The 288,358-nt window shown below is 40.7% G+C and overlaps 2 protein-coding genes and 1 pseudogene across 5 annotated transcripts; all 3 read right to left on the bottom strand.

The window, feature by feature from the left end:
* Positions 1-54,310: 54,310 nt before the first annotated feature.
* CCDC34 (coiled-coil domain containing 34) lies at positions 54,311-156,625 on the bottom strand. Of its 3 annotated transcripts, XR_009866371.1 has the most exons (7): positions 156,243-156,625; positions 149,190-149,328; positions 134,510-134,617; positions 123,140-123,298; positions 122,480-122,621; positions 67,464-67,567; positions 54,311-54,542 (listed from the first exon to the last, which is right to left on the bottom strand). XR_009866371.1 is itself a non-coding variant. In XM_062196383.1 (6 exons), exons 1-6 carry the CDS (start codon positions 156,587-156,589, stop codon positions 107,100-107,102), a joined length of 921 nt encoding a protein of 306 aa, XP_062052367.1. In that variant the 5' UTR covers positions 156,590-156,625; the 3' UTR covers positions 106,941-107,099. The 3 variants fall into 3 exon arrangements, 2 of the variants coding, with proteins under 2 accessions (XP_062052367.1, XP_062052366.1); XM_062196383.1 differs by lacking the exons at positions 54,311-54,542; positions 67,464-67,567 and adding an exon at positions 106,941-107,125; XM_062196382.1 differs by lacking the exons at positions 54,311-54,542; positions 67,464-67,567 and adding an exon at positions 119,668-120,189.
* LOC133764844 (large ribosomal subunit protein uL10-like) lies at positions 73,044-80,547 on the bottom strand (annotated as a pseudogene).
* Positions 156,626-159,691: 3,066 nt separating the features above from the next.
* Positions 159,692-284,002, bottom strand: LGR4 (leucine rich repeat containing G protein-coupled receptor 4). 2 transcript variants are annotated; one of them, XM_062196379.1, is made up of 18 exons: positions 283,329-284,002; positions 218,318-218,389; positions 188,798-188,869; positions 187,474-187,545; positions 180,038-180,253; positions 177,888-177,959; positions 175,803-175,871; positions 174,542-174,613; positions 174,304-174,375; positions 173,915-173,983; positions 171,656-171,727; positions 170,511-170,576; positions 169,832-169,903; positions 167,782-167,853; positions 167,354-167,479; positions 166,017-166,132; positions 165,705-165,788; positions 159,692-162,740 (listed from the first exon to the last, which is right to left on the bottom strand). In XM_062196379.1, exons 1-18 carry the CDS (start codon positions 283,511-283,513, stop codon positions 161,464-161,466), a joined length of 2,856 nt encoding a protein of 951 aa, XP_062052363.1. In that variant the 5' UTR covers positions 283,514-284,002; the 3' UTR covers positions 159,692-161,463. The 2 variants fall into 2 exon arrangements, with proteins under 2 accessions (XP_062052363.1, XP_062052365.1); XM_062196381.1 differs by lacking the exon at positions 188,798-188,869.
* Between the last annotated feature and the right edge of the window lie 4,356 nt (positions 284,003-288,358).

Below are 288,358 nucleotides of genomic sequence, written 5' to 3'. Positions count from 1 at the left end.
GGGTCATAGTCAAAGTGGAAGTTCTCTACTCCCTTCAGAGAAAGGTACCTCCTTCATTGATGGCCCCGTTCTTTCCACTGGGATCTCACTCACAGAGATCTTTCATTTAGGTCTTCTTTTTTTTTTTTTTTTTTTTCCCATGGTGTCTTGGCTTTCCATATCTAAAATACTCTCATGGGCTCTTGAGCCAGATCCGCATGCCTTAAGGGCTGATTCTGAGGCCAGAGTGTTATTTAGGACATCTGCCATTCTATGAGTCTGCTGTGTCTCCCACTTCCCATGTTGGATTGTTCTCTCCCTTTTTGGTTCTATCAGTTAGTATTAGCAGACATTAGTTTTGTTTGTGTGATCCCTTTGACTCTTAGACCTATCAGTGTGATCAATTGTGAACTGAAATTGATCACTTGGACTAGTGAGATGGCATTGGTACATGCCACCTTGATGGGATTGTATTGGAATCCCCTGGCACATTTCTAACTCCACCATTTGGGGCAAGTCCGATTGAGCATGCCCCAAATTGTACATCTCCTCCCTCTCTTATTCCCACTCTTATATTTAACAGGGATCACTTTTCAGTTAAAATTTAAACACCTAAGAATAATTGTGTGTTAATTACAGAGTTCAACCAATAGTACTAGAACAAAAAAATACTAAAATGGATAAAGATTTACATTGTACATCAACAGTCAGGAGAAGAGCTAACAGTCTAGATTCTTAGACAGGAGCCACTCAGAATTTTCCAGGAAATGGACCTTGAAATGCCCCAAACTAAGTGTGAAGAGCAAAGGAGTCTGGATGTTCCTCAAAGGGAGGAGAAGCCAGAAGCGTGATGCAGTCAACCCGCTCTGTGAATGTGCTGCAAGCCCCTCCCAGCCTCAGCAGCCTCATCTATAAAAGGAAAAGATAAAATTAAATTGGCTGCAGACAAAATTCCTTCCAACCCTGGCATGCCAGGATTCTGTGGACTATCTACCACTTATCAGGCCTTTCCTCGGTGCCAGAGCCTGGGCTGAGGAATTTATTTTCTCACAGCCAACATTGATGAAGCACTGGCTATTTGCCAGCCTCTGCTGCAAGGACTCTCTTCTCTGAATCACATTGGGAATCCTCAGAATAGCACTGAGAGAGAGAGTTATCACTGTGCCCTCCCCTCGAGGAATCTAAGGCTCAGGACGGGGATCCAAATCTACCCAGAGTCACCGAGCCAGTAAGCAGTGTTGCCAGGGTTTGTGCCCAGATTTATCTGACTTCGTATTCCATGCTTTTAATCTTTGCTCCACGTACAGTGCCTTCTTGACATCAAGAGAGAGCAGATGCCAGGAACAAGCAGCGTAGGCTTTCTCTCGCCCTACTGACTGTCCATCTGTGGTTGCTACGTTTCCATTCTAATCATCAATCACAGGGTGACTTAAACGGGTCAGGGAGACAGAGTCCCTCTGCTGCCTCTGCCCACACTCCTTCCTGCGGCTTCATGGCAACCCCAGGGCAAAGACGTATGTTTGAAAGTAAATTGATCCAGTTTGGGGAGGGATTCTTTTTGTTTATTTATTCATAGCCCTCCAGGCTAACCTGGTAGCCTGGCAGCTCCGAGCCTTTCCTGTGAGTGGAAGAGCCAACTCCAAGTGCTCAGGGGGAACAGGTTGAGAAACTTGAGAACCACACAGACATCAGGGAAAATTCCATGGGCAGTTGCCTGTGGCGAAAACACAACAAGGCTCTCAGTTCTCCCTCCCGGCCGTCCTCACACCAAATAAAGTAAACCAAGAAACTCCAGGAAGCAGCTCAGCGCAAAGGAGCTGGCTTTTCCAGGAAGGGTTAGGGGAGGGACCAGGAGATCTAGGGGCTGTTATCTCTGGGCGTGGTCACAGAAGTCACTGAGCAGCACACCAGGACAGATCTCACTAACCCTGGCTGCACACAGGATTGGAGGAGGAGATCTCCCCAGTCAGAGAGAAGGACTCTGTCAGAGAAAACCACTGAGGCACAGTTCTTGGAGGAAAGACCCAGAAGCAGGAACAGTGTGAATTGCAAGAAACTTCCAATAAAAATACCTTTCTGTGAGGTCACTCTGTACAACCAAGCTCACCACGTTGCATTGTGCTTCACTCCCTGAAGTTCTACTCTCCATTCAGGAACTTCTTTACTCTATCAACTGAGATTTTCTTTTTTTTTTTTTTTTAAAAAAAAAGTAATTTCTGGAACAAAACCACAAATACACTCACTTTGGGTGCTGGCATTTCAGGAATTCCATGTCTTGCTTACAGGATGACTTGACTTCTTGGCTGTTCAACTGTACAGTCATGGATCTGCTTGTTACTTGGTACATGCTTGTTGGCCTTCAGCCATGTAAATCACACTGGGTTAGTTTTATTCCTGAGTCCAGTGGGAATTCGCAATCATAAGCATCTGATTTCAAAACCCAATTTAACCATTTTGTTCCTTCAAGATCCTAAACAAATGACCTATGCTTCTTAGATGTTCGTTTTCCCATCTATGAAATGGGATAGAGTACTAGTACTACTTACCTATGAAAGCATGAAGCTCAGGGTCCAGCATTGTGCTGTGGTGGGTAGGGCCAACACCTGCAATGCTGGCATCCCACATTGGCACCAGTTTGTGTCCCAGCTGCTCTATATCCCAGCTGCTCAACGAAGGGCCTGGGAAAGGCAATAGAGGATGGCCCAAGTATTTAGGTCCTTGCCACTCACATGGGAGATCAGGATGAAGCTCTTAGCTTTGCCCTGGTTCAGTCTTGGCCGTTGTGGCCATCTGGGGAGTAAACAAGTAGATGGAAGATCACTCTTGCTCTCTTTCTCTTTCTCTCTCTCCCCTTTTTATCTGTAACTCTGTCAAATAAATAAAGTATTTTTTAAAAAAAAATTACAAAGCTCAAAAGAGAGTCTGTAGTAACCATCTGATACATAGTAGGGACTCTATCAATTTAATTCTTTCCCCTTCACTTTTCATGCCAGGCAAAGGAAATACTACACTAACGAAAAACAAAAACAAAACAAAGCAAACTTGCAGCCCAAACCTCACTCTCCTTAAGATTTCCTGTTATTCCACCTTTGCTTCCTAATCTCACCACCTACATCACAAACCCTGAAACTCTGGGCCCCTATGCTAAGAAAGTCTCGTGCCCAGGCCGGCGCCGTAGCTCAATAGGCTAATCCTCTGCCTTGCGGCGCCGGCACACCGGGTTCTAGTCCCGGTCGGGGTGCCGGATTCTGTCCCGGTTGCCCCTCTTCCAGGCCAGCTCTCTGCTACGGCCCGGGAGTGCAGTGGAGGATGGCCCAGGTCCTTGGGCCCTGCACCCGCAAGGGAGACCAGGAGAAGCACCTGGCTCCTGGCTTCGGATCAGCGCGATGCGCTGGCCGCAGTGCGGCGGCCATTGGAGGATGAACCAATGGCAAAAGGAAGACCTTTCTCTCTGTCTCTCTCTCTCTCTCTCACTGTCCACTCTGCCTGTCAAAAAAAAAAAAAAAAAAAAAAGAAGAAAGAAAGAAAGAAAGAAATGTCTAGCGGGGAAGCTCCCTAAGTACGTCCAAATGTAGTGGGGTGGGGTGGCATCCACATAGATCTGGCTGGGGGAACCCACACTGTCAAGTATCTGCAAATGCATTGAGCCCAGAGGCCTGTGCTTCATCCCATGGATGTCTCAGTGACTCCCAGCTCTGTAGCCCACAGCAACTTTTACCGACATCTGTCTTATATGGCTGTCTCATAACCTTTCCAAAAGGACAAGTCAAAAAGCTCATGGAAAATGGAATGTAAGTTCATTTTGGTACAAAACTTCTTGAAATCCATGCATAGTTTCACAATATACATTTCTAATGAACTTTTTTTTTAAGACTTATTTTATTTACTTGAAAGGCAGTTACAGAGAAAGGTAGAGACAGAGAGATAGGTCTTCCATCCATTGGTTCACTCCCCCAAAATGACCACAATGACCAGAGCTGGGTGCCCCAGGCCAGAACCAAGCCAGGAGCCAGGAGCTTCCTCCAGGTCTCCCATGTGGATGCAGGGGCCCAAGGACTTGGGCCATCTTCTACTGCTTTCCCAGGCCATAGCAGAGAGCTGGATGGGAAGAGGAACAGCGGGGACTTGAACTGGTGCCCATATGAGATGCCAACATTGCAGGCTGGGCCTTTAACCTGTTGCACCACGGGGCCCCCAACGAACTCTTGACAACCTCTACTGTTTCTGTGCAACTCCATCCCCAACCCACTCCCAGACATTAACACCTTGAAGAATGACATCTTTTAGCAAAAATGAATTAAGAATTCTGATTCTGAGGTGAAGCAACTCCAGCTGAAATCTTGGCTCTGCCATTTGTTGTGTGCCCATGGCAGCACTATCTCACGACACCAAGCAGAAGGTGTCATCCACAGGATAAAGATGTTACATTCCCCAGAAGGCTGCCACAAGGCTCCAGTGAAATCCTTCATCTAAAACATTTAGCACAGTACTTGGACTTAGTAAATACACAGTATACAAGAACATAACTGTGTTTTATGATCTGGCCATTAAAGGTTTATAGACACTTTGCAATTCTAAAAGAATGCCACATTTTGCAAACCTTCCCCTACCAAATAAAAAAAAGAAGGCAAAAATTTAGAAAGACAAATTTTTAAATTAAAAAAAAAATTAAGGCCAGACTATATGTCTTCACTGTTGATTTCTTTAAAAAAAATTATTTATTTATTTATTTGAGAGGTAGAGTTACAGAGAGAGAGGGAGAGAGATAGAAGGATTTTCCATCTGCTGCTTCACTCCCCAAATGGCCACAATGGCCAGAGCTGGGATGATCTGAAGCTAGGAGCCAGGAACTTCTTCCAGGTCCTTCTTGGGCCATCTTCCACTGTTTTCCCAGGCCAGAGCAGAGAGCTGGATGAGAAGACGAGCAGCTGGGACACAAACCGGCACCTACATGGAATGCCGGCACAGCAGGCAAAAGCTTACCCTACATAGCTGGCCCCATTTTTTTTTTTTTTTAATTTAAAAAAAAAATTTACATGACAGGGAAACAGAGAGAGAAAGCTCTCATCAAGTGGTTCACTCTCCAAATACCTGCAAGGACCAGGGTTGGACCTGGACCAAAGCCAGGAGCTGGGAACACAATCCAGGTCACTCACATGGGTGGCAGAAACCCAATCACTAGAGCCATCAATTCTGCCTCCCAGGGTCTGCATTGGCAGGAAGGTAGAGTCAAAGCTGGAGCTGAGAACTGAACCAAGACACTTCATCATGTAGGAGACTTCTTCATGTGGGAGACGAATGTCTGAACCACTAGGCTAACCACTGATTCCCAAAAAAGGTAAAGCACATTGGTTGGGCTCTGTTTGAAGTACTCGACATAAATTCTCATTGAATCCTCACCATTCTCTTTGTCATTAATACTTCCCTTATCAGGAAGGCAATTAAAGGAATAGTTGAGAATAGATCACCTGAATCTGAGTCCCAACACGGCCACTTAGCTGTGTAACTGATGACCAGTGGCTTAACCTCTCTGGGAAAATCCCTTTGTCCAGTAAAATGAAAATAACAGTATCTTCCAGTTAGTCCTGAGTGTTAAATAAATTAATATATTAAAAAACAGTGAGGGGCCGGGGCTGTGGCACAGTGGGTTAAAACCCTGTCCTGAAGTGCTCGCATCCCATATGGGCGCTGGTTCTAGTCCCAGCTGCTCTTCTTCCAATCCAGCTCTCTGCTATGGCCTGCGAAAGCAGTGGAAGATGGCCCAAGTCACTGGGCCCCTGCATCCATATGGGAGACCCAGAGGAGGCTCCTGGCTCCTGGCTTCGGGTCGGCGCAGCTCCTGCCGTTGCAGCCATCTGGGGAGTGAACAGCAGATGGAAGACCTCTCTGTCCATACCTCTCTCTGTAACTCAAATAAATAAAAATAAATCTAAACAATAAAAAAACTGTGAGAAGGGTATCGTGCATATAATAAACACTTAACACATAATGGCTACCGTGACTTTACATAGAAATTGAAACAGGTTCAACAAAGTTAGTTCATCCAAGTTCACAAGATGGTAAGCAGCAGGAACAGAAGTTAAAGCTAAGTCAGTCTGACTCCACAGACAAGGGAATGGGACTTTAAGTACTTTTTATCACATATCTGGTAAGAAAATATTCGGAGTTTTCTAGACAGAATGGACAGGGCCAAAGAAAGTGGCGGCCGGACATTTGCAAGAGTGATGGTATTTTCTGACTGGAGTCCGAGAGCCAGAGAAAGGGAATTGGGTTGGGGACAAAGGTGGTCAACTACATGACGGCATCAGAAGCTCATTCTGCAAATAACAGTCTCCCAGGTCCTCTTGCTGCCTGGGAGTACTGGCACTCACACTCGTTTGCAAACCCTCTTTTGGGAGCATGCCAAACATGATGCTTAAATTCTGGCGGAGGGGTGGGGGTGGGATTGTGGTGGCCATGTGTTTCCGCCGAGCTGTGTACAGACCCTCCCTGGGGTCCAGCCCTCAGGGAGGCATTGTTCCAAAGCACTAAAGCAAATATGCTTGTGTCTTTCTGCCAGCCCCAAGACCTTCAGTTCACAGAACATGAAATGCTGGAGCCTGGGAGTGACACAAACGTGAGAAGAGGCAGAAAGCAGGCTGGGCAGCCGCGGTGGGTCGGGTATTGATTCGCAGGCTTCATGTGAACATCATCGGTGTGGGATTAGACATGATGGATTTTTTTCTTTAGTGTTTGCTTGAGCGTTGAGCACACATTGCCTTGGCGATGAGAAAAGAAGTGGTTGAAACAAAATGGTTAAAAAAACCCTGCATGTGGTCACCTCTGGGTTGCGGATTATGAGTGATTTGTGTTGCTGCTTTTTTCCTTTGTGTGTTTTCTGTTTTACTATATTTTCTGCTTTGAACACATAATGCATTAGGGTTTAAAAGAAACGCGAACAAACATTATTAAAACCCAAACAAGAATGATTTCACGTGAGTGTGGGCTCTTGGGCCTGTGGCCTCCCGGGCTCCTGTCACAACATGTTGAAGGCTGATTAGGTAACGTCTTCCCTCCGTGAACAGAAATACCTGCCAGGAGCAGTGGCTGCAATCCCAGAAGTGTCGGGCACAGGTAACTCATTCCACCAGCACCACTGAATTGAAAGATGGGTGCACTTTTTTTTTTTTTTTTAATTGTGGCTGTTCCACTGACTAGCTGGATTACTTTTCAACAAATGAGAAAAAAAAAAAAAAAAAAAAAAGTTTCCACCCTATTCAAAGTCATGTTGTGTCAATTAGCTCCATTCTTCAAACCAGGAAGGAAACGTTCAAGTTCCCTAGAGAAACCTTGAGGGCTGTTGATTCAAATGAGAACATATATGAGCTCCTCAGGAGTATAATTTCTGCCAGGAAAGAATAGACAGGGCCAAAGTCAATGCTTTCATTTTGTGTTTCTGCTCTGGAAAAAAGAGAAAAGAGAAAGAGATGGGGGTGGTGGGGGAGAAGAGGGAAACAAAGTGGGGCTGGGGAGGAGTGAGTTGTGAATATCAAGGAGAAGAACATTGACCATTGGAACACCATAATATCTAGGACCAAAGGTGCCTAACCAATGGCTCTTTCCACCTCCCAACCGCCTCCTTTTCCAGATGATAAAGCTAGGGCCAGAAGAAGTTAACCAGTTTGCCCTTTTCAGTTACAGGAAGAGAGAAACAAGGTTACAAGCTAAAATTCCCAATACCTGTCCTGGCCCACTTCCAATTCCTTGCATTGCCTTCAGGTGCAGGGAGGTGTGTGAGTTTCACACAGCCGGTGACAAAGGCCTTGACATTTAAAGGATTAAACCTTTGGAAGAAATCTTGGGAGTATCCCTTCAAAGATAGTTCTCTCAAAAGAGGTGGATCAAAGAAGGTTGGGGGCAGGAGGGGTCTGTATCCGTTAGGGTACTTTTAACTGCCAGTGACAGAGAATATCACTCAAAGTGCTTTAAGTAAAAGAGGGGATTTTGTTGAAAGTGCAGCAGTGTGGCCACCTTAAGGAGATGCTTGTGCCCAGCGGCTAAAGTAAATCACCCACCATCCGGTTTCTCCCTGTCTCCTTGTTCTGCCCTAGGCTGTGCCACCTTCCTTCCCCCAGTGCCCAACTTCCTTGTAGCTTCAACTCAGAAATTTTAAAGCCTAATCACTTCCCCTCCCTAGACTTCAATTGCTTGTTCTGTAAAATGAAGGGATTGGTTGATAAGTGAGCTCTAAAGTTGCTCAAAAGGTGCCCAGAGACCATTTCCATTAGAATGGTCACCTAGACCATCTGTTAAAATGTGCATTCGTACACCCCAGCCCAAGCCCACTAAATCATAATCTCCTGGGAGCACAGGAATCTGTGGTGTAAACAAGCTGCCCCAGAAGATCCTTGTGCTTACTGAAGTTTGATAAACATTTGTTCCCAAGGCAAGAAAGCCTGGAATGAGGGTACCTTCTGACTGGTAAGCCAAATGCTGCCTGAGAGTTGGAAATGTTTTTTTACATTTTTAAAGGGTTGCCTAAAAAGCAAAACAACAACAAAAAAATCTCACACAAAGAGTATGAAACAGAGACCTTACAGGCCCACAAACCTAAAATATTTACTATCTGGCTCATTACAGAGAAAGTTTGCCAACCCCTTGCCTATAATAATGAGATCACTGAATGGTGGAAAGAAAGGCAAGGGACGGATTTAAACAATTTATAGGGCTGAGGAGGCCAAGAATTCCTGGGAGCAAGCTTTCAATGTTCCATCTGCTCCATGGAGAATTAAGCAAATAAAAAAAAATAAAATATGCTCAAGTCCTGGAATTTAATTTAGAGAACATCTTGTCCAGGGAGCCTCCTGGGGTCTCTGGCCGGCCCAGTCAATGTCTGACATTGCCATAAAGGCTAGGAGGGGCACCGTGAAGGTTCAGAAAGGGTAGGGTCAGCACACCTCCTTTTTGCCCTCAAAGATACCAGTCAGCTCCATCCACACGGAAGGGAAAATTGGGGGATCAGCCTGTTGTGGCTACTTTTATGCCTTCCCTCCAGCCACACTGAGAATGGAGTGCCCAGAGAGCCCTCTGGGTCTGAGAAGTAATTTCCCAGGAATGTGACCAAGAGAAGATCACAGTCTTTCTCAGAGAGTGGGCAAGAAAAACGTTATGGTAGGAGCAAGGGTGAACAAGACTGTAGCTTTTTTATGGGGGGGGGGGGGGTCAGATGAACCTAAGGTCAATTTCTGCCCTGTAACTTACTTACTCTGTGATTTTAGGCTTGCACTGTCTCCAAGATGGTAACCATTAGCTCTCTGTAGCTATTTCCATTTAAATTCATTAAAATTAAATTAAACCTAAAACTCAGTTCCTCCAAGGCACCAATCATCACTGGTCATCTCATTAACCAGTAGCTATCATTTCAGACCATGCAGAAAGTTCTACTGGACAATGCTGCTTTTGACAAACTGTTCAAACCCATCCTCTGCCTTTCTTTCTGCCACCAATGGCCTCATTATTCTAGACCCCATTGCCTTGAGAATAAATGACTATTAAACTTCAGCCTACACCTCAATTTTCTCATTTGAAGAATGGGCATAATAATGTATCTGTCAGAGTTGTTGTGATGATGACCAGAGCTGGTGGAGGTAAAATGATTAGCACAATACCCCACACGTAGAAAGTGCTAAATAAATAGCTCTCAGTGTACACAAGAATCTCATGCTCACTTGTTGCTAATATTCTCTCATCTTCCTCTAGGACAATAGTGCTCAAACTCTAGCATGTGTGAGAATCACTTGGAGGGCTTGTTAAGCCCCAGGTTATCGGGATCTACCTCCAGAGTTTCTATTAGGAGGTCTAGGGATAGAGCAAATAACTTACATTTCTAATGGCTTCTCGAGTATTTTTGACAAGGTAATTGTAGGAACCACACTTTGAGAATAGTTTCTCAAGGTAGTTTGTAATAAGGCATGCTCTCTCTTTTTTGGGGGGAGGGGTGGTATTTCTTTGTGAACCTGTCCTTTCCTGAACATACTATGTTAACTTAACTCCATGCCTTGAAACAAGGTATTGGTCCCTCTACTCTCAAGAGCTCCCTCTGTCTGCCAATTTTCTAACCATAATTCAGACCCTGATAAGTCTGTCAACAGCTTCCTTCCAACTCTACTCACCATGTTTGTTATCCACTTCTTTGAAGAAAAAAAAATGTATTTATTTGTTCGAAATGCCAAGTTACAGAGAGAGACAGAGATCTTCCATCTGTTAGTTCACTGATCAAATGGCCACAATGGCCAGGGTTGGGCCAGGCCAAAGCCAGGAGCCTGTAATGCCATTCAGGTCTCCCAAGAGGATGACAGGGGCCCAAGCACTTGAGTCATCCTCCTCTGCCTTTTCAGGTGCATTAGCAAGGAGCTGGAATAGAAGTAGAGCAGCCAGGACTCAAACCAGTGCTCATATGGGATACTGGCATTGGAACAAGGGGCTTAAACCAGTGTGCTACAACACCAGCCCCCATTGTCCACTTCTTTGTGCTGGCTCTTACACTTCGCTTGTTGTTTATTTGCTGTAGTTATTCATTTGCCTGTCTGTGCTCCCAAAACTATAGGAGGTGTTCCACTGGAGGTACATGAGGAAACTTTTGAGGTATATCAATAAAGAGAACAAAGAGAAACAAATAACAGTGAGCCAGATGATAAGGTAGTTACTCTTTTCCGTTCTCTTCAAACTCTACTCATTACATTAGGGAGAAAGTCTCAGTCTGGGACTGATGAGTCTTTACCTCCTTGCTCGTCACACTCTAGCTCAGAGCCTGAGTCAGGAAATTCCATCATCATCATCGTCATCATTACACAATGCCAGCTTAAATTCACGTAGAGCTTCCTATGTGCCCGGTAGGGCTGTAAATGCTTTACATATATCTGCATACATTAATAAGCTTAGCTCTCACAAGTCTATCATTGAATCATGAAGGTTATGTGCCTTCCTCAAGTTCACAGAGCTGGAAAGTGGGACAGCCAGGATTCCAGCATAGACAGAGTATCTAGAGTATGCGCTCTTAACCACAATGACTGTAAGCCTACCTTTAATATACTGCTTTGTTTTCACCCTTGTATTACATTTTTGGCAAATGTCTTAGTCTATTCAGGCAGCTAAAACAAAACACCATAAACTAGGTCGTTCATAGACCAAAGAAACATATTCCTCATGGTTCTGCAGGCTGAGAAATGCAAGATCAAGGCACTGGAAAATTCGGTGTCTGGTGAGGGCCCAGTTCATCATTTCCTTGCATGATGGAAGAGACAAGCTAATTCCTTGGGCTCTGTTTTATGAGGATACTATCCCACTCATGAGGGAGGGGCCCTCATGACCTAATTACCTCCCAAAGTTCCTACTTCTTAATACCATCATCTTGAGGCTTAGAATTTAAACACATTGGCCGGCGCAGCGGCTCACTAGGCTAATCCTCCACCTTGCGGCGCCGGCACACCGGGTTCTAGTCCCGGTCGGGGCACCGATCCTGTCCCGGTTGCCCCTCTTCCAGGCCAGCTCTCTGCTATGGCCAGGGAGTGCAGTGGAGGATGGCCCAAGTCCTTGGGCACTGCACCCCATGGGAGACCAGGAGAAGCACCTGGCTCCTGCCATCGGATCAGCGCGGTGCACCGGCCGCAGCGCGCCTACCGCGGCGGCCATTGGAGGGTGAACCAATGGCAAAAAGGAAGACCTTTCTCTCTGTCTCTCTCTCTCTGTCCACTCTGCCTGTCAAAAAAAAAAAAAAAGAATTTAAACACATGAATTTTGGAAGGAATAAGTCACTCAAAGCATAGCAGCAATTCTGCATAGTTGGTGAGAAAAAGTCTTTTGTCTTCTAATTGAATGTATCATTTTTTAAAAAGTGAGGCAAGTTAAGCAGAAATATTAAGTGCATCATAATAGTACAGCTGGTTCTTGGATCCAATAGGTATGAAGATGGTATGCATCTCACTGATGCTTGGGATAACTACCCTCTCTAAGTAGATAGTAAGCTTCTCAAGGGTAGGTTGCTGTCTATGTGTCAGACTGAAGCCAAGGAACAGATGGCACACTCAAAGCTTAATTGGAAAGAGCATAAGGAAGGCAGGATCTACAGAGATGTGGGCAGGCAGGACAGGTAAGGGCAGAGGGTAGTGATTTGCCAGAGATTAGCCACAGAGCAAGGCTGTTACGACCTTAAAAAGACGTAAGTGGAGAAAATAGTATTATCAGATTAAAAGAAGAATTGTAGCCAGCTATAACAGTGGAAGAGAGGTCACCTAACAGAAGTATTAGCCAGCGCAGAACAGCTATGACGGCAGAAGGCCAACCTGCCTCTCCTCTGACTCTTCAATCTCCTTCCCGCCAGCACGTGCCATAGATGGAATCCAGCTGGAAACCAGAGGACAAAAGAAGCTACAGATGGCATCCAAAAAAGTCAGCCTCAGAGCAGCTCAGAGAGAAGCAGGAATGAGTCTGGAGCAGCCAACAGGGACTAAAGCACAATAGCTGATTCAGCATGGTACCCAGAGGGTAAGAGCTCAAGGCACATTTGTTGCTTTGACTTCAAGTGAACCAAAAGGAGAAATTGGTGGCATGTAAAGGGTGCTGTGTCGTAAAGGCAACTGGACTCTGGACCTCTAGGGTTTCACTTCCAGCTTATCTGGGCAAGTGAATCATCAGATTTCACTGCTCTCTTGGGGCTTGAGTCACACATGTGCAGAAGGAGCTGGGCTGCTGGTGCATGTGAAGTGTTTCAAGCTGTAATTATATCCTCCACCTCCTCAGAGTGTCTAGACTAGATTGCGAGAGCTGAAAAAAAAAAAAAGGACGGCTGCTTGCTGCGGCCCTCGAACAAGTGGGAATTCCTTGGTGGGGCCTTGTCCTGGTGTCCACAGGGCACAGCTCTAAGGCTGAAGCAGCCTCCACCTAAGGAATGCAAGGGACAGGGGAAGATTGTAAAATTCTCCATGGGAAAGAGAGGCCAGACAAGCCCTGGCAGTAGAAATACTAAAGAATCCTCCCTACGCTCTCCAGGAAAAACTTAAAATGACTGATTATTAGTGATATTCATAACAATACTTCATCTTTACAGCACATTTATTATGTGCTGAACATTGTGGTATGTTTTTATATACTTTTTGCATTAAATCTCTGCAAATGCTCTGAGCTGAGTAACAGTAACCCCACCTTTAAAAGGTGAAAAACAACGCTTAGGAAGGCACAGAGAACTATAGTTTTCATTAGAATTGATTGAACATTTATAATGTGCCTGGCACAGTCTGCATGGCTTAAAGTACAGTAGCAATTCTCAAAGTACAATCTGTGTACCCCTCTGGGTCTCCATGATCTCTATAGAAGATCCAAAATGGCAATCAATATTAGTAAGAACACGAGACTTTTCCATTGTGTTCACATGTGCACCATTAGTGCAGAAGAAAACATGGGAAAAGTTGCTAGCCCCATGGCATGAAGCAACGCACCAAACTATACTGGTGCTTGTTCTTCAGTAACATCCACTTGCATTAGAAAAAAAAGTGACAGTTCACTTAAGTGTGTCTTTGATGATGCAGAATAATCATTCAGTTTATTAATCTCAACTTTTGGGGCCGACGCTGTGGCATAGTTGGTTAAGCCTTTGCCTGCAGCTCTGGCATCCCATATGGGTACAGGTTCATGTCCCAGCTGTTCCTCTGCTGAGCCAGCTCTCTGGTATGGCCTGGGAAAGAACCAGAGGATGGTCCAAGTATTTGGGCTCTTGCACCCATGTGGGAGACCCCAAAGAAGTTCCTGGCTCCTAGCTTTGGATCCACCCAACTCCAGCTGTTGCGGCCATTTGAACAGTGAACCAGCAGGCAGAAGACCTCTCTCTCTGTCTCTCCCTCTCTCTTTCTGTAACTCTGTCTTTCATATAAGTAAATAAATATTTTTTAAAAAAATTACAACTTTTGAGCACACATTCATTTTATGATTCTGCATAAGGAACCGGGAAGAACTCATATTGCATTTCTACACATGCCCAGATACCAAGGTTGTCTCAATGAAAGGCATCTGTGCCACTGTTCAAGTTGCAATTTGAACTAAACTTGATTTTTCATTGATCACCATTTGGACTTGAAAAAGCAAATGAGAAACTATGGAAATTGAGGTGGGTATTTGGCATACATGTTCTCAGAAATTAAACTAAGTAAAACTGTGACTTCAAGGAAAACAACTGACAGTGTTTGTTGCCAATGGTATCATTTATTTTCAACTGAAAATTAGAATTTTGGGAAACTGGGACTGGTGTTGTATCATAGTGGGTAAAGCCACTGCCTACAGTGCTGGCATCCCATATAGGCAAAAGTTCAAACCCTAGCTGCTCCATTTCCAATCCTGCTCTTTGCTGATGTGCCTGGGAAAACAACAAAAGATAGCCCAAGTTGTTGGGCACCTGCACCCACATGGGAGACCCAGAAGACACTCCTGGCTCCTGGCTTCCACCTGGCTCAGTCCTGGCTATTGCAGCCATTTGGGGAGTGAACCAGGGGATGGAAGATCTCTCTCTTTCTCTTTCTCTCTTTCTCTTTCTCTCTCTCTCTTTCTCCCTCTCTCTCTTTGTCTCTCTGTAATTCTGCTTTTCAAATAAGTAAGTCTTTTAAAAACAAAAATAATTTTGGAAAACTTACTTACTTCCCAATACTTTAAGATTGAGCATATCTGTGGTGGCATTAATAAATGTGATCTTTGAGAGTGTACAAAGAAACGTGACCACATGTGGAAGATCTGCATAATTCAATGAACCAAGATTTTGCAAATGTCCAATGATCATGTTACAAAATCACACACAAATGTGACTCAAAGCACAAAATAGCCCATCAATTTTAACATAATACAGTATGAAAATTTATTTGGTAATATCAGATTCCAATTACAACTAACTTTTAAAACTTTGAAGCCAAGTTTTGATGTAATATCGAGAAGGGCCATTAAAATACACATCCTTTTTCCAACTATATATCTGTGTGAAACTAGTTTTTTTCCTGTACTACAATCAAAGCAATATATGGCAACCATTGAATTTCAGGGATTATGAAACTCTTCAATTAAGATATACATTACAGAAATTTACAAAAAGTCACTATTCTTACTACATTTTTGTTTGGAAATTTTCATTATCACAAATTTGTAAATAATGAAACATGTAATTGGCTCATTATTATTTTAATAAGTGACTTAATCTCCTAGTTGTAACTTCTAGTACAAAAAATTTCAGTAGATATAATCTATGTTTAAAAGAAAAATTTCTTAAAGATCTTTGGAGTACTCAATTATTTTCAAGTGTAAAAGTGTCCTGAAGTCAAAATTTAGAACTAATTTGGTACCAGCACCTCACTACAATGAAACCTGAGAGCTATGAGTATTTCAGGGGCCTAAAAAATATATGAGCCTCCGGTAGAAGAACACTTTCTGGCTCCAAAACTATATAAGAAAACAATAAAAATTAAAATTAATAAATGTCTAATTAAATGTCTACAAAAATGCACCCACATGCCAACTTCATTAGCTATTCAATTTAGTATTCATAAAGATTGCATTACATCTAATGGGATTTATGGGCTCAATTTTCTCACTTCACAAATGCCTTTAAGTATACACAGAGATTGTTGCAAACCCATAGCCAATCACAAATTAAAGTTACATAGAGTCAAATAATTTCTAAAGTACAAACATAAAAACCCTTACAAAAAATTTTTAAGAGAAAAATTATATTTAATGTGAGATGTGAGAGCAGTTAGTATGTTTCATATGCTGTATGGTGTGGCCTCTAAAAGTCAGAATGTGCAGGGCTCATGAAAGTTCCACTTTAAACACAGCCTCCCATTTCCTTTCGATTACACCCCTCCAAGGAACATTTTGGTGAAAGGAGATATCTTCACTAGGCTAAGGAGATGTCTTCACCAGGGAAACACTTCCTCCTGACCTTTGGCAGGCCTGGAGAAGAGAAGCCCATAATGAAAATACAATAAACCAGTCAGAAAAGCAAGAAAATCCCAAGGGAAAGAGACCAGCTGCTGCTCTCTGGGTCCCAGCAATGGCCCAGCTGGCCAGGCCTGGGTCCCCTGAACAGGATGGGGTAGCACAGTGCTCACATTGGACAATCATTACACAGGAGCAAGGCAGGGGCTGAGAGCTTAGAAGTGCCCTGAACATCTTCCTAGGGAAAGAAAATTTGAAAGAAAAGACTGGTGGTGTTTTCTAAAGGCCGTAGGGAGACCCTTCTCACCTCTGCCATGGGCAGCCCTGACAATAGCTTCTGATTGAAGTATGAGCCTTGGGGCCGGTGCAGTGTCATAGCAGGTAAAGCCACCGTCTGCAGCTCCGGCATCTCACATGGGCACTGGTTCGAGTCCTGGCTACTCTACTTCCAATCCAGCTCTCTGCTGTGGCCTGGGAAAGCAGTAGAGGATGGCCAAAGCACTGGGCCCCTGCACCCACATGGGAGACCTGGAGTAAGCTCCTGGCTCCTAGCTCTGGATTGGTGCAGCTCCAGCTCCAGCTGTTGGGGCCATCTGGGGAGTGAACCAGCAGATGGAAGACCTCTCCCTCTCTGCCTCTGCCTCTCTGTAACTCTGCCTTTTCAATAAATAAACCTTAAAAAAAAAGAAATATGAGCCTTTATTTCTTAGTACCAGTATTTTCCATGTAAACCAGGATAAACCAGAATAAAACAGTCATATATTCTGTTGTGACTTTTTATTCTTATAACAAAGATGTAACATGCTAATTGATTTAGTAATAGTTGTTGAGTATCAAGTTGCTGTTTTAAAAGAAAACAGCTAACGGAAGGTATACTTCTTTCTACCACAAATTTATGTTTTTTCTTTATCCTCCCAGTTCATATACATCCTAGAGACCTGCCATCTTCTCCAAGCCTACATTATCATATGAAAGGAAAAATGCTGGAATCAATCTGTCTTCTTCACTTTCTGTCCAAACTGCTTTAAGTTAAGGGTACTACCCCTTCCATTAACCTCCCACTCCAGAAAGCAAGCATGGGTCTCCTGGCAGCTGCTCCTCTTAAACCTCACAGGGCCGACACCTCCTTGCATTGTTATTTCAGTTAATCCAGTTGTGAATAAGGCATCAGATGCACTTTCTCTGAACATTTAACCTCTGATCACTGAAAAGCAAGATGATGTCTCTGGCAAGAATCCTCTCCCATCTGCTTCCAGTTCAGGGCTGGCCTTTGACGGTCCTCTGTCTCACACCATGACTCTAAGTGGGTGTGGAAACTGCTTGCATTTCTGGCAAGAGGAGTAGGTCCAAGGAGAGTTATTTATTTTTCCTAGCAAGAACAAGGAGGGATTTTGTGTCTCAGCATCATGCAGACTTACCACTGATTTCTCTAGGACAAGTGCATCTCATTTGACATAAGGGAAATGCTACTACCAGATACGAAGGCTTTTTAAATTATGATTTTGTTGTAAAGGAAGAAAGGTAGTTTGGAAGAAAGAAATAACTGGTGTCCCCAGATCTTCTTTGAGAATATCATAAAAACGTTGATCCCACCCTTTCCACTTCCTCATCCTGCTCCCTTTGGTTGAACCTATTACTTCCTGGCTAGAAACAGCAGCTTCCTCCCTGGTCCCTCTGCCTCCTTTGTTGCCCTTGGCATCTTCTTTCTACTTGTTGCCAGACCCATCTTTATTGAAACACGGATCTGAATATGACCACTCCCCTTGCTCAAATATCTGCAATAGGCCCACATGGCATATAGAAGAAATTAAAAATTCCTTAGCAAGCATATCAGGCTCTCAAACCCCACCCCTAACCTCACACTTTCTATGCCATCTGACCAAGAAATGCTCTCTGATCTCAGGCAAAGGGGCAAATTCAGGTGTCAAAAGAAGGACAAGCAGATAACAGGTGAGAGAATTGGGAGAGATAAAACAATGAGAAATTGTGGAGTTTGTGAACCAAATTCATTCTCTCTCTCCCTCTCCCTCTCCCTCTCCCTCTCCCTCTCCCTCTCCCTCTCCCTCTCCCTCTCGCTCCCTCCTTCCTTCCCTCCCTCAGAAGTTGAACAAAACCAGGCATAAGCAGGTTATAATTTGGTCCATGGTGACATTTGAGGACTGTCACACGAGGTTTTCCGTCATGCTATTTTAAGTGCCTGGAAACGCCTCCTGGCTCTCTGACTCTCCTACCTCTTTACCCAGCTCATTATTTACCCCACAGAGATCAGCTCCACTAGCATCTTCTCCCAAATTATTTTCCTGGTAGCAATGTGAGTCAGGAGTCCTCCTCTGGCTCTCAGAGCTATCTCTGGCAGGACACCACTCTGTGACAGCAGGAACCACTCTGCTGCTTGCCTGACCCTCCATACACTAAGACTTACTTCCTCGTTCCAAGTGAATGTTTTGCTCATCACTGAGTCAGTCCATAGGATAAATGCTCACAGTGGATATATGGTTTGTTGACCAGGGACCTTCTCTTCTATGTTCTGCAAACAGCAGCTGTTGCTCTTCTTTACAGAACTCTTCTTTCTCTGTTCTTTGTGGTTCCAGCAAAGTTCCTGAGTCAAAGTAATCCACCTACCACCTAGGGAGGGTATATGACCAAGATAGACCAGTCAAATTCTTCTACCCAGGAATGAGCAGGCTTCCTGGAGAATGAACGTCACCTGGAGCTCTGTCATTCGGGGGCAGCCCTCTGAAGGAGTCACAAAGGGCCTTGGTTCCTGAGTTCTATTCTACTCAAGGTTTTTGTACCAGTGAGTTTTACTGCATAATGAATAATCTCCAAACTTACAGCATAAGATAATATTGATCTCTTGCTCAAAATTCTAGTGACAAGGACTTTGGCCTTGGCTCAGTTTGGTGCTTATCCTGGTCTTGGAGGAATCCAAACATACTTCTATGGCTGCTGGTAAAGGGAGGTTTGGCTGGTCTAGGGTGACCTTGCCTGGGATTCATATTCCACATGGTGTCTCATCTTCTTGCATTTTGACCTCAGCTTACTCACACACAGCTGATCAAAGTTCCAGGAGAGAGTAGGAACACACAAGGAACACACAAGGAACACACAAGGAACACACAAGGAACACACAAGGCCTAGGCTTGAGACTTGGCACATCAACGTTTTCACTGCATCCCATTGACCAAAATGAATTGTGGAATCAGACTAGACTCTGCTCCTTGATGGGAAGAGCTACAAAGCCACGTTGCAAATGGCATGGGTACAGACATGATGGGAAAGTATGGTCATCTCTGCAAACTATCACAGATTTTCCATTCAGCTCCCTGTTAATTTTCCAACAGAACCCCTTTTTATTAAAGTTAGTAAAAATAAGCATCTGATGTGTGCAATTCAAAACCATAGCTTATACTTTCTTGGGAATAACTGAATGAATATGTAACTGAATAGATGAATGAGACTATGTTACAACACATCAACCTTCATCACAGGGAGAACATTGAATGGGGTAGGGTAGAAGGTGATAGATTTATCGTAGGGATGAGGTAGACAACAAATATGCTACATGCTGATTGTGAGCACCTCAGAAGTTAGGATACCACTTTCCCCTCCTTGACTCACCCTATAGTCACAGGTTCCAGCAGTTTGAAATCACTTTAAAAGCCAGACATGGAACAATAAGCCATTCACTTAGAATTGCTCTCTTGTCACTACTTAAATTGAACCTGAGACCCTGACCGGGTGTTTATATTAAGTGACTATCCTCAGGTGTGTATTAATGTGGCCACATATTATACTCTGGATTGGCTTAAATAGACGACATAATTTTTTAAGAAAAGGATATTTTGAGCAAGGGAAAAGGCTTAAGTCTGAAGGGATCCTGAAATGTGGGTTGGTGTTTCCCAATAGAAGTCCTTCACAACCCCCACTTCCACTCCTTTCTAATAAAAGTGTCCATTCCCTCAGGAGTCAATTCTCAGCAGGATGTTGGCAGGGGCTGGGGGTAGTAAGTTATATAATTAAATAACACTGAAGTGCGAATGATTGCTGTCATGCCTCAATTTAGAGGACAATTTTGAAAAGATTTCTTAACTCAGAAAAACCTTTTGTAAACAGATTCCCAGGAAATATGGAGGAGACATTTTTAGGCAGCTATGAGCAATTTTGTGTTGTTGTTCTTGTTGTTTGTGTGCGAGTATGGGGGAGGGGGCACAAATAATGAAAAAATAGTATCTTGGTATAGATGGGACATTGCATTTTCCTGATAATTAGAATCATATGAAAGGCATAGTTACCTTAACCCCAAGAATGTTCCCAATGCTCATCAATGTGGCAATTTATAATAAATACTGATGACAACGGAAAACTCTTCAATGTTTTTGCATTCTTAAATTCCACATTTGGGTTTTATGCAGCACCATAAAATGAAGCAGCATTCCTTCTGTTCCATGAGCACTTCTTACCATCTGTAAATGGCAAAGCCATCATTCGGAGAGCTGAGACTCACATCTTTGCGGGTGAGACAAGAAGGAGCCATATCTGCTCTCACCATGTCTCAGGCTCGGACAGGAGCCAGGGCAACAAGATAGGATCTCTGGGGCTGAGCAAGATGGTGTGATGTTCCCTATGTGGGAGGCCTCCTGGGGAGGCAGAGTGGTGACCTCACTGGGAAAACGAAAATGGTTCAAAAGAGAACACTTATCTTGGAAATGATCTGCCTGAATTTGAGACTCGTAAAGCGATTATATTTCCAACACTGTTTCAAAGACAAAAGTTATTTTCCACTAATCTTGCATGGGGGAGAAATCCTACAGTGCTGCTTCTTGACTGAGAAATATGACTCAAGCAAAAAGGATTTCACCTGCAGCTCTGCCGAAGGACCCTACAAGGGAATCATGCCCTGAAAGGACCACTTACAAAGTTTTCCTTCTAAAAGCAGAGCAGAGATGTGTTCCTGGGAAGTACAGCTCAAGGGAGGACTCAGCCACACAAGGAAACTCAACTCTTGGCCTCTGATATGTTCTTTTCCCCCTAGGATTTCTTCCACAATACTTCCTATACCACCTATGGAGACCCAGTGCATTCCTATCTCTACAGCCTGAACGCAGTTAAAGAAACAAAGATTGGACATTTCAGAAGGAATTTTACCTATGATGCAGAAATATGATAATCAAGGAAACATCAAAACAGGGTAGAAGCAAGAGCAGACAAAGAGCAGGCTTCTGGTTCCTCCATAGTTGGCTTTTTGTTCTGCCCTATTTTTGCCTCAAGATCACCCTTTGTAATTCTCAGTCCTCCAGTTCTTAGATATGTGTGTTCCATGGGACTGGAAATGTTATCCTATCACCATTAATACAGACTTGTCATCTCTTCAAGTGATATTTATAGAAAACTAACCTAACCAGACATATGGTGAGAACATCAGAGAGCTATCGCTTCCCTGGCTCTTAGCAGGTTAGGACTCATGGCCTTGGTTTAATGAGCAAAGGATTCTGGCTAGAAGCATCTAACACAGAGAATGATTTGACAAAATACCTGAGAATTTTAGGCTTTATCTGAAATTCTCTTAGTCCCACAACTTCCTCAGCTTCTGATGGTTACAAACTTATCTCTCAAAAATTTAACTGATAACTTTTTTTATTATTGCCCAATGAGAAAAAAAATCAGGTCAAAAGTTTCTGAACCGTCAAAGGATATGACAAATTTTTAGTAGTTCTCTAGCTCCCCTTTGGCTTTCAGAGCTAGAAAGCCCAGGAAAACTTCCAACCCTGCATGGTAGTTGCACAAGAATTTCAGGAATAAGTTTTTGAATCCTAACTTTACCCCCCTTTACTTCCTTCTATCCTTACTTTTGTCTCTTAATTTTATCTCTTTACCCCGATTTTTTTCCTTTTCCTACTTATGTACTTATATTAGACAAAAACATCTTTTTTTTTTTTTTTTTTTTTTTACCAACTCAGGATCAGAAAAGTATCTGAAACTTGAAAATTACTGGCTACTCTCCCAGTGCAATACTAGTTTTGACAATCTATTGTCTGGGCTATTTTATAACTCTGTTGGGGCTGAGGTTAGCTTAAACATTTTATCCAGTAGACATGGAAATAATTTCTTTCTCCTGGAACAGATACTCTCATAATTTTTGGCTTATTAGACTGCTGGACAATAACCACTTTTGTATTTAATGTAGCACTCTTTTCCAATATTGTACATCTACCTTCTCAAATACTCTTTGGGCTGGTTTTAATATCTTACAGAGTTCTTCATTAATTAAAGAGTTAAAATCAATGATTGACACATCTTATACTTGTATATATGTGACTTTTAAAAATTCAGCTAAAAAATACATCTTAATATCAAGTTTTAAAAAGTGAACAGCACTGGCCTGGCGCTGTGGCCTAGTGGGTAAAGCTGCTGCCTGCAGTGTTGTCATCCCCTGTGGGTGCTGGTTCAAGCTCCCGCTGCTCCACTTCCAATCCAGCTCTTTGCTAACGCACTTGGGAAAGCAGCAGAAGATGACACAAGTACTTGGGCCCCTGCACTCATGTGGGAGACAAAGAAGAAGCTCCTGGCTCCTGGATTAGGATCAGCTCAGAACTGGCCATTGCAGCCATTTGGGGAGTACACCAGAAGATAGATCTCTCTCTCTCTCTCCCTCTCTTTCTGTATCTCTGCCTTTCAAATAAAATAAATAAATCATTTTTAAAAAGATTTATAAAAAATGAACAACATTACATATTTTTCAAAATTCCACAAATCTTCAGAACAACGAATAAACCTAAAAGTTTAAAAAATAGATCATTTAGAGGCAGGAACTTGGTGCTTGGGCTACTGCCACCCACATGGGATACATGGATTAAGTTCTAGGCTCCTGGATTCAGCCTGACCAAGCACTGACTGTTGTGGACATTTAGAGAGTGAGTAGGTAGACAAAATACCTCTTTCTGTCTGACTCTCTTCTCCCTCAACTCTCTCTCTCTCTCTCTCTCTGTTTATGAAAATAAATTTAAAAATAAATAATCTAGGAAGCCAAAGGGATCCCAGAGGAAATGCAGACTGTGACGAAAGAATTAAACTGTACTGCAAAAGCACAAAACAAACCACACTGAAGGATGTAATGTGGAAATGAGCTTACCTAAGTAGCACAAAAAGACTGGGAAAAAGGAACTGTATAGTGCTGAATTTTAAACAATTGTTTCCCATGAGGATATGGGTTAACAATTCTGCAACCATTATACACCTATGCTGGCATTAACAATAGTAGGACCCAGGTTTCTGACTTTTGCAGAAAGAGTTTACAAGTAAACAAGGAGGCTGGAAAATGAGCAAGGAGAGAAAGATGGATTAGGAGTAAAGATATTGTTACCAACTCATGTATCTAACATAGATACACATAGTTCCATATATGGGAACTCTTTGTACTGTCTCACTTTTCTACAAGTCTCCAATTATTTGTGAATTAAAAGCTAAAAATAAATTGGGGGCACAGACATCTGGCATAGCAATTAAGTTGCCCCTAGAGACCCTGCACCTCATACCAGAGTGCTTGGTTGAGCCCTGGCTATTCTACTTCAGATCCAGCTCCCTGATAACACACTCCCTGAGAGGCAGCAGGGGATGTCTCAAGCAGCTTAAGACCTACCATCTGCATGGGAGACCTGGATTAAGTTCTGGACTTCCGGCCCTGGCTTGGTCCAGAGCTGGCTGTTGCGGGCATTTAGGGAATGAATAAGTGGATGAAAGATCTCTCTAATAAATGTTTAAAAGTAATTTTGGCAACTACATGACTCTAGCTATATAATGTTTCAACTATATCACATTCTGGAAAAGGAAAACTATGGTGATAGTAAAACAATCAGGGATCCAAAGGGGGTGAGATCAGTCAGGTAGGCATAGAGGATTTTCAGGGCATGAAAATATTCTATATGATAATATAATGAAGGACACATGTCATACATTTGTCCGAACCCATAGTGCATTCAACATCAAGAATTGAATTATGGATTTCAGGTGTGGTAATGATATGTCAATGTAGGTCTATCAGTTGTAATGATTGCACTACTTTGGTACATAATGTTGACAATGGAGGAGAGTATGCATGTGTGGATATAGGATTATATGAGCAATCTCTATACCTTCCCCTCAATTTTGCTATGAATCTAAAACTGCTATAAAAAACAAAATCTATTAGAAAAATAATATTGCCTTGAAAATAAATAAGCCATTAGAAATAGCATGTATGTGCAGACTGGAAGCAAAGTATATCACTGGCATTACTCAATTTAAATACACAGTTTCTATCATTGAAAATAATACATTTTAAAGAAGGAAATGACCCTAGGAGCTTAAAGTATACTGTCCGAGTCATGATGATTGCCTCACTACGAGGAGGAAGTAAAACCATCTGAAAAGATTCCCCATATTAGCTCTGTCCAGGTACAGTTCAAGCAAAAACTCAGGGATTGCTATTTTTCTTGGGACTCTTAGTGACAAAATATACCTCTCTTAATCTCAACAAGAGTGGTCTTTTCCAGGCATTGAGTGTTAAAGGCAGGGATACAACAGTTATCGAGAGTTCTATATGTAATCCAATAGTCTTTCCGGTCCACTTGACAGGGAAGATTTGATGGGAGCCCCAGGGGCTATTCCTTCATTTGGTGACAACAGGTTTTATTTCACTGACCCTTTAGAGGGACACATACAGAATAGTTGCAACAGCAATGACTCTGAAAGTACTGGGAAGAGTTTCTGATCCTTGCTTGGCTGAGCTACTCCCACAGGCTATGTCCAAGAAGCCAGAAACAGATTTCCTGGAATTATTGATGATGATGCCAGAGGTCAGCTAGGGTGATCAGTCCCATCAGTCATTCATTTTGCCTCCTTTACTGGAATAATGATACCATCTCCTGCTTCAAAATGATTGTGCACCTACTCAACATCTGTGCCAACTACAGTGCCAGGTAATAGGGAGTAAGGTGCAGACTCAGAAAAATAATGATGATGCTGATTAATGTGTGATAGTGCTCATTTCCAACAGGTTGGGGACTGAGCTACAAGCACTGATTCATTTATTTCTCACAGTTACTCAATAAGATTGATTCTATTATCTGCATTTCATAGGTCTACTTATCTCTCCAGAAACCCAAAAACCTCAGTAGTTTATCTAAGGCCAGATAGCAGTTGCTGGTGAGGTGATGAACCTGATCTTTGAAATCCAGCAGACCTGAAATCAAAGCTTAGTTGTTTCATTTTAACTATGTGACCTTGAACAACTAATTTCACCTCTTTGTCAAGTGGTCAGTAAGAATAAAATTAGCATGTCTCTCCTGAGTGCCTTGGTACATTAGTAATGTCTGCCACAAGTTTAGAGATGAGAGAGGCCCTGCATGAGCCCAGAATTTGCCAAAATATGCTAAGTGACTTTTACGTATGAGCTCATTTTATCCTCACAACACAATGTGAGATAAGGACTTATTATTTTCTCCATTTTACTGGTGAGGAAACAGATGTTAAAAAAAAGTTCAAATAACTTCTGGAAGATAACCCAGCAAGAAAGTGACCCAGCCACAGTCTGAGTCCAGGTCCCTCTGGGATAGTATCCTGAGATTTATCCACTGTGCTGTACCCACTCAACAGAAACTCCAGAACAAGCTCAACTGCTTCTAGCTAACACACTTTTTATTTTAGCTGAGGCTGAATCAAAAAGACTTTCTGTGAGGGGGTGAATTTCAGGTTGGCAGAGTCTTGGATGGATAAGGTAGGGCCTTTCATCACACATACTGGGATTCTTGGTTGGATGCACCTTAGTAGGCAGAAAGCTTTTCCTAGGAGTCTATAACACATCTAGGAAAAGAGAAAGCATAGAGGGAGATGGGAGAGAAGGAAAAATAAGCTGAAGGCCAGGAAAGAGATTCTTTTGGATTTGGAAACAAATCTACAATTTACCCAAGGAAACTTGCCCTTTGCCCAGCCCCTACCAAGAAGGTGATGTCTTCAGAACTATTGAGTAAATGAAAACAAGAACAAGGATGCTACATCAATTCCAAGCCCTGAATCAATGTTGATTATTGATAGTAGCTTCTGAGAAAGTTTTATTAAGAAGGATTGTGAGGGGCCAGCACTGTGGTGCAGTTAATTCTCCACCTGTGGCGCCAGCATCCCATATGGGTGCCGGCTCTAGTCCCGGCTGCTCCACTTCTGATTTAGTTCTCTGCTATGGCCTGGGAAAGCAGTAGAAGATGGCCCAAGTCCTTGGGCCCCTGCACCCACGTGGGAGACCCAGAAGAAGCTCCTGGCTCCAGAACAACTCAGCTCCTGCCGTTGCAGCCATTTGGAGAGTGAACCAGCGGATGGAAGACCTTTCTCTCTGTCTCTCCCTCTTACTGTAACTCTACCTCTCAAATAAATAAATAAAATATTTAAAAATAAAAAAGGATTATGAGATGCTCCTGAGGCTCAGATGGAGAGAAACAAAATGTTGTGGTGCATTAGTAATGTCCGCACAAGTTTTGGAGGGGTGTGAGCCACACACATACCCAGATTTTGTTATTCATATTTATGAGAGATCACAGCCTGGACATATTCTGCACAAAGAATTCACTGGATTCAGGTCCAGCCAGAAACTAAAATGTCCAATAGCACCCCATTCGCGCCTACCTCCTTAACAAGGGCAAAATAGTATGCACAGCAACAAAGGACCTAATTTGAATTTCTTTGGTTTTAATTATTTTGAAAAAAAGAGGCAGGCCAGTAATTCAAGACCCTTTAGGAAGAACTAAAAACTTAAGAGATTCAGGCCAGCTGAAGAGGGCGGAGTGGGAGTTCCAGCCAATTAGCCTTCCTTTGTGACTTTGCTGCCCTTCATCCCACCCTCCGGAAACCTTAATAACACCCATGTGTCAACAGGACCCTAGGACGGGAGAAAAGGCAATGAGCCAAACCTCAAGAGTGAGGAGAAAAGCAAAATCTGGAATTTCAGCCCCAAACTAGACCGCTGACGGGCTTAACTGCTGTCATTATTTTTATAGAGCCCTTGCTGGGTTTTCCTGACCTCCAGGAACTAGGTCTCAGAGCTCCCCGGCTTGGTCTTCCCTCTGCAGTCTTGTTACTGCCTTGCCAAATAGGCTGGTCCCACCAACCCACTGTCTCAAGCCTCCAGTCTTCCATCTCCGATCTCTCCAAGTGGGTCAAACTTTCTATGGCTAGACTATTAAAGGGAAAGCAATCCTACTGTTTCCTTTAATGAGCAGCTTTTACAGGGTGCAAAATGCCCTTTAAGGAGACCAGACTTCCAAAGAAGTCTCCTGGATTGCAGAAACCCCAGTCTAACCCAGAGCAGCAGGAGGCAAACACAGATCCAACCCCATCAAATTGGTCTCCAGGGAATTGGCTTGACGCAGGCTTTCAGGAAAGGTGTAAGATACTGGAGTTAGTATTAACACTGCTAGAGAAAGGAGGCAGGGGCTCCTCTACCATCTGCCCTTTAAGAAAGGTGGCGTCTGTTAAATAGAAAGCCACCCAGACAAGACGCAGAGTTCCAAACCAAAGAAAATCGAATAGCTCTACTTAATAGAGTAAGAAAACTTTGAAGAACTATCCAAGAGAGAAGGTGAAAGTCACCAGGAGATGAGATGTCCTGAGGCTAAGGTGGTGCCCCCAGTGTGAAGGCTGAGGGCTCTAGAAACAAGGGTCCCTGAAGTTCAATGTGAAGTTCTTTGCTATTGGGCAGTGTTAGCTGCTCCTCTAGCTCCTAATCACATCTGAAAATTTCTATAAAATTTAGTAAATACATACATGGCTTTGTGTGAGTAGGGCTTTTGTGTAAACCCAAATGAGGCCTGAGTCTCACTTCTGGGTCAATTCCGAAAAAGGATAGTTGTGTTGTTGGCAAGCTCAAGCTGCAGGGTTTATGAACCAGGGTGACACTGAGTTCAACCTCTAAGAATTGATTAACTCCTCCACTGCTTTCTCTACTTTGTTCTAAGTGGCAAGTGAATTGGACTGACAAGTTTCCCTCTTGCTTTTTCAAATTCTTTTCTCTATGGTTAAGACATATTAGCACATAACAAAAAAGAGCCAGTAGGATTTATTAGATGTAAGTCTGAATTCCCCTTTAATGGCTATATCATCTGAATCATCTGTTTCCTATTCTATTAAAGCAGAAGAAATAGTATCTTCCTTTTTATGCTCATTCCTTGTAAAGGATGAACGAGGTGATCTATGTGGAATGTTTGACATGGTAACTGACACATGTTAACACTGCACGGTGGTCGCTCTTGTTAATGTGTTTGTGGAGGAGATGATGACGATGGCCACACTGACAATGAGCATTTTTGATGGCAGAGCTTCTGCAGGTAGAAGAAAGAGGGGAAAGGATAGGTTAAATGGACTCCTAAGACAAAGGAAATACATCTTGCAAATCTGTTCTGTGGATCTCCGTTAGTCCACAATGTGAGCTTCTCACGGAGGACAAAGATAGTTTCTTATCATGATTAACCTGTGTGCCAATGTGGGCACCACTACACACTGGCCAAGTTTGGTGGGGATATTAAAAGAAGGAAGTTAGTGAATCGGGTGTGTATTTATACAGAGGGAGACATGAATGACCTCTGTCCCAGACCTTATCAAATCAAATCTTTTATACTTGGCTTTTCTCCCATACCAAATAATCTTTCCTCTAACTGGTTCCAACTGAATTATTTTTCTTACTGGGAGATTTTCTATATCCATTTATTTATTCCTCTTCCTATTTCAAATGTTGTTAATTTCTAATTTCCTAGACTCATTGTGCCTTTTTGGACAGAAACATCATTCCTGATCCCTCTGGACATTCTCCTTTTTTATTTGTTTATTTATTTGACAGGTAGAGTTATAAACAGTGAGAGAGAGACAGAGAGAAAGGTCTTCCTTCCGTTGGTTCACTCCCCAAATGGCCGCTACAGCCGGAGCTCCGCTCATCCGAAGCCAGGAGCCAGGTGCTTCCTCCTGGTCTCCCAAGTGGGTGCAGGGGCCCAAACACTTGGGCCATCCTCCACTGCCTTCCCAGGCCACAGCAGAGAGCTGGACTGGAAGAGGAGCAACCGGAACTAGAACCCAGCACCCATATGGGATGCCAGTGCCACAGGTGGAGGATTAACCAAGTGAGCCACAGCACCAGCCCCGGGCGTTCTCCTTTCTGGCACAACTGCTTTGCACTTCCTCATTCTGGTCTAGCTGGCTTGGAAGAGACTAGTGAATGGAACTTGGCACACACAGATTCCCAGGTGATTTTTGTCTAATGTCCATCATTTTGTTTTCAGTCTGAAAAATGATGGTGCCCTCAAGCTGTAAAAGCCAGAACGAATTTGTCTCCTTCAGAAGAGACCTTTCAGATCCTTTTTCACTGGCTCTGACAGATCCAGCTTCATTCCACTCATCGTCTCCTGTCTCCCGCCACACAACAGGTTTTTAAATAAAGGTTTAACACGCAGCTGAGAACTTCCAGCTTCACTTTTTCCATCTTACCCTCAGTACTAAAGCCCTGCTTTAGAAAATGAGGTGAGAATTTTTTAATTAATCACAGGATTTCAGATATTTCCAATGAGCAATAAGGAAGATGAAAACCATTGTTTTGTAGAATCCAGGATTGAAGATACAACAACATACTAAAATGGAAAGTCCTGGAAGTCTGGAGGAAAAAAATCAATCAACTTTAAAAAAAATTAAAAGTATAAGTGACAAGCTCTCTTTGAGGGGGAAAAAGTCCTATTTCATGGCATGATTGGCGTGACATTGATAAATGTTCTTTTTACTGTCCAAAGGCACTCCTAGAGGATTACTTGTTTTAAAAACAAACGTACTCAAGATTCCATCATCGTTAGTGTATTTCAGCACATTTTTTGCTGGCTATTAAACTTGCCATTTTTTTCTCCCTCTTAACTAGGTGGGAAGTCTCATTTATGCAATGATGTGAAAAATAGCTCCCAAATCAGACCTGGTCTTTGAGTCACTACTCTGGTATTGGGGCCTCACTATGTCTTACTTGCCCCCATGCAAAATAAGAAAATGCCTACATTAGAGAGTTGCTTTACCGATTACATGGGAAATAATGTTTATAATAGTAACTAAAACTTATCATATGTAAAGTACTTTTTATAAAGGTACTTCAAAAAGGTTTGTAAAAATGGAATTAAAATAAACTTTATTATTTAATCCAAGTTATTCTAATTCCATTTTCCACAAGCTTTTTAAAGTACCCTTGTTGATATTTATTTATGTAATCCTCTAGCCTTCCAGTACCACAGGGTATATACTACCAACACCTTCATTTTGTAGATGAGAAAATAAAGCACAAAACAGTTAAGTAACTTCCTGTTAGGTTACTCACCATAACAGTCAGGGAGTGTAATGGACTGAAAGCTTATGTTCTCTCAAAATTCATATATTGAAATCCTAACCCCCAAGTGATAGTATTGGGAGGTGGGGACTTTGTGAGATGATTAAGTCATGAGGGAGGAGTCCACATGAATGGGAGTAGGGTCATATAAAAAAATCATAGAGAGTCCCTTGGCACCTTCTCTCATGTGAGGACACAGTGAGAAGGTGTTGCTAAGAGGAAGTGGGCTCTCAGAAGACATGGGATCTGCTGGTGTCTACTTTGCTGCCTCCAAATTTCTGCTGTTCATGAGCCACTCAGTTTAAGAGATGTTTCTTATAATAGCCCAGAACGCTTAAGATAGGAAGGTAGGCATGTTCAAAGGGGAAACTGAGAATGTTTAATAAAGGCATGGTCAAAATTAAAAGAAACAAGGATGGTGACAGACCAGAGAACACCCATCAGAGTCATCACCATCTCAGAGTATGAAGGAACAAGAGAAGACACTGAGATAGCTAGAATCAGGTAAGAGCTCTATCCATGGGTGAGATGGTCTACCCAGCCACTGCCAAAACTTCTGGCTTGGCAGGAAGAGAAAAAAGAATTAGTATCTTGACCTTTCTTTTCTCCTACCCTTTAATCTTCTGCTGATGCTTCTTATTGATCAAATTCAAGTGAAAGTCAGAAGTCAAGGAAGTGAGGCTAGCATTGTGGCATGGCAGGTAAAGCCACTGTCTGTGATGCTTGCAACCCATATGAGCACTGGATCGAGTCCCAGCTGCTCTACTTCCAGTTCAGCTCCCTGCTGACGGTGTGGGAAAGCAGTAGAAGATGGCTCAAGTGCTTGGGCCTCTGCACCAATGTGGGAGACCCAGATGAGGCTTTTGGCTCCTGCCTTTGGACCAGCCCAGCTCCAGCTATTGTGGCCATTTTGGGAGTGAACCAGCAGATGGATGATTTCTCTTTCTCTCCCTGTCTCTTTCTTTCTCTCTCTGTAACTCTGCCTTTCAAATAAATAAAAATCTTGAAGAAAAAAAAAGAAGAAGAAGAAGTTGAGGCAGTCCAGGTGACAGTGAGACATTGAACACAGAGGTGAACATCCCAGAGCTCAGAGTATGGCTGAAAATAGACCAGGAAGGGCAAATGGAGAAAACCTAAAATATGGTAGATGGGATTCAAAGCCATACTCTTAACTACTCTACTGCCTCCTGGGGCTAAATGGCTTTTCCCCTTCTCTGCAAAGCCCCCATGGCCTCCACCATATTAAAAGCCAACACCCCTTTCACTGAAAGGCATGACTTGCACCAGAAGGCTTACTCCACAAAGAGCGTGATGGATTCACTTGAACAAGTCCCCATTAGACAAATGTTATTTCCAAGCCACTTCTGGTTCTAGCCATAAGGTGTCAGCTCTCCCTCTCACCCTCCACACAGAACAGTGCTGGAGCCTCTGTCATGTCTTTGGCCCCATGTTTTGCCCAAAAATGTCCTTATTATTTTCAAACTTGGGCATAGCCTAACACTGCCAGCTCCAGAGGTTTCTTTCTACATCTCAGTGGACTGGAGAAAGTAACTTTTCTGTGAAGAGAACCTCTCTAAAAAGAATTCTTGCATCATCTACCAAGAAAATATTTTTCTTATCAACCCCTATGTATATTTCAGACTTGGCATAGTGCTTGCCAAAAGAGGACTTATTAGGAGGAAATTACTATTATTCCTGTTATTGTCACTTTGTGTAAGTGGAGTCAAACATGAAGCCTACAGTGAATAGAGAGAAAAACTAAAATGGAAAAGTCCAAAGTTCTAAGCAACACAGACCATGCTTCCGTGAGAACATCCTGAAATCTGAAGAGGCACAGCTACCTCGGATGCCATATGTATTTCTGTTCAGCCCCTTCACCATGGTTGTTGGCAACATTCTTTGGACTTTTCTCCAGAATCACTCTCCTAAGTACCTTCATCCACAAGATGTTTCTTTCTTTCTTTTTTTTTTTTTTTTGAGAAGTTACAGATGTTCTTCTTTTCCTGAGAAACACCACAATGCATATTATTTTTCAACATGTTGAGTTCCATGCCATGAAAATTATATTCCTGGCCTTGGGTTAGCATGATATAAGAAACCTGAATACCCGTGACCAATGGAGGGATAATCCTTTGTTTTTAAATTTTTAAACAGACATTTTTTACATCACTCGTAAGTCTCCTACCCTTTCAGACGTTTGTCTAACTCAAAATGCATTTTCCATTCAAATATACAGCAAGTTCAAGCTTGTTTCCATTACTTTACCTCTGTTTCCCTCTACAATCTATCAAATATACTATACACCGAAGACATCAAGATTTGTTTGTGGGTTATTAAATTTTTTAATTAACTGACTTATTTTTATTGTACATGATATACATTTATGAGGGGGATTCTAAAAATTCATGGAAAATATGCATTGTCTTTTAACTCCATTTTTTTTTCATGAAAATTTTGAAGCTTCCTTTATAAACAATTAAATGATTGCCATCAACAAGAAAATTAATTTGCTCTTGTGATTATTTTATCTTCATTCATAAATTTCTTCTTTTTTGATTTGAAAGACAAGGCAACAAAGATAGATAGAGAAAGATGGAGAAACAGAGACAGAGAGAGATCTTCCATTTGGTGGTTCACTCCCCAAATGTCCACAACACCCAGGGCTGGGCCAGACCAAAACCAAGAACCTAGAACTCAGCCTGGGCCTTCTACATTCGTGGCAGGGACTCAAGTACTTTAGATGTCACCTGCTGCTTCCTGGAATGTACATTAGCAAGAAACTAGATTGAAAGTCGAGTAGCTTTAATCCAAACAAGGCACTCTGATATGGGGGGTAGGCATCCTAAGCTACAGCTTAACCTGCTATGTCACAACACCTGCCACTATTTCCTTGCTTCAAATGGTAAATTTTGATGCCCACATAACAGATAATTGTGTGAGTGGATATACAATGGGACTATGGAATGAAGACAATATCATAGTCAAATGGTGTTGCAAAATTAATTACATGTTCTCCCTTTAGAAACACAAATATTTCTATTTACTGCAAATTTTTACTGAGCAATTTCAATGTAAACCATGGACCTGTCCACTCTTCACCACCTCACCACTGCCATCCAAATCTAAGTCCCCTCATGTCACAATGCACTAGTTTCTGTGTTGTGACACGTCCTCACTGTGGCTCAGTTGCTCCACTAAACTCCTGGTGTATGCCTGCTGCTTAAAACGTGAGATGCTGTGGAAATCACTCAGTCATTCTGTCTCATATGCAAATCTGGCAGTGCTAGGGATTTAACACCTCAGTGGATGACCCTGGACCAATGAGGCACAAGAGCTAAATGATTCAGGGTTGCATTCCTACCTGACTTATAAAAGGGCTTCCAGTGGAGTGGAGAACTTATGAGCATCTTCCACACTACTGGATTGACTACACCTCCTTACTAGTCTAACATTTCCTAGTCCTCCATTTCTGTTCCTTCGATCACTTCCTAAAACAAATTGCCTATCACAAGCCCTTATCTTAGGTTCAGCTTTGTAAAGGACACAGACCACAACAGCCTCCTAATTTTCCTCAGCTATACCTTTTTTCTTCTATGTCCTACAGAAGTTAGAGTAGATCTTATAAAATATAAATTATATTATGTCATCCCTCTGTTTAAAAAATCCTAAAGGCATCCATCACACCCAGAATAAACCCAAAGTCCCTTTGATGACTCTCAAGGCTCAGCATGTTCTGACCATTTCTCCAACTCTGGCACTATTTAAATTTTTTTCATATCACTTATCATCACATGACACGATATTTTGTATTTGTTATTCTCTTTATGGATCATTTCCTCTTTTGGGATGCAAGCTCCATGAGCACAGACTTGTCCACTTTATTTATAACCCAGATGCCTAATTCATTGCCTGCCACTAGGTAGGCATCAAAAAATATTTGTTAAATAAATAATAGGCCACATGATTTTCATTATATACATGGTTATAATTCTAGAACTGAAGTTCTACCAGAAGAAAGGAAAAAAAAAAACTTGCTGTCAATGTCTTTGTTTCAATGACTTTGTGATATGTTTATCCAACAATAGGTGAGAAGTGTGATAAAATGGCTGAAAAGCTTTGTGCCAATGATAGTCTTAGGGAGGATAGAAAAACAGAGGCCATTCCTCTTGATCAAAAGCTAGATGTAATCAAGGCTGGCTTTGCGCCAGGATATTTATCTCACTTTCTAACTGTAGACTTAAAGCTATAAAAACATGGGTATTATTGACATGTCTGCAAGCAAAATTATTATCTTGAGTCTAAATGGTCAGGCCTACATTCCCTGCTTTCCCTTTGAAATAATTGTTTTTAAAGTGATTTATATAAAGAGGCTTCTTAGGAATGCAACAATAACACTGTAGCACAGATTATATCCCTGCCCTAACAAATGGGAGAGGAGCTAAATCTAATTTGGAAGAAAATTTTACTTAACACACAAAGGGGAGTCTTAGAAAGGGTAAGTAACAGCAAAGCCCTCCAAAATCACAACTCTAATTTTAAAAAGAGACAGAGGTTTGATGAAATTGTCCCCTATTGAGGACATAATTGCTAAAATTAAGCATGGCTGATAGATCCAGAAGACAATCGGGCATACCTTTGGCAGCAACCAAGGTGATCAGCCTTCATGCGTGGCCCCAGATCTATCAATGATTACCCATTTGCACATGAATAATTCACTTAACCATCACATGGCATGATAGTATTAAATTTTCTTGAGAGCAAGGACTGTCTCATTCAATGAATGTACCCAGTAATCACCACAGTGCCTAGCACAAAGAAAGTACAACTGATAGGTGCTGAATGAGGGGGATTACAGAACTAGATGAGGCACAGTTTGTACTCTTACAGGCTAGTGCCAATTTTAGCAAGAATTACTATGATTTCTCTATTCTTTTTGAAGATCTCTAATTGTATTTTTAAAAGATTTTTTATTTTTTTAAGATTTATTTTATTTATTGGAAAGGTAGAGTTAGAGAGAGAGAGGGAGGGAGAGACAGAGAGATCTTCCATCCACTGGTTCACTCTCTAGATGGCCGCAACAGCAGGGGCTAAGCCAGTCCAAAGCCAGGAAACAGGAGCTTCATCTGGGCCTCTCACATGGGTGGCAGGGGCCCAAAAACTTGGGCCATCTGAGCCATCTTCTGTTGCTTTTCCCAGGTGCATTGGCAGGGAATTGGATTGAAAGTGGAGCACAGGGTACTTGAACTGGTGCCCATATGGGATGCTGGCATTACAAGCATCACAACATCACAACCTCAACCCCAAGATTTATTTTATTTATTTGAAAGAGTGTCAGGGAGAGGGAGAGTGAGAGGGAGGAAGAGATCTGCTGCTTCATTCTCCAAATGTCCACAAAGCCTGGGCTGGGCCAGGTGGAAACTAGGAGACTGGAACTTCATCTGGGTCTCTCACATGGGTGGCAGGGGGCCCAAGCACCTAGACCATATTGCACTACTTACTGCCTTCCCAAGTGCATTAACATGGAGCTGGATCAGAAGCTGAGCAGCCAGGACTTGAACCCACACTCAAAAGGCATGTTGGTGTCACAAGCAGGGGCTTAACCCATTGTACCACAATACCAGCCCCCAACAGTATTTTTAGTCAGCATTTTATTTGCATTTTCTGATATAAATTAGTTTTTAATTTCCTTGACCAACATGACTTTCAATAGGATATTTTTGTTATTATTTCAAATTAGAAAACAATCATGTCTAGTCTATAGCGATCATGTGGGAGCCCTACATACAAACTGTTATGTATAAATTTGATGTTACGCCATTTGCTTTGGAACCTCTTTTGAAACTGAAGATATTTTGATGACTTCCATGGGAAAAGCATTGGACATTGGATCAAGAGAACCTAGACAACTGACTTTAGTTTAATTACTCTGTGTCTCAGTATTTATGTTTCTAAAGTAAAGGCATTTGAGTAAATGAATGACCTCTTCATCCATATTCAATGGTGAGTTCAACTGAGGCAGGAATGTCCAAGTTGCCTCTTATTCATCAAGGTCTTTCCATGTAATCTCTCCTCAGTATTTTTTCTTTTTTTCTTTCTTTTTTTTTAAAATTTATTTGAAAGTCATTTGGGGCCAGCGCCATGGCATATGGGTAAAGCTTCCTCTTGCAGCACCAGCATCCCATATGGGATTCAAGTCCACTTCCAGTCCAGCTCCCTGCTAACACACCTGGGAAAGTAGTGGCAGATGTCCCAAGTGCTTGGGCGCCTGTACCCACATGGGAGACCCAGAAGAAGCTCCCGGCTCCTGGTTTCAGACCAGCCCATCTCCGGATGTTGCAGCCATTTGGGGAGTAAACCAGTGGATGGAAGATCTCTCTCTGTCTCTCCTTCTCTCCCTTTAACTCTGCCTTTCAAATAAATAAAGCTTTAAAAATAAACAAAAGGAAAGTCAGAGTTACAGAGAGAAGGAGAAACAGAAAGAGCAATCTTCCATTTGCTGGTTCACTCCCTAGATGGCCACAGTGGTTGGGACTGGGCCAGGCTGAAGCCAGGAGCCGGGAGCTTTATCTGGGTCTCCATGTAGGTGCAGGAACCCAAGAGCTTGGGCCATCTTCTGCTGCTTTTCCATTAACAGGCAATGGAGCATCTGGGACTTGAACCGGTGTCCATATGGGATGCCATTGGGCATTGCAGGAGGCAACATTACCAGCTACACCACAATGCTGGCCCCTCCCCATCCTATTTTAAGCTTCTTTCCAGCAGGGGGCCTGGATTCCAAGATAAAGCTTTGCACGAGGACACACTCCATGTGCAAGTGTTTATCAAGGTTCTGCTTACATCGCATTTTATTGATATGTTATTCATTAAAGCAAAGTCATTTGACCATGTTGACAATCAAGGTAAAGGGAATGAAGACTCCACAAAGGCAGGCATACCAGAGCGTATGGTCTATTGAAAGGCAAGAGTGCAAAAATAGACCGGATTTTGCAGATTAAGATGTTTCTGAAGAGCTTGCCCATCTTCTCCCACCAAGTCTGCATCCTGGTTCTCCCGACACTGTGAACCCACAGGAGGCTGTTACTTCTGACCAGGCCAATCAAGACCTTGAAATCATTCAGCATGTTCTCCTCAGAAATAACACTCAAGACTAAATGACAATTCCATGTTACACAAGCTATTGGGCAATATTCATATATGAAACATTTTTTGCCACCACTAATCATATACACTACAATAAGCTGGTGAACAATGAGGGAGGCTTCATGGTCTGCAGGTCTAGAGAAAGAATCAAAGAAATATATTTTAATTCTACTTCTTGAAGAGTACAGCAACAAACATTTATTGAGGCCTTCAGTGTACCCAGATCTGTACAGGCCAACTAAACTGGCAATAGAGACTAAACAAAATAAAAACTTCAACATATCTCAATATAACTGAAGAGGCCAGCACTGTGGCATAGTAGGCTAAGCCTCCACCTACAGTGCCAGAATCCCCTATGGGCACTGGTTTGTATCCCGGCTGCTCTACTTACAATCCAGCTCTCTGCTGTGGCCTGGGAAAGCAGTGGAAGATGCACCCATGTGAGAGACCCAAAAGAAGCTCCTAGCTCCTGGCTTTGGACCAGTGCATCTCTGGCAGTTGTGGCCATTTGAGGAATGAGCCAGCAGTTGGAAGATATCTCTCTCTTTCTCTCTCTCTCTCTCTCACTTTCTCTCTCTCTCTCTCTCTCTGTGTGTGTCTCCTTCTCTCCATCTGTAACTTTATCAAATAAATAAATAAAATCTTTTTAAAAAGCAACTGAAGAAGTCTTCATTTACTGGAATTATGTACAATTCTGTAAGGCAGGTAATGGCCTACCCATTTTACAGATGAAAAAAACTATAAAGTTCAAAGAGGTGAAACAGCAGTCCAGGGTCATTCACGAAGTCAGTCAAAGGCAGAGTTTACATTGGCGTACTGATTTCAAACCACCAAATACTCACTAAATGCTTTCCACATACCAGATTCTGAATTTTTATTTTGTATTGTCACCTTTCACAATGTTGAACAGTAGCTAGTAGCTTTCCATGCATATACCAAGAGGAGTTCCAAAGAACATGGATAAATAGATGCTGGAAGGAAAAACCACCATGAACTAGTTTCTGCACCTTGCAAAAGTTGAGTCTCTGAGCCCCAGCATCGGAAAGCAGCTCCCTTCACTCTGTGAAAGGTTGTGCTGGACTAACAGTACTCCATGGAAGCTGCACGCACTGACCTTCTGAACGGGGCTAGTGCAGCGCTGATGTCCCTCCTGATGACATAACAAGGCCCTGCCAGGATGTTGAGTTTCTTTAACTTCCCAGATATCACCTGTCAACATTACTCTTACGGACTTGGACACTTCAAGCATTATTGATGACTGAAGGTCAAGTCTTAGAGAAAAAGACTGAGAAAGATGATGAAACTTTGTATCCTCTATGTTTACTTCAACAGCCAAATTTTAGAAACAAAAAACTTTGTCCAGAAGGCTAAATCAGCAAATACATAAAACATTATAAAAAATTTTATGCTATTCTCTTGACTGTATTGTGGACACAGAAAGAAGACTCCATTATCTTGGATATATTATTTAAAATATTTAGATTAATTTTAAGCATACATTTAAAGAAAAATGCATCAGATCTAAGGCCTTCAAACATTTTGAGTAAATGATATTTTTCCTGTGGAAGGCACAGATTTGACCTTCGGGAACGTATCCGAATGAAAGGCTGCCCTTCATTATATATATTTACATGAAAAATACTAAGGAAAAACAGAAGGCTGGGAAGAATCAAGTAGGAAAGACAGTAAAGTATCATAGAATTCAAAGGAGATACACTAGCTGGGTGGCCTGTCCCTAATAAACATCATGGAGAGCTGGGAGCTGCCTAGGGGTGGGATGTGACAACTGCAATGAATAATTGAATAGACCTAGAGAATGAATTTTAAGTCGTGTCTTCTCCACATGGGATTGTGAAAAGAAGGGATGAGTTTCTAGGAAGATGGAGTAAATGACTCTTCATTGACTTCCTTTGGAGAAAGGGAACAGCACTTTCTTTATGGTCTTCCTAGGAGAATACTCCTGCAGCCCCATGAGAGTGAATAAAACGCCTACCAAGGAGTCACTCCTTTCAATTAAGGAGTTTATAGACCGTTGTTAGTTTAGAATGGGAAAGAGCAACAGGAAAGGGAGAGACTGAGGTATGACCACCCAGAAAGTGGTGAGGCCAAATGGAAACCTGATATATTATTTTTAAATAGGGGGAGCTATTCTGGGTGATTAAGCAACGAGTGACATTTTCCTTCTCTATGTTTTTCTGAACTCTGTAGATCATAATGATGATCAATATTACTTTTAGAGTATGAGTGAACAGGAACCAGCATAGGTAATCTGGATAGAGGCCAGAAGAGTTAAAAAGGAGGTTTGAGATTAAGGTGAGCACTTTAGTAGGGACACAGTAAAGTCTATGGAGAAATTTTTTTGAAAAAAAATTTTTTCCTAAGAATATGCTTCATGTAAAAATAGTACCATTCAAAAGAAAGAAACCCAAAACTTTTACAAAATGGGATGTAAATGTACCAGTAAGCCCTGTGAGTACTTAAGGTAGAAGGGGTTAATTTTCCCAGACCTCAAAAGATTTTATCCCATCCATTACTCACAGAAGATCTGATCCCTATTTCTATGAGAAAACGAGGTTCTTTGATAGAAAGTACTAATTTTTACAAGAGGAATATAAATGTCTGCTTTTCATTATAAATGTGAAAACCACAGATTTCAAAATAGAGAAGAAAATTTGCTCATAATTTGGCATTGTGCTTTTTCCATTTATCATGGATCACATAGCAAAATCATTATTCCATGTTGTTACAGAGTCTTTATAACCACCATCTAAATGACCACCTACTATTATGTGTCATAATTTGTAGGTTTCTTTTGGAAAAAGAATGAATGAAGCAGGTAAGACATCCAATTGGAAATATCTAGACACCCCAGAAAATTTCATCTGTTGGTTGAAGTATTCAACTCTTTCCTTTCTATTTAATGCATGAGTCTCTCATTTTTTCCATGGGCTTGTTAACTAGTCAGTGCCTGAAAAGAGGACTTGCTGATGGGCCCTTAACATATTTACTTGTAAATTCTATGGTGGTTTAGCTACAAGATCTATCAAAATTGAAAATAATGTAGGAGATAGAAGGTATAACCACTATGGTAAATGACACATTCTGAAACTGAAAAAACTGGATAGAATGAAAGAACAATAGGATGGATCAAACAAGACAGCACTCCATACAACAAGAGTTGAAAGAACTGAGGGTATTTTAACACGAGAAAAGAAGACTTAGAAAGGACAAGATAAAAAAAAAAAAAAAAAAAAGAATGGACAAGATAGTGGTCTTCACATACCTAAGCAGTTTTCATTATGAAAAGAGGATTCCAAAGAGAACTGTAACAAAAGGTAAACATGACTGTATGGTTTATATTAGGAAATTGCTTCATAACTAATGGAGCTGTTGAAGAAAAAGTAATCCACTGTCATGTGTTCATTCAGTCCATAAATATTTATTAAATTTGCCTACTATGTGCCAAGCTCTATATGCTAAGTGCTAAGGATACAGCTGTGAACCAAGCCATCATGATCCCCTCCATCAGAGGTCTACATTTTAGTCAAAGTCACAAGTCCAAACAAAGTAATCAAATAAACCAATTTTTTAAATCACAAGCTGTGGGTTACAAAGTAGACCAGAATGGTCCTGAAACAGGGATTAGTAAGAGGGACCACTGTAAACAGATGGTCAGGAAAAAACTTTCTGTGTAGGTAACACTTCAGTGGAGACCTAAAGAACAAGAAAGAGCCAGGTGTATAAACAGCATCAGAGTCGTCCAAGCAACAGCTCTGAGGCAATAAAAAAAAAGTTTATTGAAAGAAAGTGAATGATGTTGGAGTTTAGTGGGTAAGGAGGAGAATGGTGAGAGAGAAGATTGAAGAAATAGGCAGAAAGTAGGGACTATGGGTAAACTAGGGAGCTTGCATTTGAATCCAAAAGCCATGAGAGAGTACTGAAGAAGCTTAAGCAAGAGAGTAACTTAACTGATTTGTTTTTTAAAAATCGCTCTGGCTGTGGTATGGATAATTGGTTAGAGAGAAACTGAATTAATTGATCCATGTGAGAGAAGATGCCAGTTTGGACTGTGTGGTGAAAGTGGAGGTGGAGAGGGCAGAGCCTGGATAGAATCCCAGGACAGTGAATGGTCCAGGGTCCCAGAAGGGTTCAGCCAGAGTTGGGATGACCTCTCTTCAACAGGTCATAGAAGAGATCTGATCTCATAAATTGCTTTCTGGTACTGTGGCTCTACAGGAGACAGGGAAGAGAATCAAGAAGAGACATGGGAACAAAACTCCTTGTGGGTCTGAGGCATTGTCCCCATTGATTTACGTGTACAAGCCCTGTTTTTTTTGTTTTGTTTTGTTTTGTAATGTCAGCAATGGAAGATACTAGGTTGGAACAAATTCCTCCAAAGAGTTAATTACTGGCCTGACCCCAGGAGAATTGGAACAAAACGGGAGCATGTGGAAGGCATCAAACTTACAACACGAACATGAGCAGCACTAATGGGAGCAGTCCACTGCCAGGCACCGTCCCCATAATACTACAAATTAGCCAGAGCCTCTGGAATCCCAGCTCTGCAGCTGCTGCACAGATGTATGCTGAGCACTGGGATGGGAGCCGCAAAGAAAATCCCAATCAAACCCAGCCTCTTGGCGTTTAAGAACATGACCAATGCTCCCCTCTCCACAGTGTAACCAGAAAGATCTTTTCATAATGCAAATGAGATCGCTTCCTCATTCTCATCCCTAATTTTGAATCCTGCAGTGGTTTGGCATTGCTTTTAAGATGAAGGCCATCCCTAGGGTGGTCTCTGTGGGCTAAGCATGTGTCCTGGTTTGCCCAGGAGAGTTGGAATTCATGTCTGTTTTGGTATTTATGGATATCCCCTCATCTTACTCTCACAAATGTTTCAGTCCAGATGATAAATTATGTGGTTCCCCCTACAAGGTCCCACATGGTCTTTGCATTGCAGATCTCACCATCCCTGTCTCTTATCATGCTCTGAGCAACAATCCCAGGAGATACCTTTCCCTTCTTCCAATTCCATCATCCTCTGCTTCAAAGGCTTTACATAAAGCTGTCTCTCTAGCTGGAAAGCTCTTACACTCTCCTCCCCTCACCAAGCTGCTGCTACTCCTCCTTTAGGTCTGCCCTAGCCAGAGCTGTCCCTTGTACTGTTTCTTACCTCTAGGGATGCTCTTCTCCTACATGGCACTTAGTCCTAATAAGTTTTCTTTTTGTTGTGGTTGTTTCTCTTACAAGTATTTGGGTGATTCTTTGATTAATGCTCAAATCTCTCTCCCATTTGAATGAAGACAGTAAGCATCTCTCCTTTGATGTAGAGAGTTGAGTACCAAGCAGATAGGGACTGACCAGCTAACTAAATTAATTGATGACAAAGTTATTTATTGGCTACTCTTGACAAAAAGCAAACATGTTAGCAAAAACCATGTTAATATATTCAGAAAATGTTAAGAGGTGACCCAAATGAGACTTTTTGTTTTGTTTTTTTTGTTTGTTTGTTTTTGACAGGCAGAGTTAGACAGTGAGACAGAGAGAGACAGAGACAGAGAGAAACGTCTTCCTTCCATTGGTTCACCCCCTAAATGGCCGCTACACCAATCCAAAGTCAGGAACCAGGTGCCTCCTCCTGGTGTCCCACGCAGGTGCAGGGCCCAAGGACTTGGGCCATCCTCCACTCCCTTCCCGGGCCACAGCAGAGAGCTTGACTGGAAGTGGAGCAACCAGGACAGAATCCCGAGCCCCAACCGGAACTAGAACCTGGGGTGCCAGCACCGCAGTTGGAGGATTAGCCAAGTGAGCCGCGGTGCTGGTTTCCAAATGAGACTTTATAACATATACGAGGGGATTTCAAAATGTTCATGGAAAGTGTAATTAAAAAGTTTATTTTTGGTACATAAAAATTAAATTCATGCATAATTTTTTCATAATATGCATTTCCCATGGACTTTTTGAAGTACCTCTGTGTGTGTGTGTGTGTGTGTGTATGTATGTTTTTGAAATACACACTGACTAGGAGAGAACAATCTGGGTGAGTCACCTTTGGCACACCCTTAACCCTGAAGAACCAAAGAGCTCTCTGGCCACACCCATCACAGCCTCTAAGGATCCATCAAAAGCAGACAGTCCACTTAATCTAGAGTCATAGTATTACGAGAAAAAGCACCACAGCAAAGAAACCAAAGAATATCTCCACAATGTCAAACAAACGCAGAAACCAATGTAACAAGAACAAGGAAGACACTATGATGCCCTAAATGAAAAAGACACCCAAATTAAAGATTATGAAGATGATGAGATAGAAGAAATACAAGAAGCGGATCTCAAAAAATTGATAAGAACATTAAGAAGTTCTCAAAAACAGCCAGCGCCGTGGCTCAATAGGCTAATCCTCCGCCATGCAGCGCTGACACACCGGGTTCTAGTCCTGGTCGGAGCGCCGGATTCTGTCCTGGTTGCCCCTCTTCCAGGCCAGCTCTCTGCTATGGCCTGGGAGTGCAGTGGAGGATGGCCCAAGTGCTTGGGCCCTGCACCCCATGGTAGGCCAGGAGAAGCACCTGGCTCCTGCCTTCGGATCAGCGTGGTGCGCCGGCCGCGGCGGCCATTGGAGGGTGAACCAACGGCAAAGAAAGACCTTTCTCTCCATCTCTCTCTCTCACTGTCCACTCTGCCTGTCAAAAAAAAAAAAGAAGAAGAAGAAGAAGTTCTCAAAAACAAATTCTTGAACTACAGAAATCCTTAATGGACAAGATAGAAAATCTCTCTCACGAAAATGAAATACACACTGACTTTCCTACTGGTTACCTCTTAAAGTTGGACACTTGTCCCAAAGATATAACAATAATTCAGTGATTTCTAAAACTCCTCATTGTAACTTTCCCCAAATTTCTCAGAATATTCTATTGGATTTCCTCAATAATGGCACGATTACAACCTTCAGAGGGAAGTTTTGACTTCTGGAAAAGCCCAACAAGATTCGGTGCCAAGTCTGATGAACAAGTCTGGAAACCAAATTAGACAGGGGAGTTCAGGTGAAAAATGAGGTGAAACTACAGAGACCAAATTTCTCACTTGTCTCCTCAACTAGCTCTGAAGGCCATTCCAGACACTCTCTGAACCCTGGTAGCTAACATGGAAGGCAAGCCTTCAATACAACTATTCTGAAAGACAAGCCTTCTTTGGTCACATGAAAACATGTGTGGAAAATCAACTTCCAGAAACAAATTCTTCAGAATGACAACCCCACCTGCTAACTGCATGGTGCTTTAGAGCTTATGAAGTGCTTTCCCAACACTGATTTGAGATGTCTTCTTTAGCAAGAGCTCATTCCAAAAGACTTTGCTATTTTCATTTTGGAGAGCAAGGCTAATGTGGTTAAGGAGATAGAAAAGTGGAATCTGAGCTCACAGAGGGTCATGAGTCATGAAGGCTTTAAAGAAATTTAACACCTTCAAGGACTAAGAATGAGGGGAAAAATAAACACCAACTCCCCAAGACAGAAGCACAAAGGACCCCATTCAAAGCACACATCCCCTGGAGCCCACCTGTTTGTGCTCCCTCACCTACATCTGCCAGGACCTGCCCCAGGATTGACAAACAAAACTGAGCTCTACAATTGCATTAGCACCACCAGAATTTTTCATTTCATAGCCTCTAGATGGGTCAGAAGAAAGAATATTTTCTGAGGCTCATCTTAAGTATGCAAGGGCTAGGTATAAGGACAAGCTGCAGAGACCAGAACTTTGCCATCATGGGATCTGCTTCCTGGCCCTTGAAAGACATTGGTAAGAACAGAGAATGCATATACTGGGAGAGCCTGGTAAATTCGTGCCTTGAAGTCTCTCTGTCTCCCATTCTTAACCATCTGGCATCAAATTCAGTTTCAATTTCAGAATGTCAGCCTAATAAATTGGTCTAAAATGTTTTGCCTCCTTGCCAGCATTTGTAAATTAGTGCAGGACATTTCAGCTATTTAGAGTACCATTTCTTCTCTCCTAAATATGAAGCCAGAGACACCAAGACCAAAGAAGTCTCTAAGATTCCCAGAAATCCACTCTTCATCATGCCATAGGTGGCAAGAGAAGTTCAGGGGCATCAAAGACACAGTTTGATCCTGGAACTATAACCAAAAAGACAACCAAGTCAGGAGAAATTGGAGGTTTGAGCAAAAGGACAGGAGTGTGATCTTAAAATTGGCACCAAACTGAGAATTACTCAAAGATGCCAGGTGACAAAAATGTCACCAAATATCCAGTATCAGGGACCACTGGTGAGGAGAAATCCTTTTCCTGGCCCTGGGCCTTGGCAACAAATAGAATTAGTATAATTTATTTCTCTAGCTTGTTAGATTCATTTTTACTCGCTCCCTAAGAGAGACCTGGTTGGAATCTACTATACCCTGTATGATCACAAGTTATTGCCAAAACTGAAACACTTTTGAAAGCAAAATTGGCTCTATTAATGATTTTTCTGGGAAACAGGTGTTAAGCTAGGACTGTCCCACGAAATCTGGGCTTGGCACTCTTCTTTTTAACAGATGCATTCTCAGGGATGACCTCCAACTTATTCTGTGTTTCCCAGGGAAGGAAAACAAGTAGAATGATGCCTCTTTCTGAGCCAACTGAAACCAGCATGTCCTGAGGCTGGCGTCTGACAATGTATAACAGGTCCTGAAACCACAAACCACATCACCAACCATTCCTCGACAAACAAGAAACAACCTGATATTTATTAGGACAGCCAGACATTTGCCTCCATGACTAAACATCTTAGGGAGAGCCACCACCTCCCCATTTAGGCACACATACTCCCACATCTCCACACCTGCCCCACCCCAATCCCATTTATTTTCAATGACATGGAGTGCCTGTTATAACCATATTGATGAGAAGCACATGTGGATAATTGGCTTTGAGGGTTTAATGACATTTTTTCAAAGTATTGTTTGATTTAAGAAGATGGTCAATGTTGTATCAGTACCTCTCACACTTGAATGCTCATAAGAATAATATGACATGGCATCAAGGGCAGATTCTGTTTCAGCAAATCTGGGGCAAGGCCTGAGATTCTGCATTCTTGCAAGCTCCTGGGTCATGCTGAGCTGCTGGACAAGAGACCATACTTGGAATAAAACAAGTCTGCAACATCTAGTTTCCAGACTTAATAATATTTAGATATCTACATGCTGAACCACACAAGGGAAACCATGCCCACAAAATCTGTTCCCAAAAGGCAACATGATGGGAGGAAAAGATTAGAAGGAGAAAGAATATAGGAGAAAGGGGAGGGAAAAGAAAGAAGGAAAAAAATGAATGGGGAAAAAGGGTAAATAATATGTAAAAATAAAAATACACTTGCATTAGGCTACAGAAGAAGAAAGGAAGGTTCAATGGGTTCCTTTGACACAGTGGAAGAAGCAATCCCATCCCATGTCATAGAACAAGGGAGGAGTTGTTTCCAATTCTAAAAGTCCATTGCAAAAAAAACCCGCAAGCTTCTTCATTTTCATAGTAGCTGGCCAATTGCTTTGATTCACACAGAGTCCTCTAGTACAGTGAATTTCAAACTTTTTGACCGTGCTTCATCTGAGAAATACATTTTATATTGTGTTCCACTAAACATCCACACACACCATATAAGCATCTTACAGATAATACTCTTAATGTATGCAATATTTCCAATTCAATTCAATCATACTCTAACCTACTGATTTTTCAGTTCATCAAATTGCAGTCTCAGTAAACGGAGGCACTAAAGTCACCAGGCTGGTTGTGAGAAGGGTAGAGATTGGAACCCTCAATCCATCCTTGCTCTCCACCCACTTCATAGTCATTGTGCTTGCATGGGTTCACTTGAAAACACAAACTCCAGCAATAGACTGAAGGGGAAGTCATCAGGCTGATATTTGGACTATGTTTTAGGATAATACTTTAAAAAAAAAAAAACCAAGTTTGTTGTCTTCTTATTTATGTCCCACCACCCCTAGCCCTCACCATCCAAGCAACCTTGCTATCCATGTTTATTGTCTTTGAGAAGGGATAATATAGTGCATAAAAGTAGAAATCACCTTTAGGTCTCTTCCTGATTTTGACTTTTAAAAACTTAAACCATTAAGGAATGATTTAGAGTTTCGCCAAAAATTATAGCTGTATTTGAACAGAGATCTATTCAAATACACAAATTGTGAAAAAGATGCTCGTGGTGAGGGTGAAGTGGGTGGATGAGAGACAGGAAGGAATTAATGACAGGAAGGGTTCAGTGGGTGCCAGAGGGAAGATTCTTATGCTTTCTTCTCTCTACAGCATTTCAAGGAGGGATCCAGATCCTAGACACTGTGAGAAAGAGAAGATGACAATATGGTACAGGATGTATCCAGGCAGGTGATCCCTTCCAGGCCTGCCCTGTGAACAAAGAATTATGCAAGAGATGGGAAATAACACTGTTCCAAAGGAGCAAGACACTTAGAACTAGAGAATGTTTTAGCAATAGTTAAGGTGCATGGAAGACCTATCAAAGCCCTTGGCACTTTATAAGCTTACCTAGAATTTAGGTAGAACATCAAGGAAAGTGGTAGATCCCCACAATGGCTGAGACTTGGTTTCCACCCTTCATACCACACACTAATGACCCAGGAAAAGTTGAATTAGTGAGTACCATCTAAGAGAGTGTCATTTATCCTCTTTTTGAGAGACTTTTAATCTATAATACTACTTAACAAAGCGTCCAAAAATTTAGTACACAAAACATTTATTATTAACTCCCTTGGTTCCTTTGGTTAACTGGGATTCCTGGGGTGGTTCTCATTTGGGGTCTCTTGTACAGTCACATGTTAGCTGGACATTCAGTGATTGTCAGCTGAAAGCTCAGCTGGAGTTGTCCACAAAATTGCCTACACATAGCTTTTCCGTGTGGCTTGGACTTCTCACAGCATGGCAGTTGGATCCCAAGAGGAGGCATTCCAGTCAACAGTACAGTAACGCTATATTTGTTGTGCCTTGGTAAAGAGATAAAGAATATTAATGAGATTCAGCTACTACTTTTTTTTTTTTTAGCAGGCAGAGTTAGAGAGAGACAGAGAGAAAGGTCTTCCTTCCGTTGGTTCACCCTCCAAATGGCCGCCACAGCCGGCACGCGGCACCAATCTGAAGCCAGGATCCAGGTGCTTTCTCCTGGTCTCCCAATCAGGTGCAGGGCCCAAGCACTTGGGCCATCCTCCACTGCCTTCCCGGGCCACAGCAGAGAGCTGAATTGGAAGAGGAGCAACTGGGACAGAATCTGGCGCCCCCACCGGACTAGAACCCGGGGTGCTGGCGCCTCAGGCGGAAGATTAGCCTAGTGAGCCACGGCACCCGCCCAGCTACTACTTTTTGATCACAGCATTTCCTAGGTTGTATTGTGTGACTCCATTGGGAGGTATGCAATACCAGGTTGTTTGTTTTTTGATGATGTTAAGAATTATTGATGATCAGATGGTTAGATAAAATGCCTCATCAGGAGCTCAAATTTGCATTTTTCTAACATCATTCTGGTTTTGGTAAAAACAGAATAAGTGTAACAGCTTTATAGTAAAAGTGCAATCTCGTGAGCATGACAATCAAAATCAAGTTGTAATGATATATTTATTGGGTGCCTCATCCTGGTTTGGTAACTTTAATAGCCTGTTAAAGTAAATAAGTTTAAAGGAAAGGGGGAAAAGAGCTAAATTGTTTGGTTATTTCCTTTCACTGATATTGTTCAATTATTTCAGAAAAATTTTCATTTTAAAAATACAATTGAGAAGCGAGCATTTGGCAAAGCAGTTAACATGCTGCTTGAGATGCCCACATCCCACATCAGTGTCTCTGAGTTGGAGTCCCAGCTCTGATCCTGAATCCAGCTTCCTGCCAACACATACTTTGGGAGAGAGCAGGGAGTTGGGTCCCTGCCACCCATGTGGGAGACTCAGGTGGAATTCTGGGCTTCTAGTTTCAGTCTGGCCCAGCCTCAGCCATTGCTGGCATTTGGGGAGTGAACCAGCAGATGGGAGATTTCTATCTGTCTCATTCAATATTTTTTTAAGTTGAAATAGAATATCAGCTCCAAAAGATTATAAAAGAAATCATTTATTTCACAACCAGAATAGACAACTAGAATATGAAAATAAAGATTTGGTTTGCTCAGACACTTGCTTTTTCTTTCCTTTTTCCTTTTTTTTTTTTCCTTCTCTTTTCTTTCTCTACTCCCTCCCCACCCACCTCTCTATTTTTTTCTTAAGGTAAGGAAACACCAAGAACTTTCTAAAAGATAAAGGAAGCAAATCAAAATGTAGGACAATTACAAACACTGTCATAAAAGCTGTTTTATTCAGAAGTTTCCTGAGCAGAGGAGTGTGTATTCCACCACAGTGGCAATGGTCAGACTTCTTACAGCAAGGTCAGATGGCATTTCAGCAAAACAAACACCTTACCTGCATCTACCTACAAAGGAGACACAGCATAAGCTGGGAATCTGATAGATCTCTGTGGAGTTCCCAGCTTCTCCACTTAGTGGGTCATCAATGCGGCAGCCTCAAGCAGAGAGTGCTTCTCAAGCTGTAACAGGCTTATCAAGCAGTTGTGGGGTTTGTTTGTTTGTTTGTTTGTTTTGGCTTGCAGAGTCCGATTCAGTAGTCCTGGAGTGTGACCCTGGATTCTGCACTCTGACAAGCTCTGAGATGGTATCTATTCTGCTGGACTGTGGACCACACGTGCAGAGTCCAGGCTCTAGAATCCACAGTAGCCACTCTTTCTGCCCTTAATGGAAGTCAATCCGTTGTCAGATTTTCCTATGTGGAATAGTGTTTTCTCCCTGCTGGACCACGAGCATATCAAGTGACATCGTCATGCCTTAATGATCCCTATTAGTTGAAAATGTCTCCCAAGTAACTTTATAATAAGTGGTATCACTTACTCCTGGGCCACAGGGTATTTATGGAAACTCATTCCAAGTAATGCTACATGTGAAAAAGGAGGCCCAGTACTTCCCTACATGAAGAGCAGACAGCAAGAGGGTTTGGAAGCCCACCAAGAAGCAATACTCTTGTCTCTGTCCAAGAGAAGCCAAGATTTTACCACAGGGCTGAAGTCTGGGTGGCCTTTGGGTTTTCAGTCTGCATCAGAGGCAAAATAATAATAATAATATGATAATTAGCCTCCACCACATGCTTTTAAGGGAGGCATTATTAGACCCATGTTAAAGATGTACAAGCTATGGACATGGGGAAATTATTTTGCTCATCCAAGGCCACCCATCGTGTCAGGGATGAAAATTAGGTTAAGAATTAAAAAATATGGGGAATCAGTCCCTAGTGTAACCTATGAGACATTTTCTACAAGTGAAAAAGTCTATCTTAAAAGTGAAGGGTAGGGGCCCATGCTGTGGTGTAATAGGCTAAGCCTCCACTTGTGGCGCTGGCATCCTATATGGGTACCAGTTCATGTCCCAGCTGCTCCTCTTCCAATCCAGCTCTCTGCTATGGCCTGGGAAAGCAATGGAATATGGCCCAAGTGCTTGAGCCCCTGCACCCACGTGGGAGACCTGGAAGAAGCTCCTGCCTCCTGGTTTCAGATGGGCCCAGCTCCAGCCATTGTGGCCACTTGAGGAGCGAACCAGTGGATGGAAGACCTTTCTCTCTGTCTATCCCTCTCTCTGTCTGTAACTCCTGCCTCTCAAATAGATGAACAAAAAATCTTAAAAAAAAAAAAAAAGTGAAGGGTAAAAAGCACAAAGGAGCTTTAGGGGAAATCTTTTTTTTTTTTTTTTTTACTTTTAAAGATTATTGTTGATTTGTTTTTTTAACTTTTATTTAATAAATATAAATTTCCAAAGTACAACTTTTGAATTATAGTGGCTTTTTCCCCCCATAACCTCCCTCCCATCCACTAGGTGAAATCTTTTGTTACTTGTTATAATGTTATGATTTTGAACTTACTCATTTACCAGAACCACTTTTTACAATCAACATCTCTTGAATGTCTTTTATTATTATGCCTAGACACTATGCCTCAGTTGCCTCATCTGCCAAAAACTGTGCTAACAACAGGACTTTGTGAAGACAAAATGAGATGCTACGTGTGAGGAACCAAAGCAAAGCCTGGCATGTGGTAAGCAATAGGTGAGTATCAGTTATTATTCTCTATATAAATAGTACAATACGTGTTCTCACTGGTGATGCAAGCTTGCCCTTGGCAAGGACCACAGCCTTCATTCCTTTCTCTCTCCATGATGCCAGTGGTACAGAACTCAACAGTAGGCTTAAAAGTGATTTCCTGTTTGAATCCCAAAGGCCAACCTCTATGTGATCAATTCCTTTCTCAAGTTTCATACTGTATAGACATAGCTCTCTAATTTACCCAGAATATTTTCCATTATGTATATGAAAAGATCAGTTTACAGAACATTTCCTAAATTACTTTGATTTCCTCACATTTTATAATCTTCAAAGTGATTACAAAAGCATCATCACATCTCATCTCATTTAAACCTTACAGCAATTCTATGAAAAAGACAGAATCATAATTTGCCAATTTTGTGGATAAGTAAACAGAAACCTTCTGAAGTAAGTTCTCTTGTGGTCACACTGATTAATATTATTAATAGTTACTACTACAGGGGGCCGGCACTATGATGTGGTAGGTTAAACCTCTGCCTGTGGTTCCAACATCCCATATGGGTGCCAGTTCAAGTCCTTGCTGCTCCATTTCCACCACAGCTCTCTGCTATTGCCTAGGAAAGCAATAAAATATGGTCCAGTTCTTTGGGCCCCTGCATCCACACAGGAGACCCAGAAGAAGTGGCTCCTGGTTTCAGATCAGCCCATCTCTAGCTGATGCGGCCATTTGGTGAACCAGCAGGTGGAACACCTCTTTCTCTCTGCCTCTCCCTCTCTCTCTGTAACTCTGCTTCTAAAATAAATAAATAAATCTTTAAAAAAAAAGAAATCAGGCCCATAATGTGACTGTTAGTAGTAGTTACATTTTTAAAAACAATGTTAAGTTGAATGTGTGATATTATTGATATTCTACCATTTTTAAACAACCAAAAAGAAATGATTAATATAATTCAACCCAAATGCTAACAGCATTGTGCCATTCAATCCTCATATTAACCCAACAAAGTAAGATAAATCTCTATTTTATCAAAAGTTATTATGAAGGCTTAGAGGTAAACATATCTGCTCCAAGTCTGAGAAGTGAGAATTAAAATGCAAGCTTATCATATATGACTCCAAAATCCATACTAAGAATAACTCTACCACAGAGCCTCTCTAGTGTAAGGGTAGGAAGTGGCAGAGCTTACATGGCTACCTGGCTCTCTATTGATGTGAAAGTTTTAGTGTTAGAATCATGGCATGTTTATGTTCACTCTCTATAACAACCACATAAGGGAAGAAAGAATCATCCCCACATCAAAGATGAGGAAACTCAAAAAGATCTAGTGACTTAGTCAAAATAACACAGCTAATAAGTGTTGGAAATGGAACTCAACTATGGCTGCACAACTTCAGTGTTTTCATGTTCCTTAGAATCTTCCCCGTTCTCCAAAGTCCATGTGACCTTACAGGCTAATTAAACCACAGCCTCTGAAGGAGGAACTCCACAGCTGATTCCAATGTACACACAAGTTGAGGAACCACTGTACTTCTCTCCCACCCCATGACAGCCTATCATCTCTTCCACCAGATCACCCCAATAGACATCTGGCCCTGAGGTTTCCACTGTCAGTCTAAACCCTCAGGAGTGATTGTAAAAATGTTGTATAGAGAGCGAATGCCCATGTCCCAGATGCATATTTCATAGAGAGCCTCCAGCAGGAACCAAAACAAGCCACAGCAATGGGACAATCACAGTATTGCCCAACTGAGGACAATGGGGTGTAACTGAGGCTGAGATGACAAACATTTTATCAAAGGGGGCCTGAAGCTCTCCCAGAATTTCTCTTTGACCTTAGTAGGTCTCCTGCACTGTGACAGCTGAGCCGAGCAGGAGTCAGGCGGGGTGGGCAAGGAGGTACAATCTTGCTGAGTGGGGACAGCCCTCTGCCTTGGCCATTACTCACATTCACCACATCAGGGTCAGGACCATGCTACTGAATGTAAACTGGGAGGTGTGCATTCCCTCCAACTGCATCCAGTCACCACCAGTTCAGAATACTTCATCTTTATGAGCGACGCTTATTTTTTAAAAAAGTGTGTCTTTGATTCCTGCTAGCCAAACCCATGAAAAAATAACGGAAACCAAATGCCAGGGAAACAGAGCCAAAGCAAACACATATGAGCCCTGAAATAACAGGAGATACTGTGGTCACATCTGACCTTCTGAACCGTGCTATGGGCTGAAGCAAAACAGCTCTTGCTGCTGCTTAAGGGGAGGATGGTAGTAGCTTATTCATAAGGCGAAAGAGTGGGCTTAGGACAACTGCCTTTTAAAACCATAGGGACTCAGCCAAGGGGCCAGAAATAATACCATTTTGAGGAAAGATTTTTTTAAAAAAATGGTCCCTCCTCACCTCTGTGGTTCACATAATCCCAGGATCATCTGATTTTTATCTGTCAAATGATGAATACCTAAGACCTCCAGAGTATCTACAAATATTTCTCTTCTGACTACACCAATATTTTGGCATGGTCTAATACAGAAGCAGGAATGCAAGTTCTCTTATTTATTTCAGCAGCTAGCAAGAGATAAATGTGGAAGGGCCCACATGAAAAAGTGAAATGATGACCCCGAGTCAAAGGGGAGTGCAGAGAAGGCTCCAGATTTTCACAGTCCCCAGCACTATGGCAGCGTCAGACCTGCTGGGGAGCTGCCAACAGTTGGATCCCTAGGAGATGCCAGGAGCTGCATTCTGCAAGTCACCAGGAGGAATTTGCTCCATGTTAGGATTACCAAGAGAAGACCACAATCTGCAGAGTTCATGCAAATGAAGGCTGGTTCCCATGGAAGAGACGCTTGCATTAAAATAATTGCCAAGATTGCCCAAGAATGAAATAGTCATTTTCGTGTTATGTTTTTCAGATAATAATAGTGTCTTCTTTAGTTATATCATTTGAAGTAAATCTAGAAGGTCATTTTTCTCTCTAAAAGAGAAAAAAAATTACATTGTAAAAATGGTTTTATCATAACTGTCTTGGGAAAAATATTCTGTATGTGAAATAAATAATAGCAAATACCCAATCATGTTTACTATGTGTTCAAGAACAGTAAAGCTTAACTACTTTTCATATTTTAATATATTTAGTTCTCACAGTGATTGCCATTATTATTCAGTTTCAGAGTAGCTTAGCTCCAATGGCCAGCATGTAAAACTCTTTTTTGTCTTTTTTTAAAAAATATTTTATTTATTTATTTGAGAGGTAGAGTTACAGACAGACAGAGGGAGAGACACAGAGACAGGTCTTCCATCTACTGGTTCACTCCCCAAATGGCCATAACAGCCAGAGCTGGGCCGAGCTGAAGCCAGGAGCCAGGAGCCAGGAGCTTCCTCTGGGTCTCCCATGTGGGTGCAGAGGCCCCATAACTTGGGCCATCCTCTACTGCTTTCCTAGGCTCTATCAGAGCTGGATGGGAAGAGGAGCAGCTGGGACACAAACTGGCAGCCATACGGGATGCCGATGCCACAGGCAGAGCCCTAACCTACTAAGCCACAGCGTGGGACCCCACCTAAAACCCTTGAGAGCTATCCTAGAGCTATTAGAGCCACTGTGCCAACCTGTACAGAGACACAGAGTAATTTTGGCATTCACATCTGATTCAGTTAGCCTTTGGTTAATAACCAGTGGCTGTGGGAGTACGGAAGGAGCCAAGTGAGTTGCTCTAGGTGTACTTCATTCCTCGGATATCCACTGTCAGGTCGGGGAACCTGTTCTCTGTGGGACCAGGCCTGAACCTGTGCCCTGGCTTTGCTTCTTTTTCCCTGAACATTCCCCTTACCTTGCATCTCTAGAGAGCATTTCCTTAATAGATCAAGCACACACTCATCTTTATCTTAAAATCTGACACTGAAGAAGCCAACAGATGGAAGTTGTATTATTCTTTTGATTCTTCACATTGGTTTTCGTTTTCTATTGCCACTTCATTTGTGTATCTCATCATATTTCCTTCTTCCACTATTTGGGGATATTTTATTTTCTTGACTTAGATGGTTAGCTCCTTAATTTTCAGTCTGTTTTCTTAATACAATCATTTAAGGCTGGAGTTTTAGCCTAAGTACTGATTTAGCTGCATCCTACATGTTGTTATGTTACATTTTCATTATTTTCCAAATGCAGATGTTTCTCATTTTCATGATTATTTCTTTTTTATGAAAATTCTTTTTTTAATTTTTATTTTTTGACAGGCAGAGTTAGACAGTGAGAGAAAGAGACAGAGAGAAAGGTCTTCCTTTTCCGTTGGTTCACCCCCCAAGTGGCTGCTACGGCTGGTGTGCTGCAGCCGGCAGGCTGTGCCAATCCGAAGCCAGGAGCCAGGAGCCAGGAGCCAGGTGCCTCTCCTGGACTCCCATGCAGGTGCAGGGCCCAAGCACTTGGGCCATCCTCCACTGCACTCCCAGGCCACAGCAGAGAGCTGGACTGGAAGAGGAGCAACTGGGACAGAATCCAGTGCTCCAACCTGGACTAGAACCCAGGGTGCCGGCGTCACAGGTGGCGGATTAGCCAAGTGAGCCGGGGCGCTACATGTTGCTGGTCACCAACATGTCCAATTCTCTTTCTGGTCAAGTTCCCATACTCTAAAAGTCAGCTGTGGCAATGGATGTTCTTTGGTCAGTGTGTGAGTAGGAGTGCCATGTATCATTCTAAAGCAGAAAACTTGAGGTGCATCTCCCTCCACCACTGCAAATGGTAATGTGCCAGGTGGTGGAATCTGATCAGCTTTGGTCCCAGCATGAGCAACAGAGCCCCAAGTGACTTACATTGGCAATGTACCATGAATGAGAAATACACCTTAAATTCTTAAGAAACAGCATGGAGACATTTTAGGCTTGTACATTATTCCAGTATTACTTATATCATCTTGACTGTTGCATTGGCCAAATGAACTTCAGAAGTCTCTTTCCTTCTCTCTTTATAATTTTCAAGTATATATATTTTTTAAATTTTTGACAGGCAGAGTGGCCAGTGAGAGAGAGAGAGAGACAGAAAGAAAGGTCTTCCTTTTACCGTTGGTTCACCCTCCAACGGCCACTGCAGCCGGCGTGCTGTGGCTGGCGCACCACGCTGATCTGAAGCCAGGAGCCAGGTGCCTCCCCTGGTCTCCCATGCGGGTGCAGGACCCAAGGACTTGGGCCATCCTCCACTGCACTCCCAGGCCATAGCAGAGAGCTGGCCTGGAAGAGGGGCAACCGGGACAGAATCTGGAGCCCCAACCAGGAGTAGAACCCGGTGTGCTGGTGCTGCAGGCGGAGGATTAGCCTATTGAGCCGCGGCGTCGGCCTCAAATGTATATTTTTAATATTTTTGCTTTTCATGCTCATATATTATTAGAATATAGTCAGAAAATGTATTCTGATGAGATTTCATTTGTTATTTGCTGAGATTTTCTTTGTGACCTAGTAAGTGGTCACTTGTTGGGTGCCATATGTGGTAGACAAGATTAAGCTAGTTAATTGGGTTGTTCAAACTTTCAATACCCTTATTAATTTTTTTCTTTTTTAGTGTGTTACTCAGAGATTCTTTTAAAATCCAGTAAGTATAACTTCTAAAAATTTTTCTTAGTAACTCAATTGGTTTCTGCTTTAAATATATTTATGACTATATTATTAAGAACATGCAAGTGATAAATTGCTTATTTTAGACTAACTGGAGGACTCCCTTCATCTCCACTAATGAATTTTGTCTTAAAATCTATTGGCTAAAGTGGTAGCTCTTGGAAAGTCCTCCAAAGTTATCACTGCCTGTGATACCACTGGCCTGAGGTCACTTTTTATGCTAATTTATCAGCTAGAGAGATGTGACAGGTACTTCCAGGACCCTGAAGATGGTTTTCATTAAAGTTCCAAACCCATGTGAGGGAGGCCTTTCTCCTCATTATCATCCTGAACTGATTGAAAAAATTTTTAGTCCCGTTTTAGTGATGGCATAATTTTTGGGGTCTCAGTTCTAACTTTTCACTCAGGCCTTATCTTCCATCCCCACGTGCAGCTACAGCACCAGCTCACACCCAGGCTTGCACAACTTTGTTTTCCATAGCACTCTTCTCTTTCCTCCTCCTTTTCTCCTTCTTTCTCTTCCTCTCATCCTCCCTCCCTGCCTCCTCTTTCTTCTCCTCCTCATCCTGCTACTCCTCTTTCTCCTCCTTTTCCCACAGGGATTTTACTTATTTTACTAATGCTTTTTAAAAGAAGTTTTATAGCATGAGGGCTTTAAGTTGTCATATTTTATAATGCTTGCCACTAAAGCTTTCGCCTTTGTGAGTAGAGAGATCGTGGAAGCAGGATTTGTGATAGGCTGCAGAAAACACTGCTGCATGCTGGTTCTTTGGAAGATTTTCGTTTTCGCTCACCAATTCTGAGAGGATGATAATCAGCAAAACATTCTAATTTTTAAAATATTCTCTTAATCTTATTTTTTCCCAGTTTCTCTATTTTATTTTGGAGGCAAAACTTAGGAATAAGAGATTCAGGGAGCTTAGAAGCGTAATCCTGAACGAACACTGCTGATGATAGTAACAGCATTGATGATAAGAATTGACATTTATTAACATTTAAATAAGCCAGGCTCTGAGCTAAGTGCTTTGCACCTGTTCCTTCACTGGAAGCTGAAAACCCTACAAAGCACTGGACCTGAACAATGCTGTGCAATTTTCTCTGTTCATACACTTGGGAAGTAGTAGCAAATCTGCACTGTGGTATCCTATGCTACACCCTGCACGGGCCTGTTATGTGCCTGGAATAATCCAGCTTGAATGTTTACATTTCTATTCTTTACTTACTACCCCTTATGCCCAACTCCACAATAGTAACTTAGTTATTTCATCTCTTCTCTTGCTACATGGCAGAGGGATATTATGCAAATACAGGTTTCTAGAAGATAACTCCTGACTATGCGACAAGACCCAACTCGGATGACACCTACTCCAAGAGGCTTCCATGGTTGCCTACCAGTTGATTAGGCATGCTTCCTGGGGGTTCCTGAAAGCTTACAAAATTACAATTATTTAATTCTGCCTTTCCTGCTTGTCTCTGAGCTGGCTGTGGATAGAAAGTCTCTTGTTCCCTTTGTATCTCAAGCACATTGCAGAGATCCTGGTACATGGGAGACACTTCATAAAATCTCACGAATGGAAATTGTCTTTCAATGTCAGTTTTCAATATGGAGAATAGGCTAAATACATATCCAAGAAAGGAAAGGTTTCCTTTATGAGTCTTAAAATATACTAATTTATTCTGCTTGTGTTCTGGAAATATGCGGCAATCTGTTGGGAGATTCATATTTTCCTAATGACTGCGTAAGTCTTTCAAAATTGTCGAGGCGCACTACAGCACAAGGATGAACGTACCTTGGACAAGTATGAATGATCTTACTCAGCTCAGCATTTCCTGGACCTGGGGAGGTCTGCTGGCTCCTGCTCCGTCTAGTTAGAAGGAACGCTCTGTTTTGCCCTGTGCCCAAGTGTTGCTTTCCCTGTAGTGACAGCATGATGACCAGATGTTGCTCCCTCCGTGGGTGGCCACCCTGTAGATTTTTGCAAACTGATGCATTTATCCTGAAAGCTGCATTTGGGTGTCTCTTATTCCCCTTTGTCCCAAAAGTAGGCTTTCACAGGGGTACCCCTTTTTAAAAAAGTGACAATCTAGGCACAGGTAATCAATCCACCTGCTTAGGGCTCCTACTACAAGGAAACTTCATTTCTCATTCATTGCAGATGACCATCTTGCTCTCTTAGAAATAACACAGGATTTTCTCAGTCACCAAGCTCCTATTAAACCACACCATGCTTCATGTGCCAAAAAAGGTGCTGAAACTGTTCCCCTGTTGAAAAAAAAAAACCCACATAGACTCGGGAACACAGTTGTTTTTAATAGGCCCCAGATGGGATTTGTTAGTATCCCTCTTCCCATTCCATAATAAATCCTTATAATTAAATAAAAAATATTTGCTATTCTTGTGCATGCAGAAGGCAGAGAAGCTGTAAGGGACAAAGAGCAAGGTGGCGGTTTTTTCATACTTAGATGAAACAGGAAGGTTATGTTCAAAGCGGATACAGCAGGGCTTATCTGAGGAATCTCACTGATTTTAGACTTCTATTCTATTGGTTGGTTAGAGAACAGAACGCCACAGAGGCTTTGGTCAGACATGGTTTTGAACCCTGTCTCTGCAACATAGAAGCTGTGTGATGCCAAGCAAATTACCTAACCTCTCCAAACTCCAGTTTGTTCATATGGAACAAGAATGACGCTTCCTAAATCATAGTTATTATGAAAATTAAATGAGGACTCCGTTAAGCCCTAGGAACAGTTCCCAGAACATAGTAGACAGCTGTAATTAATAACCACATGTAATAAGAACTATTGTCACTATTGTTTATAGAGAACAGCACAAGCACTACAAATGAGTGGGATGTGAAATATGAAGTTATCCTAAGGGTTTCACAAACCAGAAGTTTCCATCCATGATCTTTTGATTTTTATCTGTCCTAACTCTAAAGTCATTACCTAAGAGCCATCTAGAAACCTGTGTTTGACAGAAATAAGGAATTATGAGGTTGAGGTAGGCAAATAAAGCAATCTTACTCATTATGAAAAATTTGTAAGGGGGACCAAAATCTATTAACAGCCAAAGTGATATTGCATAAAGTCAACTGCTGAGAGAATCAGAGGAAACAGGTAAGTTTTCATGAGGGAAAAGCAGGGAAGATATAATGCATGACCCAAGGCATAGAATGATACTGCAAGGGGGATGCCTTGAGGATCAGATCACCCAAGCAGCACAAATAGGAAGGGTGGAAAAGTCCTGTAAAGAGAATAAGAGAGGCGGACTAAAATCCAACTTTGCCGGACTTAAACATTTGCACCAGCTAAGAACTAAAGAAATGATAGTCTAGAAATTGGAGTCATTTCTAAGATTCCCATTGAATGAGCTGGTTGTGTGAAAATTCATGAGTAACCATGAATCCTCATCCTGCATTTCATTAATGGCTTAAGCCAGGCTGGACATAAGAAAAAAACACAGGAAATTGTAAGCCCAGGTAATCAAGCAGGGTGACGTCTTTATGAGCAGCAACTGTCATACCTCACCCTGGCTCATGAAATTTCTGGCAGAGCAACTCTGAATCTGGCCTAGGTCTATTCTCCAAGTCAGGAGTTGAAGGCTTTGCAGCATGAGAAATTGCCAGATCCTAAGAATCCCAGATCCTGGGGCTGAAAAAGCTGTCTTACCAAGCCATATGCATTGAGTGTCTACAGTCTATTCAAGACAAAGGAATTGCCCCCGGTGAATAAAAACTGCCTAGTTGTCTCACAAGGAGACAACTCTTGGTTTAACATAAGAGAAGGCTTACCAATGGTCAGAGCTATTCAAAGTATGGAATATAAAATAGTGTTTTGGGCAGAGGCGGGCTTGAAGAAATACAAACTTTAAGACAAAATGGGACTCAGTGATTCTAGAGTTCACTTCCAATCATCCAGTCCACCAACCAGAAGGTATTGCTCTCCCACAACAACCAACTTACAGTTGGAAATGGGAATGGAGACTCAGTACAACAATTCCAAAAAGCTGCTTTCCTGAAAATATTCATGAAAAATGTGAAATGTCTCCACAGCTGAGAAGATGTATCCCTTTGCATAAGCAGTAATTGAACTGGGTTCCCAATAGTGAGCAGAAAGAGAGGAATTGGCTCAAAGATTTACAGGTAGTCCATCCATGTTCCTTCTTAAATATAGTAGACAGCATGACACTTGACAACAACAACAACAACAACAAAAAACCTCCTATAAACAGCTGCTTTGCAATCTTATGAGAAAAACCAGATCTGAATGAATTCTGCTTTCTGCGTGTATGAATTCTACAGGTCTATTCTCAAAATTTTGGTTTGCAATAAATTAGGCTTCAAGGTCATGGCTGTCCAATTGTTAATTCAGAGGGTAGAAATATGTAGCCTCATGGTTTTCCATGGGATTTGAAATAATTACTTATCCATTCTTCATTGCTGATAGTGTTAGAAATTGGATTAGAAAAGGTACTCTTCATCCTCTAATATCATGCAAGCTTTCAACAGGAAACAGAGATAAAAATTATTTGGGGCTTGCTGCTCAGTGTGGTCCAAAGACCAGTCACACTGGCATCATCTGGGAGAGCCTTTCCAATGCAGAATTTCAGTTCCTCCACCTTCAACCTCATACCCAGAACTACTGAATAAAAATCTTCATTTTTAACAAGATTCCCAGTGATTGCTGTGTACATTAAAATTTGCATTATCCTAAACTAGATAATAGTGATTCTGTTGCCAACCTTCTGAGTTTTCCCACCTGAAAGCTTTAAGAAGAAACAGCAGCCCCTGAGAACAGAGAGTAGAAAATTACTCAGCTTGTAATCATTCATGGAACCATGGATCTAGCTGTTTGCATTGTTCTAGAAAATTTCCCAATGCTGACACCATGAATTTAAGCCACTCTTAAAATGGGCTGGCAGATTCCAGCTTGGTGTGACCCAAATCAGCTGATTTGTCTTGGTTACTTATTAGACTTCAGGGGAGAGGAGTGGAACCTCTTAAACAACTGGCCCAACAAGGAAGGGCAGCTGTTTCTCATCAACAGCAATGAACACACCTAGCAGGGCTTCATCCTTCATAACCTGCCATCTCCTGCCTCTCTGGCAGCAGAGAAAGCCTTCCTGGCAGAATGACTGCAGACACCAGGAGCTGCACCGAGAGCTTAGGCTTGACTATGGTAGTGTAAGGGAGCCTTTTCTGCTTCAATGGGTGAAGAAAATACAAAACAAAAATAAATTATGTCTTAGAATACTCTTACCTCCTCAGCACCAGAAAGTCGTTGGTTGCAGGAAACACCATGGACTTAATGACAGCTTTTCCAGAGAGGTAGTCAGCATTTCTTTAAATAATACACTGATCTGGGGAGGGCCTGGCGCAGCAGGTTAAACCTCTGCTTGGGAAGCCCGCATCACATATCAGGGTGCCAGATGGAGTCCTGACGCCTCAGCCTCTGATCCAGCTCCCTGCCAATGCTCCTGGGATGGCTCAAGTACTTCAGCTCCTGCCACCCACATGGAAGATTCAGAATTTTTAGGTCCTGGCATCAGCCTGGCCCAGTAGCAGCTTTTGTGGTCATTTGGGGAGTGAACCAGAAGATACAAGATTTCTCTCTCCCTCCCTCTGCCACCCCCAAATAAGTAAATAAATAAATCTTTTTTAAAAATATACAGACTTAGCCGGCGCCGCGGCTCACTAGGCTAATCCTCCGCCTTGCGGCGCCGGCACACCGGGTTCTAGTCCCGGTCAGGGCACCGATCCTGTCCCGGTTGCCCCTCTTCCAGGCCAGCTCTCTGCTGTGGCCAGGGAGTGCAGTGGAGGATGGCCCAAGTGCTTGGGCCCTGCACCCCATGGGAGACCAGGAGAAGCACCTGGCTCCTGCCATCGGATCAGCGCGGTGCGCCGGCCGCAGCGCGCCAACCACGGCGGCCATTGGAGGGTGAACCAATGGCAAAAGAAAGACCTTTCTCTCTGTCTCTCTCTCACTGTCCACCCTGCCTGTCCAAAAAAAAAATTAAAAAAAAAATAATAAAATAAAAAAATAAAAATATACAGACTTGTCTATGTTTTTAAAGAATTAAGTTGGGCGAGAGCAGGATTTATGAGGGTATATCGTTCAATTTAAAAAAAAAAAAAAAAGGCAAATCAGTGCCTGACAATTTCACTGGTCACTTTTGCTAATGGGTGCTATGGTTTGTCCCCACCAAAGCTCATGCTGAGGTTTAATTCATCAATGCAACAGTGTTGGGAGATGAGCACTAGTGGGAAGTATTTCAGGAGGCAGATTCCTCACGAATAGCATAATGCTGTCTCTAGGGAGAAGCGACTTCTTGCTCTTGGGACTGGATGTGTGTTACTGCAAGAGCAGGTTGAACAGTGAGTTGAGCTTCCTGAGCTTTCTCTTGCCTCTTCTCTCATCATGTGATCTCTCTTTCACATGCACCCACTTGTCTTTCCACTCTCTGCCATGAAGCCCTCAGCAGAGGCCAATCAGATTCTAGCACCACACTCTTGGATATCTGTGAGCCAAAAGAAATCTCTTTCTTTATAAATTATTCAGTCCTGGGTGTTCTGTTGTAGCAACAGAAAATGTACGAAGAAATGGGTATTAGCAATTACGTCTTTACTTTGCTTCCTGAAAATATATATGAAAAAATGATATTCAGTATTCTGAAGATGATTGTTTTCTTCAGAATTGAAACACAGCCTGAAGGACTATAAGGAAAGGAAATATCAAGACTCTATTTTCCCTAAATAAATTTGGGTAGAAAATCAGATAAACCTAAGATCCTTGTGTTCCTGCAAACTTTGCTTTTCACAATCTCAAGTCTGAGTCTGGTCATCTAAATGTTCCACACACTCCATGAAGAAAGTCCATCAGATCACAGGAATATGTGGATGCAGTAGGTGGGTTGGATTATTGATCAGAATCACAGAGAGAAATAAAGGCCCTCAGAGGGAACAGATATTGTTCTTAAGCACAATATTCTGATCCCCAAAACACACAGCAAAGATATCACTGTAGCATATCTTCTCCTTCAGAACATCCTAGAGTCCTTTACTGTAACAAGCAAACTGTTTTAAGTGAGAATTCTCTAACTCTGGTCCTAGCATGAGAAAAGCACCAGTTAAGAACTTCATAGGGCACTATTAGGAAACCCAAAGCCAGAGACAATGAACTTCCTCATCTTGCCTGGGTACAAAAATCATCAAACAACAATGTCATGAGCCATAGAATTTCTAAAGAATTATTTTAGCTTGCTTATTTATTTTTAGAAACACACACATACAAACACACACACACAGACAAAGAGCTCCCATCTGCTAGCCCACTCATTCCCCAAATGCCCGACTGGGGGCTGTATTGGAAATTGGGAACTCAGTCCATGCATCCTATGTGTGTGGCAGAAACTCAATTACTTGGGCCATCACCTGCTGCCTCACAGGGTCTACATTAGCAGAAAGCTGGAATCAGGAGCCAGAACTGGGTATCAAACCCAGGCACACCCCAATATGAAATGCACGTAGCTTAACTGGTATCTTAACCACTAGGCTAAATACCCTCTCACAGTGAATTGTTTTTGATAATAGAAAAGTATTTTTCTTATATGGCCTTTTGGAAAATTGTGTTTTCTATTTTTTTCCCTCTTTGCATTTTTTATTATTTTATTTCTTTTAAATATTTATTTGAAAGTCAGAGTTTCAGAGAGAGAGGGAGAGAGAGAGAGAGAAAGAGAGAGAGATCTTCCATCCTCTGGTTCACATCCAAGTGGCTGCAACAGCTGAGACTGAGCCAGGCTGAAGCCGGGAACTTCATCTAGGTCTCCCACACGGATGGTAGGGGCCCAAGCACTTGAGCCATCTTCCCTTTTTCTTTCCAGGCCACTAGTAGGGAGCTAGATTGGAAGTGGAGCAGCTGGGACTCAAGTCAGCTTCCATATGGGACGCCAGTGTCACAGGCAGTGGCTTTACCTGCTATGCCACAACACCAGCCCCTCCCCTTTACTTTCTAACTAATTCTACACAAATCTTAGGACTTTCCTCAAACTAAAATCATGGTAGTGGAAGACAGAATTCTGAGTTAATCAGTGGAAAAATCTGTGTCACAAAGATCTGTGGTCCTACTGGTTTTTATAGACTTTTATCTGAATAAAAACCATATAAATTCATTATTTATATAATGCAAAAATTTTTTTAAAGAAGTAATTTCAACAATAGACATCCTTGGCTTATCTTTCCCCTGAATCCTAAAGCTCCCTCTAGTGACCAAGAACATACACCAGCTACAAGTTTTTGATAGTAAATGCCTCTTGCTTTTGGATAACACCTTGAGGTTTCTAGAGCATGGTCACAAACCCGTGATGTTTTGGTACTTCCTCCATTTGAAAGATAAGCAAACTGAAGCTGAACAAGGACCGAGACTTGTACAAAGCCACATGGAGTAATTAATAAGGAAAGTAGAGCTAGAGGCCAGGTCTTCTGGCTCCTAGGCTTGTGTGCTCTGCTGTACCACCTTTTCTTCCATGATGATTGTATAAAGTCATCCATGAATATTCTCATAGATACTGTACCCTTTTCAGCTTCATGGAAACACTTCCAAATGATATATAGAAGTAATTCTTGGTTTTCAAGATGTTCCATTAGGAATCGGATGAGAATTATGGACCCATATTTATAAATAATTTCACATAAAATTAGAAAATTTAAGGATTACTCAGTATCTACTGAGTGTGCAGGACTCCAAGCACCCAAACAATTAACATGTATCAGATCTAATCTTGATAAATCAAGAGCCCAAGGGAGGTAAACGTTTAAGTTCTTTACCTTTTACATTGGTAATGATGTTTTCCACGTCTGTCCAGTGTCTTGCTAACCCATTGTTCAGAGTAGTTAAAAGGATCGAACAAATTAGTATATATTTGCTAACATTTAAGAAAACTCCAGGGGATATTGTCATCAAGGCATTCTAGCATTCCCACAGGCATGCCTAGGATTAGTGGCAAATTGAGATGTTTCTAGGAAAGTAGCAATTTGGAAGCATTCTTTCAGATGTAACAGCCTACCACAGTCTCACTGGCTGGCTCTATGAGAAGCCTAAAGATACATCAGTGAATATAGGAAGCACTTTGTTTCAGTGAACAAGAACAAGCCCTGCCTCTAAATTCTTAGCTTCTTTCATTCTGGCATTTTCCATGGCTTTGGAAAAGTCTGAATGAACAGCTGTGATTTACTAAGTCACATGATTCTCTTGCACATGAGTTCTGAGAGGATAGAGACCAAGTCCATTACTGTTCAGCTGTATTCCTGATAGCAAATATATTTGGCTCCTGTCAGCAGGGCATATTCAACACATATTTAATGAATGCATATGTGAACGGTCCACATTGAGTCAGCACCTCTGGGAAACTGCTTATCCTCTCTGTACTCCCTGTCCCAAGTAACGCATGGCTTCTGGTGACCTGGGACATTCCCTAGAGCCATTCACACATGCGACCTCAGGTTCTGGATGCTTGGCTGCCCCTATGAAGAATTCTCTTCTCTGTCCTGCTACCCACTGCTGCAGTCTAGATTATGTGACAAACCCCTAGGCAATGATATCAGCTTCCTGCTTTAACCTCCCAGGGGAGATAGCACATTGAGGGATATTTTAAATTTTGAGTAAAAAAGGCAAGACTAATGACTAGAAGAATATTTCAGCTTCAAGGCAGCCTGTTAATGGTGCATCTGAGTTAGCATGGCCTTTTTGATCATTTTACACACCTTCCAGTCTTCATTCATTTCTATGGCTCTGCACTTTTCTTTTTAAAAAGTATATATGTATGTATGTATGTATGTATGTATGTATGTATTTTAAGAAAGAGTGACAGAGAGAGAAGGACAGAGAGAAGAGACATCAATCTTCTACTCATTGGCTCGCTCCCCAAATGCTCCCAGAAACTCCACCTGGTTTCCCACATGGATAGCAGGAACCCATCGGCTGCCTCCCAGGCACATTAGCAAGAATACTGGATGGGAAACGGCAGATCCAAGACTCCATCCCAGGTATTCTGATGTGGGTTGGAGACTCGTATTCTGATATGGGTTCGTATATGTGGTGGCTTAATCTACTATACCACAATGCCCACCCCATGGCCTTGAGCTTTTATCATACAACTTCCCTTGGCTTCTTACATCCCTGCCCACCTAGTGAGATGTCACCTTAAAACAGCCTTCTCCAGTTCCCTGAGTTGGCCATCCCCGCCTGTTTCCATAGCACGGTTGCATTAGTCAGATTTTCATTACTTGAATTAACATACCCGAGAGAAGCTAGTTAGGAAGGAAGGAAGTTCATATAGAGTCATCGTTTTGGATGCCCACGATTGGCATCCAATGTCTTAGTCTGGCATCTGATGTTGGATGGCTGAAACCAAACAGAAAAAGGACCATAGGTAAGCCAGGAGGCAGACAGGCACAGGGAGCACACACAATGATGTGATCATATGGGCTCTACTCCAACAACCTAATCCAATCCAATCACTTTCCAACTAATCACTTTCTGGGACCTCAGCTTTAGACACTATTATTCGATTAACTTCCATTCTTGATCCACTAACATAAGAATGGGGATTTAGAATTTCACACATGGGGAAATATCCTAATTATTTTCCAACCATAACAGCAGTTCATACCTTTCTGACTGTACTTTAATTGCACATGATTATGCATTTTTTGCCCCATCCTCTTCCTATTGCAGTAAGTCCAATAAAAGGGGTGGGGGTTTCTGAGTTCAAAAGAGAACCACTATACCTCTAATTCTCCCGTTTATTTTGCTTATCTTAATTCTGGCAAAAGCAACTTTTATCTTGATTCTGACAAATCTGATTTTTCCAGCAGATACTGGAAACATCCCCCATGAAAGCATAGTGGCTTCTTGATAAAGAATGGAGGTCTGAGCTACTACACCTGTGATATCAGGCATAGCTGGGCTCTCAGCATCACTCACCAGTTTTTTCACCCACAGTGCTACACTTTTTCCAATAGTCTTTTCAGATATCTATTAAAATCACAGTTTCCCCAACTCTATGTGGTTATCACCTTCAGAATTTTTGCCATATCAAAGTAGCACCTGAGGGGCCGGCATTGTGGCATAGCAGGTAAAGCCCCCATCTGCCATGGCACTATTCCATAAGGGCACTGGTTCCTGTCCTGGCTGTCCACTTGAGCTCCAGCTCTCTACTAATGGCTTGGAAAAAGCAGCAGAACAGGCCAAAGTTTCTCAGCCATTGCTATCCATGTGGGAGACCTGGATGAAGTTCCTGGCTGCCAGCTTCAACCTGGCCCAACCCTGGCCATTATGGCCATCTGGGGAGTAAACCAGCAGATGGAAGACCCCCCCCACCTGTGTGTATGTGTGTGTGTGTGTATGTGTCTCCTCCTCTCTTTCTATAACTCGGGCTTTCAAATAAATAAATAAACCTTATATAAAGAAGTAGCTTCTGCGCTAATGTTTATTAAACAGTCTTTTTTTAAAGTATTTCAATTTTTGAGCATTACTTTTGCTTTGTAAGTAGTATCCATGAAATATTAGATTTGATACACTATGTTTCCCAGCACACATTAATCAGAAAATTATCAAACATTTAAAAAATCCATTGCAGGCCGGCACTGTGGCTCAACAGGCTAATCCTCCGCCTTGCGGCGCCGGCACACCGGGTTCTAGTCCCGGTCGGGGCACCGATCCTGTCCCGGTTGCCCCTCTTCCAGGCCAGCTCTCTGCTGTGGCCAGGGAGTACAGTGGAGGATGGCCCAAGTGCTTGGGCCCTGCACCCCATGGGAGACCAGGAGAAGCACCTGGCTCCTGCCATCGGATCAGCGCGGTGCGCCGGCCGCAGCGCGCCTACCGTGGCGGCCATTGGAGGGTGAACCAACGGCAAAAGGAAGACCTTTCTCTCTGTCTCTCTCTCACTGTCCACTCTGCCTGTCAAAAAAAAAAAAAATCCATTGCATTGAAATAAACTCATAACTGGGGCTGGCACTAGAGTGCAGTGGGTTAAGTTACCAGTGATGACACCAACATCTCATGTTGGGGTGCCACTTCAAGTTCCAGGTGCTCCAATTCTGATCCAGCTTCTTGCTAATGAGCATGGAAAAACAGCAGGAGATGATCCAAGTGCTTTGGTTCCTGCCACTCACATGGGAGATGAAAATGGAGTTCCTTGGCTCAGGGCATTGGCCTGGCCCAGACTTGGCTGTTTGGGGCCAGTGGGGGAGTGAACAAGAGGGATGGAAGACCCTGATTCATTCCATTCTCTCTCTCTCTCTCTCTCTCTCTCTCTCTCTCTCTCTCTCTCCCCACTCCTGTCATTCTTCCTTTCAAAATAAAAAACTCTTTAAAACAAACTCATGGGGCTGGTGCTGTGGCATAGAGGGTAAAGCCATCACCTGCAATGTTGGCATCCCGGACAGTCATCAGTTCCAGTCCTGGCTGCTCCACTTCTGACCCAGCTCCCTGCTAATGTGCATGAGAAAGCAGCAGAAGATGGACCAAGTGCTTGGGCCCCTGCACCCACATGGGAGACCCAGAAGAAGCTCCTGGCTTCGGATCAGCCCAGCTCCAGCACTTGCAGCCATTTGGGGAGTGAACCAGCAAAGGGAAGCTTTCTCTCTCTCTCTCCCTCCCTCTCTCTCTCTCTCTCTTTCTCTCTCTCTCTCTCTCCCTCTGTGTGTATGTCCTTCCCTCTCTCTCTAACTCTGCCTTTCAAATAAATAAATTTTTAAAAAATCTCATAACTATTAAAATTTAAAAAAAAGAATTTTGCTTATGTAGCCACAGCAATCATCTCCAAATGTTGTTGGCATGCTGGCTCCACTTTGTGAAGTACTCATTTTGTTTTTTTGTTTGTTTGTTTTTTTCTTTTTGAAAAGCAGAGAGACAGAGGACAGAGATATTTCATCACTGGTTACTTCCCAAATGTCCCCAAACACCTGGGGCTGGGCCAGGATGAAGCCAGGGGTCTGGGATGTGAATGGCATATACCCAAGTACTTGAGCCATCATTGGCTACATCCTAGAGTGTGTGTTAGCAAGAAGTTGCAATTGGTGCAGAGCTGGGACTCCAACCCCGGCACTTAGAATGAGATGCAGCATCCCAAGCAGAATCTCTTTTTTTTCCTTTTCTTTAAAGATGTATTTATTGAAAAGGTAGTCTTGGGTGGGGGGTAGAGAGAGAGAGAGAAAGAGACAGACAGAAATCTCTTCCATCTGCTGGTTCAAGTCCCAAATGGCTGCAATACCTGGGGTTGGGACAGGCTAAAGCCAGGATCCTGAGACTCCATCCAGGTCTCCCATATGGGTGGCAGGGACCCAAACTACTTGGCCCATCTTCTGCTGCTTTCCCAGGCACAATAGCAGGGAGCTGGATTGGAAGAGAAGCAGCAGAGACTCAAACCGGTGCTCATATGGGATGCCAGTGTATTAGGCAATGGCTTAACCCCCTGTGACATAACACCAGCCCCCAAAGCAGCATCTTGGCCACTGCACCAATGCACCCCTGTGGGACACTACTCTTCTAAGCTTTTGATACACACCTCATACATACCTCCTACCTAAACATGCCCTTTCATTCGCAGCAGACCATTTCCCCTTTTTGAACAGAGGAGCTATGAAACTTGCATTCCCTCCACTTGTTTCTACCACCTGCTCCCTGCATACAAACACCTGAGAACATATCTTTGTCGGTTCCAATCCTTGCATTTGCGTTTTCTACCTTCAGAGAAGGAGTCATCCTTTCTGGTCAAGAAATGTGCATGGTTTGTGAGAGAAAAGACAAAAAAGAAGAAATGTTCATTCACTTGCATTCCGAAATCCATTCCAATGAATTGACTCAAAAATCTTATTTCAAGGACTGGTGTGTGGCGCAATGAGTTAAGCCATAGCCTGCCAGGCCAGCATTCCTGGGAGAGCAGTAGAAGATGGCCCAAATCTTTGGGTCCCTACACCTGCATAGGAGATACGGAAGAAGTTCCTGGCCCCTGGCTTTGGCCTGGTTCAGCTAAGGATTTTTGCAGTCATTTAGGGAGTGAATCAGTAGAAGGAAGATCTCTCAGAAATGAAATGGGGACAATTTTCTCAGCACATGATCCAATGTTCTTTTTTTTTTTTTAAAGATTTATTTATTTATTTGAAAGTCAGAGTTACACAGAGAGAGGAGAGGCAGAGAGAGAGTGAGAGAGAGGTCCTCCATCCGATGGTTCACTCCCCAGATGGCTACAACGGCCGGAGCTGTGCTGATCCATAGCCAGGAGCCAGGAGCTTCCTCCTGGTCTCCCATGTGGGCACAGGGGCCCAAGGACTTGGACCATCCTCCACTGCTTTCCAAGGCCCTAGCAGAGAGCTGGACAGGAAGTGGAGCAGCCAGGTCTCAAACCAGCACCCACATGGGATGCTGGTGCCTCAGGCTAGGGCATTAACCCACTGTGTCACAGCGCTGGCCTCCCAATGTTCTTTAATGCTGTGTCCACACGCCAAGCTTTGAGAAATACTAAGAAAGGAGACCTATTTTCTCTGTCTCTGTCTCTCTCTGTAACATTGCCTTACAAATAATTTTTTTTAAAAGATTTTACTTATTTCTTTGAAAGGTAGCATTACAGAGGCAGAGAGAGAGGTCTTCCATCCGTTGGTTCACTCCCCAGATGGCTGCAACAGCTGGAGCTGGGCTGATCCAAGCCAGAAGCCAGGAGATTTTTCTGGGTCTCCTACATGGGTGTAGGGGCCCAAGCACCTGGGCCATCTTCTAACTGCTTTTCCAGGTGCATTAGCAGGGACCTGGATCAAAAGTGGAGCAGCTGGGACTGGAACTAGCATCCATATGGTAGACCAGCACTGCAGGCAGTGGCTTTACATGCTAAGTCATGAGAATGGCCCCTCAAATAAATTTTTTACAAAGGAAAAGAAAATCCACAGCTTTAAAAAAATTCTTATTCCATTAGCTAACTTCTCTCTCACTTGTAAAATATATAAAATATCTGTTGAAATTAAATAATAAAAACATTAGCACATGTATGCCCATCACTCAAGCTTATAGAGCACTACTAAGACCTTTAATCAAGCTTTGCATTCCTCTGCATTGTGTCTCTCACTCAAGGGTTAAACGTTGACAATGCTTTAGATTTTTTTTTCTGAATACTGCTGTTTATTTCTAATATATCCTATCTGATACTTTTAAACATTTCTATTTACTTATTGTTGTTTTTATTTGACAGTCACAGAGGCAGAAAGAAACACAGAGGGATCTTCTATCGATTCATTCACACCCCAAATGCCTGCAACAGCTAGGGCTGGACCAAGCTAAATCCTGGAGCTAGGAGCCCAGTTCAGATCTCCACATGGTTGGCAGGGACGCAGATATTTGAGCCATCACCACTGCCTCCCAGGGTTCTAGGATCAGAAGTGGAGTAGTTAGGGCTCAACTACGCACTATCCCAAGGGATGCAGTCATCCCAAGTGGCATCTTAGCCACTGTGCCAAACACCCACCTCTTTTTAGATCTAATGCTTGTATAACTTCCATTTCATGACTAATCTACCATTTATTTATCATGTTACTGTTGCTGGATATTGGAGCTGTTTTTGCTTTTTCGTTATTAAAACTAACACTATTGTCGACATTCCTATAATTGTGTACCTGTGCACATAAGAATTTTTCTATGAAGGTGACTTCCAAAAGTTTTTGAATACAACTCATGATGAAAACAGCATTTTACAATACAACCCCAAAAATTAGCAGGACAATGAAAAATCTTTATTCATTTATTTATTGATTGATTTTGAAAAAAGTAGGGCTTCATTTCCTTGTTTCACAAATAAAGCTGATTGAGTTCATTTATTTTTGGTGGTTAGTCAAAGAGACCAAATCTCGTATCCTCTCCGACTGCTCCAACTCTTCCTCCACCTCAACCTTGGAGCAGTAGTGGTGGAAGCAGCCAAGGGACAGGATCCACAAGTGCACATGGACCAACCAAGAAGGCCTCAACCTTTACAACAAATAGAAAGGTGTACTCATCTCCATAGACAAAGCCAGGACTCACTTGTACCCATTGCTGATTGAATGGAACACTGGTGCAACAGTCAGGTGACCAGTCTGCAGAAAAACACTGGCAGTGTTGCAGACACCTTCCTGTAGTTGAGAATGCAGTATCCTCTGCAATGCCAAGCACTCTGGGGTTCTGGATACTGCTGCTAACACCTGCTGGATGTGTAGCCCAAAAGAGGAGTTGCTGCTACACATTCAGCAGTACGGCTTTGCTGGCTCCCATTTTGTCTCTGTTTTTCCTTGGGATTTCAATGGTGCCCCTGAAAATGCTAGTGATGATGCCTAAAACCTGGAAGAAGGAGATCTTCTGGAATCTCAAACTAGTATCCTGGATCAGCACAGTGACTTCACAGGGCATAATAATACCAGCTTGAGTGGAAGATGGTGTTATTAGCCAGCATCATGTTTCTGATCTCAGTGAGGCCCTCCTTGGTGGACACAAAGCCGGCAATCCCCCGGATATGAAGCCTGGGATATAGGAGCGGGTTGCTTTCCTGATGCCCTTGTATGACCTTATGCATCATGGTGTTCTTGCCCATCAGCACCACAGCCTTCCTTTGGAAGGACATGAGGTCTGCTGAATCTGCCTGGAGCCCACAGTGAAGCACTGTGTATAACCATCTGAAAGTTGGATGATCTTAAGGAAATAGTTGGACTTCCAGGTCACCCTTCTTCTGTGGGCATCATGGCAGTATGTCAGAGATTGCCATGCAGGTTCCCAAGCAGGGTTTAAAGATGATGTCATTCTCACGAGGATGCATGCTGGCAAGGGCAAAACCTTACTATTAGCAACCACAAACATTAACAAAACAAAGCATAAGCTTACTATTAGCAATACCTTCTAACATATGCCATTTCTTTTCTCTTCTGTTTAGTTCTATTATGTCCTGTTCTAATTCATCTTTTCAAAAATGTGCTTCACCCACCACTATCACCTGATCCCAATGAAAACAATTAAAAACCTAGGTGTAACATTTCTGGATTGCAAAGCACGTGCATGTTTGAACTTGCTTAGATAATAATAAACTGCCCAGTGCTGCAGCTCACTTGGCTAATCCTCCGCCTGAGGTGCTGGCACACTGGGTTCTAGTCCCGGTTGGGGTGCCGGATTCTGTCCCGGTTGCTCCTCTTCCAATCCAGCTCTCTGCTGTGGCCCGGGAAGGCAGTGGAGGATGGTCCAAGTGCTTGGGCCCTGCACCCGTATGGGAGACCAGGAGGAAGCACTTGGCTCCTGGCTTTGGATCGGCACAATGCACTGGCCATTTGGGGGGTGAACCAATGGAAGAAAGACCTTTCTCTCTGCCTCTCTCTCTCTCACTGTCTAACCCTGCCTGTCAAAAAAAAAAAAAAAAAAGATAATAAACTGTGCTCCAGTAATATACTCTCAATTAATACTCCCAGCAACAGCAAACACAACTTACATTATTCCATAGCCTTACTAACTTAGTAATGTGAATTTTTCACTTTTTTCCAAATCTGTTGGTATGACATGATGTTTGCATTTCCATGGTTAATAATGAGATGGGGTATATCTTCTTATGTTATGGACCATTTGTGTTTCCTTTACCATGAAATATCTATTTTTATATTTTGGCCATTTTTTCTCCTAGAATAGCTATATCTTAAATATATATAAGAGGCGGCCGGCACCGCGGCTCACTAGGCTAATCCTCTGCCTGAGGCACCGGCACCCTGGGTTCTAGTCCCGGTTGGGGTGCCAGATTCTGTCCCGGTTGCTCCTCTTCCAGTCCAGCTCTCTGTGTGGCCCAGGAAGGCAGTGGAGGATGGTCCAAGTGCTTGGGCCCTGCACCTGCATGGGAGACCAGGAGGAAGCACCTGGCTCCTGGCTTTGGATTGGCAGCGCCGGCCATAGTGGCCTTTTGGGGGGTGAACCAGTGGACGGAAGACCTTTCTCTCTCTCACTGTCTAACTCTGCCTGTCAAAATATATATATATATATATATATATATATATATATGAGGCATATAGTGGACTAATCCTCTATAAGAAATTATTTGAGAATATGATTTTCTAATTCACAACTTGAGTTTTTACTTTATTGTGCTTCTTGATGAACTGCAGTTATATAATACGAATTTATCAATGCTTTCCTCTGTAATTTGCATTTTGTTCATTTAATTTCATAAGAATTCCTCCTGTATCAAAAGGCTATATTCTATGGGGTAGCTTTGTAGTGCAGTGGGTTAAGCTGTTGCAAGTCTGGCATCCCATAAAGGTGCCAGTTCGAGTTCTGGCTGCTCCACTTCCAATCCAGCTCCCTGCTAATGTGCCTGGGAAAGCAGTGGAAGGTGTCTGAAGTCCTTGAACCCCTATTACCCACATGGGAGACCTGGATGAAGCTCCTGGCTCCTTGCTTTTGCATGATCCAGCCCCAGGCATTGTGCCATTCAGGGAGTGAACTAGCAGATGGAAGATCTCTCTCTGTCTCTCTCTCTTTCTCTCCCTGTCTCTCAGTCTCCTTCTCTCTCTGTAACCCTTTCAAATAAATAAAGTGAATTTTTTTAAAGGCTATATTCCAGTACATTGCCTCCTAAATTTCTGTGCTTATGCTTTCATATTTAAATCTTTAATCCATCAAAAAAGGATTTTTATGTATAGTGCAAGGTTGGGATCCAATTTTGCTAATATAGATGGATCATCCCAGCACCATTTGTTGAACAGTTGATCTTTTCTTCAGTGAACTGCAATGACTTCATCATGAATCAGGCTTGCATGCATGAATGGTTTTCACTCTACTCTTTCTTCTGATCCATGGATGTGTCTATCTCTGGGGTCAATGCAGTGCCTTAATCATTATAGCTTTATAATAAGCCTTAAGTCTTGGTCAAGCAAGCCTCTCCTCCATTTGTTCTTCCTCACAAGTTTCTGGTCTGTTCATTTTTTAAAAAAATTTTTTTTTTACTTTTTTCTCTTTCATATAAATTTTAGAATAATTTTTCCAATTTTATTTTTTTTAATTATTTATTTATTTATTTATTTTTTGACAGGCAGAGTGGACAGTGAGAGAGAGACAGAGAGAAAGGTCTCCCTTTTGCCGTTGGTTCACCCTCCAATGGCCGCCGCGGTAGCGCGCTGCGGCCGGCACACCACGCTGTTCCGATGGCAGGAGCCAGGTGCTTCTCCTGGTCTCCCATGGGGTGCAGAGCCCAAACACTTGGGCCATCCTCCACTGCACTCCCGGGCCACAGCAGAGAGCTGGCCTGGAAGAGGGGCAACCGGGACAGGATCGGTGCCCCGACCGGGACTAGAACCCGGTGTGCCGGCGCCGCAAGGCGGAGGATTAGCCTGTTGAGCCACAGCGCCGGCAATTTTTCCAATTTTCAAACGAAACCCACTTGGATTTTGGTTTCAATAACATTGAATACATCTAGAGATAGTGAGAATCCTACAATACTGTTTTTCTATTCAAGATTATAACTGCCCCCTCATGTAGGTTGTCTAATGATGTTCAATAGTGTTAAATCATTTTTCCATAAAAGTGTTCATACTCCTTAAAACTATACATTGTATGCCACCATAGAAAGGAACTTACTGATGCTAATGAATAGAAATCACCTGCAATTTCTATATTGATACTTTATCCAGCCACTTGTCCTAACTTTCTCTTTAGGTGAAATGATTTATCTGTAGACTCTTTAGAATGATTTAGCATCAATACTGATCTTCTGTTTTTATTTTCTAGTCTTTATCATTACATTTCTTTTCCTTACATTACTATATTGCTTGAATATTCCAGTGCTTTCTAGTGTTAACTGACCTCTCTCTTTTCTTGATGGAATACTTTCAACATTTCATCATAACATATATTTGTTGTAGGTTTTTATAGTTGTCCCTTAAAAATTAATGAAGTTCCTTCCTAAAGTAGGAGATTTTATTATGTTAGCTATTATTTTAATGATTCTTATTTGTCGATCTTTTCTTTTTAATTAACAGAACTTTTTTTTTTTTTTTTTTTTGACAGGCAGAGTGGACAGAGAGAGAGAGAGAGAGAAAAAGGTTTTCCTTTGCCGTTGGTTCACCCTCCAATGGCCGCCGCGGCCAGCGCACTGCGGCTGGCGCACCGCGCTGATCTGAAGGCAGGAGCCAGGTGCTTCTCCTGGTCTCCCATGGGGTGCAGGGCCCAAGCACTTGGGCCATCCTCCACTGTACTCCCTGGCCACAGCAGAGAGCTGGCCTGGAAGAGGGGCAACCGGGACAAAATCCGGCGCCCCGACCAGGACTAGAACCCTGTGTGCCGGCGCCGCAAGATGGAGAATTAGCCTGTTGAGCCATGGCGCCGGCTGAATTAACAGAACTTTTAAGACACAATCAATATACAATAAGTTACATGTTTAAGATGTACAATTGGGTAGATTCTGACAAGTGTATATACCTTTGAATCTTCACCACAATCAGCCTATTTACCATCGACCTCCTCAAAATATCTCCTGGCCCCTGTGAATCCTCCCTTAATAACCACTCTGCTCATTCCCATATCCCTGTGCCCAAGCATCTACTTGTCAGAACAGATTAGCTTGCATCTTCTAGAAATTTACATAAATGCAATCATACAGTATATATTCCCTGTAGTCTGCCTCCTTTAACTCAAGATAAATATTTTCAGGTTTCTTCACATTGTGTGTCTATAATACACTTGTTTTTACTGCTGGATAACGTTCCATTGAGTGATATAAAACAATTTGTTTACCCAGTCACCTGTTGATGGACGTTTGGATTGTTTCCAGGTATTGGCTGTTACATAAAGATCCTTGACTCTTCTTCTGGAGTGCAGTTACATCACTTGGAACCAGTTTGATCTGTCTTGATTTTAAGCTTTGCTCTGTGGGACCAGAGAAGCATTTATTCTCAGAGTAAATTTGCCTCATTAGTGAAGCAAAACTCGTCTGCATACTCTACCTGATACCTATGACTATGAGATATTTTTTTTACTCTAAGTGGTGGAAGCAAGAAAAATTACTAGCACCAAGTGAGCCTTGAAGATTGGATCCTGTCATTACTTTAAGTGATTCTTTCCTTAGCCTCTGGTAGTTGTCTCACATGCATGCACTGAGCAGACTTAGCTAAAAACATGTGGGGTACTCTTTGCAGATCTTAAGAGTCCCCTTTCTGGGGCTGACATTGTGACTTAACGGGTAAAGCCTCAGCCTGCGATGCTAGCATCCCATATGGGTACCAGTTGGAGTCCTGGGTGCTCTACCTCAATCCAGCTCCTTGCTAATGGCCTGGAGAAAGCAGCAGAGAATGGCCCAAGTATATGGGCCCCTCCACTCACATGGGAGACCTGGATGGAGCTCTTGGCTCCTATCTTCAGCCTGGCCCAGCCCTGGCTGTTGTAGCCATCTGGGGGTGAAACAGTGGATGAAAAATCTCTCTCTCTCTCTCTGTGTCTCTCTCCCTCTCTCTGTAACTCTGCCTTCCAAATAAATAAATAAATAAATAAATAAATCTTTTTTTGTTTAATAAGTCTGAGTTTATTTATACTTGAAAGAATAAAATTATATTTCTTTAATTTTAAATTTTTATTAATAGAAAGAGAACAGATTTCATGTATTTCATAGGTACAGTTCTAAGAAGATAACCATACTTTTCTCACTCTTCCCCTCCTCCTTCAACACCCCCACCTTCCTTCCTTTTATTTTTCTTTAATTTTTGCAAAGACATAATTTTAATCTACTCTATAATCACAGGCTTAATTTGCCACTAATCATTACCTTTTAAAAAATGCAAAGAGTCCTCTTTTTGTTCAGCCTTCCCCTCGCCAGTGCTCTGCCCTGAGACATCTATTCTCCTTGGTCTGCTCAGACTTCTAGCTCCATCTCTTCAACTAGAGCCTACCCGGGCTCTCAGCTTAGGTTCCTCCTCCCTGCTTGCAGGCTAGAAATTCTCTCTGGGCAGTAAACTGGAGCCATGTTAGGGCTCACTGGCCTGTTTCCTATCATTCAGTGATCACGATCTGATATTGCCTGATGCCCAGAATCTGAAGACCTTCTCTCTCATGTATTTTTATTTTCTGTTTCTTGAAGTTGTTTCAGGCAGGAGGATATACCTGGTCCCTGTTTCTTCTCCCTCGTGGCTGAAAGTAAAACTTCTGAGAGTGTCCATGTATTTTGTGATTTTTAACTATGAGCTGCAATTTTCCCTTGGAACTAATTTGCTGAATAATCAGAAATGATTTCTGTCACTTTCTTTTTTTTTTTTTTTTTTAATTACTTATTTATTTATTTATTTATTTTTTAACTTTTATTTAATGAATATAAATTTCCAGTGTACAGCTTATGGATTACAATGGCTTCCCCCCCCCCAATAACTTCCCTCCCACCCGCAACCCTCCCCCCTCCCGCTCCCTCTCCCCTTCCATTTGCATCAAGATTCATTTTCAATTCTCTTTATATACAGAAGATCAATTTAGTATAAAGATTTCAACAGTTTGCACCCACATAGAAACACAAAGTGAAACATACTGTTTGAGTACTAGTTATAGCATTAAATCACAATGTACAGCACATTAAGGACAGAGATCCCACATGAGGAGCAACTGCACAGTGGCTCCTGTTGTTGACCCAACAAATTGACACTCTAGTTTATGGCGCCAGTAACCATCCTAGGCTGTCGTCATGAGTTGCCAAGGCTATGGAAGCCTTCCAAGTTCACCGACTCTGATCATATTTAGACAAGGTCATAAAAGACAGAGTGAGGATAGTAACCAATGATCCTAAGAGTGGCATTTACCAGGTTTGAACAATTATACAGCATTAAGTGGGGAAGAGGACCATCAGTACACACAGGTTGGGAGTAGAGCCATTGGTGGTAGAGTAGAGGTTATGATTACAAAGGAATGAGGCCCAAATGCGCTAGACAGGGTCTAGAACAAAGGACAGAGTCATTATTAGAGGAGCTAAGAAAGGTGCTGTCTAAGCTACAATTAAGTTTTCTGATTGAGAGGCAAATAGAACCTGATAGAAGGGGCTTGATAATAATCTGGTGGGCTTTAGGCCTTGTAAATTCAGAGGCCCAGACCTATCTATCTCTTCACATGGGGTATATCCTAAGGGAGGTGTGAACCTCCTAGGGGAAGGCACTCTGTTGACTTTCATTACTTGGCTGGCCTGGGAGGAGAGCTGGCCAGGTAAAGGCAGGTGGCATCTCTAACAAGAAATTGACAGTTCTGCCTGCAATGTTGCTGACCCTACTTGGCCATACCCTCAGCTGCAGTGGTCACTTTGGAAGTTGGGCTGAGTGAAGGGCTTTTCAGCTTGGAGCCAATAAGATCTGTGGCTCTGACCTGGGCATCCTTCGACTCCAGGGCAGGTCCATTTCCAGTGATCCAACTCTTGGCAGAGCTGCCAGGGCTCTTCACAAGCTGACTTCTGCTGAAGCCCAGGGTTACCACATTGAAAGCCACTGCAGTGGACTGGCCTGTTGGGTCTCCTTGAGGGCAGATCACTGTACAGATCAGCCAGTAATAGGCCTGCCACCCATTGCTTCTGATGCCGAGCTTTCTTTTCCTCCTGGTTTGTGTTAAAGCAGACCAGAGGATGCAAGTCAAGGGAGTGCCCGTTTCCCAGCTCTAATCTTCGGTGGCCTGAACTACAAGTCTATAGTCACAGGCATGTTCTGTAGTAGTTTTTCTAAGGTAGACAATGCCCATGAGGAAAATTATATTCTCACTTTAAAACTTTCTTTCCCTTTGGTCTGAAAGGGAGGTTTTTTCTACTTACTGTATACTTTGCTGATGGTGAAGTGAATCAAGCTATGAGATTATTATTTGAGTTCTTATTTTGGCTATGCTATTGCAGAAAAATGTTAGCCATCTCTTTTATAAGGTCTAGAGATTAAATTGTGCATCCTACAGATTCCTTCATAATAGAATTAGTTTCCTACCTTGAAGAGAATAGAGAAATGAAAGAACAAATTGGGCTTAGAATAGAGAAATGAGGGAGCAAGTCCTAGATCGCTTGCTGACAATAGCAATATCACATGAATACTTAGCAAACCGTTTCAACCATTAGATAACAACTTAAGAAAACATTTACCAGAAGGTCCAATGCCTTCTATAAATTTTAAGAATCATGTATTTGAAAACACCTCTTAAATATCTAACATGGTGTAGTTTGTTTAGCCAGTAAACTTAAGCACAACCATCTAAAATGTTTTTAGTTTCTTTCTACCAACAAGTCTAAAACATATGATACACAGATTCAGGTCACACAAATTAAAATGTATCTTTGATTGATTTTAGCAGCTTAAATTTATGGACAATCTTATATATAAGCCATTTAAAATAAAACTCTTAATAAAATTTCCCCATGTGGACATACAATATGTACACACATATAATATAGCATAATAGACCAATACATCAATTTTAATAATAGCTTTTAAAATCTTTAACTCTTTTTGTAGATTGCCAATTGATTTGAATTGCTTTTTCTTTTTAGTAACCTCAGTTAACCATACTTTCTCTCAGTTGGTACTGTTAATACATTATTGGCTTCATCTGTTTACAGAGCCATCCCAAAGTACTGAATACAATAAAAGTGGCTGGAAAAAGTCCATAGGAACCTATAGGAGGACAGCTAAACACAGAACCAACAACGCTTTAGTTTTATGAGCAGCAGATATTCAAATTTTTGAAAAAAGCACATATTTAAATAACCCATAGCTCTTAATAAAAATTCAGCTGTTTTTGAACAATTAGAATTTAACAGACATCGAGAGAACATAATAGATTACTTTAACACATTGCTTTAACAGAGCATCAGAGTTTAATTCTATGTCAAAGAGAAATTGAGCTTCCTGTGATCTTTTGCTGTGAGGTTTCCTTCCTTTACCTTCTTTCATATTGGTGACCATGTTTCTGTGTTTCTGTGTGTAAGACATCTTTAAGCATCTTTTGCAGGGCAGGATGAGTGGCAACAAATTCTTTCAGTTTCTGTTTGCTATGAAAAGTCTTAATTTCACCTTCATTCACAAATGAGAGCTTTGCAGGATATAGTATTCTGGGCTGGCAGTTTTTCTCTCTTAGTACCTGGGCTATGTCTCGCCATTCCCTTCTAGCTTGTAGGGTTTCTGATGAGAAGTCTGCTGTGAGTCTAATTGGAGATCCTCTAAGAGTGATCCGACGTTTCTCTCTTGCACCTTTTAGGATCTTTTCTTTATGTTTCACTGTGGTGAGTTTGATTACAACATGTCGTGGTGAGGATCTCTTTTGGTCATGTTTATTAGGGGTTCTATAAGCTTCCTGTACTAAGATGCCTCTGTCCTTCTCCAAACCTGGGAAATTTTCTGCTAGTATCTCACTGAAAATGCCTTCTAATCCTTTCTCCCTCTCCATGCCTTCAGGAACTCCTAGAACCCGAATGTTGGGTTTTTTAATAGTATCCTGTAAATTCCTGACAATATTTTTTAGATTTCTAATTTCTTCTTCTTTTCTTTGGTTTGCCTGTTTCCTTTCCTGTTCTCTGTCTTCTAAGTCTGATATTCTCTCTTCTGCTTCGCCCATTCTGTTTTTAAGGCTCTCTAATGTGTTTGTCATTTGATCTATTGAACTCTTCATTTCATTATGATTTCTAGTCACTATCAGAGTTCCTTGTTCCACTAGTTGTTTCATTTCATTTTGATTCCTCCTTAATATTTCACTTTCACGAGAGAGATTTTCTATCTTGTCCATGAAGGATTTCTGTAGTTCAAGAATTTGTTTTTGAGAACTTCTTAATGTTCTTATCAATTTTTTGAGATCCGCTTCTTGCATTTCTTCGATCTCATCATCTTCATAATCTTGAATTGGGGTGTCTTTTTCATTTGGGGGCGTCATAGTTTCTTCCTTGTTCTTGTTAGCTTGGTTTTTGCGTTTGTTGTTTGGCATGTTGGAGATATCTGGTTTCTTCACTGTGGTGTTTTTTCTTGTTACACTATGGCTCTATATTAAGTGGACTGTCTGCTTTCAGTGGAGCCTTAGAGGCTTGAGATGAGTGTGGCCTGAGAGCTGTGTTTGGTTCCTCAGGGTTGAGGGTGTGTCAAGGATGACACTCCCAGGTTAGGTGTGGTAAATCTCTCTTTCTTTTTTTGATTTAAAAGGGAAGTAATTCCGCACAGCTGAACGTAATTGGAGGTAGTTAGCAGGCAAATGATATACCTACAGGAGCCAGAGATCGGAAGCTCTTTCCCAAGGACCACACAGGGAATCTCTGCTGCCCTCAGTGTGGGCTCCAATTCTCCTGCAGTCTCCCACTGGGTTGCCAAGTTAGATGCTAATCTCCTGTTATTTCACCCCTCCCCACAGAGTCAGGTTTTTCTGCTAGGCTCAGGGCTGGTGCAGACCTGAGGTCGCCCTGCTTATGACGTATGTCCAAAATGGCGCCTGCTCTGTCTTGCTCGCCTGTGAGAGGTGAGCGGAGAGAGAGAAACTTGTGTCCGTATCAGTCACTTTTTTTATTTTTTTTTTCTCTCTCTTCTAGTTAGCCTGGTGAACTTTTCCCCACGGAGTTTCAAGCCTCGTTCCCTCTAGCCTCCTCTTTCCGCTTGCCTGCTGGTATCTCGGGCTATGGAGGTTCGGCTCACCTCGCGTTCCAGCGCTGGTGCGTTGAGTCTGCCGCTGGTGTCCCGAACTTGGGCTCCCACGCTCTCCACGCAGGTCCACTGTGAATCACTAGTTCCGGAAGAGTTTCCTCTGCTGTTTCATCCCCTACTCTTCCTTGACACTGCAGTATCTCCACTTATATTAAACTTTCTCTCCCCCCGGACTAAGTGTGCTTCCTGCCTATTCCGCCATCTTGCCCGATTTCTGTCACTTTCAGAAACACTAATTACTGAAGGATTGCTTTAAAATTAAATTATTCACTTGAGTTGTGCAAACAAGTTGGTTGTTACAAATTCTCAGGAAGGATTTTCCTGCTAACCACCCACATTCAGCACCTCTGTTGAGGGAGGAAGGCTTTATTTTTGGGCCTTCTTGCACAAGGTTTATTTCTGGTTCACCTTTGCACTGAGTCTTTAGCCTTCGGGATCCCAGCTTGGCACACATTTCTCTTATTGAGAAGGCTATGTAGATTGTGTCCAAGTGTTACATCTTGTCTCCCACACTGCATGCAGCCACCAGAAAAGCCGCTCAGCATTTCCAGCACACAGAGACCTTGGTGCTGGCTTGTGGCCCAAGGTTCTCTCTTTCACTACAAAGTATCTGTAGATTCCTTAATTTCATGGTAGGTATTCAGCAATTTCCTTTGAAATTTTCACCTCTGAATTTCAGCAATTTTAATTTCAAGACGGCTATTCTGTCATGCTGAAGGGATCAAGAGTCTCACTTGTCTCTGCAGACTTCCTTTCCACAGGCTCCTTCTCATCAGCAGTAACACATTCAAGTATATATCCTCCTTAAAAACACTTGCTTAATCCCACATCATCCCTTTTAGTTATACCCTTCTCTCATGCTATTGCCCCTGCCAAGGTTTTCAAAAGAGTTGCCTACAACCCTTGTCTCTATTTTCTAATCTTTAATATGTGCTTTAACTAATTCTAGTCTGTCTCTGCCCCCGAATCTCCAGTAAAATTGGTCTTTGGAATACCAAAATTTATGACTTCCACCTACTAGATCCAGTGGGCATTTCTTACTTCTTGCCTGACTTGACTAATCAGCAATATCTGGTACTTGGGTCACTGTATCCATTGTGAAATTCTCTCTTCAGTTGCTTTCACATCATTATTTCTAAGTCCACATTTGCCTCATCAATCATTCTTTTGGATCTTCTTCCTCTGTTCATTTCTTCCAATACTCTGAAGAAGTTTTCTCTGATTCTCTCTTTGTAGTATAATTCTGCACCACAACTCATGAACTATATACTAGCAATTGCCAATGCCAAGCACATTTTCCTCCCTCCTTGGGAAAACTCCTCAGTTTTCTTTTTGATACAATGACACCCAGGATGCTTCACTTCTGAGACTGCCTTTCATTTAAATGAGGCTGTTAGAGAAGGACTGGTTATCTGGTGCAGTAGTTACCTCATATCAAAGTACCTGGTTTAAGTATGATTTCTGCTTCCAATTTCACTTTCCTGCTAATACTCACCTTTGGAAGAAGCAAATAATGGTTCAGGTAGTTGGGCGTCTGCCACTCCCTGTATGAGACCCAAACTGAGTTCCTGACTCCTGGCTGCAGCCTAGCCCTTTCCTGGCTGTTGCAGGCATTTGGGGAGTGAATCAGCAGCTGGAAGATCTGTCTCTCCACCTTTTAAATAAAATGGGGGCAAAAAATTCCATGTAGGCAAGATGTGGCTAATGATATAGGAAAGATGCTCAAAAAGAAAATGCATATTATGAAAAACTATGAATATAGTTTAAAATTTTTGCACCAGAATTACATCTTTTTAGTTTCATTTTTCCACAAACTTTTTAAGTTCTCTCATGAAACTGTTGTAAGGTATTTCCAGGAAGACTACTTAAAGGGAACTGATTCAGCTGAGAGGAGCCCTTCTCTGTGCTTCTGTCTTCCTGCCATCTTTTGTCTTCCAGCATGGATATAATGATGGCCAGAGTTTCAGTATCCACCTTGGAATCATAGGTGACTTTGGGGTTGGAAACTGTGTACCAGAATGACAAGTAATAAAGACAGGAACATAGATTCCCCCATGGAGCCACATCAACCTGAACCATCAACTTTTTGGCAGCTTTTATGAAAATGAAGTAAATGCCTGTGTTTAAGATTCTGTTATGCTGGGGCTGGCATTGTGGTATAGTGAGTAAAAATGCTGCCCACAATGCCAGCATTGCATATAGGTGCCATTTTGAGTCTCAGCTGGTCCACTTCTGATCCAGCTCTCTGCTAATGGCCTGGAAAAAAGCATATGTCTTTCTAATAAATAAATAAATAAATAAATATTTAAAAAGATCCTATAATTCTGCAAAAGAGTGGGAGTTTTAGCTGTAGAAAGTCTACCCTTACTCCTCTATCACCCAACTCTGAAACATAAGTCAAGATCTAGATCTTCTCTCTTCATTTGTTCTCACCACCCAGATCAATAAATCCTGGTCTTTTGATACCTAAATATCTCTCAAATATTCCATTTCCAAATACCTCGTTCCATATTGCCCATGTCTAAGTTTGAGGCTTCACATTGTTTGCTTATAATTACACAGTAGCCACTGAAGTGAGTTTTCTAAAATGTAAATATAAATCTGTCTTGTCTCTTTAAAACTCTACATATGGTTATGTAACGATGCAGGATATAAAATCAACACACAAAAATCAATAGTCTTTGTATACAACAGACAATGCCATAGCTAAGAAAGAACTTATAAGATCAGTCCCATCACAATCGTTACAAAAAATTAAATATCTTAAGATAAATTTAACCAATGAAGTGAAAGATATCTACAATGAAAATTATAAAACATTAAAGAAATTTTAAAAATGGAAAATGCTTCTGTGTTCATGGATTGGAAGAAGTAATATCATCAAAATGTCCATATTATCAAACAATTTACAAATTCAATACAATCCCAATCAAAATACCAATGACATTCTTCTCAGATCTAGAAAAAATAATGCTAAAATTAATATGGAAATACAAGAGACTAGGAATAGCTAAAGCAATCTTAAACAACAAAAACAAAGCCAGATGCATTACAACACACCAGATTTCAAGACATACTACAGGGCAGTGTAATCAAAACAGCCTGGTACTGGCACAAAAATAGACACGTAGACCAATGGAACAGAATAGAAGTCCCAGAAATCAACCCACACATCTAAAACCAACTAATGCTGGACAAAGGAGCTAAAATCAATCCCTAGAGCAAGAACAGTCTCTTCAACAAATGATTCTGGGAAAATTGTATTTCTATATGCAGAGCTATGAAACAAGACATCCACCTTACAGCTTATACCAAAAATCAACTCAAAATGAACCAACGATCTAGCTTTATTATTCAGTGCCATCAAATTACTAGAGAACATTGGGGAAACTCTGTAAGACATTGGCATAGTCAAAGACTGCTTGAAAAGACCCCAGAAACACAGGCAATCAAAGCCAAAATAGATAAATAGGATTACATCAAGCTAAAATGCTTCTGCAGTGCAAAGGAAACACACAACAAAGTAAAGAGGCAACTGGCAGAATGGGAGAAAATATCTGCAAACAATGGAATTAATAAAGGATTAATATCCAGAATCAACAAAGAGCTCAAGATACTCAACAACAAAACTCACAATCCAGTTAAGAAATGGCAAAAGACTTGAACAGGCAGTTTTCAAAATATGAAATTCAAAGTCCAACAGACCCATGAAAAAATGCTCAGGAATACTAACCATCAGGGAAATGCAAATCAAAATCACAGTGAGGTCTCACATCACCCCAGTTAGAATGGCTGTCATCCAAAGATCAAAAAACAATAAATGCTGGTGAGGATGTGGGGGAAAAGATTCCTTAATCCACTGTTAGTGGAAATGCAAACTAATGTAGCCGTTGTGGAATACAGTATTGAGATTCCTCAGAAGGTTGGAAATAGACTTACCATATGACCCAGCCACCCCACTCCTGGGAATTTACCCCAAAGAAAATGAAATCAGCATACAAAACAGCTATTTGTACCTCCAAGTTTATTGAAGATCAATTCACAACAGCTAAAATATGGAATCAACCCAGATGTCCGTCAACTAATGACTGGATAAAGAAAATGTGGCATGTATATATATGGAATATTACTCAGCTATAAAATAGAATGAAATCCTGTCTTTTGCAACAAAATGGGTGCAACTGGAAACCATTATGTTTAGTGAAATAAGCCAGTCCTAAAAAGATAAACATCGGTGCCGGCTCCATGGTGCACTGGGTTAATCCTCCACCTGCAGCGCCGGCATCCCATATGGGCACTGGTTCTAGTCCTGGTTGTTCCTCTTCTAGTCCAACTCTCTGCTGTGGCCTGGGAGGGCAGTGGAGGATGGCCCAAGTGCTTGGGCCCCTGCACCCACGTGGGAGACCAGGAGGAGGCTCCTGGCCCCTGGCTTCGGATTGGTGCAGCCCCGGCCGTTACGGCCACTTGGGGAGTGAGCCAGCGGAGGGAGGACCTTTCTCTTTGTCTTTCTCTCTCTCTCTCTCTCTCTCTCTCTCTCTCAATGTCTGTAACTCTGCCTGTCAAATAAAGAAATAAATAAAATCTTTTTTAAAAAAGATAAACATGTTTTCCCTGATCTGTGGTAAGTGAATATGAGCTAAACCTGAGACACCTTGAAGATTCTGCTAGGAAATTTGTTTTACAAATGTGAAAAATAGGGGATTTTCTTCCTAAAAGATTAGTTCACCACACAGTTTCCCTAAGAGGCAGATATTCTTTGCACAGAACTGTGTGGTTGTTGCAACTGGGGTGATAAAACCATGCCACCTTCCTTTTTCACCTGTACGAGGAGCCAAATGAATTTACTTCAAGAACTCAAACCAGATTTCCAAGAAGTTAAGCTTGGATGTATGCTTGCATTTTATATGACTATATGTATAAGCAAAGTGATGTTTGAGCAGGATACGGGAGCAATGTGTGTGGGAATTTAAACAACCAACACACTGTCTAATTTTCTTTGGTATGAGAGATTAAAGGAATGATCAGAGCTTCACATATATTGAGTGTTAGTGCAGTAATTGCTTTTCAAACTGGTTCTGGTTTCTTCATTAATGCCAAAGATTCTTTTTAGAATGTGATAAATCTCTTTGGCTTGAACATACCAGTTCCAAACATTCCTTGGCATTTCTGTGTTTAATGATGAACTTTTAAAAGTCTATAAGTCTATTTTTGTGCAGGAGTGTGTGTATGTATGTTTATATGTATGTGTGTGTATGTGTGAGTGTGTGTGTGTGTGTGTGTTGCGGCTATAGATAGGGTAAGGGGATACAGGAGAGGAAAAGAGAAAATAGAGATTAGATGACTATTTTAAAACTAAAATCACCTGGCAAACATTCAGTCAAAACAGAGAGATAGTAATGGGCCAGCGCTGTGGCGCAGCGGGTTAACGCTCTGGCCTGAAGCGCCGGCATCCCATATGGGCGCCAGTTTGAGACCTGGCTGCTCAACTTCCCATCCAGCTCTCTGCTATGGCCTGGGAAAGCAGTAGAAGATGGCTCAAGTCCTTGGGCCCCTGCACCTGTGTGGAAAACCTGAAAGAAGCTCCTGGCTCCTGGCTTCAGATCAGCACAGCTCCAGCCGTTGCAGCCAATTGGGAAGTGAACCATCAGATGGAAGACCTCTCTTTCTCTCTCTGCCTCTCTTCTCTCTGTGTAACTCTGACTTTCAAATAAATAAGTAAATCTTTAAAAAAAGAACCTACCCTCCTATCGCCAAAGATAACTGTCTCGACTTTAAAAAAAAAAGATAGTAAAACATGAAAAAGAAAAACAGTCCCAAAACATCAAATTTCAGGATTCTTACTAACTGAATTCATTCAGGTAAAAACAAAACCTGATTATACATATGAAAACATGTGTATACATATCTAGACATGTGTGTCTATTATTCATCATACTTTACTGAGGTATGACCACTTGACTGGACCCAAAGATGAAAAAGTAGCAGCACTTGTTTTAATATATCATTGCAACAGAGTTGAAATCAAATTTACTAATAATTACTTTATGCCTTTCCGGTTTCAATTGATAACAATTCTTTTATACCTTTGTCTTTCTCCAGTATCTATTAGTGAAGGTATCATGGTAAAATGAAAAATTACTGTTTTTCAAATAAATTGCAAGCACTTCCTTTTCTCTCTCGATACTAGTAGTATAGTACTGTTATCAAATGATTATTATATGTCAGGTGTTATGCTAAGTCATAACTAGCAAGTTAGCTTCTTTATGCTAATGTTTTCTTGTTGGTAAAAATGGAGATAACAAAAATACCAACATATTAACATTGTTGTAAAAATTAAGTGCCTAGAAAAAGCCTTATACATAAAAAGTTAATCAAAAATGGATCTTAATGGAGAATAGGACTGGGAATGGGATAGGGAGGAGGTGGAGGGCTGGGAGAGTAGGTGGGAGGGTGGGTATGGTGGGAAGAATCACTACATTCCTAAAGCCGTACTTATGAAATGCATGAGGTCTGTATTCCTTAAATAAAAAATTTCTTTGGGGGGAAAATAAATTTAAAAAAAAGAAAAAAAATGTCTAATACATAAACCATGTAATATAAGTCCTGTACTATTGTTATTTAATGTTATTTGATCCTTGAAACCACTCTTTGGAGCAGGTATAATAATCCTATTTTATTGATAAGCAAATGGTGGTGTAGAGGCTAGGAAATGTGCTTACTTTACTCTGTAAATAAAGGTCAGAGCTTCAATTTGAACCCATTTCTGCACACCTTTGAAGCACATGCTCCCTGTTATGCTGCACTGCCTCTTCAATCCGATGGCTTTCATGCTTACTTTATACATATGGTCTTAATCTCTGTGCCTCAGTTTCCTCATCTGAAAAACAGAGATAACAAGGATGCCTACCTCCCAGGGTTGTTAGAATAAGCATTTAGTAAGTGTTAGTATTATCCTGATGACTGTCCGAATGATGACATTCCTTTCTAATATTTAGGGCTACCTTTAGACTTTCTATGTAAGCTTTTAAAAAAAAAATGGAAGATTGGCTATATAGTGAGGTGATGACCAATTTTAACCTCATCTTTCATCCAGTGAAATGATCATTATACTAAAGGTCCTTTTAATCCGCTTAACATTTTATTTCTAAGTTTGCTTTGAACCTCTCTTGGAAGAACCTTAACATCTTTATGTAAGAATAACAGACTCAAACCACCTGAAATAACAAAATGGGGGATTTTTTAAAGGGGATCTGTTTGTTCTGGAAAACCATGAAAGAAGTCAGCCAATTCAGCAGATTACCAGCTTCAAAGCAGTTCAACTTGACCAACTTGGAAGCCAAAACAGTCCTCATGGTCAGAATACAAATGTGCATTTAATGAGTGGCCTGACAAGTGCATTATAAAAGTTGCATATATGAGAAAAGAATGAAGAGGGGCCGGAAAACAGAGTGACTGCTTCGTTTTCAGTGGGAGTCTAGTTTATGTTGCTAACTTGTTATTTCAACAATCAGTTAATACTTTATGATGTTCAATCTGACTCAAGTTGTTACTCCTGTTGGACCCATTTTTTTCTCTTTTTGAATATGACTTCATCTTCCTTTTCCTAAATAGCTAGGAATTTCAAATGACAGAGCACTAAATAGAGCAGTCTTCAAAAATAATCAAAACTGGCAAAATTCCAAACTCCTTTAAGGACTGAAGCATCAAACCTTTCATCAAAGGGTTGCTTATCATACATGGCATCATCAGATTATGCGTATTAGTGGAGGGGACCAGTGACCTAGATCATCCAAAAGTCATTTATTTTATTTTGGAATGTATTTTGATATGCATATTTGATCTTGGGTACATATGAAGTTCTTGGAATAGGAAATTGAAACAAATAATGGGGTCACATGGTCTGACTCAAAGAACCAGGAAAAGCCATCCAGTTTCTTTACCTTGTTCTCAGCTATATCTGCTTTTAGTGCTATTGGAAGTTGAGACTTCATTGGCCAGACTAGACATTTTCCTTTTCCAGCTTTCAGTCTTTGTCAATTATATATTCCATTAAGTGAAAGGGAAAATTCTGTTTCGGAGTGGAGAAGCTATCTTCTCCAATGTCTGCTGATAGTGCCACACGATGTATGAATTGAAAATAAATAGACAGTGGACGATCTTAGGAAGCTAACTGCCCTCTATAACCTCAGTTTCCTTTCCTTTCTATATAAGCTGTTTCTGGTGAGAGTGAAATGAGATGGTGAGAAAAGCACTCAACCTAGGTCTTTGGTACATATTTTTGTTTTTAAAGATTTATTTATTTGAAAGCCAGAGTTACACAGAGAGAAAGAGAGGCAGCAAGAGAGAGGTCTTCCATCCGCTGGTTCACTTCCCAATTAGCCGCAATGGCTGGAGCTGCGCTGATCCGAAGCCAGGAGCCAGGAGCTTCTTCCGGGTTTCCCATATGGGCGCAGGGGCCCAAGGACCTGGACCATCATCCACTGCTTTCCCAGGCCATAGCAGAAAGCTGGATGGAAAGTGGAACAGCCGGGTCTTGAATCGGTGCCCATATGGGATGCCAGCATTGTAGGTGACAGCTTTACCCGCTATGCACAGCGCTGGTCCCTTGGTACATATTTAGTTTGTACAAATGAATGCTCCATTTTCTTAGCTCTAGGTTGAAATAAGCTCTGCCTCTGTCCAATCACGTGGTGAATTATCAAACTACATGGAAGAATTAAATATAATCCCATAGGGGTGGGTGTTTTGTTTAGTGGTTAAGATGCCTCTCGGAATCCTTAATTCCATTATCAGAGTGCCTGGTTTCAAGTCCCAGTCCTGCTCCTGATTCCAATTTCTTGTTAATCCTCACCTTGGGTAGCAGCAGGTATTGGCTCAGGTAGATGGGTCCCTGCCATCCCCATGGGAGACCCAGATAGAGTTCCCAGCTCTTGGTTTCAGTCTGACTCAGCCCTAGCTGTTGTTGACAACCAATAGGTGGGAGATGTCTACTTCTTTCTTTTTCTCTGTCTTTGAAGTGAAATTATCAAAAATTAAAACAAAACAGACAATCCCACAATGAAAGTACACTTCAAACATCTTTGCAGAATAAAGGAAAAGCACCAATGTTCCACAACTCAATGAGGACTTACCTAATATATATATATATATATATATATATATATATATATATTCAAGAAATGTAAAGTGTCAAAAGGTGAGAGGAAACCTTTGAGCATGTGGATAAACATATAACAAGAATATTGCTGGCTTCTCTAATTGCTGGCTTCTCTAACAAAGATGTCTCACTCAATTGCTTGCAACTTATTCCCTTATATTATCCACAGGATAACAAACTTGTATCACTACAATTAACTTGCAACCAGCAAACAATGTACATGTCACATTTGTTTAGTGAAGATTTCTTATTAATGTTCTGTTTATTTAATGCCTAGGACATAAAATTCTACAATACTTGATTGCAATGCCTTGAAATTGTTCACCCCAATCCAGGACTTCCTTAAAATAGCAATAAACAATGCAGTATTTTAAAAAATACCAATAAACACTAACTGTATCTTGGGGGGTGTCATGCCATAATTATTTTTCAACTACATCTTCAGCTCCCAGAAGGAGTATTTTATTATCTGATTATGCCCTTAGGAATGACTTACATGTTAATCATATGCGTGGTGTTTTCCAGTGATTTTTGTTGTGTTGTTTCACCTCAGTAATTCTCAAGTGAGTTGAGATTTGCCAAAGCCCTAAGATTTCTATTCTATACCATTAAAACTATACAACATCAACAACAACTGTATGTGGACTCATGCCAAAAAAAATTAACCTCTTCAAATATTATATTAAAATTATTATTCATTAAATATACAATTTTGTTGTCTATTTTACCCTCACACCAACTTACGTTGAAATTCAAATCTACTTGAATCATGCTAAATGAAGGTATTGACTTCTCAAACAAGCCAGTGATTCTCCAAATTTAGAGTAGGGAAGACTCCAGGAGAGTTTCTAAATTATTTATTTATTTGAGAGACAGTGAGAGAAACCAATAGATCTGCTGCTTCAGCACTCCCAGCAGAACATCCACAATAGTCAGGGGGCTAAGTATCTCCATTTTGAACCAACACCTTAGGCAATTTTGATGCAGGTGGTTTGTAACACATGATTTTGGAATCACCATTACAAATTTTTTTGAAAGATCTATTTATTTATGTGTTTATTTATTTGAAAGGTGAAGTGACAGAGAGAGAGAGAAAAAAAAATCTTCCATCTGCTGGTTCACTTCCCTGATGCTGCAACAGCTGGGACTGTGCCAGGTCAAAGCCAAGAGTCAGGAACTCCCTCTAGGCCTCTCATGTAGATGACAGGAACTCAAGTAGTTGAGCCATCAGCTGATGCCTCCCAGGCATATTAACAGGAAGCTGGAATGGAACCTGAGTACCCCAGACTCAAAGGAGTACTCCAAGACTGTGTGTGTGTGTAGGCTAAGCCCCTACTGCAGCTCAACACCCATCCTTACTAGTACATTTTTGAAATGTGCACTTTTAAAAATTAAGTGTACATTCTTCTTTAATTACTTTTCTTTAATTTCTCCCCAAATGCCCACAACACCAGCAGTGGGACAGGCCAAAACCAGGAGCCAGGAACTCCATCCTGGTCTCCATGCGGGTGGCAGGGACCCAACCACCTCAGCCATCACACCCACTGCCTCTCAGGGTGCACATAAGCAGGAAGATGGAATGCAGAGTGGACCCAGGACTGTAACTCAGGTACTCTAACATCTGATGCAGGTGTCTCAATTGGAGGTTTAGCTGATGCATCAAATGCCCATCCTGTTCCAATACATTTGACTACAGCTGAAAAGGAATTTAGATGCCATAACTATAAAACTTGTTTATTCAGGGTGCTATCTTTAATCCTAATTATAAGCATTATACTAAAAATTCAACTGAGCAATTTTGAACTTCTTAAAACAAAGAAATTAGGTAATCTGTAAAGGGAAATCCTTTTGGTTTAGAGTCATTAAATCAAATACTTATTGCATACCTATTATATTTGTTCCGCACTAAACATTTTGAAAATAAGTACAAAACTAGATTCTGTTCAGAAGAACTTTATAATCTAGGTAGGAAGGCAAGATATAACCATAGAGAAGTTGAGTCATATTACTAGGAGTGAATGATTACATGGAAAATGAGGAGAAATCAGAGGGGGCAGTGAAGAATGAAAAAGAGGCCTTTGCAGGAGTGCAGGGGAGGGAGAGGGAGGTAAGGCCGACCTTGAGGCCAGGTTAAAAAAAGCCGGGGGCGTGATTATACATTTGAGTGATTATACTCTTGCGCTGCCAGTAACACATGACAGCTCGGCAATGCATATTTTGCTTCAGAGTTCAGAGATACCAACTATAATTAAACCCAGATGCATATTTAAAGTTACTTCTCAGTATAAAAGAGGCAAAGCTCTAGCCACTATTTTAGATCTCAAACAGTCCGATTTTTTAATGTCAGAGAGAGAGCGAGAGAGAAAAACAACTTCATCCAAAATGAATATTTATCAGAGAATAACCACAAATGAGGGAGAAAAAAAAAAACAAATCTAGTACAGAGGTACATATGAAAGAAAAGTAAAGAAGGTTTTTATTAATTAGTTCAAGCTTTGTACTGAAAGTAACAGGAATTGAGGTAAATGCATATACCTACCCCCATTACATAGGCCAGAAAAATGTAAAAACAGAAGCTAATGGGGACTGGATGACTAAGGAAGAGCATAAAGCAAGCTAGGGGGAAGGCAACAGTGTTAAGAACTGTGACTGAAACAATCCTAATATCCCTGGAAAATATTAAATTAGATATTTGTTCAAACAAAACCTTGTGCACAAATGTTCTGAGCAGCACCATTCACAATAGTCAGAGGTATAAACAACCAAATGTCATCAACCCATGAAAAGACAAGTGAAATGTGGCACATCCATGAATTGAAATGTTACTCAGCTGTGAAGAAAGAAGGAAGGACTGGTACATGCTACAACAAACATGAACCCTGAAGACATTCTGCTAGAAGAAAGAACAAATGATTATTCTAAGTCTATGAAACGTGCAGAACACCTGATCCATGGAGACAGGAAGCAGACTGGTGGTTGTCAGGGGCTGGAAGGAGGGCAGGATGGGGAGTAATTGTTTCATTGTTGTGGAGTTTTATTTGGGGGTGATGAAAAGTCTAGAACTAGGTAAAGCTGGGGGTTACACAATTTTGTGAATGTACTCAATGGCACTAAAATGTTCACTATGAAACAGTTAATTTTATGTTATGTGAATTTCATTTCAACTGTATAAAAACAGCTATATACAACAACAAACCACAGCAAATTAGAAAAACTATACCTTGTTAATAGAGGCATCCACTATCCAGGTGTCACCAAGTGCTGCCAGTTCACTATCTATGAAATCACCACTAACTTGGGTCCAGGGTTGGGGTTCAGTAGGTTAAGCTGACACTTGCAACACTGGCATTCCACACTGAGTGCCTGTTCGAGTCCCAGTTGCCCTGCCAATGTGCTTGAGAAAGCAGTGGAAGACGGCCTAAGCACTTGGGCCCCTGCCAGCCTTTTGGGAGAGACCAGGATGGAATTCCAAGTTTCTGAGTTTGGTCTGGCCCAGCCTCAGCTGTTGCAGCCATATGAGGAGTGAACCAGCAGACAGGAGGGATCTCTCTACCTCCTTTCCTCCCTCCTTCCCATTCTCCTTTGTTTTTCCCTCTGTCAAAGAAATAATTTTTTAAAATAAAAAATAAAACTCACCAGTAACAAAAAATTTAAAACTGTGTCGACAAATAAAAACATATTCTAGGGCTAAATTCATCTTATAGGTTACTAATTTTAAAAATTCTGGCATAGTCAGTTCAATTTATATCAGAATAATTTTAATATTTTGGAAGTTCACTATATTGTTTCACAGTTTCAAATTCTTAGAGATGAATTAAAGCACCAATTTATTTTGCTTGACTACACATACACACATATTTACAGATATATTTTTTTTTTAAAAAAAATATATGTATCTATTTGAGAGACAGAGAGAAACAGAGAGAAAAAGACATACAGAGAGCGCCCACCCACTGATTCATTCCCCAAACGCCTGCAATGACCAGGACTAGGCTGGGCCAAAACTGAGACCGAGGAACTAAAGCCAGGAACCCAACTACCTGAACCATCACAACTCTCTCCTAGGGTCTAAAAGTTGGACTCAGAGCCAGTGCCGCGGCTCACTAGGCTAATCCTCCGCCTTGCGGCACCGGCACACCGGGTTCTAGTCCCGGTCGGGGCACCGATCCTGTCCCGGTTGCCCCTCTTCCAGGCCAGCTCTCTGCTGTGGCCCGGGAGTGCAGTGGAGGATGGCCCAAGTGCTTGGGCCCTGCACCCCATGGGAGACCAGGAGAAGCACCTGGCTCCTGCCATCAGATCAGCGCGGTGCGCCGGCCGCAGTGCGCCTACCGCGGCAGCCATTGGAGGGTGAACCAACAGCAAAAGGAAGACCTTTCTCTCTGTCTCTCTCTCACTGTCCACTCTGCCTGTCAAAAAAATTAAAAAAAAAAAAAAAGTTGGACTCAGGAGCCAGAGCAGGTTATGAACCCAGGCACTCTGACGTGAGACACAGATGTCCTATCTGTCAGTTTCACCACTAGGCTAAAAGCCTACCCTATCTACATATTTTTAAAATAGAAGATACCATGACATAGAAAACACAGGGTTTTTTTTCCCTCAATAGTAACATGAAATTATAGTTCCCTTTCATGTACTTAATCTGAAATGATGTACTTTTCTCTGTGGTAACATTCTATTGGAAACAGTCCAAACACTAGTTCACTGCTCAGCAAAAGTATTACGCTGAATGAAATGCAGCCGTCCATGTACATCCATAACCTTACTCACTTTAGCCTTGATCTATTCAGTTCAACTTTAGCTCTGTTTAAAACTTAAAAGTAAAGGAAAGCTCTTTAAACAAACTCCAGGTATTTATGACTATGCTTAAACACTCTTTCCTACCAAAGGAAAGTTAACATGTCAAAGTAGAAGACTAACAAAATATTCAATATTTACAAGAATAAACAAAACCTCCAAATTTGTATGAATTTAGCATGTAACATATTTTTAAGCTTTTTATATTAAAATAATTTTAGATTTACTGGAGTTGAAAACATGATTGAGAGTTCCCATGTATCTTTTATCCATCTTCCCCTTACCTACAACCACGATGCATTAACATATAATTGTTTATAAACATTTATATAACCATGATACATTTATCAAAACTAAGAAATTAACATTGACATAACACTATTACTTCAACTTCAGGCTCTATTCAGATCTACCCAGGTTTTCCACTAATGGCCTTTTTCTACTACAGGATCCAATCCAGGATACCACATGGCGATGAGTTGTCTCCTTAGTCTCCTCCAGTCTGTGATAGTTTGTTAGTCTTTCCTTGTAGATCCTTACACTCTCTGGACAAAACACTGTTTTCCATAGATACTTATGACCACTCCTTTCTTTCCCACATCCTTTAAAGAGCCTATATTTGTAATAGAGTTAAGATTTATTTGTCACAGCCTGCGTTTCATCCTGGATTCCACTGAAATCCTGGTTGATATTTCTATGCATTTTATGTATGATTTTTTATATGCATACAATAAAAATCACTAGTGTGGTGTGCAAGTCTATGGGTTTTGAAAAATGCAATTAAGTAATCCAACACCACAGCACCATACAGAGCAGCTCATCATCTTAAAAATCTTGTGAAATGAGGTAGCATTAATGAAAGAAAGATTTATTAACTTATTTGAAAGGCAGAGTGACAGAGGGGAGAGGAAAGACAGAGAGTAAGAGAGGTCTTCCATCCACTAGTTTACTTCCAAATGCCTGCAACTACTGGGGTTAGGCCAGGCCAAAACCTAGAGCCCAGAACTCCATCCACTACATGGATGGCAGGGACCCAAGTATTTGTGTCACCTTCTGTTGCCTTCCCATGTGCATTAGCAGGAAGTTGGATCAGCAGCAAAGTAATCAGTACCCAAACCAGCACTCTAAAATGGGATACAGGCTTCCCAAGTGGTGGTTTAACCTGCTGTTCCACAACACCCACCCAGAGGCAGCATTATTATCCAGATTCATAGGCCTTTAAAAATCAAATATGCAACTGACCACAATAGTTATTACTAGACTGAAGCTCTTTCATATATACTACTTTTTTCTCAAAGTTCATATTCCACTTTAAGAAATCTTGAAAATTCTAAATTCTCTCTTGAAATGATAGCAAGTCTCAATTACTAATAACATTTGGATCAACCAAACATTTTGAATCTCAAGTCATTTGCCATAGTCCATTTCTACTCTCCATACAAGACATTTCTATGCCAATGCAAAGTAAATGAAATCAGAAAATATGTCCAAAAATAACCTCATAATATAAATCATAATCAATACAGTACTACTTGTTTTTTCCCAGTGCTTTGAATTTCCCACTACTCTTTTTTTGGCCTGGGCATGACAAAAGTTGACTGTAACTCTGTCTTTTTCTCATAAAAATTTAAAAAGCCATTTTTCTATTTCTACAAGCCAGAATGTTTTCATTGCTCTCTGAAATTTGGGGAAAAAGGAGGATGTCTCATTTACAGTAAGTGGAAGTCAAAAGCAAGACAGGTGGAAATGAGGTAAGTTATAGTGCTTGTTAAAATTCTCAAGGCCTTTTCAGAAGGCAAGGCTTGGAGAAGCACAAGGACTAGCAGGCCTCAGGTTAGGGACTTGATTAGTCAATAGACAGGAATTCAAGAAATGTTCAGTTGGCAGGCTGTGTGTCTTGGAAGCACCAAATACCTCTATTCAGCCTATTGCTCCTTAGAAGGGTAAAGCAAAATACAGGATTTCTTCTAAGGCCTCCACAGGTTTAGACCTGCTCCGATTTGAGCAAGAGGAAATAGTTCTTAATCCTCAAGTATGTCACCTGTCCTTACCACTCAAGCAGGCTTTGGTATCTGACAGTGGAACCATGTGTGTGCATGTGGGGTCCATGTAGAGGCTTGAATGAGGGTGGCTTGGTAGTGGTGGTAGAATGAGCCAGCAGAAATTGTATGCAAAATTGAATACGTGTGTATGTGTGTGTGTGTGTGTGTGCCTATGTGCATTTTTCTGAAGATAGCATCATTAGATTTCATCAGATTATCAAAAGGTTCTGAGTTCTAAAAAGGCCAAGAACCACTTGGGTTCAGGTTATAGCTAAAGGGGTTAGAGTCTCCTTAAATTTATCCAGTTTGACTCCTTGGAAATTCGGATTTCTCCTCAGTGGATGCTGCTCCCCAGAACTGGAGTCACAGCTGAGAGGAACTTTTCAGGACCACTCGCTGTCTGAGTGCCCCCAGGAGAACTGGCCTAACTCCCTACCTCTTACAGCATTCTTTGCTGTAATTTTCATGACACTATACTGGTTGTGCTTCTGCAAATCTTCTGTCCTCTTAACTGGCATCTCTTAATCTCTTTATGTGTCCTGAAGGCAGGTGCTACCTAATGATCAGCTTTTTGTCCTTTGTGTTTTTCTTCCTATATCTTTCCCTTAAGGCTTCTACCTATCTTCTCTATTAGATTCTTAAGCATGCACTATAATTTCATATTTCTTTCTTTCTTTTTTTGACAGGCAGAGTTAGACAGTGAGAGAGAGAGACAGAGAGAAAGGTCTTCCTTTTGTTGATTTACCCCCGAAATGGCCGCCACGGCCGGCGTGCTGTAGCCGGCGCGCTGCGCCGATCTGAAGCCAGGAGCCAGGTGCTTCCTCCTGGTCTCCCATGCAGGTGCAGGGTCCAAGCACTTGGGCCATCCTCCACTGCCTTCCTGGGCCACAGCAGAGAGCTGGACTGGAAGAGGAGCAACCGGGTCTAGAACCCGGGGTGCAGGCGCCGCAGGCAGAGGATTAGCCTAGTGAGCCACGGCGCAGGCCTATAATTTCATATTTCTAGAACATGCTGAAATACTTCCCTTTACACAGATAGCCCCTCTTACAATTCACTACATATATATATGTGTGTGTGTGTGTGTACTTTTAAATGGGACTTTGTACAATCTCCAATATAAAGTCCCATTTAAAAGTATCTTCCAGGGCCTGATACTGATATTTTATTGTAGCTGCTGTTAATCATAAAGACACTTTCAATTACTTGGGTTCAAAACCTCATATCAAGTAAAATAAAACTATTATAATAAAAATTTTAAATCTAGAGAACAGCAAACAGAACCATTAAATAGCTAATTATCGTATCACATATCAAGAATAATGAGAAAAATACACAGAGACTTTGATAATGAAAGAAGGGTCCCAATCCAGCTAGAATAGTGAATCAGAGAAGGCTTTATACAGGAAACCCCTTAGTTGAGCCTTATGGGTTACTTCCAAAACTTCAAGTTAGTTCAAGTGAAAGCAATGGAGAAGGTAAAAGGGGAGGCATTGTGAGAGAGGAGAAACAAGCAAAGGCATAAAAGATGAGAACTGGACGCTTTCAGAAGTCTGGAGTACATGAAGCAAAAATATCAAGATACAGATAGATGAAACATTAGGGAGACAGACTCCATAAAAACTGGTGCTGACTTTCATCTTAGGGTTTGAATCCCATAGTAGGAAACCACAAATCAGAATAGGGGAAAGGGGCCAGGGAAAAAAAGGGTGTGTGTGTGTTGGTGGTGGAGAGAAAGTATGTTTCTAGCCTCACAGACCAACCGAATCCTACTCCAATACCCTGACACTGTTCCTCTGGGGGGATGCTCCCAAACATTGAAAATCATCATGTACACAAACCTCTGAAGGATGTGTGTATGCTAGTGAATATTGTGGAGACAGGAGAGAGAAAAAGTGTTAAGAAGGAGCATTGTGTGTGGGGGAGCCTCAGAGGAGTCGGAAGCAGAGCAGTGACATCGTCAGTTTTGCATTTCTGGGAGGTCAGTAGGTTGTTGTGCAGAGGATAAAAAGGACGGAAATAAGATTAGAAGTCTAGTGATCACATAGGTAGCTGGTGCCATATCCAAGTGAGAATGAGTACAAGCGCTCAGTGATAGTAAGGATAGAGAGAGAAATCATATTTGAAAAATACCATGGGACCAGCACTGTGGCACAGCAGGTTAACACCCTGGCCTACAGTGCCGGCATCCCATATGGGCACTGGTTCGAGTCTCGGCTGCTCCTCTTCCAATCTAGCTCTCTGCTATGGCCTGGGAAAGCAGTAAGAGATGGCCCAAGTCCTTGGGCCCCTGCACCCACGGGGGAGACCCGGAAGAAGCTCCTGGCTCCTGGCTTCGGATCGACACATCTCCAGCCATTGCAACCATCTGGGGAGTGAACCAGCGGATGGAAGATCTCTCTCTCTCTCTCTCTCTCTCTCTCTCTCTCTGCTCTCCTCTCTCTGTGTAACACTGCCTTTCAAATAAATAAAATCTTTTTTTTAAAAAAAAAAGAAAGAAAAATACCTAATACATTGATGACCAAATTTATACACTGGAGACATTTTGGAAGGCTTCAAAAGAGTCTTGTGGTTTGACTGATATGGGATGTCCTGCTGGCGTATGGAATTTCACCCAGTTGGTTGTGATGTGTGGAATACCAGAGGAATCAGCAACTTAGTGTATAAGGTCAGTCAATAGAAATCTGTCAGTGGCTAAAGGTGAGAATGTGGGAGAGGCATCATGGATGGACAGAAGCAGGTTTCTATCAGAGAACACCTGGGAAAGCTGAGCCATCAACCAGCCCTTGGACAGCGGCAGACACTCAACTGAATGAATCTGCTGAATGTAGTTAAGATCAATGAATAAGAAGACAAGATGAGCAGATGTTGGGATGGAAGGCAATTTCAGTCTCATATATGAGTTTGAGATTCCAGTTTCCTTCCTATCTCTTGGATCAGTTTCTTTCCAAATTCCCCTCTGCTACCTATGTTCAGATCTTGATCCTGATATGTAGGATGACTTTCTGGGGTTCCCCTGAAGTAACCTCTAACCAGCTCCATGTTGCACCCACTACAGCTTTCTTTGGGTCACTTCCCTACTCAAAACTACTTAACCATGTTTAAGTAACTATATACTCTTTAGCATTCAAAAATCTCAAAATTCTGGTTCCAGTGTACTTTTGTACTCATAAAATTTCTCACATCCCTCGTGACATTGGTTGTTTTTGTCTATTCATAGCTTCTCAAATATATATTGCATTTCCTCTGTCCTCTTTACCTCCAGCTTGCAAGCCTACCATCTTCTTGTCTGCCAAGCCAAAATCTACCAACTTTCAAAATCCAGTGCTGGTCTCTAGAGGGCTTCCCTGACCCACTTTTTAAGAAAGCAATTTCTTACCCTTTGGAAACCACATAATACAGTACATTAGAGCCTTCTAACATCTAGCATCTCCAAAGATGCTCTGAAATACATGCAACTCAGGAATCTGAAGAGAAAAAGAGAAAGAATGAATTTTTAGCCCACTTCCATGGGTGCAAATTAAAAACAAAAAAAGGAGACCTGTCGGTAGTATATGGTGGTGGTGGAGGGTGGGAGGGTGGCAGGAGCAGTCTGCCTTGGTTAGGGGGAATATTTATCAGACATCACTTAGAGTTGCCAGCACATGGTGATAATAAAAAGCAGAACATGTTTTAGTTGGTTTTATTGTTTATAAATTCTCTACAGATAAATTACACCCTTATTGCCTGCTCCCAGGGTGGGCCACTCACATTCTACCCTCACCCCGTATGCCTCTAAAGCCTGGGAAAACAAGACTGAAGTCCAGTCTGTACCATAGATAGCCTTGGGCTGCAAATAAAAAGTGCTTTTTAAGACATACAGCAATGCAGTGTTACATGCTCCTTTTCAATAACTTTGTGACATTAACGCTTGAGGAAAGTATCAACTATATAAGACTGTGGAAGTGTAGGTAAGTGTAACAGCTATAGAAATGGGCTTCCCAATCTGCTGTCAGAAACTTAACTATCTGCAGGTCCCAGATGCCATGCTCTGAATCTACCATCGTGTTCTAGGCGAGATCCTCCTCCCTGTGCTTCTAGTCAATGACTGATAATAACAAAGATTCCTAGGCAAGCCCATAAATGCAAGAAGTGGGCCTTCTGATGGGTAATTCTAGATAAAGAATTTATTGTCACTGGGGCCACTGCCTGTAACACTGGCATCCCATATGGGCACAAGTTTGTGTCCTGGATGCTCTACTTCTGATCCTGCTAGTGGCCTGGGAGAGGCTGCAGAGGGCAGCCCAGGTGTCTGGGCCTCTGCCATCCATGTGGGAGACCTGGATGAAGCTTCATGCTTTTGGTCTGGCCTGGTGCTGGCCATTGTAACCATCTGGGTGGTGGACTACTGGATGGAAGATCTCTCCCTCTGTCTCTAACTTTCAAATAAATAAATCTTTTAAAATAATTCATCATCAGCCTTGTTGAATTTTTCTTAGAATTGTACTGCCATCTAAGACTCTTCCTACCCAACTTATCCTCCTTTCCTCTCTATTCCACCACTCTCATGGTCTGATGGCTTTCCTGGCCTCCTTCTGGCTCCCTCCCTGTTTTCCCTCACAAGTTTGCACCCAAGTCATCTCTGACAAGACTAATCCTGTGTCAGTTTCTCAGAGGAAAGAATCTTATATAATAAGGCTTTTTAAAAAATTAATTCTTCTATTTTATTCTTAGGAAATGTGAGAAACAACTCTCCATAATTTCAGCCCAAGACAACTTACATGAGTTTTATGAACAAAACATCAAATCTAATTAAGGAAAACAACCTAGCCAGAGAAAATCACATATGCCTGGATTCCCCTCATGGAATTCATATGGAGAATTTATGCAAAAATCCAAACAATTGATTACATTGAAGACTCTCCATGGGGCTGGTATTGTGGTACAGCAGGTTAAGCTGCCAACTGCTATGCTAGCATCCCATATGAGCACTGGCTGGAGTCCTGGCTGCTCCAATTCCAATCCCACTCCCTGCTAATGGCCTGGAAGTAGAAGATGGCTCAAGTGCTTGGGCTCCTGCACCCATATTTGAGACCAGGATGATACTCCTGGCTCCTGGCTTCAACCTGGCTTAGCCTTGGCTATTGCAACCATTTGGCGTGTGAAATGGTGGATGGAAGACCTCTCTTTCTGTCTCATTCTAACTGCCTTTCAAATAAATACTGATTTTTTTAAAGGCTCTCAGTCCTTAAAAGACAGGCATCCTAGGGCTGGCCCTGTGGCACAGTGGGTTAAGCCACTGCCTGCAGTGCTAACATCCCATATGGGCACTGTTTCAAGTCTTCCCTGCTCCACTTCTGATCCAGTTCCCTGCATACACCTGGGAAAGCAGTGAAAGATAGCTCAAGTGCTTGGACTCCTGCACCCATGTTGGAGACCCAGAAGAAGCTCCCAGCTCCCGGCTCCAGATCAGTCCAGTCCCAGCCTTTGTGGCCATTTGGGGAGATCTCTTTGTCTCTCCTTCTCTCTCCATAACTCTGCCTTTCAAATAAATAAAAACAGAAGTGCAAATTTTCTTCCCTTTACAACTCATACTGCAGCCTCCTAGTCTGTCTGCCTTAGAATAGTTTTGATTTTTAAATGCATTCTTCAGCCTTTATCATAGAGTGTCAAACCTTCCCTTTTGATTTGTATTCTCCCTTCATAGTGTTATTTAGTGTATCTGTTTCAAAGACTTTTTCCATCTAGTTAATACAACATTCTAATTTTTCTCCACGGCCCCCTCTTCTCTCCCTTCTTTTCAAGCCACCTTCTCACTGTGTCTATCTGTGCTCATTTCTTTTTCGAAAATTTATTTATTTGAAAGCCACTATCTGCAGTGCCAGGCTGGGCCAATGGCAAAGCCAGGAGCCTCGAACTCCATCCCAGCCAGGTCTGGACCAAACTAAAGCCAGGAGCTTCATCTTTGTCTCTCTATGTGAGTGCAGGGGCCCAAGCACTTGGGCCCTCTTCCACTGCTTTACCAGGTGCATTAGCAGGGAGCCAGATTGGAAGTAGAGCAGCCAAGACTACTACTGGCACTCATATGGGATGCTGGTGCTTCAGGCGGCAGTGTCTTAACCCACTAAGCCATAGTGCCAGCCCCCAAACTAAGTATTATTAAGCCAATTATTTATTTATTTGAGAAGTAGAGTTACAGACAGAGAGAGGGAGAGACAGAAAGAAAGGTCTTCCACTGGCCAGTTTACTCCTCAAATGGCTGCCACAGCCGAAGCTGGGCTAATCCGAAGTCAGGAGTCAGGTGCTTCTTTCAGGTCTCCCACGCAGGTACAGGGACCCAAGCAATTAGGCCATCTTCAACTGCTTTCCTGGGCCATAAGAAGAGAGCTGGATTGAAAGAGGAGCAACCGGGACACAAACTGGAGCCCATTTGGGATGCCGGCGCTGCAGGTGGAGGCTTAGCCTACTATGCCATAGTGCCAGCCCCTAATAAGCTCATTTTCAGAGCCCATTTTTCAGGCTTAGAAAGGATAAGAGTCTTGTGTAAGTTCCTACAGAACATGTATTAAAACTCAAGTGAGGCCGGCGCCACGGCTCAATAGGCTAATCCTCCACCTGTGGCGCTGGCACACCGGGTTCTGGTCCCAGTCAGGGCGCCGGATTCTGTCCCGGTTGCCCCTCTTCCAGGCCAGCTCTCTGCTGTGGCCAGGGAGTGTAGTGGAGGATGGCCCAAGTGCTTGGGCCCTGCACCCCATGGGAGACCAGGATAAGCACCTGGCTCCTGGCTTCGGATCAGTGCGGTGCGCCAGCCTCAAAGTGCCAGCAGTGGCGGCCATTGGAGGGTGAACCAACGGCAAAGGAAGACCTTTCTCTCTGTCTCTCTCTCTCACTGTCCACTCTGCCTGTTAAAAAAAAAAAAAAAAAAACCTCAAGTGAGTCTTTTTTTTTTTTTTTTTTTTTAAAGATCTGTTTATTTATACATTTGAAAGTCAGGGTTACACAAAGAGAGAATGAGAGGCAGAGAAAGAGAGAGGTCTTCCATCCTCTGGTTCACTTCCCAATTGGCTGCAACAGCTGGAGCTGCACCGATCCAAAGCCTGGAGCCAGGAGCTTCTTCCAGGTCTCCCAAATAGGTGCAGGGGCACAAGGACTTGTTTTCCCAGGCCATAGCAGAGAGCTGGATGGGAAGTGGAGCAGCCGGAACTTGAATCAGCACCCATATGGGATGCCAGCATTGCAGGCGGCGGCTTCAGGTGAGTCTTTAGTGCTGTCTTGAGCTGGGCATTCCAGAACATTTCCTGAAGTTAGTTGTTGACTAGATCATGCTCACCTTTTAGAAAGGAAATGATGTCAAAGAAGGAGGTACCTTTCTTTCTCTGAAGGGAGGAGAGAACTTCCACTTTGACTATGACCCTATCGGAATAAGATTGAAGTCGGCGAACTCAAAAGGCTTCCATAGCCTCGGCAACTCATGACTAGAGCCTAGGGAGATTACTGATGCCATAAACAAGAGTGTCAAATTGTTAAATCAACAACAGGAGTCACTGTGTACTTACTTCTCATGTGGGATCTGTCCTTAATGTGTTGTCCAATGTGAAGTGATGCTATAACTAGTACTGAAACAGTATTTTTACACCTTGTGTTTCTGTGTGGGTGCAAACTGATGAAATCTTTACTTAGTATATACTGAATAGATCTTCTGTATATAAGATAATTGAAAATGAAAAAAAAACTTGGTGTTAAATTGGAAATTGCATAAAAATTAATCAATTCTTAAAAAAACATCATGTAGGATCTCTGTCCTTAATGTGCTGTACATTGTGATTTAATGCTATAATTAGTAGTCTAACAGTACTTTTCACTTTGTGTTGCTCTGTGAGGGCAAACTGTTGAAATCTTTACTTAATATATACTGAACTGATCTTCTGTATATAAAGAGAATTGAAAATGAATCTTGATGTGAATGGAAGGGGAGAGGGAGAGCGAAAAGGGAGGGTTGTGGGTGGGAGGGAAGTTATGGGGGGGGAAGCCATTGCAATCCATAAGCTGTACTTTGGAAATTTATATTTATTAAATAAAAGTTTAAAAAATTTTTTTAAAAAAATTAAAAAAAAAAAAGGAAATGATGTCCCCACTGCCCTTACAAGAGATAAATGGTGAACAATATCTTTATATTAAAAATACAAAAATGAACCACACAAAATAATGGAGTAGAAAGGGGCCTTCGAGATCATCTAGTCTAACCTCCAGAAGATGAAGAAAATTGGGAAGCATTGCTGTTTCACTGACAGACTTTTTTACCTTGGAGATGAGTGATGCCGGACTTCTGCATCTCAGCCCACACCAAGGGAGAAAAGCCCTTGGCAGAGGAAACGGGAGTTGTAGACAGGTGGGCGGTTAGATGGTTGTTAGGGTAAATTTATTCAAACTAAGAAAACATTCCACTCCCACTCCACCCAGGGCTGCCACATGGAGACAAACAAGGACAGCTCCCATCTCTTTCTGACCCTCAGGTGATTCCCAGGGCATGAGACCGGGGGAAGGGCAAGCTTCCTCCTTTTCTCAAGTTCTCCCGTCAGTTCCATCAGCTAAGGGCCCATGGAAAGGGAAGGGAGGGGGCTTTCCGTGGTTTCTAGGAAAGGAAAGGGCAGTGTGTTCCTTTCTTTTTCTCTTGCACATAAGGCACAGCTTTCTCCCAGATGACAGATAATTAAGTATTTTCTCTATTTTATGAGGAAATTCAAGATACCACTGCCTTTTCTGAAAAGTTTTCTCTCTCAGGCAGACTGCCATTATCAATAGCAGTAGGTAAATTTTGTGTTTTTTTTTCTCAAGCCAACATATGAATTTAGGATACCAATGGGCACAACAAACACATGAATATTATTTGCTATTTTTTTTTTATAATGCAAGTATAATTTGTTAGTGTAATGTAAATTTCTCTACACATTGTTGTTCACCTGGGCCATAGATAAAATAAGCAAATCCATGAATGTCCAAGCTTTGAATTGCTAATGACATCACTAGCAATGTATTTTTAAAATAAATAGCCTCATCTCATCTGTATTACTTCAGACTCTGGGGCCATGGATGGTCTATTTTTGTCACCGAACCTCAAGGTATATTTTCCCATGGAATACTTCAGATGTTCTTTACAAACAACCAAGATTTTAGAAATTTCCTTTTTAACTTTGTAGTAATGTGTCAGTATATACAAGCCTTCTAAGTCCTTTGATGTTTAAAAGCTATAGTATCCCCTTGTCCTTGGTATTCTAAAGAAAGAAAGGTTACACATGGAATCACCCATGTTTTCAGCCCATTCCTTACTCTCTAGCTTCCATAATGATTAAATAATGTTTTGTTTATTTGAGTGCCTCAAGCCAGAGTCTCAGCTTAATCACTTCCTCCTGGAAGCACTTCCTAACCCCTACAAAGGTTAGCTACCTCCTCATATGCCCTCATGGCTTGCGTTTTAAGGGAAAGATTTTGTCATCTCTGCTAGAATGTAAACTCTAACAGGCTCAGGGATTAGGTAGATCTTATCTATCACAATCCCCAAAATCTAATATAATGTTAGGAATTCAATAAACAGTGGCAAATATTTGGCCTAGCACTTAACACACGGGTTGGGATGCCCACATTTCATACTAGAGCGTCCACGCGGGATTCCCAGCTCTGCTGATTCCAGCTTCCTGCATATATGCACCCTGAAAGGCAGCAGGTGATGGCTCAAGTTGTAGGGACCCTGGCACCTATGTAGGGAACCTGGACTGAGTTCTCAGTTCTTGACTTTAGCCTACCTCAGCCTCAGCCACGGCCAATTCCAGAATTTGGGGAGTGAGCCAGCAGACAGGAGCTCTGACTCTCGTCTCTCAAAATAATTTTAAAAACAGAATTTAAATTAAAAAAAATTTTTTTTAATTTATTTACTTGACAGGTAGAGTTGTAGATAGTGAGAGAGAGACAGAGAGAAAGGTCTTCCTTCCGTTGGTTCACTCCCAAAATGGCCACTACGGCCGGCGCTGCACCGATCCGAAGCCAGGAGCCAGGTGCTTCTTCCTGGTCTCCCATGTGGGTGCAGGGGCCTAAGGCAAGCACTTGGGCCATCCTCCACTGCAGAGAGCTGGACTGGAAGAGGAGCAACCCATGTGGGATGCCGGCACCATAGGCAGAGGATTAACCAAGTGACCCATGGCGCTGGCCCCTAAAAACAGAATTTAGTTAACTACTAGAAGGCCTCATTCATTCCCCCAGAATCTTAGCAGCATCTAATAGTATAGAAAACTTTTAATTCTCTCTTCCTGAAAGTTTCACTTCTCACTGTGGGAGCACTCTCCTCCTGTCCTACCACTGTTTTCATTGCTCTCCCTCTGCCTTACCTTTATTCTCTTTTTCCCTATGTTCCATCCTAGTCCATTTCTCCTTGGCAGCACATGGTAGGCACTTAATAAACATGTGCTGAATGAATGAATGAGAGAATGTTATGCTTCAGACTCTCCTTCCAAATGCTGTTCATCTCCATGGTTTCAATAATTACACTAAATCAATGGGGTCTAAACATCTATCCCTAAACGTAACGACTTGCTGGTAGTAAACTCCTGCAAGCACCTTATATCAATAGATTTACAAATAAACTTAAGATGTTAAATAAACAGCAGAGAAATTACGCACAAATATCTCCTTTTCTATCCCAATTCCTGCTAAGATGACGGCAAAGGATTTCCTTTAAGAAAAAAGGTACAAATCCACAGGAGCAAAGAGAACAGAAGAGAATACAATGGTTAACCAAAGACTCTAACAGATTTGGGGAAGGTAGAAAGTAGATGGAGGTGAAGTATGAGTGAGGAGTTGGAATGAATGTACAATCTTTCTCAACTTTAAGGATGTTATGATAGTTGCAATATCTTTTTCTTCTTTTAAAATTGACTTTCTTTCCCTGGTGCTTTTTTCCCCTTCCTGTTCTCCTCTACCACCTAAAAGTTTCCATACTGAAATAGATACTAAGCAAACAAAGAAGAACTGACTCAGCCTACAGAGCTCTGGAAGGGCTCTGCGTATGGAGTTTGCAGGTCCCAAGAAGAGTAGAGTTTATGCACCCACCAGACTGGAACACAGGTAACATGAATTTATGTAATAAACTATAATATACAGAACCAGCCTCCCTGACCCTACCTGGGAATACTGGCACTGGGCTTTTATCCCCCAGTTAGAAGCTTCTCTCTTCTCTGAGAAACTGAATGGTTTAAAGGTGAAAGACTTTCAGGTACTTGGAAGTTTCCTACAACAGTGAAAAAAAAATCTACTACCAACAAGCCCTACCTATGCCCACATAACTTCTATTCAGCTTTTTAATGCCCCATTCTTAAATACAAGCAGACAGGGATTCAGATTATGAATATAAAGTCAGACGCAGCTTAACAAGCATTTGAAAGAAACTTGGTTTAACAAGCATTTGAGGGAAACTTGTAAACAGAAAAAGAGAAAATGAAAGAAAAAGGAACCCAGGGGAAATGGCCAACTAAGAAGACAAAAACTGTAATTCATGTCCTTAGAGACAAGAAAATATACTCAGCCATAAAATAAGATAGTGAGAAAAAGGAGTAAATGGAAAAGAGTGCTTGTAATTTAAAATAAAGCACATATAAAAATTATTCAAGGATCAGATGATCACATTAATGAATTCTTGCCAAAAAAAATATAGGATAAAAACTCTGAAAAAAAGGAGGGGGGGTACTGATGAACTAGTAATTGCTTAACAGGATAGAAGACTACTAATTCCATAACAGGAATCTGGAAAAAAGAGAACATAGAATATTGTGGAGAGAATTATCAAAGAGATACTATAACAAAATATCCCCCTGTGGGCAGGACTGTAACACAACAAGAAGTGATGCAAAACACCTTCAACAAAATACTAGTCAACTGAATCCAACGACACATCAGAAAAATCATTCACCCAAAGTGGGATTTAACCCAGGTATGCAGGGACAATTTAACATTTGCAAATCAATCAATGTGATACATCACATTAAAAAATTGAAGAAAAAAACCATATGATTATCTTAATAGATGCACAGAAAGCATTTGATAAAATACAACACCAATTGATGATGAAAACTTTAAACAAATTGGGTACAGGAGGAACAAACTTCCTCAACACAAGACAATTTATGAGAAACCCACAGCCAGCATCCTATTGAGTGGGAAAAAATTGAAAACATTCCCACTGAGATCCAGAACCAGACAAAGATGCCCACTCTCACCCATGCTATTCATATAGTCCTCAAAGTTTTAGCCAGAGCCATTAGGCAAGAAAAAGAAATCAAAGGGATACAAATTGGGGAGGAGGAAGTCAAACTATCCCTATTTGCAGATGACATGAATTCTATACACAGGAGATCCAAAAGACTCCACTGAGAGACTATTGGAGCCCATAGAAGAGTTTGGTAAAGAGGCAGGATATAAGATCAACACACAAAAATCAAAAGCCTTTGTATACACAAAGTCATGGCAGAGAAAGAACTTCTAAGATCAATCCCATTCATAATAGCTATAAAAAAAATCAAATACTTTGTAATAAATTTAACCAAGGATGTCAACGATAAATATGATGAGAATTACAAAACATTAAAGAAAGAAATAGAAGAAGACACAAAAAATGGAAAAATCTTCCATGTTTGTGGATTGGAAAAATAAATATCATCAAAATGTCCATATTAGCAAAAGCAATTTATAAATTCAATAAAATCCCTATCAAAATACCAAGGAAATTTTTCTCAGATACAGAAAAAATGATGCTGAAATTCATATGGAAACACAGGAGACCCTGAATAGCTAAAGAAATCTTATATACAGGGGCCAGCGCTGTGGCACAGCACATTAAAGCCCTGGTCTGAAGTGCTGGCACCCTATGTGGGCGCCAGTTCTAGTCCTGGCTGCTCTTCTTCCAATCTAGCTCTCTGCTATGGCCTTGGATAGTAGAAGATGGCTCAAGTCCTTGGGCCCCTGCACCAACGTGGGAGACCTGGAGGAAGCTCCTGGCTCCTGGCTTCGGATCAGTGCAGCTCTGGCCGTTGCGGCCATCTGGGGAGTAAACTAGTGGATGGAAAACCTCTCTGTCTCTACCTCTCTCTGTAACTCTGTGTTTCAAGTAAATGAAATAAATCTTTAAAAAAAAAAAAAAAAAGAAATCTTATAAAACAAAAACAAAGCTGGAGGCATCACAATACCAGATTTCAAGACATACTATAGGGCAGTTAAAATCAAAACAGCCTGGTACTGGTACAGAAGCAGATGGATAGAGCAATGGAACAGAAAAGAAATGCCATATATCAACCCATGCATCTACAACCAACTTATCATTGACAAAAGAGCTAAAATCAATCCCTGGAGAAAGACAGTCTCTTCAACAAATAGTGCTGGGGAAACTGGGTATTTACATGCAGAAGTATGAAGCAAGTTCCAACCTTACACCTTACACAAAAATCCATTAAAAATGGATTAAAGACTTAAATCTACAACTGATACCATCAAATTATTAGAGAACATTGGAGAAACCCTGCAAGACATTGGCATAGGCAAACATTTCTTGGAAAAGACTCCAGAGGCACAGGTAATCAAAGCCAAAACAAATGGAATTCCATCAAATTGATAAGCTTCTGCATTGCAAAAGAAACACTCAGCAAATTGAAGAGGCAAACCACAGAATGGGAGAAATTATTTGCCAACTATGAAACTATAAAAAATTAATAACCAGAATACATAAAGAAACTCAACAACAACAAAACAAACAATCCAGTTAAGAAATGGGCAAAGGACTTAAATGGGCATTTTTTTCAAAAGAGGAAATCCAAATGGCCAACAGACACATGAAAAAATGCTCAGGATCACTAGCCATCAGGGAAATGCAAATCAAAACCACAATGAGGTTTTACCTAACCCCTGTTTAGAATGGCTTTCATACAGAAATCAATAAACAATAAATGCTGGTGAGGATGTGGGGGAAAAGGTACCCCAATCCACTACTGGTGGGAATGTAAAGTGATAACAGCCACTATCAAAGACAGTATGGAGATACTCGGAAATCTGAATAAAAACCTACCATATGACCCAGCCAGCCCACTCCTGGGAATTTACCTAGCTCAATTCAGAATAGCTAAGATATGGAATTAACCTAAATGCCCTTCAACTGAAGACTGGATAAATAAATTATGGGATATGTACACAGCAGTAAAAAAAAAAAAAATGAAATGTCACTTGCAACAAAATAGGTGAAACTAGAAAATATCATACTTAGTGAAATAAGCCAGCCCAAAGGACAACTACCATTTGTTCTCTCTGATCTGTGATAACTAACAGAGCACCTAAAAAGTAATCTACAGAAGTTAAATTGACACTTTGAAATGCACAGTTTTTTTCATACTAGTTGTTGAACTCCTATTTATTTATTTTTGACAGGCAGAGTGGACAATGAGAGAGACAGAGAGAAAGGTCTTCCTTTTCCGTTGGTTCACCCCGCAATGGCCGCTGCGGCCGGCGCGCTGTGGCCGGTGCACCGAGCTGATCTGAAGCCAGGAGCCAGGTGCTTCCTCCTGGTCTCCCATGCAGGTGCAGGGCCTAAGCACTTGGGCCATCCTCCTTACTTAGTATAGAGTTAATCATATGTGTTATAAAGCTAATTGAAGATAGATCTTAGTAAAAAAAATAAAATAAAATAAGAAGAAGAATGGGAATAGGAATGGGAGGAAGAAGAGAGGTAGGAGTGTGGGTGGGAAGGCAGGTACTGTGGAAAGAATTACTATGTTCCTAAAGTTATATTTATGAAATGCAAGAAGTTTGTATTCCTTAAAAGGTTTCTGGGGGAAAAAAAGAAAAAAAAAAACTTTTGTACTGTTTTAAACTATAGGCAGAGCCGATTCAAGTCCCGGCTGCTCTACTTCAGATCCAGCTCTCTGCCATGGCCTGGGAGAGCAGTGGAAGATGGCCCAAGCCCTTGGGCCCCTAGCGTGGGAGACCCTGAAAAAGCTTCTGGCTCGTGGCTTCAGATTGGTGTAGCTCCAGCTGTTGCAGCCATCTGGGGAGTGAACCAGTGGATGGAAGACCTCTCTCTCTCTCTCTCTCTGCTTCTGCATCTCTGTAACTCTGTTTTTCAAATAAATAAATAAATCTTTTAAAAAAAAGACTATATGCATATATTACTTTGTTAAACAATTGAAAATAAGTAAACTTTCCATTTCTTACTCCCAAATCCATATTTCACTTCTGTAGTCCCTTTGTCCACTAATATTATCATCCCAGTTAGCTCCAAAACAACCCTGTCAGTTCTAATTCTGGTGACTCTTTCACACATCTCTCCTCCTTTCCAACCCTCCTGCTCTCATCTAATCCCTATTCATCGAAAGGTTCTACAATCTCATTACTGCTACAGCCATACTTTGCATACTTGCAATGGACTCCCACTTTGCAGCCCTCCACCTCCAGGGTATGTCTTGAGACTTGGCATTTGCAGGTAGGGGTTTTCCCTTCCTACCCTGTTACCTAACTGCCACTTCCAAATCACAATTCCTTCCCATAAACCTTACTCTGGGAGTAAACCCAGGTTGCTAAACTTTTCTCCAGAAACGGGAGAAAAAAAAAAAAAAAACAGAACTCCTACTTGGTCTGATTTTATAGCCAAAAATGTCAAACAGCAAACATTGTCCAGCAGTCCCACTAATTTCTCTGGCTATTTTGTCTTCCCTGCTCTAACATGCTTATTTCTTTATTAACCTTTCCTTTTTCCACAAACTTGTAACAAACTGTCGTGTCCCTCTGCTGATGACTCTGCCCTCCCTTCACACTTTAGGGAGAAACAAGAGGCTATTTGACAAGAACTACCTAATTGTCTTCCTATGACCACTGCTATCCAGTGGCTCTACCTGAACCTCTCTGTATACATGGTTCTGTTAAAATGGAAGTTTCGTTGCTTCTATATAATCCACCATTTTTACTACCCAAGAATTATATTCCTAACAATCATCTCTGATCTCTCTCCTAAATCATCAATTTCCCTCTTTCAACTAAATAACTAACAGCACAGAGACTTATTTAATATCATCCATCATAAGCAAACAAAAAGATGGCCTTGGCTTTATGTCATCTTCCAGTTTCCTTCCCATTTATATTTTCTTCATGATAAACTTCCAGAGTGGCAGGCACTTGGTGCACCAGTTAAGATGCCACCTGGGATGGCCCTCCTATATTGAAGTGCCTGGGTTCAAGTCCCAGGTTTGCTCCTGATTCTAACTTCATATCAATATGCACTCTGGGTGACAGCAGGTGATGGCTCAAAAACTTGGGTCTCTATTGTGGGCCTTTGGGGAGTGAACCAGCACATGGAAGACTTCTGTGTCTCCCCCATTAGCCTTTCAAATAAAAAATACTAACAATAATAAAATATTTCCAGAGATCTTTAGTTACAATCTTTCTTTCTCACTTTCCATTCTCTGTTCAACCTATTTAACTGTAGTTTCACACCAGTTTTCTTATCCTATAGAGGATAGGAAACACAATATGGACTTTAAGGCCCAGCATTGTGGTGTACGCTGGCATACCACATGGGCGCCAGTTAAGTCCCACCTGTTCCACTTTGGATCCAGCTCCCTGCTAATGTGCCTGGGAAAGTAGCAGGAGGTGGCCCCAATGTTTTGGCCCCTGCACCATGTGGGAGATCCAGAAGAAGCTCCGGACTCCTGGCTTCAGCCTGGTCCAACCCCAGCTGTTGTGGCCATGTGGGCAGTGAACCAGTAGATGGAAGTTCTCTCTCTCTCTCTCTCTCTCTCTCTCTGCCTCTCTGTTTCTTCCTCTTAACTCTGACTTTCAATTAATATATGTATATGGTCCTATATATACGGACTGTAACCTCTTGGGTTCTAATTTCTGCTTCGTAATTTACAGGCTATAAAAGCAACATAAGTTCCGTTTTCTACTGTGCTTCAGTTTCTTCAACTTCATGTAATCTGCTGCTTCCTAAGTGCACTAGCAGGAAGCTGGACTGGAGGCACAGAGTATGCAAGACTCAAATCAGGGACTCTGATGTAGAATGTGGGTGTCCCAAGAAAGGGCTTCACATACTGAGTCACAATGCCTGCCCCAGCCCTCTCTTTTTACTATCTAAACTCTTAGTGGGTAACCTGATTAAGTCCTATGCTTTTAAATATTACCTATATGCTAATACTGCTCAAATTATATCTCTAACTCTGTGTCTCCTGAGCATCAGACATGTATGTTTAATCAATGTCTCCACCAGGATATTCAATCAGTACCACAAACCTAACAAATCCAGGATAGAATTCTTAAAACACCTCTCTCTCAGACCCTTCTCAGCCAATACATTTCCTCCTATCAATTTTCCTATTTCTATTCTAGTTATCAACATTCACCTACCTATCAGGTAAAAGAAAACTAGATATCATATCTTGTTTTCCCTTCTTTCAATCTGACATCCAAAAATTAGCAGTCCTATTTGGTCCACTTCAAAAATATAACCCATGAGGCCGGCGCTGTGGCATAGTGGGTAAAGCCACTGCCTGCCTTGCTGGTATCCCATATGGGCACTGGTTTGAGTCCCCGCTGTTCCGCTTCTGATCCAGCTCTCTGCTATGGCCTGGGAAAGCAGTAGAGGATGGCCCAAGTCCTTGGGCCCCTGCACCCATGTGGGAGACCTGGAGGAAGCTCCTGGCTCCTGGCGTCGGATGGGTGCAGCTCCGCTGCTGCAGCCAACTGGGGATTGAACCAGCAGATAGAAGACCTCTCTCTCTCTCTGCAAATCCTTCTCTCTCTGTGTAACTCAGACTTTCAAATAAATAAATAAATCTTTTAAAAAAAATATAACCCAAATCGATCTGTACTTCCTACCATGTGACTACTGACACCTTAATCCAAGCTATCATGGCTTCTTTGTTGTCTACTGAAAAATCTCCCCAGTAAGTCTCCCTACTTCTGTTCTTTGCTCCCAACAGACAATTCCCTCACAGCAGCCAGAGTAATCTCAAAGTATAAACCATATTGTATAAATTCCCTGCCTTCCATTACAATTAGAGTAAGATCCGAAATACTGATTTTGGAATATATATGAATGATTAATGATTGAATAACTGAAAAAGTTTTGTGATTATAGTTATAGCTAAAATGAAATCTCCTCTGTGAAACTGGAAGTTTATTAGACAAATATATTCAAATGCCTGAGAATTCAGGCAAATATACACCATATATTTTCTTTACAGATGAGATAACTGATATTCTATCAAATTCTGTATTCTCTCTGTACAAGTCAATTAGCTCTGGACATTTCATATATCTCTGAGTTTCTCCCTGGTCAGGCCTTTAAATATCATGAAACCCAACAGATTACTAACATACTATTTTCTGCTTGGAAGTAATTTTCCCAGATTGCTAATGACTTAAATATCTTTTAAAGATTCTACTATCATTTCCTTGCATTGATCAACACAGCAGATCATCAAACTTAACAGTTGATTAACCTAGAAGAAATGCAATATATTCTAAATAGGAATCACTTCTAAATGAACTTTCTGATGCACAGATTGTCACAACAAATTTTCATTATTTGTTTATCCCCTAAAAATAAAAGACTTTTAAAATTTAATAATAAGTACTGAGTGCTATTTTAGTAATCATTTGAACTATCCTTAAATCTATTAATAAGGCCGGCGCCGTGGCTTAACAGGCTAATCCTCTGCCTTGTGGCGCTGGCACACCGGGTTCTAGTCCCGGTTGGGGCGCCGGATTCAATCCCGGTTGCCCCTCTTCCAGGCCAGCTCTCTGCTATGGCCCAGGAAGGCAGTGGAGGATGGCTCAAGTGCTTGGGCCCTGCACCTGCATGGGAGACCAGGAGAAGTACCTGGCTCCTGGCTTCAGATTAGCACGGTGCGCCGGCCACAGCGGCCATTGGAGGGTGAACCAATGGCAAAAAGGAAGACCTTTCTCTCTATCTCTCTCCCTCACTATCCACTCTGCCTGTCAAAAAAAAAAATAAAATAAAATAAAAAATAAAACAAATCTATTAATAAGATCACTCATTTTAATGTCAGTAAAATATCATTTAACATTCAACATTTTCAATATTAAAAAATAAAGCACTGATAATCTGAATTTCAAAACTGACAGTCTAATTAAAATTAACGTGTAAGTGTTTTTACAAAGTGCAGCAAAATGTTATTGTCTCAAGATTACACATCAATATAAGATCGAGAGTACAAAACAATGCTTTTAAATTTTCCTTTGCTCATCTCAATCCTTATTTTTTCCTTACAAAACATGCTTTCAGTTATTTGTAGAATGCCTACAGAGCAAAAATTAATTAATTAACTAATTAAAAAAAAAAACACCAAAAACTATCAACAAAGATTGTTTCTGATTACTCTAGGATTCTAAATCTTTAGATTGTTCTAAGAGTTACCTCAAGCATACAGTTTAGAAATGCTCATTTTAAAAATTTACTCATTAATTTTTTTATTTATTTCTTTTTTAGTTATTTAAAAGTCAGAGAGTTGAGACAGAGCTTTTCCATTCACTGGTTCACTCCCTAAATGTTACAACAGCCAGGACTGGCCCACTGAAGCCAGGAGACTGGAACACGTTTCAGGTGTTCTATGTGGGAGGCAAGGACCTAAGTTCTTGAGCCATCACCTGGCTGCTTTCCAGAGTGTGCATCAGCAGGAAAGCTGAAATCAGAAGCAGAGTGTCACCTGAAACCCGTCACTGTGATATGGGATGCAGACTTCTCAAGCAATATCTTAACTACTGTGCCAAAGGTCCACCTTCAGATTAATCTTATTAATATTAGCTCATAAACATAAACTAATAACAGAGTATAAAAAACATTGGTTTTATTGGTATTACAGTATAGTTTTAATATAAGCTAAATACAAACACAATCATTAACTATTCAGTCGCTCATCCTGCATAATATGCCAAGGCTACCCTTGAAAGTTTCATAAAAAACAAAATGTAAAAAATATCTTCCTCAATTAAGTCTAAGAACTCTATATATACAAATGCAAAAATTAGTATTTGCCAATAATCACACCAAACTTTCAGTTACTGACTGAACAGTAAAAAATAATTGATTTTAACAACAAATAGTTCCAGGTAAAAAGCATGCTATTACCCATGTATACTATCTTTGTATTCTGCATAGAGTTCCAAGGCAAAGATTGCTTCTGGCTTTGTGAATTATCACAGATGATGCCCTCTCTGGCTGACTTATCACAGGTCTTTTATTCTTCTTTCCAGATAGATCTTTAGCTTCTTTGGGCGGGGGCATATGAATTGGTTTCCATGGAATTGGATTACAAAAGGCTGGTTCTGGATAGGAATTTCCACTGTAAAAGCCTAAAATTATTGAAAAATCAAAACAAAATAAAAAATCTTCTTTAGACCAAAAAACAACCAACTTAAAAATTTCTAGAAAACAGTCAAAATATACTGATAAACCAATTTGACAAATTTAATATTTGAACTTGTGAATAGTAAATGTTAAAAGATAAATGAGTCTAAGAATCCAAATGACAATAATGTTAAAACCTAGATAAGCAATATCTCCTAGAAAAGTTTTACTAAGAAACAAATTTTACAACCATTAAATTGAACAAAAGTTTCATCTTATTAACTCAGTATTGGAAATGACTGTTTACTAGTTTCCCTTGTAGACACTGAAGTTTACAGGAAAAAAAAATTATTTTGCAGGGAGGGCCTTTAACGTGGCAGTTAAGATGTGGTCTGGGAAGCTCACATCCCATACCTGAGTGGCTGGTTCGAGTCCTAACTCCTCCAATTCTGATCTAGCTTCCTGCTTCTGCACATCCTAGAAGGCAGCAGATGACAGCTCAAGTAGTTGGGCTCATGCCACCCACACGAAGACCTAATTTGAGTTGTTGGCTCCTGGTTCCCAGCTTCAACCTGGCTCATCCCCAGCCACTACAGGCATCTGGGGAGGAATCAGCAATGCTCTCTCTACCTCTGTTTCTCAAACAAAAAAAATAAAATTTTCAATTATTTTGCATATGCGGCTGGTGCCAAGGCGCCAGAAAATGTAACAGAGGCTGGCGCCGTGGAGCAGTAGGTTAATCCTCCGCCTGTGGCGCTGGCATCCCATATGGGCGCCGGTTCATGTCCTGGCTGCTCCTCTTCCAATCCAGCTCTCTGATGTAGCCTGGGAGAGCAGTGGAAGATGGCCCAAGTCCATGGGCCCCTGCACCCGCCTGGGAGACCAGGAAGAAGCATCTGGCTCCTGGCTTCAGATTGGCAAAACTCTGGCTGTTGTGGCCATTTGGGGAGTGAACCAAAGGACAGAAGACATTTCCTTCTGTCTCTCTCTCTCACTGCCTGTAACTCTACCTCTCAAATAAATAAATAAATAAAATCTTAAAAAAATTATTTTGCATATGTGGCTAAAGTGAATCAAGATTCTTGTTCAGAATTACTGGAATTCTGGATTGTTGTTACTCAAAATCATTTCACAATAGCATTGTAATTCTGATTAGTAATTATGGAGCACTGTACTGATGCATACAAATTGTTTAACCTTGTGAAAGAGGGACATTTTGCAAATCATCGCCAAATCCTTCAGTCACTATATACACACAGATTTCAGTTCATTATTTTTAAAAATGTATTGAAGCTAAGAAATAAACATTTAAAATGAATATGGCATTTACAAATCTGTACCTTTTTAGAATTAATTAAAAATGGAAAAATATTAATAAAATAATTCATTTTTCTAGCAATTAATTTCTAGTTAATATATCCAAATCTTTAACTTTATTATCTAAACATTAGTTTAAAACCACTGCATTTTACTCTTTTTTTAAACAAGAAACAACAAAAAAGGAACAGGCCATTCTCAGTAGCTATAATGGATGACCTCTGTGACATATGAGAGAGGCCTAATCCTGACAGCAGGAATGTGTCTTTCAGATACTGAAACCCACTCTGGCTGCATAGATATGTCAACACACACTTCACCAAGATGGTCAAAACAAAGTCTGGTATATGTTCTATTGTGTGAACAAAACAGAATGGGAGTATTTTTAATAATAAATCACTTAAACAAGTGAAGGCAGCTGTCAGCAAGGTATGAGCTTCCAACATGAAGCACAAAGGAAAACATGCACTACCATTTACAATCAGACCAAGCCTAAAGGCCAGTGGTTTTGTGTTTGGATCACATGCTCTCTAATATTTCACCCTATTAAAAAAAAAAAGTGCCAAAAGCACTTTAGAAATGGTGAGATGGAGAGGAGGTAAAATGACCCCTTAAATATATCCTGATTAAGGCTTTATAATCACCAAAAATGTAAGGGAACTATACTTGTGTTAGAAATCATTAAAGCATATGTTTGCAGTTTTGCAACTATTGCCTTTAAGTGTGTGTGTGTATATATATATATATATATGCATGTATATGTTTGTGTGTGTCTATACATATCTGATTTAGAGAATGACAATACATTTGTAGTATATCCATAGCAACATAGTAGGTGATAATACAATCCTTCAAAAATAGTAATTTGAAAGAAAAACAATTTTTATACATTTCTATTTCTGTCAAAAAGAAACAAAATGTACAACATTTGCTTCTGGCAAACCATACTTATGTAAACCACATAACATAAAAACTAACCTGTAAGTTTTCCATTGGCATAACCATAGCTCTTTGCAGCTGGACGAGGTTTATTTTTTGCATTTTCCAACCACTCTTTAAACTTTTTTTCTGCTGTTTCCTTTTTCTCCTGTAATTCAGCTTGTCGTTGTTTTTCTTTTTCCTTAAAATGACAAGACCAAAGAATTTCCAAGGATATTCCATGACTAGATTTTCCCATTTAAATGCTACTGAATTTCAGCCCAGGTGCTTCCCACCAGAATGGATCACTCACCATGATGTTAAATAATTTGAGAACAAAATTATGTATGACAAGGGATGTGATATTAAGGTGACAGCAAATCCAAGAAAAAAAGCTATTTGCTATTTTAAAAGAATAGTAATGTATATAACACAATAACATGATTTTTCACAAAAATATTTAAAATCAATAACGGCAATGAAAAGTTTTGAGTTTGACTGAAAAATATCTACAGGCTTATTAATATTTCTCAACTTAAAGAAAACCACAAGTGAATATTTCAATCTGAAGGTTAAACAAAGCATAACAGAATAAATATGGATAGCTGCATTTATTTTATGCTAAAATAGTCCCAAATATGGTTATATAATACTTTTTCAAAATTGGTACATATGAATACCAAAGTCATGTATTCTAACCAGTCACTTTAATAAAAATACCTTCTCTTTCTTCTTCTTCTCACATTCTTCAGCTTTTTTTTTCTTTAACCATTCTTGATATTTTTCTTTTGCTTTTTCTTGCAAATGTTCTTTCTCCAGTTCCTTTGCTGCCTTTTCTTCCATTTCTTTATTAATTTTTTGTTCCCTTTCTTTTCTTTTCTTAAATAAAAATAGAAGAGTTTTAATTGAAATATGTAATTATATACATCTAAGGAAGGACTATTATATATATAGTAATTTTCTAAACTTCAATTATTTCTTAAAATAGGTGGTATCATGTTGATTAAAATGGGTTGTTACAATGTGGTTTATGAAAATACATGAGTATAACATACCTGAAATCACCTGTTCAATGTCAGTTTACCTGCTGGGCTGTAAGTTTCATGAGGTCAGTGACAAAGATAATGCTTATCAACATATACTTAGAGCCTGGAGCAGCACTAAGTAAACAGGCAATCAATGAAGATTTGATGAATAAATTAGCAAATAAAAATTGCCATGCTAAATTATCCTGAATCTTATTTTTTTAATGCATATTTTCCCACCACAAAAATAGAAGTCATAAATGTATGCATTTCCTGGATAGTTTACCACTACAAATACCTGGGTTAAATCTCACCATCATGAGCTATTGTTGTGACACAGCGGGTAAAACCGCTGCCTGAGACGCCAGCATCCCAGAGGGGCACTGGTATGAGTCCTGCCTGTTCCACTTCTGAACCAGCTGCCTGCTAATGTGCCTAGGAAAAGCAGTGGAAGATGGCCCAAGTGCGTGGGCCCCTGCATCCACCTGGGAGACCCGGAAGAAGCTCCTGGCTTCAGCCTCTCCCAGTCTTGGTCATTGCAACCATTTGGGGAGTGAACCAGAAGATGGAAGATCTCTCTCTCTCTCTCTGTCTCTCTGTCTTCCTGCTTCTTCCTCTCTCTGTAATCCTGCTTCCAAATAAATAAATAAATAAATATTTAAAAAAAGCTACACAGGACAAATAAATAGTGCCCATTAAATACGTATGTCATGGGCACATACAGGCAAATCTCTGGCTATATAATTCTTTTTTATTTTTTAAAAAGCTTTTATTTATTTATTTGAAAGGCAGAATTACAGAGAGAAAAAAAGTGACAGAGAGAGACAGAAAAATCACCCATCCACTGGTTCACTCCCCAAATGACTGCAACAGCTGGAGCCAGGCTGATCTGAAGCCAGGTGCTTCATCTGGGTCTCCCACATGGGTGCAAGGACATAAGGGCTTAAGCCATCTTCCACTGCTTTCCCAGGTGCACTAACAGGAAGTTGGGTCATAAGTGGAGCAGCCAAGAACTGGCACCACAACCCCTATGCCACCGTACCAGCCCCTTTGGCTATATAATTATTAAAGAAACCAGAGGTCAGCAAACTAAGGCCCAAAGGTCAAATCTTATCTACCAGCCAAACATATTTGGAAATAAAGTTTTACAGGAATGTGGCTACTCCCATTTGTTTACATATTTATTGTCCATGGCTACTTTTGCACTGTAATAACAAAGTTGAATTTTTGTAACAGACTATATGGCCCCAAAAGCCTAAAATATTTACTATCTATACTGGTCCTTTACAGAAAAAAAAATTATTGATGTATGTTACAGAGTACACTGAATGCTTTTTCCTTTTTATTCAAAAGAAAATCTACTATACATCTAAATTCAAAATAACCAACACCATAGCTATTTCTTTTTTTATCAAAGGCTCAGTAAATAATATGCAAGACATAAAAGCATCCTTCATACAATATATGTTCAGTGCTATGTAGGAAAAGTTGGACTTCAAAATCAAAGCCTGGCCGGCGCCGCGGCTCACTAGGCTAATCCTCCGCCTTGCGGCGCCGGCACACCGGGTTCTAGTCCCAGTCAGGGCACCGGATTCTGTCCAGGTTGCCCCTCTTCCAGGCCAGCTCTCTGCTGTGGCCAGGGAAGTGCAGTGGAGGATGGCCCAAGTGCTTGGGCCCTGCACCCCATGGGAGACCAGGAGAAGCCCCTGGCTCCTGCCATCGGATCAGCGCGGTGCGCCGGCCGCAGCGCACCAGCCGCGGCGGCCATTGGAGGGTGAACCAATGGCAAAAGGAAGACCTTTCTCTCTGTCTCTCTCTCTCACTATCCATTCTGCCTGTCAAAAAAAAAAAAAAAAAGACAAAATCAAAGCCTGAGTCAATCCGCAAGTTGCTGCATTCCCTTCTTGCTGGGCAGCCGGTATCTGCGAAACAGAATCTTTCCTGAGAACTCAATAGCCACTGCAACAATGCTGGACTTTAACAACTTTCCACTGTCAGGAAACTGACAAAGATATTGTAGCACATCTGGCTTGACCTGTGTGCCTCATGACTCTCTGCAACCTCATCAACAAGGAACTGACAAAAAAGTTTTGACAATGTTTTTATTGAGTGCTAAATACTGAGTACTAATTATGGTTCTTAACCATTCTACATACTTCATGTGTATCAACTGAATTAATCAATTAGTCCCTACAATCTCAGAAAAAATACTACTACCCCATCTTACAAAGGAGGAAACTAAGGCACAAGGAGGGTAATTTGCCTACACATAGTGAATGGCAGAGCACTACAGATCATACAGACACTAAATTTAGAGAATGTTAAAAACAATTTTTAGAAAAAATTTCAACAATTTAAATGAAATGTCAAAACTGCTTAAAATAGGGGTGGGTATGGCACAGCGGCTTGTTGCCACTTGAGACTCCCACATCCCAAATTTGAGTGCCTGATTCAAGTCTCAGCTACTCTATTTCCAATCCAGTTCCCTGATAACGTAATTCTTGGAGGCAACAGGCGATGATGATCAAGGACTTGGGTCCCTCCCATCCATGGGGGACACCTGAATGGAGTTCTGAGCACCAGGCTTAGGCCTGGCCCAGCCTTAGCTGTTGTGGGCATTTGGGACATGAACCAGCAGATGGAAGATTGGCTGTCTGTCTCTCTCTCTCTCTCTCTAACCTCCTTTCAAATTAAAAAAAAACAAATTAACTCCTTAAAATTTACCATTCCCTAGAACTAACATAAGAAGAACTAGTCTGCATAACTGTCTACTTATAAAAACAGTTCAAAATCTAAAACCTTTCCACAAAAAACTCCAGTCCTCCAGTCTCTAGTAGATTTGCTGTTAGATTCTATTACACACATAAGAAATAAATAACTACATACATTAATTTATAAAACAAAGGAACATATTCAAGCTTATTTAAAGAACCCAGCATTATACCCATAGCAAAACCAGACATGGAAATTACAAGATAACACCAGAAACAAAGTTAACTGCTCTCATGACAAAAAAAAAAAAAAAAAAATCTAGTACTTACAAATATACTTAACAAAAGATTATAATACTAACAAACATTAAAAACTAAAAAATGCTGATGAAAATTTTAAAAATAAATGGAAAGAAAAATCATATTTATAGATTTAAAACTGATATTACTATGACAGCAATTTTCTCCACAATATATTTAACACAATACCAATAGTGTCAGGCACTTTTCAAGCAGGAATTACTAGGGAAACTGAAAAGATGATTCTAAATTGTATATGGAAAGATGCAGAGCAACTGAAACAAGTGTGAAAAAGAAGAAAAAGGTTGAGTGATTTACACTACGTGATTTGCTAGACGCAAAGGGAAATTTCCCCTCTGTCTCTGAAGGTTTGCTGGGATAAACTGGCAAAGGTTGAACAGGAGAAAAGGGATACAAATTTATTAACATACACAAGGCAGAAAAAAAATCAAAGCAAGGGGAACATCACAAAAATCCACTAAGTCAGCATTATTCAAAAGCTTATTTATTTAACCCTTTTTTACAGGAGTAGAAATGTAGCCAATTTTGAGGGCTTTGGGGGAGAAGGGCCATGAGGCAGACTATGGAAGATAGGGAATGATATGCACAGCAAGCAAGGGTTGTCTTAGTATGCAGATAAAGTCTCCTAGGTAACAACCTATTATGGTCAGGTGTCAGACCCCCCCATTTCTTCCTCCCCTTGGAAAGAAGCTGGCATGGTGTGAGATGCACAGGTCTGCATCCACTGTTACTTTACTTTTGGACAGCTTTTCAGAATCATTCCTGTATCCACAGAGTCTACAGTTTCTCTAAATAACTGGAACATGCCAAAGAAATATATCTGGGAGACCAGCAATGTGGTATAGTGGGTAAAGCCACCACCTGTAGTGCCGGCATCCCGTATGGGCACCAGTTCAAGTCCCAGTCCCGGCAGCTACACTTCCAATTCAGCTCTCTGCTGTGGCCTGGGAAAACAGCAGGAGATGGTCCAAGTCCTTGGGCCCCTGCACCCACGTGGGAGACCTGGAAGAAGTTCCTGGCTCCTGGCTTCGGATCAGCCCAGCTCTGGCCATTGCAGCCACTTAGGGGGTAAACCAGCATATGGAAGACCTTTCTTTGTGTCTCTCCTTCTCTCTCTCTGTAACTCTACCTCTAAAATAAATAAATAACATCTTTAAAAAAAAAAAAAAAAGAAAAAGAAAACTCTGGGGCTGATGCCATGGTGCAGTAGGTTAATCTTCCGCCTACGGTGCCGGCATCCCATGTGGGTGCCAGTTCATGTCCTGGCTGCTCCTCTTCTGGTCCAGCTCTCTGCTGTGGCCTGGGGAAGCGGTGGGGGATGGCCCAGGTGCTTGGGTCCCTGTACCCGCATGGGAGATCAGGAAGAGGCACCTGACTCCTGGCTTCGGATCGTCACAGCTCCGGACGCTGCGGCCATTTGGGGAGTAAAACAACAGAAGGAAGACCTTTCTCTCTCTCTCTCTCTCTCTCTCTCTCTCTCTCTCTCACTGTCTGTAATTCTACCTGTCAGATAAATAAATAAAATCTTAAAAAAAAAAAAAGAAAACTCAAATGGGAGGGAATGTTTATAGTATATACATCTGACAAAGGATTCTTACAATTTAACAATGTTAAGTCATATAGTCTCCAAAAAACGGGAAAAGATTTAAGTACATACAAAACTGAACAAAAACAGCCAACAACAAAAGGATATAGAATTAGTCAATAAGTATTATGGGCTGAATTGTGATGTCTCCCTAGCCCCTCAAATCCTATGTTGAAACCCTCATTCCCAATGTGACTATATTTTGGAGATAGGACATTTAAAGAGGTAATTAAGTTCAAATCAGGTTATAAGTGTAGACTCCTATCAAAAGAGAAAGAGACATAAGGGATGTGTGTGTAGAAAGAAAAGGCATTTGACGAGACAGAAAGACAGCCATCTGAAAGCCAAGGAGAAAGGCCCCCGGAGAAAAGAAACCCGTAGACATGTTCATCTTGATTTCCAGGCTCCATAACTGTGAGAGAATAAATTCCTGCTGTTTATTCAACCCAGTCTGTGGTACTGTGTTATGACAGCTCTAGAAGACTAATACAACAAGCTTAGGCAGATATGCTAAACATCATTAAATCTCAGGGAAATGAAAATTGAAACAACAGCAATACTACAGTCTCAGTAGAAGGACTTAAAATGAAAAAGGCTGACAAAATCAAATTTGGCAAAGATGTGAAGCAATTGGAATTTTTATACAATACTAATAGGAATACATTGTGTAGCCCAGCAATTCAACTCCTAGGCATTTACCTAACAGAAATGAAAATGTCCACAGAAATGAAAACAAAATGTCATAGAATTTTATTCATAATAGGCTAAAGCTAAAAACAACATAATTGTCTACCAGCTAGTGAATGGTCAACTTACTGTATTCCATAGAATACTACTCAGCAATAAAAAGGAACCAGAAATATATGAACTTTCAGGATAGACTTAAAAACAAAAGAAGCCAAACACAAAAAAGTATATTCTTTATCATTTTTATATGAGATCCTAGAAAATGTAAATCTAATCCACAATCTAATCCACACTAACAAAGAGCAGATTAATGGTTTCCTTGGAGCTGGGAATGGCTGAGGACACAAGAGTGGGAGATAAATGCAAAAGGGGATAAGGGGACTTTCTGGGGGGACAGAAATGTTATCTATATTTACTACGGTGCTACTTAGTTACACAGGTACATAAGCTGGTCAAAACACATCAAACTTGAGCAGGGGCATGTGGTTCAATGGTTAAGACACCCACATCCCATATCAGACTTTAAATCCCATCTTCACTCTCTATTCCAGTTTCCTGATACTGTTCACTCTGAGAGCCAATAGGTGATGGCTCAAGTTCTTGGGTCCCAGCTACCCACATGGGGAACTCAGAACATGAGTTATTGGCCCCTGGCATTGGCTTGGCCCAACCCCATATGTTTTGGGAATTTGGGGGAGTGAACTAGTGGATGGAAGGTCTCTTTCATTCTGTCTCTCTGTCTTACAAACAAAAAATAAATAAATAAAATTTTTAAAAACTCAGCAAATTTAAAATATGTGTATTTGTACAAATTACAGTTCAGTAAAATTGATTTTTTTTTAGAAAAATCAGACTTTCTATAGAATTTAAACTAGAGAAAACAATGTTTTCAGCCAGCCAAAGAACACAGCAGTATCTTTAATATGGAGAGAGTAGCCAGCCACTGAGTATCTTCACATTTTCTAGCACCAGACACAACGCAATAATAAATCTTCCTCTTTCAAGATGGTGTCCTTTGTTTCTCAAAGATGGAGAACTGTTGTTTCTTACAACTAAAGGAAACTTGGGAAACAACTGGCTACTCAAAACTTCTTTGTTTTGGTTCCTCCAGTAGTACCTGGCACATAGTAAAAGCTGAGTAAATATTTGCTGAAAGCATGAAAGATACACTGATAGAGTTATCAACAACATACCTTGTAGAAGTGAATTAATTTTTTACATTAAAAAAATTAGTAGTGCCTTGAGAATTTAAAAATTTTATTTTTAAATAACTTTTTTTAAAAAACTGAAAGTAGGATTCTTTAAAAAATATGTGGTAACACCATAAAAAACAAGTCTAGAAAATAAATGAGTATGGCACCACAAATATAAGAGAACCAGTTGAGATAAGCCATTTATTATGAAAAAGATTTAACAATTTATAGTCATATTATAAGAAACTGGCTTTGCTAATGGATGCATAAATTCTTTTTGTCTGATTTTTTGTTATAAAACAGTGAACACGACTTAGAAAAAAACAGCAGTCACAGATACAGCTAAAACGTGAATGAAGCTGGAAGCAGCAGAGGACCACACACCATGCAATGTAAACAGAAGAGAAAAAAGCTAGATGCCAGACAGGAAGAGAAGAACCAGGAGAACAGTCTTTACAAACAGAGGTAAATGTAACTAAGGCTGAAATAAGAAACATGATAGGTTTTAAAGAAAAAAGAAAGTTAGAGTAATCAATTATTCCTTAACATGTAAGAGTTGTGCTGAGAAGGTAAATTTCATTTCTCAGTGTTCATTTTTGAACTATTCTCAACCTTATGGAATTTTGCCTTCAATAATTAGTGATTTACGTGAGGGCAAGCCAGTTTCCTCCAAAAGAAAGAATTTTTTTCCCCTCAAATAATTGGATTAGGTCTACTGCTGCTAATTAAAACAATGAATGTATCATCTATCTCTCAGCAGTATCTTAAATTCTTAGACAAACAACAACTATGATTGGCATGGTAACATTAGCTTAATGGAGTTAGAAGATAAGAGAGGCTTTCAGAAGAGCAAGCATACTATTCTGCAGATGTAAAACCATTTTGTTTTAAGGTTATAAACTTAGAATAAGGTACCATCTAAAGTTTGGTAATAGTCACAGACTTGTTTTATTTCAGTATTTATTTACAAAGTAGTTTCTTATTACACTATGGAATGAAGCAAACAAAAAATCACAATCATTGATTTCTGACATAACCAGCACATACTCTTATGGTTACAGCACATTTCCTTCTTATGATACCTAGATGAAAAAGCTATGTCATCTTTAATTTACTGAACCTATTTACTTGATAATCCTATTGACTACTACTGGACTTTAGACTAAACAATAGTTAAGGACAAAAAATAAAATTGAAATTTTTAAGCTCTGCCTGTAATTTAAACATCTGTCCAAATTCATAAAATTAAATAATAAAAGCAGTGCCATTCTAAATATGTAAAAATTACAGGAAACAAATTCATAACAGAGTAAGTATTGCTTAAATTTCTATGTGTAACCCAAAAATAAGAATGCATTAAAATTGAAAGAAAAATCATCCACACATTCATTCGATTAACATGTGCTTACTATACCTTATAATGGTAAAAGCAGTATAAAAAATAGCTTCTATTCCAGCCAAGTAATGAAAGTCAACAGAGTGCCTTCCCCTAGGAGGTTCACACCTCCCTTAGGATATACCCCATGTGAAGAGATAGATAGGTCTGGGCCTCTGAATTTACAAGGCCTAAAGCCCACCAGATTATTATCAAGCCCCTACTGTCAGGTTCTATTTGCCTCTCAATCAGAAAAATTACTTGTAGCTTAGACAGCACCTTTCTTAGCTCCTCTAATAATGACTCTGTCCTTTGTTCTAGACCCTGTCTAGTGCACTTGGGCCTCATTCCTTTGTAATCATAACCTCTACTCTACCACCAATGGCTCTACTCCCAACCTGTGTGTACTGATGGTCCTCTTCCCCACTTAATGCTGTATAATTGTTCAAACCTGGTAAATGCCACTCTTAGGATCATTGGTTACTATCCTCACTCTGTCTTTTATGACCTTGTCTAAATATGATCAGAGTCGGCAAACTTGGAAGGCTTCCATAGCCTTGGCAACTCATGACGACAGCCTAGGATGGTTACTGGCGCCATAAACTAGAGTGTCAATTTGATGGGTCAACAACAGGAGCCACTGTGCACTTGCTCCCCATGTGGGATCTCTGTCCTTAATGTGCTGTCCATTGTGATTTAATGCTATAACTAGTACTCAAACAGTATGTTTCACTTTGTGTTTCTATGTGGGTGCAAACTGTTGAAATCTTTATACTAAATTGATCTTCTGTATATAAAGAGAATTGAAAATGAATCTTGATGCAAATGGAAGGGGAGAGGGAGCGGGAGAGGGGAGGGTTGCGGGTGGGAGGGAAGTTATGGGGGGGGGGGAAGCCATTGTAATCCATAAGCTGTACACTGGAAATTTATATTCATTAAATAAAAGTTTAAAAAAAAATAGCTTCTATTAAGATAAATATTAATAACAAAAATGTATATACATAAAACAGAAGGCAGCTTATGCTAAGGTGCATAAGAGTAGTATAAACTGAACAAGGATTCATAGGAAAGACTAGCATGTGATCAACAAACTCTTCACAAAGAATGAGGCCATGTGTTAACATGAAAATATGGAAGTGAGAAATAGTAATAAGAACAAAAGTACTATGGAAATTCCTCAAGAACACATTTTCAGGGGACTAGCAAGCAGAACCCAAAAGCTCAAGATTTCTATGAAATCTAGAAAAATAATATATCATTTATGTTCTCTATTAACAGATCTGTGCTTGTTTTAGTATATAAATAAAATACTTTTCCTCTCAAGATTTTCCAGTAGAAATAATATTATATGAGAACAGACCATGATTATCCAGTACATGTTCCCAAAAGAACCGCAGTAGGAAGCAACAGCATGATATCAAAGGAATGACAGGAGGGGGCACAGCTGAAATGAAAGCGTAGCTCAGAGTAAAGAGTACACGATCGTTAGCCAGTTAGAACAGGGATGCAGAGGGGCCAGCTGTGGCACAGAAAGTTAAGTCTCCTCCTGAAATGTCCCAGCTGTTCTACTTCCAATATAGCTCCCTACTAACGTGCCTGGGAAAGCAGAGGAAGATGACCCAAGTACTTGGGCCCTGCCCCCTCCCACCCAAGTGGGAGACCAGAAGAAGCTCCTGGCTCCTGGCTCCTGGCTTCTGCCTGGCCCTGCCCCAGCTGTTCAGGCCATTTGGGGAGTGAACCAATGGATGGAAGATCTCTCTATCTCTACCTCTCTGTATCTCAGCCTTTCAAATAAATAAGTATATCTTTTTAAAAAAATTTTATTCAGAGGACAGTGGAGAATCACAAAAATACTTTTTGCTCTGGAGAATGGCATGCAGACTTCATCAGCAGGATTAGTCTGGCAGAGATGTAGTGAATGAGTTGATTCATTCAAAAAATATTTGGCCCTATCTGTATATGTGTCAGGTACTGATTTAGCTGCAGGAAAAATGAAAAAAGTATAAATCCCTGAACTTAATGAACTTATATTCTAGTATGTGAAAGTAGGCAAGAAATAAGTTAAAAAAAATATAATGAGGGGACCAGTGTTTCAGTATAGAGGGTAAAGCCAATGACTGTAGAGTAGCCATCCTATATGGACACCAGTTCGAGTCCAAGCTGTTCCACTTCCATTCCAGCTCCCTGTTAATGGTCTGGAAAAAGCAGCAGCAGATAGCCCAAGTCCTTGGGCTCCTACCATCCATGAGGGAGACCTAGAAGCTCCTGGCTCCTAGCTTTGGCCTGGCACAGCCCTGGTCACTGTGGCCATTGGATAGTGAACCAACAAATGGAAGATCTCTATTTCTCTGTCTCTCCTTCTCTCTCTTTATAACTGCCTTTAAAATAAATAAATAAATCTTTAAAAGACAAAAAACAAAGAAGAAATGATGAGATCATTCAGGAAGAGGGTGGTAGTAACTGTTAAAGAAAAAAAAAAAAGAGAGATGAGGGGCCAGGGTTGTGGCACAGCGGGTAAAGCTTCACCTGCATTGCCACATCCTGTATCAGAGTGTCTGTTCAAGTCCTGGCTACTTTACTTCTGATCCAGCTCCCTGTTAAACTACCTGGGAAGGCAGCAGAAGATGGGTCCCTGACCCCATATGGAAGACCAGGACAGAGCGCCTATCTCCTGGTTTTGGCCTAGCCCAGATCTGGATGTTGAAGTCATTTGCAGAGTGGACCAGCAGACTGAAGATCTCTCTTTTTCTGCCTCTCCCTCTCTTTCTGTAACTCTACCTTTCAAACAAATAAATGAAAAAGAAAGAAAAGGAAATGATAACCAGGAACAACATAGGAATTCTGATTCTGTGAGGTAAATCAGAAGGCAAAAGAAATAACAACAGAAACAAGGGAGATAGGAAAATGGTTCCATGAAGGGAGAATGGACAAAAATGGAATCATTTTGGATATGCAGGCTAAAAGTTGGCCATTGACCTAATAGACAGATACTAGGTGATGACACAGGAAGGAAAAATGACAGAATTAGAGGGCAAAAGGCATAGACAGAGATTTGATAAATGTCCATGATGGTTGGGGGAAGTGGGGAATGCCAGAGAAGAAAGAATCTAAGAGAAAAAGAAGAAAAACCTAGGTAATGAGGGATAGGCCTGCCAAAGAGATATCAGCATATGTTTGTGTGTGCATTTTTTACCTGTTCATTCTTTTTTTGAACCCATTCCTTGTGCTTTTCTTCAGCTATTATCTTTCTTTTTTCACGTTCTTCCATTTCTTTTCTTTTTTCTAGTTGTTGATTTAATTCCTGTAGATTTTATTTAAACAAAAGATAGCATTTAATAGAAGTACCCAAATCACATAGTTTTAAAAAGGCTAAGGTTAATAGAATTAAACAAGAATATAGTTCCCTTTACAGAACACACACTAACGGTGACAATAACTATTTAAGTAACTAGTCTATGATGAAAGCAAGCACTAGTAAAAATCATTTTTTAGAAATATAAATAATTGTTTGGCAGCAATACACTAGTTTCTTAGACTAAACTTCAACTAAATTACCCTCATTGAAATCAACTTTCCCACACATAAATTTTGGCATCATTGCAAGCTATTGGCAGTAGCTCAAGAGAATTGCAACTTTTTTTTTTTTTACGGTCATAAAAAGCTTCTAGATTCTTAATGAAGATAAAGGATAGGAATTAAATAATCCCTAAATTAAAATTCTAATTCAGAGTTAAACCAAAGGAGAAACATAAGGAAGCTATTCAATTTTCCTTAGGGAAAAAAGAATCCAGAGCTTTCTTCACTGATTTTATAGCTTGTGGAATATAAAATAAAACCACATTCATATCCCAGGTTATTTAACTGCCTTGCTTTCACTCGAATATACACGTTTGGGCATTCTTTAGGAGAAAGAATGTGAAAGGTATGGCCCAATAAAACTACGAGTTGAATGCCACCACTCTGTCACTCATCAGGGAAATTACTGCATTAGTTGAGGATGCTGTTCAAACTAGACTTCTCTAGGAACTCTACAACCATAATTGCTGGTTATTTCTCTTCTCTCTTTAGATACTAATAATTAGATACTTTTACATATCTTCTATTGGTCTGCTATTCTTCACCTTTTCCCTCTTTTTCCCAAAGACCTACCTACCTGGGTATGGATAGGAGAAGGAAGGAAAGTTTCCTAACTCTCATACTGATTCCCATGTTTTAAATAAAGCTAAAACATGACATCATGATTTACCTTTTGCATTTTAGAATGGCTGCTCACAAGATACTTGTCTTCCATAATCTCTCCTCAAAATTCTGTTGCATAGAAAATAGCTACCCCCCTGGCTGGCACCGAGACTCACTAGGCTAATCCTCCGCCTGCGGCGCCAGCACCCCAGGTTCTAGTCCCGGTCGGGGCGCCGGATTCTGTCCCGGTTGCTCCTTTTCCAGTCCAGCTCTCTGCTGTGGCCTGGGAAGGCAGTGGAGGATGGCCCAAGTCCTTGGGCCCTGCACCCGCATGGGAGACCAGGAGGAAACACCTGGCTCCTGGCTTCGGATTGGTGCAGTGTGCCGGCTGCAACACGCCAGTTGTAGCGGCCACTTGGGGGGTGAACCAATGGCAAAAAGGAAGACCTTTCTCTCTGTCTCTCTCTCTCTCTTACTGTCTAATTCTGCCTGTTTAAAAAAAAAAAAAAAATAGCCACCCTCACGCCCTCAGAAAGTGTTCCAACTTTTCAACTCTATTTTCCCAAAAACAAATATCCATCTTGGTTTTAATGATTCTTTATCCTTTACAGTTATTATTCCTTTATTATTCAATAATACATCTTTATGAAGTGCCTACTATTGAGCTAGCAAGAACTAAGATATCTATGTATGTATGTATGTATGCATGTATTTATCTATGTATCTATTGAGATAAAATACATCTATCTATCTACTGAGATAAAATACTAGAAGCCTTGATCTAACCTGTTCTTCAAGACATCAAGTAATTAAGTGCTACATTTTAAGTTATTGTATATAAGAGGGAAGGTATGACGAAGAGAAATAGTGTAGTCAGAAATGAGCATGGGGCCACCAGCATTGTGGTTTAGTGAGTTAAGCTGCTGCCCAAAATGCCAGATCCCATATGGGTGCTGGTTCAAGTCCAGGCTGTTCCACTTCTGATCCAGCTCCCTGCTAATGCACCTGGGAAGCAGTGGAGGATGGCCCAAGTACATCGGCCCCAGCACCAATGTGGGAGACCCAGATGAAGCTGTTGCAGCCATTTGGGAGTGAACAAGTAGACAGAAGATCTCTCTGTCTCTCCCTTTGTCTCTACCTCTCTTTCTCTGTAACTCAAATAAACAAAATTAATCTTTAAAAAAAATAAAGATAAAGAAATGAGCACAATGAGAACATTGAGAAGATGATTTGAAAGGAAGGGAGTGATTGAGGGGAGGGCATGCAGAAAAAATTAGAGTGTGGTATTAACTAGATGGAAAATGAATGAAACAGATACAGCAAATAACATTATGAAGTGAAAATACAAAGCAAAAGAGAAGATTTGACACTCTTTGTGACAAAGGCTGAAGGATGCATTTAAAGGATCAGAACTATTCTGAGGCAGATAGACTAGGAGGCTGCAATATGAGTTGCAAGGGGAAGAAAATCTGGACTTGTGTCAAGAAGCATGGAAAGGGAAAAAATATCTGATACTTTATGTATTATATAGATATCTTATGATCTATATCTTTATATACAATACGGATAGAGATATATAGACTTGACAGATTATATAGCCAATTTCCAAGTCTTAATTTTTATTTAAGAAAACTTTAAATGTATGAATAAAGACACAGTTAATTACATTTACATACCTTTTAAAGATTCTTCATATAACTAAACTTACAAAATAAGAACTTGTACTCCTACTTTATAGTTGCCAAATTTTAGTTAATGTTGACAGAGGGATTAAAGAAAGAAGGGTCAAAAAGTACCTAGAAAATGTAACCACTGACCCAAATAGTGCTCCAACTTCAGCAACTATATTCAAATAATTTGCCAACTCAGAATATATATCACATTCTGAAACATAACCTTCTCTTCCAAGGCCAGTGTTTTTTAGAATTTACCAGTCTGATGACTCCATCTCAGTCATGGCTGTTGTGGACATTTGGGAAGTAAGCCAACAGAAGGAAGAGTTCTCTGCCACTCCCTCCTTTTCTCTCTGCTTAAAATTAGAATTAGCCAAATACCATATATAATTTAGGGCAGTTGGCTAGGAAATGTTTTAAAGTAATAAAAATATAAACAAAATGACCTATAAAACCAATATGCTAGTTTTTCATAATACTAATGTTAATTGCTTAATATATTTATTATCTTAACAACAGTAACAAATGTGTAAGATGGTGGAAATTTTGTAGTTTTAATGGTTTAAAATAATTTTTTAAAGATTTATTTACGTATGTACTTATCTGAAAGATGGGGCAACAGAAAGAGAAGGAGAGACAGGGAAAGAGAGAGATCTTCCATTTGCTGTTTCATTTCCCCCAATGGCTACAATGGCAAGGGCTGAATGGCTGAAGCCAAGAACTTAGAACTCCAGTGGGGTAGTCCATGTGGATGGCAGAGGCCCAAGTACTTAGATCATCTTCTACTGCTTTCCTAGGCACATTTGCAGGAAGCTGGATCAGAAACTGAGCAGCTGGGACTCTAACCAGTGCTTTGATAAGGAATGTAAGCATTGCAGGCTACAGCTTAACTGCACCATAATGCCGACCCTTAAAATAATTTTTTTTATTCAATCCCACAGAGCTATCTGAACAAATTGAAAGATCAGTTGCTGAAATCAAATTTAAGAATGGGGGTGACACTGTTGGTGGGAATGCAAACTGGTTAAGCCACTATGGAAGTCAGTCTGGAGATTCCTCAGAAACCTGAATATAACCCTACCATACAACCCAGCCATACCACTCCTTGGAATTTACCCAAAGGAAATTAAATTGGCAAACGAAAACACTGTCTGCACGTTAATGTTTATTATAGCAGCTCAAACCACAATAGCTAAGACCTGGAACCAATCCAAATGCCCATCAACAGTAGACTGGATAAAGAAATTATGGGACACGTACTCTACAGAATACTATACAGCAGTCAAAAACAATGAAATCCGGTCATTTGCAACAAGATGGAGGAATCTGTAAAACATTATGCTGAGTGAATTAAGCCAGTCCCAAAGGGACAAATATCATATGTTCTCCCTGATTGGCAACAACTAACTGAGCACCAAAGGGGAAACCTGCTGAAGTGAAAATGGACACTATGAGAAACAGTGACTTGATCAGCTCTTGTGCTGACTGTTGATGTACAATGTAATACTTTATCCATTTTAGTATTTTTTCTTTCTTTTGTTCTAGTACTATTGGTTGAACTCTGTAATTAACACACAATTATTCTTAGGTGTTTAAATTTTAACTTAAAAGTGATCCCTTTTAAATATAAGAGTGGAAATAAGAGAGGGAGGAGATGTACAATTTGGGACATGCTCAATCGGACTTGCCCCAAATGGTGGAGTTAGAAACGTGCCAGGGGATTCCAATACAATCCCATCAAGGTGGCATGTACCAATGCCATCTCACTAGTCCAAGTGATTATCTTCAGTTCACAATTGATCACACTGATAGGTCTAAGAGTCAAAGGGATCACACAAACAAGACTAGTGTCTGTTAATACTAACTGATAGAATCAAAAAGGGAGAGAACGATCCATCATGGGAAGTGGGAGACACAGCAGACTCATAGAATGGCAGATGTCCTAAATAGCACTCTGGCCTCAGAATCTGTCCTTAAGGCATTCAGATATGGCTGAAGAGCCCATGAGAGTATTTTAGGCATGGAAAGCCAAGACACTCTGGGAAAAAAAAAAAAAGAAGAAGAAGAAGAAGAAGACCTAAACGAGAGATCTCTGCAAGTGAGATCCCAGTGGAAAGAACGGGCCATCAAAGAAGGAGGTACCTTTCTCTGAAGGGAGGAGAGAACTTCCACTTTGACTATGACCCTGTCGGAATCAGATTGAAGTCGGCAAACTCAAAAGGCTTCCATAGCCTTGGCAACTCATGACTAGAGCCTAGGGAGATTACTGACACCATAAACAAGAGTGTCAAATTGTTAAATCAACAACAGGAGTCACTGTGTACTTACTTCTCATGTGGGATCTGTCCTTAATGTGTTGTCCAATGTGAAGTAATGCTATAACTAGTACTGAAACAGTATTTTACACTTTGTGTTTCTGTGTGGGTGCAAACTGATGCAATCTTTACTTAATATATACTAAATCGATCTTCTGTATATAAAGATAATTGAAAATGAATCTTATGTAAATGGAATGGGAGAGGGAGCAGGAGATGCGAGGGGTGGGAGTGGGAGGGAAATTATTGGGGGGGGAAGCCATTGTAATCCATAAACTGTACTTTGGAAATTTATATTTACTTACTAAATAAAAAAAAAGAATGGGGGTGATATTTTTAATGATCCAATCACCCTACAGGTTTTTTTTATTATTTAAATTTTTTAAATTTATTTTCATTTATTTGAAAGGCAGAGAGATAGGGACAGACAGAAACAAATCAACCATCCACTGGTTCACTCCCCTAAGTGTCTACAACAGGCAGAGCTGGGCCAGGCCAAAGCCAGGAACATGGAACTCAATCCAGGTCTCCCACTTGAGAGGCAGAGACCCAAGAACCTGAGCCACTTCTTGCTCCTTCCCAAAGTATACATTAGCAGGAAGCTGGATCACAAGCCAAGACACTCTGATAAAAGTTGTGGGCATTCCAAGTTGTGGCTAACCACTGTGCCAAAAATCTACCCTATCATTTAATTTAAAGGATGAAAATAACAAAGCTGAACTAAGTTCAAAAACAAATACAAACTCTGATGCATTAAATTCCCAAGTAAGATATTGTGGAAAAAACATTTGAATTGAATGTCAAAAGAATTAGATTCCATTCCCATATCTGCTACTAACTGAAACCTTGGCAAAGCTGTTTTTCTGGCCTTCAGGCTTTTTAGCTTTAATAGGTATATGAGACTAACAATTCCTTATGGTTAAAAATTTATGCTTTTAATGATATGGGTTGTAAACAAATTAGGGGATATGGTAAACAAAGACAGAAAAATAGGACTTAGAAAACAAAGGAGAAAAGTCATGAAAACAATGTGAATAGAATAGCTCAAAATGAGCTAACAAGGAGTTGAATAGTTGGCCTATAATACCTCTGGTATGACAGAAATATAAGACTCGTGTTAAAATACTTTATTTATTTCAGAGTTAAGTAATGAAGTAGTCATAAGAAATGCCAAACTAATACTGATCCATGAAAAGGTTTTAATCTGTCAACCAAATTACCAGTAACTATATTTTGCTACATGCTTCATCATGGTTGTGAGGACTCCATGTTCATTATTTTAACATATTCTCAACACAAATATTCATCACAGTTATTATTATCTCCTTTGACACACAAAAATAACTTTTACAGAGTGCATCTTATGTACTAGGCTTGAGGTTCATTTAGGCATTATGATGCAAATATGATTCTGCCTCTTTCACTAATTAAGCAATTGAGGCACAAATGTTAACAATTTGCCTAAATTCTCATTTTTTAAAAAATTTTTAAAAGATTTATTTATTTATTTTAAAGAGTTACAGAGAGAGAGAGAGAGGAAGAAACAGATCTTTCATCCACTGTTTTCACTCACCAGATGACAGCAACAGCTGGGTCAGGCTAAAGCCAGGAGCTAAGAGCTTCACTGAGTCTCTACGTGGGTGGCAAGGGCACAAGTACTTGGGCTATCCTCTACTGCTTTTCTTAGGCCATTAGCAGGATTGGAGGTATAGCAGCCTGGACACAAACCAGTGCCCATGAGGATTTCAGTGTTGTATGCAGTGGCTGTACTCACTATGCTGGCCCCTAAATATTAATGCAGAAATGATCACTCAAGAACTTGTGCTTCTGGGGCCTGCACTGTGTTGTAATGGGTTAAGTTGTTGCCTGCAATTCTATTATCCCATATGGGTGGCCAGTTTGGGTACAGGCTGTCCCATTTCCAATACAGCTCCCTTTTAATGCACTTGGGAAAGCAACAGAAGATGGACCAAACGCTTGGGCCTTTGTTACCCACATGGGAGACCTGGATGGAGTTCCAAACTCCTGGCTTCGGCCTGGCCCAGCCCAAACCGAGTTGGCCATTTGGGGAATGAATCAGTAGGTGGAAGATATCTCTCTCTCTCACCTTTAAATAAATAAATCTTTGAATTTGTGCTTTTAACCATTTCACTACTGCTTCTCTATCATCTGGCTTAAAGATGAAGAAACCAATACCAAGAAAATTTAAGTAATTTTCACAATGTCACACATTCAGAAAGGTAAAACTTCAGTTTTGTTGTATGTAACTCCAAAGCCCAGGCTCTGCCACTAGTTTTCTGTAATTTAACTAACAACATTCTTTGTATACTGACTGAAAATGACTAGAAGTGACCCTCTTTTTCTTCATGTAGTTAAGTGACTAGAGATAAAGCAAATATATAAATGAACTCTGCTTTACTACTAACTCACTAGACCATCAGTGTTTTCTAAGTGGTGAGCCTAAAGTCAATTTATTTTTTTTAAAGATGTTTGTTTATTTGAAAGGAAGAGTTACACAGAGAGAGAGAGGGAGATAAGGATATACAGAGAGAGGTCTTCCATCTGCTTATTCAAATAGCCACAATGGCCAGGGCTGGTCCAGGCTGAAGCCAGGAACTCAGAACTCCATCTAGGTCTACCTTGTGGATGGCAGATGCCCAAGTATTTGGGCGATCTTCTGCTGCCTTCCCAGGCACATTAGCAGGGAGCTGGATCAGAAACAGAGCAGTCAGGACTCTAACGAGCACTCTGATACAGGATGCTGGCATTGCAGGGAGTGACTTAACCTACTGTGCCACAGCACGGGCTCTGAAAGTCAATTTAATGAGTATGATCAGCCTTCAAAAAAGAGCAACAGAATACAATACTGGGTTTTGCACAAAGTTAACAGTTTTTTTCAGACACATTTCTATACAGGTAAGCTTTAATGTGTAACATAAAGAAAAAATAAAGATTCCTCACTGTTAACAAATGTTTTTAAAGCCATTTCAGTGAAAAATGGAACTAATAAATGTTAAAATTTAAAGTGGAGGTAAGAGAAGGAAGAGTCCAAGGTCTCAAAAATACACATGAAAAATGAATGAAAAAGCCTTAAGAAGGCTATAAATTAAGCAATAATATAAATAATAACAATAAATAAAGCAAAATAATCCATCTTTATACTTTGGTTCACTGAACCCTTACAAAAATCCTGTGCCACAGGTATTTATTTTATTCCTTTTATACAGATTAGGGAAATTGAAGCAAAAAAATTGAAATAACTTGTCTAAGATCACCCAGCAAGTAAAAAGGCTAGAACTAGGGCTTTTACTAAACCTTCCTGGCACCAAACCATAAAGTCTCTCTCAAGACCTGTACCCTGCTAAGAGAAAAGAAATGCTATTCAGTACAATTATCCAGGAATTCTAGAATATGAAGTATCATGCAATAGGGAAACAGTACAATATAACTGTTTTCACAATCATCTGAATCATACCAAGCCTTCCGAACATGTGACTGCCTAACTGGTTGGAAAGTCAATGTAAAATAACAACTAGTTTCAAAACTAATATGGAAAACATATTCTACAGAAGATGGTGAGGGGCAAACTTTAGCTCCCCATACTTTTTTGGCAACAAGTTACTAACAGACTAGAAAAAACTGAAATACTCAACCATTATTAACTGGTTAACTAAAATATATATTTAATACACCTTAAGTATAATTTAGGATTATTAGGCAGCTATTTTTAACTGACATTATAAAATATTTAATGATATAGAGCGGCAAGATGGCAGAATAGGCAGGGAGCACACTATTAGTCCGGGGGAGAGACAGTTTAATATAAGTGGAGATACTGCAGGGTCAAGGAAGAGTAGGGGATGAAACAGCAGAGGAAACTCTTCCGGAACTAGTGATTCACAGTGGACCTGCGTGGAGAGCGTGGGAGCCCAAGTTCGGGACACCAGCGGCAGACTCAACACACCAGCGCTGGAACGCGAGGTGAGCCGAACCTCAACAGCCCGAGACACCAGCCGGCAAGCAGAAAGAGGAGGCTAGAGGGAACGAGGCTTGAAACTCCGTGGGGAAAAGTTCACCAGGCTAACTAGAAGAGAGAGAAGAAAAAAATAAAAAAAGTGACCGATATGGACACAAGTTTCTCTCTCTCCGCTCACCTCTCAAAGGCGAGCAAGACAGAGCAGGCACCATTTTGGACATACGTCATAAGCAGGGCGACCTCAGGTCTGCACCGGCCCTGAGCCTAGCAGAAAAACCTGACTCTGGGGGGAGGGGTGAAATAACAGGAGATTAGCATCTAACTTGGCAACCCAGTGGGAGACTGCAGGAGAATTGGAGCCCACACTGAGGGCAGCACAGATTCCCTGTGTGGTCCTTGGGAAAGAGCTTCCGATCTCTGGCTCCTGTGGGTATATCATTCGCCTGCTAACTACCTCCAATTACGTTCAGCTGTGCGGAATTACTTCCCTTTTGAATCAAAAAAAGAGAGAGATTTACCACACCTAACCTGGGAGTGTCATCTTTGACACACCCTCAACCCTGAGGAACCAAACACAGCTCAGTCCACACTCATCTCAAGCCTCTAAGGCTCCACTGAAAGCAGACAGTCCACTTAATATAGAGCCATAGTGTAACAAGAAAAAACACCACAGTGAAGAAACCAAATATCTCCAACATGCCAAACAACAAATGCAAAAACCAAGCTAACAAGAACAAGGAAGACACTATGATGCCCCCAAATGAAAAAGACACCCCAATTCAAGATTATGAGGATGATGAGATAGAAGAAATGCAAGAAGCGGATCTCAAAAAATTGATAAGAACATTAAGAAGTTCTCAAAAACAAATTCTTGAACTACAGAAATCCTTAATGAACAAGATAGAAAATCTCTCTCATGAAAATGAAATATTAAGGAGGAATCAAAATGAAATGAAACAACTAGTGGAACAAGAAACTGTGATAGTGACGAGAAATCATAATGAAATGAAGAATTCAATAGATCAAACGACAAACACATTAGAGAGCCTTAAAAACAGAATGGGCGAAGCAGAAGAGAGAATATCAGACTTAGAAGACAGAGAACAGGAAAAGAAACAGGCAAACCAAAGAAAAGAAGAAGAAATTAGAAATCTAAAAAATATTGTCGGGAATCTACAGGATACTATTAAAAAACCCAACATTCGGGTTCTAGGAGTTCCTGAAGGCATGGAGAGGGAGAAAGGATTAGAAGGCATTTTCAGTGAGATACTAGCAGAAAATTTCCCAGGTTTGGAGAAGGACAGAGGCATCTTAGTACAGGAAGCTTATAGAACCCCTAATAAACATGACCAAAAGAGATCCTCACCATGACATGTTGTAATCAAACTCACCACAGTGAAACATAAAGAAAAGATCCTAAAATGTGCAAGAGAGAAACGTCAGATTACTCTTAGAGGATCTCCAATTAGACTCACAGCAGACTTCTCATCAGAAACCCTACAAGCTAGAAGGGAATGGCGAGACATAGCCCAGGTACTAAGAGAGAAAAACTGCCAGCCCAGAATACTATATCCTGCAAAGCTCTCATTTGTGAATGAAGGTGAAATTAAGACTTTTCATAGCAAACAGAAACTGAAAGAATTTGTTGCCACTCATCCTGCCCTGCAAAAGATGCTTAAAGATGTGTTACACACAGAAACACAGAAACATGGTCACCAATATGAAAGAAGGTAAAGGAAGGAAACCTCACAGCAAAAGATCACAGGAAGCTCAATTTCTCTTTGACATAGAATTAAACTCTGATACTCTGTTAAAGCAATGTGTTAAAGTAATCTATTATGTTCTCTTGATGTCTGTTAAATTCCAATTGTTCAAAAACAGCTGAATTTTTATTAAGAGCTATGGGTTATTTAAAAATGTGCTTATTTTCAAAGATTTGAATAATCACCTTGTAACAATGATCAAATTTGGTCTATGTTATGTCATGATTTTAAGGAATCTTATTTCAACTAGATATTTTGGATTTTGAGCCTTCTTGGCATTCTTGACAGGCATTCAAAAAATCAAAGTTTCAAACAATCTGGTCTCTAAAATTTCCAGTAAATCCTGGACTTTGGTTTTTCCAGTTTGGGCCCAACTGAAAAAATCGAAGGACCTATGTCTCTCATCTTATAGAGACTCCAACTAATCAGTCTATTTGGATTATATTAGAAGGACTGTCAAGATGTGATGTGGTACCAGACTTTAAGTTTCTATAATGGAAAATGCTATTAATACAAATGTTTGAGAATTAAAAAGTCTAATGATCTTGTGTTACTAGACATGATAGTTATCTTAATGAGAAAGCCCCAGAGGCCTAAAGGGTTAAATACTTGTAAAATCCTACAGGTGCTTTCAAAAATACTGTGAAGCAAGCAAGTGCCTCTTGTTGGTTGATGAGTTTATAATTTTAAACATGGCAACTTAAAGTCTTTCGTCATCCATAGTTATATATGATGTGCTGCTCATAAAACTAAAGCGTTGTTGGTTCTGTGTTTAGCTGTCCTCCTATAGGTTCCTATGGACTTTTTCCAGCCACTTCTATTGTATTCAGTACTTTGGGATGGCTCTGTAAACAGATGAAGCCAATACTGTATTAACAGTACCAACTAAGAGAAAGTATGGTTAACTGAGGTTACTCAAAACAAAAAGCAATTCAAATTGATTGGCAATCTACAAAAAGAGTTAAAGATTTTAAAAGCTATTATTAAAATTGCTATATTGGTCTATTATGCTATGTTATATGTGTGTACATATTGTATGTCCACATGGGGAAATTTTATTAAGAGTTTTATTTTAAATGGCTTATAGATAAGATTGTCCATAAATTTAAGCTGCTAAAATCAATCAAAGATACATTTTAATTTGTGGGACCTGAATCTGTGTATCATATGTTTTAAACGTGTTGGTAGAAAGAAACTAAAAACGTTTTAGATGGTTGTGCTTAAGTTTACTGGTTAAACAAACTACACCATGTTAGATATTTAAGAGGTGTTTTCAAATACATGATTCTTAAAATTTATAGAAGGCATTGGACCTTCTGGTAAATGTTTTCTTAAGTTGTTACCTAATGGTTGAAACGGTTTGCTAAGTATTCATGTAATATTGCTATTGTCAGCAAGCGATCTAGGACTTGCTCCCTCATTTCTCTATTCTAAGCCCAACTTGTTCTTTCATTTCTCTATTCTCTTCAAGGTAGGAAACTAATTCTATTATGAAGGAATCTGTAGGACGCACAATTTAATCTTTAGACCTTATAAAAGAGATGGCTAACATTTTTCTGCAATAGCATAGCCAAAATAAGAACTTAAATAATAATCTCATAGCTAGATTCACTTCGCCATCAGCGAAGTATACAGTAAGTAGAAAAAACCTCCCTTTCAGACCAAGGGAAAGAAAGTTTTAAAGTGAGAATATAATTTTCCTCATGGGCATTGTCTACCTTAGAAAAACTACTACAGAACATGCCTGTGACTATAGACTTGTAGTTCAGGCCACCGAAGATTAGAGATGGGACTTGGGCACTCCCTTGACTTGCATCCTCTGGTCTGCTTTAACACAAACCAGAAGGAAAAGAAAGCTAGGCATCAGAAGCAATGGGTGGCAGGCCTATTAATGGCTGATCTATACAGTGATCTGCCCTCAAGGAGACCCAACAGGCCAATCCACTGCAGTGGCTTTCAATGTGGTAAGCCTGGGCTTCAGCAGAAGTCAGCTTGTGAAGAGCCCTGGCAGCTCTGCCAAGAGTTGGATCACTGGAAATGGACCTGCCCTGGAGTCGAAGGATGCCCAGGTCAGAGCCACAGATCTTATTGGCTCTAAGCTGAAAAGCCCTTCACTCAGCCCAGCTTCCAAAGTGACCACTGCAGCTGAGGGGATGGTCAAGTAGGGTCAGCAACATTGCAGGCAGAACTGTAAATTTCTTGTTAGAGATGCCCCCTGCCTTTACCTGGCCAGCTCTCCTCCCAGGCCAGCCAAGTAATGAAAGTCAACAGAGTGCCTTCCCCTAGGAGGTTCACACCTCCCTTAGGATATACCCCATGTGAAGAGATAGATAGGTCTGGGCCTCTGAATTTACAAGGCCTAAAGCCCACCAGATTATTATCAAGCCCCTTCTATCAGGTTCTATTTGCCTCTCAATCAGAAAAATTACTTGTAGCTTAGACAGCACCTTTCTTAGCTCCTCTAATAATGACTCTGTCCTTTGTTCTAGGCCCTGTCTAGTGCACTTGGGCCTCATTCCCTTGTAATCATAACCTCTACTCTACCACCAATGGCTCTACTCCCAACCTGTGTGTATTGATGGTCCTCTTCCCCACTTAATGCTGTATAATTGTTCAAACCTGGTAAATGCCACTCTTAGGATCCTTGGTTACTATCCTCACTCTGTCTTTTATGACCTTGTCTAAATATGATCAGAGTCAGCAAACTTGGAAGGCTTCCATAGCCTTGGCAACTCATGAAGACAGCCTAGGATGGTTACTGGCGCCATAAACTAGAGTGTCAATTTGTTGGGTCAACAACAGGAGCCACTGTGCACTTGCTCCTCATGTGGGATCTCTGTCCTTAATGTGCTGTACATTGTGATTTAATGCTATAACTAGTACTCAAACAGTATGTTTCACTTTGTGTTTCTATGTGGGTGCAAACTGTTGAAATCTTTATACTAAATTGATCTTCTGTATATAAAGAGAATTGAAAATGAATCTTGATGCAAATGGAAGGGGAGAGGGAGCGGGAGAGGGGAGGGTTGCGGGTGGGAGGGAAGTTATGGGAGGGGGAAGCCATTGTAATCCATAAGCTGTACACTGGAAATTTATATTCATTAAATAAAAGTTAAAAAAAAATTTAATGATATAAAAACATATTAGTAGAAAAAGTAGGTTACAAAAAAGTTTGATCCTATTTCATTAACAATTAAAAGTATCTCTCATCATTGAAATCTATTTGGTTTCTGTTACTGAGTTTTGATAGTGAGTTTAGGGGATGTCAAATGATTCCAATGTACTTGGTTGGGAGGTATTCAATAGGAAATAGTAAATAGCAAATACCAAAGAGTTCAAAGAATGAGGTATCTGAGTGAAAATGTATCTACATTTTTGAATTTGGCTAGGGAGAATCGAAGAAAGAGAATCACACACAGAGAAAACTCCATAAGCAAAGCAGGAAGGTACATGGAAAATGAAAACACCCCTCAGGTAATCAGCACATTCTCACCGCCCAGCACACACTCACTCTGGGACACAAACTATGAGTAACATGAGAGTAAATTCTGCCTCTATTTCCATTTTTGCTTCAGTAAAGTTAAAATTTTTACTGAGTATATTTAGTTGAATATACCTTAATTTAACATACATATGGTAAAGTCCCATTGTAGTTCTGTATCTATAAATTTGTACATTTTAAAAAATTCACAGATATTCTGAAAGACTACACATCATAATATTAATAATGGTTATCTTCAGGTGGTAAGATTAGAGAAGATTTTAATTTTCTTAGTTACGCTTAGCTGAATTTCCAAAATGCTCTTCTAATTAACACATATCACCTCTATAATAAGAATCAAAAACTGCTAAATTGTCATAAATGCCAATCTCTTTTCAGAAATGATAACAGTAACATTTTAATTGGCAATGCCACTCTACTTTGTGAGTCTATGGATTAAATAGAAAGAACACCAACTAATTTTACCTCTAGAGCTTTCTGTTGTAGCCGGTCACGTTCTTCTTTTTCTTTGCCAACAAACCACACCTCCCATGGTGTCAGGCTACTTTCTTGTAAGCACACCTGTTTCTGTTCTTTTTGGTTATCTTCTGATTCAACCTCATTGCTACAAGAGAGAGAATACTTCAGGACTTGTACACAAAACACTTTCCTAATTAAAGTCACTTTGTACAATGAAAGCAAAATTGAATATATTTGCAATCCTGTGATTTTTACAAACATATATGCATTAATTATATCTATGGGATCTTTAAAGTAAACTCATACTAACTTTTAAAACATCATTAACAGGATCTATTTGAATAGCTAAGGATAAGACTTATCAATCCAGAACAAATTGTGTGAAACTGAAGCAAAACCAACTCCAATTAACGGTGAAGCTTGAGTGAAAGAATGGTAAAATCATTGATTCTTTATGAAAAGTTTATGGGAACAATGCTCCCCAAATCAATAGTTAACGTACAGATAACTTGTTTTAAGAAGGGATATGAAGAGGTTGAAGATAAAGCCTTCAGCAGCAGACCATGTATATCAGTTGGAAGAAAATTAATCTTCTTGGTTCTCTAGCTGAAGATGACTAATAATTAACAGCAGAAACAGCAGCCAAACACCATAGACATCTTAACGGTTTTAGCTTACATAATTCTGAATGAAGCAAACTTTCCACTCTGCTCAATGGGTGCCAAAACTGTTGCAACCAAATCAGCTGCACACAAGAGTATTCTTTTTTTTTTAATTTAAAAAAAATTTTTTTTTTTTATTTTTGACAGGCAGAGTGGACAGTGAGAGAGAGAGACAGAGAGAAAGGTCTTCCTTTGCCATTGGTTCACCCCCCAGTGGCCGCCGCGGCTGGCATGGTACGGCCGGCACACCGCGCTGATCCAAAGCCAGGAGCCAGGTGCTTCTCCTGGTCTCCCATGGGGTGCAGGGCCCAAGGACTTGGGCCATCCTCCACTGCACTCCCGGGCCACAGCAGGGAGCTGGCCTGGAAGAGGGGCAACTGGGACAGAATCTGGCACTCCAACCAGGACTAGAACCCGGTGTGCCGGCGCCGCCGGCGGAGGATTAGCCTATTGAGCCGCGGCGCCGGCCTAAGAGTAGAGTTTTCAATGGAAATTTGAAATGAAAGGGACCAAGATCCTGAAGCATTTTTTCCAATTATTTTAATAGGAAAGGAAACAGGACTTTACCAGTATAATCCTGAAAACAAAGCACAATCAAGGCAATAGCTACCAAGAGGCAGGCACAGTCCAGTCAAAGCAGAAGCAGACAGGTCAAAAGCAAAAGCTTTTTTGGGATGCTCAAGGCATTTTGCTGGAGGGTGAAAGAACGATAAACATCTTACTCTGACTGTTCTGAGAAAGCCGGCTAAAGCTTTATCAGAAAAATGCCAGGGAAAGCTTTACCAGAGTTCATCTCCAGCAAAACAAAATTCCTGCAATTTTGCAAGAGTTTCAGTGGGATATCAACAGGCGTCTATTTCACAGCCCTCATTTGGTTCCTCTTACTTCTTTTTATTTCCTAATCTTAAAAATAATATTACAAGGAAACCTGTTTTTCTTCACTTAATAATGTAAAAGACTACAATGACATGGTTAAATTCGCAGGACACTCAGTACTTTAGAGATGGACTAAACAGCCAGTATCATTGCTTACAAAAGTGTCCGGAACTCTACAGAATGTATGTGGAGAAATAAAGTTCATAATTTTTAGTTTTCATCTTTTATTTCCATTTTTTTTATAAACTGTAAAACTCTCCATATGAAAAAATAATGAAAACAGATCTGGTATTTGAATTATTTTATCCATCAAACTGCCTTTGGATTCCTTCACTTCTAAAATCACATTATTTAAAAACTTACTGGGATAACTCAAACTCAATCCATTTACATTAATGTCAAAGACCTTTCATTCCTAAAAATCTTATCTGGATAGCTAATTAAAATATATAAACCAATTCATATCTTGGAGCAGATTTTTCCTTTTCCTTCCTTAAACTGTACAGGAAAAAACAATAGTATAAACACAGAGGGAATGATAAAGCAAATGTGTTAACAATTAGGAATTCTCCTTTCAACTTGTAAGTTTGAAATTATTTTGAAAGAAAAACTACCAAAAATTATGACTCTTCCCTTCTTTAGTATTTTGATTAACTCCTTTATCTAACTCTTTAACAAAGTATATAAAAGTCCCTAGTACGGTTCCCTTCCACCACAGCCTCCATTTCCACCATGCACCTTCCATCAGTATGTCTCTTCTGAGTACAAAGAACAGTAACTATGGGGCCAGCAGTGTGGTGCAGCAGGTTGACGCACTGGCCTAGAGCCCCAGCATCCCATATGGGCACCAGTTCAAGACCCGGCTGCTCCACTTCCGATCCAACTCTGCTATGGCCTGGGAAAGCAATGGAAGATGGCCCAAGTCCTTGGGCCCCTGCACACGCATAGGAGACCTGGAGGAAGTTCCTGGCTCCTGGTTTCGGATCGGCGCAGCTCCTACCATTGCAGCCTATAAGGGAGTGAAACACCAATGGAAGACCTCTCTTTCTTTCTGCCTCTCCTCTGTGTAACTCTTTCAAATAAATAAATAAATCTTAAAAAAAAAAAAAAAACAAAAACCAGTAACTACTTATTTAAGCTAAAACAAAGGGAGGGAATAAACTAAGCACATATGTAAATAAAGAACAACACAGGGCCTGAGTAAGTTACAGAAGTCTAAAAATCTTAGCGAAGCTTAACAATCAGCGCACATGGAAAGAAAAGGTGGTTAAAGACCCAAAGCAACTCTAGACACAAGTTTATTCCAGGCTCTGCTCTTTGTTTAACATTCCTGCTTCTGGCAACCAATTGCCTTGCCTACTACCTTTCTACCTCATCGACACGGCTTACTCATTATTTCTTGCTACTATTATTTCCTCACTTATTTATGCCATTATGGAATCTGTATTCTAATGGGAAGGAGGTACTATTGATGAACTATTTCTTGTACATATTTTCCATGGCAGTGCTGCACAAAGACCTCCTGTGCTTCCATTTTCAACTATCAACTCCATGCTGATGATATAATTGCAAGCCAGAACTTTGAGTCCAAACGGCAATTTCCAATGACCTGATAGCTTTACACAGATGGCAAACTCAATCAGTTGAAAGCAAATCTAATCATCTTCCATCATTCGCCCATCACCTTCCCCACTAAGAAAAAACTGACTCCTCTTTTATAATCCTACCTCTGTGAAGGATAGCCCCTTTCATCTAGGGAAGGTAGAAGAGTACCACTTAAATGTATCACTATTATCCAAGCCAGAGGTAAAAACGCTGATGCTCAAGACACTTGCATTGCATATCAGAGTGCCTGGATTCAAGTTCTGGTGTTACTGTCAATTTTAGCTTCCTAATTCACATCCTGGAAGGCAGTAGGTAATGGCTCTTGAAGTTACCCAAAGCAGAAATACAGATGTTCAACTTTACCTGCTTCCCTTCCACATCTGTTTTCTTGTACCTCTTATTCCACATGATCACCTTTTGTCAGTTCCACCTCTTGCATTTTTTCAAGCCATTCTTCTCTTTACCAACTTTATAACCACTCTCTGGAAATAACTATTTTCCACACCTGCTGCAGGATTCATCCATTAAATGAATCCTGTCATGTCACTCCCCCCATCTCAAAATTCTTCAATGGCTCCTTTGTCTAGAGGATGAAATTTAAACTCCTTAGCCTCACATCTATGAACTGACCCCTGCCTATCTTCCTGCCTCTTAATAGACTCTGTATTTGTCATGCTGAACTCCTGAAGGTTGATGAATGTGTCAACATTTATGATGTGCAACTTTTGCCTAAAACTATGAAAACTCCTTTCCTCTGCCTTCACAGAGGGGCAGGGTAACAGCTTAGATTTTGGAATAAAATAGTCTATGGGTACTTCCTACCTGCTGCTTCTTGGTTGCATACACTATTTTTTTTTTTTTTTTAAATTCAAGAAACAGAGAGACAAAGACAGGCAGAGTTAGTTCCCATCTGTTGGTTCACTCCCCAAATGCCCATAGCCAAGACTGGGCTGGGCCAAAGCCAGGAGTCAGAACTCAATCCACTTCCCATGGGGTAGAGGGGAAAACCTGAGCCATCATCTGCTATTTCCCAAGGTCTGCACCAGCAGGAAGCTGGAATTAGGAGCCAGAGTTAAGAACAGAACCCAGGCACTCTAAGAGTAAACACAGGTATCTAAATCACTAGGCCAAATGCCTGCCCCTACTTTTTAAAACTTTGTGCCTCCTTTTTCTCATTAAATGTTAAAATGGAATTCAGTAGTGGTTACCTCCAGGTAGTGCACATGAAAATATCCATGCCAAATCACTAAGTATAGCTCCGTATATTTGATAAACACTTTGTACACCATTTATTATTATCATCATCATTACTATGCTAACTTCTACTCTCCCTTCAAGAATCAACTCTGGCATTGTCTTATGTTGCCTGTGAAATTTCTGCAAAAAGTCTGGATGAATTGTCTTGAGTTTCCTCTCACTTGTCCATCTCTGCCACAGGCCAAGAGTTCCTTAAAGAAAGAAAACATGTCTTAACTCATTTTTTATTTTAAGAGCCTAGCTTAGGCCTAGAACATAGTAAGCTCCTGAGAAATACTTGCTGAAAGAAGAAATCAGTATTTCTGAAAAGGTGATACTTTAAATATTAAATTTATCACCTTACCATTTTTAATAAATATGTTCAAATGTACGTTATACACACTACAACTCTACCCATAATCAAGCAAGGCTTGATAAGCAGCCATTTATGATATTTATTAAGGCTTGGCTTTCCTAATGAATAGTGATAGAAAACCAAGATAAAGCTGAATAAACAGCAGGCCCAAGGGATACTATAAAAGATTCCAGGAAAATACTTCTCATATTCTTATCTGAAGTCCAATACTGAGCTTCATTTAAGTCCTGGCCAATACAGTTAAAGGTCAATCAACCCTCTAAACAAGGTTGTTTATACTGAAAATATCTTGAGCTCATAGCCATCATGTGCAGTTGATGCCTAAGTCTCTATCTCAAAGAAGCCTTACCCTATTGGTTTTGCCACAGTCAGATCACTTGTGGCAGGTGCAGGATGGAGAGGTAACATAAAATTCCACACAGCTCTAGGTTTGCTCTCTGCTCCACAGACAGGATGCTCAGTGCCCAGAACAGTGGTTGGGCTATGACTCAGGCTGCCTGCTCCCTTCATCCCATCACCACCAGTTTGGTCCAGGGCCCTAACTAAAGGTTGGAAGTAGGGAGGCAGAATGATGAAATTTTCTAAACACTTATTTCCCTGAAAGGAAGTGCTAGGTTTTCTGAAACATTTGAAAAATAATCACTGCATCTATCTGTTCTCTAGAAGTGGGAAAGACATTCATTCAGCATTTACTGGATACCTAATAAGCATCTGACACCACACACAAAGCCTAACAACTCCTGTACTCTCTTTCCAGACCCGTGTCCTAACTATTCTTTTGATTTATAAGTCTAAAATGGGATAGGAAGGTAGCCTTAGCCCTGGACTGCTATCAGTTCATTCCCTCTTTGGACAAATAACACCTCTGTCTGGTTTGTCTCCTGGGAGACTCCATTTTGTCAGGGCTTTGGCTCTTGGAAGCTAATGCAAAGTCTGAGTACCTGAGCTATAGTTGAGGGCCACTTATTCCTCATGCTAGTAAATTATACCCACATGGCTTAGTTTTGTTGACTATGCTCAGAAGGTATTTTCCAAAGCCTTAAAATTTACTTTAAAAACCTCTGAGACAAACTCAGTCTTGAAGAATCTCTATGAAGACCCATGAAAAATACACCCCTGAAAATCTAAATCTACCATTAAATTGTAATATCAGTTTGATCAGAGAAGGCACAGTTCTTGTTGCCATAATCAACCTGGAAAAATGGCTTGCTTTGGTTACTCTTTCTGATCTCCATTCCCACCAAGGAGCTTACTTTTACTTCTCATCCTTAAAACAATCACTCTTGTAATTAGGTCACTTCATATGGTTATTTCATTCATTCACTCTAGATATAAATGCCTTATACTGAAGGGGTCTATCTTGTTACATGAAACAAATGGGTTCTCTGATCTGCATTTTTTTTTTCTCTTCCTGTACAGTGCCTTACAAAGCATGACAATCAGAAACTCATACTTTTTGAAGATGACAAGAGTCTACCCCAGAATGCACCTGCATTACTAGGCCTCAGATATTCTTGTAGGGAAAGGCCCTTTACTCCTATTTCTAAATGCCCACTACTAGGCATGGAGTGTAGGGAAGAGAACCTGATCAGCAGACCCCAGTCCCAGGATCAGGTATGCAGTAACTAGCTGTCATGCCCTCGAGTCAGACTTTTTATGTGGATTCTGAGGCAGTTTTGTCATCTGTAAAATGGGTGGATGTGGATCTTGAGTTCATTAACTGGTTTATGGTTGCGGGTATCTAAACCAATATGTGACCCTCCCCTCCTCCAAAGTTTGTTGACTAAATTATGGCACAAACGCACTAGGATAGTTTTGCTTCCAACATTCAATACAATGGTAATTATTCCATTGTAAATTTGTGCTCAGATCAGACCTACCCTTGTCTCAGCATGCTGTAGTACACACTGCTAATCTTTTGTGCTTAAAAAGTGACCTGCTTACTACAACCTGCTACTAAACGTTTGAGGGTTAAGGTTTTGCACAAGACTCCCAGAGTTCACAAGCTGGCTTTTGAAGAGCTATAAAACTGAAATGGCAGCCAAGTTTTCTGTGTTTGAGAGGCTACACGTTTTTCTGGATAGTGAAAGTGTAGTAATTATCAGTATTCTTAGGGAAAAGAATTAGGAAACATAGAAATCTGTTGTGGTCATTATTTCCCTACAGCTCTGCAAGGCGCCCCTCAGGATGCAGGTGCCCATGCAGCCTTGGAGGCGGACAGGAGGAGAGTGCCCGGCAGGAGGTACCGAGAAGGGTCTAAGGAACCTGAGCAGGGCTCTATCGGCCGGGCGGCCTCGGCTTTACCTGGCGCACCCCTGTAACTCCAGTCCTCTCAGGCTCGACACCTTGGCCTCTGAGTCAGGGGCATCTTCGTCCACGTCTTCCTCGTCCTCCCCGTCACCGTCGTCCTCGTCAAATGGGAAGCTCTGGTGGCCAAGAGGCGACAACAGCGACAAGGTGGAGTTGCTACAGCTCTGTGGCGGCGACAGCGAGCACTCAGACATCGCCACCGCCGCCAGGCCCTCCTCCCGCGCGCCCGTCGGGACGCCTGGGAAAGAGCCAGAGGAAGGCCGAGAGCCGGGCCTGGAGTCGGCGGAGGGCTGGCTGGAGACTGGGGTAGAAGCAGACCGCCTCGGCCCCGCCGCCCACATCAGGCCCGCCAAGTTCAAACCGGTGGAGCCGCGGCGGGGACGTGCTCTCCCAACAGGCTCCGCGCGCGATGGACCCGGCCAATCCGGGACGACACAGACCGCACGTTGCCACGGCGACGCGTGGAGGCCGCGAGGGCTTTGTCCGGGCCTGCAGAGCGTGGCTTCCTTCGCCAGGGCCTCTCGGCCGCTGACGGCTCCTCACCGGCAGGGAGGAGCCTGCTCGGCGGAGCTTGTTTAACGCCGCGCCTCGGCTCCTCCACCGGCGAGGTCGTGGCTCTCTACTGACAACTTGGAGCGTCTATCCCCGCTTGTGTGGCGGATCATTTAATACATAAACTATGTTACCTGTGGCTGAATGGGATAGATATTTTCAAAGGGACAGAGGCAAAAGCCAGAACTACCCCTGAGATAATGACGACGTCAGGATTATAAGCATCAGTCATGAGATTTCTTTCAGCACAGGGCCATAATTTATTAAGAGAGGGGGCTGAATTTTATCCAAGTCTGACAAATCTGTCCAAGAACACTTTGGGGACAATCTCGCAGTATTTTGGTAGCACCTCGTTTTGTTCTTAGCATGTGAACTTTTTGGCCTCTTGAAGCTTGTATGCCAGGTCTAGTGCCAAGCACCGGGGAAAGATAATGCCTTTACCTTAAATTCCTTATCGTTTTGTGTTGAAGATCATGCCATTAAAATGTGGCCTGATATGCATTTTTTGAGGAAAGAAAGCATTTTGTGTGATCTCAGGGGCCCTCTCAGGGACTGGGAATGGGGATAAAGGTAGCAAAGGAGAGGGGACGAGCAGATGCCTTATTCACGCAGACAAAACGTGTACACTTAAGACGGCTTTTGTCCAGTTCATAATGTAGATTGCTGACAGAAATATAAAAGCTGACCACTGCTAAAACACACAAAATGTATAACTGACCAAAGAGAATTAAAAAACTTTGATTTAATTAGATCTGCAAAATTTGATGCAAAATTAAATGTGGTAGAAAGTAATTGCAACCAAAGACAAATTTAGAAGGTAGAGCTATAATGACATACTTTAAATTGTTTAAATATGTTAAAATTTTCAGCAAAACAAACTAAAAATGGGAGAAAATTAGAGCAATCCAACTAATAAAATTGATTAAAGAATAAAACTGACTTAAGGGAATGTTCATTCTCTACTGTAATCTACTTTGGCATATCTGGTTAAAATCATTTATCAGAACATCTCTAGAATCAATAGCAACAACATTTAAAGGAGTGAGCTGCTTTGTGAATAGGTAAACTTGAGAACTATTTTCCAATAGACATAATCCAAAATAACTGTAAAAAACACTAGTAGGCAAGGAACCTGGATTTGAATCAGTGGTTTTCCTTGTACTCTATAGGTTTCTTTGAACAAGCTTTTTGACTTTTCCAATCCTAACATACTCCTTTGTACAATAGGGAAATTATCTACCTCACAGAGTTGTATTGTTTTATTAGCAACGCACGGTGCTAAATTATGTCACTTGAACTCCAAAACTTTTTCACTTTAATGTCTTGGTATCAATATCTAAGGTGTTAGACTTCCTGCCACTAAACAAATTATGTCCTTTGCTTGATGCGTCAAGGTCATCATTATGAACAACAATTACATTATGCTGTAGTAACATTGGTGTCCCAAAGGCTATGAGGCAGACTTTTATGGTGCTGGTGCTGGTATTTAAACATACTCCAGCCTTGTGGTCTCCTTTCTTACGGTGCCTTTTCATTAGAGGGGCTGAGAAGCCATAATCAAGATGTGAAGAATTTTATATATATATATATATATATATGTGTGTGTGTGTGTGTGTGTGTGTGTGTGTATGAAAATTAACTCAAAAGAGAAATTTAGGTTATTGCCTTTTCTGACCACTCATTTATTTTTACTTTTATGGCATATCTGAGATTATTTTTTGCAGGTCCTGTGGCCTTAGTAAAGAATAACTTTTGCTTAAAACTACCTATATGACATTGTTTCAAAAATAATTTATTACCAGTTAGCCCTGTGGCAAGATAATTTATCCTTTGGGACCAGTGCTGTGGCATAGCCAGTAAAGCCACCACTTGCAGTACCAGTTTCCCATAGGGGCAACAGTTCAAGTTCTAACAGCTCTTCTACTCATCTAGCTCTCTGCTAACGCGTCTGGAAAAGCAGTGGCGTAGGGCCCAACCTTGCAACCACATGGGAGACCCGGGAGAAGCTCCTGGCTCTTGACTTCAGATGGGTCCAGTCTAGCAGTTGCAGTTATTTCCATCAGTGGATGGAAGATCTCGCTGTCTCTCTTTCTCCACCCTCCTCTCTGTTAAATCTGCCTTTCAAATAAGTAAATGACTCCCTAGATATAGTGAAGCATTTATAGATGCAATGATATACTGTCTTTGATTTGCTTCAGAATAATCCAAGCTACAAAGGACTGGAAGAGGTTAATAAACATGGTGAAGATGAAACAAGATTTATACTTGCTAAGGATAATTGTCAAAGCAAAAAAGAAGGGTATAGGATGGGGGATGGAGAGGAGGGATAATTACACTATTTAATCTCTTATGGAAATTTCAAACACATATTAAGTTTAAAATAAACACAAGAAATAATGTGCAAAATTCAGAAAAATTGATTTCTGGGCTGGGTCTTATTTGTTGTGATTCAAAAATTCACCTAAATTTCATTAAATCCTTTGTTATCTGATCTACAAAATGAAAATTTGATGATTGTAAATAACTGAGGTATTTTTCAGTGTCTAAGCAACAGACCATATATAATGGATGGTTCATCTTAATTTCATAATCTGTTTTCTACGAGTATGGTTTAGACTTAAGATTGTGAGCCAGCAGATGAAAGATCTCTGTCTTTCCCTCTCTCTGTCATCATTCTGCCTTTCAAATAAATAAATCTTGAAAAATATTTAATTAGCCTACTCTAACGCTACATAATTTCATTGATATAACTAGTTATAAGCTAAGGCAAAATAGATTGCTTTCCAGAAACTTTAACAATCCAAACTGTTGAATATTATCTTTATATGTATAGCACAACTCACCAAATATTTTGTGTAACTGCTATTTTATTTCTTAGGTGAAAGAAAGTCACGGTAACTTGAATTTTGGAAAAAAAAAGCTTTTAATTAGGATTTTCTTAACAAGTTATGATTTAATATTTATCAGATGTGTAAATATACAAACATGATAGCAATTTTTAAAACTTGTAAATAGTTGGCCTTACAAAATTACAACACACTGTAAATAAATCCCTCCCACATTTTATACAAACTACATGATTTTGATATACAAAGATTCTGTTTTTATTACACTGACAATGTACAACCAAGACTATTTACACTGCAAAAAAGTATATAAACCACAATTTAACATTCTGCTACTGGCAGCCACTATAGTTTAGGAGGTAGCTTTAATTAAACAAAATGAACAGAAGCCACATTTCCCAACTTGTGTTCTAAAAATAATTTACATAAGATAAAAATTCATTATATGCACAGTTTATACAGTTTAATTATTAAACTGTAATCTAGCTTAATTTTTTTAGTATATCCAGGACAACTAATATGGCAGTGGGTTTGCTATTGATTTAGCACATTGTTCAAAAAGCATATTGAACAATTTTAAGACTCCACATGGTAAAATGTCAAAAGCCCACAGATGAGAATCAAGTAAAAGTTTTAATTTTTAAAGACATAGGACTAAACTTTATTCCTTCTTACCCACCTCCCCCAAATGACACATTTGTCTTGGGTAACAAGAGTTCAGCATCTGAGCTATTGAATATATTCTTCTGTAAGTCACACTATGGGGGAAAATGTACAGAAGCTTCCATATATAGCACAGGTTCAGGAGGACCCAGCTCACTAAGAAACAATTATAAGTGCTTTGTGTCAGAACTACTCCTGCTTTCTTCCAATTAATAACAATTATTTATCAAGACTTACTTTCTAAGTAATCCAAACTACAAATAGATGACATTCCAACAAAATTGGAAAATATCAGCAAACCAATGACATTAGGAAGTATTTATTGATGGGAACATTACATGGAGCCACCAAATCCCTCAGGTACTATTAAAGCCCCAAAATTAGTTAATCATTTAGCCAAATCCACTAATCTCACATAGCAATTATTCCTTTACTTTTTCCAAATAATATGATTGCAAAATATTCAGGAAAAAAAAATACTGTGATCATACCAAAACAAAAGTTCAGCTACTTTTCAAAGAACTCTAACAGCTGTTAATATTGTTTTAAAAACATCTTAAGATTTTAGATTTATAAGTCATTTAAACAAAATTTATGATTTTATGTCAAGGATGGAAACAGAAAATGCAGTAAAATAATGCCATTGTGCATTCTCACAGTTCTTGCTTGGGAGACAGTCCCTTTTTTGGCCCAGCAGTTAATTATCCTGAGATTAATGGTGAAACATTAGGTAAAATTAGAAAAACTTTTTTCTTCAGTTATATAAAATTACATTTTAAGACACTTTTAAAAAATGTTAACAGCTGTTCTTTATATTGTGCTTAAATCAGAAATAGATACCAGTTTGCTCTTTTGGATCAGAAAAACCTAATGTTCTCTTGCCATACCATACCTAAAATCATTTTCAAGCTATAAATTTGTTTTCAATAACCACACATTGCTTGGACATTGCATTACTTCCACCAATTTATAATTTAGGCACCTGTTCTTTGAAAACGTCTGCTTTGAGAAATAAACTGCCACCTTCCTCTTCTTCTATGTGACACCAGGCAGTGATCACAGAAGTGCCTCCCAGATGAAAGATCAGAATAGGGTCCACTCTATAAACACTGTGATTTTGGTTGTTGGGGGAAATGGCTACAAACACGGTAGGTTCAGTCTTTAACTCTTGGTAGATTGTAAGCATAGCGCACCAAAGGGAATCCTCGACTCTGGTAGAAGCAGGCGCGTCCACATGCCTGCACCTGGTCAGAACTGTCTGAGACAAAGGAATCTTCTTCATCTGCATAATCAGAGTGTGCTGACTGCGTACCACAGTCAGACCAGTAGCCCTCTGGTCTTTGGCAAGAAGCCACTGCCAATGCAGGACAGCTGTGTGATTTTATTAAGTGTTTGCACGATACTGGCTTTGTCAGGAGAAAAGATTCACAGCAGTCACACACAGTCAGGTTGCCCTGCAAGTGGGAATACATGCCACAGTCATAATAGAAGTCCTGTTCCACACATCCACCTTGGCTACTGATGGAAACGGAAACTGATCCATTTTTCTTGGTAAGACGTCGCTTCAGTAACTTCCAGTCTTCTTTAAACTTCGGGTTGAAGAAAACATACAGAACTGGATTCAGGCAGGCAGGCAATGGGAAAAATATCAGAGTAACAGACTTCATGATTTCAGGGCTGATAGAGATGGCAGTGATCAGTGGTGCAAATGAGAAAAATGCAACAGGGCAGAAAAAGATGCAATTGGTGAAGATTAGCCAGGCAACATGCTTAATCATGCTCGATTGTGAGTTTTCTGAGAGGTCCTCTTTTTCCAAGTTGCAGTAGAGTTTAGTGTAGATAATGGCCATTAATAAAAATGCCAATGAGTTTAACAGCACTAAAGTGACAGTAAATCCTAATGACGGCGTTTCTCCTGTGGGAAATGGCAGGCACAGGGGTGATGCTGAATACTCTCCTCGATGGAAGAGGGGGAAACAGCCTGCCACTGCAGCACCCAGGAAAGCAAAGAGGGCAGCCACCCGGAACTGTGTGAGATGATTACTCTTCCCATTTTTCATTATTTCTTTTGCAGATAAGCTTCTTTCAACAGCTGCTAACACCAATAAAAATATGGCACTTTCTGAGGAGAAAACGGCAAGAAACCCAGCTACTTTGCAGCCACTGCCGGTCTCCCACCATATGCCAAACTCAGCAAATCGGCCCCAGGACACAGCATCAAGAAATGTTAAGATGCCACTATAGATTCCCATGAATAAGTTAGACACAGAAATCAAGCCTATGAACAATTTGGAGGAAGGCAGTGATGTACAGGATGCAAATGTTGTTAAGGTGACAAGCAGGTTGAAAGACAATGCAACCAAAAAAATGAACCACACAGTAAGACGAATCATCCAGCTTCCCAGTAAATATTCACAGGGCTTAAAAGCACCTGAAATGAAAGAGAGACAGAGAAGTAAAAGACAATTTACAAAACACCATATGTCATATGATACGGCTTGATAAAAAAATTCATGAGAGCTAAATCTAGATTAAATCTGTTCCTACCTGAACCAAATGGAAAAGATTACTACTTGACATGTTAATCATGGACTAGCCTTTCAAAAAAATGAACAGGCTTTAGTTTATTGAGATTTTTAGTAAGGCCACATAGATATTTAAAAGAAAAATGTCACTTTTTCCTGTGCATAAATTAATATGCATTGTACAATATCTATCTAGCACATAAAAGGTACTTGATCTACTGAGGATCTGGAATAAGATGGTTTATAACTTGCTACTCTTTCCTTCAGAAAGCTATTTAAAGCTCTAAAAGCTTCAATTTCTTACTTGTGGATAATAATTTTACATATATGGTACTTTAACAAGCTATGGGGTACATAGTTGAAATTTAATAAATATTAGCTCCTTATCCTCTTCCATCCTAATCCCAGTATATTTTATAGTTATATACGTATATACAAGCACATATTTTGAAACATTTTTACCCATCTAACGGCTTCCAAAGGCAACCTGATGAGGCAGGTTAAGATAGGTATAATTATCCCCAGTTTTCATCCAGAGAACTGATATTTCAAAGCATCTGATAAACTACAGTTCTATTACTTATTCATACAAACTATGTACAATATAACCCTATCTAACCCAAAGTAGGATTGCAAGAGCTCATATAGTAGCTGAATTATACATTCTAGTAACTGACTTTGACATGCTACTCACATAAAAAATGATAAGAATATTATTCAAAAATTAGGAAAGAAAAGATTGGACTATGAAATGCAAGGTGTCATGGTCAGTCTGCTCCATAATGGATTGTGATTTCCTAAAAGACATGTATTGTCTTTCTTAACTATCTTGATATTTTATATATGCAATAAAGCATTTTAATTATTGAGACAGTTATAAACCTTAAAAGCTCTTCACCCTTTATCTAAATGCTAAAACACAAGAGACTTTATTTAATTTTTAAAACTTTTCTTTCACTCCCCTAGCAGAAAAAACTAAGAAACAGCTCTTTATCATCTTTATCTCTGTATCTGAGACCATCCTTCACTAAAGGAGGTTAGCCCAATGCTTTGACTGAGCTGGAAGAGTAAGATCCCACATGAACCACTTCAAAGGTGGGTGGGCTGACTTTCCCAAAAAGGCTAAGGAAGCAGTTCCCAACCATTGGGTTTTGGAAGCCCACAGCAGCCTCCTCCAGTTTTAACAAAAAGATCCCAGTGCTCCTCCATACCCTGCTTCCTGCTGCTGCACTAAGGACATCCCATCAGTGTCCGAGGAGGCCGAGACAGGCACGCTGCTCATCTGCACGGCAGCACAGGGACATAGATTGAGATCAGCTTCCCTCCTGGACAACCCCAAAGTTTCAGTTCACTCTGGAAAGAATGGAACTGCTGCATATTCAAGTCTTGCTTCCGCTTTAATAAAGCTAATCCCTTCTCACTGGATCATCAGTTTTGTATGTGCATTCACAAACATATGAAACCCAAGGAGGCAAGTGAGCATGCTGCACCCTAACTTCCAAATTAATATAGAAACTACCACAGACTAAAATAAATTACATAAACTTCAGTGCTTCTTGCCAACCCCATTTACTCATCTGGTAACATTAAGCTTATTCTCCATATAGGACAGGATGTTAAGATGCAACAAATATATACACAGTCTCTCAGGAAACTCACAATTCAGTAGTAATCATTAATGAACAAAAGATACTTAGGCTTCTGAGTTATAAAATGTACGTCCATCATTTGAGAACATTATACTAAGGAAATGTATTCTGAGGCTAACAATCAATCTACTGTGTAGCATACAATCTAACTAAATATTTAATCCTATTTTCATGATAAAATTATTAATCCATCTTATCTGGTGGACTAGGCAAGATATGACATTAATCACAGCCAAATATATCATATCAATTTAGTAACTTCCCCCAGAATACTAAATTCAATGAAGTATATCAGAAAAAAAAGGAAAGGCAAGGTTGGAGTGTCTGGGATCGAGCCCCACCTCTGCTTTTGATTCCTGTTAATGTACCTGAGAAGCAGATGATATTACAAGTACTTGAGACCCTGCCACACAAATGGGAGACCAGGATGGGGTTCTGGGCTCTTGGATTCAGCCTGGCCTAGCACTGCCTGTGGCAGGCATTTGGGGAATGAACCAGCACATGGAAGATCTCTCTGTGTGTCTCTCCCTCTACCTCAGTCACTTAAATAAATTTAAAAAGCAAAAAAAGCAGTAAAAATCCTTACAGAGCAGTAATTTACAGAACTTATCCTAGAGTTAAAGAAGCATTAAGAAAGTGCTTCATGAGGTCAGCATAGTGGGTAGGGCCGCCACCTGCAGTGCTGGCATCCCAAATGGATTCTGGTTCGAGTCCCGGCTGCTACACTTCCAATCTAGCTCTCTGCTATTGCCTGGGAAAGCAATAGAAGATGGCCCAAGTCCTTGGGCCCCTGCACCCATGTGGGAGACCTGGTAGAAGCTCCTGGCTTTGGATCAGCGTAGCTCCAGCCGTTGCAGCCATGTGGGGAGTGAACCAGGGGATGGAAGATCTCTCTGTCTCTCTGCCTCTCCTTCTCTAACTTTCAAATAAATAAAATAAAATCTTAAAAAAAAAAAAGAAAGAAAGCATTTCACAAAATCTAGTGTGTGTTACCCTCAGCTGGGTAAACACGCAGGATCTGACTCAGTGGGTGTGGACCTGACTCTTTGCAAGAGCTGAATAAACTACAGGCACACAGAGCACACTGTCAGACAGCAGGCCCTGCAGGATCACCTTGTCCCATCCCTATTGCAGAAACCACGGCCATGCCCCGCAGTTTTAGTTATATTTGCCTAATGCTTGTTGAAAGCAAGAAACTGTGACAAACTAGGTTCAGCATACCTGTTGAGGGTGTACAATGGATAATTATTTGACTATGTTCTTCATTTTCAGCACTGCTTGTGACATTTGCTGCATCAGCAGTACCTGCAGATATAACAGAAAGCATGTTACACTAAAACCTTACTCAACTCAAAAGAACTTTATTTGCCCACAATTTTCTCATGGCTTGGTCACAGATTAAAGTTGCCAGCACAACAGAAATGCCATTTTTCTCACAGATTTCATATTGATCCTTCACAAACTGATTACACTGACAGATACTTTGATTAATGCCTTAAGGAGTGCTCTACTTTTCAAAGTTCATGCACTTGCCTTTCTCCTTTGTCACAGGATGGTCTTGGAGGCTGTTATCTTCTGTGTTTATATTTGCATAAGAGTCACAACCCCAAAATGCACAGCACTGATAAGCATATGGTACCGATAAAGACCTGGGAAAAAATGTACAATGAATAGCGACTTCATAGATATGATTTTGCTTTGTAAAAAGTATTTTAATCTTTGAGAACTCTAGTGTCGGAGTCAGAAAGACGGAACTTTCACATACTTTGGCTTGGTCGTTCATACTCGATGGGCCTCAGTTTTCTCATTAGTGAAAACAGCTTTGGTAAAGTTCACAAAGATTATCATAAAGACACACCATGAGTTTCTCTCTTTCTATACATCTTTTTAAGTTGGTAGTACATAATTAAAATCGTATTTAAATCATATTTAGGGGCCAGCGCTCTGGTGTAGTAGGTTTAGCCTCCATGTGTGGCACTGGCTTCCCGTATGGACACCGGTTTGTGTCTTGGCTGCTCCTCTTCCGATCCAGCTCTCTGCTATGACCTGCGAAAGCAGCAGCCGATGGCCCAGGTGCTTGGGCCCCTCACCCACATGGGAGACCAGGAAGAAGCTCCTGGCTCCTGGCTTTGGATCGGCACAGCTTTGGCCGTTTTAGCCATTTAGGGAGTGAACCAGCAGATGGAAGACCTCTCTCTCTGTCTCTCCCTTTCTATCTCTGTGACTCTGCCTCTCAAATAAATATATAAATATTTTTTAAAAATCATATTTAAAATGTCATAATAATATTGCAATCTAAAATAAGATCTTATGACTCCTTTGATAAATATACCAACAATGCCCAATAAATATGCCAACAATGCAACTTGCAGTTTCACTTGAAATTAATACCCCAGGTCATGTGTAACTGTACACCATTAAGTGAATTTCCTTTGTTCACATAAATTGAATGAAAATTCCTTTCTCACAAAAATATTTTCTAGCTATACCTCTGCAATAGTTCATGAAGTTGCCTCAATAAATCTTCTATGAAGCATTATAGCATTATATTGATTTTCTGTAGGTCCTCCCTTATCTGATTTCTGCCATCTTGCTGCTAGTGACAAGTCCACTATATTCAGAAAAAAAAAAATTCTGATAAATATATTACCTCTCTGAGAACATCAGAAGCTGTAGTCCATGTTCTCAAACACTATGGAATAATGCTTATGTTCTATTTTTTTTTTTTTTACCAAATCCATAAACACCAAGGTAGAAAAATACCAAAGTTACTGTCTACCAGAGAATTTGGGGACCACAGAAAAAACCAGAACATGCTATAGTTTTTGAGCCTACAGTGACTTCAATAAAATGAAAAAGCAAAAACACACCTGAGATTAACAAAGTCTTTTGCTGCTAAAGCTTCTTTCAGCTTGAAGTTGCCCACCAGTTTCAGTTGATTTAGTCCATTCAGACCTTCCGTGGGAAATGAGGTCAATTCATTGAAACTCATATCTCTAAAATGTGAATGAGATTTTAAGTTAAAGCCTAACATACAAGTCACACAAAAATATCTGTATATCTACTAGCAACATAAATATTAGATCCCTACAATAAGCTTAGGGTGCTCAAACAACAGATCCAGTACTCATCTTGAGAAGCTATTACTATACTTATGCAGTTTAATATTCCTAGTATAAGGGAACAACTAAATGCATTCTTATTTGACCGTGTTTTTTTTTTTTTTTTTTAAAAAAACAAGTTTATGAACCAATATTTAGTGCTTTAATGAAGCCATTGTATCAGATGGTCTACTTACAGATTAGTTATTGGCCCAAGCTTGGCAAAAGCTCTGCTATGAATTTCATGGATCAGGTTTCTACTCAGATCACTGCAATTACAGAAAGTAACTTGTTAATCTTTTCAAATACACACTCAAAATGCCTGTTACTTAGGCTGTTTTAGAAAATAAGGTAGTAACACAATATCTCTGATAAGATAACAAAGATCTTCATTCTTGTCCAACAACATTTTTCATGTTTATGTTGAAGGCCTCTCCTTTTCAACAACCTAGTTCTCAAAATGTGTTCCCTGTAGCAGTCATTTTAGCTGGCATCTGTTTCAAAACAGTTGTGAATTTTCTCCACTTTATCGTTCTGGTTCCAGTTCAAAAATATAAGTGATACGATACAACCTTTGTTACTATTAACTAGGTGAAGGAAAGACTAGCTCCTGACAAAGCTGAAAATAAAAACAGGCTGCTTAGTATTTGCCTTCCCAAAGGTTAGTGATAAGGCCCTCAGGGAAGACAAACAATCAATACACAAACAAGAGCATTCCAAGAGGGCTTCAGATATCATTCTTTTCCAAAGCAGGAAATAAAAATTCATATCTGTAGTAGAGCCAACTCTATATTCAGGAACACACCCTGAAGAATTCTGTTACTATTAGAGACTTAATAAAAAGAGATTAATCTCCAATTTCAACTGTGCCTTAATGGAAATTTTTAAGACTGGATAAATTCATCCCATAACACATTTCTTGGAGAATAAGAAAACTATACAAATTTGGTTGCAAATTATGAGAAGACCAGTTTTTCACTGTTGTCACTTTTTAGTGCTCTAAACATGATGGCAGCTAGGAGCCAGCCCATTGCCAGGACTTCCCAGAACCTCTCTGCAGTAAGGAAGATCCAGCAACACAACTACCAATTAATATTTCCGGTAAAATGCATGTATTATTTCTTAATAGGAATCTACTGGAAAATGAACTCAGTATAGATATTTTCATCTCACTATTTTTCAAATGTGTTCTATATGTAACAAGCTATTCTCTAATGCAGTGTATGGACTGTATTTTCTGTACTAAAATTTTTTGAAATCAGTTAGTGACAAGGTTTGTCTTGGTCACCTCTGTACAGCTGGCCCTCTGAATCATGGATTCAACCACCCTCAGATGGAAAATATTGGGGGTAGAGGTGTGAATTACAGCTGCACTGAACATGCACAGATTCTTTTTCTTGTCATTATTCCCTAAACACAATAATGCCTAACTTCCATAGCATTTACACTGTTTTTATTAGACTACATAGGATTTAAAGTTTAAGGTAAATGGGAGCATCTCAGAGGCCATATGCAAATATTACATAATTTTAAATGAGGGACTTGAGCACTCACAAATTTTTGGTATGTCAGGTGGCAGTGTATGGTCCTAGAACCAATCCCCCATGAACATCAAGGGACAACTATATTCCCAAATGTTTAATAGAGCACGTGGTGAAAATTTGTAGTCAAATATAAAGAAGTGTTTAAATGAGTGCTTCTGCTGCATATGAGCTCTATTTGTCATGATAGATGCCTCAGCTCAGGGTCAGCAAACTTACTCTGTAGAGGATCAGATAGTAAATATTTTCGCTTTTCTGCATCATAGGGTCTCTGCTGCCAACAACTAAATTCTTCCATAACAAGAACCTTTAAACAACACGTCAGCAAAAGATCTGTCTGTATTTCAAAACTTAATTTTCAAAAATAGGAGGCAGACTGAATTTGGCCTCCAGGTTGTAGTTTACCTAGCCTTATCTGAATGAATCAGAAAATCTCATTATTTTGATTTGAAAACAAACGATGTGTATCTCTCAGATTAAACATATTATATTCTTTTCATTCAGCAATATATATTATCATCAATCAGCTAAGGTAAAAATTATCAAATGTAGATTATTTATAACATACCAACTGGTACAGTTTGAACAATATTTATGTAAAATAAATCAAATCTTTAAGTATAGCTCTTGACACAGGAATTGTAATGACACACTAGTTTATTGCTTTATCAAAAAAACTGTCTTTAATAATTACAGACAAACTTACAGAATCCTTAGGGATCCAAGGCCTTGGAAAGTACCTTCTTTTATTTGGTAGATCTGATTACGTTGTAAAGAACTTAAAAAAAAAAAAAAAGGAATGAAGAAAAAAAGAGAAAATGATGTATTTTGAATAAAAGCCTTTCTTGGTAAAGGTTTTTCTAAGTTTAAATATTCAATCATAGGTAGTATCAAATGATCTTGTTGAAAGTAAAGAGAACTTCCATTGGCTCATCTATAAAATTAAAGAACTTAGTATGCCATCCAAATTACCCTGGTAGCTAACTGGTACACTATCCAAATTCCTCATCAACCCCACTTTGGTATGAGAGAAAGAAGATAACACCATGAGAAAGGATCCAACACAACATAACTTCAACAAGTAGCACAGGAAGTTAAAGGAAAGAAATTAAAAATGGGAGCAGTGATATTTTCTCTCTTCTCACAATCAACTTCCATGGGTACCAGTATCCATGTCTAGTTTCTCTCAACAGTAAGAAAATTTGTTGTATAAGTGCCTAATAAATGTTGGTTACAGGAACCATTTGATACAATTTGACACTGTATTGATAGGAACACTTAATTATATTTCCAATTTAATATTAAAACAATTTATTCAAAATAGAAAATACTCAATGAACTATCAATATGCCACAACAAGTAGAATAAATCAGAGACCAACTTACATTTCTTCCAGAGCATGGCAACCATTGAAACTTGGAAGGTCTCTTATATTGTTGTAAGACAAGTCCCTCAAAACAAAAGGAATTAACTAAAGTTATTATCAGAATACTATGTTAAAAGAGCTGTACTCAGAAGCATTGAAAAGCATGTTAAGATCTGTTATAAGGAGATATGGCTAAACAAGAAAAGCAACTACTTCTTATCTAAGCTTTTATATGCTTCTAGAAAACCTCAATAGTATGATAGCCTTAAGCTTTGTAAAGTTTAAGTATATAATGTTGAGTACAGACAACATAAAATATGATAAACTGCATCAACATACATAACATAAATATAAAAATATAATACAAAAATATATATAATGTTTTAAGTGGCAAAGCTTTTTTTTTAAAAAATTGAGTTTTCCAACATTGTTTATGCTATAATTAATTTTTATAATGTCTTAACTTAAAAAACAATAAGAGGGGTCAGTGCTGTGGCATAGTAGGCTAAGCCTCTGCCTTTGGCACTAACATCTCATATATTTGCCAGTTCAAGTACCAGCTGCTCCTCTTCTGATCCAGCTCCCTGTTTATAGTCTGGGAAAGCAGCAGAACATGGTCCAAGTTCTTGGGCCCCTGCACCTGCACTGGAGACCTGGAAGAAGCTCCTGGCTCCCTGCTCCTGGCTTCAGATCAGCTCAACCCTGGTTGTTGTAGCCATCTGGGAAGTGAACCAGCAGATGGAAGATCTTTCTCTGTCTCTCCCTCTCTCTGTCTCTCCATCTCTCTGTGACTCTACCTTTCAAATAAATAAATAAAATCTTTTTTTAAAGCTATAATAATAAAATAATAATAATCAAAATATAGAATAAGGACAATGAGTCAGGATAAGAAAAAATCAAGAAAGAGCTAGCTTGGTTTTATTTTGTTCAAAATAAAGTAACAAGATCTACATACACAGCCCTAATACATACATAGTGCTAAAACCAAATTCAAATGCGCACTACCTAACCTGTGAACACTAAAATGTTGGCTCATTTACATAAAAGGAACAAAAAAGAAACAATCATGCTTCAAAATTATATTATGAAAAAAGTTTATTAAAAATAAAACACAGCATGGGTGAAATAAAAGAAAGGTATGAAGAGAGGAAGAATTCAACTTACAAAGTCCTAAGCATCTTTTGTTCTTGGCACAAATTACTAGGTATTCTGCTTATCTTTGTACCTGTCAAGGTCCTGTGAAAAAACATAGTTCATTTAAGAAATAACTCAAATCAAAATAGTAAACCAAATGTTATTCTCATCTAGAAAAATAAATGTTTTAGGCTGGCATTGTAGTGCAGTGGGTTAAGCTGCCAGTTGTGACAACAGCATCCAATACTGTAGCGTTGGCTGCTTTGCTTCTGATACAGCTCCCTATTAATGAACCTGGGAGGGCAGCAGGTGATGGCCCAAGGACTTGGGCCCTTGCCACCCATGTGGTAGACCTGGATGGAGCTCCAGGATCCTGACTTTGGCTTGGATCAAACCTGGCCATTGCAGCCATTTGCAGTGAATGAACCAGTGAATAAAGATGCATCTTGGGCCGGCGCCACGGCTCAACAGGCTAATCCTCCGCCATGCGGCGCCGGCATACCAGGTTCTAGTCCCGGTTGGGGCGCCGGATTCTGTCCAGGTTGCCCCTCTTCCAGGCCAGCTCTCTGCTGTGGCCCGGGAGTGCAGTGAAGGATGGCCCAAGTGCTTGGGCCCTGCACCCCATGGGAGACCAGGAGAAGCACCTGGCTCCTGCCTTTGGATCAGCGCGGTGCGCCGGCTGCAGTGTGCCGGCCGCAGTGCACCGGCCGCGGCAGCCATTGGAGGGTGAACCAATGGCAAAAAGGAAGACCTTTCTCTCTGTCTCTCTCTCTCACTGTCCATTCTGCCTGTCAAAAAAAAAAAAAGATGCATCTTTATCTCTCTCTCTCTCCATCTGTCACTCTGCCTTTCAAATACATTTTAAAATCTTTAAAAAATAAGTAAATGCTCACATATTTGCTTATGGACTACATTGTATACAGCTCACTGACTAAAGTTAGGCTTGTGGTCAGAGGAATCAACCATAAATACTGATATTATCTTCACAATAAATGCAAACAAAAAAAAAAAAGCTTTGTAACACAAGATGTTAACATTTTCCAGATGATGGGCTGGATCTGCCATATAGACTAAGAAAAAAACATGGATCCAAATCAAGCCTGACCACAATCACCTGTCACTTCACACACTTAAAACATCTGAAACCAGCTTGGTATTCTACCTCCAGACCTTATTTTTCTTCTCTTTGAATCAACCTATTTAGCCTTCTGAAATATTTTCTTAGTCTCTTCTTTCTATGCTCCCATCTGTAGTCAATCACCACTTCTTTAATTTCTTCCTCTATAGTACTTGTAGCATCTGATCCTTTCCATTTTTACTCCTGCTATGCCTATCAGTTGAGAAGTGATGAAGATAGGGTTGGAGGCATCTCAGACAGACCATGCTATTTGTTCTGGAGCAGCTCCAGTGGCAGACTGAAGACCTGGAGCTCTCACGGTAAACTCTGTGCATTTGGTGAAGCAGACTATTCCCATGGCCTGCCTCCTCATGGGTCTTTCTTCTTCTTACCCTCCTCTCACTGCCTGCTCACACATTTTCAACCTCTGCAAACTGCCTTAAGAGTCAAGTTTAAATTTCTTATCTCAGTGTTTCTCAACTGCTTTTTTTTTTTTTTTTTTACCTTGGCACATGTGAAAAGTACAGTATTTATATGGCACACTGTGATAAGGCTCCTATGGCTAGAAGCCCTTGTCATGTCAACCTCATCTGGCTGTCTGGAGGACTGAGGGCAGGATATCAGATGCCCCTGTAAGCCATTTGCAGACTACTGACTGGTAAACTCTGCCATAACCAAATATCCAATGTTCACGTCTTTTCATTTTAGAATCTGTTCCCAAACAAGTGTCTAAATATCTCTGTATCATTCCTCCATCCAATTATTAACATATTTGATCATCTGGACACCCTCCATGAATGTATTTTCAATGTTTCAGTTTTATTAAATCATGCCTTTGTAAATAAAAACTTTTGCTTTGAGAAACGTGCTAGTATTCAATTTTCAAATACACCGTCTCCTTCATGGAGGCTTCTGCTTCTGAATTCCTAAAGCAACACTTCTAATCCGTCTCTTGGCTACTATCTTTTATTTTTGGTGACCTTTTCAGATCTTCTCTCTACTTACTAGCCTGTACTCTGTTTGAGCTGATGGGCCCAAACCCAGTGCATCCTCCTCCAGGGATGATATTCACAAAGGAGACTGGAGGAATCAACATAACTCCTCATCAATGGAACACAAGCACTGACACCCGCCAGCAGACCACCCTAACCCCTTCAAAAGGCCTCACTTACAGGCTCTCCAGATGAACAGTTCCAGTCAGATTGGGGAACGACTGTACCATGCTTGCACCACGAATGACTCTTTAAGTAATTGAGAAGGAAAAAGTTATTTCAGATTTGAAAAAAGTTGACAGATAATATTTTCATCTTTTCTTTGAAACAGTTTTAAATTACAGTTATACTATAACTAAAATTAGTTTCTTCTGAATGTATTTGAAAGTGAGATAATTTGGCTAAATGTTAACATACATGAGAATCATTACAAATTTTTAGAATCTGTCCTTTGGACTTCTGGCTGGGGGTGTGAAGAGACAAAAGATTATTATGTTTCCTTAAGTCCCTGTTTTCCATTAAAATAACTGTATAAATATTCAGTTTTTACAAGTTTGCATAATACTTACAAGGAATGCAGATCCGATAAATTGTGAAATGCTGTGTTCCCCACAAAAGACAGAGGATTATCATACAAATGTCTGCAAAAGTACCCAAAAAAGGCAAAGTTTTCAGATGTTCACATGAACTCTAAGAGTAAATCTACTTTCCCAATGTCCATATATCTAAAAGCCCGAATCTTCACACTTTATCCAAAGCATAGCTTTACATGATTATATATTAAAAGAAACTTTCAAAAATACTTACATAGTTCTTAAGAGTGGATTACCACCAAATGCTCCATCAGGGATAACAGAAATAGAATTACTATGAAATCCACTAGAGAGATAGGAGGAAAAAATTTTTTTAAATGCATATTCCCTTCTGAAATAAGTTAAAAACCAAATATTTACTGCTGCCCAGTACTATACAAAATATAACTGATAATGACTACATGAAAATTTTCAAAAATGTAAGGAACCTGGATGTCTAATTCCATCTAATCTCTTTCAAGACCATACCTAATTCTTTTTAAACCTACTGCTCAGCTTAATATCTATCAGGTCTCATATATACATTTATCTGTTGCTTTATCATCAAAGAACTTTTGACCACAAGAATCATAAGGCAGTCTAGCCTAATAATCTCTCTCACTGCAGCCTGAATTTCATCTTTAGGCAATATATCTTAGAATACTAGCTGGCCACTCACAAGACACAATCCCTACTATGCCATATATATTCCTATCTCTGTTCATGACAAACCCAGCATCCAAAATGCTTGCTCAGCCCTTTCACAAGTTAAATATTTTCCGTCTTTCAAGTCTTGCCAAATTCCTCCCTTTTAGTGATTTCCAGTGCCTCCAAGTCTCAATGAGATATTTTCTGGAGTGATTTATTCATACCATTTGTTCAGCACTTATCTCACCTACCGTCTACTTCCATAGTCTGCCTTCTTGGTGAAACTCAAGACACAAGCTCCCTAAAGGCAGACGCTGCACACATTATGCCTTTTTTGTTTCACCAGCATCTAACTCTCTATAGGAATCTCTGCTCAAAATTGTCTATATTTGGATAGGCATTGTAGTACAGTGGGTTAAGCCACTGCTTGCAGTATCAGCATCCTGTATTTGAGCATTGGTTTGAGTCTCATCTGCCTGCTGAAGCATGGTGGACGGCAGTGGATGATGGCCCAAGCATTTGGGTCCCTGCCACCGATGTGGGAGATCGTATGGAACTGCAGGCTCCTGGCTGCCAAGCTCTGGCCATTACAGCCATTTGAGGAGTGAACTAGAGGATGGAAGCTTTCTCTTTTTCTGTCACTTTCTTTCAAATGAATAAATAAATCTTTAAAAACAACTGTCTATATCACCTCCCAACCCAGTCTGTGTGATCATACTTGTGCTTGTATGTACATATTATGGATATATATATATAATTGAACAAAGATGTTCTAAAATCTCTTGATGAAACAGTAAGTGGTAAGTTGCAGGAATATTAATGCATAATGGGAACAAAGCAATACTCACAGTTCTTTTAGGCTAGGAAGGGCTTTAATAGCTTGAGGAAATTCTCCCAAGTTATTATAATTCAAGTCCCTAGAAAAAATAGGAATATTGAAGTGTGTTCACAATTCATAAAGAATTTTATACAAATATATTTTAAAAGATCACACCCTCTGGATGCTAATATTTCTTTACCAACCATATTGTCTTCAAATGCCTAAAAGAGTTTAATTGAATTTATGGCTTTTCTTAGAATACTGAATAAAAATAAATCAGTCTTCTGTGATGTTTTTGGCTAAGTAAATTTAAAAATTAAATGAATTCTCAGAAAAACTAGTACTGACGCATTAAATCAGCTAATCATCTGAATAGCATTTCTCAGCAAATTCACCATGCACTAGAATTTATTCAATATCCACATATAAATAATTTCCATTTGGCGTTCAGAGTGGGTTTTTGAAATTCTGGTATGAGAACAGCTGATCTTGGCCCCACCATCAACATAACAACTTGTGATAACAATGACCAGGAGAAGGATCAAGTTGGATTTATGTAAGTATTCTCTTCATTCAGACTGCTAATGACTGAAAATGTTGTATTAATTACAAGACAAATAAGCCACAGGGATCTGTACCAAAAAGTCTTGGTCCTGAGATTGTGTAAATTATCATTTCTCTTAACATAAAGAGCAGGCTGACATAATTAACATAGTTGATTTCAGAATAAAAGTAAAATTAAAAGGCTAGCTTCTTTGAGAATGATTTTATTTCCCTTTTCTACACACAATATAAAAAATAAACAGCAACCAAAAATTAATTGGAAAGAAGAGGCTTAATTTTAATATAATTAGAATAGTATACATGGGGGCTGGCACCATGGTTCACTTGATTAATCCTCTGCCTGCGGTGCCGGCATCCCTTATGGGTGCCGGGTTCTAGTCCCAGTTGCTCCTCTTCCAGTCCAGCTCTCTGCTGTGGCCCAGGAGGGCAGTGGAGGATGGCCCAAGTGGTTGGGCCCCTGCACTTGCAAGGAAGACCAGGAAGAAGCACCTGGCTCTTGGCTTTGGATCGGCACAGCGCCGGCCGTGGTGGCCATTTGGGGAGTGAACCAACAGAAGGAAGACCTTTCTCTCTGTCTCTCTCTCTCACTGTCTATAACTCTACCTGTCCAAAAAAAAAAAAAAAAAAAAAAAAGTATACATGGCCTATGCTCAGGAGACTTATTCAATCTGTTACACTAGAAGATACACACTTAGCAAAGAAAACCTAAGTTTGGAACTATTTCTTCAAGATCTTCAACTTTAAATATCCATTGATGCTTGCAACTGAAAGTGGATTGTTTAATTGTTTAGACAGGAAAGTGGATTACTAGAATCCTAAAGGATTTCAAATCTTTCCATTAAGTGACAGCTAGATAATTCTATTAAGCAAAATACTACAAAAGCCTTAAGCATTCCAACCAGAGTTTGCTCACTCATCTAGTCCTAACATTTGCTGAATCATTTACTACATCACAATAATATTATATATCTTTGAATAAAGGCAATGAAAACAACTAATATAAACAAAAGCAACAAAAATTAAGATCCTACTCTTAATTACACACAGCTGCAAAATGTGGTTTCCTTATACTCCTATAGTGCTACACATAGCTGAACCAGCCAGAAAGTCCTGAACACTTCAGCTAGTGGAAACAAAAACAAAAGTATCATAAACAAAATATAAAACCTTAATTTTTTTATTCATTAGCATGGGAAACCAGATACGGTCTTCAAACCAGTATAAACAATTAGCAAGGCAACAGAGATCACAGAAAAAACAAAAAAACTCTCCAGAATTCATTTTAGATGTTTTGAAGTTCCAAAACTTTCACACATTTAGCAAAATCAGCATTTTTTGGAAAATGTATAAAATCCACACTTATACTGTGCTTTTAACCTAAACTGAGATTTATAAGTGAGTTATTTGATGGCAAGAATTTAGTTATGTATTAAAACAAATTAATAATGAGATTTACTAAGACCAATATTATTTTCCCTTTCCTACAGTGAAGTACAAAATTGCATTGTAAATATCACAAGGTGATTACTCAAAATATAAATATACTTACAAGGTCTCCAGGTTATCCAGTCCATCAAAACAGTGTGGACTCAGGCTTTTAATTTTATTGTTATGAAGATGCCTATGAGAAAAATCATCAAAATTACTTTCACATCTTCCAAGGGCAACTATTATAATTGTTTCATGCATCTAAATTGGGGTAGCCAAGCTTTTCAACCTTTGATTGTGGAAAACACATAGCCCTGGGGAGTGAGGTTTTGATGTATGTATGTATGTATGTATGTATGTATGTTCTGAAGACAGAACACCAACAGAAAGGGAAGAAAAATCTAAAAGAAGAAAGGTTTACACACTGAGTATTAATTTTTTTTAGAGATGTATTTATTCCTTCAAAAGGCAGAGTTTCAGAAAGGGAAAGTGACAGAGAGAGAGAGAAAGAGAGAGAGAGAGAGAGAGAATATCTTCTATCCATTGGTTCATCCCTCAAATGGCCACAATAGCCAGGACTGGAACAGGCCAAAGCTAGAAGAGCCTGAAACTCCATTGAGTCTCCTAATTGAGGGCCCAAAGACTTGCTTTCCCAGGTGCATTAGCAGGCAGCTGGATGGAAAGTGGAGCAGCCGGGATTCAAACCAGCTCCTATATAGGATGACAGCACTGCAGGCAGCAGCTTAATCTGCTACACTCCATTCAGCCCCTCCAAGATTATTTAATAGGTACTCAACCAAAAGAAAAGGTTGACTGGCTTTGAACCATCTGAAGCAGAACTTCAATAAGCTCTCCTATAAGGACATGGGAGTAATGACATGAAGAAGTACATCAGTTTACATTAGTGAGACTGGTTGTTACTTCATAATGTCCAAGCTTTGAAAGATCAGAAACACAGAGGACATACTCTTTGAATAGAAAAATTGGAAAATAAAATATCCCTAGATTACTTATTCCTGGAAGTTATTTCTCTTTTATTTCTTTTTCTTTTAATTAATTTTTAAGGAATACAAATTTCAAAAGCACAACCATACCTGCCCTCCCACCCACACTCCCATCCCTTCTCCTCCTCCCTCTCCCCTTGCCAATCCCATTCTCCATTGAGATTCATTTTCAATTAACCTTGTACACAGAAGACCAACTCTATACGAAGTAAAGATTTCAACAATTTGCACACACACAAAAACTGTGAACTAGTTTTACAGTTAACTCTCATCATACAACTCTTTGAGGACAGAGGTCCTGCATGGGGAGTTAGTGCACAGTGACTCCTGTTGTTAATTTAACAATTAACACTCTTATGTCTGACATCAGTGATCAGCTCTTGACATGAGCTGCCTAGGCTATGGAATCCTTTTGAGTCCACAAACTCTGTCAGTATTTGGACAAGGCCATAAGCAAAGTGGAAGGTCTCTCCTCCCTTTAGAGAAAAGTACATCCTTCTTTGATGGTCCCTTCTTTCTGTTGGGGTCTCACTCACAGAGATTCTTCATGTAGAACATTTTTTGCTATTGTGTTTTGGTTTTCCACATCTGAAATGCTCTCATGGGCTTTTCAGCCAGATCAGGAAGTCTTAAGGGCTAATCCTAGAACTTATTTCTATTACTATCTCTTAACAATTTTGCCTCTCAAATTGAACACCTTGCTAAGACACAAGTAAAGTTGTATGGATGTTTGCTAAAGGACCCAATTTCTTGTAATGATTAGAAATGCCCATTTATTTTAAGGAAATTAACAGTTACTAATTCTTTAAAGATTTTATTTATTTGAGAGGCAGAATTAGAGCGAGAAAGAGAGATCTTCCATCCGCTGATTCACTCCCCAAATAGCCACAATGGCCAGAGCTCAACTGATCTAAAGCCAGGAGCCAGGAGCTTCTTCCAGGCTCCCGCACAGGTGGAGGGGCCCAAGCACTTGGGCCATCTTACACTGCTTTCCCAGGCCATAGCAGAGAGCTAGATCAGAAGAGGAGCAGCTGGGACATGAACTGGCACCAATATGGGATGCCGATGCCGCAGGCAGAGGCTTAGCCTATTAAGCTGCAGTGTCAGCCCCAATTATTAATTTTTAGAAACTTTCCTCATTTGCAATAATCTCATCCAAAGGTAGCACCCCCATATGCATGAGCAGTGAATTACTTTCATAAAATAGTTGGTCACAGGAAAGCATCTTTTCCTCTAAATCAACTCTCAGAAAGGGTTGGATACTTACAGAACGACCAGGCTTGAAAGGTTGGTAAACGCAAAGTCAGGGATGCTTGAGATTTTGTTGAGAGCCAAGGTCAGGGCCTGCAGAGTCGGTAGGTGGCTGAGTGGATGCACAGGCACCTCCGTCAAGCTGTTGTCATCCAGCCACAGATGGCGGAGCTGAACAAGGCCTTCAAAACTGTCCTCGGGGACTGAGGTAATATGGTTGGCATCCAAACGCCTGGCAGCAGCAGAAACAAGCACATTCAGTAACAGATTCTGGGGGAATGAATCAGTCCACGTCATAAAACTCTCAGGGCTTTCAAAAAATAAAAAAGCATTTATAAAAATTATCTTTATTTCTTTGATTTAGTAGAAGTTCTCACAAAATCTAAGAACTTTTACAAGACCAGTATATGAAGGTCTGGGCTTTCCTATAACAAAGGGATATATCCCTATCTAAATCCTTCCACTATGTTTGGTGAAGAAATGATTTTACAGTAGAAAGAAATATTAATAGGAAAAAAAGTAAACTCTACAGAGCTCAAGTTCGACTTTTTTGCTTTGATGGAAACCTATCAAAAATACAGAAAAGCAAGAAGAAATCAAGCTGAGCAATTACTCTACATTATTCACAATGTTACATTGTATATAATATTTGATAATAAACAATTGCTACTCTGGTATTTAAAGAGAAAATTTAGAAAATATTTACAAATTTCCTACAGCAACAAGCCATTTCAATAGATGCTCAATGACCCATATTACCACTGCAAAGCAACCTTCTCTTAGCACTAAATACTTTTGAAAAGTTCATATGCCAAGATTACAGTGAATAAGGTCAAGTTGTCCGTAGGAAAAATTAAATAGCTCCTCAAATCAATGTCATTATGAGTTTCAAGCCTCAATATTTTTTGAAAAATTTTGGAATTAAGGGAATCTTATTAATAACATTACTCATACTTAAAATTTAGGTTCTCATCTGAAAATCTGGAAACAAAGTCCCAAGTGTTATTGTTGGCATAGCCAGGTATAATTATTGGAATAATCATTTTCAACACAAAGACCACCTGGAATTAATATGCTGAGGAATGGTATGTGCCAGGCAAATCACAATTTTCCTCATAAATCCCTTGTTGATATATGCTCATCACTTACATTGGAGCTTCATAGCCTCTGTGAAAATTAGGAAATGTCAAAAAAAAAAAAAAAAAAAACCCTGATAAGAACTCAAAATGACAGCATGTTTTTAAAGAAATAGAGTTTGGCAACTCTGAGTTTTGGAGAGGTTCTTGTGCCTGCTGACTGCTTATGCTACTCTAACTTCAGCTCCTGTCACAATTATCACTTTCTGCTCCAGGCAAGCCCCAGGCTCCGGTCCCCTTCTAACTGCCCTGAGCCCCAGAGGCATTCTCCTCCCCAGAGGTAGATTAGCAGAGGTTAAAGACCATCAGTGAAAACTGATGGGGGCTTTCTTTGTGACAGAGGCAAGACAACTGAAAGAACACTTAAGAAAGGGAAAGCTGCCCTAAGACTCTGCTTTAAAAACAAGTATTTTTAGACTTGTTTATTAATTGGACTTTCTAGAACTTACCCCTGGAAAGAGACAGGCATCCTCTATAACAGACAGGCAAAAGTACTGGCTACAATGCTGTTTAGGAAATTTGCTTTAATGAGGGGATAGAATGCAGACAGACATACACATGACATAGAATGGAACTCCCCTTCTTAAGAAGACAGAAATGCTAAACACATGAGTGCACTTCCAAAAAGTTCATGGAAGATGGAATTTAAAAATATAACTTTATTGAGGTACAACAAAATTGGAAACCATGAATAACTTGTAACACAGAATTCTTTGAAATTTGTAAAGACCCCTCACATGATCATACAAATTAACCATGTAATGCAACAAACTCATACTTGAACTAATTTAATTATCTGCAATTCAGTCAATCTTTTAAAACTGAATATCTTGCAAGGCACAAAGGATTAAATGGTGAACTCCACAGCCATGAGACCTGACCTCATGAGCCTGACATTCTAATGAAGGAAAGGCATGCAGTATAATAAACAAATTACCAAGTGACTACAGAATGTTTAAAAAGTGCTATGCAGTAAACAAACATGATACTGAAATTAAACATTGATGGGAACTGATGGGGAAGGTAACAACTTAAAATGTACCTGGCCAGAAAAATTACACTAAGAAGGAGATATTTAAACTGCGAACTAAAGAATGATCAAGAGGCAGTACATACAGTAGCTAGGCAAGGAGTGTTTTAAGCAAAGCAAAGAGCAAGGGCAAGAGACCCAGTATCGCAAACCAGCTTGGTGAGATCCAGCATGACCCAGAAGGTCAGAGTGATTAGAACACTTGAGGAAGTGAGTGGAGGGTCCAGGGAGACACAGCTGAGGCTGTAAACAGGATCCAAATTGTGCAGGTCCCAGGAAGCCACAGAAAGGAGTTTAGATTGAGTTTTAACTACAAACTGAATTAGTTCTCCCATTTCTCAGTGTTACAGTAGCATAAAAGTTTAAATTGCTTATTTTTACCATACCAAAGAACTTCAAAAAGTTCATGGAAAATGAAATTAAAAGATAAGCTTATTTTGGTACAATAAAACTTTTAAACTCCATGCATAGATTTTTCCTAATTCATATTTATGAACAATTTGCAGACCGCCCCCACTGATGTTACTATGTCTTCCTATTCAACAAAAAAAGTGATGCACCCCCAAATACACATATCCGGTCCCACTGAAATTAACACCTATGAAATTTTACCATGAAAAAATGATAAAAAGCAATAAAAAAGTTGCCAATACTGTTTGAAAATAAATCCACTAGTATATTCGCCATTTATGCTCCTGAGAATTCTCTGCTATATACCATCAAAGAAGTCTTAACTTATAATGAGATAGCTGTCAGTTTTGAGCTAAGGTAGTAATGAAACTATCTTTTCTAAAAATAATAATAAAGCAATAAAAGCACAGACACAAATTCCACTAAACTAAACATTTCCCAAAATTGTAAAGGCATATGTAAGAGGTTAAAAAGGAATATGTATGGAAAAATGGAACACTTAAGTAATTAAATGACAAAGATTTTTGGTGACTCAAATGGTTAATCCTTTCACCTCAATTCGAATGTGGGTGCTGATGACACACCCATAAAGGTTTGCACTCTCCTGAAGATCAGTGCTTCACAAAGAAATTATCTTAGAACTGTAGCATTATGCCAGAGACCTACACTAAGATCAAGAAAATATTGTAAATGACTCAACAGTTATCATAGCATCAGATAGTTCACAAAGTGAAGGCATTATGTGTGCTTCTTCAAGGTATTCTATTTAAACTCATAGAGCAAGAAATAAATATTACTTTTAGTCCAATTTTCTTGTTAAAAGCTTAATATATTAACTGAATTCTATTCTTATCATTTTCTTGAAAATGTGCTTATATTTCCCATTCTTTTTTTTTTTTAAAGATTCATTTATTTATTTGCAAGTCAGAGTTACACAGAGAGAGGAGAGGCAGAGAGAGAAAGAGAGAGGTCTTCCATCTGATGGTTCACTCCCTAGTTGGCCACAATGGCCGGAGCTGCACCGATCAGAAGCCAGGAGCCAGGAGCCAGGAGCTTCTTCCAGGTCTCCCATGTAGGTGCAGGGGCCCAAGGACTTGGGCCATCTTCTACTGCTTTCCCAGGCCAAAGCAGAGAGCTCGATCGGAAGTGGAGTAGCCGGGTTTCAAACCAGTGCCCATATGGGATGCCGGCACGTTAACCCACTGCGCCACAGCGCCGGCCCCTATATTTCCCATTCTTAAAAGCCTATTTTACATCTGACTGAGATTCTTGTGCTTTTCAATTATTTGTCTTAAAAAAATTAGTTAAAAAAACCACATACTATATGTAGTTACTTACTGTTGAAAGTCTATGTTATCAATAAACAGACCTGGCCCCAAATGGAGGAGTTAGAAACATGCCAGGGGATTCCAATACAATCCCATCAAGGTGGCATGTACCAATGCCATCTCACTAGTCCAAGTGATCATCTTCAGTTCACAATTGATCACACTGATAGGTCTAAGAGTCAAAGGGATCACACAAACAAGACTAGTGTCTGCTAATACTAACTAATAGAATGAAAAAGGGAGAGAATGGTCCAACATGGGAAGCGGGAGACACAGCAGACTCATAGAATGGCAGATGTCCTAAATAGCACTCTGGCCCCAGAATTAGCCCTTAAGGCATTCGGATATGGCTGAAGAGCCCATGAGAGTATTGTAGGCATGGAAAGCCAAGACACTCTGGGAAAAAAAAAAAAGAAAACCTAAATGAAAGATCTCTGCGAGTGAGATCCCAGTGGAAAGAACAGGGCCATCAAAGGAGAAGGTACCTTTCTCTGAAGGGAGGAGAGAACTTCCACTTTGACTATGACCCTGTCAGAATAAGATCGAAGTCGGCAAACTCAAAAGGCTTCCAGAGCCTTGGCAACTCATGACTAGAGCCTAGGGAGATTACTGACGCCATAAACAAGAGTGTCAAATTGTTAAGTCAACAACAGGAGTCACTGTGTACTTACTTCTCATGTGGGATCTGTCCTTAATGTGTTGTCCAATGTGAAGTAATGCTATAACTAGTACTGAAACAGTATTTTTACAACTTGTGTTTCTGTGTGGGTGCAAACTGATGCAATCTTTACTTAATATATACTAAATCAATCTTCTGTATATTAAGATAATTGAAAATGAATCTTGCCGGCGCCGTGGCTCAACAGGCTAATCCTCCGCCTGCGGCGCCAGCACACCGGGTTCTAGTCCCAGTCGGGGCGCCAGATTCTGTCCCGGTTACCCCTCTTCCAGGCCAGCTCTCTGCTGTGGCCAGGGAGTGCAGTGGAGGATGGCCCAAGTGCTTGGGCCCTGCACCCCATGGGAGACCAGGAGAAGCACCTGGCTCCTGGCTCCTGGCTTCGGATCAGCGCGGTGCACCGGCTGCAGCGCGCCGGCCGCAGCACGCCGGCCGCAGCGGCCACTGGAGGGTGAACCAACGGCAAAGGAAGACCTTTCTCTCTGTCTCTCTCTCTCTCACTGTCCACTCTGCCTGTCAAAATTAAAAAAATAAATAAATAAAATTTTTAAAAAATGAATCTTGATGTGAATGGAATGGGAGAGGGAGCGGGTGATGGGGGGGTGGGAGTGGGAGGGAAATTATGTGGGGGGGAAAGGCCATTGAAATCCATAAACTGTGCTTTGGAAATTTATATTTACTAAATAAAAAAAATTTTAAAACAAAATAAAAAAATACAAAATAAATAAACAGACCTGGATAATCAAAGGTCTCTTTTTCTCCCCACTTCCAATTTACCAATAATATAAATATAATAGTCATAAACTCTTTAAAATTCTTGAGGAAGATCTAGCAAAGTTAATCTTTGAGGTATTTTAATATCCAATATAAATGAGATCTAGTATAAAGGAAAAGTTCTAGTGTAACTAATTCTGACATGTCATTTTAATACATTGCTCAAGTAATATTTCAAGCCATTTTCATGGCTTTATGGGAAGCTGTTATGCTATCTTTTTAATTAATACCAACAATTCACTTTCAGATTTTACGGACATCATCAAGTTCACACTTGCTACAAACCACTTCTAGGCAATTTCAACCCCTAATGAACTTTGCTCCTTTTAAACACTGTTCAAAACCACAAGGAAATCTGTCATGTAATTCAGGTCTGAAGATCAGATTTTCAAACCGACTCAAGTGCTGATAAGAATGTTTTACACCAGGACAGAAATTCAATTATATCTAACTAGACACTGCACCCACTATGCTAACAAATCCATGAACATTTCCTTCTTAAATAAAACAGGCCTGATGCAGAGCAGCGCCTTGCATTTCTGATACATATGCAAACAAACCAGTGTATTTTTTAAAAATAGTCTGTTTTGACTCCACTCCCAATCCTCATTGCAATTCTGGAGATCGTTTAAACCAAGCAATGAATGAGAAGCACAGTAGGTTTTTCTAAAATATTAGTATTTTACAGTGAGGACCCCATAATTTCTGTGAAAAACACCACTTTAAATAAATCATCTACATTATCAGTAAATGTCACATGTACTTTGGTGTACTTACAGACCACAAATTAGAATCTATTTATATGTTTTCCTGGTACTTTTTCTGTTCTAAAGTTGAAAATGAGAATATAGTCTTCTCTTTTTTTTACCTTTTCAACTAGACAAAATGAGTATTCTAATCATTAATTCTTGGGAAATAACTCAATATGATGGTCTTGAAGCAAAATTAATTCTGAAGAAGCAAAACAAACAAAAACTATGTAAAATGTCTGACAAATTTGGGTCCAAGGAGGCTGGATGTCTCTCTCCCCAACCATCTGTCCCAGGCGAGAAAGGTACAGAAGTAGCAAAATAACATTTCTGTTGTTCTTCCAACTGAATCATTTTAAGAGTCTACTTGGAGTCTCCTCAATTAGCTGTGGTGAATAATAAATCCTTATATTACATAACTTACCATTTGTGTAGAAGCAATGTAATACTGGGCACCCCTTAGTTATGACATTAAGTTCATTATGAAATAGTTTAGATTTTACAACATATTTTTTATTAAAACATTTGTATTTTCATGTTCATTTCCCATTACTTACAAGACTGTCTCAAAAGAAATTTACATTAGTTAGAATTCTGAAACAGGTCTGCTTGGTTTTTGAATCCCTACTCTGCTCCTACTAGCTGTGTGGTGTTGGGAAAGTTATTTAAAACTCTCCAAACAGTAGTTTGCTCCTTACCTACCATGTACTTTAATGCATGGAAAGCACTTGGAATTTACATTAAAAAAACCAAGTTCTTTGCAATAACAGTGGCAAAAAAAAAGTGTTATATGAAAAAGATTTTGACATTAGTGATTATAAATAGTAAAAATTAAGAGTTGACACTGTGAATTCTCCACATAAAACCACATTTTTCTCAAAATGAAAACTCTGGGAGGGAAGTAGCTCAGGCACTTAAGTTACCCCCAACATATACTCAATGTCCACAGATGAGGAACTAAAATCAGTTTATTCTCATTATTAATTCATGAAACATAAACCATTTTGTGACTGTTTTCTTGAAACCAAGGGCACAAAACACTGAATCAGCACCCACAGAACTCTGGTCTCCAAGAGGTGTGATCATTAGCCATGTGCCGGCTTAGAGATGACCCTCAGCACTGGTTACTTGGTAGCTTACCCTCAGCCTCTGAGACACAGAGGAGTAAACGGTACTACCTCCTCCCTCACCAAAGGATATTTTCCTAACAGCCATTTGCCACACCAATCTTTACCCCACATGAAAAGTTAAATCTCTCCTTTCCTGAGAATTCCAGTTCTTTACGCATTTAGTAGCCAGAGTGGTCTCCTAATGAATCGAGAATGCACACAAGGGAAGAGTTACTTACAGAGACTGCAAAGTGCTCAGTCCTTGAATGGCTTCACTGGGTACTGTTTTCAACTGATTGTTCTGGAGGGTTCTGGAAGGAAATTCTTGGTTAGTGAATAGCAAGCAATTGCTACCATTTTTCATTAGAATTCAGAACTGTTTCTTTCCAAATAATATTTCCAATGACACAGAGAGAGAGACAGAGAGACAGAGAGAGAAAGTAGAGGTAGAAAGTTTCCAAGACAAAAGAAGTGCCTAAAAAGCAAGAAACATCTGATGTAAAGTCAGAAATGAAACCTATGCTGCTCTCCCAAGCCATCTCCTCACACAGACCTGCTGGGCAACCCACATTGCTACATTCTCAGGAATTACAGCACTCCAGTTAATGTTCATCACCTGAGGTACTGTTAGTAAATGTTAATTGGAAGTATAACAAGTTCACTGGGAGGTACAACAAGCAAACTCACTGGTATCCCTAATACCTTTTCAAATGGTAATAAAGCAGTGCGTAGCAAAATGGACAAAGCCTAGGTAAGCCAATTTGCCAAGAGGATAGCAGACTTTGGGCTTTTAGGCAGCAACAGGAATGGCCCCAATGCAACTGAGGCCATGGCAGAAATAGAGCTTTAATCATTTGATTACTAGGGCCTGGAGAATGGAAGCGTAAATCCAAACCAAAAATGAAATTCAATTCATTTTTACCTAAAGCTATTACTGTCACATTAATGAAATGACTGCCTGAAATAACCACAGAATGGTAAAGGCTCACTGTGGGCCTGCAACCAGAGAGGTCTTGTGACTTTGGCCAGCAAGGCAGTGGCAGAAGAGGGAGCAGTTCGCTCACCTGTTTCCCAATCTGCCACCCAGCAGGCTCCTGACATTTCTAGAAATACATTTCCTGATCTCTCAGTATCTATGTAAACGAGAGGTACCTGAATTCCTTTCGTGCTAAATGATTTTAACATTTGAAGCTCTTATAAGCTTTTTCCCCTTTAGGGTCAGAAAGTTCAAAGTTCTCATAGCCATAAAATAAGTAGTAATGAAATCTTACCAGTAGAACTTAAATATGGTTTTAATTCAGTGCATTTAGCCACACAAAACTCTAACATTCAACTTTAATACCCTGGAGGTCAGAATACTTATTATTGAGAGTTTTAACTTTTGTTATCTAGAACCAAGTTTGTCGAAATCAGCCTCTAGTCTCCCACACTACCCACTGGCCACTCCTTAAATCTTTTAATCCTGAACTAAAAAACACTGTGCTTAACCTAGTTCCAAGCATGTTGACTATGCAGAAAGAAAATACAGAGCCAGCTGTGAAACTCTAAAATTGCATTACTTACAGAACTTTGAGTTCTTTCAACCCAGACAAGGCCTTTGGGTGGATAAAAGAAAGGTCGTTGCCAGCCAATTGTCTAGAAAAAAAAAAAAAAAAGGTAGCAACGGTAAAAATAAAAATTAAAAATAAAAATAAAGTAATTCAGACTGAAAATTCAGAACTCACAAAAATGGGACCTGTGACTAAAGCTCTGTGTTCAACATTTCTCTAGTCTATCTGACATTAAACATGGACTTAAAGTTTCCCTAAAACAGTTCCAAGATTCTGCCAATGAGATAAGCGTCTCTAGAAATTTTTTGTAACTTCCAATACAATAACTTAGGCAGGCACATTCTTATTCTGGTGAGGTCAAGCAAGCCAAAACACATTAAACCAAATTAAGTTTGCTATTCATGGTCACTCTCTGCAGCTCGCACTGTTTTCCAAGGGCCTCATAAATACAGACTGCTAGTCAGCAGGCAGGGGTGTTTATACAGATCAGAGCAAACCAGTCTGTCAAGAAGAATGCCTTCAGGAGGCAAGTCAGCCTGTTATCTCTGCACAACCAAGGACAGCACATCCCTTGCAAAAGAGAGGCAAAAAGTGAGACTCATTGTAAGCACAGCTTCCCAAACAAAAGTCTGTATATATTTTTAAAGTAAATATTTTCCTAAAGAAATTCTGAAATGACAAATTTAAGTAGCAGGAGAATGTAGTAAGAAAAGGAGAATTCTTTGGGTCCTTCCGTAACATATTTGAATATATAATTCATTCTGAGCCCCACTTCTCCTTCCATTTCCCTGAACATACAGAAATGAGAGAAAAACTTGAATAGAAGGTAGTAGGGAGAAAAAGCAGGAAATGGGAACCATGACTTATATACTTGTTATCAGGTAAACTGAAGGAAGGTCTTCAGGATGAACACGTTGTATCGGACTTTTACCTAGAGGTTTAGATGCTATTCCTGCTTCCCCTGTTGGAGTGCCTGAGTTGGGTACCCCACTCTGTCTCCTAACTCTAACTTCCTGTTAACTAATGTAGTCCCTGGGAGGCAGCAGTGATGGCTCAAAGCGATGTTCCTGCAATCCACAAGAGACACCAGTTACCAGCTCCTCCTGGCTTTCGCTTCAGGCAGGGACCACTGTTGGCATTTAGGGAATGAACCAAAGATGAGAGTATGCTTCTTTTACCTCTCTTTCCTCTACCCTATTTCCGTCTTTTTTCCCAGTCTCTCTGCCTCTCAAAGTATTTTTAAAAGGCATACAAGAGTATTAAAAAAAAAAAAAACCTCACGGGAAAATAGAATTAAAAGATATGTTTCTGGAGGCAGGGTTGTGGCACAGTGGGTTAAGTTGCCATTTGTGACACCAACATCCCACATTAGAGAGGTAGTTTCAAGTCCTGGCTGCTATACCTTTGATCCAGCTTCCTGGTAATGCACCTGGGAAAGCAGCAGATGATGGGCCAAGTACTTGGGCCCATGCCACCCCCTTGACAGACTGAGATGGAGTTTCCAGCTTCTGGCTTCAATCTCTCTGTTGCAGCCCTTTGCAGTGTAAACCAGTAGTTTGAAGATCTCTCTCCTCTAGCTCTGTCACTCTGTTTTTCAAGCAAATAAATCTTTTTTAAAAAATTTAAAGATAGGGGCTGGCATTGTGGTACAGCAGGTTAAGCCACTGCCTGAGACACCAGCAATCCATATGAGCATCAATTTGAGTCTGAACTGCTCCACTTCTGATCCAACTAACTGCTAATGCACCCAGAAAAGCAGCAGAAAATGTCCAAAGTGCTTGAGCACCTGCCACCCACATGGGAAACCCAGATGGAGTTACTGGCTCCTGGCTTTGGCCTGGCCCAACCCAGGCCATAGTGGTAATTTCAGAGATGAACCAGTGTATGGAAGGTGTCTGTCTGTCTGTCTGTCTCTCTTTCTTTCTAACTCTCTGCCTTTCAAATAAATAAATAATTATTTAAAAAAAAGTTAAAGGTGGGGCTAGCACTGTGGCTTAGTGGGTAAAGCTGTCACCTGCAATACCAGCATCCCATATGGGCACCGGTTGGAGTCGCTGCTCTGCTTCCAATCCAGTTCTCTACTACGGCCTGGGAAAGCAGTGGATGATGAAAAAGTCCTTAGGACTCTGCACCCACGTGGGAGACCCAGGAGAAGCTCATGGCTACTGGCTTCCGATCAGCCCAGCTCTGGCCGTTGCGGCCATTTGGGGAGTGAACCAGCGGATGGAAGACCTCTTTCTCTCTGCCTCTGCTTTTCTGTAACTCTGCCTTTCCAATAAATAAATAAATCTTTTTTTTTAAAAAAGTAAAAGGTTAAGTTTTAGTGCATAAGAAAATGAACTCCATGAATACTTTTTTCATATATGCATTTTCCATTTACTTTTTTTTCTTTTTAGAGAGAGAAAAAGTTAGAGAAAGCTCCAACCTCTGGTTCATTCCTCAAATGCCTGCAAAGGCCCACGGCAGATGCCTATACTAGAAGCCCAGACCTGAATCCACATGTGTGAAAGGAACCCAACTACTTGAAGGATAGCTGCTGCTTGCTAGGGTTGGCTACAGCAAGAAATTGGAGCCAGGAGCCCAAGCTGGGCATCAAACCCAGGCACTACAATGTGAGACACAGGCATCTTAACTGATTAGCTAAACACCCATTGAATCCATGACCTTTTTAAAATTTTATTTAAGATATACAAACTTCATGCATTTCATATATACAAATTTAGGAACACAGTGATTCTTCCCACCTTTCTTCCTCCTCTTTCTCCTACTCTCACTCTTAATTTTTTTACAAAGATCTATTTTCAGTTTCCTTTATATTCACAGATTAACCTTTCAGTATGCAAAGAGTTCAACAAATAATATGAGAAAAACAAAACAAAACAAAAAAAAAACCACTGTTCCTCAACAGTAAAGACGAGGGCTGTAAGCAATCATCGAATCTCAAAATGTCAAATTCACTCCTATACATTACATTTCAGATACTCTATTGGTTACCACACATCAGGGAAAACGTGGTATTTGTCTTTTGGGGACTGGTTAATTTCACTAAGTAAAATGGTTTCCAGTTGCATCCATTTTGTTTCAAAAGATAAGATTTCATTTTTTTAACTGCTGAGTAGTATTCTATAGTGTGTATATGCTACAATTTCTTTTTTAAAAAAAATATTTATTTATTTATTTATTTGAAAGTCAGAGTTAGAGAGAGGCAGAGGCAGAGACAGAGAGAGGTCTTCCATCCACTGGTTCACTTCCCAGATGGCCGCAATGGCTGGAGCTTCGAGGATCCAAAGCCAGGAGCCAGGAGAGCTCCTTTCTGGTCTCCTACACAGGTGCAGAGGCCCAAGGACTTGGGCTATGTTCTACTGCTTTCCCAGGCCATAGCAGAGAGCTGGATTGGAAGTGGAGCAGACAGGACTTGAACCAGAGCCCATATGGGATGCCGGGCACTGCAAGTGGCAGCTTTACCCACTATGCCATGGTGTAAGCCTTCCACAATTTCTTTATCCAGTAATCAGTTGATGGACATCTGAGTTGATTCTATGTCTTAGCTATTGTGAATTGAGCTGAAATGAAGAGGGAGTACAGATAATTCTTTCATATGCTGGTTTCATTTCCCTTGGGTAAATTCCCAGGAGGGGGACTGCTGGGTCATATGGTAGATCTATTTTCAGATTTCTGAGGTATCTCCATACTGCCTTCCACAGTGGATGCGCCAGTTTATATTCCCACCAACAGTGGATTAGGATACCTCTTTCCCCACATCCTTGCCAGCATTTATTGTTTGTTGATTTCTGTATGAGAGCCATTCTAACTGGGGTGAGGTGAAACCTTATTGTGGTTTTGATTTGCATGTTCCTGATGGCTCTAGTGATCCTGAGCATTTTTTCATGTGTCTGTTGGCCATCTGAATTTCCTCTTTTGAAAAATGCCTATTCAAGTCCTTTGTCCACTTCTTAACTGAATTTTGTTGTGTTGTTGAGTTTCTTGAGCTCCTTATGCAAGTCCATGAACTTTCTGAAGACATCTCTATGTATGGAATTCAAAATTCTGTACCAATAGGAACTTACCTTTTAATTCAATTTTCTGTGAACTCTTTGAAGTGTCCTTGTACTTAAAAATGATGGTTATGTGTCACGTGATCAAATACAGCACTGTATTTGTACTGGCTGTCAGAATCATCTGCCAGGCAGCTAGATTCCATCACCTTAATTTTAATTGCTGTCCTCCCTCATGTCTTAGGACCACATAGTCACCAAATCCTCCTTTAAAATTTGTAATTTTAATTTAAACTTTCTTAAAATTTATAAAACTTAATACTTATAATTCAAACTCTAAAATGTAAATCTCCCCTGCCTTTTCTATTTCTTCTGTAGGCATCTGCATGGCTGAGCCACATTCATCAATTCTTTAATTCACTAAAAGGTTTATTCATTCAAAAAAAAAAAAAAAAAAAAGAAAGAAAGAAAGAAAACAAAAACAAGTGCCGGGCATACAATATCCTCTCCATAGGCTTCAGGTCCCTTGAGGCTCCTTTACTACATCTAAGATCTGAAGTCATTGGGATCTGAAACTCTACTTTGGGGTACATTATTTTTTCCGGAGAAGTTTTTCCCAGTGAAAATACAAATAGCCTGATGAAGGTGAATACCTGATCCTTATCTGGCTTTAGCAGAGACATATAGGGGATCAAAGCAATTAAGAAATCAAAAGGGAAAATATGTTGAATTATTTCCTCGATAACAATAAAGGATTCTCAAGCAACACTACAACTTAAACACATGGTTCATGTCCCTGAAGAAAAGTCTCCCTAAATCTCCTCTTACCATGTTCTTTGTGTCTCACAAGGCATTCTAGCACCTAAGCTCAATATGACATGCCATTCAAGGATCTCCTAAGTTAGGCTTCACAGTAACTTACTTCATAGCCTTAGCCTTGCTGGTGTAAATTAAAATGGAAATGAGGCATGCAGAATCTCAGAGCAGATAAAAGTCAATGAGATTTCATAGCTGTCTTTGTAGGATGTACAAACACATGCAAATCTTAATGAGCTATTTCTTGGAAATGCCTATATTTAAGAAAAACAGAACTTAAGCTCCACCAATCCTAACACTTACAAGGCTATTGTACAACCATCACCAATCAAATACATTCTTTTCTTTACTTCTGTGTTCTCCTTTTAAAGCCTCCTTCTTTCATCGCCTTGCTGAGCTCTCCAACCTTATTTCAGGTTTGGAGCTGCCCAATTCACGAATCACTGTTTGCTCAAATAAACCCTAAAAAAAATTTTGTGCCTTGATTTACATTTTTAAAAACCTCATGGCCATTTACTTCTCCAAGTTCATTTAAGTGTACTTACCACACATAAAACAAAGGATTGAAGAAGACAATTTTAAGGTCTCTTTAGTGCACCCATCTAAAAGTATTTCTCTTTGGGACAGGTGTTTGGCATAGCAGTTAAGCCAATGTTTGAGATGCCCACATCCCATATCAAAGTGTCTGAGTTAGAGTTCTGGTTCCCCTCCTCACTCCAACTTTCTGCTAACAAGCTCTCTGGGAGAAGACAGGGCAGAGCTCGTTCTTGGATCCCTGCCAACCATGTGGGAAACCCACATTGAGTTCCTAACTCCTGGCTTTGGCCTGGCCCAGCTTAGGCTGTTGCAGATATCTGGGAAATAAACCAGAGAATAGGATATTAATCTCTGCATTTTAAATAGATAGAAATTAAATAAATAGAATGTAGCCTTTTAAAAAAAACTTTCCCTTTGGCAAGTTCTCTAGCCAAGTCCACCCCTCTATCTTTTAAAGGCTTCTCCTCAATTTTTCCCCTTAAATATTCAACTGCAATGCTACTTCCCTTGAAAACTTCTCCTGGTTGTTTCTTGCACATTTATTCGTCTTATAGGCCAAGGACAGGGCATGCAACACACTCCTTTATTACCACCCACCAACATCCAACTCATTAGCCAGGATCTGCTTTCTCAGAAGTATCTCCTGGAAAACATTCACCATTTCAATGCCAGAACATTCTGTAGGCTGCCTTCGTGCAGGCTTGGTGCAATTGGTGCAAGCACTATCAAGGGGCTTTCTACACCCCTGGCTCACTCAGTAAGTTCAACTGATAATGCTATCAGCTGTAATGTTCAGTGTTTAAAAAGTCACATTTTAAAAGATAAAAAAAGAAGGATCAAACTGTACCATAAAGGCTGGAAGAGGCAGTAGCCATCTTTACCCACACCTCCCACTCCCATCCCAGCCTCTAATAGCTGTGTGACTCTGCTCCTCCTAGTTGTCTGAAAGAGCAGTGTTAAAAACCCAGAGGCTGCCAAAAAATAAATACTATAAACAGACTGAGGCTGTTACAAGATTGCTACACTTTTGTTTCTAATATTAGTTTTTAATGTCCTTGTGTCTATGGGCTTTTCCTTGAGTTCAGCCTGTTGTTCTAGGCCCCCAGCAAAGAATATTTTTTTAAGTTAATAAAGGAAGTGGCAAAAGGCAGAACACCTGATTATCTTAACTTGTCAACAGAAAAGAGTGCTTAACCACATTAGCCAAAATATTTGCTTCCTTTCCCCAAATCTCTGGCCCTTTATAAACCATGGGAAAACTCATGCAACCTAACTTCAAAAAGTATTCTTTCTCCTCTACTTATCGTTAATATAAATGACAAAATGAATTCTCTGCATGAGGCTTATCCTGAAATACAAGCCAACTATCTGGAGAAATAAACACCACCAGTATGCGGTAGATGGTGATAATCTGCTCAAGAAGACACACTACTCTGATTACTTTGTTTCTTACTAGAGTAAACATATCCCATGGAGCCTTCAGGAATGTATCTACCTAAATTGAGCAGGCTGCTGTGTTAATGAATAATAAGCACAGCAGCTTGGAAAAGATCTGCAGACTGAGCAGTTGCATGGTCCAGAGCCTCTTCACAATTTTCCTTACTTTATGAGCCAGTATTTCTTATGTTAGACCATGGGGATACTTCACGTCTCAAAGCTCAGATGCAGAAAAGAGCAAAGTGAATAAATAGCAGGGTCAGGGGCAAAGTCCTGTAAACTCTGGAAGAAAAGGCCTTGGTAATGAGCCCAGGGCAGTTGCAGGCACTGTGAAAGTGATAGAAGGTACGCAGATATTCCTTAATTTAATCATCTCAGGATAGCAGCACTGCTTCTCAGAATCCCTGAGAGGTTAGGTGACTTGGCTTAAACCACACAGCTGGGAAGTGCAGCAGCCAATATTCCAGTCCTTGCTGGGCTGGAAAATACTTATCCACTTCTTCCGGCGCTGAGATGACTCTGGTGAGTCACCAGCAGAGTAGGAAATAATTCCAAGGGAGGAGAGGCAGGTTAAGATCCTTGTTTGAGTATCAATAGTTCTCACCCAGCAGACTAAAGCTAACAAGGACAGCCCATGCATTAGGAACTCAGAACTGCAATCCTGGAGAAATTACCAACAGACCATCAGTGCCATCCTGCCTGTAGCCACAGACAAGCAGCGGAAAGCAGTGAAAATGGGATCCCTGAGTGTGAGGTCAAATATGTCCACAACTCTCTGGGACGCTACTAGGACACACAGCACAGCCCTCTAGAGCTGTGCTTTTAAAGCAACTCCCAGAAAAAAAAAAGGGCGCTGAATGTGAGGCAAAATCCTCACCCATGGCTCCCAACAGCAAAGACCAGCTGCATCTCATTCCCTGCCTGGGTCTGCGCTTCCATATCATAGCCAAAAGGTCTCTTAGCATTACACTAGCCTGAGAACCTATAGCTTGACCACAGAAAGCCATGTTATTTCCTAAATAATTACATTTATATTTTTTGTTTTCATCCATATACAATGGTTTTTCTTCCAATGGCTGTAAACTCTATCAAAAAAATCATTTGTTTGAGAACAGAAGGGTGAAAGTGGGTATGATTTTCTTCTCATCACAGCATCCCGGCTTCCCCCTCTGCAGCCTGTGTCTTCTCTCTGCAGTGACCACAGGGTGTGCTCTGCAGGGTCTCATCCATCCACTCTTCCTGTTGTCACCTAAGTTTAGGCCTGGCTTTTTTCTCTGAATTCTTGCCATGAACTTCCACAAAACTCTGGCTTCAAACCAATTAATTATAATACCATGAGATCTAAATCTTAAAACGCACAACTTGGAGCAATTTCCCAAAGGCTCCCCACCACCACCCCTCCCCCAACTGCCGACTGAGCTGGATCTTCAGGAGGACCCCATTTCCTTTCCCACTTTCAGCCAGGGTTCCTTGTCGCCTACTTCATTTTACCCTGTCACTACACCCAAACACCATGTTTTTCCACCTCTGACTCTGCTCACATTATTTTTCTTCACTGAAAATACCCCTTATGCAGCCTCTGTCAACTGAAACATCATTCAAAGGGTCCAAGTTGAAGACTACCACAAATGTGAAGCCATCATGATACTCCCTCTTTGATTCCATGGGTATTTTAAACTGGTATTCCCCTGCATGAGACCTAATACAAAGCAGACACTTGGTATTTGCTATAATGCCTCAGTTAGGTCCCAATGTATTAAGAATCTGAATTTAACAGGGTAATACTGTGATTTAAACAATGCAAAGACTTTCTGCTTATCTTTCCTTTTCTGCATATTTACTCTCCTTTCACTTCTACTCCTTCATTCCCCTTCACTCTCCGAACAGGAAAGAATTACTTGGCTAGATTTTTAAAGTATCCAGTGCCAGGGCAAAAATTTTCTTTCTCAACGTATGCTGGAAGTATATTTTCTTAAGGAAGGGTGGAGAGGGACTTAAAACATGGGAACGCCAATCCGTTGGTCAACAGTAGTATCTCAGTGCACTCCGTGTTATACACATGGTCTCACAGAATTAAAACAAGTCTAGCAGGACTTCAAATACAGACGCAGTCTAACTCAAGGCAACTCCTATATGTTCTGCTTGCTGCAACAGTTCCAGAAGCAAAGAGCAAGACAGAAAAGGAAAAGACAAAGAAAGGGTGGAGGAGAGGAAACCAGCAACCCACCAGACAGACTTCCGCTCACCCACTGGATTTGGAACCATTCCAGGAAACAGGATCCTACTAGCTCAGTGTACAATGTCTTTATGAATCTGTTTTGTGTGCATTTATTATTCACAAGTGCCAGAAATTCAGAACAGGAGCTCCTATGGGGAAGCAAGTGTTTTGAATTACATCCTCTACTTTAATGTTTCTTTATTTTTTTCATTACCTGAGGGCAGAAAGAGAGTGAGAGCCAGAGTGAAATAGAGAGAGAGAGAGAGAGAGAGAGAGAAATTGTCTATCTGTTGGTTCATTCTCCAGATGCCAGCAACATCCATGACTAGGAGAAGCCAGATACATCTACTCCTAATGCATATACTACATGACATTTTCTATCTATGTCCCTTGGCAGGAAGGGAAAGCAAGAACAGCACTCATTCGACATAGGACACTGGGCAGTCAGTGGTGTATATGAATGAGTAGGCCACATTTCAGAAGGGAATCTGAGCCAGAAGGTTAATGCCTTTATTTATTTTTAAAAATTTATTTATTTAAAAATCAGAATTACAGAGAGAGAGAGGAGAGAGAGAGAGAGAAATATCTTCCATCTGCTGGTTCACTCCCCAGTTGGCCTCAACAGCCAGGGCTGAGTCAGGCTGAAACCAAGAGCCAGAGCTTCACCTGGGTCTCTTTGCCCAAGTACATTGGCCATCTTCTGCTACTTTTCCTAGGCACATTAGCAGGGAGCTGGAATGGTTAATACCTTTATGAAACATGCTAAATTAGACTGAGATTTCTTCACTTGGGGGACAATTTAAAGAAACAAGAGAGGCAAGTGTGAAACAAAGAATAAACCATTTGATGTTATTTCTCTGAAAAATGTGTGGTTTTAGGTTTCTTCTATCACAGAAATTTCATTGCGGTCTAGGATTCTAGCCAAGAATTATTGGAATAATGAATACAATATCCACACTGACTAGACATATGTACTAAGCTTTGGGGAGGGCAGATGAGGGGATTGTAGTTTTCAGCAGCTGTTGTGAGGAGCCATGGGGTGGACAAAGCAGAGGGAGACCACAGCAACTGCATCCATCAGGCAAGAAATATACTTTGCACAAAAATAACAAATGGCAATTTCTCTGTCGCATTATGGGGAAGTTGAGGAGGAGGTGACAACACCAGAAGGGCATAGCCACAGCCTCACATTCACTCTCATGCTGCCTTCACTTTGCAGAGCCGGTCACCAGACAGTTGGATAGTGTGCTACAGTTAAGTGCTGACTGAAAAACACCTTGAGTTTAGCCTTTCCCTTCTGACCAACATTAATCCACCCCTCAGAAATATCTTCTCTCTCCTTTCATTGTTTCTTTATACACCTTCTGTGTATGCCATGTATAGGTAAGTATCACAGATCAGACCCAAACACGTCCAGGCTGCCTCTCCAATGATGTCGTTAAATTTTCTCCAAGTGGGTGGATCACCATAGTGCCATGCTGTGTGCAAAGTACAATAGGCACAACCATCAGCCTAGAACACTATTTTCAGAGAAGGCATTCCTCGTTTAGACATAAACTGGGCAAGTAGAGCCACAGAAAAGCATTTAATAGGAGGTAAGTGACATTCTTTTATTAAGTATACTTTCAAATCAGCAGGATCCAAAATTTTGGCAACTGTTTTAAACAGCAAAAAATATTACAATACTACTTCTGCTGTGAGTCCTGAATCACATATTCATTTATATGTTAGGGCCTGATCAAGGGCTCAGAATTGTGATGACTCTTGTGAAAAATCAAGACACCGAAAGAGGTGTACTGGTTACCTTTTAGGTATCTTTGATATCAATATATATAATAAAAGCATACTAACATTTGTGCAGTATTTCTCATTTTCATTATCCTACTATAATGGTCCATTAAACAATCATCTGTCATGGGCCATACAAACTTATCTCCAAGCACTCACTCCTGGATTTATTTTCTTTTTTTAACAAATAAGAAATGTGAACCTGTTTCCTATGTGCCTTGCCCAAGGTCCTATTGTATGTCTAAATCATATAAATCCTAGAAATAAAACAATGCAAATAAAGTAATGTACAAGTTTGAAAAAGTTCACAGAAAAAATAATTTAAAAATAAGTTATATGTTGGTGCAAAAAATTTTTGAAATCCATGTACCCTCAAAAATTCTAGAAATAGAACAATATTATTTTGTGTTACTTTCTGCTACTGGCTTTAAGAGGAACAAGGATGTGGTTATTTTCTTAGTGAATGAAGAAGGCCATCAACCAAGTGGTATCCTTGATAGTTCCCCTTGGACATTCCGCCTATGAAGGTTAAACCTCATCCAATATAGATTATAAGAGTAATCCCAAATCAACTTATCATGTCTGACTTACCCTATTTCTTCAAAGAACACTGAAAATTTTTCCATCTTCATATAACTTCTATAAAAGGATTTGTAAATAGCGAATATGTTTTGAGAATATACAGGTATTAGAGCCGGCATTGTGGCACCATGGGTTTAATTTGTTGGTGACACCAGCAACCCATATTGGAGTGCTGGCTGAATTCACAGATACTTCATTTCCAACTCAGCTTCCTGCAAATATTCCTGGGAAGCGGCAGAAGATGACCCAAGTGTCTGGGCCCCTACCGTCCCACAGCAGACTCAGATGGAATCCTTGGCTTCTGCCTTTGGTCTGTTTCAGACCTTGCTATTGCAGTCATTTGGGGAGGGAACTGCTGGATGGAAGATCTCACTGTTTTTCTGTCTCACCCTCCTTCGCTAAGGCTCTGCCTTTCAAATAAAGAATTTATTTTAAAAAAGAAACAACTTATTACATGTATTAAGAAACCCTTTTTACAGAAATTCTACAGAACTCTAAAATCCTTAGAATTTCTTCAGAGAGATGGGGGAAATTAAGTCATATATATCACTATATATCTCTCTATAAATGCACAAAAACTAAAGCAATAACACTTAACAAAAAGTAAACATGCACCTACTAAATCTCCATCTCCAAGGCTTTTAGAACTCTTCTATATACTAAAAAGTTTTACTCAATTCAAAGATATTTCAGTTCCACCTGCATCAAATTGGTCTTTTTATCTCTTGTTTCCTGTTACAGTAACCCAAATATGACTTTATTTTAGAAATAAATCAATAAACCTTCCAGCAATGCTGACATTTCCTGAGCAAAGTTTTCCTGACAACATAGTCATTTTACCTTCTAGCAATAAACACATGTAATATCCACCCATGTGAGGAAATAATGTTATAGTTTTAAAAAAATTATAACTAACATCAACCAACAAATATTTACTGAGCTTCTATAACAGACCAAACAACATAGGTAGGGCAAAGGAAGTACTGAGATTTTCCCAGGATGTATCTCACTTCATTTTAAATAAGCACAATTCATTAAGCATAAACTTCAATGGAATTTACTTTTAAATAGGCTGATAAGGTTTCTAATATCAAGAAATTGAAAATGAGAAGAAACCCTTTGTCTAACCCCTCCTTCAATTTCAGGTTAAACAATGTCATTACTAGGGCCTGGCACTGTGATGTAGCAGGTAAAGTTACCACCTGTGAGGCCAGCATCCCATGTGGGTGTCAGTATGAGACCCAGCTGCTTCACTTCTGATCCAGCTCCCTGCTAATGGCCTGGGAAAAGCAGTGGAAGATGGCCCAAGTGCTTGAGCACCTGCTATCCACATAGGAGACCTGGAAGAAGCTCCTGTTTCCTGGCTTCGGCCTGGCCCATCCCTGGCTGATAGAGCCACCTGTCTCTCTCTCTGTAACTCTTTCAAAGAAATAAATACATACGTAAATATATAAATATGTTTTTAAAAATGTCATTACTGCCATCAAACATCATATAGGAGAAGCGTAATAGATCCTTCCTTAGAGAAAAGCCAATGAAGATGAGGAGACAAGCATACAATGACACACCTGAAGCACAAAATAACAAGGCACACAGTCCAGTGATAGCGATCAGGAAAGGCTTCATTTGGCAGGAGAGACTCAAAATAGACCACACACTGGGCGAGATCTGCATAATAGAGAGAGGAAATCTGGCTGGCACTGCTGGTTGCCTACCAAGCACCCATTCCACACCTTCCTGGCAGAACCTGGTTTTGTTCAAATATCCCCTCCTTTCCATGACTCAGCTCCATGAATAAATACCACTTGGCCTTGAAAAATCACAATATTCATTCCAGTAACTGGTTAGAGGCAGACCCAACCAGTTACTCCATCTTTGGTCAATATAGTGGAAGGACAAAGATAGCTTTCTTTCTAAATAAGGCAATATTAGTAGGTATGACTGTCATCTCTTTCTGGATGAAACCCTGTGTGAATTATGTAATAAGCTATGAGAAGTGACAATAGCCATGGTATAGCCCATACAAGAGAAAGCCACCTGGGAAGCAGGAGAGAACTGGTTTCTAGATGTGGCCGATCAGTCCTGGAACAGTTTGTATTACCTTGCTTTACAAGGCATTTGGAAACTGTTTAAGCCATTTGGAATGGTTTTCTTACTTGTACCTTACCTAACCACCTAACCACTAACAATTCTTCCTTTCCTACTAAGTAACCGAACCCTGACTGTAGTCCAGACAACATGCCCAACTCAAGGGTCTTATTTCCCAGCATCCTCTGTTACGTATGTCCATGTGACTAAATTCTAGCCAATGATAGGCAAGCAGAATTACTGGTATATTCAAGATGTCTTCTTCTTCTTTTTTTTTTTTTTTGACAGACAGAGTGGATAGTGAGAGAGAGAGAGACAGAGAGAAAGGGCTTCCTTTTTGCCGTTGGTTCACCCTCCAATGGCCGCTGCGGCCGGCGCATCTCGCTGATCCGAAGCCAGGAGCCAGGTGCTTCTCCTGGTCTCCCATGGGGTGCAGGGCCCAAGCACTTGGGCCATCCTCCACTGCCTTGCTGGGCCATAGCAGAGAGCTGGCCTGGAAGAGGGGCAACCAGGATAGCATCTGGCGCCCCGACCGGGACTAGAACCCGGTGTGCCGGTGCCGCAAGGCGGAGGATTAGCCTGTTAAGCCACGGCACCGGCCAAGATGTCTTCTTAAAGGAAGCTGACTACTGGGACATTTCCCTTTTTTCATCCATCCTTCTGAAAGCTGAGGGAGAAGTCTTGAAGGATACAGCAGACAGCTACTTTGTCACCTTAAGAAGTTATACACAAAGAACTACAAAGAACACCAGGCTCTATATTTGTTAACTTCTTTTTATTTGTAAGTTTCATTTCATAGATTCAAAAAACAGAGTGACAGAGAGGAAAAGACAGAGACAGAGATCTATGATTTGCTGGTTTACTCCAAAATGGCTGCAAAGGCTGCAGCTGGGACAGGCTGAAGCCACAAGCCTGGAACTCCAGCCATGTCTCTCAAGTGAATAATAGGGACCCAAATACTTGGGCCACCATCTACCACTTTCCCAAGCATTAGCAGGAAATGAGAGCCTAAGTAGAGCAGTCAGGGCTTGAACATGTGTTCCAATATGGGACGCTGGCATCACAAGTGGCCGCTTAACCCAACAGTGGTTTAGCCCATCAGGCCACAATGCCAGCCTCTGCTAACTGTTGGTTTTTAAAGATTTATTTATTTGAAAGGTAGAGCAACAGGGGTGGAGAAGAGAGAGAGAGACAGAGACAGAGAAAGATCCCAAAATAAGTTTAACAGTCAGGTCTGGAACAGGCCAAAGCCATGAGCCAGAAATTCCATCTGGGTCTCCCGCATGGGTGGCAAGGGCCCAGGCATTAGGCCCGAATCCACTGTCTTCCCTACTGCATTAGCAGGAAGCTGTATTGTAACTGGAACAGTCAGAAATTAAACCAGGAGCCAGGAGCTTCTTCCTGGTCTCCCACGTGGGTGCAGGGGCCCAAGGGCTTGGGCCATCTTCTGCTTTCCCCAGGCCATAGCAGAGAGTTGGATTGGAACCAGAACCGGTGCCCATATGGGATGCCAGAAACACAGGTAGCAGCTTTACCTGCTACGCCATGGTGCCGGCACCTAAAAAGACCTTCTAGTCCATTCTCTCTTTCCACACCTTCAGGAACTCCTAAGACCCATGTATGCTGGGTCATTTGATAGCATCCCATAGATCTCCAACACTGTTTTTTAGTTTTCTAATTTCTTCTTCTTCTTCTTTTTTTTTTTTTTGGTCTGACTGTAAAATTTCCAGAGATGCTTTCTAACTTGGGTATTCTTTCTTTTTTTTTAAAGATTGACTTATTTATTTGAAAGGCAGATTTACAAGAGAGAAAGAGAGCGAGAGATGAATTCGATCCACAGGTTCACTCCCCAGATGGCTGCAACGGCTGCAGCTGTGCCCATCTGAAGCCAGGAGCCAGGAGCTTCTTCCAGGTTTCCTACATGTGTGCAGGGACCAAAGGACATGGGCCATCTTCTACTGCTTTCCCAGGCCATAGCATAGATTGGAAGTGGTTTCCGGGACTCAAACCAGTGCTCATAAGGGATGCCAGCACTGCAGGCAGTGGATTTCTTTACACATTACACCACAGTGCCAGCCCCTCTGATATTCTTTCTTCTGCCTCACCAATTCTGTTGTTAAGATTTTCCACGAAATGTTTTATTTGTCCTGTTGAATTCTTCATTTCCAACATTTTGCCTTGATTTCTATTTAAAATCTCAATTTCATGAGAAAACTTTTCTTTCATGTCATGTACAGATTTCTTTAGCTCATGGATTTGCTTCTGATTACTTCTAAGTACTCCTATGATTGATACTACATTGAGTAAGTGTAAGAAAGAAATGACTTAGCCTAATTCTGCACTGGAAAATTTAATTGTGCTAGTAAAAATAAAATACACTTTCATATACTTGTAGTTCATTACTATATTTAGTCATAGAACAAATAAACAGCCTTGATGAAAGTAAATAAATGAACCAGCAAACTGTAGTTTCATTTGCCCCCTACACTTTCTGAATCCCATGCCAAACACTAACAATGAACTACTTGATTCTCCTGCCTGATTTTCCTTGCTCCCTTATTAAATCCTGGGTCATCAAACCCAAATTCTGAATACATCACATCTTTCATCACCTCTATTCCTGGACTCCTAGGCACTACAGGACAAAGTTAGACTCAGTTGGTTCCACTATAACTTTATATTATCGAGGATTTAAGTGGGCCCTTAGTATTTTCCAGCAATCCTTTGTTCATTCTGGATTATTCCAACTACACAAACAGTTCCCACAGCATGCCTAGTTACTACAGTCTAGTGGGTTGGGATATGGAAGCTCTCTAGCATGTCTCCCTCCCTGCTTTCTTTTCCTTCTTTTGAGAGTTCTATTGCAGATGAGTCCATGATTCCAGGTAGCCCATCCCATGGTTCAAAGACAGCACTGTGGAGCAAGTCTGGCCAATCACAGTTCTCCTAAAAGTTTTCCTCAGAAAACTCTTTATTCATAAGGTGTCTCAAGATGCTTAGATACATTCAAGGCCACTGAGGGTTATATTTTCCACCATAGAGAGATAGACTATTTGTAACAGGAAACAATAAAGCAAAAACACAAAAGTAGAGACAGCCAAAGCTCAGAAATGGAAAGCATGAGAAAACTCTCATTAGTTTTAAGCCCCAAGATCCAGCATTAGCTCAATCCAACTCCACCTCTGGACTTTCTAGTTCTACGTGTACCAATAAATCCTCTATTATGCCTCAGCTAGGTTTCTGCCTCTTAAAACTGGTAGACTCCCATCAAATATAGAAAACGTTCCAGGCTTTTTTTTTTTTTTTTTTTTTTTTACTATCCACAAATCAGGAACTTGCAGTTCCTTAATGCCTGTTTCTCAATCAGCTTCTTTACCCCAAGGTCACTCTCTGCACCCTACTGTATGATACTAAATACACTTAAAGTCAAGGCCTTTTCTCAGTGTCTGGTCATGGGCATTCCCCTCCAGCATGTCAGTGTGGATCTCTCACTTCTTTGGTCAGAATCTCCCCTCCCACAGCTCTTGGGACAGAACTCTGCCCTGGATCTCCTTCTCGTCTGGCACTTGATCTTCTTTCCACACCCTGACTCCACTGGTTCCCAAGGATACGTCTTTCTCTCTTTTCCCTTCCTTCCACCTTCTCTCCCTTGGTCAGCTTTCTCAATCTAATGTTTCTGATAATCACCTCAAAAGAAAAGACTCCCAAGACTATACTCATGGCATGTTATTCTATAATCTATGTCCATGCATCTCTTTTATGACCTCCATACCTATACTTCAGATGCTCGTCCCCATATCCTTTATGAACTCAACCAAAACTGCCTTTAATATCTTCTCTTAGGAAACAGTTTCTTTTGTCTCTAATTTTGCCAATACATCAATCAACTTCTGGTAATTTTAAAATTAAATGTCAATGTGTTCCCTGCCATCCCAGTTAAGATAATCTCAATTTGTTTTCTATAACATCTTTCACATAGGTCCCTTCCTCACCCTCACTATTCTAATGCAGATTCTCAAATAATTCTCATCTACGTTATTGCCATCAGCTTCTCATTTGTTTCCCTGACCTCTCTCAATTCCAAACTCTCTGCTATGAGATAACAATTATTGAAGGTCATATCTGATCAAATTACTCCCTAGCTCAAAAAACTTCACTAGTCACTCAACATCTTAAACTCTACTAGTCTGCCAAGAAAGTCTTCAGTCTGGCCCCAAATTTGTTTCAAGGTTTCTTTCCCATAATGTTCTTTCAAGAATTCAACATTTCAACCAAACCAAACATTTTTAATACCTTTCTCAGTCTGTCTCCCTATCTATGCATATGCTCCTTTGCACATCTCCTCATGAATAACTCCCACCATCCCTCAAGGCTCTCCTGAAATGCCAACTCTTTGATGAGGTCTCTTTAATCTTTCTTGCTAGAAGTAATTTCCCTTCTCCTTTGAACTCTCATACCTCGAGTATACAGTTCCTCTCCCTTGAAGGCAAAAAAATCTCATTTAATTCAGCATTTAGTGCTTTACCTAACGAATGTTTGTAGAATCAGTAGATTGTCTAGTCTTTTCTCATCCTCTCCATATTTACAGGGGCATAATCAGACCTGGGATTGACAACAGCCTCCATTCTTAATGAGCTTTGTGACTTTGGGCTAACTTAATCTCTTACAAAAAAAAACTTAGTCTTATCAGCAACATGGGGATAAATACAGCTCACAGAGTTTTATGAGTTAAAACAAAACAATGTTCTTGGAAGGCTTATACAGTTCAAATAGGTCCCAATTATGCAAGCTCCCTTCCCATTTCTCTTTTACCCTTACTCTCTAATCTGTGAGCTCTCAAAATGGCTCATTAAATGAAATGGTATGAATCAGAAAAGTAACACTCATCTATGAGCTCACCATGTCTATCCAAATAGTAAGATCAATGATCTTTGCTACCAAATCATCCTCCCAGAGGACTACAACATGAAAGAAGAGAGTGCATCCAAAAAAATATTTTTAGCTATCAAACATTATCAGAAAAAGTGAGGAACTATTTCACTTTTTCTGGAAAATTACTGGTTGATAGAACATATCTAGAAGGTGTCATTAAAGGAGTAGACATAGAGTAAATGAAGATTTAGTTTGGAAGCACAGAAGGCTCCTTATAAGTATTAGAAGAAAACAATAGATACTTTCTCTACCTGTAAATGACCCAATAAGGCTACAAGGGTATTTAAATATGTTTGTGGAAATATGGAACTAACATACAAATTTATTTTGGTGCAAAAATGTATATGAAGGGTCTTTTCTAAGTTTATGGAAAGTATATCTTATGAAAAAACTATGCAATGATACATATATATCTCAGAGACATAAAAGTTGATGGGAGGGGCTGGCACTGTGGTGTAGCAGGTAAAGCCACCATCTGCAGTGCCAGCATCCCATATGGGCACCAGTTTGAGTCCCAGCTGCTCCAAAGCTGATCCAGTTCCCTGCTATGGCCTGAGAAAGAAGAAGATGGTGCAAGTCCTTGGGCCCCTGCACCTGTAAGGGAGACCCAGAAGAAGCTCCAGGCTCCTGGCTTCGGATCAGTGCAGCTCTAGCCGTTGCAGCCAATTGGGGAGTGAACCAGTGGATGGAAGACTTCTCTCTGTCTCTGCCTCTCCTTCTCTCTCTGTGTAACTCTGACTTTCAAATAAATAAATAAAACTTTTTTAAAAAAAAAGTTGATGGGATATAGTGAAAAAGGCACTAAACTGTAGTTCTCACTCTGGCTCAGACATACTTACTGTGTTACTTTGAGCAAGCCACTTCTCTCCTATTGGGTCTCAATGATCTCAACTGTAAAATGGACTGACCAGGCAAGAAAACTTCATTCTAGAAAGTACTTGTTATTAATAAATGCTTCCAGTGACCTTACTGCAGGACATACTGGGCAGTTGACTGCCTTTGATGGCTAGTTGTAGACCTACTTTGAGCTGCAGGTGAGTGGAGCTTTCCTCCATTCCTGTGCCTTGCAGTGTGCAAAATTACAGGCTTAGAAATGAAGAGGAATGAACTGAGTCACAATGATATTGATTCCACTCTTGGCTCTGCCATTTACCATGCGACCATATCAAGGATTTTCACCTCTAAAGCTTCCACACTGGGGCTAGTGCTGTGGTGTAGCAGGTATAGCCTCCACCTGCAATGCCAGCATCCCATATGGGTGCTGGTTCAAGTCCTGCTGCTCCTCTTCTGATTCAGCTCTCTGCTATGCCTGGGAAAGTAGTAGAAGATGGTCCAAGTCCTTGGGCCCCTGCACACATGTGGGAGGCCTGGAAGAAGCTCCAGGATCCTGGCTTTGGATTGGCTCAGCTCTAGCCAGTGAGGCCATTTGGGGAGTGAACCAGTGAATGAAAGACCTCTCTCTCTCTCTCTCTCTCTCTCTCTCTCTCTGCCTCTCTGTAACTCAGCCTTTCAAATAAATAAATCTTAAAAAAAAAAAAAGCCTCCATATCTTAATTTGTAAACCTGCGATAACAAATCCTGTGTACCTCATTGAGTGGAATATATTAAAGTTTCAACACATAGCAAACTCTCAATAAATGTTAACTGCCACTATTATTTCTACTGTACTCTAAAATAATTTCTTTGCCAAGTTTGACTAATTTTAATTATATACATTATTTCAAATAGAGATTATAAGAAAATCATTCTAGAAATTTTAAAATGAACTATTGAGACACAGGAACCAAATGCAGTTCACAATTCTGAATTAAATCCTGGACCACACATTTTTTTCTCCTATAAAGATTATCAGTGGGCTGTTGAAATTTAAGTAAAAATTATAGATGAGATCATTATAAATACATATTTACATATGAAATATTTATTTATTTATATCAAAGCTGAACCTCTATGTTCAGTTTTGGTTATGAGAGTATCCTGTGTTTCTGGAATCAACATTACTGTATTTAGAGATATGGGAGCTTTATGCATACAGCTTATTCTCAAATGGTTCAGAAGAAATATATTTTATATACGTGGTAAAAAAGAGTACTAATATTTGGGAAATCTGACTGAAGGGTATATGAAAAATCCTTTTTGACTGGAACATTTTAAAAGTCTAGGGGTGGGCATTTGTTGGAGTGGTTAAGATACCACTTCTTTTTTTTTTTTTTTAATTTTTGACAGGCAGAGTGGACAGTGAGAGAGAGACAGAGAGAAAGGTCTTCCTTTTGCCATTGGTTCACCCTCCAATGGCCCCCGTGGTAGGCGTGCTGTGGCCGGCGCACCACGCTGATCCGATGGCAGGAGCCAGGTGCTTCTCCTGGTCTCCCATGGGGTGCTGGGCCCAAGCACTTGGGCCATCCTCCACTGCACTCCCTGGCCACAGCAGAGAGCTGGCCTGGAAGAGGGGCAACCGGGACAGGATTGGTGCCCCGACCAGGACTAGAACCTGGTGTGCTGGCGCCGCAAGGCGGAGGATTAGCCTAGTGAGCCGCGGCGCCAGTAAAGATACCACTTCTGATACTTGCATTCCATATTGGAGTGCCTGGCTCAAGTGCTGGCTTCACGTTGTATTCCAGCATCCAGCTTCCCATGCATCTGGGAGGTAGCAGGTGACAACTCGAGTATTTGAATCTCTGACACCCACATGAGAGACCATGATTAAGTTCTGGGTTCCTGGTAGGTTGTTGCTAGCATTTAGGGAATGAACCAGCAGATGGATGATCTCTCTCTCTCTGTCTGTCTCTTTCTCTCAAATTAAATTAAAAGTTTGAAAGTCTGAAATTATGTTAATACAGAGTGTTATATATATTACATATGCAGAATGTTTTATATGTGTTTTATACTACTGTATGTTATTTATAAATGAATCGGACTTCTTAAATCTTAAAAAAAATATTTTATTTATTTTGAAGTGAGGAAGAAAGAAAGAGGGAGACAGAGTTAAGTGAGGGAGAGAGAGAGATCTCCCATTTGCTGGTTTCACTGCCTGAAAGTCGACAAAAGTCAAAACCGGGCAAAGTCATGAGCTGGGAACTCCATCTGGTTCTCCCACATGGGTGACAAGGACACAACCACCTGAGTCATCACCTGCTGCCATCCAGGGTGTGCATTAGCAGGAAGCTGGACTGGAAGCAGAGCCAGGACTAAAACCCCAGGCACTCAGATACGGGCTATCGCTGTGTCAAGCAGTGTCTTAACCACTGCATGGAATGCCCACTCCTAAGGATTTACTTTTATTTATATATATACTCGATAGATGGATTTAAAATTGACATGTTATATAGACAATCTTCCTGCAATATCGGTGAGAGATTGGTTCTACCTCCCACGGATTCCAAAATTCATGAGTGATGAAGTACCTTAAATAAAATGGTGCAGTCTTCTCTATAACCTACTCACATCCACCAGTATACTTTAAATCATATCTATATTACTTGCAATCTCTAAAACAGTGTAAACTTATGTAAATAGAATACTCTGTTGCTGGGGCTGGCACTGTGGTTCAGTGAGTTAAGCCATGGCCTGCAATGCAGGCATTTCATAGGGGCACTGATTCGAGTCCCAGCTGCTCCACTTCCAATCTAGTTCCCTGCTAATGCACTTGGGAAAGCAACAGAATGGTCCAAAACCCCCTGTCCACCTACATAGAGGACCTGGAAGAAGCTCCCGGCTCCTGACTTTGACCTGGCCCAGCCCAAGCAATTGTGACCATTTGGGGAGGAACCGGTGGATGGAAGATCTCTCCTGTCTTTCCTTCTCTCTTTCTCTGTAACTCTGCCTTTCAAATAAATACATCTTTTTTTTTTTTTAAGGAATACTGTATTGCTTAAGGAATAATGACAATAAAAAGTCTGTTTTCCCACATATTTTCCATCCCCAGTTGGCTGAACCCATGGATATAGAGGACTAACTGTAAGTGTACATAGACAATTTAACTATTTAAAACTATTTCAGTTTGATCCATCCTTGTTTGTATTTTTTTATCATCATTTTATTTATTAGAAAGGCAGAAAGAAAGGGAAGAGGGAGAGGGAGAGGGAGAGGGAGAAGGAGAGAAAGAGAAATACTTCCCAAATGCCTGCAACCCAGCCCAGGGTGGGCCATGCCAAAGCCAGAGACCAGAAACTCAATCCTGGTCTCTCAGATGGGTATCAGGGGCCCATGTACTTAAGCCATCACCTACTGCCTTTCAAGGTACACACCTTAGCATGAAACTGGATTAGAAGCAGAGCTGGGACTCAAACCCAGGGACTCCAACACGGGTGCAGGCATCCCAAGTGGTGTCTTAACTGCAGTGCCACATGCCCACCCCTGTGTTTAAATCTACTGCTAGTCCCTTTGTATAAAGTGGCGCTCCACTTAGAATTCTCATACAGATGAAACAAAATGACAAGTAGCATGGAATTAGTACTCAGACACCTATTAGCCCTTGAGCACTGTGAAATCTTCCAAAGTAAAATTGTGTTTTGCAATGAACAGAATTATCCCAGTCATAGAATATGCATTAAACAATAATAGTCCAAGTGCCAGAGCTGGTGACGGTTTCTACTGCTGTTGCCACATCAAAGTAAAATCCACAGGAATTTTCACGACAGTCTACAGAAAATAGTTGGATATTCCTCCTGCTATTTCTAACTAAATCACTTTCACAACTCTAAATTTCAGTCATTCCCCAAATGGCTACTAATGCCTTGACAAATCTCAAGAGAACCAAAAACATTTGTGGTAGTATCACACATGTTTTCTACAAATTATGACTTTTCTTTTATATTGCTAACAGATACTCACATTGGACTACTCCAATTCATATCCCCAAACAAAATCTCTCCTCCTCCAAAGACTTCAAGGAAAAGACAGCAATGTTTAATATGATGAGTCAGATTTACCTTACCAGACCAAGCTCTCTATGGTCACGAAGCACTTTTGCATGAACTATCTCAGTGCCTTTGTACAGTGGCCCTGTGAGATGTCCCATTTTTATGTATTTTTACTTTATTTGAAAGCCAGAGAGAAAGAGAGCATTATCTTCCATCTACTTGTTCACTTCCCAAATGCCCACCATAGCTGGGACCAGGCCAGGCCAAAGCCAGGAGCCTAGAACTCAGTCCAGGTTTCCCATGGGGTGTCAGGGACCCAAGTACTTGAACCATCATCTGCTGCATTCTAGGACGCACACAGGCAGATGCTGGATTGGAAGGAGAATAGTCAGGATTCAAATCAGTGCTCTTACATGAGATGCAGGTGTCCCAAAGAGCTACTTCACTCCTTCACTTCACCAAATGTCTGCCCCAATTGTCTCATGTTAAAGACTAGGAAAGGGTAGTATAAAAAATCAAGCGACTTTCTCAACATTTCAGATAAGATCGGGCGCATTCAGCTTGGTACGGCATAGACTCAAGATTTCAGAGCCATGCATATAGTGAATGTAGAGCCAGAATCTATGTTTCTGTATTTCTGGGGGTGGGGGTGTCAGGTTAACAGGTAACTTCTGAAAGCAGGTCAAAAGTCAAAATAAAGCAATTGACCACAATAGTATTTAAAGTCCATTTCACTTAAAACCTTGGATGGAACATTTCCTTGAGTATAAATACATATCATTTACAATGCTTCAGGAAAAAAAGCAGGGCGCTAGAGACCTGATGCCAAGTCCCAGCAAAACAACATACAAGGCATGTGAACTTGAACAGCACTCTTAACCTCTAGCTCAGCTTTCCCTTGGTAAAACTGACTTTCCTCAGTTATGAGAATGGACTTCTGTACATCGTAAAGCTCTATCCACATCCCCTTTACCATCCTGTATTTATTATAAAATTTAATTCTTTAGGCCCTAAACAAAGGGCTCTCTGTGTTCCCAGTCTCAATAAATGGCACCCAGTCATTCACTGGGGCAAAGTGCCTCATCTCCCTACTGTTCACGCTCATATCAAATTCAACTCCTTCAGGATGGAATCAAAACTCCTTAGCTTAAAAAGGCGCCCCATGATCTAGCCTCATCTCCTGACATTTCACTCAATTGACCTTTCCACTTGGTCACAAAAAGCCATTGCTTATATTGGAACACATCATGCCTTTGGACGTACTTTGAAGTTCTTCATGGAACACCCTTATTATAATCATGCTTCAAGACTCATTGGAAGGAGCCAGTGCTGTGGTATAGTAGATAAAGCTGCTGCCTGTGAGGCTGGCATCCCATGTGGGTGAAAAGTTCAAGTCCCAGATGCCCCACTTCCAATCTAGCTCCCTAATCATGGCCTGGGAAAAGCAACAGTACTTGGGCCCCTGCCACCCATGTGGGAGACCAGAGGAAGCTCCCAGTTCCTAGCTTTGGCGTGGTTCAGCCCAGGCTGTTGTGGTCATATAGGACGTGAACCAGCAGATGGAAGATCTCTCTCCCATCTGTCTCTCCCTCTTTCTCTGTAACTCTGATTTTCAAATAAATAAAGTTTTAAAAGAAATAAAGAAGAGCTTGATTAAAAAAAAAAAAGACTCAGTGGAAGCTATTCTGGGAAGACTTTCCAAAATCTCTCACAGCCTTGAATTCATACACTGCATTAGGCTTCTGCCGTACACATTTCTGTACGGTGATGTAACGTGTTACTTTCATCTCTCCCTCTAGATCCACACTGCCCAATAGAACTTTCTGCAGTAATGGAAACAATCTAATATCTGCACTAATAAGTACCCACAGTTACTGAGTACTTGTAATGTGGCTAGTTCAACTAAGGAACTGAATTTTTCAATTTTATTTAACTTTAATTATTATACATCTGAATTTAAATAGCCACCTGTGACTAGTGGATGTGGTACTGGGAAACACAGCTCTAGGGAGACTGTCAACTCTGAAGAAAAGACCATGCTGTGTCTGTATCCCTAGCATCCATCACAGGACCCAACATAGACTAGAACTCAATTGCTTATTGAAAGAATAAGTGAATGTGTACATTTCTATAAACACTTCTTACATATTGTTGGGAAATGATTGCACCTAATACTCTAAGCATTCTAGCTCACCATATCAAATTTGGCCAAATCACTCACATCTTGTAAAGCACACCTCATTAACTGACATGGAAAAAACTCTCAGCAAATCAGTTATTTCTACCTAGGGTATTCAACTTCACAGTCATTCCTAAATGATTTCCAGATGACTTTTGGACAAACGGTTACACTGTTTATGAAATATTACAATAGTCGTAGCAGCATCATTTTGGAATGTCAAAATCAACTATACTTTTATAAAGAAAAAACATATAAAGAAAAAAATACCATGCTTAGATTAATATGGGAAAAAAAATTTCCTTGAATGTCTAAAGTATTGCCAGATTTTAAAGACTACTTTGAAATGTTCTTTAAACATAACACTCTACTCTCCTAACCAAATTCATTTTTGAAATCCCATACAGTAGTTAGAGAAACTGTACCAGCTTGATTTGATAGGCTTTGTTAGTACAACAGCAGAATATGGAGAACATGACCTAGCTATAAAGAACTAGCAGTCAAATTCAAGTTGGTTCTAATTAAAAGTCTTGGTTGACAGAATTCATGAGGTTGATATATGCTTAGTTATTTGAGATTTTAAGAAATCTAACATGTGTGCTTCATAAGGCACAGATTAATCAGGTTTGACTCCACATGCAGGTACTCACTATAAAAATCCTAAAGGTAGAACTGGCGAACTGGCATTAGCAGAGGTGGTCTGCATACAATAGCTCCATCCAGAATGAGGCAGTCATTTCCATTTCTTGCCTGGGTCTTCTCCATTTCCTGCCTGATGCATCACACAGCCCACAATGGTTTTTTTTTGTTTTTTTTTTTTTTTACAGGTAGAGTTATAGACAGTGAGAGAGACAGGGAGAAAGATCTTCCTTCCATTGGTCACTCCCCAAATGGCTACCTACCACGGCTGGCCCTGTGCCCATCCATAGCCAGGAGCCAGGTGCTTCTTCCTGGTCTCCCATGCGAATGCAGGGGCTCAAGCACTTGGGCCATCCTCCACTGCCTTCCCAGGGCACAGCAGAGAGCTGGACTGGAAGAGGAGCAACCAGGACTAGAACCCGGCGCCCATATGGGATGATGGTGCTGCAAGCGGAGGATTAGTCAAGTGAGCCACGGCGCTGGCCCTAGCCCACAATGGTTATACAACAGCTGAACAACTACTGGTTAATGTCCTTTCATTACACAATTACTTCTGTAAAGAGAGACAAATCCTAAGATCTAAAACCATATAGAAAATGAAAATGAAGATGAATAAGCACCTTAAAGGTTGGTTAAGGGGTGGAGGTGGAGGTTTCATATACATGGTTTACTTTTTTTTAATTCCATTCAGATTTTTAAGTAAAAATTAAAAACTTCATTATAAAACCATTGATGTCCATTATTAAAAATGCAGGAGATAAATATAAAACATATACTTAGGGGGCTGGCATTGCTGTGCAATAGGTAAAGCCACTGCCTGAGATACTGACATCCCACATGAGCACTGGTACAGGTCCCGGCTGCTGTTAATGAGCTTAAGAAAGCAGCGGAGGATGGCTCAAGTGTTTGGGTCCTTGCTACCTATGTGGGAGACCCACTGGATACTGCTGGATCCTAGCTTCCATCTGGCCCAGCCCCAGGCATTGTGGCCATCTGGGGGAGTGAACCAGTGGATGAAAGAGTCTCTCTCCTCTTTCTGTCTCTTCCTCTCTCTTTGAACTCTTTAAAATATAAATAAATCTTAAAAAAAATATACACTTAGGGGCCAGTTCTGTGGCATGGCTGGTAAAGCCATCACCTACAGTGCTGGCATCCCATGTGGGCACTGGTTCGAGACCCGGCTACTCCACTTCTGATCCAGCTCTCTACTTTGGCCTGGAAAAGCAGTAGAAGATGGCCCAAGTCCTTGGGCCCCTGCACCTGCATGGGAGACCTGGAAGAAGTTCCTGGCTCCTGGCTTTGGATGGGCCTAGCACCAGCTATTGAGGCCGTTTGGGGAGTGAGCCACAGGATGGAAGATCTCTCTCTCTGCATCTGCCTCTCTGTAACTTTGCCTTTCAAATAAAATAAATAAAAATCTTTTAAAATAAGATTTATTTAATTAAATAAAAAACAGACACTTAGGCTTTTTATCCAAAGATAATATTTGGTGGAGTGAATGCGTGGCACAGCAGTTAGGACACTACCTGGGACACCAGCATACCATATTGGAGTGGGTTGGTTCAAGAGAGACTTGCTCCCTATTCCAGTTTCCTGTTGGCATACATAGTAGAGAAGAGCAGATGATGGCTCAGATGCTTGGGCCCCTGGCACCACTATGGGAGATCCAGACTGAATTCTGGGTTGTTGTGGACATAGGGGGAGTGAACCAGCAGCTGTCTACCTCTCAAATAAAAAAAAAAATTAAAGATAACATGTGGTAAATATTCTACTGCTTTTTGTTTTTGTGCACTTTAAAAATAGTAAAATAAATGTGAGCTGGCATTTATATAACACTTGCTCAGTTTCATGCACTGTCCTAAGCATTTAAAATATATTAACTCATATTGTCTTCTCTAGAATATTAAGAGGGAGGGACTATTATTATCTGTACCTTATGGACAAAGAAACTGAGCAGAGAGAGGCTAAGTAATTTGATTCAGTTCACAAACCTGCAAGTGGCAGATAATCACCATGCCATTTTTGCTATGAGAGCATTACGTTCAACTAAGTAGTAGTGTAGGTAGAAAAATTTCTCCTCGACTTCATTAAACACTTAACTGCTATTTCACTATTCTGTCAGAAGCAGCCGCACAATCTGAATATCTTATTTGACTCCTGTTCCCCATTGTAGGTGAAGGTCCCAACTAAGATAGGAGACATTCATTGACTTGGATTGATATTCAACAGCTGGAGTGTGAGACACATCTGTAAAACGAATTTAGACTCTCAGGGCTAAATCTCTTTGATGTTCTTAATATCAAACTATCACTTTCCAACCTCCATACATTATATGATCTATTAGCTTAGCCTATGAAACGTATATCAATTTGATTCAAGTCTGATTTTCTTTTTTTTTAACCTGTATTCTTTTTATTTTTACTTTTTATTTATTTGACAGGTAGAGTTGCAGACAGTGAGAGAGAGAGACAGAAAGAGAGGTCTTCCCTCCATTGGTTCACTCCCCCAAATGGCCAATCTGAAGCCGATCTGAAGCCAGGAGCTAGGTGCTTCCTTCTGGTCTCCCATGTGGGTGCAGGGCCCAAGCACTTGGGCCATCCTCCACTGCACTCCCGGGCCACAGAAGAGAGCTGGACTGGAAGAGGAGCAACCAGGATTAGAACTCGGTGCCCACATAGGATGCCAGCGCCACAGGCAAAGGATTAACCAAGTGAGCCACGGTGCCAGCCCCTTAACCTTAATTCTTAAAATATAATCATAACTCCCAATTTCTTTAAAATCTAAAAGTTTGCTATTTTGATTATAGACTCAAAAACATGTGCACAGTATTACAAAATGCAGGTTAAAACAGGTGAAAATAATTTTTTCTACAATGTAATCGGCAACATGAGATGCAACTGATTTAAAGGTACTCTTAGAGAGCTGGATGATGTCCCATGTCTGCACCCCACCCCCAAATGCTATCTGCAAATATCCAAGAGAATCCAAATTTCATTTTCTGTTCTCTCACTGTCAATATAGACTGCTGCATCCTCCAGCAACTTGTGTCGTTTTTTACGCTTCTGTTACCCACACAGCAACTCCTTCAGCAACAATAGTAATTATCCAGCAGCCCTGATATCTCAGGATAAAACTGTAATTAAATTGTATCACTGCCGCATGCATAGTTATAATAATTGCAGCAAAAAAAAAAAAAAAAAGAGAGAGAGAGAGAGAGAGAAGTCCTATGGACGTGGTATTTTTTAGTTCTGACTTTCAAAATTAACTGCAGTAATTATACTGCTTAAAAATCAAGTTTGTTTTCCCCAAGAAAACATGATTTTCTTTGCACCAAGCCCACTGACACTAAACTATCTAAATGTTCCTAAAGAGAAACATTAGTCTATTTCTGTATTTAAAGATTCTACAGAGAATGGGAGGTGGCATGAACACAAAACACATTTCTCCAAATAATACTTACAGCTCTTCTAGAAAGGGAAAGTTCTTAAATGCATCTTCAGGTAATTGAGTAATGTTGTTCATACTGATATCCCTGAAAAACAAAATTTAGAATGATGTTAACTAAGTAATATAAGATTGAAAGCATTTAATCCTGCAGAAAATGAATCAGTGGCTGAAATTTTATAAAGAAGCAAGAAAACATGGCACCAAAGACATACTTGGGAATATCCATAATTTGGCTTCAGGATGCAATGCTCAGAAAACACAGAGAATTTTTTTATTATAAATTATAACCAAAATTCTGAAATGTACCTAGATATTTGATTTCTCCTTTTAAATATCTTTGGGGGCAAAAAAAAAAAAAAAAAAAAAAAGGTCTCAGTGTGGCTTCCTAGTGTTCTGTTATTCAAAGTGCAGCACCCAGTTAAAATAAACAAACCCCAAGGCTTGACAAAATAGATTTGCTGGCAAGGGTGGTTTCTGATGTTACTGTTGAGGACAATAAAAACATATCCTAGCTCTACTGCAGCCATATTTTCTTCAAAACCATAAAAGTCCTCCAGGTAAGAGTTTTAAGTAGATTTCATTTTTAGCCTATGAACAGATGCAGACTAAAGACAAGTGCATACATGATAGGTATGCGGTCCATTTCCAGTTCTCCCGTGGAGCATCAGCAGAAAGAGAGAACTCACTTGATGATATAACTCAACAATTAACTAGTTCAAACAGCTAAAAAAAAATACTTCATTAACCATTCTCCTCTTCCTTGGCAGCTGCCTTTTGAAATTGGCGTTCTCTTCCACACTCCATTTGGTATCAACACTGTGAAAGACAGGTTGGGACAGCCTCCTAAGGGAAAGTCCTAGCACGCACTGGTCAGCTGAGATGCCTCCCTCAGTTTCCTCTGCCTCTCATCTGTTGCTGGTGCTCCATTGTGTGGCTGAGACCTTGAGTCTTTCCTCTCTAGAAACTGCCATGAAGGTTCATTGTGTGACATTCCCACTATTACTTTACATGCACTGGCATAAAGAGGTAGAAATCAAGCACACCAAACTCATCTAACAACACTATTATTTTTGTGACACCTTCAGTACCAAGGCAGGTAATCCCTTCTCCCCATCTTCTCTCATTACAATTCAGGAATGGAATCTGCATTCTCTCTAAGAAACCTTTCCCAAGGGAGGTGTGGAAACTGGATTTGGGAATAACAGCAGAAGAGGTAGCCTTTAATATACAACCAATGCTCATAACATAAGACAACACATAAAATCTCACTTTTACAAATGGGGAAACCAAGGCTTACAGAGGTAAAATAACCTCCCAAGGCCATTCAACAAGTGATGCAATCTGAAACGTGCACTGCACAGTTCATGATCTGCACTGTGAATGAGCCTTCTGAATTATCATTTCAAACTTCTCTCCAGCAGTCATCAAGATAGAAAGCAAACCCTTGAGTCCCACCCAAGGTTAAACTGTGGAAAGAATAAAGCCTAATCACCAATGAATTTCAGAAAAAGCACTTTCACTTGACAATTGAAAAAGAAGCAGAATTATATATAGTGTTAGACATTGAGGAGCCAAGTTCATATGAATATCTAAGAACAAGAAACTTCCCCTTAGATGGCTCTCATGACCATAGAGACTCGAAGCATTCCAAAATTTTATAACATTGAAAAGGACTCAAACCCTACTGAGGATAACTTACAAGAAAAACAAAATTGATATACTTCCCTAGGAACTGGTATTTTTATTTATTTATTTGAAAGGTAGAATTACAGAGAGACAGAGGCAGAGCAGAGGCAGAAAAAGAGGTCTTCCATCCACTGCTTCATTCCCCAGATGGCCTCAATGGCCAGAGCTTCACCAATCCAAAGACAGGAACCAGGAGATTCTTCCTGGTCTCCCACATGGGCCCAAGGACTTGGGTGATGTTCTACTGCTTTCTCAGGCTGTAGCAGAGAACTATATCAGAAGTGGAGTAGCTGGGACTTGAACCGGAGCCCATACGGGATGCCAGCACTGCAGGCGGTGGCTGGTTTCATTTCCCTTGGGTAAATTCCCAGGAGGGGGACTGCTGGGTCATATGGTAGATCTATTTTCAGATTTCTGAGGTATCTCCATACTGCCTTCCAGTGGCTGTGCCAGTTTACATTCCCACCAACAGTGGATTAGGGTACTTCTTTCCCCACATCCTTGCCAGCATTTATTGTTTGTTGATTTCTGTATGAGAGCCATTCTAACTGGGGTGAGGTGAAACCTTATTGTGGTTTTGATTTGCATCTCCCTGATGGCTCTAGTGATCCTGAACATTTCTTTATGTGTCTGTTGGCCAGACCCAGAACTGCTATTTTTAAAACCAAGGCCCCAACATTAATCAGCCATCACTATCCACGGAGGAGAAGGAGAACCCTTTGTTTTTCATAAACCCTCTAGCAAGATATTGGAGAAACAGCACCAAAATAGGAGGTCAGAAGAAGCAGGCTCCAGGCCTGGCACTGATTCTGGGATTCAGTTTAATCATCTGTAAAACGAGTGAGTTTACCTGACTGGGGGATCTCCTGGCCTGACATTATGCACTTTTATGATTTACCTTTTTCTGTAGCTTTTTCATGGAGGGACACAACCTTCTCGATAAAAATACACAAAGTGGGACCAGCGCTGTGGCATAGTAGGCTAAGCTTACGCCTGCAGCACCGGCATCCCGTATGGGCCCTGGTTTGTGTCCCAGCTGTTCCTCTTCTGATCCAGCTCTCTGCTATGGCCTAGGAAAGCAGTAGAAGATGGCCCAAGCTCCTGGCTTCTGGCTTCTGGCTTCAGATCATCCCAGCCTCCGGCTGTTGCAGCCATTTGGGGAGTGACCCAGTAGATGGAAGACCTTTCCGTCTCTCCATCTTTGTGTCTCTAAGTCTACCTCTCAAATAAATAAATAAAATCTTTAAAAACAAACGAAAAAATACACAAAGTTCATTAATTTATCATAACACAAAAAGTAAAGAATTAGTTGCCATTATGAAACTACTGGTCACTTCACTAGAAACACATTTGGCCTGAACAAATGAAATTGGTCTTGAGGATACAGGAAAACTTTTAAAACTATTGAAAGACAAAATTACAATCTGGTATGAATAAGCAGCGATTCCGTAAAACATGGGACAATTTTAGTGCTTTTTAATCATTCCAATGAAAGGAGAAAGAATGACAACAATCATTTATTGCCTTACAAAATCAGACACTCCATGGAGTTTCCTCCAAGCTTGGCACACCTGAATTCAGGTATCACAACAACAGAAAAGCTGAATAATTGCCTCATCCAAAAAAGGTCTGGCGAGAACTGATTAATTGCCTTCAGAAAAAAAGACACATAATTAGAGACAATTGACACCACACTATTCTCTGCATTCCAAGTCTTAAACACACACATATATAATTCTCTCATTTTTTCCTTAGAGTAACAAGACATAACAAGTATTTCTGCTGTGAGCTGTAAACGCAATTAGTGAGACTGTATTTACAAACTAATATGTATTAAACACATGGTGAGGTTTCATTTCAAAGTTTCAGATTCAGGAGTTACACTTATTTCCAATTTTTTTCCGCAATTTCACACACCCAGAGAGAACATTCTCTCCTTACAGGTGTTTTCCCTCATGTTTTCTGGGCTTCAGTCATAAAACATTTTTAGTAAATCAAAAGAAAAGTGTAGGGGGAGAGGGAACGCTATGAGATGTTATCTCTAGAGAAGCTCTGGAAACGTGTAGTTACAGAGTATAGGGTAGGTGGGGTACTCATTTAAAATAATGAGAGCTAATGGTGATAAACAACCTACAGACAGTCTTAAGACTATTCTAGACCTGACTTCACCAACACCTAAAAGAACACCTAACGTACACAGACCTTAGAAATAAGAGGTTAGAAAAGATGCTGAAGGGGATGAGATAAATTCTAACAATTTACAAATGGAAGCTCTATGCCAATAACTGAAACACATGAGGCTCATAAGACACATGAATTACAAAAATATATTTTTTTAAAAATTGCAGTTTAGAGAATGTTCAGTTTGAAGATGCTCCCACAGATCAGTGCCTTCAAATTCACACGAGCAATGTGGTCTTAGCAGTAACATTGGTAATTAAATGAAGTGAGTGATTTTCCATCCTGGGTCCTACCACAAAATAAATACAACATAGAAAACAAACGGGCAGGCATTGTGGCACAGTGGCCTAAAGCACTGGCATCGCACATGGACACCAGAGAGTCCCACCTGCTCCACTTCCAGTCCAGCTCCATGCTAACATGCCTGGGAAAGCAGCAGAAGGTGGCCCAAGTACTTGAACCCCTGCACCTATGTGGGAGATCCAGATGAGCCACCTGGCTCCACCCAGGCCCAGCCGTGGCCGTTGGGGCCATTTGGGGAATGAACCAGCAGGTGTAACATTTCTCTCTCTCTCTTCTCTGTAACTCTGCCTTTCAAATAAATAAAAAATAATAATAATACAAGGTCAGATTACCACAAGCTCACAAATATCTCTAATTTCAAGAGAACTGATGATCTTCTTTGGAGCTAACCTTGTCTAAATGGAAATATCCAGGCTTTGGAGTTAGACCAAAGTTGACTTACAAATTCACCACCACTAGCTGTGTGACCTCTGGTAAGCTGTTCAGCTTTCCTGAGCCCTCACTTCTTAGTTTATAAAGTAGAAGCAGTGACAACTGAACCTTGTAGGCTGTTGTGAAGAACAGAAAATGCCAAGTCACAAATAATTAAGTCCAACAAATTGTAGCTATTATCTTACCATTATCCGCGTTTTTGCTGCTTCAGAGGCTATCTGAATCCAGTGATCCAGACAGGATTAAGAGGAGGCCAAGCCTCACATTGCCTCTGGTGGCCTTCCCAGAAAGAAACGACGACTTCTGAGAAAACACTAAACACTTCAGGAGACCAGAACTAGGAGTCATTCCTAAACACAAACTTAACTCCACAACTCCAGGAGTCAAAGATGCTAAGCAGGATGAGCTTTCTGAGATCAAACACTTCACATCCAAAAAAAAAGTTGCGATCCAGTGGTTGACAAATCATGCCCTCTTATATAAAAAGAAATCACATTTTTATAGGAAATAACAAAGAAAGACAAGACCCCTTCTCAAAAACATGAAGAGGACTTCAAGCAGTTTAGTGGAAATGAGGGGGATAGAACCTAGAATTTTTACTTAACAGGGTAGAGGTGTAAAATCTTTCTAAACGTATTTGTTTTTATACAGATTTTAGAGTTCAGTCTCTTGAGATACCCCTGAAACAGAATATAACTACATTTACACTCACACAACATAATACTCCCACCTTTTGACCACAGAGACCAGCAATACAAAAGCCTATGACCTCACTAGAAAAATAAACCTGAACACCCAAACACCAGCAGTCACTGATTTCAAAATTAAAATTTAAAGGGCACAACTATTTAATTGAAACTGCCAAATCTCCCCAGTGGTTAAACCCTCATCTCTTTTTTCCCCCATAAAATTCACTAATGCTGAAGTGTCTACAGAGGAAAGAAGAACATCATGTTTCAACAAAGCACCTTTTAAAACCCCTGTAAAATGCTCCCTAAGCAAGCCTAACCTGTTTGCTGATGGCCAAGCTTGTACCCACTACATACTATGTCGTTGCATCCTCATCAGGTTTGGGCTTTCTGCCACTGAATTACTTAATTTTAAATATATTGTGATTGACCTACTGTTATCTAGATTTGCATAAGCCCTCCTATTTGTTTTAGATAAAGCTGTACTGCTACTACCATATTATTGATTCTATCTCAAATATTATCTGGCAACTTAAAAAGTCACGAAATTACACACAGGTTGTAGAGAATACAAGGTCCTCAGCTATGTTCTCTAGGGGAAAAATGAGTATGTCCTTATCCTCAAAAAACACAAGTTGATAATGTACAAAAACAAATATTCTTGGGGTTGGTGCTATGACATAGCGGGTAAAGCCTCCACCTGTAGTGCCAACATCTCATATGGGTGCCAGTTCGAGACCTGGCTGCTCCACTTCTGATAAAGCCCTCTGCTATGGCCTGGGAAAGCAGTAGAAGAGGCCCAAATTCTTGGGCCCCTGCACCTGTATGGGAGACCTGGAACAAGCTTCTGACTTCGGATCAGCCCAGCTCTGGCCATTGGTGGCCATTTGGGGGGTGAACCAGCAGATATAAGATCAATCTTTCTCTCTGCCTCTGCCCCTCTGTAACTCTGTCTTTCAAATAAATAAATAATTTTTTTTTAAAAAAAAGAGCTAATATTCTCTCAATGATTTTTCCAGTTTTTTGTAATCAACCAGAAATTTGACCAATTTCCAGTTAACAGGTATCTATACTTATGACCAAAAACAAAAGCTAACTTTGAAAGATACTTCCAGTGAAACAAATTTAAAAGGAAGTGCTCTCTCATCCATAAGTAATGTACACACACACACAACACCAAGTTCTAATCAAATCTTAGAAAGAAGGGCAGGTGTTTGGCGTGCAGTGAAGACGACACTAGAGCCACCCACATCCCCTACTGGAGGGCCTGGGTTGAGTCCTGGCTCTACTTCCGATTCTAGCTTCCTGCTAATGCACACCTTGGAGGTAGCAATGATGGCTCATGAGCAGTAGTTTAGTCTCTACTGCTCATGTGGAGATCTGGATTGAGTTCCAGGCTCCTGGTTTGGGCTGATCCAGCTTGGTTGTTGGAAGCATTTGGGGAGTGAATCAGTAGATATAAAATATTTCTGTGTGTCTATATCGTTCAATAAATGAATATAATGTCTTTCTTTAAATGAATTTTTAAAAACTTGTTAAGAATATAATTTCTGAGGCTGGTGATGTGGTACAGCGAGTTAGCATCTCATATCAGACAGGCTGGGCCTGAGGCTCATCTCTGCTTCTGATTCAGTTTCCTGCTGATAGACATCCTGGGAGGTAGCAGATAATGGCTCAAAGTACTTGAGTCCCTGCCACTCATTTGGGAGACCTAGGTGGAGATCCTGGTCCTGGCTTTGGCCTGGTCCAGCCTTGGTTGCTATCAACATTTGGAGAGTAAACCAGTGAATGGAAGATTTCTCTCTCTCAAAGATTTCTCTCTCTCTCTCTCTCCATCACAAAGAAAAAAAAAACTTAAAAAAATATGTATACATATATATATATATATATATATATAGCTTCTTTTCTGACACTATTCCTTATCTTTGTGTTGGTAATCTCTTTTTCACACCTCCTTTTTATAATCACAAAAGTTACTTATGCTAACTGTTGTAAAAAAATCATCCATGATAGCAACATCCACAGAAAAACAATGCTATGTTTCATGGCTATCACTATGGATTTTTTTCTGTGTATGGTAGACATTTTTATAAATATGAAAAAATGTTCATCTAAGATTGTTCATTTGCTAAATGAACTAAATCTTTTAATGAAAGTGTAAATATTAAAGTATAATATATCACAATGATAATTTTGGTAGCCTATAATCATGGAATGGGGATATCTTTGCTACTGGAAGCCACCATGTCTCCCCTTCCCAAAATAAAACGTTAATTTAGGGTATCTTTATAAGAGCAAAGGAGATATCCTGTCATCTATTTAGCAGATATTTACAAAGTATCTAATATTCACATGCATACTAAGATAGTGGGCAATTTAATCAACTGATATTAACAGGTCCAGTATTTTTGTTTTAAAATCCATTAGACAACTCTATTCCTAACTTGCCATTAAGTGTTTCCAATATTATTGCAACATTCAATTAAAGTTTTTAATTGCATGTTTTAAAGATTAATTAATTTATTTATTTGAAAGGCAGAGTTAGAGAGAGAAGGAGGGAGGCTGAGCCAGAAAGAAAAGATCTTGCATCTGTCAGTTTGCTCCCCAAATGGCCCCAGTGGCTAGAGCTGGGCTGGTCAGAAGCCAGAAGCCAGGAGCTTCTTCCTCATATTCCACAGGGGTACAGGAGCCCAAACACTTATTTGCTGCTTTCTCAGCTGAATTAGCAGGGAGCTGAATTGGAAGTGGAGCAGCTGGGACTTGAACAAGAGTCCATATGAGGTGCCAGCATCGCAGGCAGCCATAAAGTCGTTCCCTAGCTGAACTTTTAGATGCGTAGACTATTTGAACAGATACTTCATAAAAGAAGATAAGCAAATGGCCAAACACATAAGACAATGACATTAGTTATTTAGGAAATGCAAATTAAACCACCGTGAGACACCATACAACTGTTAGAATGGCTGTAATTTTTTAAATAATAGCTCAGAGTAACAAGTGTTAATGAGGATGTGGAAAATCTAGAACTTTCATATGCTGTTGGAGATGCTACAAAATACACAATCACTTTAGAAAACAGTTTGGTAGCTTCTTAACAAAATAAATGTACACTTATGACCATATAATCCAGCAATCCTAGATAGAAGTAATATGTCAAAAACTGGAAACTAGTTAAATATCCTTCTACAGAGAATGGATAAAGAACTTTTGATGTATGTATACAAAGGAATATATATTATCTGGCAACAGAAAGGAACACACTACTGATAAAAGCAACAACACATAAGAATCTTAATTATCTATGCTGAAAGCGTGTCAAGAAAGCCAGCTATCAGGCAGGCATTTGACACAGCAGATCAAGTAGATGCTTGGAACATCTGTATCCCAAATCAGAGTGCCTGGTTCCAAATGTAGCTTCCTGCCAAAGTGAATCCTGGGAGGCAGAAGATGGTGGTTCAAGTACTTGAATCCCTGTCATCCATGTGGGAGACCTGAGTGGAGTTAGGGCTTCTGACTTCAGCCTGGACTAAGCATTGGCTATTGTGAGGCACTTCATGGGATGAACCAGCAAATGGAAGATCTCTTTCTTTCAAATAAATAAAAAATAAAGAAGCCAGATGCAAAAGGCTACACAACACATGATTCCACTTATACTGAATTCTGGAGAATGTGAATCCATAGAGATCAGTGGCAGCCAATTTACATGAGAGAAGAGTTAGCTACCAAGTACCGTAAGAGAAATTTCTAGAGTGATGGAAATATTCTTGATTTCAATGGCAGTTACATGATTGTACAGTTTTTCAAAAATCCTAGATTGCACATTACAAAGTACATATTTTACTATGTGTAATTTAAACCTTAATACCCATGTTAACTTTTTATGATCAAGAGTACATATGATGGGGCTGGCACTGTGGCGCAGTAGGTTAATCCTCTGCTTGCAGCGCCGGCATCCCATATGCACGCAGGTTCTAGTCCCGGTTGCTCCTCTTCCCATCCAGCTCTCTGCTGTGGCCTGGGGAAGCAGTAGAAAATGGCCCAAGCCCTTGGGCCCTTGCAACCTCATGGGAGACCAGGAAGAAGCACCTGGCTCCTGGCTTTGGATCAGCACAGCTCCAGCCGTTGTGGCCATTTGGGGAGTGAACCAACAGAAGGAAGACCTTTCTCTCTGTTTCTCCCTCTCACTGTCTGTAACTCTACCTCTCAAATAAATAAATAAAATCTTAAAAAATATATTTTAAAAAGGTATATGATAGTACCTCTCATAAGACAAAGTAATCCATTCTATGCCTACACACCCTCTCTCCAAGCCCTACACAAAACCAAAAACTGCAATGTCAGGATCAGCTTGACAGTCAGAAAAGCTGGGGCCCTTTTCCTGTTTCCGTTTTTGTCATTTTGATTCCTGCTATCAACTTGCAGCAGAACTTTGGGCCCAGACTCTTAATTCTCTCTTTGTTGAGGGCCAATTAGATTTGCACTTATATCCTGGGACAAGAGAGCCACAGTTTCCACTCTCAAGAGCTTTCTGGGGCGGTAGAAGAGACAATGTCAATATAGGTACAAGCTGTGACACGCAGGGCCCAGCAAGAGATGATAAACATAGACCAGATCTCCAGAGAGGCTCCTGTGCTGAGGTGAAGGACAGATATCTCTATAGAGTTGCTGCTTTGATCTGTGGTCTCATTCATTAGGCTGGAAATGTTTCTAGTAGAGACACAATTGGCATGTTGAATAGGATAACTCTTCACTATTCAAGACAATCCTGCTTACTAGGGTGCTTGGCATCCCTGTACACTTCCAACCTTCCCTCAGGCGCTGTTGGTAGCATAGAAAGGAGCATGAAATCTAGTTGGTAGGTGGCAAAAAGCATTTTTTTAAAGAAAAAAAAAAAAAACCTAATGAATAGCTAACATCAACATTAGGTGTAGGGCCTGGCGCTGTGGCTCACTTGGCTAACCTCCCATAAGGGCACCGGGTTCTAGTCCTGGTTGCTCCTCTTCCAGTCCAGCTCTCTGCTGTGGCCCAGGAGGGCAGTAGAGGATGGCCCAAGTGCTTGGGCCCCAGCACCTGCATGGGAGACCAGGAGGAAGTGCCTGGCTCCTGGCTTCGGATCGGCACAGCGCTGGCCAGTAGTGGCCATTTGGTGGGTGAACCAGCAGAAGGAAGACCTTTCTTTCTTTCTTTCTCTCTCTCTCTCTCTCTCTCTCTCTGTAACTCTACCTGTCAAATAAATAAATAAATAAATCTAAAGAAAAACAAAACATTAGGTGTAAGGGCTGGCATTGTGGCTCAGTGACTTAAACTGCTGCTTGCTATGCTAGCATCCCATATCAGAGTGGGGTTCCTGGCCCCGGCTTCAGCCTGGCCTAGCCCCAGCCCTTGCAGCAATTTAGAGAATGAACCAGCAGATGCAAGATCTCTTTCACTCTGCCTTTCAAATAAATAAATAAATAGTCTTTTTCAAGAAGCTGAGTACAACATCTATAAAAATAATTAGTATTTTAATAAATTTCATTACAATGAAAATTTTAAATAAAAATATATATTATATACAACACAGACAACTATAAATACATAAACATGAAGTATGTGATCATGATTTAAAATGTAATCCATACTGGGTTCCCAACTTAAAAAAGAATTTAGAGCCTCTAAACATGATGAGTTGTTTTAGGGGAGGTGGGAGGTACCTTCTCAAAGAGGGAATATCATGTGTGAAAGCAGTCAAAAGAGATCAATCAGGGTGGTCAGAAGTAAAACCACCCAGGAATTTGAGCAATACATTCAGGATAGCTACAAGGGGTAAGAGAAACCACCCAGACAGGAGAAAGTACACCTCAAAAGGCAGTACACGTGAACCTTAGAACTCAAAATTTAATTTTTAAAGCATCGAAAGCTGCCGGTGAAGGTTAAGAAGTCCGATTTGCTGCAGAAAAGATCATTCTGGCAGCCATATATTACAAAGAGACAAAAAGAGGAAGCTAGCAAGTAGAAACTCCGCCCCTTTGGGTTTCAGCTTCCTACTGTAAAATATTTTGACCTCACTAACTGCTAAGTCTCTTTCCAAATCTATCATTATGACTCCTACTTTGGCATTCCTGCTCCTGCATGTTCCATGAATAAATAGTAGAGAATAAGGAACCCTCAGATTCATGTTTTTCCTCTCTATATGTGTAGGCACATTTGCTGGTGTTAGCAAGTGTGTTAATGAGTACAGACTCAAACATATCCCCTACAGAATTCAAGAGTTCAACAATTAAGAAAGATGCATGACTTCATCTCCAAAGGTAATAGTTTATGCTGTAATTGTTTATGTTGTCAATGGAGCATTACAGGCGAAGAGACATTTAAGGGTGTGTTCTTCAAGATGCAAACCCCACAAGTTAAAAAGGATAGACAAAATGCTGGTTTATAAATATCACACCACACTGAAAGACACATGGGTTTAAGTTACACATCCTTAAATTAAAGGGGTAACTTTGAAACACAGAACAGGTTAGGTGAATTCAATATTTTCTAATACTAAAACAAGTTCGGCTTATTTGATGTTTGTCTTTTTCAACAGAGACTAGTGGGATGTGTTCTAAAGACAAAAATATTAAATGCTCTAATTCTGGAACAATGTTTACAACATGCAAAGAAAAAATGAATGCCACAGACAAAAAGAACCTTGCTTTTGATTTTATAATTTGATCAAGTACCCTACTATCTGGCATCACATGGAACAAGCCAGGGTTAAACTATAATGTTCTTCATTTTCTTCCTACCTAACCAGTATCTCAGGCATTGTTTGGATGTCAACAACTGTTTTGGTCACCCTATCATGACAAAGCAATGTTCATTACCAGCCCAGACACACAGACAAAACACTGTTTCAATAGTCCATTTAACATCAACAAAAAGTATTGTGAGGATCTTTATCTGCACAGATTGGAAACACGCAATTACTTCATCGCAACAGACAAAATGTACTACTTGTAAAGAAACCAACCCAACAACATCTGTTATAGTAAATATTCTAACTAACCAAATGGTTTATGTTTTATTATGGCTACACTTATTAACACGACTGATAGGAAAACATTACTTCATGGCCCTTGCCTTTAATCATGCACACCATGACATCGTCTGCTTAGATGTGTACTTTTTTTCAAACTTCAGCTCACAACCAATTAATGGGTTGTGAAATCTTTTTCCTTTTAATTTGCATTTAATTGATTAATTTATTTTACTTGCATTTATTTATTCCCAAGCCATTCGTGTTTGTTTCTTCAGTGTCTTCTGGGCTGTCTCTTTCTTTTGTGCCATCTCCTCTTCTGGTTTAGGAACAGTTTGCTACTTTTCAGTGAAGATATTTCAATGTGGCAGGGAGACCTCCCGTATGGGTTAATCTGACCATGAGCTCTGTTAAGTATAGTGCACATCTTTGATGTTTTGTTCTCCTGGCTAGGTTCAATAACTTGAGAATCTACATCCAAAACTTTTAAGTTCAGCATTACTCTCTGCATTTTTAAGCATGTGCAACAAACATCCACTATGCATTTTCGGCTGCTAACCCTGTGTCTAGCCCCACTGTTTGGCCTGAGCACTATTACAACCCCAGCACTGTAAAGACAGAAAGACACACATTGCTTCTTTAATGGACATCTTTCAGATACTTGATAACTGAAAGTGAACAAAAAAGATTTGAATCTCCTGATTTGCATGATTTTGTGGGTCAAATGAATAGCAAATTATTTTCACAGATCACCTGAGACCACTTAGAGGAAGAGCTGTGAAATCATATTAATGGTTCACAGCCAAATTTTTCCTTTAATTGGAATAAAAAAAAAGAATGCATCAAATGTAGTAACGATAAAAACTATCTCAGTATTTGTATGCTTCTGTCTTCCCCAGACCTTGCACATTCTGGCGCTTGCATATGTTGTCCACAAAACAGTCAAAACCATGAGTGTAAGGAATTAGCTATTCAAGCCAGATAGTTCTCTTCCTGCATCTAAGTTGAGCTGTTTTCCCAGTACCACAAGGGTGGATCATTGAATTTAGCAACGCTTAATGTCTCCCTTTGGGGCCAGCATTGTGGTGTAACAGGTAAAGCTGTCACCTACAATGCCAGCATCCCTGGCATTGGTTCATATCTCTACTACATATCCAGCCTCTGTTAATGGCTGGGGAAAAGTACTGGAAGATGGCCCAAGTGCTTGGGCCCGCCACCCATGTGGGAGACCTGAAAGAAGCCTTTGGTTTCTGGCTTTGGTCTGGCTCAGCCCTGGCAGTTGTGACCATCTGGGGAGTGACAGTGAATGGAAGATCTCTCTCTGTCTCTCCCTCTTTTTCTCTAACTCTGACTTTCAAATAAATAAATCTTTTTTGAAAAAATTCTCCCTTTACCTTTGTTCGCATTGTAATGGTTTCGTATTTTTGTGACACTACTGCTCTAAAATTGACAGTAATAGCAGGACAGAATACCAATGAGATCCATGAAGTATTTTAAAGACCTCCTTACACTAATACTTTCAACTGTTCCAACAGAATTCATGATAAGTAAGTTGAGTCAGCTAAATTGGCCACACTGGGCTCCACTAGGGTTTTAAAAGGATATGACAACATCATGACATTCTTTTCACTTACCGTGTATAACATGTTTATAAATAATCTTGGCAAACCATCCCTAGATAATGTAATAATCTTAAGATTAAAAAAAAAAAAAAAAAGCTCTCCCTCCCTGAAACATCCACCTACACTTTAGTAAATCTCTAATACCCCAAATCCACAAGGGGCCACCCAATATGCACTGTTTAAACTTCCAATAAATGGTCTAGGCAAGAGCAGCTCCAATTTCTAAGACACTGAGGCACTGACCTCATTATGTTGAGGCAAGAGGAAAATTCTAAGTGGTGATGCACCCTACACTCAAGGCCAGCTGCCAACAGTCAAGGCCTAAACCCCCAGGCAGGCTCTGAGATTTCACCATTCCTGTAATGCAGGCTTATGCAGCAATCTCTTCCTTTCTGGCCATAAGACACGCAAGCCATCCCTCCCAAACACACTCACTCAATCTCCTCGTTTCTCCTTCTCCCCCGCCCCAGCGCCCTCCCTCCCTCTTGTCCTTCTCCTCTCTGCTCTGATGGCCATTTTTAAGAAGGCTTATAAAATGTATTATATCCATAAAGGAATGACTCAAAATTATAACAGAGATGACTCAATCATTTCTGTTAACTGTAAGACAACAGACATTGATAATGATGGTTTATAAAGAGTCATTCAACATATTCCCTTGGGAATGACCTAGAACTCATAAAAATCATAAATGATTTATTCAGTATAGAAGAGGCTATGTAATCAAATCATGACAAGAGCCTGAATCTTTGGGAATAAAAACTCTCAAACTTTGTAACACTCCTGGACAGCTCCGTTTATAACAAATCTTTAAGTTCTAAAAAGTCCCAGAAATAAAATGTTTTCATTACTTTTCATTTTTGCAATGCATGTGGATCATATGGTCCTTTGTTTCTTTCTCTGAAAAAAAATGTGTTACTATGAAATTTATTTCATAAGATACATACACACACACACACACAATCTTCATGGCAGCACAGTGTTTTCAATCCAGAGAAAGATGACTGAGAGTTATTGCTTTATGGCATTCATCTGAGAAAATCCTGCAGTTGATTTGATGTAGTACTAGCAGTTTTTCTTATTAAGCTGGTAAGCAAAGAAAAGGTTTCTTAGAAAACAAATTCCTAGGGCCAGCCCTGTGGTGTGGTAGGTTAAAGCCCTGGCCTGTGGTGCCAGTATCCCATATGGGTGCCGGTTCGAGACCTGGCTGCTCCATTTCTGATCCAGCTCCCTGCTAATGCACCTGACAGAGCAACAGATGATGGCCCAAGTCCTTGGGCCCCTGCACCCATGTGGGAGACCGGAGGAAGCTCCTGGCTCCTGGCTTCGGATAAGCTTGGCTCTGGCTGTTACAGCCATTTGTAACTGTCTTTCAAATAAATAAAATAAATCTTAAAAAAAAAAAAAAAAAAAGAAGGAAAGAACATAAACTCCTGGGCTGGCATTGTGGTACAGCAGGTTAAGCTGCCATCTGGGATGCTGGTACCCATATAAGTACCAGTTCAAGTCCCAGTTGTTCCACTTCTGATGCAGCTCTCTGCTAATGGTCTGGGAAAGCAACAGAAGATGGCCCAAGTCTTTGAGAATGGCGTTCTAGGTTCCTGGCTTTGGCCTGGCCCAGCCCTGGCGGTTGCAGCCAGCTGGGGAGTAAACCAGTGGATAGATTTCTCTTTCTGTCTTTCCCTCTCTAACTCTGACTTTAAAAAAAAAAAAAAAGGAGAAAGAAAGAAAATAAACTCCTATAAGAAAGAGAATATCTAATTGTCCCAAATCCTGGCAAAAGAGGTATATACTTCTCTGTCTCAAGAGCTTAATCCTATTTAAAGAATATAAGATTGGAAAGTCAATTCAGATATCAGTAAATATCCAAATAATAAGGATGACAATATATTCCAGTCAGGCTGCTACAATCCAGTTTATACTTATGGTTTCAGCATGAGTGATGCTGAGTGATGCTGGATGGGTTGTGACCAAAAGGGATGGGAGTTTTGGTTTGGACTGCTTTGGGGAAAGGTTTAGATAAGAGACTAATTCCTTACATGTACAATACTATGAAGATAATAACATGAAAGATTTCAAAAGGTCCTCAGGAAAAGGAGTGAAAGATAAGTTTATTTTGGTGTAATTTTTTTGAAAGATGTACATACAAGCAACACGAAAAATTTAAATTTATGGAGCAAGTATAGTTTGTAAATATCTCTTTGATCAATTCCCTGCACTTCTAACTGAACCATGCTCTGCTCCGGTTAGGGTCCATGTTTTGCATACTGTTGTATGCCATGCCTCTAGCACGGACTATGTGCACAATATCTGTTGAGTGAATGATATGTCAGATACTATGGAAAAGGTTTTACATAGTGATCATAATTAGTACTTATCTATCATTTAAAAAAAAAAAAAAAACAGGTCTAACATTTTCCCAACTATCTGGAGGAAGTCAAGGGCCTGGATGCAGGAAGAAACAAAGGACGGATAAAGTATCTTTTTACAAGCGACCTCTGATCTGCTTCTGGGCAAGACTAGCAAGAACATGATGTTTCTTAAGGTGGGTGTTGTGGCACAGCAGGTTAAACTATCCCTTGGGATGCCAGCATCCTCTATAGGAGTGTTGGGGGTGAACCAACGGAAAAGGAAGACCTTTCTCACTGTCTCTCTCTCTCTCACTGTCCACTCTGCCTGTCAGGAAAAAAAAAAAAAAAAAAAAAAAAGAGTCCCAACTACCCAGCTTCTGCTTCAGTTTCCTGCTAATGCACCTGGGAAGGCAGTAGATGATGGCCCAAGTTTCTGGATGGAGTTCCTGGCTCCTGGCTCCTGGCTTCAGTGTGGCTCAGCCCTGCATGGCTCCAAAGAGCATTTGAGGAATAAACCAGCAAATGAAAAATCAATCAGTCTCTCTGTCTTTCAAATTAATAAATCTTTTTTTTTTTTTAACAAAAAGAGAGATGACATTTCTTATGGACAGCAATGATTGTTAATGACAAGAATTTCTCCCTGACTACTGCTATAACCAAATAATAACCTTACACATAAACAGATTTGGGGGAAAGCAGGAAAGAGGATAGGGTTTTCATTTAAACACAAGTTACTGGGTTTAAAAATAGCTTGGGAAGAATGATGTAAAATTGGATTTCAGTAAAACTAATTTTTCTTCCTCAAAATTTCAAAATATAGGCCTTGTCCTATAAATAGCACCACACAGAACCACTGAACTAGAAAGCATAGTGGTTAAGAGTTTCTCCCAGAAGCAAGACCAAGAGTTGCTTTTTCACCAGCTGTACAACCCCATGCTAGTCCCTTAATCTCTGATGTCTCGGCTTCTGCAAGTGGGAATGGTGAGAATTCTGACTTCAGAATGCCACAGTACCTAGCTCACAGGAAAAAGTCAGCTTATTATAATTTATTTTCAGCATCACACAGAACCATCTTAGTTTAATAAGAAGGTAACTGAGACCTAGAGGGGCTGGATAATTAATCAAAGAACCAAGATCAGAATCCAAATGATAAGTGCTGGTCCAGTATTCTCTGTACTACCTGGAACAGGAGTGTGTTACAGGAATGATTTAGAAACATGTTTTGGAACTTGGGGGAAAACAATGGCCCAGAAACAGTGCATCATGTGGTACTCAGACTCTGAGGTTAATGAGTAAGAGTTGGCTAAGTCCCTCACTGTGGCTAAACTATTGAACCAATGTTACAGCAGAAAATCAAAATGAACCAGCAAAGAGTACTTCCTATAAAATACAAAGCAAATAAGTGAACAAAACCACTATTCTGACTGAGAATACTGGTCTTTGAATAAATTTAAAATGAGGCAATTTATTATTATTATTTATTTATTTGAAAGGCAAAGCTACAGACATAGAGGAAGAGACAGAGAAACCTTCCATCAACTGATTCACTCCCCAAATAGCTGCAATAGGCAAGGCTGGACCATGCCAAAACCAGAAGCCAGAAGCTCCACCTGGGTCTCTCCACATGGGTGCAGGGGCCCAAGCACTTGGGCTGGCTTCCACTAATTTCCCAGGCACATTAGCAGGGGGTTGAATCAGAAGTAGAGCTCAAACTGGCTTAACCTACCATGCCACAGTGCCTGCTCATGAGGCAAAGTTTCTAACACGGAATTCTGGATACCCTTATAAGGGTTGATGTATTAACAGTGATATGTTCAATTTTACTTAAAGAACTTATAGCTTTTGTAGTTCTTGGTCAACAAATCTACTGCCATGATGAATAAACCATTCTCTCTGATTTTAAGGGGTGAAAACCCAACTATACTGAAGTGAGGGACACTGCCTGAGAAAGGGATAGAGGGATGGGTCTGTGAAACTGCCCAACAGCAACAGGAAGGCAGATTCTACAGGCCAGAGCCATCCAGGGAACAGCAAGCATACAGGCATGGCTGAGATAGGGGGCACACATGGGGAAGTTGAGGCTGGGGCTAGGAACAACCTAGAAAGATAACACAGGCTCAGATTATAGAGGGTACTGAATGTCCACATGGTAAAGTTGGAGGATGGGAACAAAACGCTATAGAAGATTAAATTTTTTTTTTTTTTTTTTGGGAGGCAGAGAGAGAGAGAGAGAATATCATGCTCCCTTCTGCTGGTTCACTCCCCAAATACCTGCAATGTCCCAGCCAAAGCCAGGAACTGGAACACAACCCAGGGTTCCCACACAGGAGACAGGGACCCAATCATCTGAACTTTCCCTACTTCCTTCTCAGGTCTGCATTAGAAGGAAGCTGGAAGGAGCTGCAGCTGAGAATGGAATCCAGGCACTCCAATGTGGGATGCATCTTAACTGCTAAACTAAATGTCTGCTCCCAGAGTTTTTTTTTAAGCACCATTTAACAAGGCTGCTTTACTAAGCAATCTGGTGGGTGGGCACACTTTTTAACATTCCCTACAACTACCTTTTTTGAAATTCCACATTGATACTCTTTGGCTGGCTCATGTGGAGTGAGAAGCAGCAGCCCCATGAAACTGATTGCTATGAATATTCTAAGAATGCTGATGAGATTATTATTCATGAAGCAAACAGAATTCCCTTTATCAGAGCCCTTGGGGGAAAAGCTCTCTCTGACCTCAATTCCAAGAATAGCTGTGTTTCTGCTGCACAACGTGTTCTTTTTATCTTATGGACCATGTGGAATCACAGAAGAGGATCTTCTTTCCCTCTGAGCCAATGCTGTAACCCCCTATTCTTAAGTGTATATGTTAGGTAGGCAGCTTTAGTCATTCCTGTCTCCAACTCATCTTTCCTAGCCCTATTTGGGAGAGGAGGGTGTGTGATGTGGTGTGTGTGTGTGCGCAGGGAGTAGAAGAGTGTGTGTGTGTGTGTATGCAGAGGGAAGAAGAGTGTCCCTAGTCTTCAAATCCACCTATTTTGTATGTTATCTTAGGCATTTTCTGCAAGCTATCCCGAATTCTTCTGGGAATATTATTAGGCCTACATCTTGTGAGCACTCTCTATGTTTAGTATACATGAACCAACAAATGCACAAACATGTTTTGCTTGGTGGTGCAAGTATAAAAGAGTGATTATTACAGAGACAGGAGGTGGAAGTAGAAAGAGTTACAGTGAGGGATGGCAATAGATCCTGAATCCAAACAGCAGCACAGGGGACAGACAGGAGAAAGCAGACAAGAGCCCCTTCAGTGGCAAAACCAGCAGAACTCCGGGGGAGATTTCAGGCTGAGGGCAAAGTAAAGGCTGAAGCCAGACAATGACGGGGGTGTTTTGTCCATGGAGCTGGCTGAGTGACGTTGCCATCAGTTGGAGGCACAAAAGCAGGAAAAGTGTGTGGGTTTGTTGAGTCATGTGGTGTGACCCAGCAGGTAGCTGTCAACTCAAGCCCAAAATTAAGAAGTGTCAGAGAAGGGGGAGAAATGTAGGTGTGGGCAATAGCACAGAGAATTACAACTGCAGCCCTGGTTGGCATCAGCTACGGAAGAAGTGGAGAGAAAGAAAGAAAAAGGCCGAGGAAGCATTTTTAGAAATAACTCCATCCGAGACACATAAACAGGGAGGGTGGGCAGGAAGCAGGAATGATCAGGAAGGAGAGGGAAATGCTTCAAGCAGAGAGAGCGCTCAGCTGTCAAAGGCTGCTGAGGAATCAGTCAATAAGGCAGCCACAGGATTTGGTAATTGGATCATTTGTCAATATGTTTATCACAGCTTGAATCTCATGCATATTAACCATAACTAGAAATTTTTTTGTTATTTTGGCTTCAGAATAGAACAAAGAAAGGGAGAGAATTTCCTGAGGTAACTGGGCAAGATTTAAAAGAGCAAAGGAAAAGAAACACAAGGTTTAAAGAGGATGTGTGCAAACATGTGCGAAAGAGATCGCCTGAGGTGGAACTGACTGGGCGAGGATCCTGAGACACAGCAGAGGGGGAATCACGCTGTGCCTGTTTCTCCAGCAGAGGACTGGCAGGGCGGGCATGAGGTGAGGTTCTCCCCTCAGGGAGTACATGGGGCTACACTACCAGCTGATGACATCTCCAGGGGCACGGTGGGACAGGGTCCCAGATACTTCTGAATCCCTGGCATCTATTCCTTCATTCTCTAAGTCCAGGACCATTTATTCTAGGCTTATTCTCACGTTGAATGTATTCTTTTCACTCCTACATTGCAACTATACTTTTTCCCCCCTAGTTTTCCCAGCTTTTTCTCAGCTATAGTAATTAATTCAAATACACCATCACTTATGTGCCAATCAAAGCTCCATCAAGATCTGAGAACAATAGTATGTTTATATGCACAGTCTATTGATTTAAATTACCAGTGGAGTCACTACTTGCCAACAATTAAGCAATGACACACACAGAGATTATACTCCACATTAATATGGCTAACGCAGAGATCTCAGTGAACAAACTCTCCAGGGTAGTCAAGCTTCCCAGATAGCTGAAGGTTCACCCTTAGGGAAACTGAAGGGGGAGGCGCAGACATTAGATGACTTTTGATAACGACTATTCTTCTAAAATATTCTTTGTATTTCTTTGCTTTCTAAAACAGTGCCTATAAAGTGGAATGACTCTTCCCACAGCCTGCATTCTGAGCATCCAGCAACGTGATAAGCCACGGGGGACAGAAGTACTTGCACTCCTCTAGCTCACCTCCATCCTGTTTCTCCCTCCCACCAACCCACCCTAACTGAGCCATCACTGCCTCCCAGGATGGTGACAGCAGCCTCTTTTTCTGGTCTATTTCCTTCTACACTTGCCCTGCTCCAATTCAATGTGCATCTGGCAACTCAAACGACCTCTTTATTTATTTTTTATTTATTTGAGAGGCAGAAGCAGAGAGAGAAAGAGAAGTCTTCCATATGCTGGTTCACTCCCCAAATAGCTGCAATGGCCAGAGCTGGGCCAATCCAAAGCCAAGGAGCCTAGAGCTTCTTCCAGGTCTCCCACATGGGTACAGGGGCCCAAGGACTTGGGCCACCTTCTAGTACTTTTCCAGGCCATAGCAGAGAGCTGGAATGGAAGTGGAACAGCCAGGACTCAAACCAGTGCCCATATGGGATGCCAAGCACTAGAGGTGGCAGCTTCACCTGCTACACCACAGAGCTGGCCCCCAACTACCTCTTTAAAATAAGAGAAAAACTCATGTCAATCCTATTCTTGGGGTTCTATTTGAATTGACTCCTGTGTCCTCCCCAACCTCATTTCAAACCACACACACACGCACCTCCATCACCCAAGCTTCCTTTCTGTTCACGACAGGAACCTTTCCTCCTTCAGTCTTCGCACTTGTTCCCTGTGCCTTGATGATTCTTCCCAGCAGTCTCAATCTTACCCTCCTGTTTCATCCCAAACATCATCTCTTTGGACAGTCTTTCCTTAGAATTTCGCCCAAAGTCAGCACTGTAGCACAGTTGGTAAAGCCACCGGCTGCAGCGCCGGCATCCCATATGGGCACTGATTTGAGACCCAGCTGCTCCAATTCTGATCTGCCTCTCTGCTGTGGCCTGAGAAACCAGTAGGAGATGACCCAAGTGCTTGGGCCCCTGCACCCTTATGGGAGACTCAAGAGAAGCTCCTGGCTCCTGGCTTTGGATCAGCCCAGCTACATTGAGTGAACCAGTGCCTCTCTGTAACTCTGCCTTTCAAATAAATAAATAAATCTTTTTTTAAAAAAGGCCCCAAATAACTATGTTATCCAGTAATTTATTTCCTATTTCTAGCTCTTATCATTTGAATTATCTTATTTGTTTCCTTTTACTTTATTGGGGGGGGGGGACCCTTTTTACATAGCATTTACAGTAGACCAGCCCTACCCATTCAGCCAGGGGTTCTCAAACCACTGATCCAAGCACCACCTGGAAATCTGACAGAAATGCACACTCTTGGGCCCCTTCTGGACCTACCAAGCAGGTTTTGCAGGTGATTCTGATGCACACTCCAATGTGACTACAACTGCAGTGTATAAGACTGCTTCCTATGTGTTGTCTTTGCCATGTGCTAGGGCAAAGCTCTTGTCTGTCTTGTTCACCGTCAATTTTCTAATTCCTACATCAGGACCTAACATATTATAGGAATTTGTGGGGAGAGGGTACCCCATTCCATAATCAACCTCCAACCTACTGAACTAAAAATATGAACTTTATGGCTATCTAAACAGCTGTCCTCTAAAGATATCATCTTGCTCTTTCTTTTTCCTTCTGCTCTTCTTCATTTGGGACTCTTAGGTCACTATATTTTTCTTTCACATTCATTTTTCTTATTACTTAGGAGAAGAGGATTATCCTTCCTGACCAATCAACTGATTAAATCATGCAAGATGACCAATCCTCAGAGCCCTCCATCCCCAATTTAAGATTCTTTCAGTCTTGGGCAATAGAACATTATTGAAATAGAACATTAGTGAAAGCACCAGCTTTGCATCAAGGTTGCCTGCATTCAAACCCAAGCTCCACCACTTATTAGCTGTGTGATTGAAGAACTTCTGTGCTTTTGCTTCCTCAGCTAGAAATAATGAATCCTGACACCTATTGACAAGGTTACTGTGAGAATTAAGTAAGGTAATTAAGGTAAAGTGTTTGGAGCATTCCTGTCGCATGGAAAGTACCCCATGCATTAGCTATAATACATCCCATCCTGCTGGTTATTATGCCTAGGTCTTTGGAAAACTCTCAGTCTTAATGATTCAAGAGTGAAAGACTGGTCTATATAACATGGCACTTCCTATCACACCTAGGCAAAGAATAAGGCATTCCACCTTCCAGAAAACCTGACCCTACTTAACATGGCTAGTTTTTACAGTTCCCTATATACCCCCTTGCCATGCTTTCCTTCTGTACTCTGGTAGCCATTTCCACTTCAACACCCTCTCTCCCATCTTTTTTTTTTATTATTATTATTTTTTTATTTTTGACAGGCAGAGTGGACAGTGAGAGAGAGACAGAGAGAAAGGTCTTCCTTTTGCCGTTGGTTCACCCCCCAAGTGGCTGCCACGGTAGGCGCGCTGCAGCCAGCGCACCGCGCTGATCCGATGGCAGGAGCCAGGTGCTTCTCCTAGTCTCCCATGGGGTGCAGGGCCCAAGCACTTGGGCCATCCTCCACTGCACTCCCTGGCCACAGCAGACAGCTGGCCTGGAAGAGGGGCAACCGGGACAGGATCGGTGCCCCGACCGGGACTAGAACCCGGTGTGCCGGCGCCGCAAGGCGGAGGATTAGCCTAGTGAGCCGCGGCGCCGGCCCGACTCTCTCCCATCTTTGACCTTGCTTTCCAAAATGTTCAGGAACAAAACAAGCATTTGTTTAACCAGACATTTTTTTTTGAAAGATGAATGTCGTTGAGTGCAACTGTGTAGAGGTGGTGAAGTCACAGGAGTGCAAGAAGCCAGCTGACCTCTTCCAGATACAGTGTCTATCCTGGAGACAGCCCAGTGGCAAATGCAGAGGATACTGCAGAAGCAGTTTATTTCTGCTCTCTGAGTGACATACTCAGGAAAATGAAGAAAAAAGGATTCAAGGGAAAGCAACAACTGAAATACAATACATACAGCTTTCAGATGGCAGCAAATTTCTTAAAGTTGTGAATACCCTAGAAAGCCATTCAGTATCATGCTGACAAACCTCAGAGTGTGTAGAGGCTCCCCATTGTTTCTGTGGCCAGACTTGAACTCCAGCCTCCCCTTTCCATGAGCTAGCACTGCCTTACCATTCTGTTTCCCCCTGGCTCCAGCTACATTCTTCTGCTCTGCTAGGTCCTCCTCCCTTGGATCTCTTATCCTCCCACCCCACCCCCACCACCACATCTGGCTTCTTCCCACTTTTGTTTATAGAACTCAAAACCTGGGGCCAATCTTTAAGTTTTATTTCACAAAGAAACAAGCAGAGTTATTGAAAGTTCCCATCGTGGCAACTTGACAAAATAATTCTTAAGTAATACCTTTGCAAAGGTAACACACGTTTTATTTTTTTCCATTTTTAAAAACTAATCTTTACTATATGTTGCAGAAGTGTGGAGTTAGAGTGGACCAGAAACTTACAAAAACCCGAAAAACAAAAACCCAAAAGCTAGTCATCAACACTGACATCTTAAGGAGCACCACACTGCATCACACACAGAATGTATTTCTACCCTATTCTCCCACAATGTAATCTAATTTTCTTTAAGGTCTCCTCTAAAATATCCTCCCTATGTGATCAGACTCCACATGAACCTTTCCCGAAAGTTTACACTGCACCATCATTTCAGCTGTCCTCCAAATTAAACAGAAAAACAAATCATTCACCCTATTCCTGTTGCATGTGCTTTAGGCTGCTCTTTATCCCTTGCACAACACAGAGGCAGCACAGTGTAGCAGTTTAAGCCCTGAGTTAGTGAGACTTAAAAATCCAGTCTAATTCCTAAAGGCCACAGCCAAACTCTGGCCATGTGGCTTGAGGCAAACCCCTTAACGTTCACAGCACATCTAGTTTCTCTTCTGGGATGTGAGGCTGGCATGGCATGCAAAGCCTTCCCTACTCTAAAATTAAATTATGTTTGTTTGTTCTTAGAAGGACTCTCAGGTTCCTCATGGGCAATTGCATCTGCCCTACCACAGAGCTGGGAGGTAGGAACACTTTTAAAACTGTAAAGTCTTCAGTAAGTGTAAGGTATTATTACTACTACCCTGTAAATACTAGGTGCCCAGGCAAAGATGCACGAACCAAGCACAAACTTCATGTATTCTACCTCCAAAAGGGAAGGCTGAGACAGTGAGGTGCCTGGAGACCATTTCCTCTGCTGTAGAAGAGTGAAATAAGAATAATGAACAGATGCTGGAGATGAGAAAGGAAGAAGAAAAGGAACTAACAATTCCCAAGTGTCCAATGTAGGCTGAGTATTTAGCTCTGCATTCCCTTTTAATATCTACAGCTCTGGCCTTATGTATCCAAAGTAAATTAATATTTGGTGTAGTAGGAGCATTCCCACCAAACTGAACGGGGATCAACTGCAACACAGAATAAAACAGGAAAGAACACCATGAATACCTTAGACCTGTTCAATAAGAGAAGTTATTGACTTGTCAATGGAGATATGTAGGCAGTGACTAGAAGAACAGCCATCAAGGACAAGGAAAAGAGGATTCCCACTATGGATGGGATTCCCAGAATTCTGGTACCTTAAATATTACAGTGTCCTCCTCCAGCCCTCAAAAACCCACACAACTAAGGAGACCTACGCAGGGTTTTCCACTTTTTATTTTAATAGATGAGAATATGCATAAAATAACTCCATCAATCTATTTTTAAAAGTGGAGGAGGGGAGGCACAGACAGTCAAAGCCAAAATTAATAATTGGGATTACATCAAATTGAGAAGTTTCTGTACTGCAAAAGAAACAGGAAAAGGAAGAGGCAACCAAAAAAATGGGAAAAAATATTTGCAAACTAGGCAACTGATAAAGGATTAATAACCAGAATCCACAAAGAGATCAGGAAACTGCACAACAACAAAACAAACAACCCACTTAAGAAATGGGCCAAGGACCTCAATAGACATTTTTCAAAAGAGGAAATCCAAATGGCCAACAGACACATGAAAAAATGTTCAGGATCACTAGCTATTAGGGAAATGCAAATCAAAACCACAATGAGGTTTCACCTCACCCCGGATAGAACGGCTCACATTCAGAAATCTACCACCAACAGATGCTGGGGAGGATGTGGGGGAAAAAGAGACACTAACCCAGTGTTGGTGGGAATGCAAACTGGTAAAGCCACTATGGAAGTCAGTCTGGAGATTCCTCAGAAACCTAAATATAACCCTACCATACAACCCAGCCATACCACTCCTTGGAATTTACCCAAAGGAAATTAAATTGGCAAATAAAAGAGCTGTCTGCACCTCAATGTTTATTGCAGCTCAATTTACAATAGCTATGACCTGGAATCAACATAAATGCCCATCAAAAGAAGACTGGATAAAGAAATTATGGGACATGTACTCTATAGAATACTATACAGCAATAAAAAAACAATGAAATCCGGTCATTTGCAACAAAATGGAGGAATCTGGAAAACATCATGCTGAGTGAAATAAGCCAGTCCCAAAGGGACAAATATAATATGTTCTCCCTGATGAGTGACAACTAACCAAGCACCAAAAAGGAAACCTGTTGAAGTGAAACGGACACTATGAGAAACAATGACTTGATCAGCCCTTGTCCTGACTGTTGAGGAACAACTTACTACTTTATTCCTTTTAGTATTTTTTTGTTCTACTTAATACCATTGGTTGAACTCTTTAATTAACACACAATTATTCTTAGGTGTTTAAATTTAACTGAAAAGTGATCTCTGTTAAATATAAGAGTGGGGATAAGAGAGGGAGGAGATGTACAGTTTGGCACATGCTCACTCGGACCTACCCCTAATGGTAGAGTTAGAAACGTGCCAGGGGATTCCAATTCAATCCCATCAAGGTGGCATGTACCAATGCCATCTCACTAGTCAAAGTGATCAATTTCAGTTCATAATTGATCATAATGATAGGATAAGTGTCAAAGGGATCACACAAACAAGACTAGTGTCTGCTAATACTAACTGATAGAATTAAAAAGGAGAGAAAGATCCAACATGGGAGGTGGGATACACAGCAGACTCATAGAATGGTGGATGTCCTAAACAGCACTCTGGCCTCAGAATTAGCCCTTAAGGCATTTGGATCCAGCTGAAAATCCCATGAGAGTATTTCAGGCATGGAAAGCCAAGACACTCTGGCAAAAAAAAAAAAAAGCTAAATGAAAAATCTCTGTGAGTGAGATCCCAGCGGAAAGAATGGGCCATCAAAGAAGGAGGTACCTTTCTCTGAAGGGAGGAGAGAACTTCCACTTTGATTATGGCCTTGTATAAATAAGATCAGAGCTGGCAAACTCAAAAGGCCTCCATAGCCTTGGCAGCTCATGACAAGAGCCTAGGGTGATTACTGACGTCATAAATAAGAGTGTCACTTGTTAAATCAACAACAGGAGTCACTGTGCACTTACTCCTCATGTAGGATCTCTGTCCTTAATGTGTTGTACTATGTGAATTAATGGTATAACTAGTACTCAAACAGTACTTTATATTTTGTGTTTCTGTTGGGTGCAAACTGTTGAAATCTTTACTTAGTATATACTAAATTGATCTTCTGTATATAAAGATAATTGAAAATGAATCTTGATGTGAATGGGATGGGAGAGGGAATGGGAGATAGGATGGCTGCAGGTTGGAGGGTGGTTATGGGGGGGAAAAGCTGCTACAATCCAAAAGTTGTACTTTGGATATTTGTATTTATTAAATAAAAGTTAAAAAAATAAAAGTGGAGGAGGGCATTTAATACCAAAAAGAGCCAAAAAGGCACAATCTTTCAATAGAAGATGGCTCTTTAGGGGGCGGCACTATGGCATAACAGGTTAAGCAATCTCCTGTAATGCCAGCATCCCATATGAACACTGGTTCAAGTTCTTTCACTTCCGATTCAGCTCCCTGCTAATGCACCTGGGAAAGCAGTGGAAGATGGCCCAAGTCCTTGGTCCCGGTACCCATGTGGGAGACCTGGATGAATCTCCTGGCTTCAGTCTGGCCCAGCTCCAGCCATTACAGTCATTTGGGGAGTGAACCAGTAAATGGAAGACCTCCCTCTCTGTCTCTCCCTCTCTGTAATCCTACTTTCAAATAAATACAATTAAATATTTTAAAAAGATCAAACTCTAAAAACAGAATTATCCATTCTAGACAGCATTTATCTGACCATTGCCATTTCTACTGATCAACTACTTTTAAAATAACTGGCTGGCATTTAGTGACATGTACTGTGGCAAATGATTCACATACCTGATCCTGACACCAATCCCAAGAGTTTCCACTGTGGTATTCCCATTTACAGAACTGGAGGCAGAACTGCCCAAAGTTACCTAGCAGAGATCTCAAGCAGGATCCAAACACCCTGGCAGCTATCTCTAAACCCTGCTTCCTTGATTATCCTACATCAATTTAAAAAAAATTTTTTTTTTTTCTGAGCAGTGGATATCTACTTAACCTTGTGGTTAAGTTATATTCCGCATTGGAGTACCGGCATTTGATCCCAGCCCTGGCTCCTGACTCCAGTTTAATGCAGACCCTAGGAGGCAGAGGTGAGGGTTCAAGTAATTGAGTTACTGCTACGCACATGGGAGATCTAGATAATGTTCTCAGATCCTGACTTCAGCCCTAGTCTATCCTAGGCTTATAGGGAGTGAATAAGTAGCTGGGAGCACTCTCTCACTGTCATTGGTTTTGCAGTCTTGGTCTCTCTGCTTCTCAAATAAATCATTCAAAATTTTAAAACTCAATTATTAAAAACAAATGAAGATTAAAAAAAGGGGCAAGTATTTGGCATAGCAGTTAAAATTACACTTGAGACACCTGCATCCCATATCCTAACGCCTGGTTTGAGTCCCGGCTCTGTTCTCCACCCTAGCTTCCTGCTAATGCACACCCTGGGGAGCAGCAAGTTTTGGCTTAAGTAGTTGGGTCCCTGCCGCTAATGTGGGAGACTTGGTTGAGCTCCCAGCTCCTGACTTTTACCAAGCCCAGTTCCTGCTATTGCAGGTATCTGGGAAGTAAACCAGCAGATAGGTAATCTGTGTGTTTGTTTCTCTCTCTGTGTGTGTGTATCTTTCAGAACTTTCTGTCACTAAGAATTTAAAGTCTTAAAAACTCCTCTCAAGAGGCTGGTGTTGTAGTGCAGTGGTTAAGATGCCAACTGCAATGCTGGCACCCCTTACCAGAGCCCAGCTTGAGTCCCAGCTGCTGCTCTTCCAACCTAGCTCCTGGCTAAGGAGCCTGGGAAAAGAGCAGAAGATGGTTCAAATGTTGGGCCCTTCACCCACATGAGAGATCCTGATGGAGTTCCAAAGCTCTTGGTTTTGGCCTGGTCCAGCCCTGGCTGTTGTGGTCATATGGAAAGAAAACCAGCAAATGGAAGATATATCCATCTCTGTCTCTCCCTTCCTCCCTCCCCCCCTCTGTGTCTCTGTCTCTGTCTCTCTCTCTCTCTCTCTCTGTCACTGTCACTGTCTTTCTTTCAAATTGGTAAATTTTTTAAGAATTTACCTTTGTTTAAAAAAAAAAACCACCCCTGAAAATTTATCCTATGAGAATGAGAGTTTGATTTGGTAAAAAGTGAAGCCACTTAATATGACACATATATTTCACAGTATTTCCACCATAATTTTTTTATCATGTATGTAGAGGGAAGAAAGAAAAAAAAATCTCTGAAAAACACATCATGATAGAAGTAAAGATCTTTTCTGAGAGCCCTACAATTTTCATAATTATAGTTTATAACACGGTAGTAAAAATAGCTCCTGGCCTGCTTACTTCTGTCACAGGTGTTAATACTGCTTGTCCCTAATGTTATCACACAACTATTACATGCCTGCAAGCAACACCAGGCCTGAATATTGCATGTTTGCAAATCCAATACTTGTACATTAGGCAGGCCTCTCTCTTGCCTATATCTTAAATGGTCTTTGCACTGCACTAGGAAGTAGAGGGGACATTGATGGGAGATTGAGAGGGTACAGATGATATTAAAAAACCTGGCACATGGGCCTGGTACTGTGGCATAGCAAGTAAAGCTGTTCCCTGCAGTGCCACCATCCCATATGGGGGTTGTTCAAGTCCCGGCTCCTTCACTTCCAATCTAGCTCCCTGCTAACATACCTGGGAAAGCAGTAGAGGATGGCCTAAGTGCTGGGTCCCCTGCACCCACATGGGAGACATGGATAAAGCTCCTGGCTCCCAGCTTTGGACCATTCCAGCTCCGGCCATTGCAGCCATTTGGGGAGTGAACCAGCGGATAGAAAATAGGTATTTCTTTCTTTAAACCCTACCTTTCAAATAAATAAATAAAACCTAAAAAAAAAAAACAAAAACAAAAAAAAACTGACACATACCTGCCTGTGTGGTTACTAAATAGTTTTAATTAACCCCTTTCACCCTTTTTTGGTTCTTCTGTTGTTTCTATCTGATCTTTAGATAGCAACATGAGCGTCAAAAGTTGGGATGCACTTAAAATTTGGGAGACAGCAGGCTAAATAGCTTGGCCCTGAGTGCAAACTGCCACTTCTATGGTTGAGCTAGAGGTACCAACATAAATATGTTAGTCCAAATAAACACACACTGGCTTTTATTTTAAAATTTATTTTGTGTCTTGGTAATTTCTTCCTTAAAAATAACCAAAAAGTATATTGTTTGGGCCAATTTATAATTTTTTTATAAATTGCTATTTTGAAAAAAAGTGTCACATGGTATATAGAGCTGCTGCCACTTTCTAGTGTTGAACATGTTTTAAATATGACAGAAGCAATCGTTGAAACCAATGTATCTCCATAAAGTACACTTTTTACAAAGTGCATTCTAAATAAACTAAATTAAATTGGGAGGGCATGGCTATTTTTACCGAATGCCATCTGGTCAGGTATTTCCTGTAACAACAGGGACTAGATCTGTCCTTCCAATCCTTGCCAGGGAAAGAAGGGGTCCTATTTCTAAAGTCTTAATGGATTTAACCTGAATCTCTTTCAAAGGACTAAAAAGGGAGACACAGAAACAGAGACAGAGAAAGGAGTGTTTATGCTAAAAGAAGTCACAGAGATGACTTTGCTACCCCTAGAACTTATACTGTGGAGTAAATTGAAATGGGACAATTTCTTTATTCAATGCCATTGGTTCTCCTGGTTCTCCAGATTGCTGACTGTATACATTGGAATATCCTGGGCTATAACCACGTGAGCCAATTCCCTTTAGTAAATCTCAGTAAATACTAGTTTTATCTCTCTGGAGAACCCAGGCTAATATAGGCTCCAACAACTAAGAATCATCCAGCTCAAAATGTCAATGCTAAGGCTGAGAAACTCTAATGCGTGAAAATACTTTTATGACTGAGATGTTATGTTAGACATAAGATTTGCCATTTAAGTGCATGGTTCCATGGCATTCAGTAAGTACACTGACATTATTGTAAAATCATCACCATCATCCAACCATAGAACTTTTTCATCTTGGAAAACAAACTCTACCCATTAAACAAAAACTCCCCATTCTCCACTCCTGCCAGCCCTTAGCATCTCCAATTTCTGTCTCCTTGAATTTGACTGCTCTAGTAAGTATCTCATATGAATGGAATCATAAGAGTGTTTCTCCTTCTGCTTATTTCACTTAGAATAGTGTCTTTGAGGTTCATCCATATGTCAGAACTTCTTTCTTAAAGTAGAATACTATTTCTTTGTATGGATATAACACATTTTATTTGTCCAGTCAACTATCAACAGAAACTTGAAATACTTCTGCCTTTTGATTGTTATGAATACTGCTGCTGTGAGAATGAATTTATAAATTTGTGTTTAAGATCTTCCTTTCAGTTTTAGGGGGTTATATATATCTAGGATAGGGATTGATGGAGCATATGGCAATTTCTGCTTTTAATTTTTTTCTAGGAACCAGGGCGCTGTTTTCCACAGTGGCTACACCAGTTTATATTCCCACAGGTGCATATTGGCTCCCAATAACAAAAGTGCTCCTCTAAGTCTCTCTGCTCTACTTCCTTCCCTGTACCCTGCTCCTTTCATAAAGCAGGTAGTAAGACAATGCTTAAAAAAATTGAAGCACCTTAAAGAAATACCAGAGACTGACTCCTTTTTCATATGAATAGCTACCCTTTCACTTTCCTGGAGGTATACTTTTCAGAATGCATCCTAATCAGGATGAAGGCTGTGGAGAAGATGGAGAATGTGGGAAGAAATGCACCTGCCTGCCCAGCTGATGACCCTTCTCCACACCAATTCAGAAAACCACCCTGACTCCCATCTGTGAAACACGATAGAAATAATCCCCACAACATCTTGAGTTTTCTGTATAGCACCTGACTGTACCCTTTGAAAAAGAAAGCTTATTTCTGAGATCTCTTATCACATGTGCCTTGTGGGAAAAGATTCTGGTTTTACAGGGTGCTTTACCGCTGCTGAGATTTTTCAATCCAAATGCAATCATTTTCATGAGGCAACTCTTAGGGAAATGTTGTTTTGAATATTCACATACAGGACAATAGTAGGTCCAAGATGTCAAGGAAGAGTTTGAATCCCAATAATTTTGTAGCTTTATTCCCAAGAAGACACTTAAACTTATCTTGATTTTTGGCTAAAAAGTATGGTTAACATACTGCATATTACTGTTTGAAAAGATAACAAACTAATATCTCACATATCTAGAATTCCTTGGAGTTGGCATTTTACACAGTGTGCTCTCAGCATGATCAGCAGCAATATTACTTGGGAATTTATTAGAAATACAATTTACAGAGCTGTACCCTAGGTCTACTGAATCAGAAAATATAGGATTTTACAAGGCTTCCTGGTGATACTAATGCATTTTAAATGGCACAGTTGAGAACCCCTGTCTAGGTCTTACCAAGAACTTTCACAGTCAAATTGTTGCAACCTCACTGCAACTTTTTAAGGCAGACCGGGCTTGAGGAGTGTCCCTTTGTACAAATGGGGAAACTGAGGCCCACAGCAGACACCTGACTTATTTCAAATATAAGTAAGCAAATGGAGAGTCAACAAGAAATTATAGTATCATGGAATGTGTCGTGCTAGAGAAATAATGGCTTTCACAGAGCCAAGTATCCTCCATGTGTAGATGAGTTAACTAGAACCCAGAGAAGGTTAAATGACCTGAGCAAGACCACACAATGAGATAATTGAAAGTCTTTTCTCTTGAGGAAGCTCCATGCTCATTCTCCACCAAACCAAAACATCCAAGCCCTCAGCCTCTGCTAGTTAACTGCCTCTTCAAATGAGAGTTATGCATGACATGACCCACTGGGTAGTTCACCCAAGAAAGAGTGACAGTCTGATGTCATCATTAAGTAAAAAGTCATCTTTGATAGGACAACAGGGTAGGAGGGCTAAGCGTATTGGCTTGAGAAGTTGAAGGAATGGATAGTAAACCTTAATCTGACCAGAGAAAGAAATGAATAAATGATGAGAAAGTAAAAGAATCAAAGGACTTGAGAACTTAATGAGGTGGAAAGTTTTGTATAATGATAATAATGTAGAAACTGGGCTTATAAAAGAGTCAGGGGCCAGCATTATGGTCACAGTGTTTAAGCTGATGACTGCAATGCCAACATCCTATATGAGGGCCAGTTTAAGTCCCAGCTGCTCCACTTCTGATTTAGCTCCCGGCTAATGTGTCGGGGAAAGCAAAAGGTGGCCCAAGTGCTTGGGTCCCTTCCGCCTGTATGGGAGATCAAAATGGATTTCCAGGCTCCTGTCTTTAGCCTGGCCCAGCCCTGGCCATTGTAGCCATTTGAGGAGTCAAACAATGGATAGAAGATTCTCGTTCTCTCTCTCTCTCTCTCTCTCTCTCTCTCTCATCTCTCTCTCTCTCTCTCTCCTGTTACTCTGCCTTTCAAATAAATAAATAAATAGAGATTTTAGTCAAAGGTACTTAGCAGGTCAAAGTCCAAGATGTGGCCATGCAAGGACATGGCTTACTTGAATCAGGGCTCACCAGTGTGATACAGGTAAATGAAATGACAGGCAAGAGTACTGGAAGCACTATTCATGTGCATTAAATGATAGCCTTATTACATGGGAGAGAATGGCATAAATGAGAAGATCATGTGGTTGACACCCAATTCTCCATTAAAAGAACAAATAAGAAGTAAGAAGCCAGTAGATGACAATATTTGTGAGGTGTTAGAACTGACAGCCATAGCCTACAGAAGAGCAGTGGTTGTTTGTAAGACGGACTCTCAATGACCTATAGGCAGCAAAGGAGTGTTAAAAACTTCACTGCTAATCTCAATACTGTGGAAGATGAGTAGCCTCTAACCAAAAGTTTTCAGAAGATGCAATTCCTCAGTTAACACCCAGTGGGGGCCGGCGCCGTGGCTTAACAGGCTAATCCTCCTCCTTGTGGCGCCGGCACACCGGGTTCTAGTCCCGGTTGGGGCGCCGGATTCTATCCCGGTTGTCCCTCTTCCAGGCCAGCTCTCTGCTATGGCCCGGGAAGGCAGTGGAGGATGGCCCAAGTGCTTGGGCCCTGCACCCACATGGGAGACCAGGAGAAGCACCTGGCTCCTGGCTTCGGATCAGCAAGATGCGCCGGCCGCAGCGGCCATTGGAGGGTGAACCAATGGCAAAAAGGAAGACCTTTCTCTCTGTCTCTCTCTCTCACTATCCACTCTGCCTGTAAAAAAAAAAACAAAACAAACAAAAAAAAAAAAAACCACCCAGTGGGGAGGCTAACAATATAGGAAAGTACAGCAGCCCCAGAAGGAGGGTATCAAAGAATGGGAGGCAAGCAAAGGTTTGGGATGGGGAGGAGGTATGGGAAATCAAATCAGGGGAGAAGAGACACATAACCCAGATCCCATACCACCTTTTCTGAGTGGTCTCCAAATAACAGAATCATCCACATCCCATGGGGTGAAATGCTATCCAAAGAGAATGTAGATTAAGACATGAACTTCAATACTAAACAACTCATTCAACTGACAACTTAAGCTACTTAGGTACTGGAGTTTTACAATTTTAGGGAACTCATCCTTCCATTTTAACGCAGTAATATTTACACTACTTACATACAATCATCTTCAAAACATCTCAAAAGTGAGTCCTGAGTGTTAATATTGTTATGTTGTCATTAACAAAACACGGAAGTCAGGTGACTTTGTCAATCCTACACAGCAAGCCAAGGCGAGGCCTGGGAAGATTCTCAAATGAAGTATGACCATGGTTCTCAGATAGCAAGTCCATATTTGATTTTCTTCATACTGTAGCAGAGCCATGTGGATTCTGTTCTAAACAAATGAAGAAGGGAGAGCTGCAGAGAGAAGCCATGTATTCTCATTAAGTTATCCCTAAAAATTCTGCTACTTCAAAACTAGATTTTAAAAAGAATTAAAGAAAAGACTAATTGAATGGGAAGCGAAGATACTGGACTTCAGCCCCTTGACTTTAGATCTTAGTATGAGAAGCTATTCACAACAAAAGAAAAAGTGGTCGACAAATATTTCCTATTTCAGGAACTGAGCTAGACACAGAAAATGCTCAACTCAATTCTCACAACCACTCTGAAAGACAGGTGTTGTTGACTTCAGCTACTAGAAGATTAAATCTTCAGAACTTCCCCAAGAAGACACTGAACAGGGCACTCTGTCTACTACAGGACACTTGGCCTTGGGGCTGGCCTTTGGCCTAGAAGTTAAACTGCCAGTTGTGATGCCTACATCCCATGTCAGGGTGCTTGGGTTTGAGATCCAGCTCCACTCACATTCCAGTTTCCTACTAATGTGTACCCTGGGAGGCAGCAGCAGGTGATAGCTCAAATAGTTGAGTCCCTGACACCACATGGGACACCTGGATCCACTTCCAACTTCAGCATGGATCGTAGTGAACCAGTGCACTCCTTCTCTCTCCCTCTCATTAAATAAATAAGTATATAAAAATTACAAAAAAAAAAAAAAAAAAGGAAAGCTTTTAGGTCTCACTGAAGGATTTCAAGGCTGACCCCTAGTACCCAGTACCCAATCTGACCTTCTGTCCCATTGTCAAGCTTATTAGAGTGAGGTGACTCCTGAGAGCTGAATCTTGTGCTCTTCTCCCAGCTATACCCCATTACATATTCATTTAACACATAGACAGTATGAGAGATTCCTACCATGAATGCTAGCAAGGCCAGATGTCTAAACTAGTGGGTAAGGTGCTCTGAGACTCATCTGTTCCCCTTCAAGCAGCCTGTATCAAATTAGCTTAAGACGACCACTCTTCGCCACAAATTAGTCTGCAACTTTAACAAGCTGCAAGCAAGGGGAATATTAAAAATAAAATAGGAAAAGACTGAAGCAGCTTACAAACTATGGATTAAAAGTGATCTTATATAATTTAAATGCTGGAGTCTCATGCATTAAAAAGCTGCTAAAGATGTGTACAAGACCCAGACACACAAATACACATATATATTATTTTTAAAAGGAAACTGTGGAAAAGCTAGAACATTACACTCACCCTTTCATGGTAAATTCCAGGGCATATTCCTAACAGGAGTCAGACAGATTTTGTTTTCTACCACATAGTTCTATAAAAATAAACTGTCATCACAACATCCTTGTGGTTGTAAAAGGCCAGATTTGCCTGCAGTTAAATCCAACAGCAGCTGCTCTATGGAAAAAGACGGCCCAATAATTGGCTTCTTTCACCTCTGTTAATCACGAACAAAAGTGTCATTCAGTTTCAAAATGGACAAAACGCTCCAATGGATGGTCAGCTAGCTGAGCCAATGGGGTGGAATAACAATAACCCTGTAGCATTTTCCTTTTCCCTTTTGTTTGGTCTTTCAAAGCCCTTAATTAAGACCTGCACAAAGCACCCCTACAGGCTTTTTTCAATGAGGCATTACACGCCTGTTTTCTTGTATTTAAAGAAAAAAAATAGCAGGGATTTTCTGAAACACATTAAACAGAATACACAATTTCCATTTATTTGCAACTGAAATACTGTTAAAATTTTAGAGCTTAAATATTATCATCAGTAACAAAGCAAGTTCTTTCCATTTCAGGCTTGGGGAGTAGAAGGTGAATGAGGGGTTGGTGAGGAGGTGGGAACGCAGGAGTCCGTGCAAGGGATGAGAGGGCAAACTAGAAGCAGTGTTGTTAAAGCATTTCTCCATAATTTAGAAAGACCTAGATTGGTCCTCTAAGTCATTCAGAGACTTAGCACATAAAAATCCAAAGAAGCCGCAAAACACATGAGATATTCTTAAGGCAGACAAACACACAATTGAGACAAAGGGTACTACAGTTGGAATTGATTCTGCTTCTTAACAATCACACAGAAAAAGATAAAGTACTTCTGCAATTCAGCAACCTCCATAAAAACTTTGTACAGTCCTACAATTGATTTCTTTTTCTGTCTTCGTAACATCAAAGCTTCCTATATCGTAGTGGATAAGAATCAGAATGCCTTAGCTCTAAAAGTACCCATAGCCTAATTAACTTTTCATTATTCAATTTTCTTTTTGCACAACTTTAAGAAAGGCTGTTGTGTTCATTTTTAAATGCCTTGAAATATAATCTTTCCGGGTCTTAGACTGTTCTGAAAATACCTAGTTCTGCCCATAATTTGTTCTTCCCTCCTCCTCTCACAAATATCCTGAATGACAGCTTAATGTGACAGCTTTCTTGCCACAATTCACCAAAGGGGAGTGGCAGGTAGGGTTCTCAGAGAACAAATACCTAACAAAGCCATCATTCTGGGGAGTTACTTTCAATCTGTCAATCCAATCCATCAAGCGGAATGCGCTCCACTATTCTCTTGTAAATGTGCTTATTTCAAACAAGGCAGAACTCCGGCAGCTGCCCCGCAGAAGACTAAATGACCCAGCTCAAATGTCACCTCTGCTGTGAAGCTTTCCAGCTCCCCAAGGCAGAGTAGGTTTCCTTCCTCCTTGCACCCACAGCCCTTGGTGCAGCCCTCCTTTACAGCACTCTCGCACTGTATTTATGTCAAAACTTGGATCTGTCCTCCCAACCCAGCCTCATCACCTACTGACACTCATAAGCCTGTAAGGTGCTGTGTAGCACAGCATAGGTCTGGGGGGCAGACCTTTCACATTCAAATCGTGGTTCCAGATTATAAAGCAGGACTTTGTGTGTGTGTCTAAATACACACACACACAAAGTCATGTTTTATTATATGTATATATATATATATATCTCGAATATATATGACTAACATTCATTTAAACATTTTGAGCCTCGGTTTTCTTGTAAAATGAGAGTAAAGAGTTCCTCTCTCATATGGTTGCTGTGGCAATCAAGGGAATGAACAAATGTAAGAGAGCTTGTGCTAAGGCACAATGTCTGGCACACATGAAGTGCTCATCAACACACCTGGAAATACAATAGGCACCCACTCAGTACCCATAGTATAAACTTCTGCTCAGCAGATTAATTGAAAAAAATGTTGTCAGTTAAAATATAATTTCTGGGTAGGGTGCTGTACCACAGTTGCTGCTTGTGACGTCCACACTCCACATCAGAATCCTGGTTACTCAGCTTCTATCCCATCTTCCTGCTGCCCTGGGAGGCAGCAGATGATGCGCGAGTGCTTGGGCCCCTGCCAAGCACTCATGAGAACCAGATGGAGTTCCAGGCTCTTGGCTTAGGCCTTGCCCAGCCCTGGCTCTTGCAGGCATTTGGGGAGTAATGAAGCAGATCAAAGATATCTTTTTCTCTCTCTTTGTTCCCGTTGCTCTACCTTTCAAGAACATGTAAGTGATTTTAAAAAATAATTATCTATATCTATCTATATAGATATAAAACTACCAAAGTCAATCTTTACAAGTCCTTCAATCTATTTAACATTTAAGAATAGAGTAGTCCTTCCTTATCCATAGGGGATATGTTCAAACTCTCTCAGTGGATGCCAAGAAAACTGCAGATAGTACAAAAATACAAATCCTATGCTATTTCCTACGCATACATGCTTAAGCAAAAGTTTAATTTATAAATTAGGCACAATGAGACATTGATAAGAACTAATAATAAAATGAAGGTGCAGGAGGAGCCAGCGCTGTGGCGTAGCGCGTTAAGCTGCCACCTGCAGTGCCAGCATCCCATATAGGCACAGGTTTGAGTCCCCACTGCTCCACTTCCGATCCAGCTCTCTGCTATGGCCTGAGAAAGCAGTAGAAGATGGCCCAAGTCCTTGGGCCCCTGCACCAGTGTGGGAGACCTGGAAGAAACTCCTGGCTCCTGGCTTCGAATCAGCACAGCTCCGGCCACTGCGGCCAATTGAGGAGTGAACCAGTGCATGGAAGACCTCTCTCTGCCTCTCCTTTCTCTGTGTAACTCTAACTTTCAAATAAATAAATACATATTTTAAAGAAATGAAGGTGCCCTGTCTCTCAAAATACCTTTTTGCACTATACTCACCCTTCTTGAGATCGTGTGAGATGGTACAATGCTCACTTGATGAGATGAAATGAAGTGAATATTGTAGGCATTATGACTGTTAGGCTACTAAATAAGGGTTCTTTGAACACAACACCAGGATACTATGATAGTTGAAGGCAACTAAGTGACTAATGGGAGAGCAGTGTATACGACATGGATATGCGACAAAGGGACATCCCAAGCAGGACAGGGAGGGAAAATGCGAGATTCAGAGAGGCACAAAATTTAAAGCTTATGAATGGCTAATGTCTGAAATTTTTCATATAGTATTTTCAGACCTCAGTTGACTATGGGAAACTGAAGTAAGGGAGAACTACCATAGAAGACAGACACAAATATGGAAAACCTAAAACAATGCTGAGTAAGTCTTGATTTCTACCCTTGCAAAGCTTACAAACACTTTTGAAGGCTGAGTCTCAGCTACTCTTGCTTCCAGTTCAGCATCCTACAGATGTGCCTGGGAAGGCACAGAAGATGGCCCAGAGTGCTTGGGCCCCTGCCACCCGTGTGGGAGACCTGGATGGAGTTCCAGGTCCTGGCTTTGACCTGGTCTAGACCTGGTAGTTGAGGTCATGTGGAGAGTGAACCAGGAGATGGAAGATTACCACCACCACTACCACCCTCTCCCCTGCCATTTTCTATCTCTATCTCTACTGTCTCCTTCTGTTGCTATGCCTTCCAAATAAATAAATAATCTTTTTTAAAAAATGTACAACTTAAGTATTTTGTTTCACTAAAAGGAAGAAAAAGATACAGCATATAAAGATGTTATATTTAACATACTTCAATGAACGTTGTAAGTCTCACTTGCGTGCCTCATTAGTATAGTTCCGTGACCACGCATGTGTTCCAGATCTACATCCTGTGGTTCTATGATTACAATTATTGCTCTCCATAGCACTGCAAAAATCAAAGCTATTTATGCATGAAATTAAAGAATTTGGGTCATGAACAAACGTGGCAAAATCATTTTGCTTCTATAATGCTCTTTTCTAAGACATCACCATTAAATACAGGATTGCTTGTTTAAATGTACAATTCTAGGAAGATCTAGATTAATCAAATCATTACAAAATTCAAAGCATTGAGGCAAGCACTGTGGTGCAGTCGGAAAAGCCACAGCTTATAACTCATCCCCATATGGGTGTTGGTTTGAGTCCTGGCTACTCCACTTCCCATCATGATCCCTGCTAATGTGCTGGGGAAAGCAGTGGAAGATGACCCAAGTGTGTGGGCGCCTGCACCCAAGTAGAAGACTCAAAAGAAGTTCCTGGCTCCAGGCTTCAGCCTGGCCCAGCCCTGGATGTTGCAACTATTTAGGGAGTGAACCAGCAGACCGTAAAGCGATCTTTCTTTCTCTCTATCTCTCCTTCTCTACCCCCACCACCCGCTCTGTAACTTTCAAATAAATAAAATCTTTAGCTGAAAAGAATGTATGGAATCAAAATGACTTTGGTACACATTTGTTCATTGCCAAATTATTTTGTCATAAAACATTTCATGAATGTCTGAATTATGCATTAAAGTGACAAATATATGTTTGCATTTGAAAAGGTCAGGCAGAGTCACAACTCCCATTCTCTTTGAAGGAGAACAGCAACAAATTAACAGCAAGGATCCTCTCCAGTCAACGCTGGGAACAAGCTCTGAGCCCAGTAGAGCTCCTTTTACCTCTACTCTCACCAGGTTAGACTACCAACAAATGACTTTTCTCATTCACTCCTAGATATTTCAAATTCAAATAAAATGAAAGAAAAGTACATTGTGGTCAATTTTAACTTTTCTTAGTTTTCCATGGCAGTATGCAAATAGGGAGAAACTCACCTAATTGACAATATCTATTATAAGTTAACCAAGCAGTAAAAACAAATCTGAAGCTATGTCAAAAGTCTTACTGCTTTCGTCCATGAGAATGAGGAGTGATTCATATGATCACTGTCCAGATATTTTATTGGCTGGCTGTAATATAATAAATGCTGGTGCTTGCGTTGTGGCTCAGGGAGTTAAGTCACAGCCTGTGCCACTACCATCCCATATCTAAGTGCCAGTTTGATTGCCAGCTACTCCACTTCCAATATACTTTCTTGCTAATACATCTAGAAAGGCAGGGGATGATAGCAATACTTGGGCCTCTACCACACACATGTGGGAAATGCAGGTGGAGTTCCTGCCTCCTGGCTTCACCCAGATCCAGATTTTCTTCTTCTGTCACTTTGCTTTCAAATAAATAAAATAAATATTTTTAAAAAAACAATAACCAGTGCCTAATAATTATAAGGCATCCTTAAGACACTCCAGAGTTTGGGAAGAACAATATTACATTTATTACTACTGTAAGTAAGGAAAATTCAAATGTAACAAAAATCTATTTCAATCATATGAAGTATTAAAAAAGATAATTTGTAAGAAAAATTCTATTACTTTATATACCTACAGAAATCATGATGAATATCTACTTGAGGCTGAATATTTTAAACTCTGAACTCTGAAAATACTCCAGAAAAATGTACTATACCCCCGCCCCCAACACACACATACACACACACACACGGCACCATGGCTTCAGTTTCCACCATTAACCAGAATCCAAAAATATTAAATGGGAAATTCAAGAAACAAAACCGATACATTTTTAATTGTGTGCTTTTAAGAGTAAAGTGATGAAACTCACTCCAACCTGTTGTGTCCCGCTTGGACCGTAAACCCCTTTATCCAGCATAGCAGTGCTGTATACACAACCCACCCATTAGTCATTCAGATCAACTGAGCTTCTGTTCAAGTAACTCTAAGTTTACTTAATAATGGTCCCACAGCACAAGAATAGTGATGCTGGCTATTTGGATATGCCAAAGAGAAGTCATAAAATACTTCTGCTAAGTGAAAAGGTAAAAGTTCTTCACTTAACCATAAGGAAAGGGAAAAATAAACCACAGGCTAAGGTTGCAAAGATCTATGGTAAGAACAAATAAGATACAAAGAAAAAGAAGTTCATGTTAGTTTTGCTGTTGTACTTCAACTGTGAAAATTATGGCTTCAGTGCACACTAAGAACTTAACGAAGATGAAAAAGTCATTAAGTGCATATATTTATTTATAAAGGAAAAAACACAGCAAATACCATGTTCTGTAACATCCAAGGATTCAGGCATTCATTGAAGGAAACGTGGGGCATAGAGTGTCTTAGGATATATTCCCCGCAGATAAGAAGGAACTACAGTGTCACAAGAGGGTGTCAATCTCTTCTATGAGTTTCCTGATCAATCTTTTAGCAACTGCAACAGATCCACTGCCTACATCCTTTCAGTAAGTGCTCCTTTGACTTAGTCTTAGGTTAGCACAATGAGCCAATTCCCCTAAAAACTGGTGATTTAAAAATTATGCCTTGGTGTTGGCACTATGGCATAGTAGGTTAAGCCTCCACCTTGGCACCAGCATCTCTTATGGATGCAAGTTTGAGTTCTGGCTACTTTACTTCTGATCTAACTCCCTGCAAATGGCCTGGGAAAGCAGTAGAAGATGGCCCAGGTGCTTGGGCCCCTGCACTGACATGGTAGACCTAGAGGAAGCTTCTGGCTCCTGGCTTTGGATTGGCTCAGCTCCAGCCATTGCAGCCATTTGGGGAGTGAAGCAACAGATGGCGGACCGACCTCTCCACCTCTCCTTCTCTCTGTAAGGGTGCCTCTCAAATGAACAAATAAATCTTTTTTAAAATTTATTTGACAGGTAGAGTTATAGACAGTGAGAGAGACAGAGAGAAAGGGCTTCCTTCCATTGGTTCACTCCCCAAACGGCTGCTACAGCTGGAGCTATGCCGATCCAAAGCCAGGAGCCAGGTGCTTCTTCCTGGTCTCCCATGCAGGTGCAGGGCCCCAAGCACTTGGGCCATCCTCCACTGCCTTGCTGGGCCACAGCAGAGAGCTGGACTGGAAGAGGAGCAACCAGGACTAGAACCAGAACCCATATGGGATGCTGGCGCAGCAGGCAGAGGATTAACCAAGTGAGCCACACGCCGGCCCACAAACAAATAAATAAATATTTAAAAAATAAATAAATAGGGGCCAGCTCTGTAGCAGAGGGTAAACCTATCTCCCTATAACTCTGCCTTTCAAATAAATAAATAAATCTAAAATAAATAAATAAAAATACATAAAAATTATGCCTTTTATTCACAGAAATGGAAAGGTGGAACCTGGCTACATAAAACATCTCTCTCAAAAATGCTTTCATTTAGTCTGATAAACAAGACATTTTATTCTCTCAACAGTGTAGCTGTGTCCCCACAAACAGTCTGGCATAGAGAATTTGTACTGTAGACTATCGGTTTACCCTACCATGCCGCTGTTGTTCCAGACCCTATCTGAGAGAACTGGGGCTGCTGATACTGTTTAAGGAAACGGGAATGGATACAATTTTCAAAGATGGGCAGCTGGAGCCTCAGGACTAAAGACCTTAAAGTATACTGCCAAAAGAATTAAAAAGTGAAATTCAACAAGCTGTACAAACTGTCTATAGAGATACCAACATATTACTCTGCTTGAAACAAAGGCTTGGGTAGAATTAATACTTTCAATTCCTCCTGGCAGAAAACCACACTTTCAGTTCCACAAACTTCCACTTGGGAAAGTTTCCCATAGAATGTCGCTGGCATAAAATTAAAAATACTTTCAGAAAATGTGGCTATTATCTTCATTCCTTGCTGTTGGGCTCCAGACGAAATGACACCTATATTTTAAAACTAAACAAAATAAAACAAAAGGATCTCTTTGCCCACTCTGCATAACCCTCTCAATTTCATCTTCTCGATTTCATCCAACTGCTCTGATCCTCCTGTCCACAGAGTACTGTGTAGCAGCAAGTGGCAAAATGATCACATGTGCCTGCCTCACAAAAACAGCAAGTACCCAAAACCCTAGTACCCAAAACTAAAGTACTTTTGAATACTGGAAACTAAATTTTGACAGTATAATCTTATTTTCAATGTTGGCAAGATTTTTTTTTCACTTAAAATAAGAAAATGTTAAATTTAAAAAAGAGAGATAACCAGAAAAGTGTTTAGTGCCATTTAGTCATGAATGGCAACTTCAGACAAATGCTTCACACTACTACTCTAAGGAAGAACACCCACAGTCATCACTGAAGAATTGAGGCTTAAGTCACTATGTCAAGGGTATAAATTATGGTCCAAAGGCAGCTCCAGGCACTGCTGGGCTTGGAATTGCTTACTGAGCAACCATGTTGTTCCAAACAAACTGAATGTTTAAGAGGCTAAAGGGCAGTGGAGGCAATTATTGGAAGGAAATTTCTCACTAGGCCAGAAAGGAATAATTAAGTCTTTGCATGCTAAATCACATCACTGGGGTTAACAATGAAGTAATCAAGTGTAAATGGTGACAAAGCCCATGTATAGGACTCATGAAAGGAAATTAAGGTTGTGGGCAATCTAAACTATTGTTGCTTAAATACCACAAAAATTAGTCCCTAAAACTTCATTCATTCACCCTCTCTTTATACAAATGTGTGTGCTTTTTGTGGGAGGCAAGAAATTGGTTAATCCAGCAATTAAGGCAAATATACTGAATCATCAGAAGTAAAACACCACTCAGCTACTAATTCACAGGCAGCAATCCAACATCACTCCCCATACTACTTAGACTATACAAAGCACTCAAGAATGAAATGCCTCCACAGCAGGGGATGTATATGTGCTCCATTCAAAAATATATCTAAAACCATTGAAATTATAAACCTAATGTGTACTTTGTATATTGCACTTTCTCTGCTCAGAACACAGAAAAGAACTCACAAACATATATGAATACACTCAGGTGGGTGGGTGGGGGGTGCTGAGGACAGGAAGCTGGGGACAAAGATGGAGGACACCTACATGATCTTCTAACAATAGCTCAATAACAAACTAAAGCTAGGGACAGGTGTTTGGAACAGAGATTAAGGTATGCCTGGGGCATCCACATTCCATATCAGAGTGCTTTCGTTTGAGTCCTGGCTCTGCTTCTTATTCTGGCTCCCTGATAATGTACACTCTGTGAACCAGATGATGGCTCCAGTACTTGGATACCTGCCATGCATGTGGAGGTCCCAGATTGAGTTCTGGACTCCTGGGCTCAACCTTGCTCAGCCCTTTCTGGACATTTATAGAATAAATCAGTGCATACAAGATCTTTCTCTTTTTCAAATGCAACAAACAAACAAATAAGCAACAGTTTTTCTGGGAAGTTAAAAGTGGTTAGGGGCCGGCACTGTGGCGCAGCGGGTTAACGCCATGGCCTGAAGAAGTGCCGGCATCCCACATAGGCGCAGGTCCGAGACCCGGCTGCTCCACTTCTGATCCAGCTCCCTGCTATGGCCTGGGAAAGCAGTGGAAGATGGCCCAAGTCCTTGGGCCCTGCATCTATGTGAGAGACCCGGGGGAAGCTCCTGGCTCCTGGCTGCAGATCGGTGCAGCACCGGCCGTTGCAGCCAACTGGGGAGTGAACCATCAGGTGGAGGACCTCTCTCTCTCTCTCTCTCTCTGCCTCTCCTCTCTCTGCGTAACTCTTTCAAATAAATAAATAAATCTTAAAAAAAAAAAAAAAAAGTGGTGGTTATGTTCTCCAGGGGATAATCATGTGATCGGAAAGTTCAAAAGTGTAGACTACAACTTTGGCTCTGAAACCTCAGGTTCTCATCTCACCTCAGAGACTCAGTATCCCCATCTTAGTTATAGAGTAAGGTCAAGATTGAGAGTTCTCAGAATTCTAACCTGACCTGTTGTTGGTTTGGTGTTTTGTTTTTTTTTTTTTTTTTAAGTAATTTAAAACTCCTCAGACATTAGAAAGTTTCTGAGCACCCTTTACCCAGTTTTGCCCAATGACAGTATCTTACATAACCATAATACATTAGCTAAACCAGGAAATTTATTTGTGTAACACTATTTACTAAACTGCAGACTTGACTCAAATTTCACTACAATGTACACGTGCTCATTTGTAAAATCCCACGTATGGATTCATATTACAATACTACAATCATAACAAGGATTCCTCCATCACCACAAAGAAATTCACACCCACTACCCACTTTGTAGTCATATCACCTTATCCATCTCTAACCCTGGCAACGACTGACCTGTTTTCTATCACTGTAATTTGTCATTTCTAGGGTGACATGCCTAGAATCATACAGCATATGACCTTCTGAGACTGGCATTTATCATTCAGAATAAAGTCTCTAAGATGAGCTGTTCATGTAGTTGTATGTATCAATAGTTTATTTTTTCTTGCTATGTAGTATCCCATTGTGCTGACATTCCAGTTTATTCTGATATACCAATTTTTAGTCTTTTTGTGTTGAAATTAAGTTGTCATTTTGGGAAGGAGGAACTTTTTCAACATTGTTTTGCCATTGCTTAAGATGTATTCATATTCAGCTGGTGCCGCGGCTCACTAGGCTAATCCTCCGCCTTGTGGCGCCGGCACACTGGGTTCTAGTCCCAGTTGGGGTGCTGGATTCTGTCCTGGTTGCTCCTCTTCCAGTCCAGCTCTCTGCTATGGCCCGGGAAGGCAGTGGAGGAGGGCCCAAGTGCTTGACCCTGCACCCGCATGGGAGACCAGGAGAAGCACCTGGCACCTGGCTTCAGATTGGCGTGGCATGCCGGCCACAGCACGCTGGCCGTAGCGGCCATTTTGGGGGTGAACCAACAGAAGGAAGACCTTTCTGTCTCTCTCTCTCTCTCATTGTCTAACTCTGCCTGTCAAAAAAAAAAAAGATGTATTCATATTCCTACAGGGACTTAGTGTCTTCAGTCCATTCAATTCTTTCCTGACTGCCTTACTGAAACAGCAAGCCTCTTTCATTCTGCTTCATTTTTCTTGACAATATTAAATATTATCTGACCGTACAGGTTTATGAAGTTTGTTTACTGTGTGCTACCACCTCTGCCTCAACCCTGCCAGGTAAGTTACTAAGAGCAAGGATGTGGTCAGGTCTCATTCAATTCTGTGTCCCCAGCACCAAAAACAATTCTTAACATATAAGACACTTAATAAATAAATATACATTGAACAAATTCATTTTTAAGTACTGACTGATCTTGGTGAGTTATTACTTTAAAGTTGAAAGACTATTGATTCGATGAATTTCTATACAAATACACATAGCTCTCAGCTCTCAAAGAATTGTATGGACAGATCAAATTATTTGTATTAAACCTTTCTACTCACCTCCACAAATTAACTATGTCTTTCAACTTCAACAAAAGGAAGACTTAGAAGAAGCATAGCAAATCTCACTACCTAACAGGTACAAGCCACAAGTCAAAATTTTTATTAAATGTTGATGATTTACATAATCAAAGGGAGGACTATCTATTCTGATATGGGTCTTTCCTTTTGCTTGTTGTTTTAACATATTCTGGAGGGCTGTGAATGATTCTGGGCAAAACATTTAAGTAAATATAACTGGATTTTGAGCCAAACAATCTATTTCTACCAGTTCCTAATAAAAGTGAGAAGGGAAGAAGTTCTGAAAATGCTGATGTTACACAATTTATGTAATTGAAATAGCAAATAATAAAACACCATCATGTCTGCAAACACGTAGATGTAAACATAGTCTGGTGGGAAAATGGACTTTTCATTTTCCCCGTGGGAAGACTAAGCCACTTCAATGGGTGACCCAAAACATACAAGAGCTTTAGGTATACTGCGTTACATAAGCAGTATACTGTTACTGTAAGCTCCGCTTCAACTCTACAGCCTATGGAGCTGAGGACAAAACAGCTGTAACTTCTCTACAACCAACTTCTCATCTATAAAATGGGCATTTTGGGGGGCAGGTGTTTGTCATAGTGGTTGAGATACTGTGTGGGATGCGTACATTTCACTTCAGAGTGCCTGGGTTAGGTCCCAGCTCTGACTCCTGATTCTAACTTCCAGCGGATAGACACATTGGGAGGTAGCAGATGATGGCTCCACTACTTGGGTGCCTGCCATTTACTTGGGAGATCTAGACTGAGTTTGTGGCTCCTGGCTTAAGCTTGTTGTGGGCATTTGGGGAGTGAACCAATGAATGGAAGATCTCTCTCCATTCTATCTCTGTTTGTCTTTCTCAGACTTTTAAATAATAAGTGAGCAGTTTGTTATATCTAGATATGTAAGACAGATTAACACATCTAGAAAGCACTAAAAGATAATGTTGTACAACACATTCAATCAAATAACCTTGGTCTGAAAAACACCAAAAGCCAACATCCAATCTGCAAAACCTGACTCATTCCCTTTGGTCATTATCCCTCACTCCCCATGGTTTCTCTGTCTCTAAAATGGGGAGAGCAACAGCATGTGCTTGAGGGGGTTGTTGGGAGGATTATATACTTCACTCAATGCCTGGCATTCAATAACATTGTTATGAGCATCTCAGTTAATAACATGATGATGGTGATGATTTATAACTTTCATGCATTACTAAGAATGCAACTGAAGGGGCCAGCGCTGTGGTGCAGTGTAAGCACATAGTCTGCAGTGCTGGCATCCCACATGGGCACCAGTTTAAGCCCAGCCACTCCACTTCTGATCCTCCTGTCTGTTATGGCCTGGGAAAGCAGTAGAGAATGGCCCAAGTCCTTGGGCCCCTGCACCCACTTGGGAGACCCAGAGGAAGCTCCTGGCTCCTGGCTTTGGATCCGTCCAGCTCCAGCCATTGTGACCATTTGGAGAGTGAAGCAATGGATGGAAGACCTCCCTCCCTCCCTCCCTCCTTCCCTCCCCCCTCCCCTCCCTCCCTCTCTCTCTCTTTCTCTGCCTCTGCTTCTCTGTGACTGTGCCTTTCAAATAAATAAATAAATCTTTTTTTAAAAAATGCAATTTAAGTGAAGAGAAAAAGCAAAATGCTTCCAGGAGAAGAGAAGCTTCAGAACCACCAAGCAAATGACTGCCTAGGATGGGGCTGGCTACAACCAGGACATTCACACTGGAGACTGTGGCCACAGATTCAACCATGAGTAACCCTGCTGCTAAAGGAAAGATCATACAGATCCAAATAGGAACTCACGAAGTCTGTAAAATATTAACAGCTTAATAAACATCAGCTCACACCATCAACAAACACAGTGTTCGAGTCAACTAAAGAGTACCAACTAAATTAATACCAAGTTGACTAAATGAAATGCCTTAGGGGGGAAAAAAAGGCTCATGGGTGATTCACTTTTATGCTGACTTCCCTATAAAAACATCTTCAACAGGAGAGGCAGGAAATTCCTGTGAGTGAGAAGGGGCAGCTATATGGGAACCATCACACTGCATACTCGGCTTTGTAATCTATTTCAAGGTTTTGGTTTAAAACAGCACATTCAGAAATGTGCTCCTTAAGAAAATTAAGTCCACTAGCAGATCTGATCCTCATATACTGTGTAAGTGAATGCCACAAAAGAAAACATAAAATCATGACTGATACCTTTCTAACACAGAAAAACACTATTAACATGGAAAAATGATGTGAACCTTTTAAATGAAGATGAAAAACACAGAGGCAGAGAGATACTTTAAGAAAACTCTCTATGAATAAATAACTTCATTTCACACAGTAAATATTCTTTTTTAAAAAAAGATTTATTTATTTATTTATTTGAAAGGCAGAGTTACAGAGAGGCAGAGGCAGACAGAGAGAGGTTTTCCAACTGCTTGTTCCTTCCCCAAATGGCTACAACGGCCAGAGCTGGGCTGATCCGAAGCCAGGATCCTCTTCAGGTCTCCTACGTGGATGCAAGGGCCCAAGGACTTGGGCCATCTTCTACTGCTTTCCCAGGCCATAGCAGAGAGCTGGATCAGAAGTGGAGCAGCCAGGACTCAAACCCGTGCCCATATGGGATGCCGGCACCATAGGCAGCGGCTTTACTGCTACACTACAGCGCCGGTCCCATAAATAGATTCTTGAATATGAGTTACTCCTAAATCAAATTATAGTATCCCACTGTATGTCACGTCTCACCATTTTGTTTCTTATTTTACCTTTTTCTTGTCTGATAAACTGTCAAAGGCCAAGCAAACCATAGTGATGAACAGACTTAAAGACGGAACACTGAGCTTCACCAACAGCCTATCATCCACTAAAGGATGCCTGAGCAAATTACCTAACCCTTTCAAATGTCAGTTTTCTCAGCTATAAAATAGAAACAGTTCCATGAACCCAGAATGGGTATTGTGGAAATTATAGTTGTATATGTAATATGTTGAATACACATGTAGGCCCAACTCATTAAATTTCCATTTTTTTAAACTGGGCTTTCCAAATATGGATACACAAATAAGTCTAATTTTTTATATAATCAAAATGTTTCACATTGGGATCATATCTGTAAGAGTCTTTGGTAGTATCACAGTAACCGCCAAGTACCAAAGAAGCTAAAGGGCAAGTGTTAGAGTGCAGGTGGGTTAAGCATCACTTGGGAATCTTGTATCCCATATCAGAGTGAGAGCTGAGTCCTGGCTACTCTGGTTTGAAACCAGCTTCCTGCTAAAGCATCCTGAAAGGTACCATTTGATGGGTCAAGTGCTTGGGTCCATGCCACCTATGCAACAGACCCAAATGGAGTTCTGAGCTCCTAGCTTAAGCCTGGCCCAGATCTGGCAGGCATTTGGGGGAGTGGACCAGCAGATGGAAGATCTCTTCTTCTTGATGTCTGCCTCTCTCTCTCTGCCTTTCAAGTAGATGAAAATTTTTTAAAAGATCTAAGAATTCTCCTTTACAGTTAAAACAAAATCAGTTTTAGCAGGTTTTGCTAATACTACACACCATGCTAACAATATATTAAAGTTGTACATAACTGATGGCACAAACCTTATAGCTCCAAGACATTAAAATCAAGACAAACATTTTCTGATAAAAACATTGTATGATCTTTCTGATATTTACTATATGACCCAGGATCTTACTTTAAGTATTCTCACAAGTGAAATAACAACCTGTGTTCATACAAAAATCTTGTTTTATTTTTATATTTATTTGAAAAAGGAGAGAGAGAATGATGGAGGAGGGGAGAGGAAGACAGAGAAAGAGAGAGGGAGTGGGAAGGAGAGGCAGGAAGGGAGGGAGAGGGAGATCTCCTCTCCGCTGCTTCACTTTTCAAATGACTGTGACAGAGCTGAGCCAGGCCAAAGCCAGGAGTCAAGAACTCAGTCTAGGTCTCCCACATGTGTGGTAGGAACCCAATTATTTGAGCCATCACGTGCTGCCTCCCAGGGTGTACATTAGTAGGAAACTGGAATTGGGAATAGATCTCAGACTCGAACCCAGGCACTCTGCTATGGGATGCAGGCACCCCAAGTGGCACTAAAAACCTACCCCTCAATTCACTATGTGAATACTCATAGTGATTTTATTCATGACTGCAAACAACTAGAAACAAGGCAAATTTCCCTCAACTGAGGAATAAACAAATTGTGGTAGGAGGTTACTTCCAAAAGTTCATGGAAAAATAGAATTAAAAGCTAAATTTAGTTGGTGCAAAAAAATTGAAATCTATGCCATTTCTTTTTTCATAATACCCACTTTTCATGAACTTTTGAAAAGACTGTTCATATGCATGGATTTCAGAAATCTTTTGTACCAAAATAAACTTATCTTTTCATTCCATTTTCCATGGACTTTTTGAGGTACCCTCATATATCCACACAATGGGATACTCCTCAGCATTGAAAATGAGTATCTCTTACTGAAATACCCAACAACATGGTAGGCTCTCAAATGCCATTCAGAATCTCAAAAGTTCAGCAGTTGTCAGGGTGATGATCCTAATTATGAATCACAGGGAAAAAAACTCCAAACTTCTCCACTGTAAATTTCACTGTTTTTAGTGTACTGTTCTATGAGTTTTGAAATGTACACCATCCTGTGGCCATCACCACTGATGAGATCTAAACTATTTTCATCACTTTCCCAAATCTTCTTGTGTCCCTTTGTAGTTAATACTGCTTCTACCTCCAGCCAACGGCCAGTGCTGAAGTGTTTTCTACCCTAGGTCTCTTATGTTACCTAGTTTTGCCTCTACTAGAATGTCTTACAAATTGAATGAAACAGAAGGCCTGGCTCCTTATACCCACCATACAGCATCTGAGATTCTACCATATGGCATATTTCAGTTAAGTGGTCAACAAAGGTAATGAAGATAGAACATTCAAGATGAAATCCTTCATTCCAGGATAAAAATATAGTAGTACTAAGGAAAAAAAAAAAAAAAAAAAAAAAACAGAAAAAGAGGGAACCTAAAGTAGATCCTTTTGTGAAGGACCATAAAACAAAAACTTAAAAATTTAACGTTTCAAGAGCCAATAAATTCAAAGGGAACCTATTATAATAAAGAATTATAAAAAGAAGTAATCTTAGGAGAAAATATGAAAGATGCTAACTTCTACTAGCATAAAGTTATACATCTTATATTCAGTACTGATATCATGAATCATCAAAAACGCCTCCTAGGGGCAGTTATTATGGTACAGTGGACTGGGTCTTTGCTTGGCATGCCCTCATCCCATGTCAAAGTATGAATCTGAGTCCTGGCTGCTCTGCTTCCAATCCAGGTTCCTACTGATGCATCTTGGGATCCAACAGATGATGGCTCAGGCACTTTGATCCCTAACACCCATGTGAGAGACCCAGATGGAGTTCTGGACTCCTGACTTTTGTCTGGCCCAGCCCTAGCTCTTAAGAGCATTTGAGGGATAAATCAGCAGATGGAGGATAGAGGATTTCTCTCTTTCTCTCTCTCTTTTACTCTCCATCTCTGTCACTCTGCTTTTAAAGTAGATGAAAAGATAATTTTTTAAATAAAGAAATGGCTTCTAGATAAGATTTACATATACATATAAATATTTGGCTCTATCTGGGATAAAATAATCAACAGATCAATTTCTTTTAGATAAACCAACCCTGGTCAAAACTAGCTCATAAATATTATATATATATATAATAAAAAAAGACACTCAGGCTGGGGAAACTTCAGCTTTAGAAAGGGTCCTGATGAAATGGATGTCACTATTTTCTCCACCAAAATTATGACTATTCTCACCTTTGAATGTCATAGGTTTGGGATTTTTTTTTTCTCCTAACAGAATGCTACCTCAGCCAAGGTAATACAAAGGGTAAGTTCTTGAAAACAGAATAAGACCTGAGAAAGATAGGAATTAACTTACCCCTGTTTTCCATGTTCTTGGCCATCTCTCGTCACACCTGCCAACAAGCCTCCACACCATAGATTTAGATGCCAAAAACCAAAGCCCTTTAATGCTAGCTGAATTGAAATCAAGCCCCCAAGTAGAAAGCGGGTACTAGACAGCAGAAACATTTCCCAGTCAATGCAGCAGTGTTTGGCTAGCATGAGAATTATCAATTGATCTCTTTCTGTGAACTGACAAGAAGATAAACATAAAGGCAGACAGTCCTCAAGGCATGTTCTACTGGGAATCAAGCATCTGCATTCCCAACACACATTACATACCAAATCTGCAAAAGCAGAAACCAAATGCCCTGTGTGCGCACATGCATGTGTGCGCACACACACACACACACACATGCCCTTTGATGAATATATATGGTTCAGTAGGAAATCCTACCTTGGAAGCACGCCACACAGACTTAATTCAAACTGATATTAGAAACTGATTTATCCAAAACTGAGGATTTCCTTTCCACAGAATGTAATGGGGCTTTGGAAAACAGTTTGATTACTGACAGCACAGCCTGTGGTTAACGTGCAAATGTGCCAACCTACCATGAAGTAGGAAGCCTTCTGCTGTACGCCCTCACAGTCCCAGACTCTGTTTGCAAAGGATAGGAATGAAATATTCCATATGTTTTCTTTGTCGGTGACATGGCTATTGAAAGCAAGGCCACGGTAGTCTCCCCGCTGAGGGACTGGGTCAAGCTATTCATGTGTAACCAGGCAGATGTCAAGACAGTAATGGGAAAAACACCCCCCCCCTTTTTTTTTTTAAAGAAAGAGAGGATAGAAAATGCACAACTGTATTTGAGACACTCAGCCTATTCAGGTTTTGAGTGAACACAACTGAATGTGTTAGCTGCTGGCTGGGCTGTAGAATTCATTTTCAAATCAGATCTGAATCAAAACCCAGAGAAGGGAGTTTCCGAGAAAGAGTCAACTGTACCTTTTAGAAAAATGAAACATTCTAAAGAAATTACTTAGTTCTAAAATTTACTTTTAACATAACATCCCTTTTTACCTATAAAATAATCTCAAATATAAAAAATATATAGGTATGTAATAACCAATAAAATATCACTTTTAAAGTACTTAAAAAGTTAGCTAATAGCCGGCGCCGCGGCTCACTAGGCTAATCCTCCGCCTTGCCGCGCCGGCACACCAGGTTCTAGTCCCGGTTGGGGCACTGATCCTGTCCCGGTTGCCCCTCTTCCAGGCCAGCTCTCTGCTGTGGCCAGGGAGTACAGTGGAGGATGGCCCAAGTGCTTGGGCCCTGCACCCCATGGGAGACCAGGAGAAGCACCTGGCTCCTGCCATCGGATCAGCGCGGTGCGCCGGCCGCAGCACGCTACCGCAGCGGCCATTGGAGGGTGAACCAACGGCAAAAGGAAGACCTTTCTCTCTCTCTCTCTCTCTCTCTCTCTCTCTCTCTCACTGTCCACTCTGCCTGTCAAAAAAAAAACAAAAAAACAAAAAAACAAAAAAAACCAAAACAACAAAAAAAAAGTTAGCTAATATAATTATTTCTAGAAACAAAATGATGTCTAAAAAGTATGTAGGCAAGTTGTCAGCCTTGAGAAAGTCCTACCCATCCCCAACAAGGAATGACAGAATGAACCAAGAACTGCTGGTGCCCATGGGCATGATAATTCCTGAAGAGCACTATTAGTGGAGTCCTAAGTATTCCAAAGTCTGAAAGTAGAAGTAAGGCTTCCCAAGGAGCTTGTTTAATGAAAATCTTCAGTATTCCAGAATCTAGAAGTAGAAAATTTGTACCCAAAGATTACACTGGAACTTTAAAGGGCAGGGATATCATGAGCAAAGGTCACATGTCTTTAATTTGGTCTGAAAATACACTATTCTCCCCTTGGGACAGCACCCTAATACTTGACCAACTATCTCAAGAAAGCAGAATCAAGCCCCAAGGCAAGAGAATATAATTTCCCCCAACTGCTTTCCTCCACAGAAACTGTGGAGGATAACATTTGTGAGAAATGGAATTATAGGTAAGTTTATTTTGGTACAAAAAATTTAAATCCATGCATGCTATCTTGATAATACATATTTTCCATGAACATATGAAATAATGCATATTTTCCATCTCACGCTTCTCCACCAGGATCTTTATGGATTTCGGAAAGGAAAATCTGCCAGTTGAGTAGCCATTTTCCATTAGCACAGTGGTTCACCTGTGAAGACTGCAATAGGTTTTTTTTTTTTTTTAACTTTTATTTAATGAATATAAATTTCCAAAATATAGCTTATGGGTTACAATGGCTTCCCCCCTCCCATAACTTCCCTCCCGCCCGCAACCCTCCCCTTTCCCACTCCCTTTCCCCTTCCATTCATGTAAAGATTCATTTTCAATTCTCTTTGTATACAGAAGATCAGTTTAGTGTATATTAGGTAAAGATTTCAACATTTTTCCCATAAAGCAACATCAAGTGAAAAAACTACCATTGGATTACTAATTATAGCATTAAATAGCAATGTACAGCACATTAAAGACAGAGATCCTACATAATTTTTTTCCAAATTAATTAATTTTCTATGCCATTTCCATTTTAACACCAGGTTTTTTTTTTTTTTTTTTCATTTCCAATTCTCTTTCTATACAAAAGAGAATTGGAAATGCAATAGGTTTTGAACCTGACATGAATTCAAAGGATAAAAGAAATACGACTTCGAATTCTAAATCACAAAGTGGTAATGTACATATATAAATACTTAGTCACTCTCAAAAGAAACGACACATCGGGTCCTGGGTCCTCATTCAGTGTTACTCAAAGAGCTCATGCTGAAAAAAGATCCCTAGGTGTGACCCTGAAGATAAAGCGAGCACCTTCTTTTTGCAGATGTGAAATTTAAAGTCCAAAGTGGTGAAGTGACTCACCCAATATCTAGAATGCGCTCTTGAATGTGGGGGCCTTGATTCCATCAACCACAAGTAAAAAAAAAATATCATTTTTTTTCATAAAATGAAAATGTTTATAAAAAATATGCTTAGAAAAGAAGACCAGGGAGTTGATGACATAAGAAACTGCATAACATTACCATGGACTCCAAATGATCCCGAAAAACACAAGGTCAACCAAAATTTTTCTTTATAGGAAAATGTTAAGATACAAAAAAAAAAAAAAAATCAAATGAGATGAACAGAAGCAACACAGAAAAGATGGAAACTGGGGTTATGACAAGCAGCTAAGTAACAGTAAACTCATGTGTAACTGTAGAAATTCAGCACTAAAATATTTGAAATGTTTAAATTCATTCAATATATTAGAGTCCTGGCTACTCTGCTTCTGATCCAGCTCCCTGCTAGTATGCCTGGGAGGCAGCATAAGATGGCTTAGGGTGTTTGGATGACTGAAAGCTACATAGGAGACCTGGGTGGCATTCCTGTTTCCTGGCTTCAACCTGACCCAGCCTTGGCTGTTGCTGCCAACCACTGGATTCTCTCTCCTCTCTCTCTCTCTCTCTCTCTCTCCCTCTCCCTCTCCCTCTCCCTCTCCCTCTCTCCCTCCCTCCCTCCTCCATCCCCTGAAATTTCAAATAAATAAATGTTATAAAAACAATTCATTCAATGTTTCCTTCTTACGAACTCATATGAAATTTATGTGAATTCTGTGTCTATTTCAACTTATGTGAGCTGAAGAAAGCTTGGGGGCTAGCTCTGTGGTGTAGCCAGTAAAGCGGCCGCCTGCAGTGCCAGCATCCCACAGGGGCACTGGTTCAAGTCTCAGCTGCTCCTCTTCTGATCCAGCTCTTGGCAGTGGCCTGAGAAAGCAGTAGAAAATGGCCCAAGTCCTCTGGCCCCTGCACCCGCGTGGGGGATCTGAAAGCAGCTCCCAGCTCCTGGCTCTGGATCAGTACAGCTCCAGCCATTGCAACCATCTGGGGAGTGAACCAGCGAATGGAAGACCTCTCTCTCTGCCTCTGCCTCTCTGTAACTCTGCCTTTCAAATAAATCTTTAAAAAAAAATAAAAGTAAAGAAAGCTTGACAAAGGGCAATCACCAAATTTAGAAAATGCAAAAATTTGGTTCATTTAGCACCTGAACCAGAAGAATGAAGAACACAGGACAGCCTTCAAAGACATTAAGAAACCTAAAGGTCCACAGCTGGCATTGTTTTCCCTCCCTCCACTACTGGGAAGAAGACTTGATGGGCTTTAGGTCATTAGACCTATTTAAGAGGCAGTACTCTCCCATTCTCTGGAGAATTCTGCAAGAAAGCCACTGTCTGAGATGGTCTGTACACATGGAAAGCATGTGCACATGAACAGAGTGTCAACCAGGGATCTCTCTCCTGAAAACATCCTGTGTGCCAAGCCCTTTGTATATAATCTAGATAGTTTCTTCAAGCACTTCTAAGTATGCAGCTTACCCCTTAGGGAAATGGGAAAAACCCAGAAAGTAACATCATAGTCCCATCCCTGGGGTTTCAGAGAAGAGACTGCCAACTTAGAATAGCACACCTCCTCCCAAACTGCACCTTCAAACCCAGAAATGGGAAGACAGTGAGAATTATAAAACTCATCCCCTTTTATAGGCAAGCAGCTCTAATCAAGCTCTGAGGGGAGGTTCTACATCACCATTTGCACTGAATTGACTTGGGGTTTACACTAGAAGCTGTACCAGGGAATCTGAAGGCCTGAGGGAAATCGAGATGGGAGACCCAAAGCGATCCTAGACGCATTCCTTAGCCAAGCCCAGAACAGCTCCAAGGTAAAGCAGACATCTTCCTGCCAAATTTATATCACTTTTCTGAGGAAGGAAAATTTCCCCAAATAGCACTTTAAAAATATAAGGGGCTGGGGAGACTCTAAGTCACCATTTTTGTGGACGCTGGATTCTACACTCCCATTCAAATATAGTACCAAAAATATTTTGGTGTCAGACTGTAATGAGATTTTCATTCTTTTAATAGTCAATGTTATTTTTAAATCTCTTATAAAAAAAAATTAGTCATGTTTCTTCTAGTGTAAAAACAGAAATCAAAACAACCAGGTAGGGGGGCTTACACAGCCTTTTACTTAACCTGATTCAGAATATTTATATACAAATCAAATTTTAAGGACAAGAGTCACCAAATGTCATAGAATATAATACATATGCTCCCTCCACACGTTTTCTCACTCGCACAGACAACAGAGCAGTCTGGAAACCAAACGTATGCCCCATCTTGGTCCAGCTGCCTCCCAAAATATCTATGGTTTACATTTCCTTATAAAGATATTCTTATATTCTATAGGACAACAAGTTACCCCAGGAGTGCTGTTCAGTGGTCTTTCCATAGGGCCTTTCAGTAAAGAAAGTGAAGAAATATACTAAAAAAAAAAAAAAAAAAAATTCACTTCTTGAACCTAGACTATTATAAAGACATTCCTGGACCCAAATCATTTGCATTTAAAATAACAGATACATCATGCCAAATCTTGTGGTGGGGGAGGACCTGGCTAACTGGGCTTTTTTTTAAAATTAAAATACATAATAGTATAAAAGTATGTGTTAGAGACTAAAAATAACCAACCCAAACATTCAGAATTTTAATTGCCTGGACATGACACAGAATACTTCGGTGTACTTTAAGAATCTTGCTAAAAATAGCCCAGCCATATACAAAGTTTAGTCACAAATATTTAGGGTGGTGAATTCGAAGTATAGTACTACACAATTACATCTTCCTATTTAAAAGGGATATCTAAGTACTAACTTGCTAAAGTCTTTGGAAAGGTGAGAAGTTATTAAATGTAAATGAATTATGAAATCAGGCTCTGTCTCATGCTGAGATACTTTTTAAACCCAGTTTTGAACTCACCCTCAGACAATAGAGCTGACACCTGGCATACAGCTTGACCATCAGGTACTTAAAGAAACAAAAGAAATGTCCAGAAAGGCAGACAAATTAGCCATTGTGTAAGGGAACCGATTTGCTAAGTGCCCCAGATTTTTTTTCTTCAATTAAGGTATTTAGAATTACAGCATTATGTTATCGTCCATCAGGCTTTTAAGAACTCACACTTCACTGAACAACGCTGAGGGTAAAAAGGACTTATCTGTATTCTTTATATATAGGAAAACAAACTTTAGCATTGCCAAAACATGAAGGATATGAGGGTCGGTTAAATGATAAGTTGGAAAACATTTCTGAACCTGAAACCTTGAGATCAAATTTTACAAATTAAAACAGCTGTTTTATCAAGAACACTTTTAGTTCTACTAGTTACCTTTTTCAGAGTTAACAGCACATTGGCAGGACATAGTTTTTAACCCAGATACACCAACAAGTATTCTGCTTCTATTGGTATTCGTATCTTTTCCTGTTATAGTCAAGAAGTGGGAGATAGTCTTAGATCTCAATGAATCACTTACACAGTTCTTACCATTTTACTTAATATTTGTGTAAATTAACAGGAAAGAGACTAATAACCATGATCTTGCCCAATATTCGCTATTGATAAGAAAAAAATGAAAATAAAAGGATAGGCACAACCAAGGGGAATAGAAACCAAAACTAATAATTGCATGCTGTCAGTACTTTCCACTATTATAACATGACTAAAATAAGAATCTTCGAGGTAGACTGACAGAGGACAAGAAAATGCCTAAACTTGCCTGGATCCACCTACTAATACAAACTTTGATCTTTCCTAAGAGATTAAGCTGTCAAATGTTACCTTACAATTCCAATGTAAAGAGCCAACTGCCCAGACGTTAAATACCTGTGATACCATAACTGGCATAAGCACTTGGTTTGACTGGTAATCATAAAATATTGTTGGATACTGCAAACCTTAAGGATCACAGAATAAGAGAATTACCAGCACATCGTTGCTTTGAGACAGTGAATTCCCCATTCAATGGGAAGATTCCAATTAAACTGGACAACTGGAACAGTACGCTGGGTGAATGAGCGAGCCCATGTTAGACGGCTATCCTTCACTGAACACGACACAGGGGACCTGATAAGTGCATCAAAACCAAAAATCAAATTAAATAGAAGGAAAACTCCTGGCAGTTAGAGCTGTTGACTTCCTTGTTTTCCAGATGAGGAAACTAAAGCCCTTAAGGGTTAAGCACGTGACTCACTCAAGGTCACTCCTGTGAATTATTGACAGAGCTGGTCTCCATATTCCTGCAAAAGCCTCTTTCCACTCTGATTTTTAAAGAGAACTCAGTGCTTCACTAGTTTATCCAACAAATGATCTATACTTATAGATTTTCATATATTATCTGTGTTTTGATCAAAGTTCACCTGGATATAAAACTAAGACATCTCTGGAAGGATACACACACTACACCAACTAAATTTGCCCTGAAATCTATGGATAATTCAGAAATCAAAAGATATCAAAATTCTTCTATCAATAAACAATTACTGACCTGATCTGCGGGGGGAAAACACAGCAAATATCCAAAGATACATAAAAATATCCTTACAGACAATACTAGTAAAAGAGAAGGGTATACTGAGAAAACACACCTTAGGGAAGCTGAGATGACGTTTCCAAAAGAAGAAAAAGCAACAGATTCTTGAAAAAACACCTCAAAGCCTTTCAGGTAATCATCAATCCTATATAAAAAGTTCAATAACCTGCTCCTCTACAGTATACACACACCATGAAGGTTTGAGAGATTATGACTAATTACGTGGAAGTGAGGATGTTGGGTAACTTTTTGTACAGTATCCAAATTACTGAAACAGAGTGATTTTATTTTCCAAGCGTTAAGCCATACCCACAGGAAACAAGCAAGGCTATTCTACCCTAGCAAAGCGCCTTAGCTAGTCATGCATTCTGCAACAAGTCTCCATGGCAAATTTCCTAACACACACTTCGAAACACAAAGAAGGACGCCTGCAAGTGAGTGGTGAAAATCCGGCTTGTATAACTTCAACTGAAAGAAGATTCTGCTTCTCCTGGGATCTTTTAATGAGAGGATCTCAACATTATCATCACCTGTCATCCTAAAATTGTGTGAGAATTAGAAAATCGGAGAACTTCTGAAAGCAAAAGGCAAGCTTAGAGATAATCTAGCGAATTCAATTGTTTCAGTTTTCAGATAAGGAAATTGTCACACAAACACAAAAGTGGAATGACTTGCCCAAGGCCACACAATTACTCAGTGGCATGGTAAGGACTATCATTAAGGGCTCAGATCCACTACTCTCTTCATGAAGCCACAGAAACAGCTTTTATAATCTTAGAACTAGGCACGAAGGATATCTAGGATGGGAAAATTTGTGCTCCAGGTCTATGGATCTCAACCTTCGCAGGTATATCGTTGGTTACACCAAAGGACAACACACAATCTCCTCCCCATCACCACTGTGACTTCATCTCTTTCTCCCCTAATCTTGGAATATAACTGATTAATGTAACTGGTACCTCTTAATATAGGCATAAGTTCAAACCCCTTTGTTAAAATAAATGTTGGAATCCTAGATTTAGTAAGATTACCTCCTTGCACACATCTCAGGGTGAATTGTGAGAAGCCAGTGTATTGTGACACAAGATTGAAAACCGCTGTTCAAAAACATAGATAATTCCTACAGGTGAAGCAAATGGTGTGAATGTGGGAATCCCATCAAGAACACTGAGGATTACATCTGAGTCTGTCCCCAGACTCAAGTAAGGCAGCTTTCAGCAGGAAATAGGCACGGTTAGACTGAACAAGTTTAAACGAGCCTAAAGGAGAAGCAGGTATCCCTCTCTCTGAGGCCTTCTCAAATCTGGACAAAAGGCTGAGTGCTGAGGAGGCTGGATTTGACAGCCCTTCATGGGAATGGTGTCTGAATTCCAAATCCCAGTTCTGCTCCTCAGTGTACAGCCTTCCATACTTATTTACTCACTCCAGCTTTGTAAATGCCTACTAGGTACAAGCTGTGTGGACTCCAAATTGCGTAAAATAAAATCCCTGTTTTCTGTTAGTCCCGGGTATCCAACGTAGGATGGAGAAGTGAAAGTGCTACCAATGAACAAGTCCTTGATGAATAAAGAACTTAGGTTAATAATTATAGTTTTGGCTTTTTAATTTCTATTTTTATGTTGAATTTTATGGTTAACTAAACACGCTTTGGTGCATATGCTGCAGAAATGAAGACCACGGAATCAAAAGTTAGGGCTCAGAGAATTAGTTTCTTGGTATCAGTGGCTCACTCACAACAGCTGTGATGGAGGAGCAGCCTGGACGTCCTTGGAAAGAGACTCCAGGTGGTGCCAAGGTATCGTGTAGGATCCACTGGCGTGTGCACACCTGCAGCACCTGCCCCTTCTCAGACACGGCTTGGAGAATCACTACACTAACTGGTTTCCTCATGAGTAAAATACAAGCAGACTGCCCTTGAAAACTCTTTTAAGTAGGCTGCTCATGGAATCTATACTTTTGAGGGTGAGATGAGGAGCATTAGGATGAAGTAAGGAGTGCCTGGTATGTACTGTCATGCTACCCCTAGGTCACAAAGGAAACAGCGCATTTGCTCACCACTGCAACTCAGGAAGTGCTGCCTTGATGCTGGTCTAGGCAATCTCACCTGGACTGGTGTCTTTCTATCTGTTCGCAAGCCGTGAACAGTAACTTTTGTGAAGCTCAGAGTTGGAGATACAGCACAGCACCCCTTTCCCTGAGTTCTCATAGGAAGTTGTCTTGGTGGTCTAGAGGGAGGAGCATGCACTCATAAAAATGTGATATTTCTTTGCAGTTTAAGGTACTAATAGAAAAAAAGCTCTTTTCCTCATATGGCAAGGTAAGTCTGTTTACTAAAATTCAAGGAAGTTGCTAAACAAAGTCATTCTCACTAGTCAAAACACTCAAATCCTGCTTCTCTATTATGTGAGAGCCTTGAAAGAGGTTCAGGTAAAGGCACCTCTCTCTCTTGGCACCAATTCCCTAAATGTTTCTAGAAGATTTTGAGGTGGGGGGAGCTCTATCTTCTCATCCCTCACCTCATTGCCACTTAATGACCCTTTGTGAACAAAATGCTCTTTACTGCAAAGCTAGCGTGTGTGTGTGTGTGTGTGTGTGTGTGTGTGTGTGTGAGAGAGAGAGAGAGAGAGAGAGAGAGAGAGAGAGAGAGAGAGAAGTTAAAGTTCACCATACTGAAGGGAAATGGCTTCAAATGCCTAACACCTGAAGGTGGGGGGGACCGAAACAGATTCCAAGGCCACAGGCCTCCATGCTGCCTAAAATGCCACCCGGGGAGGGCAAGCAGAACACCTGGCCACCACCCACCTGGAGATACAGCCGGGCCTGCATAGAAAGGATTTCTTCACAGAGCTGTTACTGCTTTTAATGAGACTGTCTAATTCTAAGAGGTCCCTTTCGGTAGCAATAAGGGAAAAGGAAATTCCCTCTACCCATGGGCCTCCCTGACTCCCTCCCTCTTGCAAACAGTCCTGTCCCGGCTCCTGATGTAATCGCTGCACTGGCCACACAACACAAGAACAAGAGCACACAAGCCCTGCACTCCCTCACCCTATTCTTCCTCTATCGGCGGCATCTGCCAACACCTATGTCAGATTCTTTTCGGAGGGAAACCTCTATAGAGCTCAGGTTCCCGTTGGAGGAGGGAGCACTCGAGGGGCCGAGCCTTTTGAGTGACTCCCTGGAACTCAAGCAGCTTCAGAGAAGTTTTGCTGGTTGGGTGCAGCAGAAACCTGGCGCCTGCCGTGCGCAGCGGCCGAACACATGCTCCCGGGCTTTCTCTCCCAACACCCTGCACCTGGGGTCAGCATTCCTTCTGACAGGCCTCGCTGGGGACAAAGGTATTTTCACCAGGACAAGCCTGTCATTTCCCCGTTCTTGGCTCCTGGCCTCCCTGCGTGCTCCAGAACCCTGGATCTTTGTGGGTCAGCCTGGGAGTGGAGCCGGGCCCAGGTGCTAGGTCGCACTCCGTGGATGGGGCCAAACTGGAAGGAGACTCGCGCGGACTGCAATGCAGGTGTTTTTTTCTCCACACGTGCCGGAGCCCAGGAGTCTCCAGGTGAGTCCCCACAAAACGTGTCTCGGTGTGCACTCAGGCCAAGTTCTCGGCGCCCTGGCCCCCCACCAGTGGCGAGACCTGCCCTGCCGAGCAGGAACCCGCAAGAGCAGGTTGCCAGGGACAAGCGTCTCCAGATGCCGCCTTGGCCCCAGACACACCTGAGTGTGTGTGTGGTGTGTATGTGTGTGGAGGGGGGCTGACTGTGCCGGAAAAGGCTGGGCAAAAGAGCTGCTCGCGGCTCGCACCGCACCCGCAAAGTTTGGAAAGCACGCACGCACGCAGGACCGGAGCGAGTGCCCAGCACCCCCACACAGGTGGCGGCGCCCCCCAGCCCCTAGGGCGCTGGGGGTTGGCAGGCAGGGACGGCCGGCCCGGATCCCGCAGCGCCCCCCGCAAAGCCCCCCTCTCGAGCCCCAGTCGCCCGCACTCACAGCGCTTGGGTGAAGGCGCTGAGCCCCTCGGGCACGGCCGTCAGCCCCTTCCCGGAGCAGTCCACCCGACGGTCGCCGTCGCAGCTGCAGGGCGCCGCGCAGAGAGGCGGCGCCGCGCCGCTGGGCCCGGCCGAGCCGAGCAGCCCCAGGGCGAGGAAGCAGAGCAGCCCCAGCGGGCCCGGCATTGCTGCAGCCGCCTCCCGCGCCGGCCTCTACCGGGCGCCGCTCGCTCGGCCGCCCTCCGACGCCCCCCGCCGCTCCCGGGCAGCCGGCCTGCGGGCTGGCGCGGGGGCTCTCTCCCTCGGCAATTCGCGCGGGCTCGGCGCCTTCAGCAGCCAGCCGCAGCAGCGCAGGGACGCGGCGCTCCGGAGTTTCTCCCTTCCCGCTGCTCCATGGAAGCGCAGAGGCAGCCCCGCTCCTCCGGCGGCTCAGGCCAGCCCGCCCGGCCCGGCGCAGCTGCGGGGGCCGCACGCTGCCATCGCACCCGCCTGCTTGCCCCGGCCTCGCCGCTCTTCAAGGTTGCGGAGCGCAGCCTTCAGCCATGCCGGCCCCTCGTCCCAGCCCCCGCCTCGGCTCGCGTACAAACACCCAGACTCTTCTCGCTCTCTCCCCGCCGCGGCTCCAGCTCTTCCCGTCCTTTTCCCTTCTAGGGTTGCACGCTCCGGTTCCCAAGCCCCCGGCCGCTGGGTTATGCAAATCATTTAGGTACATGCAAAACTAACCCTTCTCCCGGAGCGCCATTGGCCCGGGGAGGTCTCGAGCTCATTACTATGCAGGGAGGGGAGCCGCCATTGGCCGAGAGTGGGACCAGAGGGGCGTGTGTCTCGGGCGTGAGTGACAAGGTAGTGGTGGTGGTAGTGGTTGAAGGCAAAAATCCCTGAGTTGGCTCGATTTGCGTGGCAGGTTGTGGATTGAAGGTAGGAAGATCGGAAGACAAGGATTCTGTTCTTTCCCTCCCCCACCTCCTCTTTTTCTTCCCTCTGCAGAAATTGGATCTCTTAAATTGGATGACCTGAAAAGTACAACTTGCCTGCAGCATTCAGTTAAGTTTCAAATGACTCTCCTCTGTTCCAAAGGGCGAGGACACTGGGAGCTGTGTAAACGGAAAAAAGATTTTGAAGAGGAGGGAAAACGTTTCTCTTCATCTGACACAAAGCTTGGGGGCTTAGTTATACTCTAAATTAAAACACGGCACTTCCCCAGGTTCTTTCCACCTACCTCGATGTACACTTGGTAGCCTAAATCTTAGCAACCAATCATCCACGATGCAAAGCAGACTCCTTTAAAATCGTAAAACACGGGAGTGTTTCAAGGGTCAAGGGAGGTGATGTTTCTGAGCAAGGGACAAATTCTCCAGACAACAAAACTGAGCGCTAAGTTTTCACCCTTGAGAAACCGGTGACAACCTTGTTGTTAGGTAATTATCAGAGGTCTCTGCTTTTCTGGACCAAACACAGAGTGGCCTACCAAACACAGAGTCATTATCTCTCCCAAATATTGCTTTATGGGGTCCTCTTTTCCTGTGTTCTGCTATGCCTTTGAGTTGTTTTACTCTATATTGTAGACATGTTTTATGAACACAGCAAGCAGAGTTTTAAAATGCCACTATCCTAGACAGTCATCTGGTGAGGCAGACCTAGGAGTTTAAAGAGAACTATTTCCATCATCTGCATATTCAGGAGTTTACCTTAAAAATAATGTGAGGTTGGGCACATGACTACTCTAAGTTTATAGAGTCAAGATAGAAAGTCAATAGATGAAGACTTGCCTTCAGTTCCAGTTTCTTCTGAAAGAGAACTTGAAGGCAGGTGGACAACACTCTGGTTCCACAGATAAGAGATCTGGCCTCTCAGATATTGTGCTCTGCCTGATTATCACAGAACAACTGGCTGCCCTGCTCCTTATCTGGGAGCATTCCTTATTCCGGCTTCCACTAAGTCATCTCTATCAGTTTCTAGCAAATTTCATGGGTAAATGAAGTGAGGATATGATCACAAAGTCTCTCTCTAACTGATACTGTTAAGATCTCTCTTTTTGAACACTGAAAGATGACAGTTCCGCTTGCTAGGTATATCACTGTCTTCTTTCACTAACAATTATAAACTGTAGTAATTATACATCTTCCAAGTAATTCATTTCTTTCAAAGTATGAACATAAGAAACTCATGTAAAGCTTGATTTAAGATACAGAATGATTTAGTAGGCATGCCTAGAGCCCAGGAATCAGCATTTTGATGCACAGCAACTGAGAAGGATATAGGTGACCCATGAGCCACACTTGAAGAACTTTATTCTTTGCTTTCAAGGAATAAAATCTTATAGCTGGCAACTTAAGTAAAGAAAAGATTCAGATTTTGGAGAAAAGAGAGATCTAAATTTTGTTGAAGAAATTCCTTATTGTCTTTCAGATTAATTCTGATAAGAAAGGAGGGTTCAAATTTGCAGCTTACAGAAAACAAAAGATCAAGCACAGTTGTCTTAGATAAGGAAGAAAGAAATGTAAAATATATTAAGTGTTAGTTTTTGGTTTTTTAAGATTTATTTTATTTGAAAGACAGTTAGAGAGAGGCAGAGACAGAGAGGTCTTCCATCCCCTGGTTCACTCCCCAAATGGTCTCAGGCCAAAGCCAGGAGCCAGGAGCTTCATCCAGGTCTCCCAGTTGGGTACAGAGGACAAACACTTAGGTCATCCTCCACTGCTTTCCCAGGTGTATTAGCAGGGACCTGGATCCTAAGTGGAGCAGCCAGGATTCACCGGCGCTCATGTGGGATGCTGGCATCTCAGGCAGTCGCTTTACCTGCTACGACACAATGCTGTCTCCAAAAGTGTTTGTATTTCTTATAGTTGCTACATTATGTGTGCCAGCATTAAAAATAACACTGTTTGGAAAGAACAGGTCATCAAAGAAGGAGGTATCTTTCTCTGAAGGAAGGGGAGAACTTCCACTTTGACTATGCCCTTGTCTAAATATGATAAGAGTCGGTGAACTCAAAAGGCTTCCATAGCTTTGGCAACTCATGACTAGAGCCTAGGGTGATTACTGATGCCATAAACAAGAATGTCAATTTGTTAAGTCAACAACAGGAGTCACTGTGCACTTACTCCTCATGTAGGATCTCTGTCCTTAATGTGTTGTTCATTGTGATTTAACACTATAACTAGTACTCAAACAGTATTTTACATTTTGTGTTTCTATGTGGGTGCAAACTGTTGAAATCTTTACTTAATATATACTAAACTGATCTTCTGTATATAAAGAGAATTGAAAATGAATCTTGATGTGAATGGGAGGGGAGAGGGTGTGGGAAAAGGGAGGGTTGTGGGTGGGAGGGAAGTTATGGGGGGAAAGCCATTGTAATCCATAAGCTGTACTTTGGAAATTTATATGCATTAAATAAAAGTTAAAAAAAATAATACTGTTGCAGCCATCTGGGGAGTGAACCAATAAATGGAAGACCTCTCTCTCTGTTTCTTTTTCTCTCTCCTTCTCTCTAACTCTGCCTTTCAAATAAGTAAAATAAACCTTTAAAAAAACAAGAAAGATGTTACAGCTGTGGTTGAAACTCCTTTTGTACCCCTCCCTAATCATATTGTTTTCCTTTTTCCTCTCCCTGAGAAATACTTTACTTCATAGTTATTTCACATACCTATTTTCATACATATTCCTAGACAATTTTACATATATAAAAATACCATTCAAGACTGTCCTGTGACTTTATTTACTTACTTATTTGAAAGGCAGAGAGAGACAGATCTTTCATCTGCTGATCAGTCCCCAAAATGGCTACAGGTCTGGGTCAGTTGGAAGCCAGGAACCAGGAACTCCATCTGGATCTTCCATGTGGGTAGCAAGGAGCCCAAATACTTGAGCCATTCCCTGCTGCCTTCCTGGGTGCATTACGAGGAAGCTGGATCAGCAGTCGAGCACACAGGACTCAATCAGCATTCTGATACAGGATGCCGGCACTGGCAACAGGGACTTACCCACTATGCCACAATATTAGTCCCTGTTCTTTAACTTTGTTCATTCAACCTATGAGCTTTATCCATGGTCGTGAAATAGATGGCCAGTATTAAATCATTTTCATTACTATATAGTATTAGATTATACCCAGTTTGTTAGAGTTTGCCATGGGACAGAACCAAAGGCATATATAGATAGATAACTAGCTAGCTAAAGATTTATCATGAGCAATTGGCTTATGTGATTATGGATGCTAAATTCTGTTACCTGCATCTGTATGGCAGAGTCCCAGGAAAGGCAGTTGTTTAGTTCCAGTCCAAACCCCAAAGCCTGAGAAGCAGGGGAGTCAATGGTGTAAAGTCCCATGTGAGTCTAAAGGCCTAATAACCAGGAACACTGATGTCCTGTGGCAGAAGAATATGAATGTCCCAGCTTAAGCAAAAGAAGCAAATTCACCCTTCCTCTCTCCATGCCCTCACTGGACTGGGTGGCGTCTACCCACACTGATCAGGGCATCTTCTTTATTAAATCTACAAATTCAAATGCTAATCTCCAGAAACACTGGAACACTCACCAAAACATAGTATTTTACCAGATATCTGGGCATCTTTGCCCCAGTCAAGTTGACACATATAATTAACCATCACTCCCAGTATTTACTGAATCATCCTACTGGTTAATGTTAAGTTTATTTCTATTGTGTTCTAACAATGCAACTGTGCTTGTTCTCGCCTTGTTCATATATCTAAGAGTTTCTCTAAAATGGGTCTGTTTGCTTTATAAACCTGTATGTGCTTGTCCAGGAGTGAAAGTGTTGACTCACAGATTGTGTACACTCACCATCATTCGATGTTGCCAAGTTGCTCAGAAAAGTGACTGCACTTATTTATGTGTCCCTCTGCAAAAAAAAATAAAAATCTTACCAATACCTCATACTGTTAGACTTAAATATTTGTGGACCTAATGTATACAAAATGCAATCTCAGTGTGGCTTCAATTTGAATTTCCCTGATTACAACTGCATCTTCTCATGTGTTTATTGGACATTCCAGTGTGTTCTGCTAT

The sequence above is a fragment of the Lepus europaeus genome, chromosome 7 (assembly GCF_033115175.1).
Source record: "Lepus europaeus isolate LE1 chromosome 7, mLepTim1.pri, whole genome shotgun sequence".
NCBI lineage: Eukaryota > Metazoa > Chordata > Mammalia > Lagomorpha > Leporidae > Lepus > Lepus europaeus.
The sequence above is the reverse complement of the archived record's forward strand: the minus strand, read 5'-3'. Positions and strand labels throughout refer to the sequence as shown.

Excerpts from the sequence above, each read along its gene's own strand:
- CCDC34 (XM_062196382.1), bottom strand. The coding sequence starts at position 156,589 with ATGTGGGCGGCGGGGCCGAGGCGGTCTGCTTCTACCCCAGTCTCCAGC. Across the intron at positions 149,329-156,242 it reads GAGTTACAGGGGTGCGCCAG|CAATGAGGTTGAATCAGAAG; the intron begins GTAAAGCCGAGG and ends TCTCTCTTGTAG. Across the intron at positions 123,299-134,509 it reads TTCAAAAAAAGAATGAACAG|AAAAGAAAAGAAAGGGAACA; the intron begins GTAAAAAATGCA and ends TTTTTATTTAAG.
- LGR4 (XM_062196379.1), bottom strand. The coding sequence starts at position 283,513 with ATGCCGGGCCCGCTGGGGCTGCTCTGCTTCCTCGCCCTGGGGCTGCTC. Across the intron at positions 188,870-218,317 it reads TTTCCCTTTCTAGAAGAGCT|ACAATTGGCTGGCAACGACC; the intron begins GTAAGTATTATT and ends TTTTTTTTCTAG. Across the intron at positions 170,577-171,655 it reads CAAAAGATGCTTAGGACTTT|GGACTTGTCTTACAACAATA; the intron begins GTAAGTTGAATT and ends TTTTGTTTTGAG.